Consider the following 272,069-nt stretch of genomic DNA (forward strand, 5'->3'; position numbering starts at 1 on the left):
GGAGTCGGCCAATTACGCACGGCTGAAATGCGGTCATTTTCCATCTCCACCCCTGACGCGGAAAAGCGGTACCCTAAGAAGGAGACGGACTGTTGGAAGAACAGACATTTCTCCGCCTTGACGTATAGGTCATCTTCCAACAGTCGGCCAAGCACCCTGCGCACAAGGGATACATGCTCGGCGCGGGTAGTGGAGTATATTAGAATGTCATCTATATACACCACTACACCCTGTCCGTGCAGGTCCCTGAAAATCTCATCCACAAAGGATTGGAAGACTGATGGAGCATTCATTATCCCATACGGCATGACGAGGTACTCATAGTGCCCAGAAGTGGTACTAAATGCCGTCTTCCACTCATCCCCTCCCCGGATACGCACCAGGTTGTAAGCGCTCCTGAGGTCCAATTTTGTGAAGAAGCGCGCCCCGTGCAATGACTCTGTCATACTGGCGATGAGAGGTAGCGGGTAACTGTATTTTAACGTAATCTGATTCAAACCTCGATAGTCAATACACGGGCGTAAACCTCCATCCTTCTTCTTCACAAAAAAGAAACTCGAGGAGACAGGTGAAGTGGAAGGCCGAATGTATCCCTGTCCCAGAGATTCGGCGACATATGTTTCCATAGCCGCCGTCTCCTCCTGTGACAGAGGATACACGTGACTCCAGGGAAGTGCAGCGCCTACCAGGAGATTTATCGCACAATCCCCCTGTCGATGGGGTGGTAATTAAGTCGCCTTCTTTTTACAGAAGGCGAATGCCAAATCAGCATATTCGGGGGGAATGTGCATGGTGGAAACCTGGTTTGGCCTTTCCACCGAAGTGGCACCTAAGGAAACACCTACACACCTCCCTGAACACTGACAGGACCATCCCTTGAGAGCCCTCTGTTGCCACGAAATAATAGGATCATGAGAGGCCAACCAGGGAAGGCCCAACACAACAGGAAACGCAGGAGAGTCGATCAGTAAGAGACTAATTCTCTCCTCGTGACCCCCCTGCGTTATCATAGCAATGGGAGCTGTGACCTCCCTAATTAGCCTCGACCCCAAAAGACGACTATCTAAGGCATGTACAGGGAAGGGAACATCAACAGGAACAATAGGGATCCCTAATCTATGTGCCAAGGAGCGGTCAATAAAGTTCCCAGCTGCGCCTGAATCTACTAGCGCCTTATGCTGGGAATGCGGGGAAAACTCAGGAAATTCTATAGGTAACCACATGTGTGCTCTGGGTGAGTTGTGTGCCTACTCACCTGGGATGACCCACCAGTGCTACGCCTGCTACCTCGACTTCCTGGAGAACCACCCCAGCACCGACCAGCAGTGTGCCCTCTGCGGCCACAGCTGGTGCAGGGAATGGTCCCCCCTCCGGCCCCCAGCTGGTCCAGGTTGAGAGTGGTGTCCCTGCAGGCTAGCTCCCTACGAACGTCCTCTCGTAAACTACACCTGTAGTGGTCGATCAGGGCCCGCTCATTCCATCCCGCACCAGCGGCCAGAGTTCTGAAGTCCAGTGCGAACTCTTGAGCGCTCCTCATCCCCTGTCTCAGATGGAACAATCGCTCTCCCGCCGCTCTCCCTTCAGGTGGATGATCAAAAACTGCCCGGAAGCGGCGGGAGAAGTCCTCGTAGTCATCCAGAGTCAGGCCTTCCCTTCCCCAGATGGCGTTGGCCCACTCCAGGGCTTTTCCAGTCAGGCAGGAGATGAGGGCGCTCACTCTCTCGCGTCCCGAAGGGGCCGGCTGAACAGCTGCCAGGTAGAGCTCCAGCTGGAGTAGGAACCCCTGGCACCCGGCAGCTGTTCCGTCATACGCTCCCAGGAGCGAGAGCCGAATCCCACTGAGTTCTGACTACGGAGGGGTGGACATCGGTGTAGGTTGAGGTGCGGGTGGAGGTAATGATGTTGGATTTACAGGAAAGCCTCCTCTCTACCATCTGTCCATTGTTTGCAGCACGCGATCCATGGCTGTCCCTAGACTGTGTAACATGGTCGAGTGCTGCTGAACGCGCTCCTCTACTGGGAGAGAAGGGCTGGCTGCACCTGCTGACTCCATTTGAATGGTCCGTGATTCTGTCAGCGATTGGGTGCAGAGATGTAGCGGAGTCAGGCGCAGGACACAGGTTTGAGCAACACAACTGAGTTTACTCACAAAAATCCAGCAATATTCCAAATAGGAAAATACATACAAACACCTACAACAACCACAAAGACACCAACAATCACGGACAGAACAGAAAGGTATGCCAGAGGGTTAAATAAGGAACATGATATGGGAATTGAAACCAGGTGTGTGTAATAGACAAAACAAAACGAAAATGAAACATGGATCGGTCGTGACTAGAAAGCCGGTGATGGATTCTGTTAAAATGTAACATGTTTTACGTTAAACTGTAATTTGTTTTTATCCTGTTTAGTGAATGATTACTGTGAGTATTAATGAGTTTAGGCCATGAAACTGTGTGTATGCTAATTTGGAAAGTTTGACCTAATAAAATAAAAGTAAATTGCCTAGGATCAGAGAGCATCAGACCTAGGACAATGAAGATGGACGGAGTGTGAGTCTGACATCTAGCTAAACAAAGTAAGGGCCATGGACATTCCACAGGGGAAATAGGGGAAACTCATTGGGGTCATAAAATGTATAGCTGGGGAGGTTACACCTACAAGAGTGTGTGACCAAAAGGAGGGAAGAGTATAAGATGTGTTGTGAGCTTTCTAAATGCATGCACTCAGCTGATGGCATCCTTGTTAATAAACACTTGAAACTTCTCTTGAGCTTTTGGTCTCAATTACTTATTGCAAAGAGGTTGCAATAGCATTTTTCTTTTTAACAATTTGATTACATGATTCATACAGTACAATATCACACAGCAGTATTGTGGCCAACAAACAGAATGAGAAATACAACATAAAATCTACAGTAATCATATAAAATGTTGTGTCACATGCTTCATAAACAACAGGTGTAGACTAACAATGAAATGCTTACATACGGGTCATTTTCCAACATTGCAGAGTTAAAGATAAAAAATAAATAAATACATTGAAATAGTGACACGAGGAACACATACACAGAGAATAACGAATCAATAACGAGTAAAAAATAACATGGCTATATACAAGGAGTACCAGTACAAAGTCAATGTCCAGGGGTAGGAAGTAATTTAGGTAGCTGTATAGATATAGGTAGGGGAAAAGGGAGTAGGTAACAGGAGAGATAATATACGGTAGCAGCAGCGTATGTGGTGTGTGTGAAAGTGTGTGTGTGTGTGTGGCCATGCTTTGTCCAGCATTTTTCATTTCCTTCATCACTGTTCTTTTAATCAGGCCCATTATGTTGTATTTATTTAGCCTACCCCACCACTAATGCGCTGAGATGTTGTCACGTTGTATAATGATAGGAGACAGGCACAGGAATATGAAATCGTTTTTTAAATTTCTCTACCCAAAATAGCGTACATCATGAACATGACAGGGACGAAGCCCAAAACAAATACTTATATATATATGAATATATATACAGTATATCACAGGGATGTAACCCAAACAAAGAGCGAGGTGTAAACCTCTAGTAAATACACGAGACAAGACCCATAATAACAGTACACGGGACGAGACCCGTAATAACAATACACAGGACGAGACCCGTAATAACAAGTGCACACTAACACGGTAACACCAAAGCAGATACAACAGATACTCACAAGACCAACAGACATGGAACAATAATCAAGCAGGACAATGGGGAACAGAGGGCACATATATACACATACTAATCAGGGGGAATGGGAACCAGGTGGACGTAATGAGACAAGACAGTCCAGGGTTGGTGGTAATGATCCAGTTCAGTGACGCCTAGAAGGCCGGTGACTTAGACCTCCGGAGCTGGTGAACGGAATTTGCAGAAGTATCGGGGGAATCCGTGACTGATGTTGATATGAGTCCACCAAGAAATAGGTCACACAGCCTGTGTACTTGATGGCAAGACAACGAATGAGCCTATGAAGCAGCACCGGAGATGCTTTGATTTCTGTATAGGCTATTGTTTAAAAAAGAGCAACCAGTTACAACTGAAATATCTGATCATTAATAGATTAGAAAAAAGTCAAGCCTACCATCAGGTAGGTCCTTGTTTAATAGCCTATGACATGCTGTTGAAATGTTGAAGCTTCTTATGATAACCTACTTCAAAACCAAATGGTAAATAGTCACAAAAGTAGGTGGGGTGTTTGTTAAATTATCTTTCTTTTTTTTATGAATGGAGCAAATTTGGAGCAGTAGTTTTGGTAGGCTCGTGTCTATGGGCAGCTCGCGGCTTGGTTTCCGTTTGTAATCCGTGATATTTTGCAAGTCCTGCCACATCCAGCAAGCGTCAGAGATGGCATAGTAGGATTCTATCTTAGTTCTGTACGGACTTTTTGCCAGTTTGAAATGCAGAAAGTAGAGTAGCATACACAGTGTAATGTAGCTACAGCGGGTGAAGTAGAAATAGTTGTGCATTCCTTTACCAGAAAGGTCAGGCGTGAATTCTTTAGAAGAGTGTTTTTTTTTTTACGTTGGATATAAATTCCACAACACTGATTGTTGAAATGGTAAACATTGATGCAGTTTTGCTGACTGGATCTGTAAAGGGACTCTGTTGCTGCAGCAAAAATGAATTAATGTGGGGAATTTGTTACCAGTGGTACAGTTCATAAAGTACAGTAAATTGTGATTTCCCTATTCCCTTGCATTTGAATAGTTTTCCACTCATCCTGATTATGTAATGTTTCAAGCCTAGGTTGAATTATGAGTATTTCTATTGATATTGTCCACATTTAAAACAACGTAGATCTGCATTGTCAGAGCAATATAAAATGAGTATAAATTATTCAGAATTACAACACTTTCTCTCTGTGTATACAGTATGTGTATTAGTCACTGTTGTTTTCCTTCCCAGTGCCATTGTCTATGTGGAGATCCCCCTGGATGTAGAGGCCAGGGTATTCAGGGATCTGCAATGGACCTGGGCCAGGGCTTGGCCACTGCCATGGGAGGGATGAATATTCATCATATCTACCCTGTGGAAGACGTATGGAGAAATGTGATCCCCAGTCTCGTCAGTTCAGCTTACTGTTTTCCTCCCCATCCATCAGAGTGACTGCAGCCCTCCCCCTAGGCAACTCAATGCAGTGGCTCTGACTCTGCCCTCTCACTCCAGTGCAGAAAGACAGAGAGGATCCAGGCAGAATCCGTACCTACTCATCCCAGAGTGTGCCATGAACTGGGCCAATGTGATATGCTTTTATAGAAACTGCAAGCTCTTTTTCTATTGCTAGTGCATTCGGTTACACATTCCTGATACCATTGTAAAGCTTAAGTTACTCTCGAGGACCTATATTTCAGTGAGAAACATGTGCTTTTGTTAAGCTTTGTGCCTAAATGGAGCTCAGGTGCACACTCTGCGGCGAGTGCTACCTCTCCATTTTAGAATGACGCATTTGCATCCACTTATATTAGGAACGCCATGAATTCAACAGAAGATATTATTTTTTCTGATCAAAGCAGTTGAAATATAAAATGAACACACTCCCATCCATCAGGCTTCATAAGCATCTGGCTGTGGTAGACAGGAGCATATCAAATCCGTTACTGACTGCCTCAGTAGGGTAATTAAGCTTTGGGTACTGCCAGATCCTGTCACCTGTTCGTCGGCTTTGTTTTACCCTCTCTAGCTCCACAGATGATGAGTGGTCCTCAGACGAGACAGACATCCAATCGGAAGTAGAGATACAGAGGCTGAGGAGTTTTCAGAGAAGACAGCAGCCAATTAGAAGCACAGATACAGAGGCTGAGTGGTCCTCAGAGGAGACAGACAGCCAATCAGAAGCACAGATACAGAGGCTGAGGGTCCTCAGAGGAGACAGAGAGACAATTATAAGCACAGATGCAGAGGCTGAGTGATCCTCAGAGGAGACAGAAAACTAATCAGAAACAGGTGTGCAGATTAGTTTGACTTCTGTCACAATCAAATGATTGAGTCCAAGACAAACAGAACTAGAGGTCATTCCAGTATTTCTAGGTCAGGCGCAGGAGCAGTTGCCCCTCCCTTGCATGCCGCCTGCCTAGGGTTGCAAAGCTATTAGTATTTTACTAAAGTTACTTCTGTAACTTTAGTAAAACTTCTGTTTTACTACTTCTGTATCACACAATAACTTTAAAAAAATGTATTCATATATAGTATTCGTTTTCAGATCTGTGTTCATGAGTTTCCAGGCGATAGACCATATGGTTCAAGAGAAAATAGCCTAATTATTGAAAAAAAAACATCTAATCAATAATGTCATTTTTTTAATGAACTCTGCAACTCTTCCAACTATTTACTTTTTTTCTAAACTGCCTCCAGTTAGGCTCCAAAACATTTACAACAAAGACATAAAAATGTGTAAAAAATATATATTTCATGCTGAAACCGTCATAGTAAACCCCAATGGTATTGACTTAGATGATGCTTTGTATTTAAGATCATGTTTTACAAATATGTCATTACATTAATTAGACACATTATATTTTGATGTTCCCAAAAAGGCCAGTAGATGTCATCTTTAAAAAATAAAAATACAAAACTTGAAAGCTAACAAAATGTTGGTAGTTTACTGGTCAACTATGAACTTTGTCCCTGACCTCTTTGGAGAGCTCGTTGGTCTCCATAGTGCTGCTTGCTTAGTGGTGTTGCAGACTCTGGTGCCTTTGCGAACAGGTGTATATATACTGAGATCATGTGACAGATCATGTGACACTTATATTGCACACAGTTGGACTTTATTGGACTTTATTTAATTAATTATGTGACTTCTGAAGGTAATTGGTTGCACCAGATCTTATTTAGGGGCTTCATAGCAAATATGCATGCACCACTTTTCAGATTGTTTTATTCTTTATATTTTTCATTTCACTTCACCAATTTGGACTATTTTGTGTATGTCCATTACATGAAATCCAAATAAAAATACATTTAAATTACAGGTTGTAATGCAACAAAATAGGAAAAACACCAAGGGGTGAATACTTTTGCAAGGCACTGTATAGTCATGGGTGCCCAAATGTTTTATGTATGGTCCCGGGAATCAAACCCACTATCTTGGCGTTACAAGCACCATGCTCTGCCAACTGAGCTAGATGTTGCTGTGTGAGCTATGTGGCGGAGAGCTACTACAGCGCTGTGCAGCGCATGGACATTTTGCAGATGCAGGTGATGACTCCAATATGTGTCATTTTTTGGGACAACCGGGAAAATTGTTCTTTTTCAGCTATGAACCCAGCGTGAACCTGCAGGAGATCGCCCATTGGTTGATGCAATGGGGAACACAACCCGAATTTGCTCTCAATGTGTATGGTATATTACCAGGATATACACTATATTATAAGGACATAAGGATTTGGAAGGGTCTCTGAGATGGCAAAGACAATGCAGTTCTTTATAATAATGTTAAACAACAGCTGATTTTGGAGTGCAGTGTCAAATGTCCACCATAAAAGTAATGAATAATAATATGGTAAATTATCATGCATGCAGGTGTCTGGTCATTGACAGTCAGTTTGAACGGTTCCTCTCTAGCGCAGAATGAAACACCAATGTCCTCATTATGATTGCATATAACGCACAGGCACCATCAATGTGGGAGACTTGTAATGTTTCATTTGTGTGATGGAAACTAAACCCACCCACTTGCTCAGCCCACAGGCAGAAGATAGCAGTGAGAAGGAACCCTGACTCAGTACATCAACCATTACATTCATCCCCTGTTCTAATCCTTGGAGTGATGACTCGACGGTTCTAACAGCCTGCCAGGGCAAATGGGGGCTCCCATCCCAGTCAGCCACAGTTAGTGCCTCCCATGTTGAAACTCAATAATAGCGCCTTCATCTCATTGGCTCCCGAGGGATGCGGTGCCAGGGTCTATTGGCTCATCAATCGTAGCTCTATTGTCCCACCCCTGGGTTTTAAAGTGAACTTTTGGGCAACCCTCACCCCCACCTCTATCCCTCCAGTCCACTCCCCTTCCAGTCAGAAGTGGTTAGCTGCAGCGGTGGCACCCATGGCAGGCAGCTGTTACAGGATTGGCCTGGATATGCCTTTAGCCTGCCTGCAGACTGGCCTCCCTGGAGGAGCAGCGGTGGGTTCAGCGGAGAAACGAGTGGCTGCTTCCTCCATCACTGTTTTTATGGAAGCACCAGAACCTCCCAGAGGGAAACAATTTGGCATGGTTATGGGTGATGGATGAGGATTATCCCTTGCGTGTTAGTTAGGGATACGAGTAATTTTCAATCGAATAACTAATCATTTCTACACCAATGCATTCAGAGAAAAACACTCAAAGGAACAGAAAACAGAAGTGTGCTTAATTCAAGGATTCACTCCTACAGCATTACATTACTGTTTTCACATGAAGCTGGCATACTGTCACGGGTTACAACACTGACAAGAAATGAGGGATGCCCTCTCTTTGTGTGACCCAGTGATCACCTCTCCACTGACTGTGCATCAGAGCTGGAGACAGAACCGTTCAATACCCGTCAAGTGTCTCCCTGTCTCTGTCTGGCCCGCCTGAGCACTGTGACAGCCAGAGAGGAGATGAGAGGAATACAGACGAAGCCGAGGCTACAGCAGACTTCAAACAGGCAAAACCAGACAGAACAGGGGACCTCTGCCAACAGAGACATATACAGTAAACTGCTGCAGTCGAAAAACAGCCCCAGGTGGATGCTATCTAGCTAGCTAAAGTAAGTTGTGTAGGCCCAAACGGAATCTGCAGTTTTTTTCTATTTTCTGCAGAGATTTCTGCTGAAAATCTGCAGAATTCTGCGGAAAGCTTTTTTTTGTTTAACCTCTGGTGTAAGTGTACATCATGCAGCGTAATGGGGCACTTCATTTTATACAAATAAAGGTCACCTGTTACATGTAAAATGACATTAACCCACTTACTTTCGATTTCGAACATTTACTTAACTTTTCTTTAAGTACAATCTGTGTAACCAGATATGAAAACAGTAAGTTAATAAATAAATGAATAAATAGATATAAATAGTTTCATATAAAGTGTAATGAATTAGATACTTTTTTTGTGTGAGAGAGAGTGTGAAAGACAAGAGAGAGAGAGAAATGTGCGGTGGAAAGAGTCAGCTCTTTTCTGCCTGGAGGATGTACATATTTCAAATTGAAACAACAAACAGAAATACATTCATGTAGCCTATACAACTCAGACCACAAACTTCAATTCAATAACATATTATGTTTTTGTATGTATGAACTAAGATCCAAGAATTTCATTGACAAAATAGGTGTTAGACTATAATACCCTGAACACTTACATCTGAATTTGAATCACTTGAATCACTTGTGTTTGAAGAGTAAATCAGGCCATCAGATAAATAAACAAAACCTGGAGAGGTGTAGACAGGATTATGAAAGCGCCAACCAACATCATTTCCTAAATACCTGTTCAACAAATTACATTTCTGCCTATAACATTCCATAACTTTGCAACCTGCTAGACCAAGGGTTCGCCAGAAGGCTCACCTTCCAGGGTTCCTCAGAAGGCTCACCTTCAGGGGTTCTTCAGAAGGCTCACTTTCCAGGGTTCCTCAGAAGGCTCACCTTCCAGGGTTCCTCAGAAGGCTCACCTTCAGGGGTTCTTCAGAAGGCTCACTTTCCAGGGTTCTTCAGAAGGCTCACCTTCCAGGGTTCTTCAGAATGCTCACCTTCCAGGGTTCTTCAGAGGGCTCACCTTCCAGGTGAGCAAGATACTTAAGCAATAAGGCCCGAGGAGGTGAGGGGTATGGCCAATATACCACAGCTAAGGACTGTTCTTAGCAAGACGCAACGTGTAGTGCCTGGATACAGGCATATTGGCCATATACCACAAACCCCTGAGGTGCCTTATTGCTATTATAAACTGGTTACCAACGTAATTAGAGCAGTAAAAATAAATGTTTTGTCATACACGTGGTATACGTTCTGATATATCATGGCTGTCAGCTAATTAGCATTCAGGGCTCGAACCACTCAGTTTATAATATACAATACACTCTAAGAGTAGGATGTAAGTAATTCTGACAGAAAGAGAGCGAGAGAGAGAAATAGAGAGAAAGAGAAAGAAAGAAAGAAAGAAAGAAAGAAAGAAAGAGAGAGAGAGAGAGAAATAGAAAGAAAGAGAGAGAGAGAGAAAGAAAGAAAGAAAGAGGAAAGAGGGAGGTGTGATGTCCAATGTTTCGAGGAGTGAGACCGCGTGAGAGAGTTCATTCTTCAGTGCTGCCGTTGAACTTGGCATTCTTCTGTTCTGAGTTAACAGGTTCTGGTGATATGAGAAGAGTTTCTCAACATCCACAAGTAAAGAGAAGCAATGCGGGCCAGAGTTGGCAGCCTGTCTTTCGTTGCTGCCCACCAGTCCACTGCTCTCACCTCTCTGAAATCAGTTTTGTCTATTGACGTGTACCTGTGCCACTCCTCCTCAGACACCTCACTCAAAGCAGGGATGACGTGTACATAGTCCTTCCTCTCTTTTCCTGGACCCTTCCACTCGTGAGTAGGTCCTGCAGTTTGTCGCCGATGTTGTGGGAGAATGGCTCGGATGTCTTCTCCAGCTTCTTAAGGAGGACCACTAGCTCCAGACTGTGTTCTACAATAAACACAGCCTAGGCCTTCAGCGAAGATTTGTGGATCCCCAGCAGCTCCTTCAGATCTTGGACACACTTGGCAAAGGTGTCCAGGAACACAGAGAGGACATCCATGTGCTCTGCCAGCCACTCCACAGCACTGACCTAAGAGCACCACCTGGTCTGTACTGTGTAGACTGGCATTACAAGAGTGAGGTCCACTTCTAGCATGATGCTGGCGACAGTGGAGGGCAAAAATACCTCTTAACAAGAGCACACAAGGTGTTCATCTCCACGACCACTTCAGGCAAGACCTCTAAAACAAAGTTTAGGAGATGTGCAACGTATGTCACATGGGTTGTGTTGGGAAAGAGGCCCTTCGGGAGCTTCTTAAAGGCCTTTTTCATGTATCTGGCTGAATTTGATACAACGGCTCACAACTGATTGAAGCTCACCCTATTGCTACTCAGACTTATCCAAAAAGGTCCAGTCTGCCATTATGGGTCTCTCCTCTACTGGCTGAAGTAGAATGACCAAGGTGCACCTGACCCTTGTGTCGGTGGTCTCGTCCAAGATCACGTAGAGATCCTAACCCTTCAATACATCTTTGATATTCTGGGTGTATGGTGGGTAGAGTTCAGCTAGGTATTCACTGCACATATGGGAAGCTGCAGGAACACTCCCTCCTTGCTTGGAGTGTTTTTTTTTAGAATCGTGGAGAACTTCGGTTCCTTCTCCAGCAGAACATTTCGACAAAACACTGTGTCAGCGTCTGAATTCTTGATTGACCTGTAGGATAATAATAACAACGTGTGTTAATATAAATGAAAAATGAAGGATAACTTAAAGTCATAATAAGGTTTTGGTAAAACAGACTCTCTCCCTCTCACACACATACAGCACACAGAGCACACACACACACACACGCACACGCACACGCACACGCACACAGAGACAGAGAGAGAGAGAGCGAGAGAGAGAGGGCGATCCCAACACCCCTAAACCCACACACAGCGCACAAAAGGACGCCCCATCATTTATTTTATTTTCATAACCAAGGCTTATTTATTGTTCTGGTCATTATTTCCTCCAAGCTAACTCTAAACCTATTTAGGTGAGTAAATACAGGCTAGGAAATCTAGCAGTATTGGCCACTGTTGCCTTTGATCAATGTGCCACGAAGCTGTGCATAGCACTCTCTCGCCCCCTCTCACACATGCGGGCAGTACCCAGCTAACCTTGTGGGGACACACAATTCAGTCCCATTCAACCCTAACCCTAAACCTAAACCTAACCCTAGCCCGTACTCTTACGTTTACCCTAACCTTAACCATAAACCTACCCTAGCTCTTAAGCCTAACCCTAAAACTAACCCTAGCTCCTAACCCTAACCCTTAACGTAATTCTAACCCAAACACTAGTTCTGACTTTAAACTTAAACCCCCTAGAAATAGCATTTGACCTCGTGGGGACTAACAAAATGTCCCCAGTTGGTCAAATTTGTGTTAGTTTTCTATTCTTGTGGGGAACAGAAGCTAAACATGTCCACACACACACACACGCGCGCATACACACACACCACAGAGTTCACACACACACCACAGCTAGATACTGTAGCAGAAACAGTAGCCAACCACACAGTGTAGATCACATGATGTCATATGTGCCTGGACTGATTTAATGACCATCAATAAAAAAGACAAACAGACTCTCGAACATAAGTGAGAAGAGGAAATGGAGGAGAGCAGGCTCATTGTCTCAACATTAGCTCTTGGCTCAGCCAGTGAAGGACATTGTCACGTACACTCACACACACACACACAGTCCCCCGGGGACCTAGGGTGATACATCAGAAGAGATGAGACGTGCCATTAAACCGAACTAAAGTTATGCCCAGTCACACAGTTGGGCTGGGTGAGATGTCGAGTTATACAGCAAGTCATGAAGTCAAGGATCCTCATGACAACGTCATCATTTAAAATGGCAGCCGTCTTCCATGCTTATTAATAGGATTTATCAGCTTGTGGTTCCTAGTTAATTCCAGACGTACTGTATATGCATTTAGAATAAATTGGATTTGAAGTGAGAAAACAAGTGAGAAAATAAGTTATGGTGGAACAATCTCCAGGGGGTACAGCATCAATTCAGCAAGTGTTGTGGCTTAAGAATATGACAATGTCATATGTAGACTACAGTATATCTATCTGCCAACTCCTCCATCTTCCCACCATGAACAAACAAGTATACTAGAGGAATGTTTTTTAATTTGTTATGCTGACAATCATTTTATATACATGAGAGTACAGTACACTAAATGAGTATAATTAAGAGACTATATATATGACAAAATACTATTGTTTTTGAGCAACAACATTTAGTTGTAAGTGGATCAATCTGCGTAATGATATCAATGTCAAAGTCAGGACGTTCCCAATTTCACTCTGATCTGATAAGGCTGTCAGTTCTATTCTCTGTGTCTGGGTTGCTGGGAAGGTTGGCTTGTCAAATCCAGTGCCATGGAAACGCACGCCCACCGTGAGCCCTGTCACTTATTGCCTTTGTAACAATATTACTTCAGCTGAGGGAGAGGACCAGAGCTAATATGAAAAGGCTAATGCAGCCATGATTAAAAGAAAAATCTGCCCTCCGTCTCTAGGTAATACAAAAGCAGATAGCTCATATTACCTTCATATCATTGCAAATACATCTAATGGTGAGAAATGAACGGTTATTGTATCACAGCAGCTAATATGACATTTTAAGAACTCTGTGACTCAGATCTCTCCTCCATATTTGTTTATTTTCTGTGTCCGGGTAAATGTAATTGAGATCAAAGGAAAGGAACACCGAGCTGACAACAAATTAAACACAGACAACTGATAGAGCATTTGGGACACAGAAATGAGTAGCACTGTGGCCAAAGGGTTGGTGGCTCCTTATGGCAGCATTCTTTAAAAAGCACTGCTTGAGTTTTTTATTAAAGACAGAGGCCTGTGGTGATTGAGAAATGCTCCAGGGCATCCTCATCAGAATCACTCAGCCCTAAATGTGCGAGTTCTTTGCATCTGAGATCTCAGCCTCATCCATCATCCATATGAGTGAAACTATAGGCAGCTCTCAGTTTCCCAAATTAAATTCTCCACAGTGGCTGCATCTGAGGATGTCCACAGAAGAGTAATGTGGCGGAGAGGACAACCTGAGAATGCAGCAATCAGGGAGGTGTCAGAGATCTAGGTGATCTGTGAGTCCCAGAAGGACATTTCTGTTTTTTTGTCAGGTGAAGGTATTCGCCTGATTATGCCAATGATTTTACACAAGTCTACATAGCGGTTTAAGGCAAATGTCTATTTCAAGCATCTGTTGCTGCTGGTTATAGTATCTTGCCTCTGGAAGGAAAATCCATGATAGAGATAGACAGGGGCCCAAAGTGATTTTGGCTGATAACCAGTTATGTCATTCCACTTTGCCTTCTAAGATTTATTGGTTTTGTGTTTCTTCCTGATCCTTCCTCCAACAAGCAGGCACTTGATGCGATTGTTTACCATCACTATTGCTGATCTTACCACTCAATTGGACTCCCAAGTGGCGCAGTGGTCAAAGGCACTGCATCTCAGTGATAGAGGTGTCAATACAGACACCCTGGTTTGAATCCAGGCTGTATCACAACCGGCCGTGATTGGGAGTCTCATAGGGCGGCGCACAATTGGCCCAGCGTCGTCCGGGTTTGGCCTGTGTAGGCCGTCATTGTAAATAATAATTTGTTCTTAACTGACTTGCCTAGTTAAATAAAGGTTACATACATTATCTGAATGAATACCACAGCCATGATACTAGCCACAGTATGTAGCTTGGGAGATCATCAATCCATAAATCAATTGTTTTTACTCCAGAATTCAAATGTTGAGGCTGGCATTTCTCTCTGGGTAAAACAATACACTATGGAGAATGTAGTAGATGAAATAAGAGGAAAATCCATTAATATACAACAATAAATGTTCAATTATTGATCAGGAATAATATTTCAGCAGTTCTGTTTTGTTTCATCTGCATTTTTCTCTTTATATCTTCCTCTCATAAAAAATTTAGGAGCTCAATCTACTTATCCACATTTTCATTATCTGCAGATTTCCTCAAGTGGGTCCATTAGTACAGTTTAACATTACACCTTGCCAACAATTTAGGTGGAGCATCTGGGAAGCTTAAGGTTACTGAGCAAACTTTAACGGTCAACGACCTTCTCTATTGACTAGTGCCGTAACATGATATTTTCAAGCTAATAAAATTAACAAACTTGCCCTTTGTGAAATCACTAAACTTGAACACTTTCTCCACCTGAGTTAGAATCCTGGACTTACCACTAAACAAAAATATAAACGCAACATGTAAAGTGTTGTTCCCATGTTTCATGAGCTGACATAAAAGACCTCAGATATGTTCCATATGCATCAAATGGCTTATTTCGCTCTAATTTTGTGCACAAATCTGTTTACATCCCTGTTAGTGAGCATTTCTTCTTTGTCAAGATAAACCATCCACCTGACATATGTGGCATATCAAGAAGCTGATTAAACAGCATGATCATTACACAGGTGCACCTTGTGCTGGGGACAATAAAAGGCCACTCTAAAATGTGCAGTTTTGTTACACAACACAATGCCACAGACGTCTCAAGTTTTGAGGGAGCGTGCAATTGGCCTGCTGACTGCAGGAATGTCCACCTGAGCTGTTGCCCGAGAATTTAAATGTAATTTCTCTACCAAAAGCTGCCTCCATTGTCATTTTTAAGAATTTGGCAGTACGGCGGTTGTGTGAGCCAACGGTTTGCTGATGTCAACGTTGTGAACAGTTCCCCATGGTGGCGGTGGGGTTATGGTATGGGCAGGTATAAGCTACGTACAACAAACACAATTGCATTTTATTGATGGCAATTTGAATGCACAGCGATACCTTGACGAGATCCCGACTCCCATTGTGAGGCAAATTTTGTTTAAGGTATCTGTGACCAACAGATATTTGTGTTCCCAGTCATGTGAAATCCATAGATTAGGGCCTAATGAATTTATTTCAATTGACAGATTTCCTTATATGAATTGTAACTCTTAATGAACTGTAGAATGTTGCATTTATATTTTTGTTCAGTGTAGATTTATGGCAGATAGAATATTTAAAGCTAGCATCTTTGTACTTTAACATCTCAAGTTAGAACAGTTCTACAAAACATCTTTAATGAAAAGGACTCTGTCTTTGCTAATGTACTGCACTCCTAATGCTGCTCGTAATGCTCTACCTTGTAACCACTGAAAGTGCCAATATCCATTATGGTGTACTCTAATCAATGGAGGAGTAGCATTTAGGTGCATTTAGACACAGACTGTTTAAACAGGCTGCTAATGAAAGCTAGTAAATTATACAATTCAGTGGACTTCTATTTAGCTATAATACATGTACAAACAATACTGTCAATACATGGCTATTCCTATAGCTATCAAATATGGTCATCAATACTTACAGGTGTAGGATCTTAATGGAGATAGTTTTCTACAGCAGGAAAATAATCCTGCTGCAACAGGAAATGTGAATTATTATGTGGATTATAATTAGTGCACCTTTTTGTAGGGGTTGATACATTTTTCGTTAGGGCAAATCCAGTCTGACATTTCAAAGTGGCAATTACAAACTATAGAAGTGTTTTTAAAACTCAAATACACAACAAGTTTGCATTTCCTGCTGTGCAGGAAAATTCTCAGCCACAAAAGATTGATCAAATTAAGATCCTACATCTGTATGGCATCAAAGCTCACACCTTCATTGTTCAGTGGACAATCATCAACACTCCTTTCCACACTTGACACAACACAAGGAGATATGTTCTATAAATATCACCACACTAATACAGTGTGTCAAGAACATGTAGGACTTATCGGCTAGTCTAGTCCTGATTCTGCATTGATTATACCAGACTCAGGTGATCTGCAGCAAAGCGGTAAAGTGAGGTAGAAGGGAGCGGTGTAGGACAGGTGGGGGAGCAGCTGTTCCCAGTGGGTACAGAGACATCAGCAAGACAGGGCAGATGGAGCCCCTCGACACCTCCAACAACACCCATTGCTTCAAACCAGTGCAGGGCACAAATGATGAATGGGTTTATTAATGTGTGACTATTGTGAAAATCAAATTAAATTAAGTCCGTAGCCATCTCTCTGATTACTATATTCATTATATTCAGTATTAGGTTTTTCAATTTCCTTTGCAGTAGAACAGTCCTTCACTAATAACCATTACCGGCATAGTGAGATGAGTCACTGTCATTAGTTCTACACAGCTCTTCAACATCAACCTAGTTTTCTCTATCCATTAGTCAATGATCAACCAACAAATCACAATTAGTCAATCAACCACCCAATAAATCAGTCATCCAACCAGCATTTCAATAAATCAATAAATCAATCTAAAATAAAAGTGATCTTTTAACTCCTTGAGACAAGCCATTTTGTTTTCAGATCAGCAAAGAATTGACGGAACACTGATGCCTGACTGTGTGGTAGAATGGACCTACACATGTGGTGATTTTAGGGCTTCTTGGATGCATGTACTTTTTACTCTTTCTCATTCAATATTCAATTTTCCGCTACCTTGGAGATCTTAAAAGAAAGTATACATTTTTCATGGGGCTCTTGTCAAGTGGAAATGGTGTTGAACCCGGTACCATATTTGTAGACCTTAAAAAGGTGACAAATATGGACCTGTAATTTAATAGCACTTTAGTGTAGGCCTCATATCTTGACACCTGACAAGAACCCCAGGGTTATGCATTGAGGAATAGAGGTGTTAGATAAATGAATGTTGCATGCGCTTATGCTAATGGTGAATTCTGCCAGAGTATTCAGGGTGATGTCAAAAAGAAGGCAGACGAGAGCAGGTGGACGGTTATGTGAAGTAAATTACTCTGAAATGGCTGTTTTCCATGATTTTTCCATGATTCACAGGATAATATAATACAATAATAATACAATAATGCACCATAACAATCAATACAATAGAGAGGAATGTCTTCTAAGTCCAAAAGGTGGCCAATATGATCTAAACTGTGATAATATAGCAGGTAATGTGTAGTGCGTATACAGTAGATAGATAGATGTAAGGTGGAATTTTCAACAATATTGATGCATAGCTGAACAATTTGCATCGACAGTTTAGGTCTGCGTGTGAAAAGCCCTGTTGTGTTGAAGGTATTTTTTTCACAATGTGTTACCATGAAATAAATTACAACGATCGAGCTAATGTCACCCTACCTACCCTTCCTGACGTGAATATTCGTTGCCCAAGGATCCCCATATATTTGTCAATTATCATCCGAAAGGGAAATGTGTTTTTAGATAAAATAATAGAGACAGTAGAAGTCGAAATAGACGGTAATCACAGCGAGACTGTAGGTTATCCACGGCTCGGTTACCGCCTGTGGGCAGAAGCAAATAAAGAGACAGAAGAAAAAACGCGTGTGTTTCTTTGTACCGTCTCTGTAGTCTATGTAGCCTCAACATCTAAAACATACAGCCTGTGGCACAATATCTGAAGGGAAACTTAGAGAAACTGCAAAATTAAGCCAAACAAGTTGAGAGAGGTATATATGAAGTATTCATTTGAGCCAGGCCTGCTAGCAGCTTGGTATTGTTTTGACTACTGGCTGTGCTTTGTGAAGAATGCAGCATGCGGATCTGTCTATTGCTGTGATGCTGAAATAGTGTGAGCGGAGGTTGAGAGCGCGACTGGAGCTCACGATAGCATCCATCGAAGCCCCCCCCAGTGCCCATTTCTCTTAAATAAGCCATATAACCTTCAAAAACTTCCATAACTAATGCAAAATATGTCAATATTGCTATACCATTGCTTAATCGTGCAGAATGTCCAAAAATAAACTCGAAATGATTAAAGGCGTTTTTGTGTGAGGGCGAAAGAGAGAGAGAAAGAGAGAGAGAGAGACGCACCGATGTGACGGAGATTTGGGAGCAGCAGCAGAGTAGAGGGTGTTGTGCGCGCGCTAGCAGACCTGCCTCGTGATGGTTCTGCAGTGAATAGGTGAAGTCGAAGCAGCTGGAATTATAACACACTGCTCGGAAGTACGAGTCATCGGAGGTATTTTCACTGAGGATATACAGAAGCCTGGATATCTGTGGCAAGCAAGGTGGAAATGTCATCTCTGGCCATCGCCTTTATTCTCATGGTGCTTGGCGTTGTCAGTGCTGCGCTGGCGGCCAGTCACTGTAAGTAACTTGATAATAATACAACATACATTGTATCGAGATTGTTGGTTCTGTTTTCTAAGTTTGTATGGCATTTTTTATCTCTCGCAATCTTAAATCAGCAGAAATTGGAGCATGGAGTTCCATACATGCCACCTCTTGCGTCCCCAACAAATGATAACCTCAACTCAGTCAGATAAACTACAGATCGGTCTTTGTCTCTACAATTGCAATGGATGTAAACGGATCTAATCGATTGTTTGTAATACTCAGATCAATCAACACACTTCCTGTACTTGGGAGACACGTTTTAGCACATGTCACTTGAGTAAACATGTGTCGCATAGATCCATCTTTCTCCCATTGCAGTGTTCTGAATTAACAGCAGGAGCAAAATTCGAAATTAAGTTTTCGACATCACTTTCCTATCTCGGGGTTTGTGAAGTCCTTGCGAAAACCTAGAGCTGTGTAGGGTTACATCCCACTGGGCACAGACGTCAATTCAACTTCTATTACACGTTTGTTCAGCCTAATTTCATTACAATTATATGGAAACAACGTTGATTCAACCAGTGTTTTGCCCAATTGGATGAGCTGTTTTTATTTGATTTAATTGCTATAGGCTACTGTTTCTTTCAGAGAGCACACTCAAACACAATTCATGTGCATTATACCTACTACCTATGTGAACCCTATTCGACTAGAGGCCTATGCTGCTAGAGAAGCACATCCTACCATGGTCATCAAACTTACTAAGAGGAATGACATTCTCAAGTGAAAATGCTTCGGCTACAATCTGTGTTACCATGTCTGCACTGTCACTAGAGGTCAGAATTATTCTACTTAGGTGCAGGAAGCTCTTCGATCAGAGAATATAACTGTTCATTTTGAAGTGGAATGAGACAGTTCTGAACACTATATTCTCAAAGCTAAGAAAAATATGACATGGTTCCTCATCTGAACAGTAGATGCCAGATGTCACCCATGATTATCAGCATAAAAGGTTCAGTAATCAGTAGAAATAATATACATTCATAAGTCAAAGCTTTTTTCAAACTTAAATAAACACAATAGAATTAGCAATTAGTCTCTGATATTGATTTGGTAGCACTGTAGTTCGGAATCCATTTACTGTTCGTATAATTCTTTGAAACCTTGTTTCAAGCAGGGAGTTGTCGAAATGGCATTACTGTATCCAACCTTGTTTAAGGTTGACACAAAAACGGTGCATTGGGGGCTTTGCTGCTAATATTAGTGCCTGGGACCCATTTAGTCTGTGACTTGGTACCCTTTTTTCACCTACAGTAATGTATTAATGTGGTTGGTGGCAGCTCAATGTCTCCCGTCGGACAGGCATTGTGTTGCCGTAGCTCTACCTGGTGCTGGAAGGCAACCTGGCAGGCAGCCTGGCCGAGAGAGAGAAAGCAGGGGGAAACACTACAGTGTGTTTGTGCCTCACAGTTTGAACAGCATGCTGCTCTTCTCTATTTGGATCAGAGTCTCATCAACTGAGGCTTCTGTTCAATGGTCCTCCCAGACAGTGCTCTGATCATCATGGTTCATTTTCCCCATCCCTCCCCCTATTTTTAAAGCTTCAATTTCAACTCGAGGAAATAAATGTACTCAGCACAGGATGCATAGAAGAGTGGTTGATCTGACATTAAAATGCATATCAATGTTTCGGTCAATGATTTTTACAGTATTTTATCTTGACATGGTGTCTAACGGATGATTAAAGAGGACTAAAGATAGCAAACTCACTTGGCGGTTTACCCTTTCCTGTGTGTGTGTGTGTGTGTGTGTGTGTGTGTGTGTGTGTGTGTGTGTGTGTGTGTGTGTGTGTGTGTGTGTGTGTGTGTGTGTGTGTGTGTGTGTGTGTGTGTGTGTGTAACTGTAACTGTAACTGGTTGCATGCATGAGTACTGGTGCTGTGCATATGTGTGTGGCTCGTTTCATTTCATGGCCTAACAGTTCAATGACCTCATCCATCAGTTGTGATAGCTGCTCATCATCTCATCCTGCATTTATTCAAAGGATATGGACTTGAGTCAACAGTGTGCATTGACCTGAAGCATGAAACATCAAACGTTAGAACGTTCCTTTTGTTCAAGCAATTCATGGTTTACTATTAGTTTATATATTTTGTTTGTAAATAAGTAATACAAAGTTATAACAAACATCAAAAGGACATAAAAATTGTGCTTTACAAACAAAGCACTCCTTTTGGTAGTGCTTTATAATAACTCAACATAATATAACATTCATAATGGATTAGTAAATTATTTATTCATTATTTATCAATCATTACTCACACATTTGTAAATGTTAGTAACCTAGTTATTCACACATGTATAAACAACTTGTAAAGTACTTAAAAACTATTTTTATGATTACTCAAAAGAGGTTTAGTTAGTTAATTTTTTTGCGTGGCTTCATATAGTGTGGGCTATTTATATGGTCCCCTTTTGATTAGCTATTTCTACTTTATACATTATAAATGTAATTTCTCACAAAAAGATAGACATGCCATTGGTAGACAATTCCAGCGCTACTTGATGCTCATTAAGGTCTGAAAATGGGCCCTAGAACATACCAATGGTTAAATAATAGGCACACAATATGGAGGATGTTTAAGAAAATATATTGAACATTTTATTCCAAAACAGTCACACTGTTGTAATAGTAAGATGTGTAACTTCAGACAGACTCTATGCTGAGTAAAATAAGTGTTACATTTCTACCAAAACCAAAGTGTGAATTGCAGCAGTCACTCCGTAGAGTCTAATATGTGAATACATTGTTTCACTGAACTATCTCACTATGTTTAAAGAGAAAAACGAGAGAAAAAAACTATGCTGGATTCAAAACTTTGAGTTTTTCAATTTAAACTATTATACAACATTTATGCAACCAATAGAATGTTACATATAAACTTTTTCAGGACCCTGTCTTTCAAAGATAATTTGTAAAAATCCAAATAACTTCACAGACCTTCATTGTAAAGGGTTTAATCACTGTTTCCCATGTCTATTCAATGAACCATAAACAATTAATGAACATGCACCTGTGGAACGGTCGTTAAGACACTAACAGCTTGCAGACGCTAGGCAATTAAGGTCACAGTCATGAAAACTTAAGACACTAAAGAGGCCTTTCTACTGACTCTGAGAAACACGAAAAGAAAGATGCCCAGGGTCCCTGCTCATCTGCGTGAACGTGCCTTAGGCATGCTGCAAAGAGGCATGAGGACTGCAGATGTGGCCAGTGCAATAAATTGCAATGTCCGTACTGTGAGACGACTAAGACAGCGCTACAAGGAGACAGAACGGACAGCTGATCGTCCTCGCAGTGGCAGACCACGTGAAACAACACCTGCACATGATCGGTACATCCGAACATCACACCTGCGGGACAGGTACAGGATGGCAACAACAACTGCCCGAGTTACACCAGAAACGCACAATCCCTCCATCAGAGCTCAGACTGTCCACAATAGGCTAAGAGCGCTGGACTGAGGGCTTGTAGGCCTGTTGTAAGGCAGGTCCTCACCTCACGATTTGGAGGTGGAGGGTCCGTCATGGTCTGGGGCGGTGTGTCACAGCATCATCGGACTGAGCTTGTTGTCATTGCAGGTAATCTCAACGCTTTGCGTTACAGGGAAGACATCCTCCTCCCTCATGTGGTATCCTTCCTGCAGGCTCATCCTGACATGACCCTGCAGCATGACAATGCCACCAGCCATACTGTTCGTTCTGTGCATGATTTCCTGCAAGACAGGAATGTCAGTGTTCTGCCATGGCCAGCGAAGAGCCCGGATCTCAATCCCATTGAGCCTGTCTGGGACCTGTTGGATCGGAGGGTGAGGGCTAGGGCTATTCCCCCCAGAAATGTCCGGGAACTTGCAGGTGCCTTGGTGGAAGAGTGGGGTAACATCTCACAGCAAGAATTGGCAAATCTGGTGCAGTCCATGAGGAGGAGATGCACTGCAGTACTTAATGCAGCTGGTGGCCACACCAGATACTGACTGTTACTTTGGATGTTGACCCCCCCTTTGTTCAGGGACACATTATTCAATTTCTGTTATGCGCATGTCTGTGGAACTTGTTCAGTTTATGTCTCAGTTGTTGAATCCTGTTATGTTCATAGAAATATTTACACATGTTAAGTTTGCTGAAAATAAACGCAGTTGACAGTGAGAGGACTTCTTTTTTTTTGCTGAGTATATATGGGTGATACAATCATCCCAGCTCTGCAGATTTTGCTATGAAGAGACATAATCATGAGATCGATTGTTTTGGTGCTGTCCATATGTAGCTTGTATGGCTAATGAATTTCAACATTTACGTGGAGCTAACTCTGCAAATAGCACTGCTGGGCGATTTAAAAAGTCATAGTCAATCGATCAATAATGTAATAATACTTCTAGCAAAAATGTTTATCTTTAAGATTACAATCTGTAGAAACTTTGAAAATAGAAAGGATCTGTACTTTTGTGAAACATCAGAGCGCAGCTGAAAAATAAATGGCAAATAGAAATCAAAACGTGATGGTGTTCAGAGATCGATGGGAGGGTTTGAGTGAAGTTGAAGGATGGGACTAAAACAAACAAAAGATAACTATTGTAAAATGTCTGTATAGTATGTATAAGCTGGAAGTAGAATCCTAAGTGTTGTTGTCCATTAGTTTACTCCAGTTAGGGGAAAATAATAAAGGAAAATATATAAACATTAAAAAAAATATATATATATATATACAGTACCAGTCAAAAGTTTGGACACACCTACTCATTCCAGGGTTTTTCTTTATTTTTACGATTTTCTACATTGTAGAATAATAGTGAAGACATCAAAACTATGAAATAACACATATGGAATCATGTAGTAAACATAAAAGTGTGCCTTGTTAAAAGTTCATTTCTGGAATTTCTTTCCTTCTTAATGCGTTTGTGCCAATCAGTTGTGTTGTGACAAGGTTAGTGGTGATATATAGAAGATAACCCTATTTGGTAAAATACCAAGTCTATATTATGGCAAGAACAGCTCAAATAAGCAAAGAGAAATGACAGTCCATCATTACTTTAAGACTTGAAGGTCAGTCAATATGGAACATTTTAAAGTTTCTTCAAGTGCAGTTGCAACCATCAAGCGCTATGATGAAACTGGCTCTCAATTTCACTCTAAATCATGTCACTTTAATAATGTCTACATATCTTACATTACTCATATCACCTGTATTGAGACCCAATCACTGGACACTAATAAATGGATCACGAGTCACTTTAAACAATGCCACATTAAATAATGCCACTTTTATAATGTTTACATATCTTACTCATATCACATGTATATACTGTATTTTAATCCATCTACTGCACCTTGCCTATGCCGCTCGGCCATCGCTCACCCATATATTTATATGCACATATTCTCATTCACCCCATTAGATTTGTGTGTATTAGGTAGTTGTTGGGGAATTTTTAGACTACTTTTTAGATTTGTGTGTATTAGGTAGTTGTTGGGAATTGTTAGATTATTTGTTAGATATTACTGCGCTGCTGGAACTAGAAGCACAAGCATTTCACTGCACTCACATTAACATCTGCTAACCATGTGTATGTGACCAATACAATTTGATTTGATTTGAGAACAGCCACAGGAAAGGAAGACCCAGATTTCCCTCTGCTGCAGAGGATAAGTTAATTAGAGTTACCAGCCTCAGAAATTGCAGCCCTTTTGACTGTATATATATATATATATATATCATATTGATTATTAAATGGTTTGTAAGGACCTATATTAAACATCTTATAATTGGAGTAATGATTAATAAATAATAAATCAACTATTTACTAATCCATTATAAATGTTTTATTACACTGCGTTATTATGAAGTGCTACCCTTCGTTCACAATGAATCATTCAACACGGTACGGTTGAAAAGCACCTACAAACTTTACAACGGCACCACACACACATACCATCATTTGGTCCACTGCTACCATTCATGTGTTTTGGAGATTTATTTTCCATCCTCCTCTTCATCTGTGAATTATTTCATCCAATGTCTATGAACTAATCCAATCTCCTCGAGAGGTAAATTCTTACTTTTCAAACACCATTTTTGGCTAATCTATAAAAACAATGTTGATAGCCGCTCTTGCACATGTGGGATTTCAGATGGTAGTAAACATGTGCAAAACCTGACCGATTTGCTGATGTAGATAATTGGTTGGGTCTTTTAGCAAGAATGTCATGCCGCAGTTCAAAACAAATATTGTTTCGCTTAGCCATCCAAAATGTTTCGGTGCATCCAGTTTTTGTAATGTTTGGTCAAGTAAAAAAAAAGGTGAACAAAACAGGTATGCACAATGGGCATAAATAGACATGTATTATAGTTTTGCTTAGTCTATACGGGGTGAATCAAAACACAAGTCTGAACGAACATTCTGCATTCATATCAAATTCACTCCGTGATCAGGATTGACAAGCTGCTCAGAGATAAAACATCTAGATTCTCCTAGAGGACAAGCAAATGACTGTTCTCATATTTACCTTTGAGAAACAAAAGGAGAAGCCAGATATCCATCATGGGTGGTTTGTGTGGCCCCTGTGTCTGGTGACAGAGATAATGGCAGCCACATCCTCTCAGAGGAGCATGTCCTCATGCACTCCTCGCAGAGAGAGAGAGAGATTTGTGACCTGTTGCCACAAGAAAAGGTTAACCAGTGAAGAACAAACACCATTGTAAATACAACCTATATTTACCTTATGTTTATTTATATTCCATTTTGTACTTCAACTATTTGCAGATTGTAACAACACTGTAGACAGCCATAATATAACATTTGAAATGTCTCTATTCTTTTGAAACTTTAGTGAGTGTAATGTTTACTGTTCATTTCTGATTGTTTATTTCACATTTCACTTGCTTTGGCATTGTAAACATATGTTTCCCATGCCAATAAAGCCATTTGAACTGAATTGAATTGAAATTGAGAGAGGGAAGTGTCTCTCCTACAGTAGCTGTGATAGAAGCAAGTTTATAATTGTGTGTAATGGGATTAATAGAGGCTCAACATAAGCTGTGTTGGGTTGACTAGGCCAATATTAATATTGGGCCAATCTTGTTTAGGGCCGCCACACTAGCAATAGAGTAAACAATCCTCTCGTATGAACTTCTTGCTACAACTTGTACTGTCTGATTGCAAATGGTGTAGGCTATTACAAAGTAGAGCTAAAGAGTTAAAACCAGGAGAGGATTTTATTCTGATATTATACTGTAAGTGAGCACTCAAAAGGTTAAAACGGTATATGTAATATGTCACTATATTTGTGAAAGCAGTGGCTAATTTCACATTTTCTAATACATCCCCACTCTCTGTGGGGGATTGTGGAATTTTGACCAAACCATTAGTGTAATAGAGTCTTTACCTCAATTTTATTATGAGGTCAAACATGTTAGGTGTTTTAAATGGAGTCACCCTGCTGGGAGAGTACGGTTGTGAAGGTTGCCTTGGGCAAGGAACAGCGGGGGGAGTTTCCATTTCAAAAACTCATACTGATAGTAGAACTTATGACATACTTCCCTAGGGTCTGGCTCCAGCATATTGCTCCAGATCCTGTCAATACCATGGGGAAATGGGTCTTGACAACCCACACAAAGTCAAAGGGATTTATACAAGAGCACATTAGACACACACCTACACACACACACACACACACCTACACACACACACCTACACATGCACACACACACCTAAACATGCACACACCTACAGCCATGCACATAAGCGTGTGCATGTGGACACACAAAGACTGTCAGACATAGCGAGCCTGCCAACCTTTGAAACCCTCTAAAATGTAAATGAATACCTCTTATCGTAGATAGACCATATCACCACACACAGCGGGGGAAGTTACAGTATGAATGACCTTGCGAGGGAAGACAAATACAATAGCAGTGGTATGTGGCCGTAATTCTCTCTTTACCCCATGCTAATTTATTCCAGGTGTTTCTATAGGGGTAATTTAAATTAGTGAGTGATTGGTCACTCTAGAGATGTTCTGAATTGCCCTCTAAAATGCCCTATCACTCACCCCTTATCCCCTTCTCCCCTTCTCCCCTTCTCCAGATCTCCAAGACAGATGAGGATCCATTAAGTGATCAGGGAGTTAGGAGTAGGACAAAATGTCACTATAAATTATGCAGAGGGATGTTGTTGTGGTGTTGTTTAATTACGATGGGGACATTCCTATCAGCTGATGTGCTATATTTCCAAAATGATAATCAGCTGTTGACCTGGTGCTGAAGAAGACATTGTGATAAACCGTTATCATCATCAGGATCATGATCGTCTGCCTCACCATGGCTAGCCCTCTGCTAGGATCACAGATAATGCAGATTATGATATGCCTCGGGGGGCATTAAAATGTTTGCGTTGGCAAGACACAAAGAACAGGACAGTGATACAGTTGGCACAGGGAAAATAGAGCTGGCTTTATCCTAAAGGGGTTTCTATCTAAATCCATTACAAACACAACTGTTCTGGATAAACCCACAGCCGTAACTGCCTCATTCTCACTGACTAGAGTTCATGTCTTCCTCTACCAGACTTATTCTGTTTGAATGGTTCAGCCCCCACTGTTCGAATTCATTGCTTTTTGTATTAATGAGAACGTGGCTATTCATTTTCTTGAGTTTGACTTATTGCAGCTGTTCCGGGTGAATTGAGTACCAAAGCAAAGAGAGGCAGAGAGAAAAGCTTTTTCTTCCTCTCACAGAGCTCATGATCAAATTAGAGTTCTCTTTTCTTTGATAAGTTTTTGCTGGTGCCTGGTCCACTTTGTATTACCCTAGGCTTTGGATTATGGTTTTATATTGTGTCAGATGACAATTCAAGTAAATTGTGCTTTCTTTTCAATAGGTCTGCAGGGCAGACTGCTATTGCTGTTCTGTTCTGACTTATCACACTTGATGAAGTTTTAAGACTAAACTAAATTTGTCTGTAACCTAACGACCCGCACTCACAAAAGAGCATTTACATGTTCATTGCTATGAGCTAATTAGTATAGTTTTGTTAATACTAGTTTTCTTGTTATTAAATAGCTGTGTCTTCAAGTTGCCACAGTCTGAGTACTACACAGAGAGTGAGTTGGGGAGATGAGCTGTTTCTAGTTAAATTAGTACCCATATATGACAAGCCTTTTTCGTCTTCCAATGTGTGGAAGATGACGCTGTAGGCCAGCTCTGGTCAGCTGAGGGCATCTCACCCCACGGTTGTGTTTTCTCATTAAGCTGGTGTTTCATGTGATAACGTCAAATGATGAATCGCTACAAATTATGGCAGCCTGAAAATAAATTATCCACTTGCATCAACTTGAGCAATTTGCATGCATTGACTGTAATCACCACGCATGAGATAAGTTTCTCTCTTTTCGAGGGTGCCCAAATTAATTAATACTACAGCATTACAGTTCAATTTAGCTATAATGGGGTCTCAGTTACACCACTTCTGAGTGTGCTCACACTCACACACACTGTGCAGCCAACTTGTGCAGACACAAACATACACACACTATCTATTTGACAAATGTGGCGCTAGTGGAGGTCTTTGCATTTACAATCTAATCACTCCTACACTGATGGAACACCACTCTCCATCTATTGAGTCCTATACATTAGCTGTAAATATTAGTCTATTCATTTGCTTTAAAATCGAATTAATTCATGGCATACAGTAACTAACCACAAAGTAAAAATTCCCACAAATCTGTTTTTAGACTTTGTAAATCCCCAAAATAGTAAGAGTTTATATTTGATCCATTAATCCATTTTTGTTTGAACATATTTGGGGACAGTTTCGCAGTCAAGTTGACACTGCAGCGGTGGTGCAGCGGTCGTGCAGCGGTGGTGTAATCCCAACTGGCCAGGCGGTCCCAGATGCTCCTTCTGTATCCTTTGATCTTTAATTCGGGAGACTTAATCAAGTACCATAAAGTAGGGTTGGGCGGTATCCAGATTTTCATACCATCATACCGTTTCTGTACCATACTGGGTATACGGTATTACCGGAAGTGCACACAAGGGGCGCTATTTTTATTTTATTATTTATTATGATATTATTTTATTTATTTTTTTTACCCAGAAAACTATTTAGGCAATAGGGATCTTGATCCAGGAGGGGCTTGAATGTTGCTGTGGGGTTGCGTGCTATGCCACTGCTTTATAAATGCTAAAACATTTTACAGTATTGAAAATCTTACTGTTGGTATTTCGAAATAACCCAGTATACGGTATATCGCTCAAGCCTACTGTAAAGTACACTTTTCACCGTATAAATCCACACTGTGCCCCTCCACTGTAACTTAAGCCCTCCATGCTCTCAACGTCAACAGCGAAGAGGCGACTCCGGGATGCTGGCCTTCTAGGCAGAGTTCCTCTGTCCACTGTCTGTGTTCTTTTGTCCATCTTAATCTTTTCTTTTTATTGGCCAATCTGAGATATGGCTTTTTCTTTGCAACTCTGCCTAGAAGGCCAGCATCCCGGAGTCGCCTCTTCACTGTTGACGTTGAGACTGGTGTTTTGCAGGTACTATTTAATGAAGCTGCCAGTTCAGGACTTGTGAGGCGTCTGTTCTCAAACTAGACACTATAATGTACTTGCTCAGTTGTGCACAGTTTGTGCTGTTCTGTGAAGGGAGTTGTACACAGCGTTGTACGAGATCTTCAGTTTCTTGGCAATTTCTCACATGGAATAGCCTTCACTTCTCAGAACATGAATAGACTGACGAGTTTCGGGAAGAACGTTCTTTGTTTCTGGCCATTTTGAGCCTGTAATCGAACCCACAAATGCTGATGCTCCAGATACTCAACTAGTCTAACGAAGGCCAGTTTTGTTGCTTTTTTAACCAGGACAACAATTTTCAGCTGTGCTAACATAATTGCAAAAGGGTTTTCTAATGATGAATTAGCCTTTTAAAATGATAAACTTGGATTAGCTAACACAACATGCCATTGGAACACAGGAGTGATGGTTGCTGATAATGGGCCTCTGTATGCCTATGTAGATATTCCATAAAAAATCTGCAGTTTCCAGCGACAGATAGTAATTTACAACATTAACAATGTCTACCCTGTATTTCTGATCAATTTTATGTTATTTTAATGGACAAAAGATGTGCTTTTCTTTCAAAACAAGGACATTTCTAAGTGACCCCAATCCTTTGAACGGTAGTGTACATCACAGAAGTCTGAAATGTAACAAACCGTTTGACATAGAAACACTGGATTTTCTGTGGGCTTTTACAGCTTCATATAGTGTACATTCTATACATGATTTACAGTATACCTATTTAGATTTTGGGGTCGCCACATGATATTAGCACCATGTATTCCAATATCTGTCATGCCCTGACCATAGAGAGCCTTTTTATTCTCTATTTTGGTTAAGTCGGGGTGTGACTAGGGTGGGTAATCTACGTTGTTTTATTTCTATGTTGGCCGTGTATGGTTCCCAATCAGAGGCAGCTGTTTATCGTTGTCTCTGATTGGGGATCATATTTAGGCAGCCATTTCCCCACTGGGTTTTGTTGGATCTTGTTTCTGTGTAGTTGCCTGTGAGCACTCCATAGCTTCACGTATCGTTTGCCTTTTTTAAATTGTTTTGTGCGTTTCACGAATATAAAGATGTGGAACCCATATCACGCTGCGCCTCGGTCCGAATGTTATTTCGACGATCGTGACAATATCTGTGATATTATTCCAGTGTATTTACATGTGAGTGTGCTGGCAGACATTTTTACAGGAAACAGAGAGTGCTGTAGTGTCAGACCCACCATCTGGGGCTGCTGGGATACATGATTCTATTTGAATGGGAGTCCTCCTTCAGTCTAGTATTCAGTGGGGCTAATCAGCCAATAACCCCTGGTTGCTGACTTCCAGTGAGGGCTAATGTGTGGGGTCACTTGGGACCAACTAGGATCCATATTTTTCCCCAGCACTGGGGCTATTCAGTGGAGGTTAGGCAGGATCACCTGGAGTGTCAAATATGATTGGAATTACCACCCTGGAGTCATTGGCTATGGTTGAGAAGGTTTGCTAAATTGAATGGTAAAAATATAACTTCTGTGATATTTTGTGATATTCGTTCTCCCATCCTGTCAACTCCTCGTGGATATCTGAGGCAGGTCTGAGTTTGGGTGAACTGATGTTAACATTTAGTATCAAAACCCAAGAAAACGTTGGCATATAGTCTGTGGAAGAAAGAAATAACAGTTTGAACATCTGACTAACTAGAGAAAGAACCTTAGCTATCTTGTGAAAATAGGGCAATTTGTTACCGTAAATTAGTCTGGTTTCATTGTAGGGCAATGTTTGTTTGGTGTCTAAGAAGCTTGCTAATGAGCAAAGAGAGTTGAGAGATCTGTTGATAAGCACTGTCAAACAGACAAATGGGCCCATGATATCAGGAGGAGATCAAAGCCATCATCAGGACAGACAAAGAAGTTGGAGCCAAAGGCAAAAATTGGCACCACTGGTTAAAAAATAGGTCATAAACAATATTTACTTCAGCCTCTAAAAGTACTTAGTACTTTTCTCCTGGTTGAATTTAGGCCTACTTGTATTAAACCCAGTTTAGTTGGCATATCATTGTTAGTCATCTGTATATATGAGACTGTGGCCCTTTTCTAATGTCCCAGTATGTACATTTTATACCACCTGGAATATCCCAATGGAACCAATATGCTGGAGCTGGAACATGATTTTGAGAGCTCTAGTGATAGAAACACAACTAGTTTCTCTCCATGTTACCAATCTTATGTAACGTGGTTAGAAATACATATTGTTAGGGAGGGGACTGAGGATTCAACTGCAGAAGATACACTGTGCATAAAACATTTGGAACTCATTCCATGACATAGACTCACCAGGTGAATCCAGGTGAAAGTTATGAGTCCTTATTGATGTCACTTCTTAAATCCACTTCAATCAGTGTAGATGAAGGGGAGGAGACAGGATGTTTAAGCCTTGAGACAATTGAGACGTGGATTGTGTATGTGAGAAAGGGAAAGGGGGATACCTAGTCAGTTGCACAACTGAATGCATTCAACCAAAATGTGCCTTCTGCATTTAATCCAACCCCTATGAATCAGAGAGGTGCACGGGGCTGCCTTAATTGACGTCGATGTCATTGGCAACATTCAGAGGGTGAATGGGCAAGACAAAATATTTAAGTGCCTTTGAATAGGGTATGGTAGTATGTGCCAGGCAGACCGGTTTGAGTGTGTCAAGAACTGCAACGCTGCTGGGTTTTTCACGCTCAACAGTTTCCCGTGTATATCAAGAACGGTCTACCACCCAAAGGATATCCAGCCAACTTGACACAACTGTGGGAAGCATGGGCCAGCATCCCTGTGGAACGCTTTCGACACCTTGTAGAGTCCATGCTCCGACGAATTGAAGCAGTTCTGAGAGCAAAAGTGGGTACAACTCAATATAAGGAAGGTGTTTGTAATGTTATGCTTGTGTATCTCAATGATTCACGTACTGTAGTTGTTGCTGACTGTATATATATTTAGTATTCAGCTCACAAACTACCAGCAGCCTCTATGCCCTTCAGTCTGTGTTTGGTTCATTACTGGTGAGTTCATATGAAACCATGTCTTGCCCTCAGGAATATGTATACTATAGTTCAGACAGTCCTCTCCACGCAAACAGACTGGATTTGGGATTATGTCTTCAGGGATTTGTTTGACTGCGTCAGAACTTGTCATGGATTCAGACAGAAGAAGCACTTGATTTGAGTATGTAACTACTGTAAGCTCACATCTCAGGTGGAGAAGTAGACTGCTTACATCTGAAGTTGGCAATTCCTAAATAATCCATCAAATTCCCCTTCAGGTATCAACCCATTTCATCTGTTTACTTTTAGTATTGTGTCAACTCAACAAATCCCTTTCTGACTAAAATCCAACAGGCGAATCCCTTCATTAGCCTTTATTCAGAGAAGGGGTGGTCATTTTGGATTTGAATTAATACCAGCCCTTTTGTTCAGGTCTAACAGGCAGACGAGAATAGCACATCCCAGTACTGCCCATGTCCAGCGCTGCTGCCTAAAACCTTCTATTACAGTACAATGCTCCAGCCTTCCTCCATCAGCCTCAATGTGCTGACTGCAGGGAAATGTAATTATGCGACCACCGACCGTTTGAGCTGAGTCACTGCTGCAGTTGGGGCTCTCTTCTAGTCCTGCCTAACGACTTAAGCCACAGGGGCGGGATAGAGTGTTTAACCATGTGCTTGGACACATGTTGTGCTGTAGTGATGACGGGGATTGTATTGTTGACACTGCACCAGCGACTTGTTAAGTTACTATAATACCTATGTAGTAAAAATGTAATTATACTAACAACATGTTATAAACAGCTGTTTTTGTTGTGGAAGTGCAATAGAAAATGTACCTTATTTCAGTTGTTTAATAATAAAGGTAGTGTTACCAAAGATGTAAGTTAGGTAATCTGACGGAACATGCGTCCATACTGTAGATGAACTGTATGTGCCGTCCCAAATCAGGTTGTTTACTTGGAACTTGACTGGTGAGAAAAACAAGTACTTATCTATTTAAAGTAAAATATGATGTACTCCTGATCCTAAATCACTAAACCTTGATCCTCTTACATGATGTTGATGTGAAGATGTAAACCCTGCAGAGCTATGGCATGCATCTCAGCTCAGAGAGTAGCAGAGGGAGATGGAGGGGCAGAGAGTGAGATAGGCAGGGAGAGAAAGCAAACAGCCAACATGCACGGTAGCCTGCAGCATACCACAGAATAAAGAGGAGAGCGTCAACATCAAAATCCCTTCAGAGCACATTGGCACTTGCTGTAGTGATGTGCGTAATGTACATTGGCAGATATCTCACTGCCCGACTGTATCTGGGTCTTAAAAAATGGCTTGATCCACATCAGAGGCATCTACTGGCGAGTGATCTGAGTGCCGCCAAATCAGGTCAGATGAGATCCAGTGGGCCAAAGTATGCAAACAGACTTAATGCTGTCTGTTTTTAACATGACATTGTTGTCTACTAGATGAGTGGTCATTAGCCAATGCAGATGTTTCCAGGAGGAGAGCTCCAACATGGAGACAGCATCTAAAGCAAGAGAGAAATCGATGAATGAGTCACTGATGGAGAGAGTACAGTGATCATTGTAATCAAGCTGTTGCCAGTTCTTTTTATGTCCTGGGATCCTCTTTAGCAGCCACACGGTGATGCTCCAGAAGCCACACTGCTCAGTGGAAACAACAAAGGAGAGTTGTGGTGAGTAGCTAGCGAAGTGAATGAGCTCCACCCCACTCACTGCTCTTATTGGGGCCTGGCAGGCAGAGCTGGATCAGTGGAGATGTGTCCGACACGTTCAGATCACTGGACTCTTAATGTCCTTTTGCCTGGTGGAAGTGATCTAATCTCACACTGATGGATTAGGGGAACACGACAACTGTTCGTGCAGGATGCCACCGGTTCCGTCTATAACTCAACTCAATTTGGATTTATGATTCACTTAACGTGCACGCAACAATCTGACTGAATGATACAATGAATGTCATGTTATCAGGTTTATCTTTGGCCGATATTGTCGTTATCTAATCGCCATGGTAATTTGAGTTTTATTTCACTTTTAATGAGCACTTTTAATCAGGCCCTGCTTCAGGTGTTAATCTCTAGATGATTTTCAGGCCTCAGAAAGCAGGTAATAGGCTAATCAAAGCCGGTGGGTGATTTGTAGAACCAGCGGAGAAAATCAATCTCAGTATTTAATGGGTGTAGAAAATAGTTTGATTTCATATAACCACTCATTGATTTAAAAGGTTAGATGTTGTTATCCATGAATCCACAAACTACTGTAACATTACCTAGTTGCCTTGTATTTGCTTATAGCCCACCGTGTACTAGAAAATGTGTATTCAGTCGCATATTTTTTATTTAAAAAAAAAAATACATGCTGGAGATATTCAGCTACTCCTGAAGGACAGTGGAAATTCAGCAAAATATTATTGATTTATTATTTAAAATCTCTTTGTATCTCCAAGTCATGCACCTTGGTTGAACTGTGTGGTAGCAGCAGCATTCGTTTTCCTTTGTCTTAAATCTGTACAGACAGGAGGATATAACAATGCTTTTTGGCAATGATATCAAAGCCACTTAAGGGTCAAGGAGATGTTATTAATCAGAAAAGTAATTGTTGCAAATGTAACCATCTGTGGGTGTTTTGTGGAGCTTTGCTATAGAAACTAATGTGTGAAAGGAAACATTTGACTAAATTAAAATGAAAATGGGTTTCATGACCTGCATCAGCAGTGGGCTGGGTTGACTAAGAATTCCCTTGAGTAAATATTGATATTCTATTCCTTTTATCATTTTTTCCCCCCTCTCAAGGCCATTGACTCCTGTGAGAGTCGTAGATGCAGAGGTAGCTGCCGCTGTGAGCTGCTGAGAGCTTAGTGGAAATGTGTTTGCAATTACATGCAAATTCCCCAGAAAGGTCAAGAAACGTCAAACCTTGCAGTAGTTAACGTCACTAGCTATATCTGCCTTTCATCTATGATACAATAGTAATATGCTAAGACAGAGAACTGAAAGTAAAACAAGGTATTGAGTATTACACAACTCTGAAGCAGTTTAGTTGTTTCTTCTGAAAAAGCAATGGATCACTGAATCCCTGTTTGTTTTCTCCCTCCCCACAACCTTTGTTCAAAAGGGTCTGAGACCTTGAGAGAGAAGTGCCTGGCTGCCAGTACCAGAATAGGCCTCATTTTAAAGATAGCTGATGATCCACAGTGTGTCAGAGCCTGCAAAGCCATGCTGTGCAGCTTGCCCCAAGTCTTTAGAGTCCACAGGCAGTCTCACACACTGACATGGATGGTGTTTTATAACTAACGGTTATATTCCAAGTTGTGGAATGTTTTTGATAACTACAATATTCACATGCCAATCCAATCCTCAAACATCCTATACATGACCTGTCAAGGTGTAGAGGAGAGGTGCACAACAGATATTTGGGACATTTATGCCCTAAAAGCTGTTGCCATGGCCATGACCTTGACCTCTGTTAATATTGCTCGAGAAACCCAATTTTATGACCCGTGCACAACTATGGGGGCAAAACTGACAGGGTTGGCTTAGATTGTAGATTGTGAGCTATCTTTCAACTCCAATGTTTATTGAAAATGTGACTGCATTTGCACAATGAGCACTTGTTGTCTCTCAAATACAACGTTACAGTTGTTGCTTAGCTAGATAGCGCATTTTTGGCATATTTGGGACATTGACATGAAATCAGTCAAAACACCTCAAAATAAGACATGGTATCAAGTACAAGATGAAACGAGCCACTTACGATTGCCCACATGGCAGTTTCTTGTCATTCTTGCTAGCAATCACAACAACACGGTGACCTCTGCTCCATGGAAGCGCCTACTTCACTTTTGTGACGTTGTCAGCTAACCCATCTACAGTATGTGTGTTTATGCTCCCCTGAAGTACTGTACAATATTACATTGGATAGACATGGCTGCAGTCACATTTGTGGACTGCACAGCATTGAAGGTCACGGTTGAGAATATGGTTGTATATCCTCTTCTGCAACCCAAGCATTTCTCATGGATCCCACACAAGTGACGATAGACTAGTGTTGTCACTATTCCCGAATTTTGACTTCGATAGCACTACCAGGTTTAGTATCACGATACACGATACCATCACAATCCTCGATTCCAAAACTATACCACAACAACAGAAAATGAGGCGTTAAAGCCAAAGTTACAGAATGGCACTTGCTCCAGACATAAACTCAGCTACTGCTCTGTTCAATCGCTGGGCATCTTTTTTTTGTATGCATGAAGAAATCAATAAGACAATCATACAATCAATTTGACTTTGTTTTTTAACAATCTAACTACAAATGTGACTACAAAACAACATAATGGTAAACATTTATTTGAAAGGTAAATCTCTATTGTTAATCTGGGTGACTCAAGATGTAGCCTAGGTCTATTCACAATACAGGTGAATGCATATTATTCAATAGTGTGTGCATGCATTGTGTTATTGAGCTGGTTTTAGCTGATTTCATTGGTCAACAGATGAAACAATCCCTTCCATTTAGGACTTGTTTTATTGGAAACTGCAAAACATACAGTTGAAGTCGGAAGTTTACATACACTTAGGTTGTAGTCATTAAAACAAGTTTTTCAACCACTCCGCAAATTTCTTGTTAACAAACCATCGTTTTGGAAAGTCAGTTAGGACATCTACTTTGTGCATGACATAAGTCATTTTTCCAACAATTGTTTACAGACAGATTATTTCACTTATAAATCACTGTATCACAATTCCAGTGGGTCAGAAGTCTACATACACGAAGTTGACTGTGCCTTTAAACAGCTTGGAAGATTCCAGAAAATATGTCATGGCTTTAGAAGCTTCTGTTAGGCTAATTTACATAGTTTGAGTCAATTGGAGGTGTACCTGTGGATGTATTTCAAGGACTACCTTCAAACTCAGTGCCTCTTTGCTTGACATCATGGGAAAATCAAAATAAATCAGCCAAGACCTCAGAAAAAAAATGTAGACCTCCACAAGTCTGGTTCAACCTTGGGAGCAATTTCCAAATGCCTGAAGGTACCATGTTCATTTGTACAAACAATAGTATGCAAGTATAAACATCATGGGACCACGCAGCTGTCATACCGCTCAGGAAGGAGATGCGTTCTGTGTCCTAGAGATGAACGTACTTTGGTGTGAAGTGCAAATCAATCTCAGAACAACAGCAAAGGACCTTGTGAAGATGCTGGAGGAAACAGGTACAAAAGTATCTATATCTACAGTAAAACGAGTCCTATATCGGCATAACCTGAAAGGCCGCTCAGCAAGGGAGAAGCCACTGCTCCAAAACCGCCATAAAAAAGCCAGACTACGGTTTGCAACTGCACATGGTGACAAAGATCATACTTTTTGGAGAAATGTTCTCTGGTTTGGTGAAACAAAAATAGAACTGTTAGGCCATAATGACTATCGTTATGTTTGGAGGAAAAAGGGGGAGGCTTGCAAGCCGAAGAACACCATCCTAACTGTGAAGCACGGGGGTGGCAGCATCATGTTGTGGGGGTGTTTTGCTGCAGGGGGGACTGGTGCACTTCACAAAAAAGATGGCATCATGAGGCAGGAAAATTATGTGGATATATTGAAGCAACAGCTCAAGACATCAGTCAGGAAGTTAAAGCTTGGTCGCAGATGAGTCTTCCAAATGGACAATGAACCCAAGCATACTTCCAAAGTTGTGGCAAAATGGCTTAAGGGCAACAAAGTCCAGGTATCGGAGTGGCCATCACAAAGCCCTGACCTCAATCCCATAGAAAATATGTGGGCAGAACTGAAAAAGTGTGTGCGAGCAAGGAGGCCTAAAAACCTGACTCAGTTACACCAGCTCTGTCAGGAGGAATGGGCCAAAATTCATCCAACTTATTGTGGGAAGCTTGTGGAAGGCTTCCCGAAACAGTTGACCCAAGGTAAACGATTTAAAGGCAATGCTACCGAATACTAATTGAGTGTATGTAAACTTCTGACCCACTGGGAATGTGATGAAATAATTTAAAGCTGAAATAAATAATTCTCTCTACTATTATTCTGACATTTCACATTCTTAAAATAAAGTGGTGATCCTAACTGACCTAAGAAAGGGTATTTTTACTCGGATTAAATGTCAGGAGTTTAAATGTATTTGACTAAGGTGTATGTAAACTTCCGACTTCAACTGTATTATTTTATTGTACTAATCAACAACATTGCATAGAAGAAGCAGTCTTTTGTTTTAGAAAAGTGTGCGTTGTCTCTTTAAGAAAGTAATGTCATTCAGGAGGAGACAAAGAAGTAAATTCGTTTTTGGTGGCACAGGAGACGAAGTGAATTAATAAAGTTTTTGGTGACAATTAGCTTTGAAATCAGCATATTTTGCGTTATGGTTTGCATATTATTACAAACATGTACTAGGGTATTGAATTGATGTTGCTTTAGGTGTAAGCTAGCAAGGAAATGTAGCCTACAAGTAAAGCTGGAAGCTACCAGTATAGTCTGTTTATTACTGTTTTGTGAACAGTAATGAACAGTTTCAACATTTCTGCATGCCATGTTGCAGTATTCAAGTGTGTTAACCTTTGTGCATCATGAGTGGGGATCAACCAATGCAGCCCCGACAGCTCTAGCAATTAATGAGTAAGTGGAGCATGCACTTTGCTCTTCGCACTGTAAAGGGGCTGCGCTGATAGACAGACTTGATCCTCTCAATCACGTGAGACACATTTGACAGAAGTACCGAACGTAACAAAAAGTTTAGTGCCAAATATTTTTTTGTATAGAAAAAGTATCGAAGTTTTGGCATACCGTGCAACAACACGATGGACGAGCAACTAAAGCCCGGGACCCAACAGTGTAATATACCAGTTTCAAGAGTTGTTTAGATTGTTCATTTAAATGGAATAGACATCCAAATCATTTGCATGTTAGGTACAATATTGTGAGAATTTATTTAGTTTAAAACTTGTTTTTGACAATGTATGGGAGGTAATGCATAAATTAAAAAGCTGATCAATGTAATGCAGTTTGGCATATGCCAAACACAAAGCAGGCGGTCTTGTTTTAATTACTTTGCATGACTAAACCTGACATCTCGGAAGTGGAAACAATTACTCACTTTTATTATCACAGTGCACGAGAGACAGCGTGAGAGAGAAAGAGAAAGTGCTTATATAAACAAGGTATTACAACAGTGCAATATGCAGATCGATAAGAGGAGTCTATTGAATTGCACTCAAGGCCCTCCTTACTTTCAAAGACTGTGTAGTCCAATACTGTTGACGCCAACCTTAAGACTTATTGCAGATGTGACCGCCACCAAGGGCGGTGCACTCTTAGAAAAAAGGCACCATCAAGAACCTAAAAGGGTTCATCGGCTATCCCAATAGGAGAACCCTTTGACAAACTCTTTTTTGTTCCAGGTAGAACCCTTGTGGGTTCCATGTAGAACCCTTTCCACAGAGGGTTCTTCATAGAACCCAAAAGGGTTTGATCTGGAACCAAAAAAAGGTTCTAACTGGAACCAAAAAGGGGTTCTCCTATGGCAGGGTTCCCCAACTGGCGGCCCGTGTGCCGAATTTGGCCCACTGGTGGTTTTCTGAGCAAAAACTAATAATAAAACAAATATATTTTTGTTGTTGTTGAATTTTCATTGTTGGAAATAAAATACTGTAAAAAGACCAGGAAATCAGCTCCAAGTGATTTTCATTTGGGAAAAAATATAGAGAGACATATGTGATTGTATACAAATAATAATAATTGATTGGATTCATATAAAAAAATTCTACCAACTGTGGTGCTCAAAGTGTTTTACATAGTAGGAGGAAACTCACCTTATCCACCATCAATGTGTAGCACCCACCAAAGTGATGCACAGCAACCATTTTTGTGCAAGAACACTAACCACACATCAGCTATCAGTTGGTGAGATGAGGAGTGATATATGCCAATTAGGAATGAGGAGGATGATTAGGTGGCCATGATGGAATGTGGCCAGGTTGGGAATTTAGCCATGACACCGGGGTGAACATCCCTGCTCTTACAATAAGTGGGATTTTGAATGACCACAGAGAGTTAGGACACCCGTTTTAACGTCCCATCCGAAAGACGGCACCCTACGCTTAACAATGCTCCCAAATATAATCAAAGTTTGAAATGATTATGTTTTAGTCAAATATTATATCCGTTTAGGCTTCTTGTGGTCAATTTGTTTTATTATGTTCCGGCTCCTTAACCATACTCTCAAGAAAACAAATCCTATGGGGACAGCCGAAGAAACCTTTTGGAACCCTTTTTATATAAGAGTGTGTGTGAGGACATGGTAGGGAAACTGCTTGAGGTCTTTCAACAAAGAGAACTGGAAAGAGAGAAAGACAGAGAAGGCGAGGGACACCTACCTCATTCTCACCTCATCTTTTTATTTTTTTTTATTTTAGCACAGAAAGTAACACCACAAAAGATGTGTGGTCGGTGTGAAGTTCTGAATGTTTTTCTCTTCAAATCGTGGAGGGTGAGGCTTGGGGATATATCCCAGTGATTCTACTGTACCCTGTATGTATCTGAGCAGATTGGAGCCTCCTTGCTCTCCATTTCTTTAGGTACTTAGAGCCCTCATTGAGAGATTACCATTGGGTATCATATAATTCTCTGGCCACTACAGCCTCACAGCGTAGTACTTACTCCACAACCACATCTTCCAGCATTTCTTCTTCTTGTTTTATAACTGAATGTAAAGCCTACTTTGAGGCTTAAAACCCTATCAGTCTCTGAAGTATCTTAGCTCTGATGTTTAGTGGAAATGCAGCACACTGAGCGATAACAAGAGGGCCTCCACACACTCCTGGGCCCCTCTCCACCCTGCACCCTTTCTCCATGCTTTCATCGTGTGTTTCTTCCTGCTGTCACCCTCACCTCTCTTTCTCTCTCATGATGATGTTGGAAATCAATTCATAAAACCTGGAGCCATCATTTTTGATGTGGGGCTCATTGAGCAGACCTGTGAAAAGGTTAATTAGCTGAATAATCAGCTTAGCTACTGCTTGGCAACTTAAACTGTTGGCCTCTATGGAGTGTATCAGACATGGTTAGGGGCTCTTCCTCTGTGTTTAACCATACTGCTAGTACAGCTATAGGCGATCCCATGAATGGTCACCTGGGAAGAACATTGAGTTTTGCTCAGAGTACTTCCTGTCCCATGCTATTACAGGTCAAATAAATCAGTAATCATGTATATGGGGGTGAGGCAAGGGTGAGCCCCCCCAAAAAGCGTGTCACTGCCTTGGTTGATGTTGGAGCCTGCTCAGCTCACCTGCAGATGCCTCATGGCATGGGATATGGCTTGGCTGACAGCGGGGGAGGGGAGGAGTGAAGGAGGGAGGGGGGGGGGGGTAGAGGGAGGGGAGGAGGGGGTCAGTGACAGGTCCCAGACTGCAGTCTGAGGGCAAAGCCTCATCCAGATGACGAGGGAAAAGCTGTCCCCAGCAATCACAGAGGAGAGGAGATGAGAGGAAATATGCTCTAATGAGAAAGAGAGATAGACAGTAGAGCTGGGGGCAGGCAAGTGTGCAGAGAGGAGAGAAGAGGAGTAAGAAAGGGGAAAAAACTAGGAAATAGAAGAGGGAGTGGGAACAAGAAAAGAGAGCCAGAGAGAATACAGTACTATGAAAAGGAGATGATGTATTATAGATATACTGTATACCACGCTTCTCTGTGGAGCTGAATCGCATGCTGGCATTCACTCGTCTGTAAACAAACCGCTCTCGGCGTACCCATGGTGAAGGCCAATAAGGTGCAATAGAAAGCAGCAGGTCTCAGCAGGTCAATGAGGTACTACTGAATCAGTGATGTAATGAAACCTCGGAATACTAATTGGCCTCAAGGAAAGAGAGAAAGTCTGAGAGATAGATATAAGAATGGAGGGAAAAGAAGAATGTGTGAAGAGAGAACTGAGTGATATTTGCTCGGTATGCGAGATAAAAGCCCTGCAGCGACACAATCAAATTCAGCGCAGATGCTTCAATAGAAGCCACAATTGAAAACAGGAACAATAATGGATTGTCTCTTGGGTTTTCTTGACATTATTCTAAACAGATAAATTAATGTGTCAATTGCTGGAGGAAGGGCAAGCAGCAAGCAGACAAAATAAGAAAAAGCGCTTGTGGTCTTTTATGTGAACAAGGAGGCGATTGCTTGTTGATTTCCTCTGAACTGAAAATGACTCTGTCCAAACAATGAGAGATTAAAGAGACTTGTATCCCCTTTGAACCAGGACAGATCACGTCAAACACTTTCGAGGCGGTATGTTGTTGGTCATTTGAAGGGGCTCTGTTACTTTCTGCATAACCAATCCTCAAAGCATCCAACTCCTCTAAAGACAAACCTAAACAAAATGGTGCACAGTCCTAGGTGAAGGGAGCTAGCTTCAACATGTTGGAAACCATGTATAATCCAATATGATATATGACACATATGACTGACTGTTCCTTTCTAATGAGAATACTGTTATTTCCCATCATTCTCCTCTCAAAGATTATAGCAACAATGGGTTGTCTAGCAACAATGGGTAAATTAACTTTCACTGTAGTGCTCCATCACATGGCAAATATTTGACTGATTAAGACGCATGTAATTAGTTACATCTCACAGTCAACATAGAACAGCAGAGCTTTGTTAAATGAAGAGAAAAGGTTACAAGAACTCATATTTCATCAGCGTGTGCATGACTTTGAAATGAAGCATTAGGCATAACCCTTCTCAGAACCATTTGTCTTTCCCATCTTTTGTGTCTAATGCAATCAGAATTTAATGAGTTGGTTGTCACATTTGTCTGCATATACAATACACTGTCATTTGTCATACATTGGGGGCAGTGAACCTCACTTGAATGTTATCAATCATTCACTAGAGACAGTATAAGACATGCTCAAGGAGATCACAGGAAACAGGATCATTCAATGTTACAAAGTGTATGTTGAAAGCATATTTGCTGCAGTTTTCAGAAGTGTATCAAGGCTACTGTATTATCACGCTAACCTGATTGCTCTGGTTTTGATCTCTTTAGATAACTGTGATGGCCCTTTGGTATCAAATCTGCCCCAGGCCTCATTTCAGAGATCCTCGCAGTCCTCCATCAGTAACGTTCCACACTTCTCCAAGCTCAACAGAAGAGATGGTGAGTAAAGATTAAGGCCATGCTCAACGCTGTGTATAAGTACATATCCATCAGTAATAACCTCTTGACGCCGAGTCAACTTCCCATGAACATCCTGTGCAGAGCATGTTGCTTTAACATTTCATTTCCACATGTAGCGTAATAAACACAAATGATCTGTGTATAGCTGTAATTGATTTGATAGATGGATTGTAAACAACAATTGCTTGTCATTTAATTATATGGTTGTGAGCAGTTAATTGCCAGCTGTTTTCTTTAGAGTCCGCCATCTGCATTTGATCACTAAACATCAATGGCTTTCACTCACGTAAATAACTTGTCAAAGTATTGATGAACTCCAAAGGCCAACCTAATTGTCCCAGACACTCCATACTCCTCAGTCTGGCAAGTAGTCAATGTGGTAACAACAGAGTTGTTGGATTTGCCTGACTTAAAAAATGCTGTTTGGCCTTTAACATACAGTACTTATACATATATAACAACCAGAGGCCTTCCAGGGAAACATACTGTATATACACATATATTTTTCACACCCTGTCCATCAAACACTGACTGTACCCCAGGTTATTTTTAGCCACAGCCGACCTCCCTTTGTGAGTCTGTAAGAACCTGAATGGTCCTTCTCTCTCGGGAGGGGGCTCCGTAAACGATGCTTCCTCTGTGGCTGAGACTCTGGTTTGATATTCAGAACTCATCTGCTCCCATGGTGTTGTGTCCCAGCCCACAGCAGCTGAGTAATGAATCTCTGCCTGAGCTGACCTGTTTCTTCTTCTTGATAGCTGAGTAGCTGTGGGGCTTAAACACATCTTTAAGGAACATAACATACATTACAATTAGGACTACTCAAACGATTAACATAATGAATCAAGTTAATGGCATTAGTTCATTTTTTGTTGTTGAATTTGCTCCAATTTGTCCCTAAAGAAAAAAAGCAGTTAATTGAGTAACATGTATACTTTGCTTTGATTGTCAGATTTGTTTAGGCTACATCAGAATGTTTTAATAGCATTTTCACTATAAACAACACAAAAGTCACTGCAACATACAGCTATTAATGCTCCCAATGTTTAAGTAGTTTAACACACACACACACACACACACACACACACACACACACACACACACACACACACACACACACACACACACACACACACACACACACACACACACACACACACACACACAATGTCTCTTTCTCTCTCTCACACACACACACATAATGACAAGATATACTACTCACCTCACACTTTGACAAGCTTCTCATACTGTACAGTCGTGGCCAAAAGTTTTGAGAATGACACAAATGTAAATTTTCTGTTGCCTCAGTTTGTATGATGGCAATTTGCATATACCTCAGAATGTTATAAAGAGTGATCAGATGAATTGCAATTAATTGCAAAGTCCCTCTTTGCCATGCAAATGAACTGAATCCCCCAAAAACATTTCCACTGCATTTCAGCCCTGTCACAAAAGGACCAGCTGACATCATGTCAGTGATTCTCTCGTGTTGACGAGGACAGGCTGGAGATCACTCTGTCATGCGGATTTGAGTTCGAATAACAGACTGGAAGCTTCAAAAGGAGGGTGGTGCTTGGAATCATTGTTCTTCCTCTGTCAACCATGGTTACCTGCAAGGAAACACGTGCCGTCATCATTGCTTTGCACAAAAAGGGCTTCACAGGCAAGGATATTGCTGCCAGTAAGATTGCACCTAAATAAACCATTTATCGGATCATCAAGAACTTCAAGGAGAGCGGTTCAATTGTTGTGAAGAAGGCTTCAGGGCGCCCAAGAAAGTCCAGCAAGCGCCAGGACGGTCTCCTAAAGTTGATTCAGCTGCGGGATCGGGGCACCACCAGTACAGAGCTTGCTCAGGAATGGCAGCAGGCAGGTGTGAGTGCATCTGCACGCACAATGAGGCGAAGACTTTTGGATGATAGCCTGGTGTCAAGAAGGGCAGCAAAGAAGTCACTTCTCTCCAGGAAAAACATCAGGGACAGACTGATATTCTGCAAAAGGTACAGGGATTGGACTGCTGAAGGACTGGGGTAAAGTAATTTTCTCTCATGAATCCCCTTTCCAATTGTTTGGGGCATCTGGAAAAAAGCTTGTCCGGAGAAGACAAGGTGAGCGCTACCATCAGTCCTGTGTCATGCCAACACTAAAGCATCCTTAGACCATTCATGTGTGGGGTTGCTTCTCAGCCAAGGGAGTGGGCTCACTCACAATTTTGCCTAAGAACACAGCCATGAATAAAGAATGGTACCAACAGATCCTCCGAGAGCAATTCCTCCCAACCATCCAGGAACAGTTTGGTGACGAGCAATGCCTTTTCCAGCATGATGGAGCACCTTGCCATAAGGCAAAAGTGATAACTAAGTGGCTCGGGGAACAAAACATCGATATTTTGGGTCCATGGCCAGGAAACTCCCCAGACCTTAATCCCATTGAGAACTTGTGGTCAATCCTCAAGAGGCGGGTGGACAAACAAAAACCCACAAATTCTGACAAACTCCGAGCATTGATTATGCAAGAATGGGCTGCCATCAGTCAGGATGTGGCCCAGAAGTTAATTGACAGCATGCCAGGGCAGATTGCAGAGGTGTCAACACTGCAAATATTCATCAACTTCATGTAATTGTCAATTAAAGCCTTTGACACTTATGAAATGCTTGTAATTATACTTCAGTATTCCATAGTAACATCTGACAAAAAATATCTAAAGACACTGAAGCAGCAAACTTTGTGGAAATTAATTTTTGTGTCATTCTCAAAACTTTTGGCCACGACTGTATACTGGAAATACATAGCTTAAAGTCAGATTAATACACTTTCTACACTGTATGTCATTTCAGGCTTTGGGAAAAACTGTATCAGAATCTCAATGCAGTCGGAGGATAGGCTATTAATCCATCTCTGCTAGCATGTCTGTTTCTCTGTTCGTTTCTCTGGGAGACTAGGTCCACAGGCTAAGGGTTATCAAGACTGTGTCCATATTTTAGAGTAACGGCTATGTGTAATAGAATGCTGAATACCAGACCAGAATCAAAGTTAGTTGCTTTTGTTTCATGTTATTTTTCTAAGGGACAACTACATTATTGAAGCCGTTAATGGTTCACTACTACAAAGACAAGAAAGAAAAACCCTTGGTTCAAATTGTTTCCGATCCGGCTCAAAGGACTGACTAGTCTAAGGGTGCAAAGGCACTACCAAAACTGATAAATAAGAGATAGCCTTTTACCACTGTCTGAATCACCTCCAATAATGCTACATTAAACTGCTTTTAGACAGGGTTTAGACAATCGTGCGGTGCTCATGAACACATATAGTAGAGTACAGCCAGTGAGTCTGTATGAGTTAACCCAAATGCCAAATCTGAAAAATTCTCTATTATTTCTGTCTGACTCACAGCCCTACAGACATAATAACTGCAACAGTGACCAGTGACCAAATACAATCCCACTCTCTCCCACACACTCTATTTTATCTCTGGCTGGAGCTTTAAGGAAAATAATCTTTCTCACTGGAGATAGCTGTCTGGACTACCTATCTGTTTGGGTTTGTGTGTGTGTCTGTCTATCTACTCATGCTGTGTCACACCTAGCCATGCTAGGTCACTCTTTGCACCTTCCTGTCCTGAAATGTTTTTTCTTTCTCTGGTCTCAGGAGCGGGAGGCTGGTCTCCCCAGGTGACAGACAGCCAGCCGTGGCTGCAGCTGGACCTCAGGGACAGGATGGAGGTGACGGCCGTCGCCACACAGGGGCGCTACGGCAGCTCAGACTGGGTCAGCGGCTACCTGCTGCTCTTCAGTGACACTGGCCTAACCTGGAAGCAATACCGACAGGAGGATGGGGTTGGGGTGAGTCTCCTCGCTAATGATTTCTGTACCATGAAAGGCTCTGTTCTCTATTTGAATCCTTTAAACATTTTTGCAGGCTGTGTTCAATAATATGTGAGAGCTTCTGTTCTATAACTGTCGTTATCATTCCCCATGACAACGCCTGGAAGAGGCGTCAAATAAAGCTGTATCTGACAGTAATGTCAGACATCCTTGGGAAGATACATACAGTGGGGCAAAAAAGTATTTAGTCAGCCACCAATTGTGCAAGTTCTAGGTATATAACAAAGTATTGAGATAAACTTTTGTTATTGACCAAATACTTATTTTCCACCATAATTTGCAAATAAATTCATAAAAAATCCTACAATGTGATTTTCTGGATTTTTTTTTCTCATTTTGTCTGTCATAGTTGAAGTGTACCTATGATGAAAATTACAGGCCTCTCTCATCTTTTTAAGTGGGAGAACTTGCACAATTGGTGGCTGACTAAATACTTTTTTACCCCACTGTAGCTAGCTAGTTTGCCACCTATCTGTCAACTCAGAAGCACTACATGCTGACTGCAATGTTTGGGTTTGTTGAAGTGGATTTGAGTCAGACTAAAAGTATGAAAGAATGACAAAAAGTCTATGGAAGAGTGACACTGCTAAATAAGACTCTTGGATAAGAAACATATGACTCAGTGTCTGAGCTCTCTCTATCTTCACTCTGCCAGATACCAGGGAGTTTTAATCCGCTCTTTCAAGTCTTTACTTCATTTTAGCATTCCCATGAGGGACAGAGTAACAGTTGATCAAGATTTTTTGAGTCTGACTGTTTTTTGTTCCTGTGGTTTGGAAATCCCAACTTGGATTTGAAATCCTAACAAAGGAGGGCTTTTGCAGATGCACGTACTCATCAGGCAACTATACCCCATGGACAAACATACACACATGTTCCTCTATCACACCCTTCCAGAGTGTGGAATAAGAATTGTTATTCATGTCCACTGATGATTTATAAATATTGCACTTGGCTCTATTTTTTCCTCTCAGATTCAGTGTGTGAGCAGAGAGGAGAGGAAAAACATGCACCTGTATGGCCAATGCAAAGTCACATTACAGGAGAAAAGATTGATTGACTTATCATGTCCATTTTTTTGGCCTCGTCAAAATGGATGCAGCATCTCGACCTGGAGGTGTGAACTTTTCATCACTCACACGCTCAGAAGCACATGGATGACAGAACACCTTTTCTTCTTCTGGTACAGTATGACTGAGCTCAGCTGCTGCTCATGTAGCAGTCATATAGGGTAGGTCCAGCTATAGACCAATGACACTCCTATATCATAGAGGCGTTGCAGATGGGTGCCACGGCAATTTCAGTGACCTCTCTATTAGTTGGTGTCACTCGAAACCAAGCAGTCATAAACCTTGCAGTATTGTTGTTGGTGTGAGAGGTGTAGGATCCATTAGATTCAGAGTAGTGGCCATAACTGTGCTTGTGCTGACAAGCCAGCTTAGGGCTCTTATAGAGCTGACATTGACACATATCTCTCCACACCCTCATCTCTCTTCATCTCCTAGCCTTTGTCACTTAACGGCAGGTGAACCTTGATTCCTCGTAGTGGAAAGTGCTGAGTGCAGTGGCTTTCTGAGTGCTTGTTGCTACACAGTTATTACTGTCATCGCATGTCTTCCCCAAAGACATGCATTTTAGACGCTTTCATGCCTCATAGGTTGTCATCTCAATAATAGTTTTCAAGGGCATAGTCTATACTCAGTGGTACTTTGCTTGACATAAATGCATGTACTTTGTCTGTCATGAAAGTATTGCCATTCAAAGAAAGGAATGGAAATTGCCAAAATAAATGTCAACAGCCTTGTTAATAAAAAGAAAAGCTATAACTTTGAGAGAGCATCATATTTTTCTGACAGATTAACAAATTAAAAAAATAGATCAAGGTAATGATGGTTATTTTTGGTTAACCATTATATAGCAGTTGAAAATGAAATATTTCTCACGAAATGAACTACAATTCTGCCACGCAAGTTACATCGTAACTGTTTGATGGTTATGTATTTGACATTTGAGATGATAAATGATAACCTTATAGCAGAGGTCATAGGTTAATTCCGCCTACAGGGCATGTATGAAAGGGTTAACACAACATTAATTATGTTGCACACCATAATGTTCTAAAAGGTGCTGATAACCATAAGAATGAACATGTCTTTTTCATTGAACCTTTATGCCACTAGCAAATCTCATTAGGTTTGTGCTTCTATTCTCCGAGAGACTTTGCAATTGATAAAGAAGCAGCGGATGTCACTCATTCAAACCATTGTGCTGAAAAGGTTTCCCAGGTTCAACCCACTCTTCATTTTCCATGAAGTGTTTCAGTGATTCTTTTGATGTAGGAGCACAGCACTTTTCAGAAGCATATTATTTTATTTTTTAATTGACAGGGGCACCTTTTTTAGAAAATGGTATTCATTGACATGCTGCTGGTAATTTTCACCAGGTTTCCAAGATCAAAGGCTGTGAAAGGCCAGAGCAGCTACAACATTGGCCTTTCTGCATACAAATGTGGAGAAAACGGAGCCGACGATATAAACAGGTTGTGCTTTGTTAAAGCCTTTGCTTCTTGAAGCCATCTTTTACCTTACATTTTATGTCTCATTTATGTTTTGAACCTTGCGAAAAGGGTCACATAAGGACATTTGCATACATGATTTGTCATGCAATTATGTAGGCATTATAAAGGGCTTATGGAGGCTTCATTAAACATTCAAAGTGTGACCGATAAACAGATTAACAGACCTCCCATTAGTGCCGAATGCTGCTCCCAGGCTCTCATTACCCCTGATTGACCACATGACCAGATACATCAGATCATGTGCTCTCCATACTTTCGGTTCATTTCTAATATCCAGCTCTCAAGTCTTCCATTACAGGGAGGCTTGAGCAGCCCACAGGCCAATCAATATGGAGTCTATTACCATGTGAAGATTGGGTGCAAGAGCATGGTCTGGTGGTCAGTGTAGATCTTCTCCGGGTCTAATTGATGGAAGGTTCGTTGGGATTGTCGAGGGGATCGGAAGCTCCAAACTGATGCTGAGTAGTTGGCGAGAAGAAGACACATTTATCTCCATTGATATCTCACTTGTTTAACACATAGCTTAATATTAAACAAAGATTGGTGATGCTGATGATGAGTGAAAGTTAACTTCCAAGAAACAGAGGTTAACGGTTAGCTTGGATTATATTTGAATGACAACGTACACAAACGTTTATACATTTTAGAAAAATATGAACATGAATATTTAAAACAAAATCCCTTTTTTGGTTTTGGTAATGATTTATTAATTTGTTTTTGCACTACATCGTAAATGTATTGTCTTTTTTTCTAGTGCATAAAAAATCCAGGAAATGAAACAGAATTTTCTGTTACTTAGTGCAGTTGAGGTGGGAATTCCGTCTGCAGCTGTTTGTCCAAGGATGTGTTCATAAATTGCCTCCAGTGTGTCAGAGTGCGCTCTGGGCCGTTCGTAAATTCAAAGTGTTTCGCTCTGGAGCGTTCAGAGCGCACTGGAGGCTCTGGCCAAGTATTAAGGTTGTTCCGAGCCTTCTGACCTCACAATGGCAGTCAAGCACCAAAAACTGGCTAAAGTTGGTTAGCTTGCTAGCTACTTCCAGAAACAAATGAGAGAACACCTAACTCTGATCATTTTACTTGCCCTAGCAGAGCTGGTTAGACTGTTTTCATGTTATCAAGAGGGTTAGTGACTGTAACTGTGCTGCTGGCGACCATTTAATTCTGTTTTTTGCCGAGTTCATAAATTAATCAATTGTTCTGCGCTCTGGCATACTCAAATCGGAGTAGCCAGAATTAATTTACAAACGCACCCCATATCAACATCTGGCAAGTATTTGTGAAGAAGTAGACATGATGATATTGCTCCCTATCTCAAATCAAATCAAATCAAATTTTATTAGTCACATACACATGGTTAGCAGATGTTAATGCGAGTGTAGCGAAATGCTTGTGCTTCTAGTTCCGACAATGCAGTAATAACCAACAAGTAATCTAACCTAACAATTCCACAACTACTACCTTATACACACACACAAGTGTAAAGGGATGAAGAATATGTACATAAAGATATATGAATGAGTGGTGGTACAGAACGGCATGGCAAGATGCAGTAGATGGTATAGAGTACGGTATATACATATGAGATGAGTACTGTAGGGTATGTAAACATAAAGTGGCATAGTTTAAAGTGGCTAGTGGTACATGTATTACATAAAGATGGCAAGATGCAGTAGATGATATAGAGTACAGTATATACATATGAGATGGGTAATGTAGGGTATGTAAACATTATATTAAGTGGCATTGTTTAAAGTGGCTAGTGGTACATTTTTCCATAATTTCCATCAATTCCCATTTTTAAAGTGGCTGGAGTTGAGTCAGTATGTTGGCAGCGGCCGCTAAATGTTAGTGGTGGCTGTTTAACAGTCTGATGGCCTTGAGATAGAAGCTGTTTTTCAGTCTCTCGGTCCCTGCTTTGATGTACCTGTACTGACCTCGCCTTCTGGATGATAGCGGGGTGAACAGGCAGTGGCTTGGGTGGTTGTTGTCCTTGATGATCTTTATGGCCTTCCTGTGACATCGGGTGGTGTAGGTGTCCTGGAGGGCAGGTAGTTTGCCCCCGGTGATGCGTTCTGCAGACCTCACTACCCTCTGGAGAGGCTTACGGTTGTGGGCGGAGCAGTTGCCGTACCAGGCGGTGATACAGCCCGACAGGATGCTCTCGATTGTGCATCTGTAGAAGTTTGTGAGTGCTTTTGGTGACAAGCCGAATTTCTTCAGCCTCCTGAGGTTGAAGAGGCGCTGCTGCGCCTTCTTCACAACGCTGTCTGTGTGGGTGGACCAATTCAGTTTGTCCGTGATGTGTACACCGAGGAACTTAAAACTTTCCACCTTCTCCACTACTGACCCGTCGATGTGGATAGGGGGGTGCTCCCTCTGCTGTTTCCTGAAGTCCACAATCATCTCCTTTGTTTTGTTGACGTTGAGTGTGAGGTTATTTTCCTGACACCACACTCCGAGGGCCCTCACCTCCTCCCTGTAGGCCGTCTCGTCGTTGTTGTTAATCAAGCCTACCACTGTAGTGTCATCCGCAAACTTGATGATTGAGTTGGAGGCGTGCATGGCCACGCAGTCGTGGGTGAACAGGGAGTACAGGAGAGGGCTCAGAACGCACCCTTGTGGGGCCCCAGTGTTGAGGATCAGCGGGGTGGAGATGTTGTTACCTACCCTCACCACCTGGGGGCGGCCCGTCAGGAAGTCCAGGACCCAGTTGCACAGGGCGGGGTCGAGACCCAGGGTCTCGAGCTTGATGACGAGTTTGGAGGGTACTATGGTGTTAAATGCTGAGCTGTAATCGATGAACAGCATTCTCACATGGGTATTCCTCTTGTCCAGATGGGTTAGGGCAGTGTGCAGTGTGGTTGCGATTGCGTCGTCTGTGGACCTATTGGGTCGGTAAGCAAATTGGAGTGGGTCTAGGGTGTCCGGTAGGGTGGAGGTGATATGGTCCTTGACTAGTCTCTCAAAGCACTTCATGATGACGGAAGTGAGTGCTACGGGGCGGTAGTCGTTTAGCTCAGTTACCTTAGCTTTCTTGGGAACAGGAACAATGGTGGCCCTCTTGAAGCATGTGGGAACAGCAGACTGGGATAAGGATTGATTGAATATGTCCGTAAACACACCAGCCAGCTGGTCTGCGCATGCTCTGAGGACGCGGCTGGGAATGCCGTCTGGGCCTGCAGCCTTGCGAGGGTTAACACGTTTAAATGTTTTACTCACCTCGGCTGCAGTGAAGGAGAGCCCGCAGGTTTTGGTAGGGGGCCGTGTCAGTGGCACTGTATTGTCCTCAAAGCGGGCAAAAAAGTTGTTTAGCCTGTCTGGGAGCAAGACATCCTGGTCCGCGACGGGGCTGGTTTTCTTTTTGTAATCCGTGATTGACTGTAGACCCTGCCACATACCTCTTGTGTCTGAGCTGTTGAATTGCGACTCGATTTTGTCTCTGTACTGGGACTTAGCCTGTTTGATTGCCTTGCGGAGAGAATAGCTACACTGTTTGTATTCGGTCATGCTTCCGGTCACCTTGCCCTGGTTAAAAGCAGTGGTTCGCGCTTTCAGTTTCACGCGAATGCTGCCGTCAATCCACGGTTTCTGGTTTGGGAATGTTTTAATCGTTGCTGTGGGTACGACATCGTCAATGCACTTCCTAATGAACTCGCTCACCGAATCAGCATATTCGTCAATATTGTTGTTGGACGCAATGCGGAACATATTCCAATCCGCGTGATCGAAGCAGTCTTGAAGCGTGGATTCAGATTGGTCGGACCAGCGTTGAACAGACCTGAGCGCGGGAGCTTGTTGTTTTAGTTTCTGTTTGTAGGCTGGAATCAACAAAATTGAGTCGTGGTCAGCTTTTCCGAAAGGGGGGCGGGGGAGGGCCTTATATGCGTCGCGGAAATTAGTATAACAATGATCTAGGGTTTTTCCAGCCCTGGTAGCACAATCGATATGCTGATAGAATTTAGGGAGTTTTGTTTTTAGATTAGCCTTGTTAAAATCCCCAGCTACGATGAATGCAGCCTCAGGGTGTGTGGTTTCCAGTTTACAAAGAGTCAGATAAAGTTCGTTCAGGGCCATCGATGTGTCTGCTTGGGGGGGAATATATACGGCTGTGATTATGATTGAAGAGAATTCCCTTGGTAGATAATGCGGTCGACATTTGATTGTGAGGAGTTCTAGATCAGGTGAACAGAATGACTTGAGTTCCTGTGTGTTGTTATGATGATCACACCACGTCTCGTTAATCATAAGGCATACCCCCCCGCCCCTCTTCTTACCAGAAAGATGTTTGTTTCTGTCGGCGCGATGCATGAAGAAACCAGCTGGCTGCACCGACTCCGTTAGCGTCTCTTGAGTTAGCCATGTTTCCGTGAAGCAGAGCACGTTGCAATCCCTGATGTCTCTCTGGAATGCTACCCGTGCTCGGATTTCATCAACCTTATTGTCAAGAGACTGGACATTGGCGAGTAGTATGCTAGGGAGTGGAGCGCGATGTGCCCGTCTCCGAAGCCTGACCACGAGACCGCCTCGTTTGCCCCTTTTACGGCGTCGCACAGGGTCGCCGGCTGGGATCAGATCCATTGTATTGGGTGGAAGGCAAAACACTGGATCCGTTTCGGGAAAGTCATATTCCTGGTAGGAACGATGATGAGTTGACGTTAATCGTATATTCAGTAGTTCCTCCCGACTGTATGTAATGAAACCTAAGATTACCTGGGGTACCGATGTAAGAAATAACACATAAAAAAACAAAATACTGCATATTTTCCAAGGAACGCGAAGCGAGGCGGCCATCTCTTTTCGGCGCCGGCGCAGGACAACCGTCATTATCTGGTACTTTAACTAGACCCATAATGTCACATACTGGCCCATTAGTTGTCCTCAAACAGGAATTAGTTGGTCCCATTTCACACATGCAGAATATTTGTCAGCAGCAGAATTAGCAATGATTAGGGTCCATAGTCACTGCAATGTAGTAGCTTTCTAGTTTAGCTAACAACAAACTAAAAGTCTTTCTGACTTCAGAGTCTGGGAAGGCTGAGTTGTAGGCACGATGCAATCGATAATGGGGTCTGGGCTTTTTTACTGATTGGTTCTCCTCTGTGTCTTTCTGACTCAAACACCCGCATGTACAACCACACAACCACAGCCCTCGAGCTCCGCCCCTTTACAATACAACTGTTTGATTTTCAAATCCAAACAACATGAGGTCTCAACCCCCCAGGAGATATATATTTTGAGAGAGAACCAATCAAACAACAGCACATTTCTGCACGAATACTCCATGTACAACGGACTCCTGTCCAGACTAGTGTGTCACATCTCTCCCTTGCTGTGTACCACGTGAGTCAGCCAGGCTAGTTACTTCCCTGCATTTTACTAGTTTTCTAATTTTCAAATGATGACATCAGGAAATTGTAATTGCTTTCACTGGGGATCTTTTAAGGAGCTTCATCAGTTTTTCCTTAGATCCTAAGAAATATACTTTTCTTGAGTAGCAGTAGTACATTGGGTTCCGGGTTGGAGCGAGTAGTCGCATTCCGCTTCGCTCCACAGGTAGTATTACATTTCATTTCATTTCATTACAGTACAACGGTTTGATTTGTTTGATCTTAGCTAGCTACATAGCCGTCTTTGTATCAAAGATAATTGTGTAGTTTAGAGTAATTATCGAGGTTCGCTAGCCAGCTATTTTCGTCTTTCTAACATAACGTAACGTAGTCAACACTGCTAGCTAGCCAGCTAGCCACCGAATAGCAGCACTGTAGAAACTATTAGAAACTATTACATTACAACGGAACGACTTGATTAGTGTAGTGTTAGCTAGCTACATAGTTGTCTTTGCTGTCCTTGTATCTAAGATAATTGTGTAGTTTAGAGTAACTATCGGTTAGCTAGCCAGCTATTTTCGTCCGCCGCGCTGCCGTTCTCCTACCTAGTCAACACTGCTAGCTAGCCAACTTCTACCGAATAGTAGAAACTATTACATTACAACGGAACGACTTGATTAGCGTAGTGTTAGCTAGCTACATAGTTGTCTTTGCTGTCTTTGTATCCAAGATAATTGTGTAGTTTAGAGTAATTATCGAGGTTACCTAGCCAGCTACACTTTCAAACAAAGTCAACAACGCAGCCACTGCTAGCTAGCCTACTTCACCAGCCAGCAGTACTATATCATTTTAGTCAATAGATTTTTTGCAACGTAAGCTTAACTTTCTGAACATTCGAGACGTGTAGTCCACTTGTCATTCCAATCTCCTTTGCATTAGCGTAGCCTCTTCTGTAGCCTGTCAACTATGTGTCTGTCTATCCCTCTTCTCTCCTCTCTGCACAGACCATACAAACCCTTCACACCGCGTGGCCGCCGCCACTCTAACCTGGTGGTCCCAGCGCGCACGACCCACGTGGAGTTCCAGGTCTCCGGCAGCCTCTGGAACTGCCGATCTGCGGCCAACAAGGCAGAGTTCATCCCAGCCTATGCTTCCCTCCAGTCCCTCGACTTCTTGGCACTGACGGAAACATGGATTACCACTGATAACACTGCTACTCCTACTGCTCTCTCCTCGTCTGCCCATGTGTTCTCGCACACCCCGAGAGCTTCTGGTCAGCGGGGTGGTGGCACTGGGATCCTCATCTCTCCCAAGTGGACATTCTCTCTTTCTCCCCTGACCCATCTGTCTATCGCCTCCTTTGAATTCCATGCTGTCACAGTTACCAGCCCTTTCAAGCTTAACATCCTTATCATTTATCGCCCTCCAGGTTCCCTTGGAGAGTTTATCAATGAGCTTGACGCCCTGATAAGTTCCTTTCCTAAGGATGGCTCACCTCTCACAGTTCTGGGGGACTTTAACCTCCCCACGTCTACCTTTGACTCATTCCTCTCTGCCTCCTTCTTTCCACTCCTCTCCTCTTTTGACCTCACCCTCTCACCTTCCCCCCCTACTCACAAGGCAGGCAATATGCTTGACCTCATCTTTACTAGATGCTGTTCTTCCACTAATCTCATTACAACTCCCCTCCAAGTCTCCGACCACTACCTTGTATCCTTTTCCCTCTCGCTCTCATCCAACACTTCCCACACTGCCCCTACTCGGATGGTATCGCGCCGTCCCAACCTTCGCTCTCTCTCCCCCGCTACTCTCTCCTCTTCCATCCTATCATCTCTTCCCTCTGCTCAAACCTTCTCCAACCTATCTCCTGATTCTGCCTCCTCAACCCTCCTCTCCTCCCTTTCTGCATCCTTTGACTCTCTATGTCCCCTATCCTCCAGGCCGGCTCGGTCCTCCCCTCCTGCTCCGTGGCTCGACGACTCATTGCGAGCTCACAGAACAGGGCTCCGGGCAGCCGAGCGGAAATGGAGGAAAACTCGCCTCCCTGCGGACCTGGCATCCTTTCACTCCCTCCTATCTACATTCTCCTCTTCTGTCTCTGCTGCTAAAGCCACTTTCTACCACTCTAAATTCCAAGCATCTGCCTCTAACCCTAGGAAGCTCTTTGCCACCTTCTCCTCCCTCCTGAATCCTCCTCCCCCTCCTCCCCCCTCCTCCCTCTCTGCGGATGACTTCGTCAACCATTTTGTAAAGAAGGTCGACGACATCCGATCCTCGTTTGCTAAGTCAAACGACACCGCTGGTTCTGCTCACACTGCCCTACCCTGTGCTTTGACCTCTTTCTCCCCTCTCTCTCCAGATGAAATCTCGCGTCTTGTGACGGCCGGCCGCCCAACAACCTGCCCGCTTGACCCTATCCCCTCCTCTCTTCTCCAGACCATTTCCGGAGACCTTCTCCCTTACCTCACCTCGCTCATCAACTCATCCTTGACCGCTGGCTACGTCCCTTCCGTCTTCAAGAACTCATCCAGAACGCCGCAGCCCGTCTGGTGTTCAACCTTCCCAAGTTCTCTCACGTCACCCCGCTCCTCCGCTCTCTCCACTGGCTTCCAGTTGAAGCTCGCATCCGCTACAAGACCATGGTGCTTGCCTACGGAGCTGTGAGGGGAACGGCACCTCCGTACCTTCAGGCTTTGATCAGGCCCTACACCCAAACAAGGGCACTGCGTTCATCCACCTCTGGCCTGCTCGCCTCCCTACCTCTGAGGAAGTACAGTTCCCGCTCAGCCCAGTCAAAACTGTTTGCTGCTCTGGCACCCCAATGGTGGAACAAACTCCCTCACGACGCCAGGTCAGCGGAGTCAATCACCACCTTCCGGAGACACCTGAAACCCCACCTCTTTAAGGAATACCTAGGATAGGATACACCCAAACAAGGGCACTGCGTTCATCCACCTCTGGCCTGCTCGCCTCCCTACCTCTGAGGAAGTACAGTTCCCGCTCAGCCCAGTCAAAACTGTTCGCTGCTCTGGCACCCCAATGGTGGAACAAACTCCCTCACGACGCCAGGTCAGCGGAGTCAATCACCACCTTCCGGAGACACCTGAAACCCCACCTCTTTAAGGAATACCTAGGATAGGATAAAGTAATCCTTCTAACCCCCCCCCCGCTTAAAAGAGTTAGATGCACTATTGTAAAGTGGTTGTTCCACTGGATATCATAAGGTGATTGCACCAATTTGTAAGTCGCTCTGGATAAGAGCGTCTGCTAAATGACTTAAATGTAAAATGTAAATGTACATGTTTGGTTAATGCGTCAATGTGTTTTCTGTCTCCATTGTTGTTATGAGTCAATATTGTTTCAATGGCGGTTCTGAGGATAGCAAGAGCTTGATTCCGTAGATATCAATATGGGAGACAGCATCCTTTCAGATAAATAAATATTTACTTACTTAAACAAAGTATACCAACATCTCATCAGATCACAACATCTGTGATTATTGACTCATATTTATTCCATATCAGAGAATGGCTAATCATATATCAGTATTTACAAGTATGTTTTTGTTAAATTCTTATCTTCAGTTTCTGATGCCTCAGACAGAAGCGATGCAACATGTACTGTGATGAATAATGAACTCATCTTTTCTCAAAGTTTCTGTCCCAGGTGCTATTCTGTGTTTTCTTCCTCATTGAACAGAGTAAATAATAGATTGTCTCTGATGTTTGCCTATGTGCAAGTGTAGCAGAGCATCAGAGACAGTGGAATGAAGAAGCGCTTGGCGTAACCCCCTGGGAGAACTTGGCTGCCTTTGCCTCCCCTGTAAGCCCGGTAACCATGGCACTCAGGTGCTCTTTGTGTTTGACACATAGCTAAGTCCGCCCGGCTCAAGGGACCATATAAAGCATCTTTCTGCAAGGGGAAGGAAGATACGTTAAAGCTTGTACAGTAGCTAAAAGAAACACTGGGGCATTCTTTTCTAAAACTCAATACATCTTCATGTACTGTTTGTATGTTTGTTTTGCATCGAGTGAACAATGCTTCAAAATAGTAGAAACTATCCTCAGAGAGCTTTCATATCCTTTCAAATGTCTACAAGACACGAGGAGACATGCCATTTGCCTATGTTGTTACAATATATTGTCTTAGAATTTTGTTATCCTAAATTCTCGTATAGCAGGGGAGTGAATATTTTACCCTAGAGCTAGTGTGCATTCATGTGCTGACGTGCATGACGTTAGGGACCTCATCACAGTAGAGGAAGAGTAAAGAGTCCTAATGAATGGGAGGGAGGCCGTTGGTTCAAGAGTCGATACAGGAATAGAAATAATGAAGTCACTGTGGGGTTAGTAGCTGTTTATGTGGACAGTGACAAACCTAAACCCCTGTGGTCCAATGGGAGATATTCTGTCCCCTCAGGGTTCCAGCCAAAGACTCTGGTTCACATCTGCACGGTAATTGGGCGGATGTGTTGTCGCCATTTTTTCAGATCTGGAATAACAAGGGTTGTTCTGGGACAGGGTTGAGTTTCCATTGCGCTTTAAAATAGATCACTCTTGCGGGAGACTGATGTTCCTGATATGACGCAAGATGACTGCTGGGACTTTTGTAAAGCAAGCTGCAAAGCTTAAGGTCACTGTCCCTGCTGAATCACTTGTTGTACTTGTGTTTCCAAGGTCACACACACCAAGTAGAAATAAATCAATAAATGCACTCATCCATTTCGCTCCAAACACCAAACAAAAAATGTGTCTTAGGTCTGCTGTATATGACTAATTTGAGAGAAAGAGATGCCGCTCATGACGATTTGTATTACCTTCGAGGGCCTGTATGTGTACTCACTCACTCACTACTCACTCAACTCACTTTCTCTAACTGAATAGAGTTTAACCATGATTCTTGCAGCCAACAGGGAGACATGCAGATACTGTCTCTGGGTCTTACCCAGTTCAACACAAACCTTTGGGCTTGACAGTATGATTGAATCATTCATTATAAGTCATTTTAGTGCTGATTCCCTTACTTCATTTTCAAGAGACAGAAATGTTACAAAGAGAAAATGACTGATCAGTATTGCATGCCTATACTGTTGATTCAAGGATTTAATGAAGAGTATCATTGACCCAAACCACACTAGATAACGCTGATAGATCTATTCTATTGAATTATTATCTACGTTCTAGGTAAGGCATTTTCTTGTATGCTATTGATGAGATGATTATGAAATGCTAAGATATCCTGGACATATAGGAGAGATTTTAATATCAAGAAATTAGATGGCAATATAGTATTGCATTTGTATATTATAGTCATTAGGGGAAAAACATTTTGGGGGGGGAGTGCCTTGAAAATATATATATATAAATAAACAAATCCTGCTATATAAATCCTAATGAAAGGGGGAGGGGGGAATCCAATATTATGAAAGCTGACACTTGGAAAACAGAAAAAGGAAAACTATGATGAAATTGCACCATGCAGGGTATAGTATATGTTCCAGGCCATTCTAATTCAAACAGAATACTAATGACTTCATGCAAATTGAATTGTAAATAGCTTTTGCCATGTTGTTATTCATATTGTGGTATCAAAGTGTTTTCATTAAGTAAAACAGTGTGCACAGAAGCCACAGTACAACATCGCAACATGCAGGACAGAATCTGCATGATTATGAATTCACTGTATGGGTGTCCTTAGTCCGTATCTAGTAACCATGATATTTTGCATACTGTGTGCGTGTGGGTGTAGGCCTATGTGTCTAAAGACACTATGACACGTGCGTGGAAGGTGTTGATATGTACTGGGACTTGTTAACAAAATATGTAACAAAACATTTATTGTACAGTTGAGAACTACCATCTGTACAATGGATGGAGAACAAAGAGAGTTTGTCCATTTGTGTTGCCCTCAATGTTTCCTTTGAGAATGGATGAATGTTCAGTCATGGCTTACGCAGTAGAGTCGATGATGTGATTAAGATGATAAATATGATGAGTATCTTCATTAAATTTGCATTTTACTTTTCCACCTCTCAAGGTTCGTTTCAGGTTAATGTAGTGACGCTGCATGAATGATGAAAGACACTTAATGCATCTTATGTAACCCTTCTGCCTGTTCTCCTTCCTCTCTGTGTGTCTCCAGAAGTTTGTGGGGAACGTGAACGCTGATGGTGTCGTCCACCACAAGTTGTCCCACTCTATCAGAAGCCGCTTCCTGCGCTTCGTCCCGCTGGACTGGAACCCCAGTGGCTGGGTGGGACTCAGAGTGGAGGTGTACGGCTGTGCCTACAGTGAGTGACCAGACCACCAACCTTACAGAAAACAAACGTGTTCAGCTAATTTCACAATAACTCCATACACATTGAGCTAATATGATAATGTTCTGGCAACTGTGATTCCAACCCATTTGGTTATTCACTCTGTGGGACTCCTGGACTGCATTGGACATTGCTCTAACAAGAGCATGTTCAGACCTGTCCAGGCTCTAACACTTGTCATTGGGGCTTGTCATCTATCATGGGGCTGATTGTATCCCCATGTTGACGGGGGAATCCATGAGAAAATAGCATTATGCTAGCCAGTAATGTCATTGTAACCATCCTGTACATTTTTGCCCACTATTTAATAAGATATACAGTATCTGCTAACTGAAGAGACATTTCCTTCTGGCATGCCTTCCTTCATACAAGATCAAAGCAAATACTGACGGAACACAGTCCTCACCAGTTAATAGAGGCAGACAGTGACAGCCAGCCAGGCGTGCCAGTTGAGAGCCAGTCTCTGCCTGGGTAATGCTAAATAAATAAAGGGGAGTAACTGGGACGCCTCTCACACACATTCTGAAGCAGCATTGACTGGATCAGCCAGTGAATTACTGCTCTGTGAAAGACAGTTACAATTAACCCTGAGTGAGCACTTTCATAATGCCGAACTGTTCCACAGCATGATCCCTGTATTAATGTTGGATGAATGTGTGCTCTGCTAATAAATGCTGCGTGACTTGCACCTCAATGTTAAAATGAAACTCCGGAGTGCTCTAACAACGAGCAAATACAGAGGGGAAGAGAAAAATCTTGGAGCCACGCATTACCATTGAACATGTCATAGATGACAAAGTTGCACTTATAGGTAAGCCCTTGGAATCTGTATTGGGCTCATCATAATCATTATGGAAATCTTGCTGATAGGAAGGTCTGACTTTTATACATCCTCTAAAATGATCTACAGACATGCATAGGATCCGGGCACAATCAATGACTGTGGTCGGTACTGCCCAAATTAGCATAATTTAAACATAGCATGTCTACTTTAATTACACCAACAGAAGAAATATTTCAACATTAGAATGCAGATTTCATTTCTTAATGTTCACACACTTATTGCACATCTTGTTAATGTCATCTGAAGGGCCGTCCTTTGCCTGTAGACTGAGTCACGCCCATGTCTCTCCATCTCATTTTGTTTTTCATTCACTAGACCCTCAGACTTCAGATCTATAAAGGGTAAAAACGATTTAACTTACTTTCACAGCTAATCACGTGAACAATTCTTACTTTTGTTCTGAATATTTCCCATAATTGCCATAATGCCTTATTGTAATTGACAGGGTTGGGTAGGTTACTTTCTAAATGTAATCTGTTACAGTTACGAGTTACATGTCCAAAATTGTAAACAGTAGCATAACTTTTGGATTACATAAACTCAGTAACGTAATCTGATTACATTCAGTTAAGAGGCATTAGAAGAAGACAAAAATGTATGTTACCAATTTAATGACATCTATTGCAGGATAAATCATTGTTAAAGTTTACATAGCTGGCCATATATGGATGTTACATTTTACTTCATGGGTTGGTTATGTGGACTTCTTCTAACCCATCGCTTTCTACTACATATAATAATACGATTAAATTATATATTTACAGTCCAAAACTTGATGTAGCAACTACAGATTGCCCCTTTAAGTCTAATAAAAGTGTGCGAGTTTGAGCATGTGTCCATTAGGCCTCTGGATTTTTTTGTTTTTATCAGCATGAATTAGATTGAGCAATAAAAGCCTGAGTTTTAGGCTGGAATCCGCGCTATGCAGAAAAAACAATGATTGATAGGCAGCTTAAACTTCTTGAATTCAACCATTATTGGGTTCAATACACATTTAGATTCGTGAACAGCCATCCACAATAACCACGTAAGGCGCAAATAGCTAAATGAGAGAGCAACAGTGTGATTCACATCAATGCGCGATGTAGACATCGATAATACAGTGGCAAGAAAAAGTTTGTGAACCCTTTGGAATTGCCTGGACTTCTGCATAAATTGGTCATAAAATTGTATCTGATCTTCATCTAAGTCACAACATTAGACAAACACAGTCTGCTTAAACTAATAACACACAAACAATTATACGTTTTCATGTCTTTATTGAAGACACCGTGTAAACATTCACAGTGCAGGGTGGAAAAAGTTTGTCAACCCTTGGATTTAATAACTGGTTGACCCTCCTTTGGCAGCAATAACCTCAACCAAATGTTTTCTGTAGTTGTGGATCAGTCGGGTCTCAATCGGGTTCAGGTTAGGACTGGGCCACTCCAGAAGGCATATTGTCTTCTGTTGAAGCCATTCTATCGTTGATTTACTTCTGTGTTTTGGGTTGTTGTCCTGTTGCATCACCCAACTTCTGTTGAGCTTCAATTAGCGGACAGATAACCTTACATTCTCCTGCAAAATGGCTTGATAAACTTGGGAATTCATTTTTCCATCGATGATATCAAGCTGTCCAGGCCCTGAGGAAGAAAGCCACTGCTGTAAAAAAAAAAAGAAGATCTGTGCCTCGACACAATCCTGTATCGGAGCTCTACGGACAATTCCTTCGACTTCATGGCTTGGTATTTGCTCTGACATGCACTGTCAAATGTGGGACCTTATATAGACAGATGTGTGCCTTTTTAAATGATCAATTGAATTGAATTTACCACAGGTGGACTCCAATCAAGTTTTAGAAACATCTCAAGAATGATCAATGGAAACAGGATGCACCTGAGTTAAATTTTGAGTCTCATAGCAAAGGGTCTGAATACTTACGTAAATAAGGTATTGATTTTATTTCTATGTTTTTTTTAATCCATTCTAGTATGAGGCTGTAACATAACAAAATGTAGTCAAAAGTTTGGACATACCTACTCATTCCAGGGTTTTTCTTTATTATTACTATTTTCTACATTTTAGAATAGTAGTGAAGACTTCAAAACTTTGAAATTACACATATGGAATCATGTAGTAACCAAAAAAGTGTTAGACAAATCAAAATATATTTTATATTTGAGATTCTTCAAAGTAGCCACCCTTTGCCTTGATGACAGCTTTGCACACTCTTGGCATTCTCTCAACCAGCTTCATGCAATGCATTTCAATTAAAAGGTGTGCCTTGTTAGAAGTTAATTTGTGGAATTTTTTTCTTTCTTAATGCGTTTGAGCCAATCAGTTGTGTTGTGACAAGGTAGGGGTGGTATACAGAAGATAGCCCTATTTGGTAAAATACTAAGATATTATGGCAAGAACAGCTCAAATAAGCAAAGAGAAACGACAGTCCATCATTGGTGCTATAATGAAACTGGCTCTCATGAGGACTGCCACAGGAAAGGAACACCCAGAGTTACCTCTGCTGCAGAGGATAAGTTCATTAGAGTTACCAGCCTCAAAAATTGCAGCCCAAATAAACGATTCACAGAGTTCAGGTAACGGACACATCTCAACAACAGCTGTTCAGAGGAGACTGCGTGAATAAGGCCTTCATAGTCGAATTTCTGTAAAGAAACCACTACTAAAGGAAACCAATAAGTAGAAGACATTTTGATGGGCCAAGAAACACGAGCAATGGATGTTAGCCCGATGAAAATCTGTCCTTTGGTCTGATGAGTCCAATTTTTGAGATTTTTGGTTCCAACCGCCGTGTCTTTGTGAGACTCGGAGTTGGTGAACGGATGATCTTCGCATGTGTGGTACCCACCGTGAAGCATGGAGGAGGAGGTGTGGTGGTGCTTTGCTGATGACATTGTCTGTGATTTATTTAGAATTTAAGGCACACTTAACTTCTTTGGGATAGGCGGCAGCATTTTCACTTTTGGATGAATAGCATGCCCAGAGTGAACTGCCTCCTACTCAGTCCCAGATGCTAATATATGCATATTATTATTAGTATTGGATAGAAAACACTCTGATGTTTCTAAAACTGTTTGAATGATGTCTGTGAGTATAACAGAACTCATATGGCAGGCAAAAACCTGAGGAAAAAAATCCAAACAGGAAGTGGGAAATCTAATGTTTGTAGTTTTTGAACTCACCCCTATCGAATACACAGTGGGATATGGGTTAATTTTCACTTCCTAAGGCTTCCACTAGATGTCAGCCGTCTTTAGAATGTGGTTTCAGGCTTCTCATGTGAAGGGGGGCCAGATGGAAGCTGTTTGACTAAGGGGTCTGCCTACAGCCTCGTTCTCAAGTCACGCGCTTTCACTTGAGAGTTAGCTCTCGTTCCATTGCTTCTCTACAGACAATGGAATTCTCCGGTTGGAACATTATTGAACTTTTATGATAAAAACATCCTAAAGAATGATTCTGTACTTAGTTTGACAAGTTTCTTCGACCTGTAATATAACTTTTTGAACGTTTCGTCCGAATGGACCAGATCGCGCTTTTGGATTTGTTTAGCAAACGCCCTAACAAAAGAAGCTATTGGACATAAATTGACAAAAATTGACATTATCGAACAAAACAAGCATTTATTGTGGAACTGCGATTCCTGGGAGTGCATTCTGATGAAGATCGTCAAAGGTAAGTGAATATTTATATATGAATAATATGAATAATGTTGACTACCCAACATGGCGGATATTTCTCTGGCTGGTTTGGGCTCTGAGCGCCGTTCTCAGATTATGCTTTTTCCGTGAAGTTTAAAAAAAATCTGACACAGCAGTTGCATTAAGGAGAAGTGTATCTAAAGTTCTATGCATAACACTTGAATTTTCATCAACATTTATAATGAGTATTTCTGTGAATTCATGTGGCTCTCTGCAAAATCATAGCATGTTTTTGAACTACTGAACATAACACACCAATGTAAAATGAGATTTTTGGATATAAATATGCACTTTATCGAACAAAACGTACATGTATTGTGTAACATGAAGTCCTATGAGTGTCATCTGATGAAGATCATCAAAGGTTAGTGATTCATTTTATCTCTATTTGTGCTTTTTGTGACTCCTCTCTTTGGCGGGAAAAATGGCTGGGTTTTTCTGTGACTTGGTGGTGACCTAACATAATCGTTTGTGGAGCTTTCGCTGTAAAGCATTTTTGAAATCAGACACTGTGGCTGGATTAACGAGAATTGGATTAACGAGAATTGTAATACTTGTATGTTTGAGAAATTTGATTTATGAGATTTCTGTTGATTTGTATTTGGCGCCCTGCTATTTCATTGGCTGTTGGCGAGGGGTTCCTCTAGCGTGATGGTGTGGGGGTGCTTTGCTGGTGATACTGTCTGTGATTTATAATTCAAGGCACACTTAACCAGCATGGGTACCACAGCATTCTGCAGCGATACGCCATCCCATCTGGTTTGCACTTAGTGGGACTATCATTTGTTTTTCAACAGGACAATAACCCAACACACCTCCAGGCTGTGTAAGGGCTATTTGACCAATAAGGAGAATGATGGCGTGCTGCATCAGATGACCTGGCCTCCACAATCACCTGACCTCAACCCATTTGAAATGGTTTGGGATGAGTTGGTGCACAGAGTGAAGGAAAAGCAGCCAAAAAGTGCTCAACATATGTGGGAACTCCTTCAAGACTGTTGGAAAAGCATTCCAGGTGAAGCTGATTGAGAGAATGCCAAGAGTGTGCAAAGCTGTCATCAAGGCAAAGGGTGGCTAATTTGAAGAATCCCAAATATAAAACATATTTTGATTTGTTTAACACTTTGTTGGTTACTACATGATTCACTATGTGTTATTTCATAGTTTTGATATCTTCACTATTATTCTCCAATGTTGAAAATAGTAAAACATTAAGAAAAACCCTGGAATGAGTAGGTGTGTCCAAATTTCTGACTGGTACTGTATATATATATTTATATTCCGGACTAATTTCTTCATTCCTTACTTTTTGGATTATGTGTGTCTTGTTTTTTATTGCTAGGTATTACTGCACTTTTGGAGCTTGAAACGCAAGCATTTCGCTGCACCTGAGATAACATCTGCAAATCTGTATACGTGACCAATAAACATAGATTTTTGTTATTATTTTTACTTATTCGATTGAGTAAACAATTCTAAGAGGTAGGGGGATTCTAGAATTGTGTTTGTGTGTTTACGAATGTGTTAAACATTCTTTAAATACATGATAGCAAAGTCATGTCTTTGATACAATGTAATGTAAACGTTATTTGAACAGCTTGCCCAAACACGTCAAGTTTTCTCCTACTCATTGCTGATTCCCTTGTTTCTCTAGGCACATCACCCTCCCTCAGTTCTGTGTTGGAATAGCAGGTGCATGTTAGAGATTGCATTATTTATTCAGACAGCTTTGCCTACAGAAACTGAATCCCATCAGAAAATATAATGTATTCAGGCTTTAAAAACAGGAATTCAACATTTCTCCTGCTGCTGAACCTCAATACAGTATATCTTCAGTTCAGGCCCATCCACATGAACTGAGCATGGAGCCGAGGCGCAGTGTTAGATAATGTATTAGACAGAGCTAGAGAGTTGTGATAAAAGTACCTCAGAATAAATAGAAAAAGTTTGACATATACTTCCAATCAGAATTTGTGGTGAAAAGTCAATTCTGTAAAAAGAAATGTAACTTGCCACTTCAATTCCTCTCAAAAGTACTGGCAACAGAAAACTCACAGCTCAGACCTGACACAGAGTGCCATAACTGAGGACATTTTCTAAAAAGCAATGATTCTTTGATCTTCTTTCAATCCTCATCTAGAATCGTACGTGGCAGACTTTGATGGCAGAAGCTCCCTGCTCTACCGGTTTAACCAGAAGTCCATGAGCACGGTGAAGGATGTGATCTCGCTGCGATTCAAGAGCCGCCAGGCTGAGGGGGTGCTGCTCCACGGAGAGGGTCAGAGGGGCGACTACATCACTCTGGAGCTGCACCGGGGCAGGCTGGCCCTCTACCTCAACCTGGGTGAGTTTGTCACACCGGGGCAGGCTGGCTCTCTACCTCAACCTAGGTAAATTGCTGGCCCTGCACCTCAAACTTGCTCACATAGGTCAGGGGTTAGAGGTCAGAGATTAGGGATCATGGGTAACAGGACACAAGGCACTCTGGGTAAGGATGGAGGAGTCCTTTGAACCTTAAAAGGAGTCTGGGAAGCAGTCTGGAAAGGTTAACTGGATGTTCGTATTCTACTCCCCTTCCAATTACCACTGCACCTGAGCTCCATTTACTAGCTGGACTCAGACTGTTAAGGATCCACATTGTGAGCAGTTGAGCAGGGAAAGATCATTCTTAAAGGACAACTGCACTTCCTGATTTGGCCTCATTTTCATTAATGCTCATTAAGAAAAACTTGCTGCCATCACTGAATGCAAATGAGAGTTATCTTAAGGGGTGTGGTTTGATGTGGGTGTTTTTTGGGTTTGTCTTTGCCATTCTATCAGAACAAACAAGGACAGTAGCTAGCCAGTTCTAGTTGAAATATCACTGAAAGCAAGCTGGCAACATTCATCAAAAATGTTGTCAGGTTTACTTGATTATGAGCTTGTCATAATCAAGCAAAAACTTTCTTATAATTTACTGTATCACAATTTCAGTGGGTCAGAAGTTTACATACACTAAGTTGACTGTGTCGTTAAACAGCTTGGAAGACTCCAGAAAATTATGTCATGACTTTAGAAGCTTCTGATAGGCTAATTGACATAATTTGAGTCAATTGGAGGTGTACCTGTGGATGTATTTCAAACTCAGTGCCTCTTTGGTTGACATCATGGGAAAATCAAAAGAAATCAGCCAAGACCTCAGAAAAGAGTTGTAGACCTCCACAAGTCTGGTTCATCCTTGGGAGCAATTTCAAAATGCCTGAAGGTACCACATTCATCTGTACAACCAATAGTACGCAAGTATAAACACCATGGGACCACGCAGCCATCATACCGCTCAGGAAGGAGACGCGTTCTGTCTCCTAGAAATGAACGTACTTTGGTGTGAAAAGTGCAAATCAATCACAGAACAACAGCAAAGGACCATGTGAAGATGCTGGAGGAAACAGGTACAAGTATCTATATCCACAGTAAACCACACCATCCCAACTGTGAAGCACGGGGGTGGCAGCATCATGTTGTGGGGGTGCTTTGCTGCAGGACGGACTGGTGCACTTCACAAAATAGATGGCATCATGAGGAAGAAAAATGATGTGCATATATTGAAGCAACATCTCAAGACATCAGTCAGGAAGTTAAAGCTTGGTCGCAAATGGGTCTTCCAAATGGACAATGACCCCAAGCATACTTCCAAAGTTGTGGCAAAATGGCTTAAGGACAACAAAGTCAAGGTTTTGGAGTGGCCATCACAAAGCCAAGGAGGCCTACAAACCTGACTCAGTTACACCATCTCTGTCAGGAGGAATCGGCCAAAATTCACCCATCTTGGCCTCCCGGGTGGCGCAGTGGTCTAGAGCACTGCATCGCAGTGCTATGCTGCGCCACCAGAGTCTGGGTTCGCGCCCAGGCTCTGTCGCAGCCGGCCGCGACCGGGAGGTCCGTGGGGCGACGCACAATTGGCTTAGCGTCGTCCGGGTTAGGGAGGGTTTGGCCGGTAGGGATATCCTTGTCTCATCGCGCTCCAGCGACTCCTGTGGCGGGCCGGGCGCAGTGCGCGCTAACTGAGGGGGGCGGGTGCACGGTGTTTCCTCCGACACATTGGTGCGGCTGGCTTCCGGGTTGGAGGCGCGCTGTGTTAAGAAGCAGTGCGGCTTGGTTGGGTTGTGCTTCGGAGGACGCATGACTTTCGACCTTCGTCTCTCCCGAGCCCGTACGGGAGTTGTAGCGATGAGACAAGATAGTAATTACTAGCGATTGGATACCACGAAAATTGGGGAGAAAAGGGGATAAAAAAAAAAAAAAAAAAAATAAAAAATAAAAAAATTCACCCATCTTATTGTGGAAAGCTTGTGGAAGGCTACCCGAAACGTTTGACCCAAGTTAAACAATTTAAAGGCAATGCTACCAAATACTAATTGAGTGTATGTAAACTTCTGACCCACTGGGAATGTGATGAAAGAAATAAAAGCTGAAATAAATCACTCTACTATTATTCTGACATTTCACATTCTTAAAATAAAGTGGTGATCCTAACTGACCTAAAACAGGGAATTTTTACTAGGATTAAATATCAGGAATTGTGAAACAAATCAATTCTAAAAGCTTTAACAAGAGCAAGGTATTGTGTTTCATTTGAAAACAGCATCACATTTTGTAAAAGCAGAATATTTCAGGTCATCCTACCCCCTTAACCTTTGACCCCCTGACAGCTAATTCCATGGGTGAAAGCACATGATAATTGTTTTTAGACAGACAATTTGGCTAAGGTCTATGTAATGTTCCGACTTCAACTGTACGTATAACTAGGAATAAAGTAACAAATAGCAAACAGTAGCATCAGGGTATGTGATGAGTAAAAAAGGTTAGTGAAAAAGGTTTAATGCAGATAGTTTGGGTAGCTATTTGGTGAACAATTTAACTAACTATTTAGCAGTCATTGCTTGGGGGTAGCTGTTCAAGGTCCTGTTGGTTCCAGACTTGCCATGCGGTAGCAGTGTCACCTCTACTCCCACTCCTCCCCTCCGGCGTTTGGTGATGCTGGTATACTATCTACCGGTCCTGGTATCCATCATTATGTGCACCTGCAAGTCATCATCAGACACACCTGGACTCCATTACCTCACTTATTACCTCCCCTATATCTGGCACTCCCTTTGGGTCTTTCCTTAGGTTCTTTCTGAAAGTATTCACTCCTCTTGACATTTTGTTGTGTTACAGCATGAATTCAAAATTGATTACATTTAGATTTTTGGTCACTGGCCTATACAAAATACCCCATAATGTCAAAGTGGAATTATGTTTTAAGACATTTTTACAAATTAATTAAAAGTGAAAAGCTGAAAAGTCTTTAATCAATCAGTATTCAACCCCTTTGTTATGGCAAGCATAAATAAGTTCAGGAGTAGATATTTGCTTAACAAGTCACATAATAAGTTGCACGAACTCACTCAGTGTGCAATAATAGTGTTTAACATGATTTTTGAATGACTGCCTCATCCACATATACAATTATCTATAAGTTGACCAGTGAATTTCAAACACATATACAACCACAAAGACCAGGGAGGTTTCCAATGGTTCACAATGGTTCACAAAGAAGGGCACCTACTGGTAAATGGGTAAAACATGTAAAAGCAGACATTGAATATCCCTTTGAGCATGGTGAAGTTATTCATTACAATTTGAATGGTGTATCAATACACCAAGTTGCTACAAAGATACAGGCATCCTTCCTAACTCAGTTGCCGGAGAGGAAGGAAACCGCTCAGAGATTTCACCATGAAGCCAATTGTGACTTTAAAACAGTTGCAGAGTTTAATGGCTGTGACAGGGGAAAACTGAGGATGGATCATCAAGATTGTAGTTACTCCACAATACTAATCTAATTGACATAGTGAAAAGAAAGAAGCCTGTACAGAATAAAGCCTGTACTTTTTGTCCTGAATACAACGTGTTATGTTTGTGTCAAATCTAATACAACACATTACTGAGTACCACTCTCCATATTTTCAAGCATAGTGGTGGCTCCATCATGTTATGGGTATGCTTGTAATTGTTAAGGACGGTGGAGTTTGTCAGGATAAAAAATAAATGGAATGGAGCTAAGCACAGTCAAAATCCTATTGGAAAACCTGCTTCAGTCTGCTTTCCAACAGACACTGGGAGATGAATTCACCTTTCAGCAGTACAATAACCTAAAACACAAAGCCAAATATACACTGGAGTTGCTACCAAAAAGACAGTGAATGTTCCTAAGTGGCCAATTTACAGTTTTGACATAAATCTACTTTAAAATGTATGGCAACAACTGAAAGAGGTTGTCTAGCAAAGATCAACAACCAATTTGACTGAGCTTGAAGAATTTTAAAAAGAATAATGGGCAAATGTTGCACAATCCAGGTGTGGAAAGCTCTTAGAGACTTACCCAGAAAGACTCACAGCTTTAATTGTTGCCAAAGGTGCATCTACAAAGTATTGCCTCAGGGGTGTGAATACTTATGTAAATTAGATATTTCTGTATTCCATTTCAATTCATATTCAAAAATGTCCAAAACATGTTTCAACTTTGTCATTATTGGGTATTGTGTGTTACAGCATATTTTGGAATATGCAAAAAAGGCTTGCACATAGTGTGGAACTGAGAAAAATGGCTTTTATTTACCTTTGTTTCACAGTAACTTTATGCAGTTACTGCTAACATGACCCCCATTTTCTCCAAAACACAATACAATAGAGGCAGGATACTTGTCCACATGATTAAGCATGTATTTAATGTAGCAAAAATGACATTCATTTTCGACCAAATGAGCAGTTACTGCCTTTTTGCTTGGTAGGGCAGTGTAGATGGGTGAGAAAAAAATGATTTAATCCATTTTGAATTCAGGCAATAACACAAGAAAATGTGGAATACAGTGGCTTGTGTAATAATTCACCCCCTTTGCATTTTTCCTATTTTGTTGCCATACAACCTGGAATTAAAATAGATTTTGGGGGGGTTTGTATCATTTGATTTACACAACATGCCTACCACTTTGAAGATGCAACATATTTTTTATTGTGAAACAAATGAGAAATAAGACCAAAAAAAATAAAACTTGAGCGTGCATAACTATTCACCCCCCAAAGTCAATACTTTGTAGAGCCACCTTTAGCAGGAATTATAGCTGCAAGTCTCTTGTGGTATGTCTTTATAAGCTTGGAACATCTAGCCATTGAGAATGTTGCCCATTCTTCCAGGCAAAACTGCTCCAGCTCCTTCAAGTTGGATGGGTCATACCACAGATTCTCAATTGGATTGAAGTCTGGGCTTTGACTAGGCCATTCCAAGACATTTAAATGTTTCCCCTTAAACCACTCGAGTGTTGCTTTAGCAGTATGCTTAGGCTCATTGTCCTGCTGGAAGGTGAACCTCCGTCCCAGTCTCAAATCTCTGGAAGACTGAAACAGGTTTTCCTCAAGAATTTCCCTGTATTTAGCGCCATCCATCATTCCTTCAATTCTGACCAGTTTCCCAGTCCCTGCCAATGAAAAACATCCCCACAGCATGATGCTGCCACCACCATGCTTCACTGTGGGGAAGGTATCTCAGGGTGATGAGAGGTTTTGGGTTTGCGCCAGACATAGCATTTTCCTTGATGGGCAAAACGCTAAATTTTAGTCTAAACTGATCAGAGTACCTTCTTCCATATGTTTGGGGAGTCTCCCACATGCATTTTGGCGAACACCAAACGTGTTGGCTTATATTTTTCTTTAAGCAATGGCTTTTTTCTGACCACTCTTCCGTAAAGCCCAGCTCTGCGGAGTTAACGGCTTAACTTCATATGGCTGCAATCCCGCTAACGGGATCGATATGACAACAGCCAGTGAAAGTGCAGGGCGCCAAATTCAAAAAGCAGAAATCTCATAATTAAAAATCCTCAGACATACATTTATTTTATACAATTTTAAGGGTAATCTTGTTATTAATCCCACCAAAGTGTCCGATTTCAAATATGCTTTTCAGCGAAAGCACTACAAACGATTGTTAGGTCACACCAAACCACAATAAGCACAGCCATCTTTCCAGCGAAAGATAGCTTTCACAAAAAGCAGAAATATAGCTAAAATGAATCATTAACCTTTGATGATCTTCATCAGATGACACTCATAGGACTTCATGTTACACAATACATGCGTGTTTTGTTTGATAAAGTTCATATTTATATAAAAAGATCGGAGTTTACATTGGCGCGTTACATTCACTAGTTCCAAAAACATCCAGTGATAGTGTATAGCCACATTGTTTCAACAGAAATACTCATCATAAATGTAGATGATAATACAAATTATACACATGGAATTATAGATATACCTCTCCTTAATGCAACCGCTGTGTCAGATTTCAAGAAAACTTTACGGAAAAAGCAAACCATGCAATAATCTGAGACGGCGCTCAGAACATTAGTAAAATTAGCCGCCATGTTGGAGTCAACAGAAACCAGAAAATGCATGATAAATGTTTCCTTACCTTTGATATTCATCAGAATGCATTCCCAGGAATCCCAGGTCCACAATAAATGCTTGATTTGTTCGATAATGTCCGTTATTTATGTCCAATTAGCTACTTTGGTTAGCACATTTGGTAAACAATTCCAAAGTCACAAAGCGCGTCGACTATATCAAATCAAATCAAATGTATTTATATAGCCCTTCGTACATCAGCTGATATCTCAAAGTGCTGTACAGAAACGCAGCCTAAAACCCCAAACAGCAAGCAATGCAGATGTAGAAGCACGGTGGCTAGGAAAAACTCCCTAGAAAGGCCAAAACCTAGGAATAAACCTAGAGAGGAACCAGGCTATGAGGGGTGGCCAGTCCTCTTCTGGCTGTGCCGGGTGGAGATTATAACAGAACATGGCCAAGATGTTCAAATGTTCATAAATGACCAGCTTGGTCCAATAATAATAATCACAGTAGTTGTCGAGAGTGCAGCACCTCAGGAGTAACTGTCAGTTGGCTTTTCATAGCCGATCATTAAGAGTATCTCTACCGCTCCTGCGGTCTCTAGAGAGTTGAAAACAGCAGGTCTGGGACAGGTAGCACGTCCGGTGAACAGGTCAGGGTTCCATAGCCGCAGGCAGAACAGTTGAAACTGGAGCAGCAGCACGGCCAGGTGGAATGGGGACAGCAAGGAGTCATCATGCCAGGTAGTCCTAAGGCATGGTCCTAGGGCTCAGGTCCTGCGAGAGAAAGAAAGAAAGAAAGAAAGAAAGAAAGAAAGAAAGAAAGAAAGAAAGAAAGAAAGAAAGAAAGAAAGAAAGAAAGAAAGAAAGAAAGAAAGAGAGAATTAGAGAGAGCATACTTAAATTCACACAGGACACTGGATAAGACAGGAGAAATACTCCAGATATAACAGACTGACCCTAGCCCCCCGACACATAAACTACTGCAGCATAAATACTGGAGGCTGAGACAGGAGGGGTCAGGAGACACTGTGGCCCCATCCGATGATACGCCCGGACAGGGCCAAACAGGCAGGATATAACCCCACCCACTTTGCCAAAGCACAGCCCCCACACCACTAGAGGGATATCTTCAACCACCAACTTACCATCCTGAGACAAGGCCAAGTAAAGCCCACAAAGATCTCCGCCACGGCACAACCCAAGGGGGGGGCGCCAACCCAGACAGGAAGATCACGTCAGTGACTCAACCCACTCAAGTGACGCACCCCTTCTAGGGACGGCATGAAAGAGCACCAGTAAGCCAGTGACTCAGCCCCTGTAATAGGGTTAGAGGCAGAGAATCCCAGTGGAGAGAGGGGAACCGGCCAGGCAGAGACAGCAAGGGCGGTTCGTTGCTCCAGAGCCTTTCCGTTCACCTTCACACTCCTGGGCCAGACTACACTCAATCATAGGACCTACTGAAGAGATGAGTCTTCAATAAAGACTTAAAGGTTGAGACCGAGTCTGCGTCTCTCACATGGGTAGGCAGACCATTCCATAAAAATTGAGATCTATAGGAGAAAGCCCTGCCTCCAGCTGTTTGCTTAGAAATTCTAGGGACAATTAGGAGGCCTGCGTCTTGTGACCGTAGCGTACGTGTAGGTATGTATGGCAGGACCAACTCGGAAAGATAGGTAGGAGCAAGCCCATGTAACGCTTTGTAGGTTAACAGTAAAACCTTGAAATCAGCCCTTGCCTTAACAGGAAGCCAGTGTAGGGAGGCTAGCACTGGAGTAATATGATCAATAGGATTTTGGGGTTCTAGTCAGGATTCTAGCAGCCGTATTTAGCACTAACTGAAGTTTATTTAGTGTTTTATCCGGGTAGCCGGAAAGTAGAGCATTGCAGTAGTCTAACCTAGAAGTAACAAAAGCATGGATTCATTTTTCTGCATCATTTTTGGACAGAAAATTTCTGATTTTTGCAATGTTACGTAGATGGAAAAAAGCTGTCATTGAAACAGTCTTGATATGTTCATCAAAAGAGAGATCAGGGTCCAGAGTAACGCCGAGGTCCTTCACAGTTTTATTTGAGACGACTTTACAACCATCAACATTAATTGTCAGATTTAACAGAAGATCTCTTTGTTTCTTGGGACCTAGAACAAGCATCTCTGTTTTGTCCGAGTTTAAAAGTAGAACGTTTTCAGCCATCCACTTCCTTATGTCTGAAACACAGGCTTCTAGCGAGGGCAATTTTGGGGCTTCACCATGTTTCATTGAAATGTACAGCTGTGTGTCATCCGCATAGCAGTGAAAGTTAACATTATGTTTTCGAATGACATCCCCAAGAGGTAAAATATATAGTGAAAACAATAGTGGTCCTAAAACGGAACCTTGAGGAACACCGAAATGTACAGTTGATTTGTCAGAGGACAAACCATTCACAGAGACAAACTGATATCTTTCCAACAGATAAGATCTAAACCAGGCCAGAACTTGTCCGTGTAGACCAATTTGGGTTTCCAATCTCTCCAAAAGAATGTGGTGATCGATGGTATCAAAGGCAGCACTAAGGTCTAGTAGCACGAGGACAGATGCAGAGCCTCGGTCTGACGCCATTAAAAGGTAATTTACCACCTTCACAAGTGCAGTCTCAGTGCTATGATGGGGTCTAAAACCAAACTGAAGCATTTCGTATACATTGTTTGTCTTCAGGAAGGCAGTGAGTTGCTGCGCAAGAGCTTTTTCTAAATTTTTTGAGAGGAATGGAAGATTCGATATAGGCCGATAGTTTTTTTTATTTTCTGGGTCAAGGTTTGGCTTTTTAAAGAGGCTTTATTACTGCCACTTTTAGTGAGTTTGGTACACATCCGGTGGATAGAGAGCCATTTATTATGTTCAACATAGGAGGGCCAAGCACATGAAGCAGCTCTTTAAGTAGTTTAGATGGAATAGGGTCCAGTATGCAGCTTGAAGGTTTAGAGGCCATGATTATTTTCATCATTGTGTCAAGAGATATAGTACTAAAACACTTAAGTGTCTCTCTTGATCCTAGGTCCTGGCAGAGTTGTGCAGACTCAGGACAGCTGAGCTTTGGAGGAATACGCAGATTTAAAGAGGAGTCCGTAATTTGCTTTCTAATGATCATGATCTTTTCCTCAAAGAAGTTCATGAATTTATTACTGCTGAAGTGAAAGCCATCCTCACTTGGGGAATGCTGCTTTTTAGTTAGCTTTGCGACAGTATCAAAAATCAATTTTGGATTATTCTTATTTTCCTCAATTAAGTTGGAAAAATAGGATGATCGAGCAGCAGTGAGGGCTCTTCGATACTGCACGGTACTGTCTTTCCAAGGTAGTCGGAAGACTTCCAGTTTGGTGTGGCGCCATTTCCGTTCCAATTTTCTGGAAGCTTGCTTCAGAGCACGGGTATTTTCTGTATACCATGGAGCTAGTTTCTTATGACAAATGTTTTTAGTTTTTAGGGGTGCAACTGCATCTAGGGTATTGCGCAAGGTTAAATTGAGTTCCTCAGTTAGGTGGTTAACTGATTTTTGTCCTCTGGCGTCCTTGGGTAGGCAGAAGGAGTCTGGAAGGGCATCAAGGAATCTTTGTGTTGTCTGAGAATTTATAGCACGACTTTTGATGCTCCTTGGTTGGGGTCTGAGCAGATTATTTGTTGCGATTGCAAACGTAATAAAATGGTGGTCCGAAAGTCCAGGATTATGAGGAAAAACATTAAGATCTACAACATTTATTCCATGGGACAAAACTAGGTCCAGAGTATGACTGTGGCAGTGAGTAGGTCCAGAGACATGTTGGACAAAACCCACTGAGTCGATGATGGCTCCGAAAGCCTTTTGGAGTGGGTCTGTGGACTTTTCCATGTGAATATTAAAATCACCAAAAATTAAAATATTATCTGCTATGACTACAAGGTCCGATAGGAATTCAGGGAACTCAGTGAGGAACGCTGTATATGGCCCAGGAGGCCTGTAAACAGTAGCTATAAAAAGGGATTGAGTAGGCTGCATAGATTTCATGACTAGAAGCTCAAAAGACGAAAACGTCATTTTTTGTAAATTGAAATTTGCTATCGTAAATGTTAGCAACACCTCCGCCTTTGCGGGATGCACGGGGGATATGGTCACTAGTGTAACCAGGAGGTGATGCCTCATTTAACACAGTAAATTCATCAGGCTTAAGCCATGTTTCAGTCAGGCCAATCACATCAAGATTATGATCAGTGATAAGTTCATTGACTATAACTGCCTTTGAAGTGAGGGATCTAACATTAAGTAGCCCTATTTTGAGATGTGAGGATCTCTTTCAATAATGGCAGGAATGGAGGAGGTCTTTATCCTAGTGAGATTGCTAAGGCGAACACCGCCATGTTTAGTTTTGCCCAACCTAGGTCGAGGCACAGACACAGTCTCAATGGGGATAGCTGAGTCTGCCACTAGTATAACTGACTATACTAGTGGCAGACTCCACTAAGCTGGCAGGCTAGCTAACAGCCTGCTGCCTGGCCTGCACCCTATTTCATTGTGGAGCTAGAGGAGTTAAAGCCCTGTCTATGTTGGTAGATAAGATGAGAGCACCCCTCCAGCTAGGATGGAGTCCGTCACTCCTCAGCAGGCCAGGCTTGGTCCTGTTTGTGGGTGAGTCCCAGAAAGAGGGCCAATTATCTACAAATTCTATCTTTTGGGAGGGGCAGAAAACAGTTTTCAACCAGCGATTGAGTTGTGAGACTCTGCTGTAGAGCTCATCACTCCCCCTAACTGGGAGGGGGCCAGAGACAATTACTCGATGCCGACACATTTTTCTAGCTGATTTACACGCTGAAGCTATGTTGCGCTTGGTGACCTCTGACTGTTTCATCCTAACATCGTTGGTGCCCCCTGGTAAACAGTGTATGATCGCTGGATGATTTGTTTCGAGTCTAATACTGCGGGTAATGGAGTCGCCAATGACTAGGGTTTTCAATTTGTCAGAGCTAATGGTGGGAAGCTTCGGCGTCTCAGACCCCGTAACGGGAGGAGTAGAGACAAGAGAAGGCTCAGACTCCGACTCGCTGCTTAATGGGGAAAACCGGTTGAAAGTTTCTGTCGGCTGAATGAGCAACACCGGTTGAGCATTCCTACAGCATTTCCCTCCAGAAGCCATGAGAAAGTTGTCCGGCTGCGGGGACTGTGTGAGGGGATTTCTACTACTATCTGTACTTACTGGTGGCACAGACGCTGTTTCATCCTTTCCTACACTGAAATTACCCTTGCCTAACGATTGCGTCTGAAGCTGGGCTTGTAGCACAGCTATCCTCGCCGTAAGGCGATCGTTCTCCTGTATATTATGAGTACAGCGACTGCAATTAGAAGGCACCATGTTAATGTTACTACTTAGCTTCGGCTGTTGAAGGTGCTGACGAACCATGTCCAGATAAAGCGTCCGGAGTGAAAAAGTTGAATGAAAAAAAAGAATAATTTGAAGGAAAAACTAAAAATATAAACGGCAATTAAAAAGTAAAAACCGTAAAGTTGTCAGGTAGCAAAGTAAGGTTTGCGACAAAACGCACACTCCATTAGCCATTTAGTCTGATGCGTCACACCTCATTATGCTGCAGCAGCAGCAGTGCATGAACGTGACTATAACGTGACGAAATGTCCAAAAGTTCCGTAACAGTCAGTAGAAACATGTCAAACGATGTACTGATTCAATCTTTAGAATGTTGTTAACATACATCTTGAATAACATTCCAACCGGAGAATTAGATTGACTTCAGTTGAGCGATGGAACGGAGCTGCCTATCACGTGAACGCGCGTGGTCAAAGCATGGTCAGCTCGTGGCAGTGGTGACTAATTCCTGTCTCCTTCGGCCCCCCTTCACATTAGAGTCATCAGACAAAGTTCTATTGACTGTTGACATCTAGTGGAAGCTGTAGGAAGTGAAAACTCATCCATATCTCGCTGTAGTTTCAATGAGAGCTTGGTTGAAAATCTGCCACCCTCAGAAAAAATCCAAACAGGAAGTGGAACTTCTCAGGTTTTTGCCTGCCATATGAGTTATGTTATACTCACAAACATAATTCAAACAGTTTTAGAAACTTCAGAGTGTTTTCTATGCAAATATTAGCAACTATGACTGAGGAGCAGGCCGTTTACTCTGGGCACCTCTGTGCACCTTTCATCCAAGCTACTCAATACTGCCCCTGCAGCCATAAGAAGTTAAAGTGGTCCTATGGACAGATACTCAAATCTCCGCTGTGGAGCTTTGCAGCTCCTTCAGGTTTACCTTTGGTCTCTTTGTTGCCTCTCTGATTAATGCCCTCCTTGCCAGGTCCGTGGGTTTTGGTGTGCGGCCCTCTCTTGGCAGGTTTGTTGTGGTGCCATATTCTTTCCATTTTTTAATAATGGATTTAATGGTGCTCCGTGCGATGTTCAAAGTTTCGGATATTCTTTTATAACCCAACCCTGATCTGTACTTCTCCACAACTTTGCCCCTGACCTGTTTGGAGAGCTCCTTGGTCTTCATGGTGCCGCTTGCTTGGTGGTGCCCCTTGCTTAGTGGTGTTGCAGACTCTAGGGCCTTTCAGAACATGTGTATATATACTGAGATCATGTGACAGATTGCACATAGGTGGACTTTATTTAAATAATTATGTTACTTCTGAAGGTAATTAGTTGCACCAGATCTTATTTAGAGGCTTCATAGCAAAGGGGGTGAATACATATGCATGCACCACTTTTCCGTTAAATATATATATATATTATATATAAGTAAGTAATATATAAGTAATATATATAAGTAATTTTTTTCACTTGACCAATTTGGACTATTTTGTGTATGTCCATTACATGAAATCCAAATAAAAATAAATTGAAATTCTAGGTTGTAATGCAACAACATAGGAAAAATACCAAGGGGGGTGAATACATTCGCAAGCCACTGTAAGTCAAGGGGTATGAATACTTTCTAAACGCACTATACTGTTGGTGTGGCTTTTGTCCAAATGGGAAAGGGCAGTGTGGAGTGCAATAGAGATTGCATCATCTGTGGAGCTGTTGGGGCGGTATGTGGATTCAGTGTGTCTGGGATGATGGTGTTGATGTGAGCCATGACCAGCCTTTCAAAGCATTTGATGGCTATAGATGTGAGTGCTACGGGGCGATAGTCATTTAGACAGGTTACCTTGGCATTCTTGGGCACAGGGACTATGGTGGTGGTCTATGAAACATGTAGGTATAACAATCTGGGTCAGGGAGAGTTTAAAAATGTCAGTGAAGTCACTTGCCAGCTGGTCAGCGCATGCTCTGAGTACACGTCCTGGTAATCCCTCAAGCCCTGCGGCTTTGTGAATGTTAACCTGTTTCACAGTAGAACCGCTGGGCCTTGACGGACCCCCCTTCAAGCTAATTATATTCTCACAGTGTAATTAATACATTTAATTTATGCTAATGCAAAAATAATCACTTGGTTGTGTTTATGAAGGCCTTGGGTAACATTAGAATTAGGGTTGGGCGGTATTCAGATTTTCGTATCGTCACAACGTCCTTCTCTCATACCAGGATATACAGTATTACTGGCTTAGTACACAAGGGGGCGCCAAAAAACACAGAAAAAGCCCATTGTGTGTCTATCTGCTAACAAAATGAGCATAAGTAATAGCGAATTTCAATGGAGGCTGCTAGCTAAATATGCTAGGGAGCGCAAACAAATTGCAAATATAGGCAATCCAGCATGTACATTTACAAGTGAATGTGAGAGAGACATTTTGCAACTGAACAAAGTTTTGAGGCATGCTTGTCTGAAAGAACAGTACTGGCTCTGGAGCAGCATGTGTAGGCTACACGCTAAATCTGTGTGGAGTCATTAGGGCGACAGGCCTGCCTTCTCTGCTTAGAGAAGAGGGGAAAGCTGAAGATGCACCCTGCTCGGAGAAGAGGAGAGAGGAGAAGATGGGCCAAGAACGGAGAGGAGAAAATACGCAAGGAATTCAAGATAGCATTGGCAGCTGTACACATAACTAATCCAAAGGGCTTTGACTTCTCAAACATGGCAGAAAGCTAACACAATATGATGCCCTGTCACTTTATTAATTCAGCAACTTACTTAGATTAACTAGCAAATTAAATGTAGGGGTCGGATTAATACAGAATTCTGCGTTTTTCACATAGGAAAAAAAATTAAACGCATAAGAAATACTTGCTGCATTTTGTAAACACAGATGTAAATAGCTTCTTATTGTAATTTCTGCATGGCATCAGACACATTTCGTCCTTCAGTTGCACTTCTCAACTCAGATGATAATTCAATAACAGGCATTCTATCAGCAGACCTGGCTCTGACTGATGTGTAGATAATCTTCTACTTTTTTTGCCTACTTTTCTCTGGTAAAATGCAAAATTGACTGTAGCTGGCTACATTCTTTCTATGATAAACATGAGAAATATGGTGGCCATGCATAATTTTTGCAAAAGATACCTTGCTTTTTCATTGTAAGGTCATTTACCTGTGTGACTACCAGCCAAACAGCGTTACACTTCTGTTGTCATCTGATGAAAACGAAGCTGCCAAATGTGTGGATTTTCTGTGAAGGAAAACTATAGCTGCATGTCCCTGATCACTCTATTGAAGAAAAAATATACAGTGGGGAGAACAAGTATTTGATACACTGCCGATTTTGCAGGTTTTCCTACTTACAAAGCATGTAGAGGTCTGTCATTTTTATCATAGGTACACTTCAACTGTGAGAGACGGAATCTAAAACAAAAATCCAGAAAATCACATTGTATGATTTTTAAGTAATTAATTTGCATTTTATTGCATGACATAAGTATTTGATCACCTACCAACCAGTAAGAATTCCGGCTCTCACAGACCTGTTAGTTTTTCTTTAAGAAGCCCTCCTGTTCTCCACTCATTACCTGTATTAACTGCACCTGTTTGAACTCGTTACCTGTATAAAAGACACCTGTCCACACACTCAATCAAACAGACTCCAACCTCTCCACAATGGCCAAGACCAGAGAGCTGTGTAAGGACATCAGGGATAAATTGTAGACCTGTACAAGGCTGGGATTGGCTACAGGACAATAGCCAAGCAGCTTGGTGAGAAGGCAACAACTGTTGGCACAATTATTAGAAAATGGAAGAAGTTCAAGATGACGGTCAATCACCCTCGGTCTGGGGCTCCATGCAAGATCTCACCTCGTGGGGCATCAATGATCATGAGGAATGTGAGGGATCAGCCCAGAACTACACGGCAGGACCTGGTCAATGACCTGAAGAGAGCTGGGACCACAGTCTCAAAGAAAACCATTAGTAACACACTACGCCGTCATGGATTAAAATCCTGCAGCGCACGCAAGGTCCCCCTGCTCAAGCCAGCGCATGTCCAGGCCCGTCTGAAGTTTGCCAATGACCATCTGGATGATCCAGAGGAGGAATGGGAGAAGGTCATGTGGTCTGATGAGACAAAAATAGAGCTTTTTGCTCTAAACTCCACTCGCCGTGTTTGGAGGAATAGAAGGATGAGTACAACCCCAAGAACACCATCCCAACCGTGAAGCATGGAGGTGGAAACATCATTCTTTGGGGATGCTTTTCTGCAAAGGGGACAGGACGACTGCACCGTATTGAAGGGAGGATGGATGGGGCCATGTATCGCGAGATCTTGACCAACAACCTCCTTCCCTCAGTAAGAGCATTGAAGATGGGTCGTGGCTGGGTCTTCCAGCATGACAACGACCCGAAACACACAGCCAGGGCAACTAAGGAGTGGCTCCGTAAGAAGCATCTCAAGGTCCTGGAGTGGCCTAGCCAGTCTCCAGACCTGAACCCAATAGAAAATCTTTGGAGGGAGCCGAAAGTCCGTATTGCCCAGCGACAGCCCCGAAACCTGAAGGATCTGGAGAAGGTCTGTATGGAGGAGTGGGCCAAAATCCCTGCTGCAGTGTGTGTAAACCTGGTCAAGAACTACAGGAAACGTATGATCTCTGTAATTGCAAACTAAGGTTTCTGTACCAAATATTCAGTTCTGCTTTTCTGATGTATCAAATACTTATGTCATGCAATAAAATGCAAATTAATTAATTAAAAATCATACAATGTGATTTTCTGGATTTTTGTTTTAGATTCCTTCTCTCACAGTTGAAGTGTACCTATGATAAAAATTACAGACCTCTACATGCTTTGTAAGTAGGAAAACCTGCAAAATTGTCAGTGTATCAAATACTTGTTCTCCCCACTGTATATGTTGACTTTCAATATAAAACATGACCCCTGTCAATACACAGCTGGACTCAGCTGCTCCCGCTTTCTCCCGTTGTGCTATTTACAAATACACTGGCTCAACTGTTCTGGGGGACTACGGTAAGCTTCATAATGTAAATACAGTTGAAGTCAGAAGTCTACATACACTTAGGTTGGAGTCATTCAAACTTGTTTTTCAACCACTCCGCAAATTTCTTGTTAACAAAATATAGTTTTGGCAAGTCGGTTAGGACATCTACTTTGTGCATGACACAAGTCATTTTTCCAACAATTGTTTACAGATGTAAGGGGTGCGTAACTGGTGGCAGGGAAGTCAGACGCAGGAGAGCAGAACTGGGTAATAACCAGAGCAGTTTAATTATCAAAACCAATGGCATCCAGAATAACAAAACATCCCACTCCACGAGGTACTGAAGGCCCCTCGCCCGACGCCTCAATCCAGTATGGAGCGGACGGAATACGCCGGGGCCCCCTCGATGTCCAGAGGGGGCGGAGGAACCTCCCGCACCTCAGACTCCTGGAGCGGGCCAGCCACCACCGGCCTGAGGAGAGACACATGGAACGAGGGGTTAACTTCTCTGGGATATGTGGGACGCTAACGTCCCACTTGGCCAAAAGACAGTAAAAATGCAGAGCGCCAAATTCAAATAAATTACTATAAAAATTAAACTTTCATGAAATCACACATGCAATACACCAAATTAAAGCTACACTTGTTGAGAATCCAGCCAACGTGTCAGATTTCAAATAGGCTTTTCAGCGAAAGCAAACAATGCTCTTATCTGAGGATAGCACCATAGTAAACAAAGAGAGAGAAGCATATTTCAACCCTGCAGGCGCGACACAAAACGCAGAAATAAAAATATAATTCATGCCTTACCTTACCTTACCTCAGACCCCGAGCGTCTGTTGTTGGCACTCCAATATGTCCCATAAACATCACAAATGGTCCTTTTGTTCGATTAATTCCGTCGATAAATATCCAAAATGTCCATTTATTTGGCGCGTTTGATCCAGAAAAACACCGGTTCCAACTTGTGCAACGTGACTACAAAATATCTCAAAAGTGACCTGTAAACTTTGCCAAAACATTTCAAACTACTTTTGTAATACAACTTTAGGTATTTTTTTACGTAAATAATCGATAAAATTGAAGATGGGATGATCTGTGTTAAATACAGGATTAAAACAAACTGTAGCTAGCTTTCTGGTCATGTGCCTCTATCTAACAGTACACTTCAAGTTACCCTCGTTCAAGATGGCCGTACTTCTTCATTAAACAAAGGAAAAAACCTCAACCAATTTCTAAAGAGTGGTGACATCCAGTGGAAGTGGTAGGAACTGCAAGAAGGTCAATTAGAAATCTGGATTCCCAATGAAAACCCATTGAAAAGAGAGTGACCTCAAAAAGAAAATCTGAATGGTTTGTCCTCTGGGTTTTGCGTGCTAAATAAGTTCTGTTATACTCACAGACATGATTCAAACAGTTGTAGAAACTTCAGAGTGTTTTCTATCCAAATCTACTAATAATATGCATATCTTATCTTCTGGGGATGAGTAGCTGGCAGTTGAATTTGGGTATGCTTTTCATCCAAACGTGAAAATGCTGCGCCCTATCCTAGAGAAGTTAATACGGTAATCGGGGGGAAGTTGTAACCTGTAACTAACCTCGTTCAGTCTCCTCAGGACTTTAAATGGCCCCACAAACCGCGGCCCCAGCTTCCGGCAGGGCAGGCATAGGGGCAGGTTTCGGGTCGAGAGCCAGACACGGTTCGCACCGGGGCCTCACTGCGGTGACGGTCTGCGCTGGTTTTCTGGCGCAGCACGGCCGCTTAAGGTGAACATGAGCGGCGTCCCATGTCTCCTCCGCGCACCTGAACCAGTCGTACACCGCAGGAGCCTCGATCTGACTCTGATGCCACGGCGCCAGAACCAGCTAGTACCCCAGTACGCACTGGAAGTGGGAGAGGTTAGTGGAGGAGTGGCGGACCGAGTTCTGGGCCATCTCTGCCCAGGGCACGAACGCCGCCCACTCCCCCGGCCGGTCCTGGCAATAAGCCCTCAGAAACCTACACACATCCTGGTTAACTCTCGACACCTGCCCGTGATCTCGGGGTGGAAACCCAAGGTAAGGCTGATCGAGACCCCCAAACGTTCCATAAACGCCCTCCAGACTCTCGACGTGAACTGGGGACCCCGATCAGACACTATATCCTCAGGAATCCCGTAGTGCCGGAAGACGTGAGAAAACAAGGCCTCCGCAGTCTGTAGGGCTGTAAGGAGACCAGGCAGAGGAAGGAGACGGCAGGACTTAGAGAAATGATCCACAACAACCAGGATTGTGGTGTTTCCCTGTGATGGGGGGAGATCGGTCAGGAAATCGATCGACAGGTGTGACCATGGCCGTTGTGGAATGGGTAAGGGGTGTAGCTTACCTCTGGGCAGGTGCCTAGAAGCCGTACACTGGGCGCACACCGAGCAGGAGGAAACATAAACCCTCACGTCCTTAGCCAAAGTGGGCCACCAGTACTTCCCCCTCAGACAGCGCAACGTCCGACCGATGCGTGGATGACCAGAGGAGGGTGACGTGTGGGCCCAATAGATCAGCTGGTCACGGACAGCAGACGGAACATACAGACGCCCAGTGGGACACTAGAGGGGAGCAGGCTCTGCACGCAATGCCTGCTCAATGTCCGCGTCCAGCTCCCACACTACCGGCGCCACCAGGCAGGAGGCCGGGAGTATAGGGGTGGGATCCATGGGCCGCTCCTCTGTGTCATACAGCCGGGACAGTGCGTCTGCCTTCACGTTATGGGAACCTGGTCTGTAAGAAAGGGTGAAAACAAAACGGGTGAAAAACATGGCCCACCTTGCCTGGCGAGGGTTCAGTCTCCTCGCCCCCCGATGTACCCCAGATTGCGGTGGTCAGTCCAGATGAGAAAAGGGTGTTTAGCCCCCTCAAGCCAATGTCTCCACGCCTTCAAAGCCTTGACGACAGCCAACAGCTCCCGGTCCCCCACGTCATAGTTTCGCTCTGCCGGGCTGAGCTTCCTCGAGAAGAAAGCACATGGGCGGAGCTTCGGGGGCGTACCCGAGCGCTGCGAGAGCACGGCTCCTATCCCAGCCTCGGACGCGTCCACCTCCACTATGAATGCCAAAGAGGGATCCGGATGGGCCTGCGCGGGAGCCGAGGTAAACAGAGCCCTCAGGTGACCAAAAGCCCTGGCCGCCTCAGCCGACCACTGCAAATGTACCGGTTCCCCCTTCAGCAGTGAGGTAATGGGAGCCGCTACCTGACCAAAACCCCGGATAAACCTCCGGTAGTAATTGGCAAACCCTAGAAACCGCCGCACCTCCTTTACCGTGGTGGGAATCAACCAATTACGCACGGCTGAGATGCGGTCACTCTCCGTCTCCACCCCTGAGGTGGAAATGCGGAACCCTAGGAAGGAGACGGACTGTTGGAAGAACAGGCATTTCTCAGCCTTGACGTACAGGTCATGCTCCAACAGTCAACCAAGCACCCTGCGTACCAGGGACACATGCTCGGTGCGTGTAGTGGAGTATATCAGAATGTCATCAATATACACCACTACACCCTGCCCGTGCAGGTCCCTGAAAATCTCATCTACAAAGGCTTGGAAGACTGATGAAGCATTCATCAACCCGCACGGCATGACGAGGTACTTATAATGCCCTGAGGTAGTACTGAACGCCGTCTTCCACTCGTCTCCCTCCCGGATACGCACCAGGTTGTACGCGCCCCTGAGATCTAGTTTGGTGAAGAAGCACGCCCAGTGCATTGACTCAATCGCTGTGGCGATCAGAGGTAGCGGGTAACTGTACTCTCCGCCTGTGATGGGATACACGTGACTCCTGGGAAGTGCGGCGTCTACCAGGAGATTTATTGCACAATCTCCCCGTCGATGGGGTGGTAATTGAGTCGCCTTCTTTTTGGAGAAGGCGAGAGCCAAATCGGCATATTCGGGGGGAATGCGCATGGTGGAGACCTGGTCTGGACTTTCCACCATAGTAGCTCCCACGGAAACCCCTAAACACCTCCCCGAGCACTCTCGCGACCACCCCGTAAGAGCCCTTCGTTGCCATGAAACAGTGGGGTCAAGACAAGTTAGGGTAGGCCTAGCACCACGGGAAACGCAGGAGTCAATGAGGAAGAGACTGATTCTTTCTTTGTGTCCCTCCTGCGTCACCATGCCCAGAGGAGCGGTGGCCTCCCTAATCAACCCTAACCCTAATGGTCGACTGTCTAGGGTGTGAACTGGGAAGGGCATAGCCACTGGAACGATGGGGATCCCTAAACTATGGTCAAATGATCTGTCTATAAAATTCCCAGCCGCACCTGAATCGACGAGCGCCTTATGCGGGGAAAACTCAGAAAAAGTAACAAACAAAAACATGTGTGCAACAGAGGGCTGTGGGTGAGAATGGTGCCTTCTCACCTGGGGTGACACCAGAGTGCCCTGCCTGCTGCCTCGACCCCCAGAGGGACCAACCCGGCACCGTCACTGGTCACCCCCAAAGCCAACTCTTCATTTGGCCGCCTTTCCTTCCAGTTCTCTGCTGCCAATGACTGGAACGAATTGCAAAAATCACTGAAACTGGAGACTTATATCTCCCTCACTAACTTTAAACATCAGCTGTCAGAGCAGCTTACCGATCATTGCACCTGTGCTTAGCCCATCTGTAAATAGCCCACCAAACTACCTCATCCTCATATTGTTCTTTTTTTTTCTCCTTTGCTCCCCAGTATGTCTACTTGCACATTCATCTTCTGCACATCCATCACTCGTGTTTAATTGCTATATTGTAATTATTTCGCCACTATGGGCTATTTATTGCCTTACCTCCCTAATCTTACTACATTTGCACACACTGTATATAGACTTTTCTGTTGTGTTATTGACTGTACGTTTGTTTATCCAATGTGTAACTCTGGGTTGTTTGTGTCGCACTGCTTTGCTGTCTTGGCCAGGTCGCAGTTGTAAATGAGAACTTGTTCTCAACTGGCCTACCTGGTTAAATAAAGGTGAAATAAGAAAATTAAAAAAAAAAATGACTTAATCTGTTGCTATATGTGTGAAAATAGTTTAGGTATAGTTTAAGTTCAGTTTCAATGCAATTATTGGGGTGGTTATCAGCTGGGCACTGCACTTTCAACTGTCGGAAGAAGGAGCGGAGCAGGCCCTTGGGAGAAGGAGGGACCAAAGGGGGAAACCATTTTAAAAAATGACCCTCCTTAAACTGGTTATAACTCAAGTTATGTTGGTGATATTAAGATTCTAACATCAAAAGTGTGTTTATAGACTTATTTAGGAAAAGTCAAGGACAGAGGGGAGCATGACAACAAGAAAATGGTAGAGTAATAATAATAAAAAAAGAGCAATGAAAATGACTTTTTTAGCGTTTCTATTGTTAAAGGTCTTGTTCACATCGGTTACGGAGAGTGTGATCAGACAGTCATCCAGAACAGCTGGTGCTCTCGCGCATGGTTCAATGTTGCTTGCCTCGAAGCGAGCATAGAAGGTATTTGCTCGTTTGGTAGGCTCGCGTCACTGGGCAGCTCATGCCTGGGTTTCCCTTCGTAATCCGTGATAGTTTGTACGCCCTGCCACATCCAGCATCGAGTGTCAGAGCCGGTGTAGTAGGATTCGATCATAGTTCTGTATTGTCGCTTTGTCTGTTTGATGGTTTTTAGTGCCATCATCGGTTTGTGGTCGTAGATAGACTGGTAATAGAAAGCTACGAAAAATATAGATGAAAACTCTTGTTAAATAGTATGGTTTACAGCTTATCATGAGATATTCTATTAGGGGAACAGAACGAAGACACTTCATTCCTTACTATTAAAGATTGCGCACCAGCTGTTGTTAACAAAGAGACACACACCACCACCCCCCCTTGAGCTTACCCGACACTGCCGTTCTGTCCTGCCGATACATAGAGAAACATAGGATAATACAGTTCTTCAGGTCCCATTGATAGGGTAGTCTCGGACGGAGCTCGTCCAGTTTGTTCTCCAGTGATTGTACATTTGCCAATAGAAGAGAGGGTAGTTTCATCAGGGTGCCCGCATGTCGGCCTCTACATTGCCGTCTCTTTCTCTTCCGATTGTCCGGTATTAGGGCCTGGTCCGGAGTGATCAGTATGTCCTGCGCCGCCAACCCTTTGAAGTAGAGATCTTCATTCAAAGTGAGAGTAGTGATCGCTGTTCTGATGTCCAGACGCTCTTTTCGTCATAGGAAACGGCGGAAACATTATGTACAAGAAAACACACATAATAGCAGAATTGGTCAGGAGCCCATAAAACGGCCACTATACTTTTCAACGCCATTCTTCAGACCTGTCTAAAAGTGCAACGTTACCTATGCAAATCTTCCTCTTACATTACACGTCAGGTAGAGGCTATTTATTTAGCTAGTTACATCACAGCATAATAGCCTAGTTTCATTGCAGCATAGCCTGTCAAGTAATGACATAGCTATAAACCAAATTGAGCTACTTACCAACAACACACCTGTCTCTGGTTTGACGGTTGACAGGCCAAGTAGAAAGTAGATGTAATCCATATCCTGGCCATCTGCTCAAGATTGTTGAACAACTTTATGGAAGCCCATTTTTTACGTTCTATGTATGAAAATACCCACAAATTCAAGCTGACCGTTTGCACTTTAACTTCATAGTCATTGTTTGATTTCAAATCCAAACTTTTGGAGTATGGAGCCAAAAGAAGAAAAAAAGATTCACTGTCCAATAAATATGGAGGACACTGTAATTCATATCACAGGCCTAATAGTACTGTAGAGCTGTTTTTACTTGCACAATATAGCTGGATTGCCCCGTGCTGTCCCTAGGGGTCCACTGCCCTGCAGCGCCCAAATCCAACACACCCCGCTCAGCTTTAGGATTTTAGTGAAACATTCATTATTGGTTTCAGGTGTGTTTGTCTAAGGCCAGAGTGACAACCAACAGTATGGCAGACTCCCAGGGCCAGGACTGAGCAGCCCAACAGCTAGGGATTTCTTAAATATTGATCTCCCCTGACGTGGGCATGTTTTCAATACAGATTCCTTTTGTCATACATTATTCCATATAAGGCATCCAGACCTTATGAAAGTTGCACATGAATACCTTTAATCATGTAATAAATCAAATCGAGTGATATATAACTTGACATTTCTGCCATCCATTGTGACTTTGTGGAATGATAATCAACCTTCCAATTAATGGCAATGCATTTCTTAGTCACTATAAATGCTAGGTTAAATAGTTTATTCTGATAACAGTCTTCAGTATCAACATTTCCAAGCAAACAAAAACAGGGAGAAGGGAGAATCTGTAGACATGCTGAGATAAAAGCACATACTCCTCGCCAGAATTCATCCAGCCTTCACAAGGGTGTAACAAAAGCAAATATGCCCCCTTTTGTGTTTTACACCTCCAGCAGTGAAATTACATTTCTGTGTGCATTATATTCATGTTCACTGGTATATAGTACGTTCTATGGATGGTATTAAACTACAGTAACTTACGTGGTCTCTATCAGCCCTTAATACAGTTTGGAACTCATCTTTAGAGGTTTGTCAGATTGTCTTAAAATTGTTTAAATCTTTGAAGCTTCTGGCTTGTCCAGTGTTTGCTGCACAGACAAAGTATTGCATCTGCAAAAGTTCACCTCCACGCCATCACAGACTGCTCTTCCCTGGTTGCCTGATCCTGCTGAGAACCCTGTCGCCATCTGATCCTGCTCAGATGACGCATGACAAAGATGTACCTTGCTGTACATTTATACATTATATTATCCAAGAATAGAGTCAATGGTTCAATAATTGAAATGACCATTATTCCCAGATCACAGACTGTAACCTACCCATCAACTCAAGATTGAAACAAAGGCTACAAAACATTCCCATACACACAAGAACTGTTAAATACTGCTACCTGACAGATACTGTAGCTAGACCCGAGAGCTGAACTGGCTTTGGTAGCTAATAGCTAGCTAGCTAGTTAATTCACTTCAGACAGCACTTTCATCGAGAGGGGATGAAACATGTAATGCATTGGCTAACATTACATGTCCGTTACACTACTAACTCAGCACTGGGGGAATAAATATATATTTTTTCTGTTGAGTCAAACAGCAGTTATCTTGCCAGCAACATCAGTCAAATAAAGAGTAGCCAGTTTCTGGTCTGCTTGCTTTTACAACTCGGAGAAAAAGCACAAGACACACAGACAACAGCTGCCTCTGTTCGCACACTCTGTGGTGTCCGACCAGTCCTAAATCCTAAAAAGGCCATGCTTCTATTTTCAATTTGTTTTTTTGTCTTCAGATGACACCCGGTTGCGGTTCAGCAGTGGTCGTGTTGCGGTCACTCTGGGCAGTCTTCTGGATGACCAGCACTGGCACTCTGTTCTCATCGAGCGCTTCAACAAGCAGGTCAACCTCACCGTGGACACCCACACGCAACACTTCAGGACCAAGGGGGAAGGAGACTCTCTTGAGGTGGACTATGAGGTGTGTCTATCCAAACATCCATAATATTTCCTTACAGTAGGTCTGAGTAGATTACACCACCAGCATCCAGTCAGAAAAACACATTAACCCAATACCAGGGTGAGATTAAGAATAATACTTGGTCTATCTCATTAGAACCTGGCATCTCGTTTCAACCTGACACCTGACACTATACTTTCGTAGGACTTTTCTTCTATTTCTTTATATATTTCACCTTCTTTCCTCATCAAAGCTCAGCTTCGGGGGCATCCCACTACCAGGTAAGCCTGGCACCTTCCTGAGGAAGAACTTCCATGGTTGCATCGAGAACCTCTACTACAACGGGATCAACATCATTGACCTAGCCAAGAGACGCAAGCCTCAGATCTACAGTGTGGTAAAAGCTTTTCAGCTACTCATTTTTAATGCATAAACTGTAGGCCAAGGCCACATTTATTTTGCGCTGAATTACCAATATATTAACTTATGTAAGTGATAATGCTCCATTGTGTTAGAAGTGGAGGTTAACAACACCTAACCTTAGAGAACTAGTGAACCATAACAGTTGTTGCATAACAAAGTACAGACTGCGGATAGGTATCCATGGGAATACAGGGTGCATGGCAAGAACCACTTAGAGCTGAGAGAATAGTCTTCTATTTTCTCCTCTTACTCTTATTTTGGAAAGAGATCAGGGCTCAGTGATGAGTTGGAGCAGGAGCTGTATTCAGTGATCCATTCAATATAGAGGTATTATTACCTCCTGTAGCCCGAGGTAAATTGCATTATTTAAGGTAGTCCTCTCGGAGATGTCAGGGCCTTGTGCAGCCCCTAAATGATACATCTTAATGGATATTAACCTTGAGAAAACCTCTGTCTCAGTGGTATTACAGCCCCAAACACAAGAGGTGTGACACACAACAGGTGTCACCCAACCTCTAACAACAAATCCGCTAACACTGAAATAGCATTAGCATAAATAAGTTATCAATAACTCGGTGTGAGTTAGTGTCAGCCTATTGAAATAGAAGGATACTGAAATCAAGTTTGGTTGATTTGATGGAAGAGTCCCTGTGGAGGGTTTAGTTAACGTGCTCCATGTCACCAGGATCGATGATGTGTTCATCCCCACACTGCTCTGACCTTTTCCTGTGTACAGGAACTCATGTCCTCTGTACTGGCTCTTCCTGTCCCTAGGAGTCATAGTGGGGTTGGCAGTGGCATGTAACCTAGCTCCCTACAGAGTTGATTTTATCTCATTCCACTGTTCTCTCTATTGTTCTCTCTCCTTTTTTTTGGTCTCGTACTATACCCACCATTTTCTTTCTCTCTTTCTAGAAGGGGGCTAGTAAGGATTTTTAATTAACCCCTAAATGTTGAAAGTTGATCTTGATCGGGGCAAGGTGACTGTAAGACTATGTGTTCCATGTGTGTCACCAGGGCAACGTGACCTTCTCGTGCTCGCAGCCCCAGCTGGTGTCCACCACATTCCTGAGCTCCAGCAGCAGCTTCCTGTCGCTCCCGGCCACGCCGTCTGCTTCAGGAGGCTTCGCGGTGCGTTTCCAGTTCAGAACATGGAACCCAGATGGGCTACTGCTCTCCACCCAGCTGTCCCTGGAGCCCCAGAGACTGGAGCTGCAGATAAGCAACAGCCGGCTGCGCCTGACCCACCACACGTCAGCCCAGCAGAAAGAAGAGGTCTCGACCGGTGAGGGCCAGGCCAACAGCCTCTAGCCTAGCTGACCCACACTATGGGCTGGAATCAGTGGTTCTGCCTATGGGGACTCAGATTATAAAAGGCTATTGTTTTCTAGTGAAGCAGGCAGACAATGAGAAACCCATTTTATTACTGCAGAGTATGTTTGTGGTTTTACACACAGATAGTCTGATAGAGATAGTAAAGATTATGAGTAAAGCTTATAAGAGGAGAGAATCCATTCAGTTCTGAGTTCACAAACCAGACCTGTGTTCAAATACATTGTTTTTGATTATTACGTATTTTAATGCTTTTTTCTGTGTATTTAATTATTTTCAAATACACAGCCCAAAACAAGTACCAAATAGTCGACCAAATTGTATTTGAATGTATTTTTTTTTTTTTATACTTATTTAAAATACAATTGTCAAATACCTGAGTTAATGCAACGTAATGTATTTGAGTCAGTGTATTTGACTATTTTCAAATACTTACCAAGTGTATTTCCAAATTCATTGCAATATTCAACTTCTTGTATACATGATATCGTAGGAAAATGTCATCCTGTCACGTTTTTTGCAAAAGGTAAAATGTCACAGTAGCTGACGTTTTTCTCAATACATTGCCATCAATGGTAAAATGTGAGTGTTACAGGGTAGTGATGTACAGGTTGATTCATAGCCCGATGTCCCCACAGTTAGTGTCTTCGGAAAGTATTCAGACCCCTTAACTTTTTCCAAATTTTGTTAGGTTACACCCTTATTCGAAAATGTATTAAATTAAATAAATCCCTCAGCAATCTACACACAATACCCCATGAAGACAAAGCGAAAAACAGGTTTTTAGAAATGTTTGCAAATGTATTAAAAATAAAAAACATATACCTTATTTACATAAGTATTCAGACCCTTTGCTATGAGACTCAAAATTGAGCTCAGGTGCATCCTGTTTCCATTGATTATCCGTGAGATGTTTCTAAAATTGATTATAATCCACCTGTGGTAAATTCAATTGATTGGACATGATTTGGAAAGGCACACACCTGTCTATATAAAGGTCCCACAGTTGACAGTGCATGTCAGAGCAAAAAGCAAGCCATACGGTTGAAGGAATTGTCTGTTGAGCTCAGAGACAGGATTGTGTTGAGGCACAGATCTTGGGAAGGGTACCAAAACATCTCTGCAGCATTGAAGGTCCCCAAGAACACAGTGGCCTCCATCATTCTTCAATGGAAGAAGTTTGGAACCACCAAGACTTTTCCTAGAGCTGGCCGCCCGGCCAAACTGAGCAATCGGGGAGAAGGGCCTTGGTCAGGGAGGTGACCAAGAACCTGATGGTCACTCTGACAGAGCTCTAGAGTTCCTCTGTGGAGACAGGAGAACCTTCCAGAAGGACAACCATATCTGCAGCATTCCACCAATCAGGCCTGTCTGGTAGTGGACAGATGAAAGCCACTACTCAGTAAAAGGCACATGACAGCCCGCTTGGAGTTTGCCAAAAGGCACTTAATCGTGTTTCTCATGGTCTGAGAGTCCTTTATCTCATCTGATGTAACCAAGATTGGCCTGAATGCCAAGCGTCATGTCTGGAGGAAACAAGACAATGACCCTAAGCACACAGCCAAGACAACACAGGAGTGGCTTTGGGACAAGTCTCTGAATGTCTTTGAGTGGCCCAGTCAGATCCCGGACTTGAACCCGTTTGAACATCTCTGGAGAGACCTGAAAATAGCTGTGTAGCAGCGCTCCCTAACCAACATGACAGAGCTTGAGAGGATCTGCAGAGAAGAATGGGAAAAATGCCCCAAATACAGGTGTGCCAAGCTTGTAGCGTCATACCCAAGAAGACTCAAGGCTGTAATCACTGCCAAAGGTGCTTCAACAAAATACTTAGTAAAGGGTCTGAATAGTTCTGAAATGTAATATTTCATTTAAAAAATATATAAATTAGCAAAAATGTCTAAAAACATGTTTTTGCTTCATCATTATGGGAAATTGTGTGTAGGTTGATGAGGAGATAAAAACAATTTTAGAATAAGGCTGTAACCTAACAAAGTGTGGAAAAAGTCAAGAGCTCTGAATACTTCCCAAAGGCACTGTATATCCGAAGGGCGAGCGAGGTTAGGGTAATTAAATATTTTATGGCTAAAGGATGGGTAGGCTACATTGAGGTTTTTCTATAATTATTTTGTTGTCTATCTGGCAATATTGCGTAAGCCTAAGCTTTATGCGTGCCAAATAGCCTACACGCCAATCGCCAAAAGCTTTTGGGAACTGGTGAAAAAAGTTAGTCGATCCACTGAGGCAAAAAGGACAATGTCGGAGTTTAATTCAATAAGAATAAAGCTGTGAAATGGAGAGTTTGGGAAGTGGTAAAAGAATATGGTTGCAGTTATGTGTGATGATTGTGTAGCATGCTATACACATTTGACAGTCACAAGACGGGGACTTCGAATATGTCTATGGCACGTCAATGGAACTGTAGCCTACTGTTCAGATGGGTTAAATGGAAACCGAAATCTGGAGACTGACTGTAGGTCTATATCCTCTCCCATAGCCTTAATATTAACTCCTGCAGAATTAATATTTTTTCTTGCAGTAAAATTATATATCAAATGTACAGTTGAAGTCGGAGTCATTAAAACTCGTTTTTCAATCACTCCACAAGTGTCTTGTTAACAAACTGTAGTTTTTGCAAGTTGGTTAGGACATCTGCTTTGTGCATGACACAAGTAATTTTTCCCACAATTGTTTACAGACAGATTATTTCACTTATAATTCACTATCACAATTCCAGTGGGTTAGAAGTTTACATACACTAAGTTGACTGTGCCTTTAAACAGCTTGGAAAATTCCAGAAAATTATGTAATGGCTTTAGAAGCTTCTGATAGGCTAATTGACATCATTTGAGTCAATTGGAGGTGTTCCTGTGGATGTATTTCAAGGCCTACCTTCAAACTCAGTGCCTCTTTGGTTGACATCATGGGAAAATCAAAAGAAATCAGCCAATACCTCAGAAGAAATGGTAGACCTCCACAAGTCTGGTTCATCCTTTGGAGCAATTTCCAACCCCTGAAGGTACCACATTCATCTGTACAAACAATAGTACGCAAGTCTAAACACCATGGAACCATGCAGCCATCATACTGCTCAGGAAGGAGATGCATTCTGTCTCCTAGAGATGAACGTACTTTGGTGTGAAAAGTGTAAGTCAATCCCAGAACAACAGCAAAAGACCTTGTGAAGATGCTGGAGGAAACAGGTACAAAAGTATCTATATCCACAGTAAAACGAGTCCTATATCGACGTAACCTGAAAGGCCGCTCAGCAAGGAAGAAGCCACTGCTCCAAAACCGCCATAAAAAAGACAGACTACAGTTTGCAACTGCACATGGGGACAAAGATTGTACTTTTTGGAGAAATGTCCACTGGTCTGATGAAACAAAAATGGCCATAATGGCCATAATGACCATCGTTATGTTTGGAGGAAAAAGGGTGAAGCTTGCAAGCCGAAGATCACCATCCCAACCGTGAAGCACGGGGGTGGCAGCATCATGTTGTGGGGGTGCTTGTTGCGGGAGGGACTGGTGCACTTTACAAAATAGATGGCATCATGAGGCAGGAAAATTATGTGGATGTATTGAAGCAACATCTGAAGACATCTGTCAGGACGTTAAAGCTTGGTCGCAAATGTCATCCAAATGGACAATGACCCCAAGCATACTTCCAAAGTTGTGGCAAAATGGCTTAAGGACAACAAAGTCAAGGTATTTGTGTGGCCAGCACAAAGCCCTGACCTCAATCCTATAGAAAATGTATGGGCAGAACTGAAAAAGCGTGTGCGAGCAAGGAGGCCTACAAACCTGACTCAGTTACACTAGCTCTGTCAGGAGAAATGGGCCAAAACTCACCCAACTTATTCTGGGAAGCTTGTGGAAGGCTACCCGAAATGTTAGACCCAAGTTAGACCCAGTTAGACCCAAGTTAGACCCCAATGTTAGACCCAAAAACTAATTGAGTGTATGTACACTTCTGACCCACTGGGAATGTGATGAAAGAAATACAAGTTGAAATAAATAATTCTCTCTACTATTATTCTGACATTTCACATTCTTAAAACAAAGTGGTGATCCTCACTGACCTAAGACAGGGATTTTTTATTAGGATTAAATGTCAGGAATTTGAAAAACTGAGTTTCAATGTATTTGGCTGAGGTGTATGCAAATTCCCGACTTCAACTGTACATTTTGACTCGGGAACTGGAGTGAAGAAATATGATTTATTCATTTCACCATATTGAGAGAATGCAAATGTCCAGTTAAGGACCATCTGTAGAGGTGCTATCTTTATCAGCTTCATAAAAGCTGATAGTATTTCAACCACATAAAATGTGCACCCAAGCCAACCTGAAATCTTATCAGAAACATGGTGTGTAATTTTTTACAGCTTTATAATTTCTTACAACTGGTCAAACTGATGTCATTTGGAAATTTTACACAGAATATTTTTCAATTTGTTTTGTGTTATTACATTTTCTCCCCGGTCCTTAAATGGCTTTGCTCTGCAAACGAAGCAGAGATGACAGAGAAAACTTTACCGATGTCAACTTGATTGAAGCATTTATTCTATCAATTTATGACATTATTCTGGTGAGCAAAGGTTTATTTCAGTATTCTAGGGCAACATATAATGACAGATGAGAAGCTGCATGTATCTAATTATAGACAAGTTGACTATCAAATACCAAATATCAAATACATGTATCCCCTTGTCAAAAGAATTGTAATGTCGTCTCTGACTGTAGCCTACAGCACATTTTCTATATTAGCGGGTTAGGGTCGGATGCGAGCCTCAGATATTTAGCTAGCTCAATCGCAGTCAATGGGCCGTCATAGTTATGTGGGGGCTGTAGGTAATGCTTTTCTTTGAAAGAAAAGCCTTGTTCACTGTGGACCAAGTTTTCACTGTGAATAATTAATTGCACATGGTCATATGTAGGCTTGCGTCTGTTCAAAAAAAATTGTTTCTAGTCTCAACCGTTCTCCCGATGTCACTCAAAAGCACATTAACTCGAGGTCACATTAACTCTAGGCCTTAACCCTAACCCTAGCTTCATGTCCACTCCCAGCTCAACCCTTACCCTATCCTAACCGCAGTGGCGGTCGGTGTCGTTTAAGATCAGGGAGGGCAATATTTTTTTTATGAGCACAGCCTCATTTCTATTACAGCATATTGGATGACTCTCATTCATATTCCACCCAGCTCAGTGTAACATTGGCTACTACATGATACTTACATTTTCCCTAAATCCACCATGAAGTTGCTACAACCTAGCCTATGAATGAAAGTTTACAACATAGGTGCACAGGTAAAGAGAAAAATGAGAGGAATCAAAGTGATAGACAGTGATACATTCAATACCGCCTTGCACACTCTCGCCTGCATCTTGCTGATCTAGGGTGTAATCATTAGTCCAACAGTTTGAAACTATAGTTTCTATTGTACAAATTCAGATATGTTTATCCACGTTTTGTTCCTTTTGCTTCCACTTCTTAAGGCTAGGGGGCGATATTTTCACATCCGGATGAAAGGCGTGCCCAAAGTAAACTGCCTGCTACTCAGGCCCAGAAGCTAGGATATGCATATTATTAGTAGATTTGGATAGAAAACACTGAAGTTTCTAAAACTGTTTGAATGATGTCTGTGTATAACAGAACTTATTTGGCAGGCGAAACCCTGAGGACAAACCATCCAGGATAATTTTTTATGAGGTAACTCTCTTTTCAATGTGTTTTCTATGGGGATCTGGATTTCTAAGGCACTTGCTTGCAGTTCCTATCGCTTCCACTAGATATCAACAGTCTTTAGAAATTGGTTGATATTTTTCCTTTGAGAAATGAAGAAGTAGGGCAGTTCAGAACGAGGGTCAAGTGAAGTGTACTGTTTGTTAGAGGCGCGCGACCTGAAAGCACGCTCCACTTTGTTTTCGTCCGGTATTGAACACAGTTTTCCAGTCTTAAATTGTATTGATTATTTACGTAAAAAAATACCTAAAGTTGTATTAGGAAAGTTATTTGAAATGTTTGGAACAAGTTTACAGGTAACTAACTAGATATTTTGTAGTCATGTTGCGCGAGTTGGAACCGGTATTGTTCTGGATCAAACGCGCCAAATAAATTGACATTTTGGATATATAACGACGGAATTTATTGAACAAAAGGACGACCATTTGTGATGTTTATGGGACATTTTGGAGTGCCAACAAAAGAAGATCTTCAAAGGTAAGGCATGAATTATATCGTTATTTCTGAGTTTTGTGTCGCGCCCGGCGGGTTGAAATATGAATGTCATGTGTTTGTTTGGTGGGGTGCTATCCTCAGATAATCGCATGGTTTGCTTTCGCCGTAAAGCCTTTTTGAAATCTGACATGTTGGCTGGATTAACAACAAGTGTAGCTTTCATTTGGTGTATTACATGTGTGATTTCATGAAAGTTTAATATTTAGAGTAATTTAATTTGAATTTGGCGCTCTGCCATTTCACCGGATGTTGTCAAATCGATCCCGTTAAGGGGATTTGATCCCTAAGAACTTTTAAGAAACATTTTTCAACAGAATCTGCTAGGGCTGACCCAATTTAGTTGAGCTGTTGCTCAACCAAGATTCTTTTAGTGAAGCAGTTGCAAATATATAAAAAAATATATACATATGGCACACGAGACACCTGTTGGATTCAGGCCTGTCTGAGAGGACTATGTTTGTTTGGTTACGGTAATTTCTGTTAATACATTCAATATATTATTATTACAGTCTTACCGTTGTGTTCGTAGGAGTGGACACATTATTTGCGGAGCGCACAACCTAGGCTACACTTGTGAGAAAAAGGTTTTGGTTTATTTCATTCCATTTACAAGTATTAATTGTCTTTTGTTTGGAGCGTTCCTGTCAGTCTTGAGTAAGAACACGCACCTGTTTACACATAGAAGTAGGCCTAGGCTACCTGGCCTGCGCGCAAATGTAGGCTTATAAATGTGCCCATTTGGGGATCTGATACTATTTCAGATTGTCTTAACTCACCATTTTTCTTCGCCTCAAACAGCAAGTAAACAAGTCTGTTTTTACATCCATTGAGAATGAGAATAGTTCCTCAACCTAGCTTATTTGAAAAATCTTTCAGCTCTCTCCCTTTCAATAACTACTCAGCATGAAAGGGGAAAAAATGTAATGCTCTGATCCGGTGAAACGTCATAAAAATGGCCTACCTGATTACTTTTTATCCCTTGGGCAAATAGCCTACAGCTGTGTCTGTCTGTCCGGGAGCTCACTGGCACCTGAAACTCTGAGGGCCCAGAATATTTTATACAATGTTGCAAGTTTGCTAGCAGGAGCTTTTGGCTGACCAAGTTAATAGCTGATACAATGTTTCAAGTTCCTTGCAGACAGGCCATGCATATCCAATGTGATTTATAGGATATTCATTTTTTTATCAGGATATCTTCTACCTGCAGGCTGCAATGTTTTTATTTGATGGCTTTATGTAGGACATTTTTTACATATTGGCAATGGCAATAGAAGTTAATTTTATATTTGTATCATTTTCATTTATATATAATTTTGAATAACCACATGACACATGAAATGAAAATGTGAATATGAAAATCATAACTGGCACGCAGATCAATAGAAATGGTATGATAACTTGCCACTCCAAATGTAAAATGTTGCTTATTACTGGCAACTTCAGGAGCATAAGGCCAGCAGCAGCATGCAGCAGAAGCAGGAGGGTCAGGAACAGGTTTTTGTCTTCTGGTGGAATTGATCTCTCTGAATTGATCTCTGGCTCCCTCTAGTAATTTGTGTCTTCATTTTTAAATCGCAGTGCTTAAAGCATTAGACATGCTCAAGTAACATACATATAGTTAATTCTATTCAAACATAGGGTGGGTCTATATATGGAAAATACACATAATTATTTTTTTGATCAATAGTTTTTGACCAAAAACAGACGACTCCCGGTTGACCAACATTTGTTTTAGATAGGGACAGCCCTAGAATCGGCGGAATGAATACACCGCCCTGTGACACTCATCTTTTTGCCATTGAATGCAATGTATTGACATAAACATCAACCTTGTGACACTTGTCTTTTTCCATTGATTGCAATGTATTGAGAAAAATGTCTGTTTTTCAAATCAAGGTTATCTGAATACTTGTTTTGAAATGTATTGAAAAGTAATTGAAATGCCTGAAATAGTATTTGAACCCAGGTCTGTCACACAAAAAGATAAGCATTTGGTTTTGTCCATTTTTTAACAATGGGGAGATGAAATATGCATGGAGGTGGGATTCCATATTGTTGGATTTAGTTATTTTTACATGCTTAGCAAGACATAGCAGTCAGACAGAGTTATGTTTGACCCGTCTCTGTGTGCTCATTTGAGACTGATCTCACTCACTGCAACATAATCAAGATGTTATCAGTAACAATCCGAGGTTGTCCTCCATCTGTTGCATGTTGGAGGCTTTTCAGAGTCAATGTTTGAACCAGGTGTGCTTTTTTGTTTGTTTCAAACAATTTACTGCCTGAAATCTAGCACATTTAATTACATTCCATTGTAATTCTCCTAGCCTGCAACCCTGCGAGCAGATGGCAAGCACAGAGGGGATTGTAGACAGAGCAGACACACACAGAGCTTGGATGCCCTTCACTGTAAAGGCCTGAGCTTAATTAAATCAAAAACCAAAGATTATACCAGTGAGGTTTACCATTGGTTCCTTCTCAGAATGGAACTACAAACACAACAGATGGGGGTTGTGGGTGATCCTTTGTTTATTTGATAATGTAAGGGAAACTATATGAAATGTGTGTGTAGTGTGTGGAGGGAGAGCCATAAAGTCAACAGCTGCGAGAGCAACCGAGTGAATGCAGAGGTTTGTTGCAGACAAACAGATTGTATATCTAAATATAAAACTGTACGTTTTTTTCGTAAATTGTTTTTAGAACAGTGTAGTTGCTATGGTAAAATAACAGTGATGTGCAGAGATTGATAGTGTATTTTAAAGTCTCCAAATCACCCAGAACCTACACCCTGCTGTCTCCACAGGTCACAGAGTGAATGATGGACTGTGGCACTCCGTGAGTCTCAGCTCCCGAAGTCTCCAGGTCACCATGACTCTGGACAACGAGCCGTCCTCAACCATCGAGCTGGCGGACCACATGGACGCAGGAGACAACGTCTACTTTGGAGGTAAGAGGACAGATAATATGACCAATACTTCGTTAGGTTTGAATATATGTTCTAGTATTTACAGTAGAAAGGCAATGACTTGATTAAACTGGGGACTGTAATACCTAAGAAGCCTCACTCTTTGGCATCGTCACTCAAGTGCCTTAGTGGCTCTTAATTTACATTGGCTTGTAAGCAGAAATGTACTTAATACATCCCTGTACAAACTTTAGCTTCCCAAAACTTGCCATTTACTGTACATCTCAAATCTTCTGATAGCTGGCGTTTTACTAAGCTGCTTTTAAAAGGCTTCAACTTATATAATGGCATGTCTTGGCAGGTTTAACTCTGCTCTCCTTTTTTGGGGCGACTTCTCTCTCTGCCATAACAGAGGTTTAACAACTGTACATGATTGTCACTAAATCACAAATGTTGTATTTTCTGGTTGCATGTCTCCAGTCAGTAAGTCAGTTCAGCACTCTTAGCATACAACATACAGTGCCTTCGGAAAGTATTCAGACCCCTTGACTTTTTCCACATTTTGTTACGTTACAGCCTTATTCTCATCAATCTACACACAATACCCAATAATGACAAAGCAAAAACACGTTTTTAGATTTTTTTGCTAATTTATTCACAAAAAAAAACTGAAATGTCACATTTACATAAGTATTCAGACCCTTTACTCAGTACTTTGTTAAAGCACCATTGGCAGCGATTAAAGCATTGAGTCTTCTTGGGAATGACGCTACAAGCTTGGCACACCTGTATTTGGGGAGTTTCTCCCATTCTTCTTTGCAGATCCTCTCAAGCTCTGTGAGGTTGGATGGGGAACGCTGCTGCACAGCTATTTTCAGGTCTTTCCATAGATATTCGATAGGGTTCAAGTCCAGGTTCTGGCTGGGCAACTCAAGGACATACAGAGACTTGTCCCAAAGCCACTCCTGTGTTATCTTGGCTGTGTGCTTAGGGTCATTGTCCTGTTGGAAGGTGAACAGGTTTTCATCAAGGGTCTCTCTGTAATTTGCTCGGATTATCTTTGCCTCGATCCAGACTAATCTCCCAGTCCCTGTCACTGAAAAACTTCCCCACAGCATGATGCTGCAATCACCATGCTTCTCCGTAGGGATGGGTCCAGGTTTCCTCCAGACGTGAAGCTTGGCATTCAGGCCAAATAGTTTAATCTTGGTTTCATCAGACCAGAGAATTCCCAAGTGGGCTGTCATGTGCCTTTTACTGAGTAGTGACTTCCGTCTTGCTACTCTACCGTAAAGGTCTGATTGGTGTAATGCTGCAGAGATAGTTGTCCTTCTGGAAGGTTCTCCCATCTCCACAGAAGAACTGTAGAGCTCTGTCAGAGGGACCATCGCATTCTTGGTCACCTCCCTGACCAAGGCCCCTCTCCCCCAATTGCTCAGTTTGGCCGGGTGGACAGCTCTAGGAAGAGTGTTGGTGGTTCCAAACTTCTTCCATGTAAGAATGATGGAGGCAACTGTGTTCTTGGGGACTTTCAATGCTGCAGAAATGTTTTGGTACCCTTCTCCAGATCTGTGCCTCGACACAATCCTGTCTCGTATCTCCATGGACAATTCCTTCGACCTCATGGCTTGGTTTTTGCTCTGACATGCACTGTCAACTGTGGGACCTTATATAGACAGGTGTGTGCCTTTCTAAATCATGTCCAATAAATGTAATTTACACTGAATCTTCCTTTAGAAGTTGCGTCATACTGCAGCACAGCTTGCGGGCTGCCGCAGAATTCTATGGCACGTTATGTGTCAGCCATTGTTGCCATTAATGCTAGTTAGTGCTAGTTTGACCACCAGAGGGCATCTTTGAGAAGCATTTGACTGTTTTCAATATTGGCTGTACGAGAGAATTTAAAACCTTTTTTGTAAGATCATAGTATATGGGATTGATTTTAAGAAATGTAACTTAATTAATTTGAATAAATTTATGGTGTTTCTATTCCAAAAAAAACTACAAACTAAACCTTCAGAGTTTTCGTTAGTAAAATATGGCGCTGTCAATGATGTGCGTACTGGTAGCGGAGTCAGGTGCAGGAGAGCAGAGAGTTGTGAACAGGCGCACACTTTATTTAGGCAGGAGAAACCAACAGACGTACGCCACTGCGTCGAAACCTCCAGCCAATTGGCAAAAGTGGAAACTTGCAAACAGTCACAATAATATGTACAAACAAATAAACATACCTCGTGAAATAAAACACGGAAATGAATGCATACCAGTATAGAGCGTCAAAATAGACACGTAACACAAAACAATCTCACACAAAGACATGAGGGGGAACAGAGGAATAAATACATGTAGTGTGATTGAGGAATGAAAACCAGGTGTGCAGCGAACAAGACGAAACAAATGGATAAATGAAAAATGGAGCGGCGATGGCTAGAAAGCCAGTGACGTCGACCGCCGAACGCCGCCCGAACAAGGAGAGGAGCCGACTTCGGCGGAAGTCGTGACAGGCACTGTACAAAGTGAAGAGCAAAATAATCCTAACATTTCCACACCATAATTGTAGGCTAAACAATACCCAAATGGAGATTCAGTGAAAATAAAGTCTCGTTGATTTATCAAGACCAGTCCCCATGCTTTTCTCAGAGCAGCGTGAAACTGTGCTGAAATAGTTTACCACACGCGGGTAGGCTATTGCTTCAAATCCTATTATAACAATTTGATGACTTTGGGAGTTTCAGGAAGCAACAATTTGTTTCCTTCATTAGCCTACTTTATTCTTGAAAGAACTCCAGCACAGAGAAGAGAAAGGAGCCTTAGATAATTCAACAATAAAGCGATTGAATTAACAAATGCTTTTGACTCTTTTTAATTTTGGGCATCAACCAAAAACACAGCATCTACCGTGGTTTGAATTCGATTTAAAACATACAACTATTTCAAAATGCATATGTTTATTAGGCTACTGTGCAGTCTGACAAAACCAACAGGACAATGAGAATAGGCAAAAATAACACACCATAATTCCTCTCAAGAGAATTAACATTACAGTTACACCAACTGGTAGGCTAATCACACAATCGTACAACATGGTAAGAGAACTGGTGAATAAAGTTACCCCTCTACATACGCATTTATTGTGTTTACATCTAACAATAGCAACAGGAATATTATAAAAGTGAAATAAGTATTTGTTCTGACTTACATTTGGTCAAAAACGCACATATCAAATGAAAACAGTCTGATCTCCACAAAAGCCAACCTAACTAAGAAATACATTTTGTTGGTTGCCATGGTGAATAATCCAATAATAATTGGTAGGACACATAAAAGGAAACATCAAAGAGTTTACCGGAATCTCTAAATGACAATACTGGCAAATCAATAAAATGTCCTTGTACAGTAGTAGATAATAATAGTAATTAATATCTAAGGGGCTTTTGTACAATTATAATGCAGGGTTAATAATAAATTAACCCTGCATTATATTAAATTAATATATTTGTAGGGGTTGATGCATTTATTTGTTGGGGCAAATCTGGTTTTAGAGTACTTAAGCATCAAATACATTGCAAGTTTGCACATTTTGGCCTTTGGGCTACACTTTACAATAGAACTCAACTCTGACTGACCGCAGCATCTATAGTGCTACAAATATTTTATTTTATTAGATTTCTTTCAACGGTTTTATTAAGTAGTCTTGCTTGTCTCAGAGCAGTGCGAAACAGTGCTGAAATAGTTGACCACATTCAAGTAGGCTATTGCTTCAAATCCTATTATAACAATTGGATGACTTTGGGTTTCAGTAAGCAACAATTTGTTGCCTTCATTAGCCTACTTTATTCTTAAGTGAACTCCAGCACAGAGAAGAGAAAGGAGTCTTAAATAATTCAACAATAAAGCGATTGAATTCACAAATGCATTTGACTGTTTTTAATATTGGCCATCAACCAAAAACACAGCATCTACCGTGATAGAAATACGTTATTGTATTCTATTGAATTTTTTTACTATTTCAAAATGCATATGTTTATTAGGCTACTGTGCAGTCTGACAAGTAAACATACCCTACATTACATAGTAAACATGGTAATGTGCCTAATTCCTTACATAAGGGAGAGCAGGCCACTTCCAGACTTTCTCGATGACCTGAAGTACTCATTAACTCTGTCTTTAATGCTTTTTCGGGTTGCATCAGTCATGGACAGAAACTTCTGAAAGTCAGTATTAATGATGAACACCCGGAGGTTCACTTGTAAGCCACATTTGCCTTGTTATCCATCCCAGTTGGTATTCTGTGTCAACTCGTGTTATCTCTCTTCGGTTACACATCCTTGGAATAGCAGAACAGCATAACAGTCCGGACGGACCTTGCTGTGCCTGGTGAGCAGTTCCTCAAGTTTTGTTGTCAGAAGAGAACTGGAAATGTCAGAGTGAACCGATGACCTGACGAACCCGCCACATATGTTGACTCTGCCTGTCAGAGGTGGAATTCCAGAGCTCACAGGTGTGCCTGGCATGGATTGGGACTCCATTTCGTTCCTCGCCCTCTTCAACGCGTCATTCTCCGCCAAATCCTATTATAACAATTGGATGACTTTGGGTGTTCCAGTAAGCAACTATTTGTTGCCTTCATTAGCCTACTTTATTCCAATATTTCTGTCATTAAGTGATATTTATTCCCATAGTATTCGTTATGGATCCATCCAGATGTGGTTAGAAAACAATGCATTTGGTGGACCCGTAATAGTCTATTGTCCTGCTGATAGCCCATCAAGGGTGCATGGCTTCTTTTGTATTCTTAAAAGAACTCCAGCACAGAGAAGAGAAAGGAGCCTTGAATAATTAAACATGTCGGTAAAATACTGTTAGACTTGGGGAATATGGTCACGGACAGTGCTATTCGCCTGTGTTACGCCAAACGCGAAATCCCAGGAAAGGGAACAAGTACAGTAGGCTACAATACTGTAAAGTTGGCCTAGTAATGATAAAAAGAATGCTTAAATAAATTGACTTCTGGTCTTTACTGTATGCTACACATTTTTACATTGGATTCCATTTCCAACAAGACTATTCAAGCCATCAACTAACTGATGGTTGAAGATGATGAGTGATCGGCAAAGGCAATCTGGAATCTGCTGGCATCACAGCACAACATCAACATCGCTCTAATCACAGTCAGAAGACAGTTGAAGAAACTTGAGTGGACTTATGGAAAGGCTCTGTTACACGTTTTATATACAGTTGAAGTTGGAAGTTTACATTCACTTAGGTTGGAGTCATTAAAACTAGTTTTACAACCACTCCACAAATGTCTTGTTAACAAACTATAGTTTTGGCAAGTCGGTTAGGACATCTACTTTGTGCATGACACAAGCAATTTATCAAACAGTTGTTTACAGACAGATTATTTCACTTATAATTCACTGTATCACAATTCCAGTGGGCCAGAAGTTAACATACTCTAAGTTGACTGTGCCTTTAAACAGCTTGGAAAATTCCAGAAAATTATGTCATGGCTTTAGAAGCTTCTGATAGGCTAATTGACATAATTTGAGTCAATTGGAGGTGTACCTGTGGAAGTATTTCAAGGCCTACCTTCAAACTCAGTGCCTCTTTGCTTGACATCATGGAAGAATCAAAGACAATCAGCCAAGGCTTCAGAAAAAAAATTGTAGACCTTCACAAGTCTGGTTCATCCTTGGGAGCAATTTCCAAACGCCTGACGGTACCACGTTCATCTGTACAAACAATAGTACGCAAGTATAAACACCATGGGACCACGCAGCCGTGATACCGCTCAGGAAGGAGACGCATTCTGTCTCCTAGAGATGAACGTACTTTGGTGCAAAAAGTGCAAATCAATCCCAGAGCAACAGCAAAAGACCTTGTGAAGATGCTGGAGGAAACAGGTACAAAAGTATCTATATCCACAGTAAAACAAGTCCTATATCGACATAACCTGAGAGTCCGCTCAGCAAGGAAGAAGCCACTGCTCCAAAACTGCCATAAAACGCCAGACTATGGTTTGCAACTGCACATGGGGACAAAGATTGTACTTTTTGGCGAATTGTCCTTTGGTCTGATGAAACAAATATAGAACTATTATGTTATGTTATGTTTGAGGAGGAAAAAGGGTGAAGCTTGCAAGCCGAAGAACACCATCCCAACCGTGAAGCTCGGGGGTGGCAGCATCATGTTGTGGGGGTGCTTTGCTGCAGGAGAGGCTGGTGCACTTCACAAAATAGATGGCTTCATGAGGAAGGTAAATTATGTGGATATGTTGAAGCAACATCTCAAGACATCAGTCAGGAAGTTAAAGCTTGGTCGCAAATGGGTCTTCCAAATGGACAATGACCCCAAGCATACTTCCAAAGTTGTGGCAAAAAGTCAAGGTATTGGAGTGGCCATCACAAAGCCCTGACCTCAATCCTATAGAAAATGTGTGAGCAGAACTGAAAAAGCGTGTGCGAGCAAGGAGGCCTACAAACCTGACTCAGTTACACCAGCTCTGTCAGGAGGAATGGGCCAAAATTCACCCAACTTATTGTGGGAAGCTTGTGGAAGGCTACCTGAAACGTTTGACCCAAGTTAAACAATTTAAAGGCAATGCTACCGAATACTAATTGAGTGTATGTAAACTTCTGACCCACTGGGAATGTGATGAAATAAAAGCTGAAATAAATAATTATCTTTACTATTATTCTGACATTTCACATTCTTAAAATAAAGTGGTGATCCTAACTGACCTAAGGCAGTGTAACGGGTTTCGTCCTCTTCGTCTGAGGAGGAGTAGCAAGGATCGGACCAATATGCAGCGTGGTAAGTGTCCATAATGATAATTTAATAAATCAAACAGAACACTTAACGAAATAACAAAAATACAAAACAAACAACCCGAAACAGTCCTGTATGGTGAAAACACTAACACAGGATACAACCACCCACAAAACCCAAAGGAAAAACAGGCTACCTAAATATGGCTCCCAATCAGAGACAACGACTGACACCTGCCTCTAATTGAGAACCATACTAGGCCAAACACATAGAAACAGACAACCTAGACATACAACATAGAATGCCCACCCACATCATACCCTGACCAAACAAAACATAGAAACATACAAAGCAAACTATGGTCAGGGCGTGACAGGCAGGGAATTTCTACTAGGATTAAATGTCAGGAATTGTGAAAAACTGAGTTTAAATGTATTTGGCTAACATGCATGTACTCTTCTGACTTCAACTGTATGTACAGTATATATTTTAAAAAATCTGAACATTAACCATGTGTGTTCTCTTGTTTTGTACTGTTCTGTAATTTTGTCACAATAATTTGTCTGACAAACAGAGAACTTTGCGTGCTGCAGGCCCAGGTATGGATCAAAGCTGGCGAGACATTCAATGACATCATCAAGAGTTATGCAGGACCCTATGTCAGAGAGGTGTTTTTGTGACCACATTGTGTCCTACTAATAGCCCTTGTGAAAAACAATAATTTGTTATTGTTTTCAAAATACCTCCAGGGCCGATAGACAAGTTCCTTACTTTTTCCACCTTCCGCTTCCATTTTTGCAGTAATGCTGCAATTAGTTGGTTGTAATTTTGGGTAGAGCAGACATTTCCATGTTAGCTGCATGTGTGACATAACTCTACCAGTCCTATTTATGATATAATTTCCAAAGATTTAACCTTTTTTAAACATTTTATTGAAAAATAATGTTTTTTTTTAATCAATTGTTATATTTGAGTTTAACTACAATATTTATTGTATTATTTCATTTTCAAATAACCGAAAGTGACAGCTGTAATCTGAATAAAGGTAAAAAGGCCATTCTTGAACATGGGGTGAGACATACTTACTAATCTGCTAGAAAACCAGTTTGGATTTAAGTATAACTTTTGTATGACTGACGCCTTTAGTGAGAGGTCTAATGCTTTAATATTGAATCATTTCTGTCCTCCGAATTGATATTCATTATATAAATAGGCCCATGTGCACCTTCATCAGATGAACCGCAACATGTCGGCTAAAGCAGTTTAATTCATGAATGCATTTGAAAGTTTTCAATATTGTGATAATGAAGAGCAAAATAATCCAAACATTTCCAAATAAAAATCGGATTGATGTATCAAGACCAGTCCCCATGTTATGTAATTCAGTGATATTTATTCCCATAGTAAATCGATACGGACCTGTTAATATATTTAAAGCCCCTAAACTCGGCAAGAGTCTATAGTCCTGCTGATAGTTGAAATTAACGTCTGCATTTTGAAATAGTTTATCATTATTTTTATTAACGAAAGCATAAAGATGTTGATGAAGTAGTACTGTACAGTATATGCTTTATCTGACATTTTGCGGTTGCATGAGGTTTGGAGATAGAAATGTAAAACTTTAGAATACTTAATACATTTCAAGTTGGGGGGATTTTTTTTCACACCTAGCCAAGCTATCCTTTTGTAAAGGTTGAAGAGTCTGTTGTCCTGCTAATAGCCCATCATGGAAACGTTGTTTGCACCCATAGGTTTTAGGCCTGCAGTAGGTTATAATAATCCCTGCCTTCTGGGAATGTTTAAATGTCCAAAAGTTATGGGTGGAGTTAGAATTTTGGATGTCAGAAGTATTAAAATCAACCAATTTAAATATGCTTTATTATCCAAATGTTTAAAGTGCAACACGCATCTGATTATTCAATATGATTAGGATTTATTTTGTTTACATTCTTTATTGGAACCACAATGTCACAAATTATTGAACACACACAACATGAGCAGATTAACTTTGTCAAAACCGTCAAAACATGTATTTATTAAAGACTAACAGAATGAAAACACCTCCATTCATTTACGAACAGATATTCAATTTGTGCCACAGTTTAGACTACCGATAGATCAGTGATATTTTTGAGATGATTTTGTTTTCAAATACCCAAAAGTGAGCGGTTGTAATCTGAATAAAGGTAAAAAGGCCAATCTTGAACATGGGGTGAGATAATAGGATCTTAAATGGAATATTTTTTGCTCATATAATTTAAACAGGTTGCTAGGTGTAGTCAAAACCATAAGTAAATATGTGAACTGTGATATGACTAAAGAGTTAATAAGGGTGATTTTTTTTCACAAATAAACAGGTATTTTCATCAATGGCACATTGTTTGAAGAGTCCACAAACAGGAGGTGGAGTTCCAGAGTTCCTCGCCCTCTTCAACTCGTTATTCTCCGCCTGACTCTCCACCAATGCCGCCTGATTCTCCGCCAATGACGTCTCCCCCAATACCTCCTGCCTCTGGACCAATGCATCAGCTGATTCATTTTACAATCACAATCAGATTAATTTTACAATCATAATCCTAACATTTCCAAATAAAAATCTGATTGATTTATCAAGACCAGCTCTGTCATTCAGTAATAATAATAATAATAATTGTTGGATAACAGATCATCTCTCAGAACTCATTAAGAGGGGGCTTCTATCTTCAATATAATCATTAATTCTGAAGGTCAAACCCAGAGGTGGCCTGCAGTAGGTTATAACTAACGGAAAATTGCATGTCAATTCATAAACCATGTGCCATGGAATCGGTACATCTAAAATCTCTTCCCAACTATTTTGCAATCTATATGGCACAGCTGTCAATTTTTTGGTTCTGAAATGAAACCGGTATATATTTTTATTTATCACAATTTTCTTTAACCAATTTTGTTCTTTAATGCAGGGCCGCCAGACGTGTTCCTTACTTTTTCCCCCTTCCACTTGATAAAGGTTCCAATTGATAACTTTTTTTTATTATCAAATAGTATATTTGAGTTTAACCACAGTATTTGTTGTATTATTTGTTCTGTCTTTTCTGGTGGATTAAACTGAAATTGCAACCAACGATATTTTGGAGATTATTTCGTTTTCAAATAACCGAAAGAGAGCTGTTGTAATCTGAATAAAGGGGAAAAGGCCACACTTGAACATGGGGTGAGACATTCTTACTAATTTGTAAATAAAGCCAGTTTGTTATTTTGAACGATTTATTTATGTTTTTAGAGGGAGAAAAACCAAAAGCCCACCGTGCCTATTTTTCAAAAATCGTCAGTCCACATGTCAAATGAAATTCCCCAATTGTATTTACCCAAGTTCTCTCTTAACTCCAGGACCACCAACAGTTTTTTGTTGTTGTTGCCTGATGCAGGACACTAGTGCCAGAGAAGAGAGACTCTCAGACTGAAAACACTTCCATTCATTTACGAAAAGATAGTAAATTTGTGCCACAGTTTAGACTACCAATAGTTCCGCGTTCTAACTCCCCCTTGTGATGACAGAATGCCACCATCTACCACTAACGGTCGCGGCATAAGCTCGTAACTTTTAAAGGAAGGTATTTTTGTTTTTATAGGTTATAGGGTATTTTTTGTAGATGTAATTTATTTAATCCGTTTTAAGGCTGTAACGTAACAAAATGTGGGAAAAGTCAAGGGGTCTGAATACTTTGCATTATTACAGTAGAAGCTGGTTTGGCAGATGTTTTGTTACGTAAACATCCTTCTGCTGTGTGTTCCATTAGGCTGTCCCTCCTTGTCCCCAGCTGAACCAGGCTGTGAGAACCCCACATTGGCATTCCAGGGTTGCATGCGTCTCATCTCCATCAACAGCCAGCCCATGGACCTGAACCGGGTGCAACAAGGACGGCTGGGAAAGTACAAGGAGCTGCAGTTTGACACATGTGGCATCCATGACAGGTATCACAATTGCTGTATACAATATTAGAATTTTGAAATGATGTGCCAAGGTGACAACCTTCAACTCAAAGCATATGCACGGGACTTTTGTTTTTTGCTTATGCAACTAACACAAAACTTAACACTTGATTATTTTCAGACCTTGTTTGATATGGTATGTTCTAGCAACTCTGTTTGGATTGTGCAAGCACATAATTGCTGTCTCCTCATTTGATTTTATGGCGCTGGTATAAAACATTGTAGTTTATTTTGGACCTGAAGCTTGTGAAATCCTTTTCTCACAGCTGAAGTGTGAGCAAATGAACATTAACACACGTTCTAAGGCAGGGGACTTTTGAAGTCAGCAGCCTTTACAGGGTCTACAGTAATTACTGAGGAGGGTAGAGTAATTATAGAAACGTGGTAGGTTCCTATGTTGCCCAATGGAAAAAGCAGCTGATTGGGACTCTGCTTTCGACTGTGTCTCTAATTAACTGTGACTGGAGTCAGAATGCCGATTGACTGATTGCCAGACTGACAGTTTACTGTACAATTTTTACTGGGATGCATGAAACCCAGGAGCCAGTTAACCTAAGATCCACTGAGAAGTGATGATGAGGAGAGCAGCTTATTTTTCTTTAGTGTTTCCAAAAGTGTCGGGAGCAAAATGTCTCATGTTATGACACCACACCGAACATATTTTAATTGGGAACCCAACATGAGAAACAGTAAGCAAAAATAATTATGTGGCAAAGCTCAAAAGAGGCAACTTGTTTCTTAGTGTTAAAATCTTGAACATTGTTTCGCTATTTTTATGTATAGAACCAGCGCCCAATACATTAGTCAAAGCACAATATGAATAATCAGATGTCTACATGCAGAGCTATACTGTAATTAGACTATACACTATTTCAGGATCTGCAACACGGAGTGTTTTTGGAGAACTGGTGATTTAAACAGCACCCATTTCTGAATGACTTTGTATTTCGTTCCTGTGGTGAGGATTAAGCACTGTGTTTATGCTTGTGGTGTTCCAATAACCAACATAATAAAAAAAGCTTCCATCTTCAACCTTTTCAATATAATGACAACCTACTTATAATTGCGTAACCTCCACTGTAACGGACAAATCACTGCAATCAAACAAGATTACGACATACCCTGGGAGTTGTTCTTTCTATCGTCTTACCTTTTTAGAAACAGTGTTGATTTATCCTTCCCCCTGCTCAACACTGCCTGTATATTAATAGTATAACATAGCAAAGCTAGGCCTCCCTCTGTCTCTCTCCATCACCAATTCTCCAGCTTTAAAACATGCATGAGCAGCTGTCACCCTCCAGGACCCTGCCAGGCTCAGGATGGCAGTCCCCTAACAGCCAGCGCAGGTTGACTGGAAGACCGCGGCCTCCGCATGCCACCGTGGAGGTGGGGGCCATGGGTTCCTAGGAATGTTCAATAAAGCCATTAAGGGACATGCCCAACCTAACTCAGCACTTTGGCTTGTGACATACTTTAAAGAAAAGCAATTCATTTCTTTGTCAGCGAGGGAACTAATTACATAACACAAAAAAACTCGGAGAGATTATAGTACCTTTTGTTGAAGAGCTTTCCTTGCCATTCACTCCGACCACTAAAACTTTATTGTCCGGTTTATTGCAGAGGAACAGTTCTGCAAGTTGAGCAGCATAATTTTATGGTCCACGAAAGCCTTTTCTGTGTGCATGAATAAAAATAGCACAGCAATAATTAAACCATCACCTGAACATTTTTCGGAGAACAGTTGACTCCTTTTGTAGTGCTAAATAGGTAAATGGGTATTGTAATAGCTGTGTTGTATGTACAACCCCCACTAAACCAGAGCTCCCCTGGGACAGGTTTCACAATTGAAGCGGAATTAACTAATATATGCAAGCTTAAAAGGCAGGTAATTTTAGAAGGTACATAGGCATGAGGAAGGCACTATTAATCAGTGTCTTTCCATAGCCAGTTTCACTGGTACTTTTTCTGCATATTGTTAACATTTACAGAGACCTCAGACGATTTGCAGAAATGTCATGGTAGAGAGGGAGAGGGGTGAGGAGAGTGGGGTTGGGTTGGGTTGCTTGCACCTGCCATAGCTATGCATGTTTACAAACAACTGCCTGCACAAACACCTGCTTTACTTGAATTTGAGCCCCACACAAAAATCAACAATAACAAAATTGTTATGAAAATCTAAACTCAATATTCTGTTTGCTAAATCTATTGTCACTGGAGAGTTTTGTATGCAGATGCTCGTCTTTAAACCGCTCCCTGTGAAATTAGACTGTGTCTGGAATAAATAAAATTTTAAGTCTTAGTCGTTTTGTTGTTAATAAGAAGATGTCACAAATATCAAAACACTGTCATCAAAACCATTATCTCCAGCTAGTTCAGTTCAGTCAGAGAGTAGGAACAACCACATTGTTTTAGCATTGCTGTCTCCATGACATTGCCTCTCTAGTACCAGGTTACTTGGATTCCTTCCCACTGTCTGATCTTCCCTGTCTCTCCAGATGTCTGCCAAACTTCTGTGAACATGGAGGGCAGTGTTCCCAGTCCTGGAACACCTTCTACTGTGACTGCTCTGGAACAGGATACACTGGAGCCACATGCCACAACTGTGAGTCCCTGCCTGCTCTCCGGCTGTATGGGACATGACTGGGCTGACCTCTGTACCCATTGTGTTTTATTGTGTAAATACACTAGATGACCAAAAGTATGTGGACACCTGCTTGTCAAAACATCTAATTCCAAAATCATGGGCATTAATATGGAGTTGGGGTCACCTTTGCTGCTATAACAGCCTCCATTCCTCTGGGAAGGCTTTCCACTAGATGTTGGAACATTGCTGCGGGGACTTGCTATTCATCCACAAGAGCATTAGTGATGTCGGGCAGTCTGCGTTCCAATTCATCCCAAAGGTGTTCGATGAGTTGAGGTCAGTGCTCTGTGCACTGGGGACATTGTCATGCTGAAGCAGGAAAGGGCCTTCCCCAAACTGTTGCCACAAAGTTGGAAGCACAGAATAATCTAGAATGTCATTGTATGCTGTAGCATTAAGATTTCCCTTCACTGGAACTAAGGGGCCTAGCCCGAACCATGAAAAACAGCCCCAGACCATTAATCCTCCTCCACCAAACTTTAAAATTGGCACTATGCATTGGGGTTGGTAGCGTTCTCCTGGCATCCGCCAAACCTAAATTCTTCCCTCGGACTGCCAGATGGTGAAACATGATTCGTCACTTCAGAGAAAGCATTTCAATTGCTCCAGAGTCCAATGGCATGAGCTTTACACAATTCCAGCCGACGCTTGGCATTGCGCATGGGGATCTTAGGCTTGTGTGCGACTGCTCGACATTGGAAATTCATTTCATGAATCTCCCAAAGAACAGTTATTGTGCTGACGTTACTTCCAGAGGAAGCTTTGAACTTGGTAGTGAGTGTTGCAACCGAGGACAGAATATTTTTACCCGCTACGCCCTTCAGCACTCCTTGGTCCCGTTTTGTGAGCTTGTGAGGTCTACCACTTCGCGGTTGAGCCGTTGTTGCTCCTAGACGTTTCCACTTCACAATAACACCACTTACAGTTGACTGGGGCAGCTCTAGCAGGGCAGAACTGACTTGTTGGAAAGCTGGCATCCTATCAAAGTCACTAGGCTCTTCAGTACGGCTATTCTACTGCCAATCTATGTCTATGGAGATTGCATGGTTGTGTGCTCGACTTTCTACACCTGTCAGCAACGAGTGAGGTTGAAATAGCCGAATCCACTAATTTGAAGGGTTGTTCACATACTTTTGTATATATAGTGTATACTACTCAGCAAAAAAATAAACGTCCCTTTTTCAGGACCCTGTCTTTCAAAGATAATTTCTAAAAATCCAAATAACTTCACAGATCTTCATTGTAAAGGGTTTAAACACTGTTTCACATGCTTGTTCAATGAACAACGGTTGTTAAGACACTAACAGCTTACAGACGGTAGGCAATTAAGGTCACAGTTATGAAAACTTAGGACACTAAAGAGGCTTTTCTACTGACTCTGAAAATCACGAAAAGAAAGATGCCCAGGGTCCCTGCTAATCTGCGTGAATGTGCCTTAGGCATGCTACAAGGAGGCATGAGGACTGCAGATGTGGCCAGGGCAATAAATTGCAATGTCCATACTGTGAGACGCCTAAGACAGCGCTACAGGGAGACAAGACGAACAGCTGATTTTGCAGTGGCAGACCACGTGTAGCAACACCTGCACAGGATCGGTACATCCGAATATCACACCTGCGGGACAGGTACAGGATGGCAACAACAACTGCCCGAGTTACACCAGGAACGCACTCTCCCTCCATCAGTGCTCAGACTGTCCGCAATAGGCTGAGAGAGGCTGGACTGGGGGCTTGTAGGCCTGTTGTAAGGCAGGTCCTCAACAGACATCACTGGAAACAACGTCGCTGGACCAGACAGGTCTGGTAAAAAAGTGCTCTTCACTGATGAGTCGCGGTTTTGTCTCACCTTGGGTGGCGGTCGGAATCGCGTTTATCGTCGAAGGAATGAGCGTTACACCAAGGCCTGTACTCTGGAGCGGAGTGGAACTCTGGAAGTGGAGGGTCCGTCATGGTCTGGGGCGGTGTGTCACAGCATCATCGGACTGAGCTTGTTGTCATTGCAGGCAATCTCAACACTGTGCGTTACATGGAAGACATCCTCTTCCCTCATGTGGTACCCTTCCTGCAGGCTCATCCTGACATGACCCTCCAGCATGACAATGCCACCAGCCATACTGCTCGTTCTGTGCGTGATTTCCTGCAAGACAGGAATGTCAGCGTTCTGCCATGGCCAGCGAAGAGTCCGGATCTCAATCCCATTGAGCCCGGATCTCAATCCCATTGAGCACGTCTGGGACCTGTTGGATCGGAGGGTGAGGGCTAGGGCCATTCCCCCCAGAAATGTCTGGGAACTTGCAGGTGCCTTGGTGGAAGAGTGGGGTAACATCTCACAGCAAGAACTGGCAAATCTGGTGCAGTCCATGAGGAGGAGATGCACTGCAGTACGTAATGCATCTGGTGGCCACACCAGATACTGACTGTTACTGTTACTTTTGATTTTGACCCCCCCTTTGTTCAGGGACACATTATTCCATTTCTGTTAGTCACATGTCTGTGGAACTTGTTCAGTTTATGTCTCAGTTGTTGAATCTTGTTATGTCATACAAATATTTACACATGTTAAGTTTTCTGAAAATCAATGCAGTTGACAGTGAGAGGACTTTCTTTTTTTGCTGAGTTTACAGTGGGGCAAAAAAGTATTTAGTCAGCCACCAATTGTGCAAGTTCTCCCACTTAAAAAGATGAGAGAGGCCTGTAATTTTCATCATAGGTACACTTCAACTATGACAGACAAAATGAGAAAAAGAAATCCAGAAAATCACATTGTAGGATTTTTAATGAATTTATTTGCAAATTATGGTGGAAAATAAGTATTTGGTCAATAACAAAAGTTTATCTCAATACTTCGTTATATACCCTTTGTTGGCAATGACAGAGGTCAAACGTTTTCTGTAAGTCTTCACAAGGTTTTCACACACTGTTGCTGGTATTTTGGCCCATTCCTCCATGCAGATCTCCTCTAGAGCAGTGATGTTTTGGGGCTGTTGCTGGGCAACACGGACTTTCAACTCCCTCCAAAGATTTTCTATGGGGTTGAGATCTGGAGACTGGCTAGGCCACTCCAGGACCTTGAAATGCTTCTTACGAAGCCACTCCTTCGTTGCCCGGGCGGTGTGTTTGGGATCATTGTCATGCTGAAAGACCCAGCCATGTTTCATCTTCAATGCCCTTGCTGATGGAAGGAGGTTTTCACTCAAAATCTCACGATACATGGCCCCATTCATTCTGTACTTTACACGGATCAGTCGTCCTGGTCCCTTTGCAGAAAAACAGCCCCAAAGCATGATGTTTCCACCTCCATGCTTCACAGTAGGTATGGTGTTCTTTGGATGCAACTCAGCATTCTTTGTCCTCCAAACACGACGAGTTGAGTTTTTACCAAAAAGTTATATTTTGGTTTCATCTGACCAAATGACATTCTCCCAATCTTCTTCTGGATCATCCAAATGCTCTCTAGTAAACTTCAGACGGGCCTGGACATATACTGGCTTAAGCAGGGGGACACGTCTGGCACTGCAGGATTTGAGTCCCTGGCGGCGTAGTGTGTTACTGATGGTAGGCTTTGTTACTTTGGTCCCAGCTCTCTGCAGGTCATTCACTAGGTCCCCCCGTGTGGTTCTGGGATTTTTGCTCACCGTTCTTGTGATCATTTTGACCCCACGGTGTGAGATCTTGCGTGGAGCCCCAGATCGAGGAAGATTATCAGTGGTCTTGTATATCTTCCATTTCCTAATAATTGCTCCCACAGTTGATTTCTTCAAACCAAGCTGCTTACCTATTGCAGATTCAGTCTTCCCAGCCTGGTGCAGGTCTACAATTTTGTTTCTGGTGTCCTTTGACAGCTCTTTGGTCTTGGCCATAGTGGAGTTTGGAGTGTGACTGTTTGAGGTTGTGGACAAGTGTCTTTTATACTGATAACAAGTTCAAACAGGTGCCATTAATACAGGTAACGAGTGGAGGACAGAAGAGCCTCTTAAAGAAGAAGTTACAGGTCTGTGAGAGCCAGAAATCTTGCTTGTTTGTAGGTGTAAAATACCAAATACTTTTTTTTTCTCATTTTGTCTGTCATAGTTGAAGTGTACCTATGATGAAAATTACAGGCCTCTCTCATCTTTTTAAGTGGGAGAACTTGCACAATTGGTGGCTGACTAAATACTTTTTTGCCCCACTGTATATGCGACAGGGTTGACCACTATTCCCATTCTGTTTCACTGTGTAAATAAACAATCTAGTCTCACTATTTCCATATCTAATATGTTGTTTTAAGGTTTAGCCATAGATTGTTTTGCATACTTAGAGAGTGTTTGATGAAATACGAGACACTTTAGTTATTGCTAGGCCACCATCACATTTTAAATGGAAACAAATAAAAATATACACATCCCCATAATAAAACAATTTCTGCAAGCATTTTTCTTTTTGTAACAGCCTGTATATTTTATTACATTTACCCTACTCAAATTGTATTTTCATTCTCTACTCCCATGTGTGTTCCTCTGTAGCCATCTATGAGGCATCATGTGAGGCCTACAGGCTGACTGGCAGCTCCTCAGGCTACTTCTCCATTGATCCAGATGGCAGTGGACCTCTGGGGGCGACACAGGTCTACTGCAACATGACAGGTGAGCTGCCATCCTGGCCCTCAACCCTACATAGACATTTAGACTGATGGCCTTTATGATCTTGTTGTCAGACTAATCTAGATTTTCAGCCAGAATTATACTTTAGATCGGATTGCCATCGATCATAATCCAACAATATTATGATAATTCAGATCAATCTCAGTCTATTTAATTGATCTTCATGGGCTTTATTTAAGATAGGTACATTCTGGATTAAATGCATTTTTCTTTTCCCTTTATCCCTTTATTTGGGAAGCAGCCACATTAGACCGTTTCATATCTGTAAAATCAGAATGCACTCTAGCGAGGTTGACAGAGACTGACTGGTAATTAGGGGGACTGTCAGATATGTAAATACCTCCCAGTTTGGTACAGGATCATGAATAATCATACATCATATTCAAATCACTCCTCATCCTCAATTATTCTATTTATGCATGTGCCTTTTTACATCTGTTTTTAAAAGTGTCAAAATAAACTAAACTAAAACCTGTTTATTTGCTCCATATTGTGTGTGTAGAGGACAAGGTGTGGACAGTGGTGGCCCACAACAGCACAGATCCAGTCAGGGTCCAGGGTTCTACTCTCCAAAAGCCCTACGTTATGAAGTTCAACTACAGCGCCTCACCTGAACAACTGATGGCCCTCGTGGCCGGGTCAGAGCAGTGTCAACAGGAAGTAGTATACAGCTGCAGGAAGTCCCGCCTCTTTAACACTTGGGGTGAGCATTTCCAGTATTGGCTTGTAACATGACTGGAACTTTATCTCCTCAAAACAGTTCAGTTACAGATATTTAGCACATTTCACTTAGCAGGCAACCGAAGCACAACCCATTTAATACCCATTGTTTGTCCATGTAGAGTTTGTCTATTCCCAGCTGTAGAAGTTCTATTGAACATTGTTTGTGTGCCGTCGCACGGGGAGTTGAAGAATTCATCTAGCTAGTGAGACCCCTTTATTCCCTCAGTTTTCTCATCGCTTGGGGAGAACCCAACTATAGGTTAATCATTTATGAAAAATGTATGGAGTCAGATCTCTATGAGGTGAATACAATGTCACCGCAGACAATAAACAACTTTATTATGCCCAAACAACAAGATCATTAAAGGAAGAAAATACTTTTATTTTCAGGCCCAGTAGATATGAAACGAAACATAATTGTTTTCATTGTTTACTTGAATGCTTCAGAAACCGTTGTTGTCTAAAAAAGAAGAGATTTAAAAACACAGCTCACTGTAATTGGACTTGCAAACAAAAGATGCTCCTTATATTACCAATGTAACCATGTTTCCATCCAGTTTTTTATGCAAGTAAAGTCATAAAGTACAAAAAAAAATCATTACAGCTATAATGGAAACAGGAAGATTCGGTGTAATTTTATAAATGCAGACAGAGCATTTGTTCATTCAACGTGTTGGGATCTTTTTGTGTCGGTAAAATGTATAATGCAGGAAACGCCTTTAATGCACAAATATTGATATAATAACCATCATATCGAAGTGAATTAGGAGTCATGCGATGATATGGTGTGTGGTCCTACCACTACGACTCTGGAAACCATTCAGTTTATTAGGCTACAGATAAAATAAGTTATGATAAATTTCACAGGGTGGTGAAAGTGCACGGTGATGAGCTTGATGCTGCTTTCCAATAAATATCGCAGGTCTTATTCTGGTGACATGATGATCGATGCTTGACTGCTCTCGCTCTTATCCATAATAATCTCATCATGTAGACTAGCCTACCCTCACAGCCTACCCGCACTGTATCTGCGAGCTGTTGGCTAGAGCGCAGGTACCAAGACCAGAGTAGGCACATTTGCCATTTAATGCAACAGTTTTTGTGACAAAACTGTCGGTAAAGTTGAAAATGCAATGGAAACGCATTGAACCTTCGGTTTTATTTCAGTACATGAAAACTTGTGCGCGCGTTGCGAAAATGTACATTTCGTCTTGACTACGTCATCACACACTGTTTTTTATCCTCAAAAAGTCTGTTTAGTGGATACATAGCTCTGGTGGGAAATGTTAATCTTTTTTTAATGCAGATTCTAGAATATTTGCATGAAAATCTGTCGCCAATTGGATGGAAACCTAGCTAGTGATGCACTTTCTATTCTGCTGTGTAAAATATGGCTTTTTTCATGCTACATCATAAGAAGCTTTACAAAAAGGTTATCATTATGGCCAGGCCTACACTTCATTTCCCAGAGACAGAAATAGATCCATATGCTAAATATAAGCTGCATAATGTGTAAAACTAAAAGAGGTTGAACCGAAGCAAACAAGAAGGGATTTGTAAAAAGCGGATTATCATAACATGATAACTTCTACTTCATATGTACATGTTTCATCTGCATGAAAAAGGGAAACTTTATATTGCTCACCTTTTCACGATAATGACAGGAAGATCTTACATAACATCATATTTGAGTAACAGGAAACATTTACCCTCACCATTTATCTAGATGAAAGCATCACCTTGTCTTTCCTGTCATTGAAAATTCCAAGTAATTTATTCTCTGGAAGGGTCTTGATAAATAAGTTCTTCCTAACTCCTTGAGACGGTAGCTCATATCCCTATACGGAAATATAGATTTAATCAGATCTCCCCTTTTGTTTGAGCACGTTTGGAAACCAATTTCCTCGTGATTACTTTGATTTAACTGGAAAACAAGACACGGACACCACTTCCGTTAAGCTGATCTATGGAAGTGTATGCCCTGCATTTTGTTGAATTATTAACCTAGCTCTTATCCCAGACTCGCCAAAACCATAATTATATCCTCAAACTATATCTGACACTAATGGAAAGCAAACAACTGATTTATTGCGATTCATCATGATGGTTGAACTTTTTTGAAAGAATCTTGATGCACAATGACAGCCTACCAGGGAGCAGTGGGTTAACTGCCTTGTTCAGGGAGAGAACTATAGACGTTTTCCTTGTCAGCTCAGGGATTCGATCCAGCAACCTTCCGGTTACTGGCCCAACGCTCTAACCACTAGTCTACCTGCTACCTTCTATATCAAACATAATTTTAGCATCAATGCACGAATATGGGGAAATCCTCTGGTGTAGAATTACCACCACTCCAAACTCATAAATTATAGTACAGTTGAAGTCGGAAGTTTACATACACTTAGGTTGGAGTCATTAAAACTCGTTTTTCAACCACTCCACAAATTTCTTGTTAACAAATTATAGTTTTGGCAAGTCGGTTAATGACACAAGTCATTTTTCCAACAATTGTTTACAGACAGATTATTTCACTTATAATTCACTGTATCACAATTCCAAGTGGGTCAGAAGTTTACATACTCTAAGTTGACTGTGCCTTTAAACAGCTTGGACAATTCCAGAAAATTATGTCATGGCTTTAGAAGCTTCTAATAGGCAAATGTATATCATTTGAGTCAATTGGAGGTGTACCTGTGGATGTATTTCAAGGTCCTACCTTCAAACTCAGTGCCTCTTTGCTTGACATCATGGGAAAATCAAAAGAAATCAGCCAAGACCTCAGAAAAACAATTGTCGACCTCCAGAAATCTGGTTCATCCTTGGGAACAATCTCTAAACGCCTGAAGGTACCACATTAATCTGTACAAACAATAGTATGCAAGTATAAACACCATGGGACCACGCAGCCGTCATACCGCTCAGGAAGGAGACGCGTTCTGTCTAGAGATGAACGTACTTTTGTGCGAAAAGTGCAAATCAATCCCAGAACAACAGCAAAGGACCTTGTGAAGATGCTGGAGGAAACAGGTACAAAAGTATCTATATCCACAGTAAAACGAGTCCTCATCGACATAACCTGAAAGTCCGCTCAGCAAGGAAGAAGCCACTGCTCCAAAACCGCCATAAAAGCCAGACCACGGTTTGCAACTGCACATGCGGACAAAGATCGTACTTTTTGGAGAAATGTCCTCTGGTCTGATGAAACAAATATAGAACTGTTTGGCCATAATGACCATCGTTATGTTTGGAGGAAAAAGGGGGAGGCTTGCAAGTCCTCTGGTGTAGAATTACCACCACTCCAAACTCATAAATTATAGTACAGTTGAAGTCGGAAGTTTACATACACTTAGGTTGGAGTCATTAAAACTCGTTTTTCAACCACTCCACAAATTTCTTGTTAACAAATTATAGTTTTGGCAAGTCGGTTAATGACACAAGTCATTTTTCCAACAATTGTTTACAGACAGATTATTTCACTTATAATTCACTGTATCACAATTCCAAGTGGGTCAGAAGTTTACATACTCTAAGTTGACTGTGCCTTTAAACAGCTTGGACAATTCCAGAAAATTATGTCATGGCTTTAGAAGCTTCTAATAGGCAAATGTATATCATTTGAGTCAATTGGAGGTGTACCTGTGGATGTATTTCAAGGTCCTACCTTCAAACTCAGTGCCTCTTTGCTTGACATCATGGGAAAATCAAAAGAAATCAGCCAAGACCTCAGAAAAACAATTGTCGACCTCCAGAAATCTGGTTCATCCTTGGGAACAATCTCTAAACGCCTGAAGGTACCACATTAATCTGTACAAACAATAGTATGCAAGTATAAACACCATGGGACCACGCAGCCGTCATACCGCTCAGGAAGGAGACGCGTTCTGTCTAGAGATGAACGTACTTTTGTGCGAAAAGTGCAAATCAATCCCAGAACAACAGCAAAGGACCTTGTGAAGATGCTGGAGGAAACAGGTACAAAAGTATCTATATCCACAGTAAAACGAGTCCTCATCGACATAACCTGAAAGTCCGCTCAGCAAGGAAGAAGCCACTGCTCCAAAACCGCCATAAAAGCCAGACTACGGTTTGCAACTGCACATGCGGACAAAGATCGTACTTTTTGGAGAAATGTCCTCTGGTCTGATGAAACAAATATAGAACTGTTTGGCCATAATGACCATCGTTATGTTTGGAGGAAAAAGGGGGAGGCTTGCAAGTCGAAGAACACCATCCCAACTGTGACGCACGGGGGTGGCAGCATCATGTTGTGGGGGTGCTATGCTGCAGGAGGGACTGGTGCACTTCACAAAATAGATGGCATCATGAGGAAAGAAATTTATGTGGATATATTGAAACAACATCTCAAGACATCAGTCAGGAAGTTAAAGCTTGGTGGCAAATGGGTCTTCCAAATACACAATGACCCCAAGCATACTTCCAAAGTTGTGGCAAAATGGCTTAAGGACAACAAAGTCAAGGTATTGGAGTGGCCATTCACAAAGCCCTGACATCAATCCCATAGAAAATTTGTGGGCAGAACTGAAAAAGCGTGTGCGAGCAAGGAGGCCTACAAACCTGACTCAGTTACACCAGTTCAGTCAGGAGGAATGGGCCAAAATTCACCCAACTTATTGTGTGAAGCTTGTGGAAGGCTAACCAAAATATTTGACCCAAGTTAAACAATTTAAAGGCAATGCTACCAAATACTAAATGAGTGTATGTAAACGTCTGACCCACTGGGAATGTGATGAAAGAAATTAAAGCTGAAATAAATCACTCTCTACTATTATTCTGACATTTCAAATTCTTAAAATAAATTGGTGATCCTAACTGACCTTAAATAGGGAATTTTTTACCAGGATTAAATGTCAGGAATTATGAAAAACTGAGTTTAAATGTATTTGGCTAAGGCGTATGTAAACTTCTGACTTCAACTGTATATACTCATCTTATTTCCATATAATTTGTTATTCCTAAACCATTTCTGTATTCGGTGGTCTATTCTGCTTTGTTTCAATTGAGTAACAATGTCAATTTGACATGATGACCAAAGGCAGAAGAATATTGGATAACATACTTTTGTACACTGTATTCCGTTATCCCACAACATACACTGTCAATGTCAGTCAGTGTGACTTGACCAGTACCACTATTACAAACCCCCCATGCCCACACTTATCAAATTACTCTCAATGTAATGTTCCTATTATACAGTCCCCACTCTCCCACCACTCTCCTGTCTTAAGAGTACAGTCTGAGAGCTAAGGGGCTGCTCCCTACAGGCCTGGAGTGTCTCTAATGCAGAGTCATATTGTCTGACGGATGGCTGTAGCAGGGCCACTTACAGATGCTCCAGGAAATGAGCCCTGCCTGTCTGACTGGCATCACTGATGGTTCATTGACACAATGCCATGGGATGCCAACAGATGCTGTACAGATTATGCTACTCTATATGTGGACCTAATTGTAATACTGTGGTTGGTGCAGATGGCAGCCCCCTGTCCTGGTGGGTGGACCAGGGTGGAGAGAGACGGACTTACTGGGGAGGCTTCCTGCCGGGGGTTCAGCAGTGTTCCTGCAGCCTGGAGGAAAACTGCATGGACATGAACTACTTCTGCAACTGTGATGCCGACACAGACTCATGGTAACAAGGCAAATATAGCTGTCTGTGTATCTACTGCCCTGTCCATCAAAATGATTTAGCTATGAATCTGTGTGCATATCTTATATTTCTTGTCTCATCTTATATTTCCACATTTGTACAGTATTCAGTATATTACCTTGTGTCAAATATTGAGATTAAGTGGGTCACGACAGGGGAGGCGAGGGTTCCATCATTGTTTGATTCCTTCCACATAGAGCATGCTCTCCTCTCTGTATTGTAGGGCTAATGACACAGGAGTCCTCTCCTACAAAGAGCACTTACCAGTGAGTGAGATCGTGATTGGAGACACCAACAGAACAGACTCTGAGGCGCTCTACAGAATCGGCCCACTGCGTTGTTATGGTGACAGTAGGTGAACTCTTCTGTTTTGTTAAATTTTTATCTTACAGATGGTCCCTTTAAACATCCTTGTTTTCCCAGGCCAAATGCTGATGAAATATTGAGTATGTTCAAACGCTCCACTCAGTCCCAAGATATTCATCCTCATCTCTGTATCTTTCTTATGTGAGTCAAGACTTTCCTCTAAGAAGAAATGTCTATTTCCTGTTTTCTAGAGTCTGTGTGGAATGCGGCGTCCTTCTACCAGGAGTCATCCTACCTGCACTTCCCGACCCTCCAGGCAGAGCTCAGCGCTGACATTTCCTTCTACTTCAAGACCAGCGTCCCATCAGGAGTCTTTCTGGAGAACCTGGGCCTCAAGCACTTCATCAGAGTGGAGCTTAGCTGTGAGTTTGTGGGCCATGCACGCACGCACAAACACACGCACGCATGCACAAACACACACACTCACGCACGCACGCACAAACACACACACACGCACGCACAAACACACGCACGCACGCACAAACACACACACGCTCAGAAATAATATGCACTTAATTTCATGAGAGCACTACATGTGACATAAAATCACAAATCTAATCCAATTTTATTGGTCGCGTACACATATTTTGCAGATGTTATCGCAGGTGCAGCGAAATGCTTATGTTTATGTTTCCAGCTCCAACAGTGCAGTAATACCTAAGAATACAAAACAATACACACAAATCCCCCCCAAAATAATAAAGGAATTAAGAAATATCTGGTTGAGCAATGTCTGAGTCTGTAATTTAAATATACTTTACGTATATAATGGTGTGTATAGACATTATGGACAATATATTAATATAAAAGGTGTGTACAGCAGTAGTTATATAGGATGACATGTGCTTCAAAAAGCTGTCCAAGCTGTCCATCCAGATATAAACTTCATAATGTAATCCAAATTATAAGATGTATTATAAAGCACAATTGCAGCGGTATATCATCAAGCTGTCAACTTAGCTTTGAAAAGATGCAGAAAATGACCCATGTGCCTGGAGAGAGAAAGAGCATAAAAGAGGGTTGGAGAGGTGGCAGGGGGTGGGAAAGGAAATTCTCAGAACTCATTGTGCGGATATACTTCTATTGAAGGGAAAATGTGAGAAACCGTTGACAGGAAAATGGAAGTACAAAATGTGAAGAATGAGTTCTCTGTGACCTGACTGTCAGCTATTCTCATCCTGTTCTGCTCCCTCAGCTCCGTCCGTGGTGACGTTCTCCTTTGACGTGGGAAACGGGGGGGTGGTCCTTGCCGTCAAGTCCCATGTGCCCCTGAATGACAGGCAGTGGCACTATGTGAGGGCAGAGCGCAATGTGAAGGAGGCCTCTCTGCAGGTGGACCAGCTGCCCTTGCGCTTCCTGGAAGCTTCATCTGATGGACACCTCCGCCTCCGGCTCAACAGCCAACTGTTTGTGGGTAGGACTGGCTTGTCCTCATAGCCTTAGTCTCAGTCTCAACAGCCAGCTGTTTGTGGATAGGGCTGTTCTGCTCTTAGTCTCAGTCTCAGTCTCAGTCTCAACAACCAGCTGTGTGTTGGTAGGCCTTTAATTGTGGCCTTTCCTCCTCAAGTTCCACCAGAGATATACTGTATTGTCTCGGTACAGTTGCAATCTCAGGATTTACAGTGTCCTCAAATTTGACAGTAGGTCAAGGTATGAATTATAATGCTATTAGATATTCTTTTTCATATTCATTATCATTATTTCACTGCAACTTTCTGGTTATGGCAAGGCATTACACACATGAATGGGTTCCCTATAAGAAATTCCCAATGAGCTTTTCCTGAGATTAAACCTTTATTTGGCCATAAATCTTGATTTGTCATTCGGGGGCTATACAGTTTCTTCTGCTCATAATGGCTTGAAAGGTCAGCCCAACACTTCATCGTTATAGATATTCTTCCATATTTGCATCTAGTTAGTCTTAATGAGGCCTCTCACACATGAATAGTTCCAGAGATGTCTTAGATGCTTACTGGAATTAAATCAAGGGTAGCAGTAAATCAGTGGGGTGCTTTCATATGTATAAAGACTAGTTAGAAATGTTTTATAATGTATATAACGTGTCATCTCCTCCTCTAGGGAGAACAGCAGCCAGGCAGAGGGGTTTCCTGGACTGTATTATGTATATAGAGTAGTTATACATCTGTTATAGCATTCTATTAGGCATTATTAACTAGTTATAACCTGCAGTCTCACCTCTAGGAGGAACAGCAGATAGTACTCTATGGAATATTATGCATGATATACTAATTGTAAATGTGTTATAACACTGTAAAAGCCATATCAAGTCATTATAACCTGTGGTCCCTCCTCCAGGGGGAACAGCGGCCAGGCAGAGGGGCTTCATGGGCTGCATCAGAACTCTGAATATAAACGGCATGACCTTTAACCTGGAGGAGCGGGCTAAGATGACCCCGGGCGTAAGTGCGGGCTGCCCCGGCCACTGCAGCGGCTCCAGCAGTCTCTGCCACAACAGAGGGAGGTGCATCGAGAAGAACAGCGGCTACGTCTGTGACTGTTCCCAGTCTGCTTACGGGGGACCCTCCTGCAAGGAAGGTCTGTGAGGATATGCCCCCAAAAAACTAGATGTAAATGGGATCACTCATGAGATTGTCTATGATTAATTATTTAATGGAAAAACACTTAAAACACAATGATTAAGACATAAGAATAGGCTTAAACTTTGAAATTATTAATAATTTATCTAATACAGTTGGTACTTGGAACATGCTCCAGGTCCTCATCACACTGCATGTATTATACAATAGAGTGATGACATCCATATGCAACTGGTACTGTACAGCTAGGGGTGTAACAGTACACATATTCATGCCGAACGGTTCAATGGCCGATCCTCCGGCATTGTTTAAATCTACAATTTGGGAACATTTTGGCTTCCCAGTAGATTACAACGATGATGGACAGAGAGTTGTGGATTAAACGTTAACAGTATGTCGCCACACTCAATGAGAATAGCCTATACAGCCGGAGCAAGACGGAAACGCAAAGAAAAAACAAGACAACATCTTCTCCCCTCTGCATTCAAGCATTCCTTGCCAGCTGATTCTGACCGGGCCAAAAAAGAGAGTGATTGGTAGGCTGTGTTTATATTTTGTAGTCTTTGGTTTATAGATACGGATATGCGACCATTCATGGTGGTTGAGAATGAGGGGTTTCAGCACCTCGTGAACGTGCTCGAGCCACGTTACGACCTTCCCACTAGCACCCATTTCAGCAAACAGTTAATACCCGCTCTATAGACGGGTTTGTTGTTTAGCAACAAATACCAAGACATGCGCAAATATGGGGCAAAACATACGGGGCTGGCTTAGATTCTTGACAACATGTAAACAATATTTAGTCTTCAATGTTTATTGAAAACATAAATAAATGTGCACAATGAGCACTTGTTGTCTCTTAAATACATCGTTACATTTGTTGGTTAGCTAGCTAACCATATTAGCATTTACATGAAATCAGTCAAAACACCTCAAACAAGACATGGTATCAAGAACAAGATGAAACTAGCTGAAACTAGACACTCACGATTCCCCACATGGCAGTCTTGTCATTGTTGCTAGCCATCTGGCCATCCAGAGTCACAACAACTCACGGACTTCTGCCCCATTGTGTTAGTGACGTTGCCAGCTAACCCAGCTATTTAAACAAGCCAAAGCCAAAGTTTTCAATGAATTGGCCAATTCGCCCTGTGTTGCGCTTACTTAACAGTGACAGCCCATCACATTACCCCAGAGTGGGAAAGGTACCGTGCTACAGACATGCCCCCTTTATGAGAGTCACAACTGCGCATCTGGCACTCAAGGAGGCAGTATCATGGTGCGTTCCTAACTAAGTGGGAATTTACCACATACGACTGGGAAAAATCCACTTGAACGGCCCTCCAAATGGTAATTACTAGTGGGAAACTCATCTATCATCCTGAGCACCCACTTCTCCCACATGCTGACCTCTGACGTCACCTACTAAGGAAACAGACTATAGAACAGCATTTCCCGCAGTTAAATGCAACAGCAAAACATTATTTATAAAAAGCAATCTATTATTGTTTGTGTTTTAACTCTATAATTTTTTGTTAGCATGATAGCTGTACTTTATGCAGCTTGTTGGCCATTAGCCGATTCTCAACGAGTTCAAATCACATGAACGCATCTAACTGGTATTTACAACTTCACAACTAATACACTCCCACCTTTTTTTATTTACTTAACTAGGTAAATTAGTTAAGAACAAATTCTTATTTACAATGACTGCCTAGGAACAGTGTGTTATCAGCCTCATTCAGGGGCAGAACAGCAGAATTATTATATATATATTTTTTACCTTGTCAGCTCAGGGATTTGATCCAGCAACCTATCAGTTACTGGCCCAACACTCTAACCACAAGGCTACCTGGCACTCCACCTGCCACATGGTTACAAACGCAGCATCAGAGTGGAAACTTGAGATGCCCAACATAACAACCCTGTAACAACAGACAATGCCAGGAACATTGTGAATGGCATTTCATTTTCCCGCTGTACCAAACCGAACCGTGACCACAAAACCACAATAGGTACCGAACCATGGGTTTGGTGAACCACTACACTCATATGTACACTTCTCCACTCCCCTGTGGAAACTCTTTTTTTACCTTGCCAGGTTTTGAACAGTCATACTTTACAACAGAAGCCCTGTTAATACTTGGTTCTAACATGCATCCTTTGTCCTGATCTTTTCCACATTCTGATTGTGCCCACATTTTTTTGACAAGTGTATATGATTAAAGATCTGACTGTGATCTGATCTTCCTCAACACCTACCGAGGTAGTCAGATGCATTGTATCTGGATATCTTACAATTGTAGACGGATCTCCACAGTGAAACCATTTAAATCATCATCCCGTTCTATACAATCATTGACACATATTGATGCCATTGACTTATGGCATCAATATGTGTCTTAAAATAAATAAATATTATTTTGAAAGAATATCTGTCAAGTAATTAGCATAGAGGGAGGGACCAGGATATCTGATCACAATGCAGAGACAGTGTATGGATAAGAGACACATTTTACTACCATGTGTTGATGCAACAGTTACAATGTGGGCACAATCAGAAAGTAAATAAGATCAGGACAAAGGACACATTGGATGCGTTTACACAGGCAGCCCAATTCTGATATTTCTTTCACTAATTGGTCTTTTGGCAATCAGATCATCTCTGAAAAAATATGAGAAAACATCTGATGTGATTGGTCAACATACTAATTAGTGAAAAAAAGACCTGAATCCGGCTGCCTGTGTAAACACAGACATGTTAGCCACAGGTATAAACGAGGCTAGAAAGAGCAGTTTTAAGCAAAAAGCATGATGTAGCGACCACCGCATGTGTGGGATTCTTGCATATTTTGAGATAGCTTGTTTTTCTCTGAAGCACTGGATATACTTCCTGAGCCTCTTTCCAGTTAAGCAATCCTTGCCTTCAATCATGTTTAAGAACGAAAGCAATATTGACTTATCATAACCCTGTTCTGTCTTTGTAGATTCTTCTTTATTTCCACCGTCTGCTCTTGTGTGGGTGGAGCGCTTTTCATTCTCTTTCCACTAAGTCATGACTTGTTATGAAACTTAGTTATGAAAACATAAAACTCGCTGAGAATGTGCTTAGACAAAGCTATAATTATGCAATATCTGTCTTTGTCCATGAATAATTTTGAAGAGAACGGGGGAAGAGAAAAGAACAGAATGTTTTGAGAGGTGTTCACTTTGCTCTTAAAGTGGAGGTGTTGAGATCAGTGGCATTCAGAGTGCAGATTGGAGTCCATCTGAAAAAGACATCAAAGAGGGAGAAGATGAGATGACTGCTCTGCTGTCTCTGGTCTGTCTGAGAGGATCCGGCTCTCACATGCACACTAATCTAAGCCTCCATTATCATGGAGCAGACACTTCCTTAACAAAGGGTGTTCTGTTTCTTATAGGAGGTGCATGTCGTTCTATTTCGTCCGATGACATTGACAGAACGTGTATTTGTCAGGAGTGTTGGTGATTTTTATAAATTCTGACTGGTGATTAGGTTCAGCTAAGTGCAGCTACAACTTATAAAATGTGATCAACAATTGATCTAATGAATTCAGTGTATAATAGCATGACTCCCCTAATGATCCGTCCTCTCTCTCTGTGTCCATGCAGAGGTGTCTGTGTCATTTGACAGAGAGTCGTCGGTGACCTACACCTTCCAGGAGCCTTTCTCTGTGATGCAGAACAGGAGCTCCCAGGCGTCCAGAGTTTACAGAGAGAGCACTAGGGCCAGAGAGAACATGGCTTTCAGCTTCATGACCACACAAAGCCCTGCCATGCTGCTCACTGTCAGCACCTTCAGCCAGCAGTACATAGCAGTAATCCTGGCACTCAATGGTAGGGACACCTCTACCATTCATTTGTTTGTAACAGTGGAGGCTGCTGAGGGGAGGATGGGCTATAATAATGGCTGGAATGGAGTGCAATGGCTAGAATGGAGTGAAGGGAATGGTATCTAACACGTGTTTGATACCATTCCATTTACTCCAGTCCAGCCATTATTATAAGCCGTCCTTCCCTCAGGAGCCTCCACTGGTCTGTAGTACGTACAATAATTGAATAATTTCTAATGTGTCCTGTCAATGCTTTGAACATATTTCCAGATTTCTGGAAAAAGTTGGCACTCCACCAAGGCTTTAGCAAAGGGGGTTATAATGGCTCAATTAGCTAGTAGAGTGCAACTCTAAATTCAGAATTTAATCTCATTATATGGAGTGTTTTCTCCCATTGTACCTCACAGCAAAAGGCTGAAAGAACCAAGTTGCCTTGCACAACTTTCAACACAAAAAATGCAATCTGTCTTTTTTTATAGAATGATGGAATTATAGTCCCTTCACAAATATGGAATGTTGAGAATATTTCCATCCATTACATAACGGGCAGGAATAAAAAAAGAATTGAACCTTGACAGATCCAGGTTCAGCAATGCGTCTAAGCCTATTCAGCCTCATCCATAACGAAGCCATGGACACTCCAGATCACGCACCGTAGACCTCTAATCTGACATCCTTCCAAGTAGAACAGAAAGCCCACCAGCATCGTGTTGAGTTACACCCGTTTTTCTTTAAGTCGCTGCTCCTTTATGCTCGTTTGTGTTCATCGGGGCATGTGGAAGAGTCACGCCTTTGTAAATATTGGAGGATCAGGAGGACATTTCATCCACGGTAATCTCCGGCACCCGGGCACTGTCAGGGGTTTCTCAAACACAACATAAAACCATTCGCCGAACTGAGCTGGAATTGTAGTATTGACCCATCTTCACTTGATAATGCAAAGCTCTCTGCCTCTCTGATCTAGTGTCGTGTGTGTGGGAGGAACATTGAGGCTGTTCGAGGATAGCTATTTATACATCTACAGATGTAGGATCTTAATTGCATCACTCTTTTGTTGAGGGGCATCAATAGAGAAGCACACTGGAGTGTATAAAACATTAGGAACACCTTCCTAATATTGAGTTGCACCCCCTTTCGCCCTCAGAACTGCCTCAATTTGTCAGTGCATGGACTCTATAAGGTTTTGAAAGTATTCCACAGGGATGCTGGCGCATGTTGACTCCAATGCTTCCCACAGTTGTGTCAAGTTGGTTGGATGTCCTTTGGGTGGTGGACCATTCTAGATACACACGGGAAACTGTTTAGTGTGAAAAACCCAGCAGCGTTACAGTTCTTGACACACTCAAAGTGATGCGACTGGCATCTACTACCATACCCCGTTCAAAGGCACTTAAATCTTTTGTCTTACCCATTCACCCTCTGAATGGCACACATACACAATCCATGTCTCAATTGTCTCAAGGCTTAAAATCCTTCTTTAACCTGTCTCCTCTTTCATTCAGTCATAATGCTATTTTCATTTATATGGTTCTTGGCATTCCAAACTAATTTAGATTGATAGATGTGCGTGAGGCATTGAATAGGTTAAGGTGAGGTGATCCTCATGAGATAAGTTTATCTATTTAAATTAAAGGTTATTGTCAAGCCTCTGGCGTTTTAATGAATTAACAACTCTCGGGAAAATCTCATCGGCACGGCTCATGGAAAATTGCCAAATTCAAAGAAACAAAGGCAATAACATTTCCAAAGCACCAAAAGGGCAATGAATGGATATTTCAAAATACGTTTTCATTTTGGTGCATACTTTATGTCACAGTTGCGTGTATAAGTGGCAGGGAAGTCAGGCGCAGGAGAGTCAAATAGAGTGTAGAATGGAGTTTTTAAATTATAGTCCCAGTAATCTGCTCCATAACACTCAGAGGAAAACATAAAACAAATATGGGTACGATGACCCGTCGCACACCTATACACATAAACACAACACTTGACAAATAACAATCTCTGACAAAGACATGAGGGGAAACAGAGGGTTAAATACACAATAGGTAATGGATGGGATTGAAAACAGGTGTGTGGGAAGACAAGACAAAACCAATGGAAAATGAAAAATGGATCGATGATGGCTAGAAGACCGGTGACGTCGACCGCCGAACACCGCCCGAACAAGGAGAGGCAACGACTTCGGCAGAAGTCGTGACACTTTAGCCCGAATGATAATTAGAGATATTTGCATAGTCCTCACATTGACTTCGATGCATGATTTAAACAAGTCCAATAGTCCCACGCATCAAGGTACAGTGCCTTCAGAAAGTATTCAGACCCCTTGAATTTCCACATTTTGTTACATCACAGCCTAATTCTAAAATGTATTAAAACAAAAATAATAATTCTCATCAATCTACACACAATACCCCATGACAGAGCAAAATAGGTTATTATAAATGTTTGTGAATATATTTCATATAAAAAAAAATGAAATATACCATTTGCATAAGTATTCAGACCTTTTGGCAGTGATTACAGCATTGAGTCTTCTTGGGTATGATGCTACAAGCTTGGCAAACCTGTATTTGAGGAGTTTCTCCCATACTTCTCTGCAGATCCTCTCAAGCTCTGTCAGGTTGGATGGGGAGCTTTGCTGCACAGCTATTTTCAGGTCTCTCCAGAGGTGTTCGATTGGGCTCTGGCTGGCCACTAAAGAGAGACTTGACTGGAACACTATTCAGAGACTTGTCCCAAAGCCACTCCTGTGTTGTCTTGGCTGTGTGCTTAGAGTTGTTGTCCTGTAGGAAGGTGCACCTTGCCCCAGTCTGAGGTCCTGAGTGCTCTAGGGCAGGTTTTCATCAAGGATCTCTCTGTACATTGCTCCGTTCAGCTTTGCCTCAATCCTGACTAGTCTCCCAGTCCCTGCCGCTGAAAAACATCCCCACAGCATGATGCTACCACCACCATGCTTCACCGTAGGGATGGTACCAGGTTTCCTCCAGACGTGACGCTTGGCATTCAGGCCAAAGAGTTCAATCTCGGTTTCATCAGACCAGAGAATCTTGTTTCTCATGGTCTGAGTGTCTTTAGATGCCGTTTGGAAAACTCCTAGCAGGCTGTCATTTGCCTTTTACTGAGGAGTGACTTCCGTCTGGCCACTCTACCATAAAGGCCTGATTGGTGGAGTGCTGCATAGATTGTTGTCCTTTTGGAAGTTTCTCCCATCTCCAGAGAGGAACTCTGGAACTCTGTCAGAGTGACCATCGAGTTCTTGGTCCCTGACCAAGGCCCTTCTCCCCCGATTGCTCAGTTTGGCCGGGCGGCCAGGTCTAGGAAGAGCCTTGGTGGTTCCAAACTTGGTTCCAAACTTCCCCAGATCTGTGCCTCAACACAATCCTGTCTCGGAGCTCTACGGACAATTACTTCGACCTCATGGCTTGGTTTTTGCTCTAACATGCACTGTCAACTTGGGACCTTATATAGACAGGTGTGTGCCTTTCCAAATAATGTCCAATCATCTGAATTTACCACAGGTGGACTCCAATCAAGTTGTAGAAACACCTCATGGATGATCAACGGAAACAGGATGCACCTGAGTTCAATTTTGAGTCTCATAGCAAAGGGTCTGAATACTTACGTAAATAATACATTTGCAAAATAAAAAATAAAAAACTGTTTTCGCTTTCTCATTATGGGCATATTGTGCGTAGATTGCTGATTTTTTAAAATGTAATTTAATCGATTTTAGAATAAAGCTGTAACGGAACAAAATGTGCAAAAAGTCAAGTAGTCTGAATACTTTCCGAAGGCACTGTGAGTTTTAGATCTTTCAATGCATGGTTTTCACCCAGTTTGTGTTGTGTTCTGCAGGGAGTCTCCAGATCTGGTATCGTCTCCATGTGTACAGGAAGCCAGATGTGTTCAGCCCCAGCCCCAGCAGCCTGGCAGACGGACGCCTCCACCGTATCAGAATCCACCGTCAGGGAAAAGATGTCTACCTACAGGTGAGCAATGGATAAATGTACAAGAGATGTAGATCCTGTGCAGTGTAATTCCTTCGCAGCATCTGGCCAATATTGTATACTGTTATGAAAGTGCTTTAGTTCCCAATCAATTTAGCTGGACTACAGCAATCTGCAGCCATTTAGATAAATCAGTATTTCCTGTATTCCTCGTTTTTATTACTTGATTGCTTTCCACATTCCCCCAGATCGATCAGGACATCCACAGAAAGTACACCCTGTCATCTGATGCGGAGTTGATCTTAATCAGATCCTTGACTTTGGGCAAAGTCATCGGTAAGCCCGCCTATGAAATGATACTGCCATGCATGGAGCTATTTTGAATAATGAAATGAGGACCACGCGCACACGTGTGTTGTTTCATGACTTTATGTGATGCTGTTCACACCTATTTCTCCACATTTTCAAACCCGTTCTCAGAATAGCTTTTGTAAAACCGGACATGCAGATTTAAAGATTTTACCATCAATGTTGTAGCATAATTATTTGTATATCCCTCACTGCTGTTGCCATAGAAACCTTTATCTTTAATTCAGGAGGCAAAGGAGGCTGAATCTAATAAAGGCTGTATAAAGATTAATTGATGGGGAGGCTGAATCTAATATAGGCTGAATAAAGATTCATTAATGGGAACTAAAAGGATTCTGACAGAGAGCAAATAAAAGTTGTATACAATGAACTAAGCAGAAAGCCAACTCACTCTCTCTCTCGCTGTATCCTACTCACTCACTCCTCTAATCAAAAGCATACAAATGAAGATCTATTAAATATGCTCTACATACATATCTTCCACAATGACTCATTTGTACATCATAAAAGCACAAATTGCTAGCACACCGGCACCGACGCTCGTCGGATGTGCCAGGGCTTGCAAACTATTACAGACTACAAAGGCAAGCACAGCCACAAGCTGCCCAGTGACACGAACCTACCAGACAAGCTAAATTACTTCTTTGCTGGCTTTGAGGCAAGTAACACTGAAACATGCATGAGAGCACCAGCTGTTCCGGACGACTGTGTGATCACGCTCTCCGTAGCCGATGTGAGTAAGACCTTTAAACAGGTCAACATTCACATGGCCGCAGGGTCAGACGGATTTCCAGGACGTGTACTTCGAGCATGCGCTGATCAACCTGTCCCTGACTGAGTCTGTAATACCAACATGTTTCAAGCAGACCACCATAGTCCCTGTGCTCAACAACACTAAGGTAACCTGCCTAAATAACTACCGACCCATAACACTCACGTCTGTAGCCATGAAGAGCATTGAATGGCTGGTCATGGCTCACATCAACACCATTATCCCAGAAACCCTAGACCCACTCCAATTTGCCTACCACCCCAACAGATCCACAGATGATGCAATCTCTATTGCACTCAACACTGCCCTTTCCCACCTGGACAAAAGGAACACCTATGTGAGAATGCTATTCATTGACTACAGCTCAGCGTTCAACACCATAGTGCTCTCAAAGCTCATCACTAAGCTAAGGACCCTGGGACTAAACATCTCCCTCTGAAACTGGATCCTGGACTTCCTGACGGGCAGTCCATAGGTGGTAAGGGTAGGGAACAACACATCTGCCACGCTGATCCTCAACACGGGGGCCCCTCAGGGGTGCGTGCTCAGTCCCCTCCTGTACTCCCTGTTCACTCATGACTGCATAACCTAGCACGACTCCAACCCCATCATCAAGTTTGCCGACCACACAACAGTGGTAGGCCTGATCACCAATAACGAAGAGACAGCCTATAGGGAGGAGGTCAGAGACCTGGTTGCATCACTGCCTGGTATGGCAACTGCTCGGCCTCCGACCGCAAGAACTATGGGGGTAGTGCGTCCGGCCCAGTACATCACTGGGGCCAAGCTTCCTGCCATCCAGGACATCTATATCAGGCGGTGTCAGAGGAAGGCCCTAAAAATTGTCAAAGACTCCAGTCACTCTAGTCATAGACTGTTCTCTATGCTACCGCACGGCAAGTGGTACCAGAGCGCCAAGTCTAGGTCCAAAAGGCTTCTAAACAGCTTCTACCCCCAAGCCATAAGACTCCTGAACAGCTAATCAAAGGGCTACCCAGACCCCTCTTTTACTCTGCTACTACTCTCTGTTTATAATCTATGCAATCACTTTAACTCTACCTACATATTACCTCAATTACCTCAACTAACCGGTGCACATTGACTCTGTACCGGTACCTCCTGTATATAGCCTCGCTTGTTATTGTTCTGCTGCTGTTTAATTATATGTTATTATTTTTATTTATTTTATTATCTATTTTTTACTTAACACTTTTTATTTATTTTTTATTAACTTCTTAAAGCATTGTTGGTTAAGGGCTTGTAAGTAGCCCTGTTGTATTCCTGTTGTATTCAGCGCATGTGACAAATAAAATTTGATTCGATTTGATATATACGTTTTGTTTGTTTTAGCTCACAATAAACTTGTTCTCGTGGGATAACTTTCTTTCCAGTGAGAGACTATACTGCTTTAACAGCTCAATGTTAATTATGAATTACAGGAGGAGAGAATTTTGATGAGGAGGTGATGCAGGCAGGATCTAAGGGCTTCATTGGCTGCCTCTCATCAGTCCAGTTCAATCACGTGGCTCCACTGAAGGCGGCACTACTAAACCGTGGCAGCTCATTGGTCAGCGTACGGGGTCATCTGGTGGAGTCTAACTGTGGGGTGCTGGCTGACTCAACAACCTCACACCCACTCTCAGGTAAGCTATTGTAAAACACAGTCTCCACTTAGCTAACTGGATAAAACTCAGGTCGAACAAATATATTTGTTTGTTTACTATGCCACAGCTTTTCAGCTTTCATACTGGAAGCCATTTGAAGGTGTGTGGAATCAACTGTGGATGTTCAGTTTTGTCTCCGGCTTAAAGCATCATTATTACATTTTAGGGATAAATCAGGAACGAATCAACACCACAATGAGCTGATGCCTGACAGCCTAATGGAAGTTTTGTTATCATTGTTTACACAGTTACAAAAATACGTTATCTTCTGCCACATACACCCTGTTGAGGAACATCCATTGGCTGCACAGCTCATTCACTCATTACTGAAAGTTAATTAATTAGCCGGCTTCTCTTTTCTTCTCTGCCAGATCAAGCTGCGAAAGCAAACAAAGATAAGGAGCAGCAAGGCAATGACACCCGGCATGATTCAGCAGTAATAGGAGGTTTGTTTCTTTATTTTGTCTTTATTTATTGTTCCTGTTTTAATATGAAATTAGCCTATTTTTCTTTCTTCCTTTCTCTCGCTCTCTTACCTTACTCTAGTTTTTGTGGTTGTCTCCTTGATAACCTATCCTGTGATGTCATATCTAACACTTGCTCGTCTACAGGAGTGGTGACAGCGGTGGTCTTCATCACTCTGTGTGTGGTGGCGGTGATGACCCGTTTCCTTTACCAACACCGGCAAGCCCAGAGAGATGCCAGCATCAAGGAGAAGGAGCACCGACACAACCTGGAAACAGCCTACCGGAGAGAAGCAGCCTACCAGGCCGAACCGGTCTACCGGGCCGAATCAGCCTACCGGACAGAGCTCCACCTCCACGACAGCGCCACCCTCAGGGACAACAGGGAGTACTACATCTGACCACAGCATCCAGCCAAGCCTTTTAGCCATCGCTGCTTACCTTTATTCTGTTTTGTCCAGCTGTCTGCACGGGAGGAGACACCCAGACTTTTTCCTCGCTCCTCTGCGGTAGAAATGAAGAATTCATTCTCCTTTAGGGAACTGTGGGAATATCCTGGTGGGGAACGTCTTCCCATTTCTGTCTAGATATTTCGTAGGACAGGACTTGTAGCTGCAAAGATGTTGATTGGTCGGCTTACGAATGCTGGTGATGGGACAGGAAAGGGGTGCAATAAGAGATTGAAGCATATGGGTATGGTGCAACGGATTTATCCAATGATAGAAATACAAAGCCTGGAAGGGTTAGAATAGGCAGGCAATGTTATAGGAAGTGTAGGCAATGTTATGGTATAAAGCCACATAGAGGAAAACATGGACAGTGTCAATGTTTTGGTGGCTCAATGTATGTAGATGGCCAAGATTAAACACTCCCACTGTCATGTGGGGAAGAAATCTCATGTTCTGACGCAGAGATTCTACGCACAGATGCAATGAATCTATTTCAAATTCTTAAGAAAATGGTTAGATGTTCAACAGAATGGAATGGTTGAAAAGACTAAACGCAAAGGCCATCTTAGATAATATACTATTGAAAAACACAGAGTAAGATAAGTATTGTTTTACTGATCTTGATAATGCAGTGATTAATTCAGATTAAATGAATTCCACAAAGAACTGATATTAAAATTAAATCTCCATTTTAATATATCCTTAAATAAAGCCATTTAAAAATGAGGTGCCCCGGACCGGTTTCCTACATTATAATTATTTGAAAGTTTGATTTAAAATTCTTCTTTCTCCACAATGTTCTTGAGGTTTCTAAGACACATGCTGGGCTGGATTGTATTGCTGCAAGAAAGGGATTGTAAAAATAACCCAGCTAACTGGAACATCTGCTAGCGGTCCCCTAGCAAGAAAACCAAACCATCATATACCACAGAAGTGGCTGCCGGCCAAGGGTTAGAGGAGTCTTCAAAGAGCTGCCATATACAAAGCTTTAGTTGTTCACCCAAGCTTTTTAGATTTTTGGGGGTATTTTTATTGTTTTATTTTTTTCCTTCATTAAACATTTTGTTCTGTCACATGTTTGATCTGTTCACGCATTTGCTACCATTTTATATTGTATTTTTTATTAAAAGTTTTAAATTCATTGCTAATGCTTGACGTCAACAGTATCCCTGTGTTAGATCTACAGTATAAAGTGATTAGTATATACTGGTATTTAATGCTGGATATTGATGCTTAGTTTAGTGTAATTTTTCTCTGAAAATTAAGTGGGAAAGGATAATCGGCACTAAGTGCAAAATAACACAGTTTGACAGTTTATCAATAATAAAACAGAGAATGAGAATGAAAATCGTATACGCAAACATCTTTGATGAGCAACAGTTCATAAACACACCATCACCAAAATAATGAAATTGGCAGAAGTATTGCCTGAATTTTTTTTTTCTTTCATATTAAAGTGTCCTTGACAGCAAGTTATGGTTAACCTCTGAGACTCTGAAATCCTTTTTGTACTCATGTTGATATTGTGGTTATTTTGAGGGCCCATTTTGTATGGCTATAATTGTACAGGTATATTATGAATATATGTTTAATAAAACCAAACATTCTTTTTGAAAAATAATGATCTCTTTCAGAGAAGTTTTATGCTACATAACCTGTATCTCAATCTTTAACTTTCTTATTTTCTTTTTATGTGTGATTGTGTTGTTTTTACATGTGTGTAGAAGCATTCATAGACCAAGGATGGTAAGAGCCAAGAGGTGGTCCTTTTCTATTCTGATATAGTAGAAACATTCATTATGCGCTGTGAAACTACATCCTCCTTCCTACAAATGTTGTTATGGTAAATGTGCAAAATGGAATCTGACCTAATTCAATCACAAAGCCACAGTATTTAATTACTTTAATGGGTGTAAAATTGTATTGTCTCTAAATTAATTGTGCTTTCTGCAGTATTTTATCCTGACCAGTCTAGTCAAATTTTACAACACCGGAATATATTCTTATTCATCCAATTAAGTGTCCAATTAAAAAATGAATTCCTGCTATTTTATTTAATTAATTGCATCATAAATGTATTATAGTGGAGTACCCATTTATATTCCCCTTTTTCTATTATATCCTGGTCTAACCCATGGTTCTGTCAATCATAAGATAACATGGTGTCTCCATGAGTGGCTTTAGTAGTGTGGCAATGGGCAAGGCCAAGGAAGTTTACGTTCAGCTAAAATACTTTGCATATTGCTAGGTGTGTTTAATCACAAAATGTAAATGAGTGGAAAGCCACCTGAGAAAACCCCTTTTGCGTGCTGGATTCCTCCAGATCTATTACGGTTGCTCAAGGTACGGTTGTAAAATATGTGTTCAGTGAAAGGGAGTATTTTCAAAGATGGATAATGCTGTGTTTACTGATCTTTGGGGAGACATTTATTTTACCACCACTGTGTTTAACATAAAAAATTTTTTTTTTGAGATTTCCCCTCATATCTAGAACACAGTGTACTGTAGCATCAATTCACTTGGTATATCTATTCCTGGGTTTCGGCATCATGATATTGTCCTGGGGAAGGACCTTTGTGTTCCTGTGAAGGTACATGAATAAGATGGAAGAACGCAGCAGGCCTTTCTCCCAGCCAAAAGCACTGCAGAGCCAGATGAGGGTTACTGTGACATACATGATGCAGACTCTAGATCACTGTAATATGCATCTATAGAAAATACTTATATGGTGACATGGATCCCTGTGGACACACACTGTGATTTATCAGTTAATAATAATATATGCCATTTAGCAGACACTTTTATCCAAACCGAAATACAGTTATGCGGGCATAAATTTTAAGTATGGGTGGCCCGCCAACCCTGGTGGTTCAAGTGCCATGCGCTACCAACTCAGCCATGCAGGACCAGTTCTCCCTCTGTATCTCCCTGTGCTTCAGCTTCTCTCACTCTGTTTACAGCCAGCATGGAGCTACTTTGTATTAGTATACTGTGTACACCAGTGGAGGCTCCTCAGAGGAGGAAGGGGAGAACCATCCTCCTCAGTGAATTTCCTAAAAATGTAAATTCTAAAACATTTAAAAAGTTATCCTTTTTAGATACAACTATACTGAATATAATCACATCACCAAACAATTGATTAAGAAAACAATACTGAATATTATCACGTCACCAAACAATTGTTTAAAACAATTTTGCAGAGAAGGTCTACAGTAGCCTCAATAGTACTCTGTAGGGTAGTACCATGGTGTAGCCGGAGGACAGCTAGCTTCCAACCTCCTCTGGGTATATTAACTTCAATACAAAACCTAGGAGGCTCATGGTTCTCACCCCCTTCCATAGATTTACACATTAATTATGACAACTTCCGGAGGACGTCCTCCAACCTATCAGAGCTCTTGCAGCATGAAATGACATGTTGTCCACCCAATCAAAGGATCAGAGAATTAATCTAGTACTGAATACATAAGCACCAGCTACAGTAGCTATCACTGCAGTGCATAAAATGAGGTGAGTAGTTGACTCAAAGAGAGAGAAAGACAATAGTTGAACAGTCTTGAACAAATACATTTTTCCAAAATGAAGGAGAAGCCAGAGAGAAATCGGGAGAGAGATATTATCATTTTTTTCACTTTCAGTTTCACTTCCTTAGCTAGCAAATGCAGCTAGCTAGTTTAGCCTACTGAAACACCCTGCTCAAACAGAGGATGCTATGTTAGCTAGCTGGCTCTGACTATCCAACAGAACACTGGAACTCTTCCAAGTCAAGGTAAGCTTTTGGTATTACTAATTTATTGCCACCGGGTCCCGCCGGTGTAACTGCTTACTGACTGTACACTAACATTACTGCATGATTGTAGCGGGTTTACTAACGCATTAGTTCTATTAGTTAAGCTGACGATGACTTTACTTTAGCTAATATGGTGACAATGATGTAGGCTGTGTGTAGTGGTTTGGCTTGGAAAGGTTTTTTCACCTGGTCACATGCAGCTGATGTGTTGTATTGAAGGCCACAAGCAAAGGGACAAGGTGAGAGGAGAGCGCATAGAAGGAATACAACGTGGCTCCTATGAAAGTGAACAGTTTTTACGCATGATCAGGGGTGTACTCATTCCACCAATTTTGTTGAAAAACATTTCTTAAACAGAAGCAAATGGAACAAAACGGGGATAAACAAACCAGAATTTGTCCAATAGAAATTATAGTTTGTGACAGTTGGACTAATGGTTACACCCTATATCAGCTAGATGCAGGCAAGAGTGTGCAAGGCGGTGTTGAATGTCTGTCCATGTGTCACTGTCTGTCACCTCAAATTTGTCTCTCAACCTGTGTGCACCTATATTGTAAACTTGCATTCATAGTCTAGCCTCTAATTCCTCCCAAACCCGGATCCGGGAGCACCCCCCACAGTAAAAAAGCTGACTAGCATAGCCTAGCATAGCGTCACAAGTAAATACTAGCATCTAAATATCATTAAATCACAAGTCCAAGACACCAGATGAAAGATACACATCTTGTGAATCCAGCCATCATTTCTGATTTTTAAACTGTTTTACAGGGAAGACACAATATGTAAATCTATTAGCTAACCACGTTAGCAAAAGACACCACTTTTTTTACTCCACCAGTTTTTTACTCCATCAGTAGCCATCACTAATTCGACCAAATAAAGATATAAATAGCCACTAACCAAGAAACAACTTCATAAGATGACAGTCTGATAACATATGCTATACAATAAATATGTTTTTTTAGAAAAATTTGCATATTTCAGGTATAAATCACAGTTCTACATTGCAGCTGCAATCTGAAATAGTGCCGAAGCTGCCAGAATAATTACAGAGACCAACGTCAAATACCTAATTACTCATCTTAAAACATTTCTGAAAAATACACAGCGTACAGCAAATGAAAGCCCAACATCTTGTGAATCCAGCCAATATGTCAGAATTTTTAAGTGTTTTACAGCGAAAACACAATATAGCATTATATTAGCTTAGCACAATAGCCAGAAACACAAGCAATTTACCAGCAGCACAGGTTAGCGGTCGTAACAATACAGCAAAAGATATATAATTTTTGACTAACCTTGATATACTTCGTCAGATGACAGTCCTGTAACATCATATTACACAATGCATATAGGTTTAGTTCGAAAATGTGCATATTTAGCAGCACAAATCGTGGTTATACAATGTGATCAGTGGCAACAGGTCATGCATTCTGGCCGGCGCCATCTTGGAAAGGCACCTAAGTTTACGATTATTTATCGATTAGATTGACTAAAAAATACAGGTTGGACAGCAAATGAAAGATGCATTAGTTATTAATGCAACCGCTGAGTTAGATTTTTAAAATTAACGTTACTAGACATACAGTGTGCGTTACAGCCAGACTAGTGCCGCAATAATGGCGGACAAATCCGTTTACATTTTTCCACATAAATACGGAATAACATCATAAATAGCTCTTACTTTTGGACGAGCTTCCATCAGAATCTTGGGCAAGGTGTCCTTTGTCCAAAAGAATCGTTGCTTGGTTGTAAAACGTCGTCTTCAACTTCGGAATTAGCAGCTAACAATAGCTATGTGGCCACAACATGCCCAAATCCCCAAAACGCAATACTAAGGAAATTCCGAAAATAGCAATATACTCGCATAAACTGATATAACTCGGTTTAAAATAACTTCGTTATGATGTTTCTAACACCTATATCGAATTAAATTACAGACGGATGTAGCTAAGGCCGATAACTGAGCGTTTCAAAATGCCATCCTGAGATCTTGCTTTGCGCAATGACGAACGACGAAAAGAGAGCTCCCTTCGTTCCTTGGCCTTTTATAAGCTCTGAGAACTACGTAGACACTCCATTCCACTTCTCATTGGTTACTGACATCCAGGGGAAGGCGGGTGCAGTTCATGTCGACCCATAGGATACATACAGAGCTTTAAACTGATCTGAGAACAGAGCCTCGTTTTCAGACCTTCGCAGTTCCTGTCATGAATTTCGCTGCAGAAAGAGTTCTGGTTCACCCACAGACATAATTCAAACGGTTTTAGAAACTAGAGATTGTTTTCTATCCAATAGTAATAATAATATGCATATTGTACGAGCAAGAATTGAGTACGAGGCAGTTTAATTTGGGAACGATAAATGTCCAAGTTGAAACAGCACCCCCTGTAGTGTCAAGAGGCTAGGTTGTAGCAATGGGTATAGGGCAAATTTGAGTATCATGTAGTAACCTGAACCTATTGCTGTCACATTGAACTGGGTGAATGGAATTTGAATGAGAGTCATCCAATATGCTGTAATAGAAATAAAGCCATGCTCATGAAAACATATTTTTTCTCCCTCATCTTAAACGGCACTGACCGCCACTGGTGTACACAAAGCACTCTTTAATGTTAGGCTAATAAATGTGACTGGTTACAGGATCGAGGGCATTTAAAGCTAGTTCCTACTTCACAATACGGTCGTTTGAAAAATAAACTGTATTCTCAAGTATTGTGGTGGCAGTATGGGGAGTGCCACAAAATTAGGAATTGATATTTAGAAATTGTGCACCAATATTGAATTTTAAAAACCTGTTATATTCAATGAAGTGACCTTTAATATAGAGCACATGGATAATTCAATAAATATGATTTTGTAAATGAATAAAGACTTGCTAAAGTGCCAACATTCTGCATTTTGACATTTCCTCCATGCACCCTCTGTGACTTCAAGGAACATTTTAACCCACTAAACCCCAACATGTCTCCAAGTTTTCACCATCATTGTAGAGCCCTAGTTACAGTATTTAGCTGCTTTGGCAAAGTCGTTTCTTAGTATTATTAATTATTGAATGATTAATGTTAAGTTTAAAAGGTCAACCATGTTTTGTGAACTGAGCTCTTGTTTTAATATGGTGAAACAGCAATGAGTATACCAAACATTAGGAACATCTTCCTCAGAGGGTGGCCTCAGAACAGACTCAATTCGTTCAGCATGGACTCCACAAGTTGTTGAAAAACCCAGCAGTGTTGCAGTTCTTGACACAAACCGTTTGCGCCTGGCACCTACTTACATACCCTGTTCAAAGGCACTTAAATATTGTGTCTTGGCCATTCACCCTCTGAATGGCAGACATACACAATCCATGTCTCAATTGTCTCAAGGCTTAAAAATCCTTCTTTAACTTGTCTCCTCCCCTTAATCTACACTGATTGAAGTGGATTTAACAAGTGACATCAATAAGGGATAATTTCTTTCATCTTGATTCACCAGGTCAGTCTATGCCATGGAAAAAGCAGGTGTTTACCCAGTTTAACTACAGTTGAAGTCGGAAGTTTACATACACTTAGGTTGAAGTCATTAAAACTAGTTTTTCAAACACTCCACAAATTTCTTGTTAACAAACTATACTTTTGGCAAGTCGGTTAGGACATCTACCTTGTGCATGACACAAGCAATTTTTCCAACAATTGTTTACAGGCAGATTATTTCCTTTATAATTCACTGTATCACAATTCCAGTGTGTCAGAAGTTTACAAACACTAAATTTAGTGACGCTAAAGGGTGGGATTAAAAACAACAAGATAACTAATGTAAAATATACTGTGACTGTAAAATGAATTTAGGTTCAGAACTTTTGTGAAACAGCACAGTTAAAAATGTGTGGAGAAATGGAGATCAAACTGGATGGTTTTCAGGGATAATTGGGAGGGGTTGATGGTATCTGAAGGATGGGATTATAAACAAACAAAAGATAACTATTGTAAAATGTATATAGTATGTATAAACTGTAATTAGAAGCCTAAGTGTTGTTATCCATTAGTTTACTCCAGTTAGGGGAGGGGTGGTAGGGTTAGGGAAAATAATAAAGGAAAATGTATTTAAAATATATATCTACATACAGTGTATATATATATATTTTTTTTAATATATGGGGGATTGGAAATGATGCAGACAATTCAATTGATGGAAGCGAAACTCTATCTGCAGTATTAAAGCTGATCTACCCCCTAAGAAAGGTGTTCTTAATGTTTTGTATGCTCAGTGTATTTCTTTTAAAATATTTTTTTCAAAAGAAACACTGAACATCTACTAGTCAAATCATAGTGTAAAGCATAGTGTGAAACCACATATTTAAAGTAAACTCACCCCATTCCGTACAAATGTGCGCAACCGCGACATTTAAACGAGGCTGCAAAGAAAACTAATGGGACTGTAGCGACTGTGTTGACTTCAAAATCTGGGGTGTGAACTACGTTTCTATTCAAGCGTTGATCGACATGGTAATGGCTCTATAGTATTGTAGAAAAGTTGAAAAAACTGACCCTCCGTTACATCGTGATGTGTCATGCCGTAACGTACAGCACGCATAAAGCAACTATTTCTGTCTTACAATCTCTCTCCACCAGGTGTAGCACTTCTCATCGTTTAAAAACAAGAAATGGACAGTGACGGGGGTAAGGGGGGGATACCTAGTAATTTTTTGCGTCATCACTGCAAGCGATCATCACTCTCAAAGCCGCTGTTTACTTCTGAAGATCACTTAAGCACCGCCCTAAAAACCCGATTCAAATTCGACACAAACCTTCAAATAGGTATGTAATGACACATTATATAAACTCTTTATCGTGTTTTATTTACATTTTAGAGGCGCTAAGGTGATAAGTTGGAGGGATCGAGTGAAAAAAATAAGTTTTCCCACACGACATCTGTCTTTCTTACTATGACGCATTAGTTTCGCTTCCCCACCCGCCATTTTTAAAAAGACCCGACAGAGCTCATTGCCTTGTTGAATTATGCAGAAACGGGCAGAGTGGAGCTCATGTCATTGATTTTGTTGGAAAGGGGAGAAATTGTGCTTTACAGTTGATCTGGAAGTATTACGTTTTTGGGGCGATAAAATATGGTCAGTTGTCCGGACCAAGGCGATGTACAAAAGTGAGTGAGTTTTTAAGCAAATTCATGATTTCTCATCTTTTGGTTGCTAGAGACACGACCTAGTCGTTTGTTTGATTAGTTTGATATTTACAGATGTGACCCAGTTGTTCGCCCTTAATGTTACGTTGCCATGCTCATTGGTAACATTATTTTCCCTTGCTTGCTGCTGGCTAGCCAACTAGCTACAGCTTAACAGTCACAACCTCTGCAGCCAGAATAACAGTAAAATGTATTGCTTTGCATTTGTTTAAGCTTTTGTCCCGCTTATACCACAGTTGCAAAAGAAAACAATACTAAGCACACATTTACCGGTAGAAAAAAATAAAACCTTCATATTTTCATTTATTTGAGCAAATACATACTAGCTCATCTTTGGTTGATAAAGATGCAACCCAGTCATTCGTTCAATTAGTTTGAAATCTATGGACTTCACCCAATCGTTCGTTCTTTATGTTCTGTTGCCATGCTCACTGGCAATGTTCTTATCCCTTGCTAGCTACAGTAGCTACAGCTAAAGTATCTGTTTTCTATTGACATTATTTTGGATAAATCCATAACAATGAGCTGATAATGCCCGATTTTGTCTGGCATAGCTAGAAAAGTTTGACTTCTCGTCAGGACACTCGTCAACACTGTTGCTAGCAAACCTTCCAATTTGACAACCGAATTAAAAAATATAAATTGCTGAAAACCGCTGGTCAAACTAGAAACTTGTGGGAGGATTTGATAGCTTTAGCGGCGGAGGGGACCGGAGACATTCATGTTCACTTAACACATTAGGTCATCAGATGCTCCCAAAAAAATATGTCTCTGCAAAAACAAATCAATGCTACCTAGCGAGCTAAGTATCCAATTTCAGTTTGTGTAGTTGTTGGTTTAGCTTTCTGTAACTTTGTAGCAAGTACGGTCTACATGTGTAGGAGCATATTGCGTCATGATTGCAAGGTATCTTGATACCTTGATATCTTTTCCAACTGTCCTGTTATATGGTTTTAATGTCCATTCTAGAATGCCCTTCTAGCCAATCTGTAACGATCTTCTTCATCTGAGGAACAGGAAAGATGGGACCAAAACGCAGCGTGGTAAGTGTCCATGTTAATTTATTATAACTGAACACGAAATACAAAATAACAAAGTGAAACAACGAAAATCAAAACAGTCCTGAAAGTTGCTACAACACAAAACAGAAAACAACTACCCACAAACCACAGGTGGGAAAAGGCTACCTAAGTATGGTCCTCAATCAGAGACAACGATAGACAGCTGCCTCTGATTGGGAACCATACCAGGCCAAACACATAGAAATAGAAAACATAGGGGAAAAAACATAGAATGCCCACCCCAACTCACGCCCTGACCAAACCAAAATAGAGACATAAACAAGGAACTAAGGTCAGGGCGTGACACAATCAGAAATGAGTATTCAACAATGCTGAGGTATAAGTCTGATTTAAAATTAAATCGTCAACCTTGTTATGGTCAACCTTGTTACTTTATTTGGCACTTAATAGGCACATACTATAGTTATTTTAGTATTTAACCTCTTCAAATAGGAACATGTTTTTTATTAAGTTGAACATGTGCTCTTTATGGCTGCCAAATGTTTTTTTCACCAATTTACACATCTCAAAAGGCACCGAAATGGTGGAACGGTCCATATATGTTGTCGTAACAGTTGTACAGAGTTGGTAGAATCCTATTCAAAATGATTCACAGCTGTAATTGCTGCCAAAATTCTTTCCACCGAGTATTAATTATGGGGTGTGAAGACTTACGTAATCAAGACATCTTAGTTTTTTCTTTCACATGTTTCTTTCACTTTGAAAATGTGGAGCAGGTTGTGCATATAAGTAAGAAACAAATCCAATTTAATCCCTTTTTGGATTGAATTTTAAGGCAGCAAAATAAGAAAAGGGGTGTGGAAACATTTGCTAGGCACTGTAGAAAGACAGGATCCTTCCATGTGTTATTGACTGTACGTTTGTTTATTCCATGTGTAACTCTGTGTTGTTGTTTGTGTCGCACTGATTTGCTTTATCTTGGCCAGGTCGCAGTTGTAAATGAGAACTTGTTCTCAACTGGCCTACCTGGTTAAACAAAGAAGAGCTCACTAGCAAGTGTGAAAATCTCATAACAATCTTTCAAAGACCATTTTCTTCTAGTTGTCTCGTATTGGGACAATAAGTTTAGCAACATTCAAAGCAGCATGTTTACTCAAACTACAGTATGATATACCATTTTGAAGCTCTGAGACTGTACTTTTATGAATGTTTATTGTATATATTGTTTTGCAAATCACTTAATTTTGACATAAGTCTTCATAGACAAATCTGGTTACAAATACAATGACATTATTGTGAACAAAATATAATTAGTACTGTCATTGAAATAGTAAATATGTACAATGTCTACATTTTCTACAACCAAATCTTCGCAGCAATGGAACAATGTTATTTTTTTCTATTGTGCAGAGTTCCTGCTGACTCACTCTATGGTTTGCATGATATATGCACACTGGGTATGGTCCATGCTCACTGGGTATGGTATGGGCCTTCCCTCTTAGCCAATGTCATTCCAAACTGGATTTTCAGTCATTGTAGTTGTCACATTGTATAATGATAGGAGACAGGCACACGAAATAGAGGGTTTTATTTCTCTACCCAAAAAAGAGTATGTCATGAACATGACGGGGACGAAGCCCAAAACAAACACTGGAGGTCCACGCCCCTACGCCTCGAATCCAGGACTTCACGCACCAAGGAGGCCGGACCTCCCTCGATGTCCAGAGGAGGCGGAGAGGCGTCACTGGGTCCAGCCTCAGTGAGGGGACCAGGCACCACTGGCCTGAGGAGAGACTCATGAAAAGTCGGGTTAATGTTGTAATCAGCAGGGAGCTGCAAACAGTACGTTACCTCATTAACCCTTCTCAGGACTTTAAATGGCCCCACAAACCACGAGCTCAGCTTCCAGCAGGGCAGGCGGAGGGGCAGGTTCTGGGTGGAGAGCCAGACCTGGTCGCCCGGAGAGAAAACAGTTCCTTGTACCGACGCACGGTCCGCTGGAGACGAGTGTACGCAGTGTTCCAGATCTCCTCAGCGCGCCGAAACCACTCGTCATTATGATGACTGCTTACTAGCTAAGATTTTGGTATGATGTTGACATGATCAGTCCAATCAAAGCTACGTCGATATAGTCTGATTTTATGTACTTTTCTCTGTGCCGTATGACCTTGAGCCTTCTTGGATAGGCACTTCTAATGTAAATCAATGGCAGCACCCAAGGGGTTCGAATTTTCACGCTCGCCCTGTAGATTTTCCAGTGACGTGGTGTCCCCATGAGTGGCAGAACACTGAGCCAATCACAGTGCTACTAGAGAACATTACCAATCCCTACGCTCTGTATTTTCTGCTGTCTGCCCCACCACCACATGCAAAACAGGCAACAACAACAAAAAACAAAACTATATAATTTGTACTATTTTCTATATTGTAGAATAATAGTGAAGACCTCAACACTATGAAATGACACATATGGAATCATGTAGTAACCAAAAAAAGTGTTCAACAAATCAAAATAGATTTCATATTTGAGATTCAGAGTAGCCACCCTTTGCCTTGATGACAGCTTTGCACACTCTTGGCATTCTCTCAACCAGCTTCATGAGGTAGTCACCTGGAATGCATTTCAATTAACAGGTGTGCCTTGTTAAAAGTTAATTTGTGGAATTTCTTTCCTTCTTATTGCAAGAACTTTGAACATTTCTTCAAGTGTAGTCGCAGTAACCTTCTAGCGCTATGATGAAACTGGCTCTCATGAGGACGACCACAGGAAAGGAAGACCCAGACTTACCTCTGCTGCAGAGGATAAGTTCATTAGAGTTAACTGCACATCAGATTGCAGCCCAAATAAATGCTTCACAGAGTTCAAGTAACAGAAACATCTCAACATCAACTGGTCAGAGGAGATTGCGTGAATCAGGCCTTCATTGTCAAATTGCTGCAAAGAAACCACTACTAAAGGACACAAATAATAAGAAGAGACTTGCTTGGGCCAAGAAACACGAGCAATGGACATTAGACCGGTGGAAATCTGCCCTTGGTCTGATGAGTCCAAATTTGAGATTTTTGGTTCGAACTGCCGTGTCTTTATGAGACACAGAGTAAGTGAACAGATGATCTCCCAATGTGTGGTTCCCACCATGAAGCCTGGAGGAGGAGGTGTGATGGTGTGGGGGTGCTTTGCTGGTGACACTGTCAGTGTTTTAGCATGGCTACCACAGCATTCTGCAGTTAAATGCCATCCGATCTGGTTTGTGCTTAGTGGGACTATCATTTGATTTTCAACAGGACAATGACCCAAAACACCTCCAGGCTGTGTAAGGGCTATTTGACCAAGAAGGAGAGTGATGGAATGCTGCAACAGATGACCTGGTCTCCACAATAACCCGACCTCAACCCAATTGAGATGGTTTGGGATGTGTTGGACCGCAAAGTGAAGGAAAAGGAGCCAACAAGTGCTCAGCATATGTGGGAACTCCTTCAAGACTGTTGGAAAAGCATTCCTCATTAAACTGGTTAAGAGAATGCCAAGAGTGTGCAAAGCTGTCATCAAGGCAAATGGTGGCTACTTTGAAGAATCTAAAATATTACAAATTTTTGGTTACTACATGATTTCATATGTGTTATTTCATAGTTTTGATGTCTTCACTATTTTCTACAATGTAAAAATAAAGAAATATCTTTGAATGAGTATGTGTGTGCAAACCTTTGACTGGTACTGTATATATATTTTCTAGACCCACCTGCCCTAAATGTCGGTTCACCACTGTTTCAATCATGTTTTCCTCCGGCAGCACCTACAGTACGAAAGAACATGAAGAGGATGGCGGATAACAGCAGCCCTTTCTCATAGCCCCAGCTACAGAGCCAGTTGAGGGTCACAGTAACATCCACAGTACAGGCTGCTCTATACCTACTCAGCTACATATGGACAGTAACATTCATCTTCATATTTCAATTGGACTTCAACTAACAACTAAATAAACATGGGTTAGTACTTTACACAGTTGCCCCTGTCATTAGCTTCTGTAACTATATGTGTCTGGGGTTCTCTCAGTATGTATTCAGGGAAAGGTTTACTGCTCTCTTTGAGAAAGCATCACTGGCACTTGGGTTTCTACATCTAAGTAAATTAGAATTGATTGTTCTTGTATTCTTTTCACATTTTACACAATGGTTGTATTTACATGTACTGGTATTTGTAATTTGTTAATTGGATTAATTCATTTTCATTCTGAAAAAAAGGTTGGTATATATGTTATTTTGCAGCCTGGTATCAGTTTATAAGCAACACACTGTGATCCTTTTGCAAAAGATATGCATAACAGTTATTGATGGCTAAGTCAATAGATTGCATACAAAGTAGTAAACAATGTAGAATAGAAGCTTGATGTAGTCATTGTGTGCTAGGAATATAGAACCAAAAACTACACTTTTGACTACTTTAATACACTATAAGTGAATTTGTCCAAATCTTTATGAAAAAAGCTTATTCAAATGGGTGGACTAGATAAAAATGTTTTACCTTTATTTAACTAGACAAGTCAATTAAGAACAAATTCTTATTTTACAATGACGGCCTTTGTTTACATTAAGTGCTTTCATTTCTAAACAGTTAAGTAGATACTGTATGTCTGAAAATACACTCAAATAAAAGGTGACATTCAGTACTGTCACCTCAAATGAAACATTTGATCTCAAATCAAAAATGCTGGAGTAGAGAGAAACATTTCCAAATTTTAAATAAGGAGTTGAGTGCATAATGTTTAAAGTCTTCAGTTTGTTTTGGTCATGATGTATAATATAAGGTCTTTAGTTTGGTTTGGTTATAATGTATCATGTAAGGCAGTGGTCGCCAACAGGTCGATCGGGATCTTCAAGGCATTCCTAGTCGATCACCAAATATTTCTGTAGAAAAGCCAAAGATAAAGGCTTGCGCTCCCTCATTTTATTTGTGTTGCGCTGTTGGCGGTAGGCAGAATTGATTCAGAAGACCTGTGCACCGGGTAGACAGAGTGTTCCCATTTTGAACCATTAATTTGTCTGAAAAAACAAACTCCACGTACCTGGCGGACTGGGAGCTCTGTGGCTAAATCGAGTGCGTCTACTGCGCTGGCCAATTGGATAGCTCCAATCACCTTGCCTATAGCTTCCACGACCCTGGCCACAGCAAAGTTTGAAACTAGCCTACGTAAGATTTCATGACTTTTATAAAACCATGACCAGAGAGTGACTGTCAAAGAACACAGCAAAGAGCTGCTGTTTTTATGAGTGAGTTCATGTTTAAGTTTCTGTGGTCATAGGAACAAAACTCGGCGCGACTCGAGTTTCACCCTCAGGTGGAGGGCTGTGTCCCCTCCCTCTGGTCAGTCTCAGGAAGGAAGGAGAAAGCAGAGACTGTGAGAGGCGGACTATGTGCTGCTCTCTCCCTCCTTCGCTGAGAGTAATGTCGTGTTCAAAACAACTGGAAACTTGGAAATCTCAGACTTTTGACTTCAAGACAACTGGGAACTCTGAAAAAAATGAGATCCGACTGTTTTGAACGGTCATCCATCTCGGAATTCAAAGTCGGAACCTCGGGCATGTTTTAAGAGTTCCGACCTGAAGATCACCGACGTCATGATTTTACCTTGTTTTTTCCCCCGAGTTCACAGTTGTCCTGAAACCACCATGATCATCAGATGCAGGTACCATCAGTCCAGTAAGATTAAAAAAACTAATTATTTCAATTTATGCTCAGCTGTGCCTTGCAAGTACTACACCAACTGATCTATTTTGTTATCAAAGCTTGAGTTTTGAAATATGATATGGTCTGAGAAGAGCAATATTGGCAGGCATATAACCAATATGCTGTGATAATGTATTAGGCTTACGGCAAAACCTCATTCCTACAGAACTGTTTTTATTAGGTCAATGTTACATTTTTTAAGTGAAGTAAGGATCAGACCCTTTTTTACATTTTTGCCTAAAATGACATACCCAAATCTAACTGCCTGTCGCTCAGGACCTGAAGCAAGGATATGCATATGCTTGATACGATTTGAAAGGAAATACTTTGAAGTTTGGGGAAATGTGAAATGAATGTAGGAGAATATAACATATTAGATCTGGTAAAAGATAATACAAACAAAAAAAACATGCAATTTCTATAGTTTTTTGTTCCATCAACTTTGAAATGCAAGAGAAAGGCCATACATTCAGATAGGATTTTAGGTGTAATTTAGATGTTGTCCACAAGATGACAGCAGTGTGTGTGCAACATGTTAAACTGATCCAGTGAAGAATTACAACACTACACAACATTCTGTTTCAAGTTTGCTAGGAGTTAGCCAAAATGTGCCGAACTGGTCAATTTTTTTTATTTTTTATTTTTATTTAATTTTTTAATTTTTTTTCCCATTTTCTCCCCAATTTTCGTGGTATCCAATCGCTAGTAATTACTATCTTGTCTCATCGCTACAACTCCCGTACGGGCTCGGGAGAGACGAAGGTCGAAAGCCATGCGTCCTCCGAAGCACAACCCAACCAAGCCGCACTGCTTCTTAACACAGCACGCCTCCAACCCGGAAGCCAGCCGCACCAATGTGTCGGAGGAAACACCGTGCACCCGCCCCCCTCGGTTAGCGCGCACTGTGCCCGGCCCGCCACAGGAGTCGCTGGAGCGCGATGAGACAAGGATATCCCTACCGGCCAAACCCTCCCTAACCCGGACGACGCTAGGCCAATTGTGCGTCGCCCCACGGACCTCCCGGTCACGGCCGGCTGCGACAGAGCCTGGGCGCGAACCCAGAGACTCTGGTGACGCAGCTAGCACTGCGATGCAGTGCTCTAGACCACTGCGCCACCCGGGAGGCCTGTCAATTTATACATTTTCAAGTACATAACTATAGAGAACATACAAAAATGCTATGGTAACAAAGAATGTAAGTTTACTCACTCCCAGGAATGTCATACATGGTGGATCATTAGCTTCCCTACAGAAAAGTCACTAACCTTCACACATCTAGATGGGCAGGTCTTTTGCCCATATAAGAAATTGTCAAAGACTCCAGCCACCCAAGTCATAAACTGTTCTCTCTGCTACCGCACGGCAAGCGGTACTGGAGCGCCAAGTCTAGGTCCAAGAGGCTTCTAAACAGCTTCTACCCTCAAGCCATAAGACTCCTGAACATCTAACCAAATGTTTACCCAGACTATTTGTATTGCCCCCCACCCCCTCTTTTACGCTGCTGCTACTCTCTGTTATTATCTATGCATAGTCACTTTAATAACTCTACCTACATGTACATATTATCTCAATTACCTCGACTAACCGGTGCCCCCGCACATTGACCCTGTGCCGGTACCCCCTGTATATAGTCTCACTATTGTTATTTTACTGCTTCTCTTTAATTACTTGTTCCTTTTATTTCTTATTCATAATTGTTTTAACTGCATTGTTGGTTAGGGGCTTTTAAGTAAGTATTCTGCGCATGTGACTAATACAATTTGATTGGATTTGATGTCTATGTCCCAGAATTGGCTGTTGTTTACAACGTCATTCTAGTCACATTATCGCATATTGAGGAACAGCCATCCTGGTGTAGGGACACCGATCCGGTAGAGGTTAAACAAAAATCTGAGCGGTAGATCTGGGCTTGCTTTTTGACTGCAAAAGTGATCTTGACTCAGAAAAGGTTGGTCACCACTCATGTAATGTCTTTAGTTGGGTCTGGTTATAATGTGTAAAAAGAAATAGTACTTGGTTGGAATGGAAAGATTGAAAATGTATTTGAATAATTTCTAATTCCGCATGCATTTAAAACAGCATATGTGATACTTAAGCTTTTGTTAATACATATTGCTTGATTATATGATGAATATACTGTAAATCCAAGAGGCAAAGCAAAAGTTATTTTGTTTTAACAGCACATGATTTGCATGGACCACGCATGCTAGATATGGTCTGTTAAAGACAAATCAACATAGCAAACAAGCACCTCAAACAACATCTTCTGGAGAAAGCAAAACCTAAATGACATACAGAAGGTTGGTTACATAACATCTAAACTAGCTAGCAAGCACTACACCTGGTCGATGGAGGCTTAGGCCCGGGATTCAAACAAACCGCAATGCACTGGTATTGCAATGCACATTACTTTTAAAGGTACTTTCTGCATGAGCCGATTCGGCAAGTGTAGTAGTACCCTGTCTGTGCGTTGCGGTTTGCTTGAATCCAGGAACTAAACAGGGGAGAAATGAGTGGAAATATTCTCTACTCAACTTCAGAACCTTCCAAGAGAGATCTGCGATGAGTATAGTACATACAATAATAATGGGGTTGGTTTCATTTGTTGGTATATTTTTTAACACGTTCTTTGCCCTAAGTCTGCATTGTGATCAAGAGAAGAGCTATAAACATCCACTTTTAATACTCATATATTACATTTTGGTATTCAACGGCTTGCCTCAAATGGCAACATTCTAGTCCATCTACGACAGCTTTTTGCCTCCTTAAAAATAAAGAGAGTTGCACACACTATGTATAAGCTACCAGTAATTTATTGATGTTATTAACATTTCTGCATCAAGTGTGTTCTTCAGGCTTCAGCTTCTTGCCACCAAACACAACAATCGATAATGCTCTCACTTGCACTTTAATGTACCCAACATTGTCGAGCATGTCTCATGTTTATGGCTCGGTGTGTTCTACTACACCAAGATTGTCCCAAACCAGAGACCGCTCTTCATCTGGTTGAGAAGGAACATCAATGTCGTTATCTACTGTGCCTTCACAGCCGATTGGATCTTTGTTTTGCGTTTGATACTTACATGATAGCGACATCCAGACATCCTGTGACTGAGGTTCATTTCAACCATTAGTGCTCTGGTGACAATGACACTCTCAATAGAGATATGAACATGTGCGCTCCCATCCATGGAGCATTTCAATACATCCATAATGCACATTTGCTAAGTTTCATTGTGAAGATGGCAGGGTCATGGGGAGCCACACTTGTCTACCTGCGCAGGCACATGAAGAGGAAGGAGGGAAGCAGCAGTTCTTTCTCCAGGCCCAACATCAGAGCCACATGAGGGTTACTACCATCAGCATTGTTCAGACCATTCTTTACCTTTTTTTGTTCACTCTGGATTGTTGCTTGTAAGCTCATCATAGACATACTTGACACCAACAAAATTATTATAATAAAAGTGAGTGATGTGATTGCTTTGCTCTTTTTGATTTGTACCGCTGTCAATATGAGGTTTGGCCAACCTCTGTTCTGGGAGAAAGCAATTGATATGTTGAAAAAGGTTAAAATGGGGTTTGTCTGGATCTGTACTCGAATCACATTAAGGTTGAGTTTAACATCAGTTAATGAGCTGGATTTAAAAAAAGACCAAATGTTTTGGACAGTAAAAGGACCTAGAGCTTTACTAAAGTACAGTAGTACACATAGTGTAATATTATATTAAATATCCTCTGGAAAGCGTTGTGGTATACAGATGTCGCATCTTAATTTGACCCCTTTCATCGCAGGAGTAAAATAATCCTGCAGCAGGAAAATGTGAATTTCTGAAGAAATATTTAGAATCTGGGGGGAAGCTAGAGGCAGTGTTTGTATACAATGCACACCGTAACTACATTGTACTTTATGTAGGCTATGTGGAGGCTACAGTGTGTCTCATGTTAATTCTTATGCTACATGAGCAAAAGTATGTGGCTACCTGCTCGTTGAACGTCTCATTCCAAAATAATGGGCATTAATATGGAGTTGGTCCCTCCTTTGCTGCTTTAACAGCCTCCTCTCTTCTGGGAAGGCATTCCACTAGATGGTGGAACATTTCTGCGGGGACTTGCTTCCATTCAGCCACAAGAGCATTCGTGATGTCGGGCACTGATGTTAGGTGATTAGGCCTGGCTCGCAGTCAGCGTTCCAATTCATCCCAAAGGTGTTCGATAGGGTTGAGGTCAGGGTTCTTCCACACCGATCTCAACAAACCATTTCTGTATGGACCTCGCTTTGGGCACGGGGACATTGTCATGCTGAAACAGGAAAGGGCCTTCCCCAAAATGTTGCCACAAAGTTGGAAGCACAGAATCGCCTAGAATGTCATTGTATGCTGTAGCATTAAGATTTCCCTTCACTGGAAATAAGGGGCCTAGCCCGAATCATTAAAAACAGCACCAGACCATTATTCCTCCTCCATCAAACTTTACAGTTGGCACTATGCATTGGGGCAGGTATTGTTCTCCTGGCATCCGCAAAACCCAGATTCATCTGATGGACTGCCAGATGGTGAAAAGTGATTCATCACTCCAGAGAAAGCATTTCCACTGCTCCAGAGTCCAATGGCAATGAGATTTACACCACTCCAGCCGACGCTTGGCATTGCGCATGGTAATCTTAGGCTTGTGTGCGGCTGCTCGGTCATGCAAACCCATTTCATGGAGCTCCGAACAGTTCTTGTGCTGACGTTTTTTCCAGAGGAAGTTTGGAACTCTGTAGTGAGTGTTGCAACCGAGGACAGATCATTTTTACTTGCTACGCGCTTCAGCACTTCAGCACATACTTTTGTATATATAGTGTATGTAGATTATAACACATAGACACATTAATAGGGGGTAGATGTATTTTTCAATACGGAAAAAACTTTTTTTACATCAATTGTTTAATTATACAGTACCAGTCAACAGCTTGGACACACCTACTCAATCATGTTTTTCTTTATTTTTACTATTTTCTACATTGTAGAATAACAGTGAAGACATCAAAACTATGAAATAACACATATGGAATCATGTAGTAACCAAAAAATGTGAATAAATGTTATATTTAAGCTTCTTCAAAGTAGCCACCCTTTGCCTTGATAACAGCTTTGCACACTCTTGGCATTCTCTCAAACAGTTTCACCTGGAATGCTTTTCCAACAGTCTTGAAGGAGTTTTTCCTTCACTCTGCGCACCAACTCATCCCAAACCATCTTAAATGGGTTGAGGTTGGGTGATTGTGGAGGCCAGGTCATCTAATGCAGCACTCCATCACTCTCCTTCTTGTTCAAATAGCACTTACACAGCCTGGAGATTTGTTGGGTCATTGTCCTATTGAAAAACAAATTATAGTCCCACTAAGCGCAAACCAGATGGGATGGCATATCACTGCAGAATTCTGTGGTAGCCATGCTGGTTGAGTGTGCCTTGCACCCCCACACCATCACACCTCCTCCTCCATGCTTCACGGTGGGAACCACACATGCGGATATCATCTGTTTACATACTCTGCAACTCACAAAGACACGGCAGTTGGAACCAAGAATCTCAAATTTGGACTCATCAGACCGAAGGACATAATATGGACTTGGTCTTTTACCAAATAGGTATATTTTCTGTATATCACCTCTACCTTGTCACAACACAACTGATTGGCTCAAACGCATTAAGAAGGAAAGAAATTCCAGAAATGAACTTTTAACAAGGCACACCTGTTAATTGAAATGCATTACAGGTGAGAATGCCAAGAGTGTGCAAAGCTGTCATCAAGGCAAAGGGTGGCTACTTTGAAGAATCTCAAATCTCAAATATGTTTTGATTTGTTTAACACTTTTTTGGTTACTAGATGATTCCATGTGTGTTATTTCATAGTTTTGGTGTCTTCACTATTATTCTACAATGTAAAAAATAAAGAAAAAACATTGAATGAGTAGGTGTCCAAACGTTTGACTGGTACTGTATGTTAAAGACAAGCAATATGCAAAATAAATTATTAATTTACTCAGGGCCTGACTGTGTGGTCCAGCGGTTATAGCCACTGACCTTAGCACACATATGCCAGAGGCGGAATGTGTTCAAATCTGTCCCACTGCCCATGGATAAATTGCTCTTTTTTATGTGTTACTTCTGCATGGTTTCAGGGTTAAAACAGAAACAACTCAAAGGTTAACAGTTTAGGCATTAATTCCGAGTGGTTAAGGTTAGGGCTATGGTTTGGGGAAGGCTTAAAACAAAATAATAAATAACGACAAGGCTGTGTATTAACAGTATTCTTAGTGCGTGATCGAGCATTGCGATATGCTGTAACACAGTGATCTAAGCAGCGCGCTCCATTACTGAGTCTCATGAGTCTGTGTCCACTGCTGGGTGATATAGTGACCAGCCTGAGACTACATTAGGCACAAGTTAATTGCATTTATTTCAATGTTTTCAAAAAGTTAAGAAAAATGTCTCAGCTCAACGGAATCGTCTTTGGATAGGCTCAAATGCATAAACATCTTGACAGCTTTACTAAATGAAATATTAAAGCCCCACAATACAGGCTTTCAATCCATATCAAAGACCAAAATTATATGTAAAGAATCAACACTTAATTTCTGTACATTATCTTGGCAATAATCGACGACACAGCGGAGTTCATTTTTCCAAGGTACAGTAATGTACAGAACGGTGGCATGTATCCCTCTTATACCATAGTTACAAAAGAAAGCAATACTTAAGCACACATTTACCAGTATAATTGTATTTTTTTTAATGAAAAAATCTAATTCATACTTTCTCATTATTTGGTTCCTGGAGACGCGAGCCAGTCGTTCGTTCTGTTAGTCCTATATTTAAGGACGCGACCCAGTTGTTTGTTCTGTACTGTATGTTCCATTGCCATGCTTGCTGGCAACGTTCTTATCCCTTGCATGCTAGTTAGTCAAGTGGCTACGACAACTGCAGTCATGATTTCTGCAGCCAGAATTGTATTTTTAAAATGTTTATTTCACCTTTATTTAACCAGGTAGGCTAGTTGAGAACAAGTTCTCATTTACAACTGTGACCTGGCCAAGATAAAGCAAAGCAGTGCGACACAAACAACAGAGTTACACATGGAATAAACAAACATGTAGTCAAAAATACAATAGAAAAAGTCTGTATACAGTGTGTGCAAATGAGGTAGGATAAGGGAGGTAAGGCAATAAATAGGCCATAGTGGCAAAATAATTACAATATAGCAATTAAACACTGGAGTGATAGATGTGCAGAAGATGAGTGTGCAAGTAGAGATACTGGGGTGCAAAGGAGCAAAATAATCAAATAAATAACAGTATGGGGGATGAGGTAGTTGGATGGGCTATTTAAAGAGGGGCTATGTACAGGTGAGGTGATCTGTGAGGTGCTCTGACAGCTGGTGCTTAAAGCTAGTGAGGGAGATATGAGTCTCCAGCTTCAGGGATTTTTGCAGTTCGTTCCAGTCATTGGCAGCAGAGAACTGGAAGGAAAGGCGGCCAAAGGAGGAATTGGCTTTGGGGGTGACCAGTGAGATATACTGTACCTGCTGGAGAGCGTGCTACGGGTGGGTGCTGCTATGGTGACCAGTGAGCTGAGATAAGGCGGGGCTTTACCTAGCAAAGACTTATAGATGACCTGGAGCCAGTGGGTTTGGCGACGAATATGACGCGAGGGCCAGCCAACGAGAGCACACAGGCCGCAGTGGTGGGTAGTATATGGGGCTTTGGTGACAAAACGGATGGCACTGTGATAGACTGCATCCAATTGGCTGAGTAGAGTGTTGGAGGCTATTTTGTAAATGACATCGCCGAAGTCAAGGATCGGTAGGATAGTCCGTTTTATGTGGGTATGTTTGGCAGCATGAATGAAGGATGCTTTGTTGCGAAAAAGGAAGCCGATTCTAGATTTAATTTTGGATAGGAGATGCATAATGTGAGTCTGGAAGGAGAGTTTACAGTCTAACCAGACATCTAGGTATTTGTAGTTGTCCACATATTCTAAGTCAGAACCGTCCAGAGTAGTGATGCTAGACGGGCGGGCAGGTGTGGGCAGCGATCGGTTGAAGAGCATGCATTTAGTTTGACTTGCATTTAAGAGCAGTTGGAGGCCACAGAAGGAGAGTTGTATGGCATTGAAGTTCGCCTGGAGGTCAGTTAACACAGTGTCCAAAGAAAGGACAGAAGTATACAGAATGGTGTCGTCTGCGTAGAGGTGGATCAGAGAATCACCAGCAGCAAGAGCGACATCCTTGATGTATACAGAGAAAAGAGTCGGCCCGAGAGTTGAACTCGGTGGCACCCACATAGAGACAGGCCCTCCGATTAGACACAAATAATAGCAGCAAAGTAGCTGCATTTGTGTTAGTTTAAACTGTTTTCTTTGGATATCATTTTGATAAATCCATAACAATGAGCTGATAAGGCTACATTTTGCCTGGCATAATGCCTTCTCGTCAGGACACTCATCGACCTTGTTCATTACGAGGATATAACATTGCATATCAAATACTAGGCTGGAAGCTAGCTAACTAGTTTGTTGCTAGTAAACCTGCCAATATGACAACCAAATTCTAAAATATTAGTTGCTGTTAACACCTGATCAAACTAAAAATGTCATGTGGGAGGACAGCATAGCACCAGTTGCGTCATGACTACAGTAAGGACTGGAGAAATCCATGTTCATCACGCAACACGTTAGATCATCACCAAAATACAGTACCAGTCAAAAGTTTGGACACACCTACTCATTCAAGGGGATTTCTTTATTTTCACTATTTTCTACATTATAGAATAATAGTGAACACATCAAAACTATGAAATAACACATATGGAATCATGTAGTAACCAAAATGCGTTAAACAAATAAAAATATATCAATATTTGAGGTTCTTCAAAGTAGCCACCCTTTGCCTTGAAGACAGCTTTGCACACTCTTGGCATTCTCTCAGCCAACTTCATGAGGTAGTCACCTGGAATGCATTTCAATTAACAGGTGTGCCTTGTTACAAGTTCATTTGTGGAATTTCTTTCCTTCTTAGTTCTTTTGTGCCCATCAGTTTTGTTGTGAGAAGGTAGGGGTGGTATACAGAAGATAGCCCTATTTGGTAAAAGACCAAGTCCATATTATGGCAAGAACAGCTCAAATAAGCAACGAGAAACAACAGTCCATCATTACATTAAGACATGAAGGTCAGTCAATCTGGTATATTTCAAGAACTTTGAGTTTCTTCAAGTGCAGTCGCAAAAACCATAAAGCGCTATGATGAAACTGGCTCTCATGAGGACCGCCACAGGATAGGAAGACCCAAAGTTACCTCTGCTGCAGAAGATAAGTTGCCTAAGAAATTGCTGCACAAATAAATACTTCACAAAGTTCAAGTAACAGACACATCTTCAACTGTTCAGAGGAGTCTGCGTGAATCAGGCTTTAATGGTTGTATTGTTGTAAAGAAAGCACTACTAAAGGACACCAATAAGAAGAAGAGCCTTGCTTGGGTCAAGAAACACAAGCAATGGACATTAGAGCGGTGGAATTTTCCCCAGAGGTTAAAAAATTCTAGATCACCTGCACTCCACACACAGAGACGCGTACAAAGCTTTCCCTCGCCCTCCATTTGGTCAATCCGACCGCAACTCTATCCTCCTGATTCCTGCTTACAAGCTAAAATTAAAGCAGGAAGCACCAGTGACTTAGTCTATAAAAAAATGGTCAGATGAAGCAGATGCTAAACTACAGGACTGCTTTGCTATCACAGACTGGAACGTTCCGGGATTCTTCCGATGACATTGAGAAGGACACCACATCAGTCACTGGCTTTATCAATAAGTGCATTGAGGACGTCGTCCCCACAGTGACTGTATGTACATACCCCAACCAGAAGCCATGGATTACAGGCAACATTCGCACTGAGCTAAAGGGTAGAGCTGCCGCTTTCAAGGTGCGGGACTCTAACCAGGAAGCTAATAAGAAATCCCGCTATGCCCTGCGACGAACCATCAAACAGGCAACGCGTCAATACAGGGCTAAGATTGAATCATACTACACCGGCTCCGACGCTCGTTGGATGTGACAGGGCTTGCAAACTATTACAGACTAAAAAGGGAAGCACAGCCGAAAGCTGCCCAGTGACACGAGCCTACCAGACGAGCTAAATCACTTCTATGCTCGCTTCGAGGCAAGCAACACTGAGGCATGCATGAGAGCATTAGCTGTTCCGGATGACTGTGTGATCATGCTCTCCGTAGCCGACTTGAGTAAGACCTTTAAACAGGTCAACATACACAAGGCTGTGGGACCAGACGGATTACCAGGACGTGTGCTCCGGGCATGTGCTGACCAACTGGCAGGTGTCTTCACTGACATTTTCAACATGTCCCTGATTGAGTCTGTAATACCAACATGCTTCAAGCAGACCACCATAGTCCCTGTGCCCAAGAACACAAAGGCAACCTGCCTAAAGGACTACAGACCCGTAGCACTCACGTCCATAGCCATGAAGTGCTTTGAAAGGCTGGTAATGGCTCACATCAACATTATCCCATTATCCCAGAAACCCTAGACCCACTCCAATTTGCATACCGCCCAAACAGATCCACAGATGATGCAATCTCTATTGCACTCCACACTGCCCTTTCCCACCTTGACAAAAGGAACACCTATATGAGTATGCTGTTCATTGACTACAGCTCAGCGTTCAACACCATAGTACCCTCAAAGCTCATCACCAAGCTAAGGAACCTGGGACTAAACACCTCCCTCTGCAACTGGATCCTGGACTTCCTGACAGGCCGCCCCCAGGTGGTGAGGGTAGGTAGCAACACATCTGCCACGCTGATCCTCAACACTGGAGCTCCCCAGGGGTGCGTGCTGCGTCCCCTCCTGTATTCCCTGTTCACCCACGACTGCATGGACAGGCACGACTCCAACACCATCATTAAGTTTGCTGACGACACAACAGTGGTAGGCCTGATCACCGACAACGACGAGACAGCCTATAGGGAGGAGGTCAGTGACCTGGCCGGGTGGTGCCAGAATAACAACCTATCCCTCAACATAACCAAGACTAAGGAGATGATTGTGGACTACAGGAAAAGGAGCACCGAGCACGTCCCCATTCTCATCGACGGGGCTGTAGTGGAGCAGGTTGAGATCTTCAAATTCCTTGGTGTCCACATCAACAACAAGCTAGAATGGTCCAAACACACCAAGACAGTCGTGAAGAGGGCACGACAAAGCCTATTCCCCCTCAGGAAACTAAAAAAGATTTGGCATGGGTCCTGAGATCCTCAAAAGGTTCTACAGCTGCAACATCGAGAGCATCCTGACCGGTTTCATCACTGCCTGGTACGGCAATTGCTCGGCCTCCGACCGCAAGGCACTTCAGAGGGTAGTGCGTACGGCCCAGTACATCACTGGGGCAAAGCTGCCTGCCATCCAGAACCTCTACACCAGGCGGTGTCAGAGGAAGGCCCTAAAAATTGTCAAAGACCCCAGCCACCCCAGTCATAGACTGTTCTCTCTACTACCGCATGGCAAGCGATACCGGAGTGCCAAATCTTGGACAAAAAGGCTTCTCAACAGTTTTTACCCCCAAGCCATAAGACTCCTGAACAGGTAACCAATTGGTTACCCGGACTATTTGCATTGTGTGCCCCCCCAACCCCTATTTTACGCTGCTGCTACTCTCTGTTTATCTTATATGCATAGTCACTTTAACTATACATTCATGTACATACTACCTGAATTGGCCCGACCAACCAGTGCTCCCGCACATTGGCTAACCGGGCTATCTGCATCGTGTCCCACATTTACATTTACATTTAAGTCATTTAGCTACTCTCTGTTCATCATATATGCATAGTCACTTTAACGATACCTACATGTACATACTACCTCAATAAGCCTGACTAACAGGTGTCTGTATATAGCCTTGCTACTCTTTTTTCAAATATCTTATTACTGTTGTTTTATTTCTTTACTTACCTACACACACACACATACCTTTTTTTCTCTCGCACCATTGGTTAGAGCCTGTAAGTAAGCATTTCACTGTAAGGTCTACACCTGTTGTATTCGGCGCACGTGACAAATAAACTTTGATTTGATCTGTCCTTTGGTCTGATGAGTCCAAATTTGAGATTTTTGGTTCCAAATGCTGTGTCTTTGTGAGACGCAGAGTAGGTGAACGGATGATCTCCCCATGTGTCGTTCACACAGCTAAGCATGGAGAAGGAGGTGTGATGGTGTGGGGGTGCTTTGCTGGTGACACTTTTGGTGATATATTTTAAATTCAAGGCACACTTAACCAGCATGGCTACCACAACATTCTGTAGTTATGCGCCATGCCATCTGGTTTGTGCTTAGTGGGACTATCATTTGTTTTTCAACAGGACAATGACCCAACAAATCTCCAGGCTGTGTAAGTGCTAATTGATCAAGAAGGAGAGTGATGGAGTGCTGCATCAGATGACCTGGCCTCCACAATCACCCGACCTCAACCCAATTGAGATGGTTTGGGATGTGTTGGACCACAGACTGAGGGAAAAGCAGCCAACAAGTGCTTAGCATATGTGGAAACTCCTTCAAAACTGTTGGAAAATCATCATTGAGAGTTGAGAGAATGCAAAGAGTGTGCAAAGCTGTCATCAAGGCAAAGGGTGGCACCACCCACCAGGTGTCTCCCATTTTTCTCCATTAAATCCTGTGAATTTATACAGTTGAAGTCGGAAGTTTACATACACCTTAGCAACATACATTTAAACTCAGTTTTTCAGCATTCCTGATATTTAATCCTTATAAACATTCCCTGTTTTAGGTCAGTTAGGATCACCACTTTATTTTGAGAATGTGAAATGTCAGAATAATAGTAGAGAGAATGATTTATTTCAGCTTTTATTTCTTTCATCACATTCCCAGTTGGTCAGAAGTTTACATACACTCAATTAGTATTTGTTAGCATTGCCTTTAAATTGTTTAACTTGGGTCAAAGGTTTCAGGTAGTCTTCCACAAGCTTCCCACAATAAGTTGGGTAAATTTTGGCCCATTCCTCTTGACAGAGCTGGTGTAACTGAGTCATGTTTGTAAAGCCTCCTTGCTCGCACACGCTTTTTCAGTTCTGCCCACAAATGTTCTATGGGATTGAGGTCAGGGCTTTGTGATGGCCACTCCAATACCTTGACTTTGTTGTCCTTAAGCCATTTTGCCACAACTTTGAAAGTATGCTTGGGGTCATTGTCCATTTGGAAGACCCTTTTGCGACCAAGCTTTAACTTCATGACTGATGTTGTTTCAATATATCCACACAATTTTCCTTCCCCATGATGCCATCTATTTTGTGAAGTGCACCAGTTCTCCTGCAGCAAAGCACCTCCACAACACCCCGTGCTTCACGGTTGGGATGGTGTTCTTCGGCTTGCAAGCCTCCCCCTTTTTCCTCCATACATAACGATGGTCATTATGGCCAAACAGTTCTATATTTGTTTCATCAGACCAGAAGACATTTCTCCAAAAAGTACAATCTTTGTCCCCATGTGCAGTTGCAAACTGTAGTCTGGCTTTTTAATGCCGATTTTGGAGCAGTGGCTTCTTCCTTGCTGAGCGTCCTTTCAGGTTATGTCGAAATAGGACTCGTTTTACTCTGTATATAGACACTTTTGTATCTGTTTCCTTGAGCATCTTCACAAGGTCCTTTGCTGTTGTTCTGAGATTCATTTTCACTTTTCGTACCAAAGTACGTTCATCTCTAGGAGACAGAACGTGCCTCCTTCCTGAGCGGTATGACGGCTGCGTGGTCCCATGGTGTTTATACTTGCATGCTATTGTTTGTACAGATGAACGTGGTACCTTCAGGCATTTGGAAATTGCTTCCAAGGATGATCCAGATTTGTGGAGGTCTACAAAATTTTGGGGGGGATTTTCCCATGATGCCAAGCAAAGAGGCACTGAGTTTGAAGGTAGGCCTTGAAATACATCCACAGATACACGTCCAGTTGACTCAAATGATGTCAATTAGCCTATCAGAAGCTTCTAAAGCCATCATTTTCTGGAAATTTCCAAGCTGTTTAAAGGCACAGTCAATTTAGTGTATGTAAACTTCTGACCCACTGGAATTGTGATTAAGTGAAATAATCTGTCTGTAAATAATTGTTGGAAAAATGTAAACGAGTTTTTTTTAAATATCGTTCCCAAGGTAAACGGACATTTTCTCTGGCCCAGATCGTAGAATATGCATATAATTACAGATTAGGATAGAAAACCCTCCAAAGTTTCCAAAACTGTCAAAATATTGTCTGTGAGTATAACAAAACGTATTCTGCAGACGAAAACCTGAGAAAATATAACCCGGAAGTGATATTATAATTTTTTCTGTGTTTCCTGAACCGTCTTTCTTCTATTTAAAGGGGTATCAACCAGATTCCTTTTCCAATGGCTTCCTCAGGCTGTGACCAGGCTTTAGACATAGTTTCAGGCTTTTATTTTGAAAAATGAACGAGATTTTTCATAACTAGTCAGGTGTTCCCCGAATAGTTCCTGCGCGCGCGAGAGGAGCTCTCCATTTTCCGTTTGTCTCTTAATGAATAGGTTATGATCCGGTTGAAATATTATCGATTATGTTTGTTAAAAACAACCTGAGGATTGATTATAAAAAACATTTGACATGTTTCTACGACCATTACGGATACTTTTTGGAATTTGTCAAACGGAACACTGCTTTGGTTTTCTGAACATAATACGCAACCCAAATGGCGTTTTGTTGTGATAAAAGTAATATTTTTCGAACAAAAATAACATTTGTTGTGTAACTGGGAGTCTTGTGAGTGGAAACATCCGAAGATTATCAAAGGTAAGCGATTCATTTTATTGCTTTTCTGTCTTTCGTGACCAAGCTAACCAAGCTAATATAAGGCTAGCTGTTGTAGCATTGAAAGCTACACTCACAAAAGCTTGGATTTCTTTCGCTGTAAAGTATATTTTCAAAATCTGACATGATAGGTGGATTAACAACAAGCTAAGCTGTGTTTTGGTATATTTCACTTGTGATTGCATGATTATAAATATTTTTAGTAATATTTTTGCATTTGGCGCCCTGCAATTCTAGCGGTTGTTTAGGAAAGTGATCCCGTAAAAGGGATCCGTAGCGCAGAGAAGTTAATGACTCAAATCTAAGTGTATGTAATCTTCTGACTTCAACTGTACCTGTGTTTTATGTTTGTCGGTTGCCAGTTTGTCTTGTCCCATCAATTCCTACCAGCGTGTTCCCGTGTTTCCTGTGCTCTAGTTTTTGTTTTCTTAGTCTTCCCAGTTCTGACCTTTCTGTCTGTCCTGACCATGATCATGCCTGCCGTCTTGTACCAATCTAACTCAGATTTGGATTTGCCTACCTTGATTTACCTTTTTGCCTGCCCCTTGAACTAAAATAAACTCTGAGATGCATACTATCTGTGTCTGTATCTGGGTCTTATCCTGAGTCCTGATAGCACGAACTGGCCTTGACTGACCCAGCAGACTCGGACCAGCACAGCATTCCTGTCTCCTTCCTGTGAGCCACCATTGGAAGACATAAGGAGTTACTGCAATGCCTTATGTAAGGGAACTCCCCCCTCAATTGTACAAAATAACATGGCAAGTTATTGGCAGAGAGCGAACCATACACACGATGGAAAAATACACTATTTCTGGCGGTGTTTCATCCAAAGTTGATGGCAAATGCCATATTGTAAATGAGCTGTGTAACACCCCAAAATTCCTATAGTGGGCGAGTGTGTTCTATCTTAATTTTTCATAGGCTTACTGTAACGCAAGTCAAGACCCAAGAGCCAAATTTGGAAAGTTTTGGCAAAAACGTATCACCCCCTTAAAAAAGTGCTTTCTGGACCGTTTTTCGAAATTCTTTCGATTTGTATGTCAATTACACATGTGTAAGAACTGTATGAAAATACTTTTGTCAAATTTTATTAACATAATTTTTTTGAAATTTTTATTTGGACTTAAGGAATATGTTTGGGCATTTGGAATGTGATTTCATAGGAAGTCAAAAGTCAAAAGTAAAAAATGTCAAAAATGTGGAAAAAACATATCACCTCCTTTAAAGTGCTTTCTGGACCGTTTTTCGAAATTCTTTCGATTTTTATGTCAATTACACATGTGTAAGAACTGTATGAAAATACTTTTGTCAAATTTTAACCTCTTGAGAATACAGGGGGTGCTGTTTTCGCATTAGCATAATTTGCTCTACAGATTAAACTGCCTCTTATTCAATTATTGCTCTTACTATATGCATATAATTAATACCATTGGATAGAAAACAACCTCTAGTTTCTAAAACCGTTTCAATTTTGTCTCTGAGTGATACACAAGTCATTTGACAGCACTTTCCCTGACCAAGAAGTAGAATGCAAGAAGTCTATGTTCGCTTCAACGCTCTGCCTATATATGGTCATGACCCCTATGACCAGAAACACACTTCATTCGCCTTCCTCTGGGTGTCAAGAGGACGTCAGAGGAGAAATTCTTTGTTTATCTGGTACTGACGTGAAATAAGACCTATTTCTTTGGCGTGACCGACAACTTCCGGTTTTCTGATTCGCACGAGTTGGAGCTGCGATTGTGTACTGTTTTGCTGGCGTTATGGATGAAAACTATCTCCGTGTCGAATTTTGTTTGATACATGTGACCATATCATCGTAATGTATGTTTTTTCAATATAGTTTAATCAGATTATTTGAATTTTTTCGGGAGTTTTGCGATGTTCCGTTGTCTGATTTTATTTACGTTTGAGAGATCCGTGCCACTCGACCAGTACCTGTGCTAAATGGAGTGGGAAAGGAACAATTCTGAACGGAACCAACGACTCATCTTGACAAAGGACACTTTGATCAACATTCTGATGAAAGATCAGCCATAGTAAGACCCAATTTACGATGTTATATCATATCTGTTGTGCATGTGAACTGGCCGTGGGCGCCCAGCCGAATCTGCCTGGTATAGCTATGCTAATTTAGCGCTACATTTTGTTTTCGTTATAAAACATTTAATAAATCTGAAATATTGTTTGGATTCACCAGATGTTGGGCTTTCAATATCTGTACGCTGTGTATTTTTCTGAAATGTGTTAAGATGAGTAATTAGTTATATGACGTTGGTCTCTGTAATTGTTCTGGCTGGGTAAGCACTATTTCAGATTGCAGCTGCAATGTAGAACTGTGATTTATACCTGAAAAATGCAAATTTTTCAAAAAAAAAAACTATGCTATACCATAAATATGTTATCAGACTGTCATCTTATGAAGTTGTTTCTTGGTTAGTGGCTATATATATTTTTATTTAGTCGAATTAGTGATAGCTACTGACGCAGGAAAAAACTGTTGGGAGTAAAAAAATCGTGTCCTTTGCTAACGTGGTTAGCTAATAGATTTACATATTGTGTCTTCCCTGTAAAACATTTTAAAAATCTGAAATGGTGGCTTTATTCACAAGACCTGTATCTTTCATCTGGTGTCTTGGACTTGTGATTTAATGATATTTAGATGCTACAAGTTACTTGTGACGCTATGCTAGCTATGCTACTCAGTGGGGGGGGAGGGTGGGGGGTGCTACCGGATCAGGGTTGGTGACTCTTAACATAATTTTTTGGAAATTTTTATTTGGAATTAAGGAATATGTTTTGTGCATTTGGAATGTGATTTCATAGGAAGTCAAAAGTAAAAAATGTCAAATATTTGGAAAAAACGTATCACCCCCTTTAAAAAAGTGCTTTCTGGACCGTTTTTCGAAATTCTTTCGATTTTTACGTCAATTACACATGTAGTTACACATGTACACCTAGTTACTTCCGGTTTGGAGCGAGTAGTCGCATTCCGCTTTCCGCTCCGCTTCACAGGTAGTATTACCATTTCATTTTCATTTTCATTACAGTACAAAGGTTTGATTTGTTTGATCTTAGCTAGCTACATAGCCGTCTTTGTATCAAAGATAATTGTGTAGTTATTGAGGTTCGCTAGCCAGCTATTTTCGTCGTAACGTAACGTAGTCAACACTGCTAGCTAGCCAGCTAGCCACCGAATAGCAGCACTGCAGAAACGATTACATTACAACGGAACGACTTGATTAGTGTAGTGTTAGCTAGCTACATAGTTGTCTTTGCTATCTTTGTATCTAAGATAATTGTGTAGCTTAGAGTGTTTAGAGTAATTATTCGGTTAGCTAGCCAGCTATTTTCGTCCGCCGCGCTGCCGTTCCCCTACCTAGTCAACACTGCTAGCTAACACTGCTAGCTAGCCAACTTCTACCGAATAGCAGCACTGTAGAAACTCACATTACAACTTACATTACAACGGAACGACTTGATTAGCGTAGTGTTAGCTAGCTACATAGTTGTCTTTGCTGTCCTTGTATCCAAGATAATTGTGTAGTTTTGAGAAATTGTCGAGGTTACCTAGCCAGTTAGAGGTTACCTAGCCAGCTACACTTTCAAACAAAGTCAACAACGCAGCCACTGCTAGCCAGCCTACTTCACCGCCAGCAGTACTATATCATTTTAGTCAATAAGATTTTATTTTATTTTTGCAACGTAAGCTTAACTTTCTGAACATTCGAGACGTGTAGTCCACTTGTCATTCTAATCTCCTTTGCATTAGCGTAGCCTCTTCTGTAGCCTGTCAACTATGTGTCTGTCTATCCCTCTTCTCTCCTCTCTGCACAGACCATACAAACGCCTCACACCGCGTGGCCGCCGCTACCCTAACCTGGGGGTTCCAGCGCGCACGACCCACGTGGAGTTCCAGGTCTCCGGCAGCCTCTGGAACTGCCGATCTGCGGCCAACAAGGCAGAGTTCATCTCAGCCTATGCGTCCCTCCAGTCCCTCGACTTCTTGGCACTGACGGAAACATGGATTACCACTGATAACACTGCTACTCCTACTGCTCTCTCCTCGTCTGCCCACGTGTTCTCGCACACCCCGAGAGCTTCTGGTCAGCGGGGTGGTGGCACTGGGATCCTCATCTCTCCCAAGTGGACATTCTCTCTTTCTCCCCTGACCCATCTGTCTATCGCCTCCTTTGAATTCCATGCTGTCACAGTTACCAGCCCTTTCAAGCTTAACATCCTTATCATTTATCGCCCTCCAGGTTCCCTTGGAGAGTTCATCAATGAGCTTGACGCCCTGATAAGTTCCTTTCCTGAGGATGGCTCACCTCTCACAGTTCTGGGTGACTTTAACCTCCCCACGTCTACCTTTGACTCATTCCTCTCTGCCTCCTTCTTTCCACTCCTCTCCTCTTTTGACCTCACCCTCTCACCTTCCCCCCCTACTCACAAGGCAGGCAATACGCTTGACCTCATTTACATTTACATTTAAGTCATTTAGCAGACGCTCTTATCCAGAGCGACTTCTTTACTAGATGCTGTTCTTCCACTAATCTCATTGCAACTCCCCTCCAAGTCTCCGACCACTACCTTGTATCCTTTTCCCTCTCGCTCTCATCCAACACTTCCCACACTGCCCCTACTCGGATGGTATCGCGCCGTCCCAACCTTCGCTCTCTCTCCCCCGCTACTCTCTCCTCTTCCATCCTATCATCTCTTCCCTCTGCTCAAACCTTCTCCAACCTATCTCCTGATTCTGCCTCCTCAACCCTCCTCTCCTCCCTTTCTGCATCCTTTGACTCTCTATGTCCCCTATCCTCCAGGCCGGCTCGGTCCTCCCCTCCTGCTCCGTGGCTCGACGACTCACTGCGAGCTCACAGAGCAGGGCTCCGGGCAGCCGAGCGGAAATGGAGGAAAACTCGCCTCCCTGCGGACCTGGCATCCTTTCACTCCCTCCTCTCTACATTCTCCTCTTCTGTCTCTGCTGCTAAAGCCACTTTCTACCACTCTAAATTCCAAGCATCTGCCTCTAACCCTAGGAAGCTCTTTGCCACCTTCTCCTCCCTCCTGAATCCTCCTCCCCCTCCTCCCCCCTCCTCCCTCTCTGCGGATGACTTCGTCAACCATTTTGAAAAGAAGGTCGACGACATCCGATCCTCGTTTGCTAAGTCAAACGACACCGCTGGTTCTGCTCACACTGCCCTACCCTGTGCTTTGACCTCTTTCTCCCCCCTCTCTCCAGATGAAATCTCGCGTCTTGTGACGGCCGGCCGCCCAACAACCTGCCCGCTTGACCCTATCCCCTCCTCTCTTCTCCAGACCATTTCCGGAGACCTTCTCCCTTACCTCACCTCGCTCATCAACTCATCCTTGACCGCTGGCTACGTCCCTTCCGTCTTCAAGAGAGCGAGAGTTGCACCCCTTCTGAAAAAACCTACACTCGATCCCTCCGATGTCAACAACTACAGACCGGTATCCCTTCTTTCTTTTCTCTCCAAAACTCTTGAACGTGCCGTCCTTGGCCAGCTCTCCTGCTATCTCTCTCAGAATGACCTTCTTGATCCAAATCAGTCAGGTTTCAAGACTCAACTGAGACTGCTCTTCTCTGTGTCACGGAGGCGCTCCGCACTGCTAAAGCTAACTCTCTCTCCTCTGCTCTCATCCTTCTAGACCTATCGGCTGCCTTTGATACTGTGAACCATCAGATCCTCCTCTCCACCCTCTCCGAGCTGGGCATCTCCGGCGCGGCCCACGCTTGGATTGCGTCCTACCTGACAGGTCGCTCCTACCAGGTGGCGTGGCGAGAATCTGTCTCCGCACCACGTGCTCTCACCACTGGTGTCCCCCAGGGCTCTGTTCTAGGCCCTCTCCTATTCTCGCTATACACCAAGTCACTTGGCTCTGTCATATCCTCACATGGTCTCTCCTATCATTGCTATGCAGACGACACACAATTCATCTTCTCCTTTCCCCCCTCTGATAACCAGGTGGCGAATCGCATCTCTGCATGTCTGGCAGACATATCAGTGTGGATGACGGATCACCACCTCAAGCTGAACCTCGGCAAGACGGAGCTGCTCTTCCTCCCGGGGAAGGACTGCCCGTTCCATGATCTCGCCATCACGGTTGACAACTCCATTGTGTCCTCCTCCCAGAATGCTAAGAACCTTGGCGTGATCCTGGACAACACCCTGTCGTTCTCAACTCACATCAAGGCGGTGACCCGTTCCTGTAGGTTCATGCTCTACAACATTCGCAGAGTACGACCCTGCCTCACACAGGAAGCGGCGCAGGTCCTAATGCAGGCACTTGTCATCTCCCGTCTGGATTACTGCAACTCGCTGTTGGCTGGGCTCCCTGCCTGTGCTATTAAACCCCTACAACTCATCCAGAACGCCGCAGCCCGTCTGGTGTTCAACCTTCCCAAGTTCTCTCACGTCACCCCGCTCCTCCGCTCTCTCCACTGGCTTCCAGTTGAAGCTCGCATCCGCTACAAGACCATGGTGCTTGCCTACGGAGCTGTGAGGGGAACGGCACCTCCGTACCTTCAGGCTCTGATCAGGCCCTACACCCAAACAAGGGCACTGCATTCATCCACCTCTGGCCTGCTCGCCTCCCTACCTCTGAGGAAGTACAGTTCCCGCTCAGCCCAGTCAAAACTGTTCGCTGCCCTGGCACCCCAATGGTGGAACAAACTCCCTCACGACGCCAGGTCAGCAGAGTCAATCACCACCTTCCGGAGACACCTGAAACCCCACCTCTTTAAGGAATACCTAGGATAGGATAAAGTAATCCTTCTAACCCCCCCCTCCCCCTTAAAAGAGTTAGATGCACTATTGTAAAGTGGTTGTTCCACTGGATATCATAAGGTGAATGCACCAATTTGTAAGTCGCTCTGGATAAGAGCGCCTGCTAAATGACTTAAATGTAAATGTAAATGTAAATGTATAAGAACTGTATGAAAATACTTTATTCACATTTTATTATCATAATTTTTTGTGAAATGTTTACTTGTACTTAAGGAATATGTTTTGTGCATTTGCAATCTGATTTAATATGAAGTAAAAAATGTGAATAAATTTGAAAAAACTTATCACCCCCCCAAACCACTCAGGCCAGCACCCATTGATTTGGGGCCGTAGTATAGTGCTCCCATAGCGGGCATGGACGTCTGGATGACACCTAAAAGCATTTAAAACCGTTTTGAAAAATGACGCCTGGTAACCCAAAACATGAAACATAGAATATTTTTTTACTTTGTTTGGAAAGCTCCATAAATCACTCAGGCCGGACCCCATTGACTCGAGAAGAAAAAACATAAAATATTTTCCAGAAGAAAAAACAGAATATTTTCTGACTTTTTTGGAAAACCTCCATAAATCACTCAGGCCAGCCCCCATTGATTTATGGCCATAGAATAGTGCTCCCAGAGCGGGTATGGAAGTCTGGATGCCCCCTAAAAGCAATTTCAACCGTCTTGAAACATGGCACCTGGTAACCCCCCAAAAATACCAGGTGCACGAAAAGTTTGGACTTAGAATATTTTTCGAGTTTTTTGGAAAAACTCCATAAATCACTCAGGCCATTGACTCGAGAAGAAAAAACAAAAAATATTTTCCAGAAAAAAACCCAGAATATTTTCTGACTTTTTTGGAAAACCTCCATAAATCACTCAGGCCAACACCCATTGATTTTTTGTCCGTAGAATAGTGCTCCCAGAGCGGGTATGGAGGTCTGGATGCCCCCTAAACGCAATTTCAACCATCTTGAAACATGGCACCTGGTAACCCCAAAAAAATACCAGGTGCACGAACAGTTTGGACTTGTGTGTGTGTGTGTGAGCTTTTCTTTGACATCTGTTTAGAGAAATGACTGATTTACAGTTCATGAAGGTTGCCTAATCACATACTTAAAGTTTTGGAAAGATCTGACTTTTTTAACCCTTTGAAACAGCACCTATGACCCCATTTTAAGGCACTTCCGGTTGTCACAGGAAGCTATAAGTAAATACCTATCCTGATCGTGGTATGCTTTTACAGAATCCTGAGTTTTAAGTCTATACGTTAAGAACTGACTGATTTACACAGGGTTGAATGCACTATAAATCACAAACTGCTGGTTGGGTATGGCAAAACACTTTTAGGGTGATTTTATCACTTCCGGTTGCTCCAGGAAGCTTAGAATCGACACAGGTAGACCTCATAGTGGCTTGATGGATTGTCATTGAAGACTGGTTCATAAGACATTCATAACCCACATAGGGTTTATTTAAAGAATGCACGTTACATTTGCAATATGATTCAACACATCATATTGCAAAAGTAACACACACTGTTACGTTTGCAATATGATTCAACACATCATATTGCAAATGTAACACACACTGTTACGTTTGCAATATGATGTGTTGAATCATATTGCAAACATAACACACACTGTTAGTTTTTCAATATGATGTGTTGAATCATATTGCAAATGTAACGTGCATTCTTTAAATACTTTAGAAATACAAAATCGAACAGGCTTGTTGGGGTCTGTCTCTATGGGCCGAGCCGGTTTCAATGCACCTAGTTTTGAGACTCTGGGACTTTTCTAAATGTCGTCCGTTTCGTTGAGGTCAAAATGAATTGAAAACATGGCAAATACACGAGGCTTTTTATCAATCCGAGAACCTTCTAGAGCCACATAATTCACCGTGCACAATCGACTTGAGGTCTAGAACAGGTTTGTAAAGTTTCAGAACTCTAGGTCTGACGGTTCTTTAAAAGTTGGAACAAAAGTAACTACTGCAGGCACTGTCTGCCTCAGTGTGTCCCTCCATCATTTCTGTGTCGGTGTGTATTTTTGTTTTTTGAAATCTGATGGGATGAAGGACTGATTTACAGTTCATGAGGGTTGTCTATTCACATATATGAAGTTTTGGAAAGATTTGACATTTTTAACCCTTCGAAACAGCCCATTTGACACCAGTTATGGCACTTCCGGTTGTCACAGGAAGCTATAAATAAACACATATCATCACTGGAGTAGGCTGTTAAAGAATCCTGAGTTTTAAGTCTGTATGTTAAAAATTGACTGATTTACATAGGGCTGAATGCACTATTTCTCTCAAACTGCAGGTTGGTTATGGCAAACACTTTTAGGGTGATTTAACCACTTCCGGTTGCTCCAGGAAGCTTAGAATCGACACAGGTAGACCTCATGGTGGCCTGATGGACTGACATCAAAGACAAGTTCATAAGACATTCATAACCCACATAGGCTTCAGGTTCAATTGAGAGGTGCAGTCAATGTATTCCTATGGGGCGACATGTCATTGTAAATTGTTTGATGTAAACACCAGCTTTTAACTGTTAAGGGTTAATGCCACAAGGTCAAGGTTAGGCTTGCACAGATCGGGAGGACCTTAAGAACGTCCCTGAGGTGAAACTGTGCTTCTAACCTTAACGGTTCTCTCTCTGTCTCCCAAAAGCAAATAAAATTGACATTGAGGTCAAAAGGTCATTTGGGTCCATTTTCTTGTAACGGTCGCTGCGCTCAGACCGAGCGAGCTACGGTCAAGCGGGGCATCTCGTTGAACTCGGCACGGCCTGGAGATAATAGTAATGCCATTGCAGGCTTTGTGTGTCTTTAAGCACCGTACTTTTTCACTCCATCCCTGCTGTGTGTGTGTTTGAGAGCTTTTCTTTGACATCTTTTGGGAGAAATGACTGATTTACAGTTCATGAGGGTTGTCTAATCACATATATGAAGTTTTGAAAAGTTCTGACCTTTTAACCCTTCAATACGGCATCTATGACACCATCTTAAGGCACTTCCGGTTGTCACAGGAAGCTATAAATAAACACATATCTTGAATGGAGTATGCTGTTACAGAATCCTGAGTTTTAAGTCTGTATGTTAAAAATTGACTGATCTACACTGGTTTGAATGCAGTGATTTTCACAATTGCAGGCTATGTAAATCAAAAGACTTTTAGGGTGAATTTAATCACTTCCGGTTGCTCCAGGAAGCTTAGAATCGACACAGGTAGACCTCATGGTGGCCTGATGGACTGACATCAAAGACAGGTTCATAAGACATTCATAACCCACATAGGCTTCAGGTTGAATTTAGAGGCGCAGTCAATGTATTCCAATGGGGAGACATGTCATTGTAAAGTGTTTGATGTAAACACCTTCTTTTAACTGTTAAGGGTTAATGCCACAAGGTCAAGGTTAGGCTTGCACAGATCGGGAGGACCTAAAGAACATTCCTGAGGTCAAATTGTGCTTCTAACCTTAACGGTTCTCTCTCTGTCTCCCAAAGCAAATAAAATTGACATTGAGGTCAAAGGGTCATTTTGCTCTGTCTTCTTGTCACTGTCGCTGCGCTCAGACCGAGTGAGCTACGGTCAAGCGGGGCATCTCGTTGAACTCGGCACGGCCTGGAGATAATAGTCATGCCATTGCAGGCTTTGTGTGTCTTTAAGCACCGTACTTTTTCACTCCATCCTTCCTTTTTGTGTGTGTGTGTTTGTGTGAGAGAGCTTTTCTTTGACATCTGTTGGGAAAAATGACTGATTACAGTTCATGAGGGTTGTCTAATCACACAAGTGAAGTTTTGAAAAGATCTGACCTTTATTACCCTTCAAACCTGACCCTATGCACCATTTTAAGGTACTTCCAGTTGACATAGGAAGCTGAAAGTGAACACATACCCTCCTTGGGGTAGGCTCTTATTTAATATTGAGTTTTAAGTCTTTATGTTAAGAACTGACTTATTAACAGAGGGTTAAATGAGTGTGTGTTACTTCATAAAATCACATAAAATCACAGAATTCTCGCAGAGCTTCGAGACCCACTTTAAAAATGTTCGTCTGAACAAACTGCAACTGGATCTGTGAATTTTTTGAAAAAAAAAATCCTCTTCGTGAACATCACCAAATGGTCAATGTACGATTTCTCTTAAATTACGATAGATAAACGGCTGGTTCTTTTTTTCCTGACACCGTATGCTTATGTACTTTGACGTGAAGCGGTCAAATTGCACCCTACTTTGCGACCTTTAATCCCAGAAAAATGGCCATAACTCAAAAAGCGCCGAGGCCTCGACGCCATCTTGTTCGGGGCCAACTGCCCTTTACTCCAAACCTACGCTCGCCGAGTTTCGTCTTTGGAATATTTTCCGTTTAGGAGAAAAGGCCGCGCTCGTTTGCCACGTGCTCGTGCGCCTGCAATATGATTTATTTTCCCCCTTGTGGGAATTTTCGAGAATGCGGAAAAAAGTCAAAAATGTGTTATTTTTATAAAACGGAAACCGAACGTCCGAGACAATTTCTTCGATGACTTCCCGAAAGAGCTCTCCCCCGCCCGCGGCCCGACGCCGTCCGCGATTTTCTAAGACGCAGTCGGACGTCTAGTAAGGGACCGTACATTCGCAATGGGACTTTCTTCACTAACCATACGGCTCCCGTACTAGATGTCCCTTAAGGTATGGAGGGACTCCATACCCTGGGAGAATGCCATAACCATGCATTTGATACATTGCTGGAGCAATTCCGCGGATTCCTTACTAAGCAGCAAGCCACAACAGTAATTCCCCAGACGCTCAGCCACCCCGCCACTAGTGCCGCTGTTTCCCAGCCTACCCCGGTGTCCCGAGAACCTCGCTTACCTCCTCCGGAAAGCTACGCTGGAGATTCTGGAACCTGCTGGGCCTTTCTCTCCCAGTGCTCCATCCTCTTCGAGCTGCAGCCATCTTCGTTCCCTTCAGACCGCTCGAAGATAGTGTACCTCATAAAGCTGATGTCCGGGAGGGCACTCGCCTGGGCTACGGCAGTGTGGGAGCAACATTCCGCCGTTTGTCTCAGTCTGGAGGAGTTCGTGGCAGAGGTACGTAAAGTGTTCGAATTTCCGTTGTCCGGGAGAGAGGCTGCTCGTAAGCTGCTCCAGTATACGTCAAGACTCCCGTAGTGTGGCAGACTACACAGTAGATTTTTGCACATTGGCATTTGAGAGTGACTGGAACCCGGAAGCCCTGTTCGACATGTTACTTCACAGATTATTGGAGGTGATTAAAGACAAGCTCACAGCCTGGGAGCTGCCCATGGACCTCGACTCCATCATAGCCTTGACCATCCGGATCGATGGGCAGCTACGGGAACATAGAAGGGAGAGGGAGTCTGTTCCCTGTCTCCTTCGCTCATCCTCGATATCCACCTCGCCTCCGAGGAATCCCAGAAATCCCCGAAGTCTACATTTCCGAGTGAATCCGATGTCACCCGAGTTCTCTCGGGAATCACAGAGGGCTGCCAACTCGCCTTCTCCGGAGCCCTTGCAACTGGGCAGGGCTAGATTGTCTCCTGCTGAGTGCTTACGCAGACTAAACACCAAGAGATGTCTGTATTGTGGAGCTACGGGACATTTCTTATCTACCTGCCCATTAAAAGACAAGGCTCATCAGTAGGTACGGGTACACTTGTGAGCCGAACGGGGAGTTTCCAATCCCTTACTACTCATAACTCCCTCTGTGCTACCATGTTGTGGGGAGACCAGTCCAAATTCATTCGGGTGCTCATTGACTCTGGGGCCGTCGAGAGCTTTATGGACACTACCCTGGTGTTGGGGCTGGATAACTCCACTCAACCCTTTTCCATTCCAATGGACGTCAGAGTGCTGGATGGGCACTTGTTATGAGAATTTTGTTCTCAGTATTCATAAACTCAATTCAATTAACTACTCAGCCTGAAACCCGGAATTTGTAGGAAACTGGTTGAAATGAATCAGACGGAGGCCCAGCTACAATAGTCAGCAAAGTTTATTTACGAAAGCGATGCTTATCATTTCCTGTACATTGGTCTATATACCTCACATTTCGTCATAAATGTCCCTCCTCCTCTCAGAAACAATGACAATATAGTTCACGAGTCTTCTCCTTCTCATACATTGCCTGCCACCTGGTATACAATCTACTACAAGCCCAAGGTTTCTCCCCTCCCTGGGTGGGGACAGAATGTCAGGAAAGGAACACAGTAGTACAGCTTGTCTGTTGATAGCTCCTCTTATCTCATACATTGTCTCACACTTGCACCCTGCTTACATACTGAAAAGGAACAAAAAGTTATTGTTCTAGTTCTGACTAAAACTACACACATCAGATTTAAATGTATGATTCTACTAAATGTCATACAATCATACAGTGACAGGGTAGAATTCTGTTAGTTATAGTTCTACGTTAAATGTATACCACATTTAGTCATTATTCATAAAATTCATAACTACACTCTATTGGCAACCACAGTACGGTTCCTATCCACCTGCGAGTGTCAGGCAACTACAGTGAATCCATGCAATTCTTGCTCCTGGAGTCTCCTCATGTACCTATGGTTTTGGGGTTTTCATGGCTACAGAGGCACAATCCCCTTATCGACTGGGCTACGGGGTCCATCATGGGTTGGAGCCTGTTTTGCCATGCACATTGTCTGAAGTCGGCGCAGCCTGCTCCAGACGTCTCCCTGCTGGCTTGGGAAAAACCTTGGATCTCTCCACCGTTCCCGCGGAGTACCAGGATTTATGGGAGGTTTTCAACTCTGCCCGAGCCACATCTCTTCCACTACATTGGAAGAGATGTAGCCTACTGTTATTATTATTCTATTTGTTTCCTATTTATGTTATCCAAAAGTGCCTGGTATGGTCATTTCTTATCAAGATTGGGGGTAAAATATCCCTGGACTGTCTACATTTGAAATGTGTAAATAAATCAAGTCAATTGAATAAGCAGTGTCCTTAACCACTAGACTACCCCAGGCCACAATTGAAATCAATGTTGACCTTGGAATAACCTTGACACTTGTATGTCGTAGCCCAGTGGAGACCAATATCTATGTTGGGTTATTAAGCTACAGTATATAAAACGACGGTTGTCAATGTGTATTGCTGCATTTCAGATACATTTTTGTACATTTGAATGTTGCGGTAATAGGACCTAGGCCTAGCGTTTGAGCGAGCAAGAAATACAGTTATTTTGACAGCAAGCCCTGATCCCAATGACTCGACTGCCCCCGCATGGAAAGAAAGATAACTGTTCTTTTTCAGGGACTCACGAGGCTCATTTGAATATCCTGATGCAGCAGGAAAAAGAGTGATAAAGTTAAGGTCTGCCACCTGTTGTTTTGTTGTGGCCAGATGATGTCGATGAGAGAATGTTCTTTTTGCCAGTGTGTTAGTAAAATATTATTATGGACAATGTATCTTAAACTTTGAAATGGAGAGACAGTGTGGATGTCCTTGTAAATGTACTGTATAGCATGTAAGATAATTTACAAGCAGTGGCCCATATTCTCTTTATTTGATTCTCTGTTGCCATTTATCCATGTTATTTATACAGTTGAGGGCATTTGTTGATTAAATCAATAATTCTGCCATGTATGGTTAGAAACATGTGGAACCTCGTGAAACATGTACCTACAGTACCTATCTACAACAAGACCAATATTGATTTATTTGATGTGCTACAAACTGTAAATCCAGAAATATACAGTATGATCAAATTCTATGCACACTTAGTCTTGCAACAGATACAGAAAACGTACATATTTTTTTAAAGATAGAGAGGAAATGTAGTGATACTGTTACATCAGATATGAAGTATGCCTTTCTTTCATGTACTAGCCCAGACATGTTTATCCCTCGAGTCAGATACATCTACATTCAAACATACAGTATATACCCTCCTCCTTTTTATACAGAAGAATGACAGAATTGATTTGCGCAATAACACTTAATATCCTGGTCTATAAATAACTCCAGGAAGACTTTCCAAAAGAGAATGTTTTACTCCTGAATCTAAATATCTAAACATGTACAGCGAAAAGTCACCACTATTTAATTCCTCTCTTTATAAGTCTCCCACTACCTTTAAATGGTCCTTGCCCTGTTATTCACCCACCCTGGAATAATGTTGACCATCATAGACCACACACCTACACATAAATGATATACTTTGTTTGCTGTAACTGAAGCCTTGAATTTGTGATCTTATGACAACCCCTGCAATGTAGTTCTGAATGCAGTGGGTGAGGGACATCAAGTAGGGTTATCAAGCAAAGAGGGTTCAACAATATAATTATGTTCAAGGGCCAATTATGGAAATTATACCATACAGTTTGGAGACTGGGTTTGGTACATGCAAGGGCAAAGGGGTTACTGGCATTGGAAGTGATGAAACTGTCCCTGGCATTGGTTGCTTTTCCATTATAGTTTTTTACAGGTATCTATTCAAATCACACTTTGATCACCCCAATTTAAACCTTGTGTATACAGTAGCTGTGTCTGAAAATAATTTGAGGTCTGCATTAATAATACAAGGGGATTTCATAATTCAATTGAGAGATTGAGGCCTTAAATGGGAATTCCATATATATTTTTAAATACCTCATATTCATTATCTCCAGGTGGAGATAATGATTATGTGAAATTGGGACGTTGCTATGTTATGTATGTTTAAAAAGATACAAAAAAGAAGTTCCAATGGATGATGTCCTCAAAAGTGTAACTAGTGAAATTCCCCTCTAATGAGACATAATGTATGCCTACCTCCATCTCTCTGGTGTTTTAGGTTTTGCTTCAAACATTTATTTTTCCACAAAATCAATAAATAAAATATGAAAAGGAGTAGGAAGGAGGGTGGGAACACTCTCTAATTCTGGGGTTTCTTTTGAAAAGAAATTGATCTAAATCAAGGTCATAAACCATGCCACCACACTTGGAGAGCCGCAGAATTAAGAAGGAGTGCCAGCTGGACAAGATGAATGAACCTCATCAAACAAAAGTTACAATGAATAACTCCCACTTGTATTTTCCTATTAGTAAAGGACACACATCTCTTGTGAGCTGATGTTAATAAAACAAAGACTAGAGTCTACAGTATGATTCACACTATTAAATGCTTTTGGCATTCACTGGTAGTTGCCTGAGAACATTCAGGGACAGCCAAGATATTTAGGGATAGCAAGTGGATGGCAAGTCGTAGCCACCTGGGTTTAGCATCCCACAGTGACATTGACTTCCTGAGACCAACTAATGCTTGGGTTTATATTAGCAGTGTGAAATGTGTTCAAATATTCAATGAGTTAGTAGTACATTTAGCCAGATATTTATATATTTCCTTAGATTTTGGGGATCCTCAGAGTACAGTCGTCAGGATATGATGTATAACCAGGACCAACCAAAAAGAACCATAGAGCTCACCAAAGTGTGCCCATTTGTGAATATAACTATGAAACTGGAAAACTGTAAATAATGCCATTATCATATTTCTGGGCGATGCTTTCTAACGCCCAGGAGAGTGGATTTCAGACACCTTTGCTCTGGATCGATTGGCCATACAGGTTGATATGAAATTAATCATAATGTATAAGTTTGAGCATGTACTGTAGTGAGCCTCGAATGACCATCCCTTTCTGAGTGTTTCCTTGCAGCTGCTGCTTTGAACCCGCCAACTACTGGGATCACCAGGGATTATGGTTTGAGGAGACACAGTGCATTCTACATTTTTCTCTGAACTCTGTTTACCGTGCAGACTGTTCCATTCAAAGGATATCAGGGGAGGCGGGTGATTTATCCGTCCAAAAGAAGAGCCCTCATGCTTCCAATGCATACATGCTTCCAATATGAAATGAGTGTATGTGAAAAAAAGAGAAGGGGGCGATTGATTATTGCAAAGTATGGGTCACTATTTCCTGTCAAATGTCCCTCTCTATGGTCTGATGTCTACAGTAAGTATGCAAGTATGCAACAATCTCATTGTTACAGTAAGCTTTAAAGCAATGTGATGAATAATTTAAGCTCAGTTATTAATAATTAAAATGTTTAATGTAGCTTCACCCTGACCCAAAAAGGCAACTAACACTATTTCATAAAATGTATGCTATTTCACGATGAAAGACAAACAGATGGAAGTTAAACTTAATGGGAAATTTAAATTAATTCCAGATATCAAAGTCAGTGCCAAAGTGCCAGACACTGCTAATTTGTCCTTTTGACCTGGCTCCTGGTGGAACATGTCAAGATATCTAATAATATGTAAAATACAGTCCAGTCTATCTCTAAATTACATGCAGTTCCAGTAATTACAGTTGGTGGAAATGTTAATAATTTCCCACTTAATGGTCATTAACGTGTTTGTTAAACCAACGTGTGTGCATTGGCACAACATTTCGACCACACATAGACTCTGCACTGGGTGATACAGTATTGAGTATCCCTCAAAGGCATATCTGCAGGCTTGCCTTAGATGCACTGCCATTTCAGCACAGCGTGTCCAATTTCTGCCCCAAGATACTGCAAATATTTGAACATGAGGATGCAGCAACCAGTATATATATCTACAGTATGTATACTCCAAAGAAATGTATATTCTGAGGAGCTTTTGCTTGAAAATCACGTAATGTTACAAATGTTTCAGAAAACAGGTTTTTCCATCATGCGTTAATTGCATTGCCACACGGAGTGATTTTTTTGGCCATATTTCAAGTTTGGTTTTTTAATGTTATGTACACAAGTACAGTGAAATGCCTTTCTTGCACGCTCCAAACCCAACAGTGCAGTAATCCATATCAATGTAGCACAAAAAATAACGTAAGGTGAACGACATCAGACGAGAAATACAAATAAGAAATATGAAGAATATGAGAAAGTAAGAGGATATGTAGAGGGTCAGTTCCAAATACCATATTTACAATGTGCAGGGATACTGGAGTGATAGAGGTAAATATTTATAGGGGTAAGGTGACTGGGCATCAGGATATATGATAAACAGAGTAGCAGCAGCATAAATTATGATTGTGTGTGTGTGTGTGTGTGTGTGTGTGTGTGTGTGTGTGTGTGTGTGTGTGTGTGTGTGTGTGTGTGTGTGTGTGTGTGTGTGTGTGTGTGTGTGTGTGTGTGTGTGTGTGTGTGTGTGTGTGTGTGTGTGTTTGTGTGTGTAGCAGGGGCATAGGCATGGGCGGGCTTGGGTGGAGACACCCATTGGGGAGCCAAGCCCTTCCAGACCACCCAATCAGATTGAGCAAAAACCAAAAAGGACTCACAGGACTCTACATTGGATATTCTGTCAAGATGGTCTATTTGTCTCTACAGACAAAACAGAGTGGTTCATGCACATACTACCATGCTGTTGTGACATACAGTAATGGAATTATTTTTAAGATTAGACCAAATGGAGTTCAGGCAAGCAATACTGAGTACTATGTCAAGGATGACCAAGCAGACAACAGAGTAGGGTGCAATTTAAGGGTTTTATTTATCAAAATGTAGAAAATAAACCAAAGTGCTTTAAAATATACAAAATTATAAATGAATAGAAATTAAAAACAGACTATTTTATTTTACTTAACTAGCTGTAACGCTCTTCTACTTCGTCCTCCTCATCAGACGAGGAGAGGCGAGAAGGATCGGATGACCAAAACGCAGCGTGGTAATTTGACATTATATTTATTTAAAGAAAAGACGAAAAAACACGGAAACACTTTAACCCACTACAAAACAACAAACGAAGTAGACAGACCTTGACTTACGAACTTACATACAACGAAGAACGCACGAACAAGTACAGACTACAAATAAATGAACGAATGAACGATACAGTCCCGTATGGTGCAATAACGACACAGACACAGGAGACAACCACCCACCACAAACAATGTGAAACCACCTACCTTAATATGGTTCTCAATCAGAGGAGATGAAAACCACCTGCCTCTAATTGAGAACCATATCAGGTCACCCATTAACCAACATAGAAACACATAACATAGAATGCCCACCCACACTCACGCACTGACCGACTAACACATACAAAAACAACAGAAAACAGGTCAGGAACGTGACATAACCCCCCCCTCAAGGTGCGTACTCCGGACGCACCACCAAAAGTCTAGGGGAGGGTCTGGGTGGGCATCTGACCACGGTGGTGGTTCAGGCTCTGGGCGAGGTCCCCACCCCACCATAGTCAATCCCAGCTTACGTATCCCCCTCCGAATGACCACCCTCCTATTCCACCCACCTAATTTAAGGGGCAACACCGAGATAATGGCCAGCACCGGGATAAGGGGCAGCACCGGGATAAGGGGCAGCACCGGGATAAGGGGCAGCACCGGGATAAGGGGCAGCACCGGGATAAGGGGCAGCACCGGGATAAGGGGCAGCACCGGACTGAAGGACTGCAGCTCCGGACTGAGGGGCGGATCCTGGCTGGCTGGCTCTGGCGGATCCTGGTTGGCTGGCTCTGGCGGATCCTGGCTGGCTGGCTCTGGCGGATCCTGGCTGGCTGGCTCTGGCGGATCCTGGCTGGCTGGCAGCTCCTGGCTGGCTGGCTCTGACTGCTCATGGCTCACTGACGGCTCTGGCTGCTCATGGCTCACTGACGGCTCTGGCTGCTCATGGCTCGCTGACAGCTCTGGCTGCTCATGGCTCGCTGACAGCTCTGGCTGCTCATGACTCGCTGACGGCTCTGGCTGCTCATGGCTCGCTGGCGGCTCTGGCTGCTCATGGCTCGCTGGCGGCTCTGGCTGCTCATGGCTCGCTGGCGGCTCTGGCAGATTCTGGCTGACTGGCGGCTCTGGCAGATCCCTGCTGACTGGCGGCTCTGGCAGATCCTTGCTGACTGGCGGCTCTGGCAGATCCTTGCTGACTGGCGGCTCTGGCAGATCCTGTCTGGTTGGCGGCTCTGGCAGATCCTGTCTGGTTGGCGGCTCTGGCAGATCCTGTCTGGTTGGCGGCTCTGGCAGATCCTGTCTGGTTGGCGGCTCTGGCAGATCCTGTCTGGTTGGCGGCTCTGGCAGATCCTGTCTGGTTGGCGGCTCTGGCAGATCCTGTCTGGTTGGCGGCTCTGGCAGATCCTGTCTGGTTGGCGGCTCTGGCAGATCCTCACTGACGAACGGCTCTAGCGGCTCCTGACTGACGAACGGCTCTGACGGCTCGGGACAGACGGGCGGCTCTAATGGCTCGGGTCAGACGGATGGCTCAGATGGCGCTGGGTAGACGGATGGCTCAGATGGCGCTGGGTAGACGGATGGCTCAGATGGCACTGGGCAGACGGATGGCTCAGATGGCACTGGGCAGACGGATGGCTCAGATGGCACTGGGCAGACGGATGGCTCAGATGGCACTGGGCAGACGGATGGCTCAGATGGCACTGGGTAGACGGATGGCTCAGATGGCACTGGGTAGACGGATGGCTCAGATGGCACTGGGTAGACGGATGGCTCAGATGGCACTGGGCAGACGGGTGGCTCAGATGGCGCTTGGCAGACGGGTGGCTCAGATGGCGCTTGGCAGACGGGCAGCTCTGGCCGGATGAGGCGCACTATAGGCCTGGTGCGTGGTGCCGGAACTGGAGGCACCGGGCTAAGGACACATACCTTCAGGCTAGTGCGGGGAGCAGGGACAGGGCACACTGAACTCTCAAAGCGTACTATGGGCCTGGTGCGTGGTACTGGCACTGGTGGTACCGGGCTGAGGGCACGCACATCAGGACGAGTACGGGGAGAAGGAACAATGTGTACAGGGCTCTGGAGACGCACCTGATGCTTGGTGCGTGGTGTCGGAACAGGAGGCACCGGGCTGGAGACACGCACCATAGGGAGAGTGCGTGGAGGAGGAACAGGGCTCTGGAAACGCACTGGAAGCCTGGTGCGTGGAGTAGGCACTGGTGGTACTGGGCTGGGGCGGGAAGGTGGCGCCGGATATACCGGACCGTGCAGGCGTACTGGCTCCCTTGAGCACCGAGCCTGCCCAACCTTACCTGGTTGAATGCTCCCCGTCGCCCGCCCAGTGCGGGGAGGTGGAATAACCCGCACCGGGCTATGTAGTCGAACCGGGGACACCATGCGTAAGGCTGGTGCCATGTATGCCGGCCCGAGGAGACGCACTGGAGACCAGACGCGTTGAGCCGGCTTCATGGCACCTGGCTCAATGCCCAATCTAGCCCTACCAGTGCGGGGAGGTGGAATAACCCGCACCGGGCTATGAACACGTACAGGAGACACCGTGCGCTCTACTGCGTAACACAGTGTCTGCCCGTACTCCCGCTCTCCACGGTTAGCCTGGGAAGTGGGCGCAGGTCTCCTACCTGCCCTCGGCCCACTACCTCTTATCCCCCCCCCAAGACATTTTTGGGGTTTCTTCACGGGCTTCCGTGCTAGCCGCGTACCTTCATACCTCCGATCTTGGGCTCTCGCTGCCTCCATCTCCTCACGAGCGCGGCGATATTCCCCAATGTGAGCCCAGTGTCCTTTTCCCTCCATTACTTCCTCGCATGTCCAGAATTCCCGTGTAGTGGACCACTGTTCGTAGTCCCGCTGCTTGGTCCGGGTTTGGTGGGTGGTTCTGTAACGCTCTTCTACTTCGTCCTCCTCATCAGACGAGGAGAGGCGAGAAGGATCGGATGACCAAAACGCAGCGTGGTAATTTGACATTATATTTATTTAAAGAAAAGACGAAAAAACACGGAAACACTTTAACCCACTACAAAACAACAAACGAAGTAGACAGATCTTGACTTACGAACTTACATACAACGAAGAACGCACGAACAAGTACAGACTACAAATAAATGAACGAATGAACGATAAGTCCCGTATGGTGCAATAACGACACAGGAGACAACCACCCACCACAAACAATGTGAAACCACCTACCTTAATATGGTTCTCAATCAGAGGAGATGAAAACCACCTGCCTCTAATTGAGAACCATATCAGGTCACCCATTAACCAACATAGAAACACATAACATAGAATGCCCACCCACACTCACGCCCTGACCGACTAACACATACAAAAACAACAGAAAACAGGTCAGGAACGTGACACTAGCCAAGTCAGTTCAGAACAAATTCTTATTTTACAATGACGGCCTACCCCGGCCAGTACAGTGCCAATTGGGCGCAGCCCTATAAAGTCTTAACTTAAAAAATAACTACGCTCTAATGTCCCGGAAGAGAATATACATAAACCAAAATCAACTAACTGAAGGGATGTGTCACGATTGTCCATGGGAGAGAGAGAGGACCAAGGCGCAGCGTGTAAAAAATACCTCTTCTCTTTATTTAGAAGATAACCAACGAAGCAAAAACAACAAATAGATAACCGTGAAGCTCTAACCGACAAAATGCAAACATGCAACCTTGACACAGACCTAGACATAGAACAGAACTAGACAATGACCCAACAAAAACCTGATGCCTATGGCTGCCTAAAATATGGCTCCCAATCAGAGACAAATGAACGACATCTGTCTCTGATTGAGAACCACTCAGGCAACCATAGACAACCCTAGAAACATACACTCAACCATAGACATACCTAGAAACATACACACAACCATAGACACAGCTAGACAACTATACTAAACATAAACCCAACTACTCTAATAAACCCCCTAAACCTTACATCCACCCTAGACACAACAAAAACCACATACATTCCCCATGTCACACCCTGACCTAACCAAAATACTTAAGAAAACAAAGAATACTAAGGCCAGGGCGTGACATAACCCCCCCCTTAAGGTGCGAACTCCGGGCGCACCAGCACAAAGTCTAGGGGAGGGTCTGGGTGGGCTTCCGTCCACGGCGGCGGCTCCGGCGCTGGTCGTGGTCCCCACCCCACCATAGTCTCTACCCGCCTTCGTAGCCTCCTCCAAATGGCCACCCTCCAAATTAACCCCACCGGACTAAGGGGCAGCACCAGGATAAGGGGCAGCTCCGGACTGGATGGCGGATCCTGGCTGGCTGGCGGATCCTGGCTGGCTGGCGGATCCTGGCTGGCTGGCGGATCCTGGCTGGATGACGGATCTGGCTGATCCGGTCTGGCGGAAGGCTCTGGCTGATCCGGTCTGGCGGAAGGCTCTGGCTGATCCGGTCTGGCGGAAGGCTCTGGCTGATCCGGTCTGGCGGAAGGCTCTGGCTGATCCGGTCTGGCGGAAGGCTCTGGCTGATCCGGTCTGGCGGAAGGCTCTGGCTGATCCGGTCTGGCGGAAGGCTCTGGCTGATCCGGTCTGGCGGAAGGCTCTGGCTGATGCGGTCTGGCGGAAGGCTCTGGCTGATCCGGTCTGGCGGAAGGCTCTGGCTGATCCGGTCTGGCGGAAGGCTCTGGCTGATCCGGTCTGGCGGAAGGCTCTGGCTGATCCGGTCTGGCGGAAGGCTCTGGCTGATGCGGTCTGGCGGAAGGCTCTGGCTGATGCGGTGCTTGGCAGACAGACCGCTCTGACGGTGCTTGGCAGACGGGCCGCTCTGACGGTGCTTGGCAGACGGGCCGCTCTGACGGTGCTTGGCAGACGGGCCGCTCTGACGGTGCTTGGCAGACGGGCCGCTCTGACGGTGCTTGGCAGACGGGCCGCTCTGACGGCGCTTGGCAGACGGGCCGCTCTGACGGCGCTGGGCAGACGGATGACTCAGACGGCGCTGGGCAGACGGATGACTCAGACGGCGCTGGGCAGACGGATGACTCAGACGGCGCTGGGCAGACGGATGACTCAGACGGCGCTGGGCAGACGGATGACTCAGACGGCGCTGGGCAGACGGATGACTCAGACGGCACTGGGCAGACGGATGACTCAGACGGCACTGGGCAGACGGATGACTCAGACGGCACTGGGCAGACGGATGACTCAGACGGCACTGGGCAGACGGATGACTCAGACGGCACTGGGCAGACGGATGACTCAGACGGCACTGGGCAGACGGGCAGCTCTGACGGCACTGGGCAGACTGGCAGCTCTGACGGCTCGGGGCAGACTGGCAGCTCTGACGGCTCGGGGCAGACTGGCAGCTCTGACGGCTCGGGGCAGACTGGCAGCTCTGACGGCTCGGGGCAGACTGACGGCTCGGGGCAGACTGGCAGCTCTGGCCGGCTGAGACGCACTATAGGCCTGGTGCGTGGTGCCGGAACCGGAGGTACCGGGCTGGGAACACGCACCTGAAGGTTAGTGCGGGGAGATGAAACAGGGCATACTGGACCCTGGATAAGCACATTAGGCCTAGTGCGTGGCGCCGGCACTGGTGGTACCGGGCTGGAGACACGCATCTCAAGGCTAGTGCGGGGAGAAGGAACAGGGCATACTGGACCCTGGATAAGCACCTTAGGCCTAGTGCGTGGTGCTGGAACTGGTGGTACCGGGCTGGAGCGGAAGGGTACTACAGGAGGTGCAGGACTAGGGAGGCACACAGGAGACCTGGTTTGGGACTGTCATTCCCAGACGGTTAGCACGCAACTCAGGACGAGCATGGAGAACTGACTCAGGTAACATCACCTCCCGCACACGCTCTGTCGGGTGGATGTCGTGCCTCACGCACCAACACAGCAGCTTCCTCCTTTCACTCTCCTCCAAACTCCTCAATAAGTCCTTAACAGTCTCTGTATTATTTCCATTGCTCACCTCCAGTATTAGCACACTTGGCTCTGGTTCCCTCCTTTCACGCTGCTTGGTCCTTCTTGGTTGGGTCATTCTGTCACGATTGTCCATGGGAGAGAGAGAGGATCAAGGCGCAGCGTGTAAAAAATACCTCTTCTCTTTATTTAGAAGATAACCAACGAAGCAAAAACAACAAATAGATAACCGTGAAGCTCTAACCGACAAAATGCAAACATGCAACCTTGACACAGACCTAGACATAGAACAGAACTAGACAATGACCCAACAAAAACCTGATGCCTATGGCTGCCTAAAATATGGCTCCCAATCAGAGACAAATGAACGACATCTGTCTCTGATTGAGAACCACTCAGGCAACCATAGACAACCCTAGAAACATACACTCAACCATAGACATACCTAGAAACATACACACAACCATAGACACAGCTAGACAACTATACTAAACATAAACCCAACTACTCTAATAAACCCCCTAAACCTTACATCCACCCTAGACACAACAAAAACCACATACATTCCCCATGTCACACCCTGACCTAACCAAAATACTTAAGAAAACAAAGAATACTAAGGCCAGGGCGTGACAGGATGTTCCACAGAGACTATAAGGGGAGCGACCAGTTTCATTCCATGCTCCAAGGGGAGTCTGCGAACCATCAAGTTTTACATTCAGACAATAATTATATAATGTTTAGATGTACGGATTATGTTTTTAAATACCATAATTATTTTAGCAATAACAGTCTTAATGTATAACTACTTCACTATTTTAAACTCATCAAGGGGAGAAAAAAAATTCCACCGGGTGAACAGAGTGTTGGCCTTTCCCAACGTCCGGGTGGAACCATATTTTAACCCTGCGATTCCGGTCAGACCTCCTTTACCAGAACACCGCGGCATCCATGCTGCTGAGACACGGAGGTAAACAAGATATTGGCTGCATTCCAAACACGTAAAAAACACCCTCAGCCCTCAAATTAAGTGGACACTTCTGATTACGTATTATGACGTCTGACGAGTTGACACTTGCAGGGGCAAGGGGCGAGGGAAGAATGAATTAATTTTAAGTGGACCGCTCTTGCCCATAAATGTGTCACTCGTTCGTCCCACAGTTGTGTGTTCAGTCATCATGGAACCACCGGTAGCTGTTGTGTGTGTATTATATGTGTTACAGTCAATTATGATTGCATTTCATATCTTGGCTAGAAGACAACGCATTCGCAGACATCGAATGATAGCCCTCCGACTATATCAGGTAAATCGAAAATTAGAATGTATAAGTGTGATGTCAGGGAATGTTGTATGCGCTAGCTAACATTTCCAAAAGCTAACCAAACAAAAACATCATTACTTTTATGATGTGTTTGAGCTGTCGTGTGCTTTAGAGGCACAATTTCTAACTTATTTAAATTTGTTTTTTACACTTGTATGTTGACTTCTCCATATTAATGTTTTTTTAAAGTTTTGGCTGACTTTTCTTAGCGGATGTAAAATAATTGCAATTTGAATTAGGGGGCCTTTCAGGCCCTGCAGTGAACATAATTGTACACTTGCAAACTCAATCATAAACGAGGGCTGAGGGGCTTACGTTGCCAACTTCCCTTGCTTGGCTATTCATTTGGAATGATGACAAAGATGGCCGTGGGGATTCCCCCAAGGGCATAAAGCGAGGGAAAGTGGAGGAGAGTGTGTCTTTTATGTGTTTGAAACGCAGCCATTACATTGAACTGTGACTATTTCCTTTAAAATGATAAAGATAGATGATTGAATTAAATTATACATATGACTGTTACCATGTAAACTATGAAGCGTGCACTCAACATAGAAAACAAGGATAGCAAATGTCAAACTGTGTTTCTGCAATAAGGTTAAGTACGGGCTATGAGAAACAAAAGCTATGTGTCACGTTGCCATTTATATATTATGTGTATCGCCATGTATATAGTGCAAACATGGTGTTAATCCAATTTGTAAGTCGCTCTGGATAAGAGCGTCTGCTAAATGACTTAAATGTAAATGTAAATGTGCTTAAAATGAAAAGGATATTTGTTAGGCAAGGGGTTTTACTGTGCGGCCTGCATACTCATTAAACGTCACCCATTGAACATGTTTGGGATGCTCTGGATTGATGTGTATGACCGACAGAGTGTTCCAGTTCCTGTCAATATCCAGCAACTTCGCACAGCCATTGAAGAGGATTAGGACAATATTCCACAGGCCACAATCAACAGCCAGATCAACTTTATGCGAAGGAGATGTGTCGCGCTGCATGAGGCAAATTGTGGTCACACCAGATACCTACTGGTTTAAGGTATCTGTGACCAACAGATGTATATCTATATTCCCGGTCATGTGAAATCCATAGATTACGGCCTCATTTATTTCATTTGACTGATTTCCTGATATGAACTGTCAGGAAAATCTTTGAAATCTTTGAAATTGTTGCATGTTGCATTTCTTTTTTTCATCAGTATAATTACTCATTACCAAGTAAAAATACCTACAAAGAAAAGATGAACTTCTCCTTTAGTCAACTTTATTGCAACATGTAAAAATAACTTTAAAATGTAAAGGATTTTTTTGTTAAATTGATCAGTTGATGAATTAGATTAAGAAAAAATATAAGCCTACTCAATAACATAAAAATAACAATTCTAGTGGTGGTGAGTAGTAGTCTAAATAGCTAATTTATAAAACGGGATTGCCTTTTTCTTTACAATGTAAACCGACAACTGTCTTCATCGGTTTCTTTGTTAAAAGCATTATCCCATCCTTGAGTCTGAGACCTTGTGAGAATCTGTGGTAGAGAAGAATGTAGTTATGAAAATGTACATTACCCTATACTAGTTATCATCACCATAATTTCTATAGTTTAGGCCTGCTACCTAGTTAGTTGTTGTATTATCCACCTAACAATAATTGTGCTTGCTACTCGCTGGCTAACTAGTTAGCTAAGTTTAGATGGATTTGATTATCTTATCTTCCCCTGAACCTTGTTCTCAGGGTATACGGATAATACCCCAAGGGTATTACATTAGCTAGCTAATGTTTAACCACATTGAAAAGGAACTAATGTTAATCATAGTGTGTTGACACAAGTAGCTAGCTAGGCTAGCTAGCTAACTTTAACATGCTGGGTGTGTCTCACATAATACCCTTGGGGTATTATCCGTATACCCTGAGAACAAGGTTCAGGGGAAGATAAGATAATCAAATCCATCTAAACTTAGCTAACTAGTTAGCCAGCGAGTAGCTAGCATAACTATTGGCCTGCTTTAGGCAGCTTGCTTGTCAAGGTTAAAAAACAACCTAATCCAAAAACACTCAACAGATGGCACGGAAAGTCTATTTTGTAGATGGTAGGCCTAACAAAAATGCGAGAGAAGCTAACGTTAGCTAGCTACAGTTATATAGCTAGCCAACACTAGGATAGCTAGCTGGCAAATGCTAACTAGCTAACTACCTAACTATGCTAAATTGTCCACCAGAATTCAAGTATTCAAAAAAGCAAAACAAATTGTATGGAAAACATACTTCTATCTCCTGTGTTGACATTTTTGTCATGTCTACAACATTTCGTTTTTTTGGCGGCAATCTGGATTTTGCACACCAAACTTATTCTCGACGTGTTCTTTGCACACTTTTTATTTTGTGGTATTATGGCTGTCCACAAACAATGATATAGGTGCATGCCGCCACCTACTGGATGGATGAAAATTGATCCACTTGAATGCAGAAAAAATAGGGGAAGGGTGAACAAAACCCAAAACTTTACCCCTTCAATCAGATTCAAATGTCTTCTCAGATCCCTATGCAGGTTCAGGAGCCTGAGTGAAGGAAACTCTTCATTCAGTATTCCCTGTAACGTTTTGGCCATGAAGTTCTGAAGATCCAAAAATCGTTTTGCCGTCCTCACATTGATTTGTAGTTTCTTCGATTTTTGTATTAGTATGTCCAGTGCAATATATCATTTGACAAATGCAACAAAGTCTACCTTCTTCCTTGTTAGTATCTCAGGATCCCTCTGATGAACGACATTCACTGCAGGCTGTGGGATATCCACTCTCATCTTATCTCCACTTGCTCTTTCCACTATTTGCACTGCCTCCACATAGGAGACCTGCTGGATAGCCCTGATCCTAGCTACTTCAACCTCTTTTACTCTAACAGGGCACTCCGGGAACTCGGGAGCGTGGTTCCCATTACAGCACTATCTAAGAAGCAGTAGATCTGTTCAATGTGCGCTATTTCTATTCTTTCTGTTCTTAGGTTTTGTTTTTGCATCTTTTACTTTTGGTTTTGTACACAGCTTCAAACAGCTGAAAATACTATATTTTTGCTTATGGAAAATATATTTCACATTTTAGCTGGTACAATGATTCTCTACACTGTACTTGCTTGTTTTGTCACAAACGGAAACTAGGGAAACTATTAGAAATTTAGCAACAAGGAAATGGTGAAGCGATTTCTGCATAATGCACCTTTAACAATGTGAAGTATTTTTTGATGTGAACCATTTGTGAACTTGTTTTGCCATTAGGCCTGGGAATCAGTTTCAATGAGGTGATTGGTTTTCAATTGGCTAACACTTATCACATGGTTTGTGCAGGATGAAATATGGTGCATTGTCATATGTGACTCGTTTCAGGAAATATGGAGTATGTCGCGGGTCACTACTTCACAAGAGAGCCATTTGAGCGTAAACTTTTTTTTTTTTATCAAAAAAAGTGGCTTTTTTAAAAAATGTATCGCGTAGTAGAACTGAAAAGTGTTCTTCTCCACTTTCTGGAGAACCGAGTTTTGAAATCAGTGGTATTCGAGTATTATAGCTAAGGAGATGGAGAGAACACCTGTCTCTGGATTACATCTTCAAACTAAGGGCAGCCATGGCATTCGTGGCTGCCCTCAGGGAGAAAAGTCCATCCATGATGTATACGGGTAAGACAGTCTAGCTAGCTACATTTTCAGTTATTACACATTTCTAATTTTGACAAAGTAATTTCCATTTCAAGTTAAAGTGTACTGTTAGTGTAACAGTATAACTTTAAACCGTCCCCTCGCCCCGACACGGGCGCAAACCAGGGACCCTCTGCACACATCAGCGGTCGCCCACGAAGCATCGTTACCCATCACTCCACAAAGGCCGCGGCCCTTGCAGAGCAAGGTGCAACACTACTTCTAGGTTTCAGAGCAAGTGACGTAACTGATTGAAACGCTACTAGCGCGTACCCGCTAACTAGCTAGCCATTTCACATCCGTTACACTCACCCCCCTTTCAACCTCCTCCTTTTCCGCAGCAACCAGTGATCCGGGTCAACAGCATCAATGTAACAGTATAACTTTAAACCGTCCCCTCGCCCCGACACGGGCGCGAACCAGGGACCTTCTGCACACATCAACGGTCGCCCACGAAGCATCGTTACCCATCACTCCACAAAGGCCGCGGCCCTTGCAGAGCAAGGTGCAACACTACTTCTAGGTTTCAGAGCAAGTGACGTAACTGATTGAAACGCTACTAGCGCGTACCCGCTAACTAGCTAGCCATTTCACATCCGTTACATTAGCTAGGTAGTTAACGTTAGCTGGCTGGCTCGCTATGATCTTATTATACATTTCTCAGAGCCATTTGCTTTACTAGTTATAGCCTAATGTTAGCTAGCTAACATTGGACCTTGTTGGTTAGCTACAGTTGAAGTTGGAAATTTACATACACCTTAGCCAAATACATTTAAACTCAGTTTTTCACAATTCCTGACATTTAATCCTAGTAAAAATGCCATGTCTTAGGTCAGTTAGGATCACCACTTTATTTTAAGAATATGAAATGTCAGAATAATAATAGAAAGAATTACTTATTTCAGCTTTTATTTCTTTCATCACATTCCCAGTGAATCAGAAGTTTACATACATTTAATTAGAATTTGGAAGCATTGCCTTTAAATTGTTTAACTTGGGTCAAATGTTTCGGGTAGCCTTTCACAAGCTTCCCACAATAAGTTGGGTGAGTTTTGGCCCATTCCTCCTGACAGAGCTGGTGTAACTGAATCAGGTTTGTAGGCCTCCTTTCTCGCACATGCTTTTTCAGTTCTGCCCACATATTTTCGATAGGATAGAGGTCAGGGCTTTGTGATGGCCCCTCCACTCCAAGACTTTGTTGTCCTTAAGCCATTTTGCCAAAACTTTGGAAGTATGCTTGGGGTCATTGTCCATTTGGAAAACCCATTTGCGAAAGCTTTAAGCTTTAACTTCCTGACTGATATATATATCTACATCATTTCCCCACCTCATGATGCCATCTATTTTGTGACTTGCACCAGTCCCTCCTGCAGCAAACACCCCCACAACATGATGCTGCCACCCCCGTGCTTCATGGTTGGGATGGTGTTTTTCGACTTCCGCCATTACGCAACGCAAGACCCCAGGATAGCATTTTGAAACGCTCAGTTATCGGCCTTAGATATGTCCGTCTGTAATTTAATTCGGTATAGGTGTTAGAAACATCATAACGAAGTTATTTGAAACCGATTTATATCAGTTTATGCGAGTATATTGCTATTTTCGGAATTTTCGTAGTATTGCGTTTGAGGATTTGGACATGTGTGTGCCACGTAGCTACTGTTAGCTGCTAGTTCCGAAGTTGAAGTTGGACAAAAGGACACCTTGCCCAAGATTCTGATGGAAGCTCGTCCAAAAGTAAGAACTATTTATGATTTTATTCCGTATTTATGTGGAAAAATGTAAACGCATTTTTCGGCCAATATTGCGGCACTAGTCTGTCTAGTAACGTTAATTTTAAAAATCTAAATCAGCGGTTGCATTAATAACCAATGCATCTTTCATTAGCTGTCCAACCTGTATTTTTTTAGTCAATCTAATCGATAAATAATCGTAAACTTAGGTGCCCTTCCAAGATGGCGCCGGCCAGAATGCATGCCATGTTTTGACTGATTACATAGCATAACCACGATTTGTGATGCTAAATATGCACATTTTCGAACAAACTCTATATGCATTGTGTAATATGATGTTACAGGACTGTCATCTGAAGAATTCTGAGAAGGTTAGTGAAAAAATTAATATATTTTGGTGGTGATAACGTTATCGCGTTTTTTGCCTCGAATCAATGCTGGGGTGATGTTAGCTCATGTGGTATGCTAATATAACGATATATTGTGTTTTCGCTGTAAAACACTTAGAAAATCTGAAATATTGTCTGGATTCACAAGATGTTGGGCTTTCATTTGCTGTACGCTGTGTATTTTTCAGAAATGTTTTAAGATGAGTAATTAGGTAATACACGTTGCTCTCTGTAGTTATTCTAGTCGCTTTGGGTGAGTTTTGTGATAGTGGCTGCAATGGTAAACTGTGATTTATACCTGAAAAATGCAAATTTTTCTAAAAAAACATATGCTATACCATAAATATGTTATCAGACTGTCATCTTATGAAGTTGTTTCTTGGTTAGTGGCTATATATATCTTAATTTAGTCGAATTAGTGATAGCTACTGATGGAGTAAAAAACTGGTGGAGTAAAAAAAGTGGTGTCTTTTGCTAACGTGGTTAGCTAATAGATTTACATATTGTGTCTTCCCTGTAAAACATTTTAAAAATCAGAAATGATGGCTGGATTCACAAGATGTTGGGCTTTCATTTGCTGTATGCTGTGTATTTTTCAGAAATGTTTTAGGATGAGTATTTTGGTAATTGACGTCGGTCTCTGTAATTATTCCGGCTGCTTCCAACGCTATTTCAGATTGCAGCTGCAATGTAGAACTGTGATTTATACCTGAAATATGCACATTTTTCTAAAAAAACATATGCTATACCATAAATATGTTATCAGACTGTCATCTTATGAAGTTGTTTCTTGGTTAGTGGCTATATATATCTTTATTTAGTCGAAATTGTGATAGCTGCCCATGCAGGAAAAAAATGGTGGAGAAAAAAAAGTTGTGTCTTTTGCTAATAGATTTACATATTGTGTCTTCCCTGTAAAACATTTAAAAAAAATCGGAAATGATGGCTGGATTCACAAGATCTGTATCTTTCATTTGGTGTCTTGGACTTGTGATTTCATGAACATTTGATTATATGATATCCCTGTGGCTTTAGGCTAGGCTATGCTAGTCAGCTTTTTTGATGGGGGGGATCCCGGATCCGGGGTTGTGACTCGTTAGAGGTTAACAAGAAATTTGTGGAGTGGTTGAAAAACTCGTTTTAATGACTCCAACCTAAGTGTAGGTAAACTTCCGACATCAACTGTACCTGCAGGGTAGTAACGTCATAAGTTGAGATCATGGTACATTATTTACCTCGCTAGCTACGTCTGCAGATTCATGCAGTGTAGTACTGTTGACTATCCCCATTCTGTACAAATTTGCGCAACCGCGGCATTCAAACGAGGCTGCAATGAAAACTAATGGGACTGTAGTGACTGTGTTGGCATCAAGATCTGGGGGTGTGAACTAAGTTTCTATTCAAACATTGATTGACATGGTAATGGCCCGATAGTATCAGATAAAAGTTGAGAACTCACCCCTCTGACACTGTACATTAAATTGTGACTTGTCATGACGTAATGGTCAGCATGCATAATGCAACTCATTCTGTGTCCTACAGCCTCTCTCCACCAGGTGAAGCACTTCTCTCACAGATTAAAAACAAGAAAGGGACTGGGTAAGGGGGGATACCTAGTCAATTGTACAACTGAATGTACAACTTATTTTTTAACTGTCAAAAGCCGCGACAGCTGCTGATTACTTCTGAAGATAACTTCCACCCTAAAAACCCGATTCAAATTCGACACAAACCTTCAAATAGGTATGTAACTATACATTAAATAAACTCTTTAGAGCGTGTTATTGACATTTTAGAGGTGATAAGTTGGACAGATCGGGTGAAAAAAGCTGTTTCCTCACACGGCTTATCTCCCCTTTTCCCTATCACGCAGTAGGTTTTGCTTCCCCACCCGCCATTTTTAAAAAGACCCGACAGAGCTCATTGCCTTCTTCAATCATGCAGAGATGGGCAGCATGAAGGTCTCGTCATTGCTTTTGCTGGAAAGGGGAGAAATTGTGCTTTACAATGGTTTTCATATTACAGTTGACCTGGAAGTATTACGTTGTTGTTAGGACAGAACACTCGGATCAACCCTCAAAGAGATGGGTGGGGCTAAATCCTAAGAGGGTGTGAACAATGCTGAATGGGTGAAGACAAAGAAGAGCTCTCCAGTAGGTACCAAAACATTCAAAGGCAATTTTCTCAAAAGTGAGGTTACAAGTTGAGTAACTTTCAAAGCAGAATTACTTTCCCATTGTTCCTCAAATGCAGTGTATAATATACCATTTTGTAGCTCTGTGTCTTTGCTTTTATCCAATGTAAAAAACACAACTTCAAATGTTTATACATAAGACGAAATCAAGCTGGTTGGTCACATATATGGTTGTGATGCTATTGAAAACTTGCCCATTTGTAACAAGCATGTCAATAATCATTCGTTATTACACCTCTGTAATTACAGACGGCAATTACCACCTGTTGTTATTTCAGTGTAACTATGTCTTATTAAAATGACAATACTTGTTACAGTGTAATTACGTATGTAATTACATTAAGGACCCTGTAAAATTCTGTGTTACCAGATGTACTCCAAGTAATGTAATACTACCAAAATTGTAGGACAGTATTTTTCTGGTTGATTTTGACTTTCCAGCATGTTGTTTCAGAACCTTGATCAACTTAATTTAAGAATACTTTTTCACACATCTTGTTTTACCAATGTACCTTATGTTAAACTAACACAAAGTTTGAATTGAAGCAAAAATAATGAACTGAAATGATTCTGCCTGTGTAACACCACAAGCATGGACATAAAATGTTTCAGGGTTTGCTAGTGTTCACCTAATATACAAGAACAAGCTTTCATGCAATAAATTGCGCTGACACACTTAATTGTATTTGTTGCATTGTGTTGTTTTTTAATGTTTAAGTTTTAGGGGGAGCACTGCCTATGTTGTTTACAACATGTATTACTTTCAGCTCTGTATGATTGCCATGGGATTGCAGTCACATTTTATGTCTTGATGTTCTTTTCTCTCTCATCAAAACCAAAATGAACATTCAGTCTTTTGAGACTGTTGTTGGTCAAGACGAAAGTTTTGTCCAACTATAAATGTTATAGTATGACTATAAAGCATGCTTCATCCTAGCACTATTATCGACGTAAATTCCTCTCAAAATGAAAGCGTTTTGAAGGCACAGAACCCAAAGGAGTTGGGAAGCCACTCTTTGGCAAACTACATTTACAGACTGACCTCCATCCAAGGGGGCTCTTGACCTCGCCTCGCCACTGTGCATATTAATCATCCAGGGATTGTTATTATCAGTCCTATTCAGTGACTCTATAGTGGGTCTAAGCTCGTTGATATTCATGTATTTCTACCTCCCTATAATCTGCCCTTAATAGACCGCTGGTAGGAGGCATAATGAACCATAATGAACCATTGAACAGGATAATTGTTGTTGTAATTACCTGTTAAGAGCTTATTTCCACACAATTAAAATGGCAAGGGGGACCTTCTGCGGACATGCAGAAGTTTGTGCAGCCTGCCCGGGCAGAGTGGGCAAGTTGGCATCCTTCATTCATCTCTGTGGGGTCCTGATTCCCACAGAACCAGAGTTGTTTTATTATCCGTAATTAAGTTGTGAATAGAAGCCTGACTTAGTCTTCACATTAGTCTTAAATTATGAACTTACTAGTTACACTTATTTTACCATCTAAAAGTTATCCTTACATATACTCAGAAAATAAACAGAAAGGTATTGGTGTGGATCCTACAGTCAGTAGTGTGAATGCTAGAGACCTTCAAACCAGTAAAGCCCTGTTGTACTGTGTTCTCTATTGTCATCCAAAAATGTAATATTTTTTGACTAGGCAGCAACTCAGAATTAATTGTTACTAACAGCCCACAACAAGGTGAATGGTACCACATAGTTTTTTATTTTTATTCTTTGGGTACAAACAAGCTGTCAAACTGATTTCTGTAATTTGAGTGTGGGAAGAAAAGTATTCAAATGCAGTCCGTTCTCTTGGAGAATAGCTCATCAGTAGGTAGCTCAGTCGAAGTGCAGCTTCAGCAGCAATTCAGTGTTAGTTTTTGATTGGGAGCCTATTCAGCAGAAGACTGTTAAGAGGCTAAGAAACATGTCAGAAAATAACTATTTATTATGCACACAATAGGGGACTTTTGAGAAGAATGATGTTCCCTTACATTGAACAAATACAATACAAAGTAAAAACACATGTTATTTGATATACTTAATGTTTTCGTATGGTGATGAATCCAGTAGGTTGTGAATTATAATTCATTGTTACATCACCTATGTTTACATTACTTTTGTGGTTTAAGTTTTTGTAGAATATATACTGAGTATGGTCACAACATTTTCTTACTGGGCTCCGGGTGGAGATATCAACCAAGAGAAAAGAGTGTCTATGATGAATATCCTTATTTATTGTCATTGTCTATGTCTAAAGTTGACAGCTATGACAAATCAAAATAAAGTTACATTTTTAGAAAAGAAGGACAGCAGCTACGATCTTGGCTTTGATTTTTTTATTCAGTCTTAGCTTTCGTAATGGTCACGGAAAATGTAAAGGATCATTTGATGTTGTGAAGATGACTATAAATGAACCCATCAGAGACCCAGTAACAGATCCCTCCTGAGTTGACAGACATTCTGTGGGCTGCCATTTAGTCAAAGAGCCTTTTATTTCTAATGGGATCTTCTGATGTCTTTATTTGCTGTCCCTTGATACCAGCTATTTTGCCTGCTTTCTCCCGGAGCCTATCATGTCTTCATGCCAGTGAAAGATGTTGTCTGGTTTTTAGATTCAAATTCACCATCTATATTGTACCTTTTGGTATGGAGGGAATTAATAATATTATAAAATTATCAATGTTCACATTTCCAAGATGTTATATATTAAAGTAAGCATGTAATAACATGTAATATGTATATATGTTTTGCATTTAATTTTATTTCACCTTTATTTAACCCGGTAGACCAGTTGATGGCCAAGATAAAGCAAAGCAGTGCAACACAAACAGAGTTACACATGGAACAAACAAACGTACAGTCAATAACACAATAGAAAAGTCTATATACAGTGTGGGCAAATGAGGTAAGATTAGGGAGGTAAGGCAATAAATAGGCCATAGTGGGGAAATATTTACAATTTAGCATTTAAACACTGGAGTAATAGATGAGCAGAAGGTGTATGTGCAAGTAGAGATACTGGGGTGCAAAGTAGCAACAAAAAAAAGAACAATATGGGGGATGAGGTAGTTGGGTGGGATATTTACAGATGAGCTATGTACAAGTGCAATGATCTGTAAGCTGCTCTGACAGCTGATGCTTAAAGTTAGTGAGGGAGATATGAGTCTCCAGCTTCAGTGATTTTTGCAATTCGTTCCAGTCATTAGCAGCAGAGAACTGGAAGGAAAGGTGGCCAAAGGAAGAGTTGGCTTTGGGCGTCACCAGTGAAATATACCTGCTGGAGCGTGTGCTACAGGTGGGTGCTGCTATGGTGACCAGTGAGCTGAGATAAGGCGGGGCTTTACCTAGCAAAGACTTATAGATGACCTGGAGCCAGTGGGTTTGGCGACGAATATGAAGCGAGGGCCAGCCAACGAGAGCATACAGGTCGCAGTGGTGGGTAGTATATGGGGCTTTGGTGACAAAACGGATGGCACTGTGATAGACTGCATCCAATTTGCTGAGTAGAATGTTGGAGTATATTTTGTAAATTCATCGCCGAAGTCAAGGATCGGTAGGATAGTCATTTTTACGAGGGTATGTTTGGCAGCATGAGTGAAGGATGCTTTGTTGCGAAAAAGGAAGCCGATTCTAGATTTAATTTTGCATTGGAGATGCTTAATGTGAGTCTGGAAGGAGAGTTTACAGTCTAACCAGACACCTAGGTATTTGTAGTTGTATTTGTCAGAACCGTCCAGAGTAGTGATGCTGGACGGGCAGGCAGGTGCAGGCAGCGATCGGTTGAAGAGCATACATTTAGTTTGACTTGCATTTAAGAGCAGTTAGAGGCCACGGAAGGAGAGTTGTATGGCATTGAAGCTCGTCTGGAGGTTAGTTAACAGTGTCCATACAGAAGGGTGTCGTCTGCGTAGAGGTGGATCAGAGAATCACCAGCAGCAAGAGCGACATCATTGATGTATACAGAGAAAAGAGTCTGCCCGAGAATTGAAACCTGTGGCACCCCCATAGAGACTGCCAGAGGTCCGTACAACAGGCCCGAAAGTCGAAATCCTTGGCCAGGTCGATGAATACGGCTGCTCTTTCAGAACATCAGCTATCTGGATTTTGGGTGAAGGAGAAATAGGGGAGGCTTGGGCAAGTTGCAAGTTGCTGTGGGGGTGCAGAGCTGTTGACCGGGGTAGGGGTAGCCAGGTGGAAAGCATGGCCAGCCATAGAAAAATGCTTATTGAATCGGTGGTGACAGTATTTCCTAGCCTCAGTGCAGTGGGCAGCTGGGAGGAGGTGCTCTTATTCTCCATGGAATTTACAGTGTCACAGAACCTTTTGGAGTTTATGCTACAGGATGCAAATTTCTGTTTGAAAAAGCTAGTCTTTGCTTTCCTAACTGCCTGTGTTTATTGGTTCCTAACTTCCCTGAAAAGTTGCATATCGCGGGGGCTATTCAATGCTAATGCAGTACGCCACAGGATGTTTTTGTGCTGGTCAAGGGCAGTCAGGTCTGGAGTGAACCTAGGGCTATATCTGTTCTTAGTTCAAATTTTTTTTGAATGGGGCATGCTTATTTAAGATGGTGAGGAAAGCACTTTTAAAGAATAACCAGGGATCCTCTACTGACGGAATGAAGTCAATATCCTTCCAGAAAGGCCTGCTCGCTGACGTGTTTTAGGTAGCGTTTGACAGTGATGAGGGGTGGTCATTTGAATGATGACCCATTACGGATGCAGGCAATGAGGCAGTGATCGTTGAGATCCTGGTTGAAGACAGCAGAGGTGTATTTAGAGGGCAGGTTGGTCAGGATGATATCTATATAACTACCTAAGGCCCCTATCCTGTATGAGCTTACACAATATGCTACCACATTTTGCATATTCATTGCCCACTTGGCACAGACGTCAATTCAATGTCTAATCCACATTGGTTGAAATTAATTTAATTGAAATTATGTGGAAACAATGTTGATAAAACCAGTGTGTACCCAGTGGGTGGGTTTCAAAGTATTGGAGATACTGTAAGATTGTTATATGACCAGGGCCACTCCTCATCCCAGGTGGTACATCAAAAACATGGGTAGTGTTAAAGGGACGATTGAGCTGCCATGCATTTGCTGTGACCTAAATGACATCCACAACAGCATTGATCAGCATCTTTCACACACAGGATGTTCATCCAATTAGTACACCTGTTTGGGTACCACTCACAACCAGATCACACTGTAAACAATCTGATACAATCTGCAAGAGCATGTTTCAGCCTATCATTGTGCTGTCTTGCTAATAAAGCAACTGCAATCTTTGTCATTTGTATGCATCGTTAATCCAACTTGGTAAATTTTGCTACCAATCGGGGCTTTCCTACCAGAGTCAAGTCGCTGTTCTCAATGATAAGTCACACCCATTGTGGCACAACTCTGTTTTCAGACAGTGAACTAATCCTTGGAATATCTTCAGATTAAGGGAGGATTTGGGGTATAAATACCTGGTATGAATGCATCGTTTTAATGAACCAAACATGTGCAGTATGGAGCGTCCTCTCAATGATAAAACCAAAGCCTGTCATAATGAGCTAAATACATGCTTATCTTTTTATCTCTATCAGTGTCCAACGATGAGTGCATCCTTGCTCTTCCCAAAATATCTGTCACTGATTACAATGATTAATCTCGTCTCCACTCAAGAATGTCTTAATCTAATTAAGTGCATGTTGTAGGCCACAGAGAAGAGGAAAACACAGCGGGTAATTATCTCAGGATAAGGCACTAGGGGAGGATGCAGATAATTCACTGCTGATCTGGTAGCGCCTTTTGATGATTAATCACCCTTTGGGTGCACTTTCACCAAATAAACAATAAAATCACAGAGCTCCATGGCATCCATGACAGTGGCGAACATATGAGGACCGTCAAAGACAATAGAGGGAGTGAGAAAGTTTGGACTGTATATCTACGTATGTCTCTTGAGGCAACCTGATCTCAGGGCATTTTGTATTATTCTGTACGTAAGCCCGTTACACTCCATTTAGTATGATATGTTACATTTTGTATGGTATGTATTAATCTGTGAATGTCTGTCACACATTTCGTTTGATATGTTAGGAATTACAATTCATATTATATGTTACAAATTTGCAAAATGTACTATATTTTATGAATTAGTAAAATGTATTGTATGTTACGCATTCTGGCTAGGTGTCTAACATTAACCCATGGCCTAGCTATTAGCCAGCTAGCTAAGGTTAGGGTTAAGTTTAGGAGTTAAGTTAAAGGGTTGAGTTTAGGGTTAGGGGAAGGGTTAGCTAAAATGGGTAAGGTTAGGGGAAGGATTAGCTAAAAGGGTTATGGTTAGGGTTAGCTTACATGCTAAGTAGTTGCAAAGAAGCTAAAAAGTAGTAAGTATCATCTGTCTTATGTAACCTTACCAAACATAACATACTGTATCACACTAATTTAAGTGTCCCAGATTTACCTTTACTATGTTACATCTAGTCTATGAGATGTCTTCTGAGTCCACTATAATCTATTTAATGTCTAACAGCATGGGAGAGAGGGACACCTTCATGGAAAACTCCTAGCCTTGTGATTTTTGTTGTTGTTATTCAAGATGGAAGTAACTTCATTTATCTGAATGGGTTCTCTAGCAAGATGTATGGTAGTGTCTAGTGGTCTTTCAAAGAGAATACATTTATCATCCTCCCTTCAAGTTTTTTGTACGGTATGTCCAATCCACTTGACTCAAACAATACACTGTCGTTGGCAATCTTTGACCCATAGGCCACACTTTGGGCAGTTCTGCTCTTGCGCAATAACACTGCAGGATGGATGATTAAACAATTTCAGCAACAGTCCGTCTACCTATCAAAACAAAACAAGACATTTCTTTGAAGAGCATTCTTTTCCTGCCCTAATGAAGACGTTGACTGACTTGGTCCTGATATGACTCATCTTTAGGCCTCAACTCCACCTTAGTAGACATGGCAAGGATCAACGTGGATGTCCTTAGGGTAATCGAGACGCACTCCTATTCCACCCAGCCACAGCAAACAATGCTGACCTTTATTGTTGAGCTGCATATCAATTTCAAACAGCAATGCACATAAATAGCATGTCGAACAAAAGTTAGCAAATCGAAATTGTATACAAATGAAACCATCCTTGTAATTTGGGCGTAGATCAATCAGAACATCCTCTGGACTCAATAAAATAATTATTCTGAGGGAGGGGGTGGAGATTGAATCAATGGCATGATGCATACTCCCTTGTTTGCGGCTCGTGCTCTAGAAGAGGGCGGCCAGGGGAATGGATTTTTCCTGAATTAGAAAATTGTTATTGCAAGGATGTGGGACATTCAATGGCAAAGTGACAAGCATTTTTCATCCATTAGAACAAGCAAAAAGACTGTTCAATATGCTGTGTGGATCCTAATGATTTTGTCCGTACTTTTAGAGCCTGTGTGAGCCTCTGGTTTAGGCAGATCCGTGGGCGGATTTCAAACCAACATGGAAAATTGGTCTATGGCAGGATTATAAACATTCTTGGGTTGGGAGTTTAGCTCCAAGAATATAGCCTGTCTTTCTTTTTCTGAGGCTTTATAAAGTTTAACCGAGGGGATTGAAGCAGCAGATACATTGTTTGCAATATGTTACTACCGACTTCCACAAGAGCACCAGAATGAACTCCAATTATTGGGTGGTCATCGAATATTTCGACCAAAGCCTCTGAGAGCACCTGTTCAGATATATTAGTAGATCACTTGGGTTATTAATACACTATACCGCCATTGGCACGCTTCATCTTAGATTTGCAAGTGTGCAATTCAGACTTTGATGTAACAGAAATGGTAAACACCTAAAGCAATTTTCTTTTTGACGGTAAGTAAAGTACACATGGTTTTATCAAGTGTTTTCCCTCACATTGAACTCCCCTGACAAAGCATGAAGGCCAAGTGTGACGAAAAGCTTTCTCTCTTTATTCATCAAACTGAACAGAGACTGCATGGCTTAGTCACGAGACACTGATGTCAAGCGACAAAAGTCTCTCCCTGACCCGGTCTGTAATACTTACATGTTTCAAACAGACCACCATAGTCTCTTTGCCCAAGAACGCCAAGGTAGACTGTCTAAATGACTATCGCCCCCTGACACTCACATCTGTAGCCATGAAATGCTTTGAAAGGCTGGTCATGGCTCACATAAACACCATCATCCCAGACACCCTGGACCCACTCCAATTTGCATGCCGCCCGAACAGATCCACAGATGACACAATCTCTATTGCACTTCACATTGCCCTCTCCCACCTGGACTAGAGGAATACCTATGTGAGAATGCTGTTCATCGACTACAGCTCAGCGTTCAACACCATAGTGCCCTCCAAGCTCATCACTAAACTCAGGACCCTGGGACTGAACACCTCCCTCTGCAACTGGATCCTGGACTTCCTGATGGGCCACCCCCCAGATGGTGAGGGTAGGCAACAACACATCTGCCACGCTGACCCTAAACAACACTGCTAAATAGCTAGTCAAATGGTTACCTGGACTACTTGAATGTACCCTTTTTTGCACTGACTCCACCCACACACTTACACATACTTACACTTACATCCAACACACACAACATGCGCACACATGCATTCTGAAGCCACACACACATACACATATTCACACTCACCACATACACTGCTGCTACTGTCTATTATCTATCCTGGTGCCTAATCACTTTAACTCAACCTATACATTAGGAACACCTGCTCTTTCCATGACATAGCATGACCAGGTGAATCCAGTTGAAAGCTATGATCACTTATTGATGATTCACCAGTTAAATCCACTTCAATCAGTGTAGATGAAGGGGAGGAGACAGATTAAAGAAGGATTTTTAAGCCTTGAGACATGGACATTGTGTATGTGTGCCCTTCAGAGGGAATGGGCAAGACAAAAGATTCAAGTGCCTTTTGGCAAGACCATTGAGTGCCAAAGCTGGACTTGATGCATTATTATTATTACACTTAATAAAAAAGGGCCCTTGTAAATATTTTTCTGTATTGCAAAAGCCTTGTAAACGTTTTCAGGGTTGCTGTTTTTTACATTTCTAACAGGAGTCAATAACCCCTAAAAGAGGAATGTGTTGGTTTTTATGACTATGATGGTAATTGTAAACCAATTCATCAGTTGTTTTTTTTAGTAGGTAGTAGGTGCCTAGCGAACTGGTTTGAGTGTGTCAAGAACTACGATGCTCCTTGGTTTTTTATGCTCACCAGTTTCCCGTGTGCATCAAGAATGGGCCACCACCCAAAGGCCATCCAGCCAACTTCACACAACATGGGCCAGCATCCCTGAGGAACGTTTTCGACACCTTGTAGAGTCCATGCCCCGATGAAGGTGTTCCTAATGTTTTGTACACTCAGTGTATGTACATACAGTAGCTACCTCAATTACCTCATACCCTGCACATCGACTCTGTACTGGTACTCCATGTATATAGCCATGTTACTTTTAGTCATTACTATTTTTTGTTAGTCACTGTGTATTTGATCCTCGTGTCACTATTTTGTATTATCTTTTTCTTAACTCTGCATTGTTGGGAAGGACCCGTAAGTAAGCATTTCACTGTTAGTCTACACTTGTTGTTTACAAAACATGTGAAAAATACAATGTCTTTGAGTCTGTTGAAGGGGCGCTTTTGACCCTGAGGTGTAGGACACACAAGGTTTAATACCAATCTATTGATAAAAGAGAGGCATGAAAGTCAGAAAAGAACATTGGCGTATTCTTATCTATGAGCCGATGCAATTTTATGTCCAAAGTCACTAAAACAAAAGCAGAGATGGAGAGCGACAGATTACCACCGACGTTATGGGATGAAGGATAAACAAAGTTGAACACTATGTGTGATGTTTATATGAATCAGAGGTTCTCTGTGGAAGTCAAGCTTTAGAGATTTCTGAAGAATTTAGATGACCATAGTCTTACTTTTGTGGTAGCTGTAGTGACAAGGGCCCACATGTCACGTCATATAATAATTTCATAGTTTTCCTTGTAACATCTCCATACAATTTAAAAATAATGCATCACAATACATCCATTAAACATTGTACTCTACAGTAAAACAAATAGAAAGACATTTTCAGTCACATTGAATACATTAAAGTTAACATCTATTTTCTTCCCTCTCCTCTCCTCTGAACTTGGCCCCCAGTGAGAGCATATGCTGAGAGCCTGAGTGAAAGTCCATCACTCTTTTAATCTCTCACGACCCAGAACCAGTCAGTAGTTTTAAATGGGTCTCGCCGTTACAAGCTTTATCAACCATGACATCCTCTACAGCGCCCTAATACAGCACAGATGGTGTGTTGGAGGATGTTCCCGTTTGTCACTAAAATAAGAGAAACAGGCTTAACCAGTAGAATCCAAACAAAACATCAGAAAATCCTATGTGCTTTGTAATTATTTCCTTGTGTCTTCAAATACTTATCTCCATGTATACTGAACAGAAATATAAACACAACATGCAACAATTTTACTGAGTTACAGTTCATATACGGAAATCAGTCAATTGAAATAAATTAATTAGGCCCTTATCTATGGATTTCACATGACTGGGCAAGGGTGCAGACATGGGTGGGCCTGGCTCCCAAATTGGTGGGCCTACGCCCTCCCAGGCTCACCTATGGCTGCAGCCCTGCACAGTCATGTGAAATCCATAGATTAGGGCCTAATGAATTTATTTAATTGACTCCCCATCTACTGAGGAGCCAGGCCCAGCCAATCAGAATGAATTTTTCCCCTCAAAAGGGTTTTATTACAGTCAGACAATCCAGCAGGTGAAGAAGCCAGATGTGGAGGTCCTGGTGTGGTCTGCGGTTGTGAGGCCAGTTGGACATACTGCCAAATTGTCTAAAATTACGTTGGCCTTTTATTGTCCGCAGCACAAGGTGCACCTGTGTAATGATCATGCTACTTAATCAGCTTCTTGATATGCCATACCTGTCAGGTGGATAGATTATCTTGGCAAAGGAGAAATGCTTAGTAACAGGGATGTAAACAAATTTGTGCACAACATTTGAGAGAAATAAGCTTTTGTGTGTATGGAAAGCTTTTGGGATCTTTTATTTCAGCTCATGAAACATGGGACAAACGATTTCCATGTTTCTTTAATATTTTTGTTCAGTATAATAGCTGAAGAACAGAAGAATGTTTAGACACGTGCTAACAACTGACTCTGAATATGTGGCTTCTACTGGTGTCTCAATATTCTCAGACTGGGGAAAGTGATGGTCACGTTGGAAATAGCTTATTTAAAGTTTGATTTAAATGGGAATCTAACTGGAGAAGGCCTGGCACCAGTGGAGGCTGCTGAGGGGAGGAAGGCTCATAATAATGGCCGGAACGGAGCAAATGGAATGGCATCAAACATATGGAAACCATGTGTTTGATTTATTTGAAACAATTCCGCTCCAGCCATTACAACGACCCTTTTCTCCCCAATTAAGGAGCTACCCATGAGTGGTAAAGTGGCCTTTACTGGTTCTAACAGCAGACCTATAAGCTTGCTGCCAGCTCTTAGCAAACTGTTGGAAAAAATTGTGTTTGACCAAATACAATGCTATTTCTCTATAAACAAATTAACAACAGACTTTCAGCATGCTTATAGAGAAGGGCACTCAACATGTACTGCACTGTCACAAATGACTGATGATTGGTTGAAAGAAATTGGTAATAAGAAGATGGTGGGGGCTGTACTATTAGATTTCAGTGCAGCCTTTGATATTATTGACCATAACCTGTTGTTGAAAAAACCTAAGTGCTATGGCTCTTCAACCTCTGCCATATCGTGCATTCAGAGCTATCTATCAAAAAGAACTCAAAGGCTTTTCTTTAATGGAAGCGTCTCTAATATCAAACATGTAAAGTGTGGCGTACCGTAGGGCAACTCTCTAGGCCCTCTACTCTTTTCTATTTTTACCAATGACCTGCCACTGGCATTAAACAAAGCATGTGTGTCCATGTATGCTGATGATTCAACCATATACGCATCAGCAACCACAGCTAATGAAGTCACTGAAACCCTTAACAAAGAGTTGCAGTCTGTTTTGGAATGGATGGCCAGTAATGAACTGGTCCTGAAAATCTCTAAAACTAAGAGCATTGTATTTGGTACAAATCATTCCTTAAGTGCTAAACCTCAGCTGAATCTGGTAATGAATGGTGTGGCTGTTGAACACGTTGAGGAGACTAAATTACTTGGTGTTACCTTAGAGTGTAAACTGTCATGGTCAAAATATATAGATTCAATGGTTACAAAGATGGGGAGAGGTCTAGCTGTAATAAAGAGATGCTCTGCTTTTTTGACACCACACTCCAAAAGCAAGTTCTGCAGGCTCTAGTTTTGTCTAATCTTGATTACTGTCCAGTCGTATGGTCCAGTGCTGCAAGGAAAGACCTAGTTAAGCTGCAGCTGGCCCAGAACAGAGCGACTGTAACGTTTGTCTATTTCTTCCTCCTCCTCGGATGAGGAGAGGCGAGAAGGATCGGACCAAAATGCAGCGTAGGTGGAATACATGATGAAATTTATTTAAACAAGACGACGAACACGAAGAACACTTGAATAACTACAAAACAATAAACGATGTGAACAAACCTGAACTAGAGAACATAACGCACTAACAGGAACGAACACATACACGAACGAAAACGAAACAGTCCCGTGTGGTGCGACATACACAGACACAGGAACAATCACCCACAAACAAACAGTGAGAACAGCCTACCTTAATATGGTTCTCAATCAGAGGAAACGTCAAACACCTGTCCCTGATTGAGAACCATATAAGGCTAATAGAAAAGAACCCAACATAGAAACACATAACATAGAATGCCCACCCCAACTCACGCCCTGACCATACTAAACAAATACAAAAACAAAGGAAAACAGGTCAGGAACGTGACAGCGACACGTTTTGCTCTTCATTGTAACCAGAGGGCTGATGTAAATACTATGCATGCCAGTCTCTCTTGTCTAATAGTTGAGGAGAGGCTGACTGCATCACTTCTTCTTTTTATAAGAAACATTAATGTGTTGAAAATCCCAAATTGTTTACATAGTCAACTTACACACCTCTGACACACACTTATCCCATCAGACATGCCACCAGTGGTCTTTTCATAGTCCCCAAATCCAGAACAAAACGTACAGTTTTATATAGAGCCCTTACAGCATGGAACTTCCTTCCATCTCATATTGCTCAAATAAACAGCAAACCTGGTTTAAAAAACAGATAAAGCAACGCCTCCACCTTATTTGACCTAGATAGTTTGTGTGTATGCATTCATATGTAGGCTACGTGTGCCTTTTTAAAAAATGTATGTAGTTTTGTCCTTGAGCTGTTCTTGTCTAATGATGTTCTGGATTATGTCAATCTGTAGTATGTTTCATGTTTTGTGTGGACGCCAGGAAGAGTAGCTGCTGGTTTTGCAACAGCTAATGGGGATCCTAAAAAAAGACCAAACACCAAAATACCACCAACCTTTACTGTGATATGTGGTTGTTTAATCAAATGAAATACAGTAGTTCACCCCCAGCCAAGCTATATCCTTGGTTATAACAGTCATTTTTCACCATGTAATGTTACACAATTTCAAAATACAAAATACATTTCTATACCATTTTTCATAGTGCTTTACAATTTTAAACAACCACAAATCACAGTAACATGTTTATTTAACTATTACTGAGAATATTGTTGTAGTTTATGGGTCTACTTACATGTGTCATTTGTATTTTAATTACCTTGCAAAGGGACAGTTGAAGTCAGAAGTTTACATACACTTAGGTTAGAGTCATTCAAACTCGTTTTACAACCACTCCACAAGTTTCTTCTTAACAAACTATAGTTTTGGCAAGTCGGTTAGGACATCTTCTGTGTGCATGACACAAGTCATTTTTCCGACAATTGTTTACAGACAGATCTTTTCACTTATAATTCACTGTATCACGATTCCAGTGGGTCAGAAGTTTACATACTCTAAGTTGACTGTGCCTTTCAAACTGCTTGGAAAATTCCAGAAAATGATGTCAAGGTTTTAGAAGCTTCTGATAGGCTAATAGACATTATTTGAGTCAATTGGAGGTGTACCTGTGGATGTATTTCAAAGCCTACCTTCAAACTCAGTGCCTATTTGCTTGAAATCAAGGGCAATTCAAAATAAATCAGCCAAGACCTCAGAAAAAAAACTGTAGACCTCCACAAGTCTGGTTTATCCTTGGGAGCAATTTCCAAACGCCTGAAGGAACCATGTTCATCTGTACAAAACAATAGTATGCAAGTATAAACTTCATGGGACCACGCAGCCATCATACCACTCAGGAAGGTCCTAGAGATGAACGTACTTTGGTGCGAAAATTGCAAATCAATCCCAGAACAACAGCAAAGGACCTTGTGAAGATTCTGGAGGAAACAGGTACAAAGTATCTATATCCACAGTAAAACGAGTCCTATATCGACATAATCTGAAAGCCGCTCAGCAACGAAGAAGGCACTGCTCCAAAACTGCCATAAAAAAGCCAGACTACGGTGTGCAACTGCACATGGGGACAAAGATCGTACTTTTTGGAGAAATGTCCTCTGGTCTGATGAAACAAGAATAGAACTGTTTGGCCATAATGACCATCGTTATGTTTGGAGGGAAAAGGGGGAGGCTTGCAAGCCGAAGAACACCATCCCAACTGTGAAGCACGGGGGTGGCAGCATCATGTTGTGGGGGTGTTTTGCTGCAGGAGGGACTGGTGCACTTCACAAATTAGATGGCATCATGAGGGAGGAAAATTATGTGGATATATTGAAGCAACATCTCAAGACATCAGTCAGGAAGTTAAAGTTTGGTCACAAGTGGGTGGGTCTTCCAAATGGACAATGACCCCAAGAATACTTTCAAAGTTGTGGCAAAATGGCTTAAGGACAACAAAGTCAAGGTATTGGAGTGGCCATCACAAAGCCCTGACCTCTATCCTATAGATAATTTGTAGGCAGAACTGAAAAAGCGTGTGCGAGCAAGGAGGCCTAAAAACCTGACTCAGTTACACCATCTCTGTCAGGAGGAATGGGACAAAATTCACCCAACTTATTATGGGAAGCTTGTGGAAGGCTACCCGAAACATTTGACCCAAGTTAAACAATTTAAAGGCAATGCTACCAAATACTAATTGAGTATGTAAACTTTTGACCCACTGGGAATGTGATGAAAGAAATTAAAGCTGAAATAAATAATTATCTCTACTATTATTCTGACATTTCACATTCTTAAAATAAAGTGGTGATCCTAACTGACCTAAGACAGGGAATTTGTACTAGGGTTAAATGTCAGGAATTGTAAAAACTGAGTTTAAATGTATTTGGCTAAGGTGTATGTAAACTTCAGACTTCAACTGTATTTTGTGATTTATTTTAATACATTGTCCTTCAGGGTATTTTGTAATTGTATTTTGTAATTTATGCCCATTCCTGTGTGTTCATCTGGGCAATAACTCCTTCTTGAAATCATGCAGGAAATAATGTTAACAAAAAGTACACACAATCCATCTTCCCATATGTGTAGGGACAGAGACATACAGCTCCTTACAAACAACTGATAGTAAATCAATGATGTTTCTCACAAATTGGTAAGAGGAAGTAAGGCACAGCAGTAATTACTAGCTGAATTAGTCTGAATAAATTATCCAATTAAAAACAATTACATGGTTGGCTGGCAAACCAGAGCAAGAAGGAAAGCCTGTGGCTTAATCGAACATGTATCCCTATAGCTGGCAGCTTGAGCAATGAGAACTAATGAGAATAATACATTAGAACCAATAGTCTCACCAAAATGGTCTCTTCATGACCTAAACAAGCAAAGCTCTTTCAGCCGATCAGTCTCACTCTGCACAATGGTGCATAAATGCAGGATTTAGTTGTGTGGCTGTTTTGTGGGATTACGCAACAACGAGCTTATCATAACTCCTTCTCAGATTCAGGCCAAGACGTTATGGCAGTTTATGTAATCTATAATTAACAACATTTCCCCCTATAGAAGATGACTGAGTCATGTGAACATTTAATTGGAGAGTTGAGACATTTGGGAAATGCAAGTAACTAACATAGTTTAGCAAACGTTTAAATGTGTGCCTTTCTTTATGAGATAGTAAGAAGTCTAAAGTGAGTGCTTTATCTCCTGCTATCTTCCACTCCTCTCTGTTTCCGACTCGCAAAACAGTCTTGTAAGAGAAATCCCAGCGGAGAACGTTGTTTTTCCACCCATTTTCTTCTTCTCCTTCCTCGCGGCGATGCACTGCAAAAGAATTCAAAGGAATTCAAAGAGAACAATCCCTCAGCAGTGGCGTTGGTTTGTAGGTAATATTCACTCTAAAAGCAAATCAAAGGAAAAGGATAATGGTTTCTGTGCATGGTGACCCCTGAGATAAACTGTTCCCAGACCTGTTCTCATTACTCGCAATAAGATAGGAGGGAAATTGATTGCAGGCTTATGTAAGACAACCAGTTTTCTAGCCATTTGAAATTGAATACCCTTGTAAAGGTATTAACGCAACAAATTGAGGTTTTGCTTCTTATCCACTGCATCCATTCTCCAGAAGTTGTACAGTATGTTAAAACATCTCCCTTGATTTTCCTTTACACTATCGAAGTATTCAGTTTTATCAGGATTTGATTTCCAATGCTGAAATTAAATGCCATTACATTTTCGTTATTGGCATATGAACAGTATGAAGCTTTCCTTTAATTCAATATATTGACTTTTTAAGATATATGTGACCGACTGCCTCGATACGGTCTTCTGTAGCAAAATTTGAAATTGTGTTGTTTTTTTTACTTTGGATAAAAGTAAAGACTCAGAGCTACAAAATTATATATCATACACTACAGTTGAGGAACAATGGGAAATTAGTTCTGCTTTGAATGTTGATAAACTTGTAACCTCACTTTTTAGAAAATAGCCCTCAATGCTTTGGTACACCTACTGGAGAGTTCTTTCTTGTCTACACCCATTCAGCATCGTTCACGCTCTCTTAAGCCTAAGCCCCACCCATCTCTTTAAAGATTCACATGTGAGGCCATGTGCTAACTCTTAGTGAGTAGATTAGTAAACAACCAAAGATTAAGACAAAGTGGTAAAAGTAGTAGCCTACAATAAGGAAAAACTCCAGGAAAAAATACACTTTATCTTGGAGCGGTTCATGTTGTTCTTCATATTACCGTCTCTGGTAAATACACACTATATCAAATAAAATCGACATTTATTTGTCACATGCACAGAATACAGAAGGTGTAAACAATGCATTGAAGTGGTTACTTGCATAGTAGCAATATCAAAAACAGAGTGTCCAGATACAAATATTTTATAATTATTAGATGACGCTTCCCCGGACACGCTTGTCTAAATTGATAGGTCACGTGAAGGAAATGCTATAACCACTCCCCAGCCACATCTAGCTAGGTGGATGGGTCACTATTGTCGAGACATGTACACATGTTCATGAAATACAATAGATTGCTATAATCACCACAAGACACACCTGACTAACTTGATGCGTCATGTAATCATCTGGCGAAGTGGAGTCTTTTGTTTAGACATGTAGGTAGCTAGCTAAACAATGAACCAGGATAATCCCAACTCGTACTAATACCAATACAAACATGGTCATAGCTGTAGTATGAATCTGCAGGAAGCTAAATAGCTACATGTTCAGACATGTAGCTAGCTAGCTAACATTAGGCTATAACTAGTAATGCAAATGGATTTCTTATTCTAATAATATTATTACACAGATCACACATCTAACGTTAGCTAGTGAGCCAGCAAGCTAACATTCGCTAGCTACTGTAGCTAACTATGCTTTAACTGACAAAATTAGAAACGTATAAAAAATATGAAATGTATAAAAAAATTGAAACGGCGTGGTAGAAAAGACAATCAACACATACTGAGCAGTTCACGTTATAGACAGAAGTCTGCTACATGGCAGAACAATCTTAACTCATCTCCCGGCATGTCCAGCCCACCCATTATCTTAGCCTATCATGGCTAGCGTCTTTTTCCGTGACTAAACCAACTAATTTTAACAGTTTTATTTGTATTTAGGATAGAATACATGTTTGTTATTAAAGCACATGGAAGTTCACAAGTTACAGAAGGCATTTCTCAGAAGAAAACGCATTTTGATTTAGACAACAAATGGTTAGGTTCAAATGGCTCTCCTGTGAAGTGCGACATACGCCTACTTTCCTGAAATGAGTCACATATGGGATGCTATCAACAGAGCTGAACATGTATGAGCATTGCCCACTGTTTAGTGATGATCTGCACCCACTGTTGTTTTAAATAGTCACACTTGTGATGAGGGTTAAATTAGCACAAAATGGTTTATAAAGACTAATGTGAGAGAGTGAAATAATAAGAGATATTGAACAAATATGTCAAATTATCTAGAGGTCTATATGGTACAGTGTTCCTGAATTGGCAGGTGTTGAGTAGGCTACAAATCGTGTTATCACACATTCTTCTCACTTGTGTGAACAATGTAGTGAGGAGGCTTCTATTGTGAATCTGATAAATTGTTGTAAGTGTAATAACTTGATCTCCCTACAAATAGAAAGTATTCTCCCTTAGCGATGTTCAGTCTAAATATGACTCGATCTTACTCAGTCATGAATAATGTGATTCAGAGAGCAGACCTAATGTAGGGTTCTTTAATGATGTTCAGATAAGTAGCAACTGTTAATGTAACAATTGCCAATAATGTAATAGCTGCTAATGATGCATCACCTTTGCATTTATAATGTAATAAATGAGGATAATGTAAAAATTTGCCAATAATGTAATACATATTCTGAACATAATAACATTTGTGCATAATGTAATAATTATTACTTTGTGCATTTATTATTACATTATAAAGTGGCAACAAAAAAAAATCCATCAAATGTAATTACTTAAACCAATAATGTAATAGCAACCTATAATCACTCTCTTTCTTTAATGGCATACATATTAAGTGGCACACACTTGAGGAACACTCTGCATTTGCATCCATTGCCACAACAGAATTGCAATGGGGGGTGTTACTAGTGCACTTCCGTTCTGACCTTGCAAACATCCAAATTTGTCAGAGAAAACAACAAGACAAAACTCCTCAATTTGAAGACACACCTTGCAGTCATGTGATGAGCAAAATTGTAATGATCACAAAACTATTCAACAGGAGTTTAACTCCTGCTTATCCCAGAATTGGCCAGGCTACTTTGCCTTACAGAGTGGAGATGGAACTAGACTCATGTGTGGCTCAGTTGGTAGAGCATGGCGCTTGCAACGCCAGGGTTGTGGGTTCATTCCCCACGGGGGGACCAGGATGAATATGTATGAACTTTCCAATTTGTAAGTCGCTCTGGATAAGAGCGTCTGCTAAATGACTTAAATGTAAATGTAGGTGGGACAACCACCTCTTCGGCAGCACTTGCTGTGGCGAGGCAGAGGGTAGCCCCTCCCACACTGCCTGATGTGTCTCCACCAACACCACCCCTATGACTGTCAGAGAGGATTACACTTCAGTTCAGTCTACAACTGGGTTATATCTATAAAACAAACACTGTAAATCTGGTCATCAATTCTCAACATAACCCTTGACCTGAACATGTGCATGCTTGGGACATTGAACAGGGTTTTGCGGCATTTCAGAAAAATGTCTAGACCACATTTTCAACATATATACATCAGAGATTCTATGGTAGATAATGTGGTACTGGACAACAGAAGTTACTGTACCATGATCATTATGAAGCTATATAAAGCAGCTGGACGTGGCAGTGGATTTAAACAACGGATAAAATAATTATTCTCTAACGACAAGTCTTGGATGAAGGGCTGGATTGTTGTCAGGCATATACAGTGGCCTTTGGTCAATAAAAAGTGATGGATTACTGGAAGAAGTTAAAAGAAAAAACCCAAATAGATATTTTTTTTTGCACATAATTAAAGAAAATATTTTTCCAGCCCAGTTCATTAAAAAGTAACAGATGTAATACTTTATATATTTTTTGATAAATTGCTGTTAGAATAAAAGGTATAGAATAAAATATAAAATACCTGATTGTTAAGTGATAGTTAATTGTGAGAGAAAAAGTCATCCCCAAATGTATAACCTTTTAGTTAATTGTAAGAATTGTGGAGCAAAGATTGGTTACAGTACGTGTTTTACAAGATTACAGATTTTTTTCATTAAAGATCTTTGTTCATTAAAGATTTGAGCACAAGTTAAAATACTGCCAAATTTGTTGAGTAAATCTGTGATTGTGTTAAGGTTGAGTAATATATTTGATTACAGAATATATTTTCCATTAAAACAATTGTGGAAAATGTATTGAATTATTTCAGCTGCTTTTGTTTAAGGTCAGGCCTTAATATAAACACAAATGTAAGACTTTTTGTATTACAATTTTCTCAAATATTGTATTAAAATATGCAAATGAGGTTATATCTAATTAAATTTGCACATATTTGCATGAAACACACAAAAACTTGGACACTAGATGAAGCCAGCGTAAATATATATATATATTTTTTGTTAAGAAACTGCAGGACTGGACTTGTCCAGAGTAGATTATCGGCAGACTCAACAGCCTTGGCTTCTCAAATGACTGCCTCGCCTGGTTCACCAACTACTTCTCAGATAGAGTTCAGTGTGTCAAATCGGAGTGCCTGTTGTCCGGACCTCTGGCAGTCTCTATGGGGGTGCCACAGGGTTCAATTCTCGGGCCGACTCTTTTCTCTGTATATATCAATGATGTTGCTCTTGCTGCTGGTGATTCTCTGATCCACCTCCATGCAGACGACACCATTCTGTATAAATCTGGCCCTTCTTTGGACACTGTGCTAACAAACTTCCAAACAAGCTTCAAATGCCATACAACACTCCTTCCGAGGCCTCAAACTGCTTTTAAATGCATGTAAAACTAAGTGCATGCTCTTCAAACGATTGCTGCCTGCACCCTCCCGCCCGACTAGCATCACTACTCTGGACGGTTCTGACTTAGAATATGTGGACAACTACAAATACCTAGGTGTCTGGTTAGACTGTAAACTCTCCTCCCAGACTCACATTAAGCATCTCCAATTCAAAATTACATCTAGAATCGACTTCCTATTTCGCAACAAAGCATCCTTCACTCATGCTGCCAAACATACCTTCGTAAAACTAACTATCCTACCAATCCTTGACTTTGGCGATGTCATTTACAAAATAGCCTCCAACACTCTACTCAGCAAACTGGATGCAGTCTATCACAGTGCTATTCATTTTGTCACCAAAGCCCCATATACTACCTACCACTGCGACCTGTATGCTCTCGTTGGCTGGCCCTCGCTACATATTCGTTGCCAAACCCACTGGCTCCAGGTCATCTATAAGTCTATGCTAGGTAAAGCCCCGTCTTATCTCAGCTCACTGGTCACCATAGCAGCACCCACCCGTAGCACGCACTGCAGCAGGTATATTTCACTGGTCACGCCCAAAGCCAACATTTCCTTTGGCCCCCTTTCCTTCCAGTTTTCTGCTGCCAATGACTGGAACAGATTGCAAAAATCCCTGAAGCTGGAGTATTATATATCTCTCTCTAACTTTAAGCATCAGCTGTCAGAGCAGCTTATCAATCACTGTACATGTACACAGCCAATCTGTAAATAGCACACCCAACTACCTCATCCCCATATTGTTACTTATCCTCTTGCTCTTTTGCACCCATGTATCTCTACTTGCACATCATCATCTGCACAACTATTTCGCCACTATGGCCTATTTAATGCCGTACCTCCCTACTCTTCCACATTTGCACACACTGTACATAGATTTTTCTATTGTGTTATTGACTGTACGTTTGTTTATGTGTAACTCTGTGTTGTTTTTGTCGCACTGCTTTGCTTTATCTTGGCCAGGTTGCAGTTGTAAATGAGAACTTGTTCTCAACTGGCCTACCTGGTTAAATAAAGGTGAAAAAAAATATTTGTGGAGAAGTACTTTTTAAATCTTTCAATCTGTAAAATACTATTTTTGATGCATTTTTCCAAATAAAATGTTATTAAGAATAAAACATTTACAACACATCAGCAATTCCCTTTGGGCAAGTCTTGAGAATATATTTAAGGATAACCACACACAATAAGCATCTGCATTCACCAAATTAAAGACAAGTACACTGAATTAGTACAGCCAAAAGCCTATTTAGATCCAATCACCTCTTCAAAGTAAGTTACTAAATGTAGTCCATTTTGTTAGTCTCTATGAATCAGGGTTTGACATTATGTGTAATTCAATGTAGTGAGCTTTGAAATGATTGATGTCCATTTTAAAGTGATTAAAATTCATTAAAAAATTGGATGACAGTAGTATGATAAACTTAACCAAATATACATTTTCATGAAGTTTTTGATATTCTTAAGTTTACTTTTTGAAAATACTAATATTAATGGACCAAAATACCAACAAATCTCACAATTGATAGGTTGGTGCAAAAAATAATAATTTCATCCTGTGGTGCCTGGCCTTACTAGAAACAGTAAACAGCATCTTAGGAGGTGAAGAATTTGTTTGATTATATTGGGGGAGGGTAGGGATTGTGGGTCTTAATATTACTGCAAAAATAAGGTTTAGAGCTAGGATTCAGGAATGTGGTTTGGTGTGTAGTCAGCTATTACTGAAGCATGACACTATTCATGAAAAATAAATACCCCCTTCATAATGTAATAATCATATTATATTATGTACAAAAATGCGTTTAGCATATTTATTACATTATTGGCAATTTATTACATTATCAGCATTTTATTATATTAGAAATGCAAACGGTATTACATTATTGGCAGCTATTACATTATTGGCAGTTATTACATTATCATTTGCTACAATGTATAAAGTGGAATATCCCAAATTCAATGCTTCACCTAGTTTAACTTTTCTTTAGATTTTCAAATAAACTACAGAAAAAAGTACTATCCTCATTGGAATGGTGTTGCTACATCCCTTATCCCCTGAGATGTAGGAGAAAACATCCTTGACTAATCGACGTCTCTTGGTGGAAATCAACATTCAGTAAACATTCCTTGCCAAGCTTAAACAAAACTGCAATGGGCTGACACTTCCCAGACACAAATCCTTTTGGAACATTAGGAAAAAATACACACTTTTAAAATAATTCAGATAGGACTTAAAACTTTTTGGGTTGTTTATATGCATTGGCACATGTACCTTTTCATAAGGCTTAGTTCTATCATCACCTAGGGCAACATTGCACTAATTTCCTCCCTCACCAGCTCGAGTGCGGTCTCACTGAAGGTGCAAATCCGCCAAGAGAAGTGTAAGAAAAGGTGCTTTTAATGTTCTAGCATAAATGTGTCTTCACACCTTCAGAGAGAAGTGTAAAGGGATAGGTAGGGTTGCTTGCTTACACCATTTATTTTAGTTCTCTCTTTCTCTCCGTCTGAAGGCCTCCGAAGGGGGAAGGATCAATGGATGACGCTGAAGGACTGAGCAGAAAGGAGTACATTATTTCCCACTGGTTTGTTTTTGTATTCTTATTGATTTAATATGGTGTTTGTGAGGCTCAGGCTCATACACTGGTGCAAGTGCTCTCTAAAACAAATTAGGCTTTGATAGAGAAGATAACCATTCGTCTTAAAGTCCAATGGGCAAGTCTAAGACAGAACCTTGACACTAGAGAAGAGGGACACTAGTACCATTGTTCCAATTTGACAATCTAAAAGTTCGGCCTTATGAAGTTATTCCTCAGGTGTTTGTAGCTAGTATCACAGCATTCAATCAATTAATCAATCAAATGCATTTGTAAAGCTCTTTTTACATCAGCAGTCGTCACAAAGTGCTTATTCAGAAACCCAGCCTAAAACCCCAAAGAGCAAGCAATGCAGATGTAGAAGCATAAAAACTCCGTAGAAAGGCAGGCTCTGAGGGGTAGCCAGTACTCTTCTGGCTGTGCCGGGTGGAGATTATAAGAGTACATAGCCATTAAGGACAGATCCTTCTTCAAGATGTTCAAATGTTCATAGATGACCAGAAGGGTCAAATAATAATATGAGTGATTATTAAAGAGGGTGCAACAGGTCAGCACCTCAGGAGTAAATACTGTACCAGTTGGCTTTTCATAGCCGAGTATTCAGAGGTAGAAACAGCAGGTGTGGTAGAGAGAAAGAGGGAGAGAGAGAGATAGAGGGTCGAAACAGCAAGTCCGGTGAACAGGTCATGGTTCCATAGGCACAGGAAGAAAAGCATAAATTGGGTCTGCAGCATAACAAGGTATTACGTCCAGTGAAGAGGGGCTCCCGAGTTGCACAGCGGTCTACTACACTGCATCTCAGTGCTAGAGGTGTCACCACAGACTCTGGTTCGATTCCAAGCTATATCACAACCGGCCGTGATTAGGAGTCCCATAGGGCGGTGCACAATAGGCACAGCGTCGTCCGGGTTAGGGTTTAGCCGGTGTAGGCTGCCATTGTAAATAAGAATGTGTTCTTAACTGACTTTCCTAGTTAAATAAAGGTTAAATAAAAAAATACGAAAAAAACAGGTCAGGGTTCCATTGCTGCAGGCAGAACAGCAGAAGCTGGATCAGCAGCATCACCAGGTGGACTGGGACAGCCGGGAGTCATTAAGCCAGATAGTCCTGAGGCATGGTCCTAGGGCTCAGAGAGAGAGAGAGATAATTAAAGGGAGCATACCTAAGATCACACAGTACACCAGATAAATCAGGAGAATTACACCAGATAGGACAGACTGACCCTAGCCCCCGGGCACATAGACTATTGCAGCATTGATACTGGAGACTGAGACAGGGGGGGTGGCCCCATCCAAAGTTACACCTGGACAGGGCCAAACAGGCAGGATATAACCCGACCCACTTTGCCAAAGCACAGCCCCCACACCAACAAAGGATATCAACATACAACTAACTCACTACCCTGAGACAATGCTGAGTATAGGCCACAAAGATCTCCCCCACCGCACAAGCCCGAGGGGGTGCACAAAACCGGTCAGGAATATCACGTCAGAGACTCAAGTCAAGTATAGCGAAGAAAGCATGGCACGACGTGATGCACCCCTCCTAGGGACAACATTAGAGAGCGCAAGCAAGCCATTGACTCACCCCCCCATAATATGGTCAGAGGCAAAGAAGCCCAATGGAGAGAGGGAAGCCAGCCAGGCAGAGACAGAGAGGCCTTGCATGTTTTGAGTTAAACACATCAAAAAGTGTCCTATATTCAACTCTCTATTTTGGTATTTTGAGTATTTTACTTACACATATCTGTCCTCTGAGGCAGAGTAAGTATCCCACAGGTGAGGGAATATTACAATTGTGTCTGCCTGGTTGAAGAATATTGACGCTTAGATTAATTCTTATAATTCCTCTTGTTCTATTAGATAATTTCAGTATATTACCCAAAGGATGACATGCATGGGAGATCATGATTGTCGCGTATACTCCCTCTCCGGCCTGTAGGTCATCAGGCTGCTGATTATCCCGTACACCTGTCACCATCGTCAAGTGCACCAGCGCCTCATGACACTCACCTGGACTCCATCCCCTCCTTGATTATCTTCCCTATATCTGTCACTCCCCTTGGTTCTTTCCTCAGGTGTTATTGACTCAGTTTCATGTCGGTGCGTTGTTTGTGTTTCGTGTTTATTGTTTTATTTATTAAAACATTCACTCCCTGTACTTGCTTCCCGACTCTCAGCACACTCAGTACAATTTTGTTTTGTGTCTATCAACAATGACAAGCCACCGGGGTCTGACAACTTGGATGGAAAATTACTGTGGTTAATAGCAGATGAAATTGCCACTCCTACTAGAAAGTGTTTGCCCTCAGGCCTTGAGGGAAATAAAAGGAATTCCGCTACCTAAGAATAGCAAAGCCCCCTTTACTGGCTCAAATAGCTAACCAATCAGCCTGTTACCAGATGCAATGCTATTTTACAGTAAACAAATTGACAACATCTTTTCAGCACGCTTATAGGGAAGGAGATTCAACAAGCACAGCACTAACAAAAAATAACTGATGATTGACTGGGAGAAATTGATGATAAAAAGATTGTGGGGGCTGTTTTGTTAGACTTCAGTGTGGCTTTTGACATTATTGATCATAGTCTGCTGCTGGAAAAACATGTGTTATGGCTTTACATCCATTGCTATATTGAGGATAAAGAGTTACCTGTCTAACAGAACACAGAAGGTGTTATTTAATGGAAGCCTCTCCAACATAATCCAGGTAGAATCAGGAATTCCGCAGGGCAGCTGTCTAGGCCCCTTACTATTCTCAATCTTTACTAACGACATGACACTGGCTTTGAGTAAAAGAGGGACTTGCAATTTGCCACAAGAGGGACTTGTAATTGGCTTAGAAAAGGGCAGCACGGCTGGCTCTTGGAGGTACACAGATAATTAACATTGATAATATGCATGTCAATCTCTCCTGGCTCAACGTGGAGGGGAGAGTAACTTCAACACTACTTCTATTTGTGAGAAGTATTGACATGTTGAAGGCACCAAGCTGCCTGTTTGAACTACTGGCACGCAGCTCGGACACCCATGCATACCCCACAAGACATGCCACCAGAGGTGTCTTCACAGTCCCTAAGTCCAAAACAGACTATGGGAGGCGCACAGTGTTACATAGAGGCATGACTACATGGAACTCTATTCCACATCAACTGATGCAAGCAGTAGAATCAGATTAATAAAAATATATATAAAATACACCTTATGGGACAGCAGGGACTGTGAAGAGACACAAACACATGCATACACAAACACAAAAACCTACGCCCTATAAACGTACGTACACATGGATTTTGTGTTGTAGATATGTGTTCTTAGACTAGTGGCCTGAGGGCACACAATGTGTTGTGAAATCTGTTGTAAATGTATTGTAATGTTTTTAAAATTGTATAAACTGCAGCAGCGAATGGGGAGCCATAATAAATACAAGTAAATGTAATATCAAATAGAAATATTACTTGTGCAACTGCGTCTATCCAAACAAATGTTTCACAGTCCCCATGATAGATTAACCTATATATTCATCTGTATCAGACTTGGATTTGAATGGTGGATTACAATGAGTTGTTGAAATTATTTAAATGTAGATGCTGATTAAATTACACTATACTCTAACTTGTAACTTTTTTCAAGCTATTTGAGATTAACACCCTACATGATTTTAAAGGCAAGCCACTATTTAACAAATATAAAACAGGAACTATTCAGCGCTCTTCTCAGAGAGAAAGTTGGGGTAATATTGAATGATTAACTTAGTGCTGCTGAAGGGTGTATATAATTAAAGTAAAGTAACTGTCCAGTGTTTCCAGATTTCTATGACACATTACTTATATTTAATTACAATATGAAATTTTGTTTTCCTTCCAGTTTTTTTGATTAAGTATGAAAAGGCAGCTTTTCTATGTATCAGGTATGAAGGTAAGACCCAGATGCAGACAACGTCGAATTAACAATGGTTTAATAATCCAACAGGGGCAGGTAATAGACAGGTCAAGGCAGGCAGGGGTCAGTAAACCAGAGGTGGGTCAACGGTACCGGAAGGCAGGCAGGCTCAGGGTCAGGGTAGGCAGAGGTCAATAATCCAGAGGTGGGGTAAAGGAACAGGTCGGCAGGCATCAGAACAGCGATTACTCACCTTGAATTGGATGAATAATTTAATTGGACGAGAGGGATTTACTCCCGACACCCGAACAGGCCCTCATCCCTTGGCAGCAATTAAAGATGAGTCTTTCTGGGTCTCTGAGAAGCTTTCCACACCTGGATTGTGCAACATTTGCCCTTTATCTTATCAAAAATATTCAAGCTCTGTAAGGCGTCTAGGTGTAGCAGGTAAGGCGGAGTCAGGCGCAGGACACAGAGATGAGTAATAAACGTAACTTTACTCAAAACAATAAATATTCCAAGACGGAAAATAATCAAGCTCAAAAACGAGACCAACTTACAATGAACAAACACGCACAAAACCATGGGGGAACCAGAGGGTTAAATAAGGAACATCATTATGGGAATGGAACCAGGTGTGTACAATGAAGACAAAACAAATGGAAAATGAAAAGTGGATCGGTGGTGGCTAGAAAACCGGTGACGTCGACCGCCGAACGCCGCCAGAGCAAGGAGAGGGACCAACTTCGGCGGAAGTCATGACAAGCTCTTTCAAATTGGTTGTTGATCATTGCTAGACAGCCATTTCCAGGTCTTGCCAAATATTTTCAAGTAGATGTAAGTCTAAACTGTAACTCGGCCACTCAAGAACATTCACTTTCTTCTTGGTAAGCAACTCCAGTGTTCATTTGGCCTTTTGTTTTAGGTTATTGTCCTCCTGAAAGGGGAATTCAACTCCCAGTGCATTCTGGTGGAAAGCAGACTGATCCAGGTTTTCCTGTAGTATTTTGCCTGTGCTTTGCAACATTCCTTTTATTTTTTATCCTGACAAACTCCTCAGTCCGTAACAATTATAAGCATACCCATGACATGACGCAGCCACCACTATGCTTGAAAATATGGAGAATTGTACTCAGTAACGTGACGTAATGGATTTGCCCCAAACATACACTACCGTTTAAAAGTTTGGGGGCATTTAGAAATGTCCTTGTTTTTGAAAGAAAAGCACATTTTTTGTCCATTAAAATAACATAAAATTGATCATAAATACAGTGTGGACATTGTTAATGTTGTAAAGGACTATTGTAGCTGGAAACGGCAGATTTTTTATGGAATATCTACATAGCTGTTCAGAGGCACATTATCAGCAACCATCACTCCTGTGTTCCAATGGCACATTGTGTTAGCTAATCCAAGTTTATCATTTTAAAAGGATAATTGATCATTAGAAAACACTTTTGCAATTATGTTAGCACCGATGAAAACTGTTGTCCTGATTAAAGAAGCAATAAAACTGGCCTTCTTTACACTAGTTGAGTATCTGGAGCATCAGCATTTGTGGGTTCGATTACAGGCTCAAAATGGCCAGAAACAAAGACCTTTCTTCTGAAACTCGTCAGTCTATTCTTGTTCTGAGAAATGAAGGCTATTCTATGCGACAAATTGCCAAGAAACTGAAGATCTCGTTCAACCCTGTGTACTACTCCTTTCACAGGACAGCGCAAACTGGCTCTAACCAGAATACTAGAATGCAGGCACGCGGGAGATTGGGAGATTGGGGTTCAATTCCATGATGGGGAGGAAGGAGTAGACTGTCCTTGTAAATAATAATTTGTCCTTAACTGATTCCATGTGTGTTGTTTCATAGTTGTGATGTCTTCACTATTATTCTACAATGTAGAAAATAGTAAAAATGAAGAAAAACCCTGGAATGAGTAGGTTTGTCCAAACTTTTCCCTGGTACTTGCTTAATTAATTTCATTAATATTATGGTGTTTCTATTCCAATAAAATGATAAACCCTCTTGGTTTCCATTAGGATGGAACGGAAAATATGGAGCTGTACAACGTGATGGTCAGGAGTACAGTACTGGTCTAAAGAATCACTGTGTCGTGGTGGCACGCGGGAGAGTGTAGTTCAATTTCCCGACAGGGAGGAAGAAGTATGCTGTCCTTGTAAATAATACTTTTTTCGTATCTGTTATTTTACCAGGTAAGTTGACTGAGAACACATTCTCATTTACAGCAACAACCTGGGGAATAGGGGAGAGGGGGATGAATGAGCCAATTGTAAACTGGGGATTATTAGGTGACCGTGATGGTTTGAGGGCCAGATTGGGAATTTAGCCAGGACACCAGGGTTAATACAAATACAAATCATGACAAAAACAAAGTGATTAACCAGTCATAACTAGCCAATGGCAATGCAGATTACACAGTAAGCAACCAATCGATTAAACACAGGATATGACATCATGGAACACCCTGCTTCTTCGCTTCTTACGAAAAGCACATTTTTTGTCCATTAAAATAACATAAAATTGATCATAAATACAGTGTGGACATTGTTAATGTTGTAAAGGACTATTGTAGCTGGAAACGGCAGATTTTTTATGGAATATCTACATAGCTGTTCAGAGGCACATTATCAGCAACCATCACTCCTGTGTTCCAATGGCACATTGTGTTAGCTAATCCAAGTTTATCATTTTAAAAGGATAATTGATCATTAGAAAACACTTTTGCAATTATGTTAGCACCGATGAAAACTGTTGTCCTGATTAAAGAAGCAATAAAACTGTTTTGAACTGTTCGCTGCTCTGGCACCCCAATGGTGGAACAAACTCCCTCACGACGCCAGGTCAGCGGAGTCAATCACCACCTTCCGGAGACACCTGAAACCCCACCTCTTTAAGGAATACCTAGGATAGGATAAAGTAATCCTTCTAACCCCCCCCCCTTAAAAGAGTTAGATGCACTATTGTAAAGTGGTTGTTCCACTGGATATCATAAGGTGAATGCACCAATTTGTAAGTCGCTCTGGATAAGAGCGTCTGCTAAATGACTTAAATGTAAATGTAAATGTATAAGTGCCATGGGATCTTTAATGACCTCAGAGAGTCAGGACACACATTTACCATCCCATCTGAAATACAGCACCCTACACAGGGCACTGCCCTGGGGCATTGGGATATTTTTTAGACCAGAGGAAAGAGTGCCTCCTACTGGCCCTCCAATACCACTTCCAGCAGCATCTGGTCTCCCATCCAGGGACTGACCAGAACCAACCCTGATTAGCTTCAGAAGCAAGCCAGCAGTGGTATGCTGCTGGCAAATAATTACATATAGAGGATTGGGTGATATTTCTGTAATTCAGTGATATTTATTCCCATAGTAATTTGTTATGGATCCATAACTAAATAAACATCTGCATTTTAAAGAGTATGCATTTTAAAGAGTATTTTCATCATTATTTTATTAACGAAAGCATAAAGATGCCATTATTAGTCACATTGTTTTAGTTTGAACGTTTCCCTAGTCAGTGATAAAAAGCCCCCTCCCTCCTCCTCCCTTCCCCATGAGCTAGGTCGCTCTTCAGTGCGCGGCTCTGCAGCCCATCCCGTGCCCCCTGCCCTCGTGCCTTGAACCTCGCTCGCTTTCAGTGGATACAGCTGGAGAACTGCAAGGCAATCCCATTGTGTGCCACTTGGGAGCCATGAACAATATGACCAATATATATTGTCCTGCTAATAACAGTGTTAATAATATATCTGTGGAAATACCCAACGGGCTTTTATATATTTACATTTTTTAAATAATAATAATCAATATTTTGGAGATTATTTCATTTTCAATTTATGAGCTCGAAAAAGGCCATTCTCGAACATGGGGTGAGACATTGTTGATAATTTGTAAATAAGGCCAGTTTGTTATTTAGAATGATTTATTTCTGTTTTTAGAGGGAGAGAAACAAAAAACCTTGAATCTTCTCATGGGTCTCAAGTCAAGGGCAGCACAGGTATTGAACCAGCATCTGTAGCAACACAGCTTGCACTGCTATGCAGTGTCTTAGACCTTTGCGCCACTCAGGCCCTGTATAAGGTGACCGGTCGGGAGTGGCCTACAGTACTACAGTAAGAGAAAAATAATCCTAACAAAATAAAATAATAAAAACCTTAGTGTAACAACAGTTTTAGTAAGTAATACTGAAGTTGTGCACAATTGTCAGTTTCTATTTAGGTTTATGTCACCCATTCATTGTCAGTTAGAGACACAGTAAGACCCAAAAGCATAATCAGTGCTATAACTCCCCCTTGCGCTGGTCTGGAGCAATGAAGTGGTGATGCAGGGGCCCGTACTAAATCAGAAATGACCTCTAAGTCCCGCTGCATAATCGGGAAAACGTTTAGTGGAGCAACCACTGTGTTAGCCCTTCAACACTATCATTGGCATGTTTTACCCAATTGTCTTTGTTCTCCCTTTCCTTAAACGTTTGTGTGAGGTCCGTGGTATGTTTCTGGTAAGAAGCATCAGAGCTGCATGTTGTTCTGATGCGGCTGAATTGACTTACAGGGAGACTTTTAATAAGTGGATGAAAGCTGTTACCTCTTAGGAGGGTGTTCCCGACTGTAGGTTTCCTATAGAGATCTCTAGAGAGAGAGGTTTTGTCATTAATAACCAGCACATCAAGAAAATGGATTTGTTATATTTCATTGTTACATTTTTTATTTATTTTATTTAGTCAGTTAAGAACAAATTCTTATTTACAATGACAACCTACCCCGGCCAAACCCGGACGACGCTGGGCCAATTGTGCGCCGCCCTATGGGACTCCCAATTAAATCAAATCAAACTTTATTTGTCACATGCTCCAAATACAACAAGTGTGGACCTTACTGTGAAATGCTTAATTACAAGCCATTAACCAACAGTACAGTTCAAGAAGAGTTAAGAAAATATTTACTAAAGACTAAAGTAAAAAAGAATAATAAAAAGTAACACAATAAGAATAACAATAACGAAGCTATATACAGGGAGTACCGGAAATGAGTCAGTGTGTGGGGGTACAGGTTAGTTGATGTAATTTGTACATGTAGGTAGGGGTGAAGTGACTATGCATAGATAATAAACAGTGATTAGAAACAGTGTACAAAGTCGGGGGGGTCAATAAGAATACTCCGGTGGCAATTTGGCTTGGGGGTAGAAGCTGTTGAGGAGCCTTTTGGTCCTAGACTTGGCGCTCCGGTACCACTTGTCGTGCGGTAGCAGAGAAAACAGTCTATAAATTGGGTGACGGTAGTCTCTGACAATTTTATGGGGTTTCCTCTGACATGGATGGCAGGAATCTCGGCCCCAGTGATGTACTGGGCCGTATGCACTACCCTCTGTAGCGCATTACGGTCAGATGCCGAACAGTTGCCATACCAGGCGGTGATGCAATCGGTCAGGATGCTCTCGATAGTGCAGCTGTAGAACATTTTGAGGCTCTCAGGACCCATGCCAAATCTTTTCAGTCTCCAGAAGGGGAAAAGGTTTTGTCGTGCCCTCTTCACGACTGTCTTGGTATGTTTGGACCATGATTGTTCATTGGTGATGTGGACACCAAGGAACTTGAAACTCTCGACCCGCTCCACTACAGCCCCGTCGATGTTAATGGGGGCCTGTTTGGCCCAACTTTTCCTGTAGTCCACGATCAGCTCCTTTGTCTTGCTCACATTGAGGGAGAGGTTGTTGTCCTGGCACCACACTGCCAGTTCTCTGACCTCCTCCCTATAGGCCGTCTCATTGTTGTCGGTGATCAGGCCTACCACTGTTGTGTCGTCAGAAAACTTAATGATGGTGTTGGAGTCGTGTTTGGCCACACAGTCGTGGGTGAACAGGGAGTACAGGAGGGGACTGAGTACACACCCCTGAGGGGCCCCAGTGTTAAGGGTCAGCGTGGCAGACATGTTGTTGCCTACTCTTACCACATGGGGGCGGCCCATCAGGAAGTCCAGGATCCAGTTGCCGAGGGAGGTGTTTAGTCCCAGAGTCCTTAGCTTAGTGATGAGCTTTGTGGGCACTATGGTGTTGAATGCTGAACTCTAGTCAATGAATAGCATTCTCACATAGGTGTTCATTTTGTCCAGGTGGGAAAGGGCAGTGTGGAGTGCGATTGAGATTACGTCATCTGTGGATCTGTTGGGGCGGTATGCGAATTGGAATGGATCCAGGGTGTCCGGGAAGATGCTGTTGATGTGAGCCATGACCAGCCTTTCAAAGCACTTCATGGCTACCAACGTGAGTGCTACGGGGCGGTAATCATTTAGGCAGGTTACCTCTGCTTCCTTGGGCACAGGGACTATGGTGGTCTGCTTGAAACATAAGTATTACAGACTCGTCAGGGAGAGGTTGAAAATGTCAGTGAAGACACTTGACAGTTGGTCAGCACATGCTTTGAGTACACGTCTTGGGAATCCGTCTGGCCCAGCAGCTTTGTGAATGTTGACCTGTTTAAAGGTTTTGTTCACAATGGCTACCGAGAGCGTTATCACACAGTCATCCAGAACAGCTGGTGCTCTCGTGCATGCTTCAGTGTTGCTTGCTTCGAAGCAAGCATAAAAGGCATTTAGCTCGTCTGGTAGGCTTGCGTCACTGGGGAGCTCACGTCTGGGTTTCCCATTGTAGTTCGTAATAGTTTTCAAGCCCTGCCACATCCGACGAGCATCAGAACCGTCATAGTAGGATTCAATCTTAATTCTGTATTGACGCGTTGCTTGTTTGAGAGTTCGTCTGAGGGCATAGCGGGATTTCTTACAAGCTTCCGGATTAGTCTCCCGCTCCTTGAAAGCGGCAGTTCTAGCCTTTAGCTCGATGGCTTCTGGTTGGGATATGTACGTACGGTCACTGTGGGGACGATGTCGTTGATGCACTTATTGATGAAGCCGATGACTGAAGTGGTGTACTCCTCAATGCCATCGGAAGAATCACGGAACATATTCCAGTCTGTGCTAGCAAAACAGTCCTGTAGTGTAGCAGCCACGTCATCTGACCGGATGTGATACAGCCTGGATTCAAACCAGGGACTGTAGGGATGTCTCTTGCACTGTAATGCCTTAGACCACTGCACCACTCGGGAGCCCAATGGTTAATAGTGAAACGAAGGTGCTCATTCATAGAGTTTAGATAGGGATGGAATTCCAAGAGTTCTTCTTGAGTCCCTGTACAGATCTCAAAAATGTCATCCAAATGTCTCAGAATTAGGAGAATATTGGAGAGAAAGGGGTTACAGTCTGGATACAGCACCACCTGTTTTTCAAACATTCCTAGATATAGGTTCGCATAATTAGGAGCCATTGTTGTTCCCATCGCTGTCCCTTTGGTCTGGAAGAAAAAGTATCCTCTGAAGAGAAAATAGTTGGAGGTTAGTACCAGTTCAGTCCACAATACAATTGGTGCTGGGAAGAGCATTAGGGGGACGTTCATTGAGGTAGAACATGAGGGCCTCTAGGCCACCCTGATGGGGAACGTTAGTATATAGACTGGTAACATCAAAAGTACATAGAATAGAATTTTCAGGTATATGGTCCACAGATTTCAAAAGATCATAGACAGGGACCCAGGAAGAACTCTTGGAATTCCATGCCTGTCTAAACTCTATGAATGAGCACCTTCGTTTCACCATTAACTATGACCTATCACAAATCAGTTTCTTGATGTGATGGTTATTTGCTTTGCTGGTTTTAAGCAATACACTTTCAAATAGCACTTTGTTGACTGTTTCTGAGTGTTATCGTCCACCATCAGCACCAGCCTGTACCCTACCTGCCCTAAGCTCTCTCCTGGCCCCTTACACTAAGTCTGAATTTGTCCTGCTAGGTGACCTAAACTGGGACATGCTTAAACCATCTGATCAAGTCCTAGAGCAATGGGACTCCTTAAATCTTTCTCAGATTATTACCAATCCCACAAGGTATGACTCCAAACACCCAGAAAATGCTACTCTACTTGATGTTATCCTCACAAATAATCCTGATAGTTATCTTTCTGTTTTTTTCTCTAATGACCTTAGTGATAATTGTTTAATAGCCTGTGTTCGTAATGGCTGTTCAGTGAAACTACCTGTCCTGATTTGTCATAGACGCTTGCAAAAATAATTTATGAGCAAACCTTCCTTCATGACCTGGCCTCTGTAAACTGGTATAGAATCAGCTTGATCCCCTCTGTCCAAGACGCCTGGACCTTATATTTTCAGTGGTATTGTTAACAAACCCCCATGAAGAAATTGAGAATTAAAAACAGGTTCAGCCACTGGCAAAAGGCTCGGCACATGCATTCTCAGGCTGACTGGCTCTCGTTCAGGCAAATGACAAATAAGTGCACTCAGGCTATCCGGAAGGCCACAGTTAGTTACTTTAAAGAGCAGTTCTCTCTCTGTGGGTCTAACTCCAAGAAGTTCTGGGACACAGTAAAAGACCTGGAGAATAAACCCTCCTCCTCACAGCTGCCGATGTCCCTTAATATTGATGATGTGGTTGTTACTGACAAGGCTTGCATCATTGCTAGTCCAACATTTCCTCATCTCCCACCCCTTCTAATGCAACTAGTCCCAATGCTCCTCCTTTTCCCCCTACCTCTCAACAAAGTTTCTCCCTGCAGGCAGTCACTGAGTCTGAGGTGCTAACGGAGCTCCTTAAACTTGACCCCAAAAACCATCTGGGTCAGATGGTTTAGATCCTTTCTTCTTTAAGGTTGCAGCTCTATATCATCGCCAAGCTTATCTCTGACCTTTTTAACCTGTCTATCCGCTCTGGGGAGGTTCCCATTGTTTGGAAGGCAGCCACGGTGCATCCTTTACTTAAAGGGCAGATCAAGCTGATTAACTTTTATAGGCAAATTTCTTTTTTGCCCTGTTTATCAAAAGTGTTGGAAAAACTTGTCAATAATCAACTGACTGGCTTTGTTGATGTCTATAGCATTCTCTCTGATTTGCAATCTGGTTTCCGCTCAGGTTATGGATTTGTTACTGTAACCTTAAAGGTCCTAACTGATGTCACCATTGCCCTTGATTCTAAGCAATGTTGTGCTGTTATTTTTATTGACTTTGCCAAAGCTTTTGAAACGGTAGACCATTCCATTCTTGTGGGATGGTCATCTAAGGAGTATTGGTGTCTCTGAGGGGTCTTTGGTCTGGTTTGCTAACTACCTCTCCCTCAAAGATTGAGTGGATAAAGTCAGAACATCTGCTGTCTCAGCCACTGCCTGTCATCAAGGGAGTACCCCAAGGCTTGATCCTAGGTCCTACGTTCTTCTCAATTTACATCAACAACATATCTCAGGCAGTAGGAAGCTCTCTCATCTATTTATATGCAGATGATACAGCCTTATACTCAGCTGGCCCCTCCCCGGGTTTTGTGTTAACTTCTTTGGGATAGTCGACAACAGCCAGTGAAATTGCAGAGCGCCAAATTCAAAAACAGAAATGCTCATAATAAAAATTCCTAAAACATACAAGTGTTATACATTGGCTTAAAGATAAACTTCTTGTTAATCCAACCACTGTGTCAGATTTCAAAAAGGCTTTACGGCGAAAGCAAACCATGTGATTATCTGAGAACAGCGCCCAGCAGACAAATCATTACAAACAGTAACCAGCCAGGCAAAGGAGTAACAAAAGTCAGAAATAGCGATAGAATTGATCACTTACCTTCGATGATCTTTGTATGGTTGCACTCACAAGACTCCATGTTACACAATAAATGTTTGTTTTGTTCAATAAAGTCCCTGTTTATGTCCAAAAACCTCTGTTTTGTTGGTGCGTTTTGTTCAGTAATCCATTGGCACAAAGCGCGGTCACAGCAGGCAGACGAAAAATCTAAAAAGTACCATAAAAGTTCGTAGAAACATGTCAAATCAATCCTCAGGTTGTTTTTGTTATAAATAATCGATCATATTTCAACCGGACAATAGCTTCGTCAACAATAGAAAAGGAAAAACAAGAAAGGCGCGCTCTCGGGATCGCGCATGACACATCTCTGGAAATTTCCATTGGCCTCTTATTGAAAGTGGTGTGTCACCCTCATTTTTCAGAGTAAAACCCTGAAACAATGCCTAAAGACTGGCCACATGTAGTGGAAGCCATAGGGATCGTGAACTGCGTCATAAGTCTTTGTATGGTGGATAGGTTTTCAATGGAAAAACAGCCATTTCAAAATAATAGCACTTCCTGGATGGATTTTCCTCAGGTTTTCGCCTCACATATCAGTTCTGTTATACTCACAGACATTATTTGAACAGTTTTGGAAACTTTAGAGTGTTTTCTATCCAAATATACCAATTATATGCATATCCTAGCTTCTAGGCCTGAGTAGCAGGCAGTTTACTTTGGGCACCTCAGTCATCCAAACTTCTGAATACTGCCCCCTATCCCCAAAAAGTTAAACGCACTACAACAAAGATGTCTTAGTGACCAACAAGCTTTCTCTGTCCTTATCCTTGTTCTGAACACCTCCAAAACAAATGTTATGTGTTTTGTTAAGAAGAATGCCCCTCTCCCCACCGGTTTGATTACTATGTTTGAGGGTTTAGAGCTTGAGGGAGTCACCTCATACAAGTACTTGGGAGTATGGCTAGACGGTATACTGTCTTTCTCTCAGCACATAGCAAAGCTGCAGGCTAAGGTTGAATCCAGACTTGGTTTCCTATATCGTAATCGCTCCTCTTTCACTGCAGCTGCCAAACTAACCCTGATTCAGATGACCATCCTACCCATGCTAGATTAGGAAGATGTAATTTATAGATTGGTAGGTAAGGGTGCTCTCGAGCAGCTAGATGTTCTTTACCATTCGGCCATCAGATTTGCCACCAATTCTCCTTATAGGACACATCACTGCACTCTATACTCCTCTGTAAACTGGTAATCTCTGTATACCCATTGCAAGACCCACTGGTTGATGCTTATTTATAAAACCTCTTAGGCCTAACTCCCCCCTATCTGAGATACCTACTCCACATACAACATCTGTTCTGACAGTCACATTCTGATAAAGGTCCCCAAAGCACACACATCCCCAGGTTGCTCCTCTTTTCAGTTCGCTGCAGCTAGCGACTGTAACGAGCTGCAACAAACACTCAAACTGAACAGTTTTATCTCCATCTCTTCATTCAAAGACTCAATCATGGACAATCTTACTGACATTTGTGGCTTTTTCGAGTGATGTATTGCTGTCTCTACCTTCTTGCCTTTGTTCTGTTGCCTGTGCCCAATAATGTTTGTACCATGTTTTGTGCTGCTACCATGTTGTGCTGCTGCCATGTTGTGTTGCTACCATGTTATTGTCATGTGGTGTTGCTACCATGCTGTGTTGTCATGTGTTGCTACAATGCTATGTTGTTGTCTTAGGTCTCTCTTTATGTACTGTTGTGGTGTCTCTTTTGTCGTGATATGTGTTTTGCCCTATATATATTTTCTTAATCCCAGCCCCCATCCCCGCAGGAGGTCTTTTGCCTTTTGGTAGGCCGTCATTTTAAATAAGAATTTGTTCTTAACTGACTTGCCTAGTTAAATAAAGGTTAAATATTATTGTTTAGCATTTTCCTAATTACCTAGCTAGCTCCCTTAGCATTTTTGAATTACTAGAATTGTTTGAATTACCCTGGCATTTGTAGCTAACTAGCTAACATTTGGTCTCTCCGTTGAACAGAAGCAAGGATGGTTCTGTGCTATGTACCGGATTATAACCACTACTCCAATAAGCACACGTGCATTTTATCGTTTTTCGACCTCTTTAAGCGAGAGGCATTGCTGGAGCTGTGTGATACGGTAAGCCTTGTTTGCTACCTGCTAACAAGCTATTTTGGCTAGGTCAAAGATCTGTGGTTAGCTAGATGCTTTTAGGAGAATTGGCTAGATAACCACCAACTGTAGTTGCTTGTACAGAGAGTAGGACAGAGAGTAGTACGGAGAGTAGTACAGAGAGTAGCAGCATTGTGTGTGTGGGGGGGCAGCAATGCAAATAGTCTGAGTCTGGGTAAACATTTGATTAGCTGTTCAGGAGTATTATGGCTTGGGGGTAGAAGCTGTTTAGGAGCCTCTTGGACCTAGACTTGGCTCTCCGGTACCTCTTGCCGTGCCTTGGCAGAGAGAACAGTCTATGACTAGGGTGGCTGGAGTCTTTGACAATTTTTAGGACCTTCCTCTGACACCGCCTGGTATAGAGGTCCTGGATGGCAGGAAGCTTGGCCCCGGTGATGTACTGGGCCGTACGCACTACCCTCTGTAGTGCCTTGCGGTCGGAGGTCGAGCAGTTGCCATACCAGGCAGTGATGCAACCAGTCAGGATACTCTTGGTGCTCTCTTGCAGCTGGAGAACCTTTTGAGGACCTGAGGACCCATACCAAATATTTTCAGTCTCTTAAGGAGGAATAGGTTTTGTCATGCCCTCTTCACGACTGTCTTGGTGTGCTTGGACCATGTTAGTTTGTTGGTGATGTGGACGCCAAGGAACTTGAAGCTCTCAACCTGCTCCACTACAGCCCCGTCGATGAGAATGGGGGCGTGCTCAGTCCTCCTTTTCCTGTAGTGAATAGCATTCTCACATATGTGTTCCTTTTGTCCATGTGGGAAAGGGCAGTGTGGAGTGCAATGGAGATTGCATCATCTGTGGATCTGTTGGTGTGGTATGCAAATTGGAGTGGGTCTAGGGTTTCTGGGATAATGGGATAATGGGATAATGGTGTTGATTTGAGCCATGACCAGCTTTTCAAAGCATTTCATGGCTACAGACGTGAGTGCCACGGGTCGGTAGTCATTTAGACAGGTTACCTTAGTGTTCTTGGGCACAGGGACTATGGTGGTCTGCTTGAAACATGTTGGTATTACAGACTCAGACAGGGAGAGGTTGAAAATGTCAGTGAAGGCAGTTGCCAGTTGGTCAGCGCATGCTCGGCGTACATGTCCTGGTAATCCGTCTGGCTCAGCGGCCTTGTGAATGTTGACATGTTTAAAGGTCTTTAGAACTAGAATCAGAAGTACATTCGTATAGCTAATCGCAATACTTCACCTGTTTGAGGAAATAGTACCCTAGGCTGTCCTGATCATCTAGTTGAGCATTCCAGATATTTACTCCTTCCCAGCAGAAATGTCCCATCCACATAGTAGGATTTTAGATTTGCAGATTGACCAAAGTCCAGTCTATTTTACCTTTACTATAGTCAAGTCTGTGGGTTATGGTATTTTAATATAGATGTTACTATTTTAGTAATAAACTTAGCTAGCTAGTAAAAGTAACTTTGCTTTGTCTTTCAGATGGGCGGACCGGAAACCCAGTGTCAACGCTTTGGTCTGCAGCTGCCATTTTCCAGTTCGAAAGAGTAATGGACCTGTATTTACCAGAAACGGTAGCTCAACCACCATAGAAGAAGAGGAAGATCGAGTCTGCTGATTGGAAAACAAGAACAAACAATGAGGCATGAGGATTGGGTGTTGAGGGACCACTTGTCACATTGTCCAAGGTTTGTTTTATGATAAACAACGCATTTTCTGTCCAGTAGAAGATGTTGAACGCATTGAAAAAGACCTACCACTGACCAAATGTCTATTTGTTTTCTAGTTCAACAGGAATGCATCCCTTAGACCATCCGATGCATGAACATCCTGTGCCAGTGTGATCCGTGCGCGAGCTTCCAGTTGTGGAGACTACAGCACAACGAGCCTGTGGACGGACAGGTCAGTAATTTATCCAGTATGATACAATATTGAGTAAAACATTGAATTTGTAGATGCATTGAAATTTTGACTTTATGTCTCCTTTTCCCCATGTTTTAGACATGAGGCGTAACATGTGGAACATTAGGCTCACCACACGAGAGCAGTCCATGATCAATGTCTCACTCAGCAAGGAGATCTGCTGGAAGTGATGTACTCAGTCTCACTCTGGGGGTAAAACATCATTTAAACATTACAGATATAAATTCCCACTGTGCCCATGATAAAATGCAATGTGAATTGTGTTGTACTACTGAATGAAACTGTGAGGAGAAGTACTCAGACCAGCATTTGTGATTGAACAAAAGTTAACTACATTACTTTAGTTGTATGCTTTGAGCAAAACTTGAACGTAATATAACGTATTCTAGGAGCCTATTGTTTGTGTATGATCTATATTAATTGTTCACTTGTTTTTCAACAATGTCATGTGCAGGCAGGGATGACTGGGGCCTTCAGCAAGTAAGACACAAGGGGTAATAAATAGTTTGAACGTCATAGATATATATTCCCACTGTGTCCATGATGAAGTTAACTATATTACTTTAGTTGTCTGCTTTGAGAAAAACTTGTATGTAATATAACCTATTCTGGGTGCCTAGTGTTTGTGTATGAACTATGTGGAATATTTTTGGACTATTGGCTTCCCTGAAAACAGGTACTGACAGGAGGAGCAATATGAGTCTGTAAGAGGTCGTTAAGCTGGATGGGGATGGTGATGGAGGCTTTGGTGGTCCCCACAACAAAAAAGCAGGTGTCCCTTCCAGTGATGTGGAGCTGACCTTAGACCTCTTGCCAGTAAGGATGATCTTCACAGAGGCGATAAGACCATCCCTCCTCCTGGATATAGAAATCATTCGACTTCACTGCCTCTTCAATGGTAAGGTCCCTGGCACCATAGGGACACTTGACCTCCACCACTGCTGTGGTGCCCACCAGATCATCCGGTGAAGCACCCAGGATCCCAGACCCCGTGACCCAAAGCCCCGACTCCTGCACATCCATCCCTGTAGCCATTTTGATGACCTGTGCCCCACCTTATTATCTGTGCCCCACTTTACAGACAACACCCCATCCAACAACTGTGATCTGAGAACCCTTTTTAGCAGCAATGGTGTAATGCGTTTGGCCCTAACCACTGCTCCATAATTGCTGGCCGTCAACCTCCCTCTCCTCATGGTGTGCCAGTTGAGATTGGTGCGCTGTCCAACTGTTGCCTGCCATATAGCCTCCTGCTGCTCCACCGACAGCCTATGCCAGCCAGGATGCCTGCATGCCCCAGGTGCCCTTGTTTTTGAACAATGTCAGGTACAGACAAGGATGACAGGGAGGGTAGCGGTTGTTCTGCCTCAGGTTCAAGGATACATGATATTCCACGGAACCTGCCCCGGAGATGGTTCCTTAGCCACTGAAGATCCTCCTCTGTGGGGTCTCGGGACAGAGGGTTGTAGTCTTCGGCCGAGTACAGGTCCTCCACTGACTGCACCTGGTTGGTCAAGGCTGGTTTCCTCCACTCGCATTCCACATCGGTACGGACGATATTGTGAACCCCCAAAATAGGCTGCATGGCTACACTTATGAGCTCCACGGAGGCATTTGCATGTAGTATAGAGAATCCCCTGGTCACCTATAGAGACCTGCCAAGAGCAAGGATGTTAAGTGCCACATGCCTTTCAATGCATGACTTTGAACACCTTGAAATGCATTTGTTGTAAGATGTGCTATATAAATGGAGTTTTGATTGATGACATTACAGCTGTAGAATATTTGATAAAAATATGTAATTACACTATATATAAAAAGTATGTTGACACCCCTTCAAATTAGTGGATTCTGCTATTTCAGCCACACCCGTTGCTGACAAGTGTTTAAAATTGAGCACACAGCCAGCCAATCGCCATAGACAAACATTGTCTCTTGTGGCTGAATAGAAGCAAGTCCCCGCAGCAATGTTTCAACATCTAGTGGAAAGCCTTCCCAGAAGAGTGGAGGCTGTTATAGCAGCAAAGGGGGGCCTACTCCATATTAATGTCCATGATTTTGGAATTAGATGTTCGACGAGCAGGTGTCCACATACACTACATTACCAAAAGTATCATATGAGGGCGAGTTCAGTTTTTTTATCAGATCCTATAAATTCACTGTGTAAATGCATGCACCACTCTGAATAAATAAATACTGTGACTTTGAAGATTTGTCTCTGGTCATGCAACTACAGTACAGGCTGGATTTCTAAACAAAGTCAATTCTGAATGTCAATAGATTTTTAGATTCATTCTCATCAATGACAACATTCTAGAACTGAGTTATCACTCATCTAAGTCTGGTATCCAGGGTAATCTGGTTATGATTATATAATTGATTTAGTGGCTCTTTCCTTGTAGAATGTTGACAGTTGTATATAACACATTGTATTGCTAAGATGCTCAAACTTAACTTAATAGCTACACTCACCAACACAGGATAAACTTTATCCGTCATGCTGGCCCTGACCAAACCGGTAAATTGCCCCACACTATGGCTGCACTTCTCCACATGGCCAGACTTCTTATAGTGGTCTTCTCCCCTTTTAACGCTCTTATGCTCATCATTGAAAAATGCCATAAGGTCTGAAATAGACACCAAAGTGGACATACTGTACAAACAATTATCTAGGCTAAGTAATAAAACAAAAATGTGGTATCAACTGCTCTGCTAACTAGCTATCTAAAGTGTAGTCAGTGGCTAGCTACGACAGAGAAAGGAGAAGTATGAAGCTAGCGATGACGTGCAGGAGGTCTTCTCTATTACTAATTAGCATTTCACATTTTTTTGAGTAAATTTCGGCAAATATGTTGATAAAACTCACCTTGTCCGAGAGAGAATTACACAGTTTTCAAAACGTCACGCCAGGGTAAGCCTACACCAAAAACATACTTAATTTGAAATGTTTGTAAAATTCACTACGTGAAAAATTCATGTTGGAAAGACGATTGGAACCATTTCCATGTTAAACCGCAATGTTGTATGGGTATTATGACGTATCCGACTATTCTAGAGCGCCGATGTCTCCAACCTGAAGATCACTGATGTAAGGATATTTCCCAGTCTGATCCCAGTTGTCTTGAATGCACCAAAAGTAATACGTTTCGGCCATAATAGTGAAGACATCAAAACTATGAAATAACAGTAGTAACCCAAAAAGTGTTAAACAAATTTTAAAAAAATGTTTAGATTTTAGATTCTTCAAAGTAGCCACCCTTTGCCTTGATGACAGCTTTGCACATTCTTGGCATTCTCTCAACCAGCTTCATGAGGAATGCTTTTCCAACAGTCTGGAAGGAGTTCCCACATATGCTGAGCACTTGTTGGCTGCTTTTCCAACACTCTGCAGTCCATTTCATCCCAAACCATCTCAATTGAGTTGAGGTTGGGTTTATTGTGGAGGCCAGGTCATCTAATGCAGCACTCCATCAAGCTCCATCTTGGTCAAAAAGCCCTTACACAGCCTGGATGTATGTTTTCGGTAATTTTCCTGTTGAAAAACAAATGATAGTCCCAAGCGCAAACCAGATGGGATGGCATATCGCTGCAGAATTCTGTGCTAGCCATTCTGGTTTAAGGGTGCTTTGAATTCTAAATAAATAACCAACAGTGTCACCAGCAAAGCACCCCCACACCATCACACCTCCCCCTCCATGCTTCACGGTGGGAACCACACATGCGGAGATCATCCGTTTACCTACTCTTCGTCTCACAAAGACATGGCGGTTGGAATCAAAAATCTCACATTTGGACTCATCAGACCAAAGGACAGATTTCCACCGGTGAAGACATCAAAACTATGAAATAACACATGGAATCATTTGGTACATTGCTTGTGTTTCTTGGCCAAGCAAGTCTCTTCTACTTATTGGTGTCCTTTAGTAGCGGTTTCTTTGCAGCAACTCGACCATGAAGGCCTGATTCCTGCAGTCTCCTCTGAATAGTTGATGTTGAGATGTGTCTGTTACTTGAACTCTGTGAAGCATTTATTTGTGCTGCAATCTGAGGTGCAGTTAACTCTAATGAATTTATCCTCTGCAGCAGAGGTAACTCTGGGTCTTCCTTTCCTCTGGCGGTCCGCATGAGAGACAGTTTCATCATAGTGCTTGATGGTTTTTGCGACTGCTTCTCTTTGCTTATTTGAGTTGTTCTTGCCATAATATGGATGTGGTATTTTACCAAATATGGCTATCTTCTGTATACCACCCCTACCTTCTCACAACACAACTGATTGGCTCAAACGCATTAAGAAGGAAATAAATTCCCCAAATTAACTTTTAACGAGGCACGCCTGTTAATTGAAATGCATGGTTGAGAGAATGCCAAGAGCGTGCAAAGCTGTCATCAAGGCAAAGAGTGGCTACTCTGAAGAATCTCAAATATAAAATAAATGTTGATTTGTTTAACACTTTTTTTCGTTACTACATGATTCAATATGTGTTATTTCATAGTGTTGATGTCTTCACTATTATTCTACAATATAGAAAATAGTACAAATAAAGAAAAACCCTTGAATGAGCAGGTGTGTCCAAACTTTTGACAGGTACTGTAGCTTTCATTAAATATGGAATATATCACAATTAAGAGATGTATTAGGATTCACATTTCAGACAGTTTCCCTTTAACATTAGAAAAGCCGGGCCTCAATATCCCCCTAGGCTACTTAAGCCAATGACAAATCTTCTTGACGTTAACATTCTAACAGTCTAATAATGAATTTATTAATATAGGCCTATGCCTATCGCAAAAATAATAATTTGTTTTTGTTTATGAAGATCTTAGGTAAAGAAAATGTATTTAAAAAAACACAATAGCATTTTCATTAGTTTATGTAACTATAGGCTATATGTGCAATCAAAAAACCTCTAAAACACCGGAATTCAAGTATTAAAATCCATTAAATAAACAACATCACAAAGATCAATCATTATTTATTCATTAAGGGCAGGTCTATAAGAAAATGTATTTGAAAAGAACAGCATATTTACTGTGCTTTGAGTGTTGTAATCGTGGTGTAATTCTGCCAAAAGGTTATTTTGAAATAGAGCTCAATTTGTAATTTTTAAGAGTTATGTGGCAAGGTAGGTGATTTGGAAACAACAAAATCTGCTTTTTCTGGTACTATATAGAAATCAAAATGTCTTATCTGCTTGTGACTATAGGAGAATTTGAAAAAGTCACATTTTGTCCACCATTTCCATGCCTCTGTGTCAATTCCTGCACTGCACTGTTCATCAGATTCTTCATATACAATTTAAACAACTGATCAAATTGTCACGCCTCAGACTATTGTTAATTTAATATTGTATTTAGGCTAAGTATTACTCATTGTGTGAAATGCGTTTTTCTATAGTTTAGGTGTACAGTAGTGTCGATGGGCCATCATTGGCTCGGCAGGCTGACTGGTGGTGACCACACCACTCTCTCACATATTGCTCCTGTATTCACAAGAGTTGAGCCAACTATGTCAAACCACCCTGCTGTTTCATCCATGGCAATGATGCTGCGCTCCTTTATCTTCTTTTGCACAATCTTTACGGTCCTCACTGAAGTTCACCTTCATTCACACTTTGGATATTTATTTCACTACTTTCCTCAGTAGCGATTATACCGCAGGAGAAGAAGTCTCTCAAAACCTCTGAACCACAGAGAACATAGGGGGGAGAGATTTTAATTTTTTTTGCGCCAGCAAAGAAAAAGGGAAATAATATTGTAAAAGTAACTACCTCTGAAAAGTAACTACTGTAAGTAACTGATTACTTAAATTGAAAAACGAATGTGTTAAGTTACTCGTTACCACAAAAAAGTAATCTGAGTACACCCAACACGTGTTACCTCCAACACTGCTTATATGTTATTAAATATTAGGGAAAAATGCATTGACAGTGAGCACCGTCCGACACCAATGTCCATGGGCGTTGAAAAGACATTGAAATTTGGTCCGTATGCCCTGGCCTTGATTTCAAAGTCCACAGACATCATTTTTTGGTCCAGACCAAATCTGAATAAATTATTGATGTCTTATGTGCTATCTTGTAAATTAGATCAGACTGAAAATTCAGTTTGGATCTCTAGATCTTTGCAGACAATAATGGATGTTGGAGACAGATCTGGGTGACAGATTAGGCATAGGCTATTCAATGGCTCCTACAGTTATGGGAAATCATATGAGACCTTTCCGCTGGTGCCCTCTTGCAGCTTGGGGCCACAGGAAAGGCATGGGCCACAAACCCAGGTGAATGGTAGATGGCCTCTGGTGAAAGACCTGAAGACCAGATAGCCTTGGAGAGCTTACTCAAACCTGAATGTCAGAAGCCAGTCAATTTCATCGGCCCCGGCCCAGTGCAATCTAATTTCATGGTCTTTTCACCATGCAGCCTTTTCTAAACATGGTGTTCATCTGATGTATATATTGCTCTATGGAGTTGTAGATTCTATTTTGAATATTTCAATGTAATGTTGTCATGCAGTTTATATGACAGAACAAATCATCTTTTGTATTTTTGGGGGGGATGGTTTTACACAAAGTGCCACATTCACAGGGCTGTTCCGGTAAAATTACCTAGCGATCTTGCCCAGAAGATTTCACAGATTCACCAACAAAGTAGCAGTTCTTGTAATCTGATACCCATACATTGAACATTTATAGTTGCGGTATATAGCTGTGCCTGCTATGCCTTTTTGTCCCCATTGTCATACAGTACAGTATAGAGGCATTCATTCACAGTCATTTGTCAAATCTCATGTATGTCTGCCGTTTCGGAGAGATTCAAGATCGGAGTAATGTTGGCATGACAAGCTCAGATGAAAAAGTATGTCCAAAAGGCTAGATAGCTTGAGTATACAATAAAGTAACTTTATACTGGTTGTGAATCTAGAGGTCGTGTGAAAGACAGATCACAACACAATAGCCGGACCAAAATGTAACATCCTTTCTTCTCTCTCCCTTCCACACTCACAATGACCAAAGTCTCTTCAAGTGCGCTCATGCTACGAGAGGAATAAAAGCATCACAGGGGGCCGATCAATAGCCATTGATTGCTACAAGATATTTAGTTCATCCATCCAATTACGTGAGGGTAAAAAAAAAGCTGAAGTCTGGATGGAGCTCTTTTTTCTTCTATCACAGACCAAGCTTTATAAATAGACCCTAAAGAATAACCCATTGCTTTGGTTAGAAAACCACCCAGCATGTCAGTTCAGCTGAATTGATTCAGCTTGGAATTCTGTCACCCCTTCCCTGCAAAACACATTAGAATACTTTGGTGTGCATGGGGGGGAAATCGTTTCTGCACATAACAATGTTAATAATCATGGTATTCACAAGTCTGCATTTCCATTCTATATCCGGGCTTGCTCAGTCAAATTATTATGGTTAGAAGACCTTATTATACGTTATACCATTATGGATGTAAGCAGACCTGAGACAGTGAGCTGTGATCTTCCATGTAATGTTATATTAAAACAGCAATCATTACAACATTTTAGATCTCTTTAGCATTGGATTGTTGACAAACACAAAGATTTTTGCTATTATTACACAAATGGAATGAATAGTTCATTGATAATGGAGTATATATAAAGTATTGGCACGTGTGTTATTAGGCCCAAGACAAAGTCAAGGGCTGGCAAACCGTGCCAAAAATGTCCTCCAAACACTGGCTTTGAGGGCACTATCACTTTTATACAATGGTTTACCAACAGATTCAAATAATGATTGACAGATTTTCATTAAAAACGTTATTTTGATGAATTTACTCCTACTATTTCATCCTTCAACAAAATATAGTCCCGACACAAATCTAGGGTTTGGTCGTTGTTCTATCCGTCCGGTTGCCAGAGACGCAACCCAGACGTTCAGACTTTTTTTTCTGTGTCTATGGACCAAGACATTCATTCTAAATGTTACACTTGCTTGCTAGCTGGCCAACTACAGCTAACTTACGGTCATGTCAAACAGTGCAGCCAGAATAACAGCATAGTAGCTGCATTTGCATTTGTTTAAGCTGTTTTCTATTGACATTTAATTGGATACATCCATGACAATGAGTTAATGATGCGTGATTTCGCCTGGCGTAGAAAATGTGTTCTTTCATCAGGATACTGTTCTTCAGAGGAGCTAGCCAACAACACAGCTAACACAATCCCATCAAACTGAAGCTGGAAAGACAGCAGACTTTATGAATTTTGTTTCGTTTTACCTGCTTTCTATTGATAGTTATTTGTATATATCCATAGAAATGATGCTGATTCATGATTTCGACTGGCTGAGAAAAGCTGCCTGCCTGTCTGTCTCATCCTGACTCCCGACACGTTCATTACTATGGGACAGCTGGAGATCGAATTTGAATATTCAAACAATGTTGCAAACGTCGGAGAGACAGCCAGCAAGGTTTATACAAATCTCCGCTGTTGAAAACGAAAAGTTAGTCTAAAAGAAATGTGAGATAATGTCTTGATGCTTTTTATAGTTGAGATCAAGTTTGTAAATTGCCTGGCTGGACTGATGAGACAGTGGATTGTGCAGTCAGATGGAAAAGAGTAAATAGGCATTTTAACATCGTAGATTTAGCTGGTTGAAACTTGTGGAATAGACACTGGCTGGAATGCAGTTTTAACCAAAAAGCATTCAGGATTAGACAGACACAGGTGGGTCTAATCCTGGATACCATTGAAAATGTCTAATAAATAGATGTAATATAGCCTCACAATCAATCCATTATTTATTTTAGACAGGTCTAAAGAAACATGATGAAATAAATGTAGTTTATTTCAGAAGAACAGAATAGCATACTCTAAGTTGTCCTCAAGTTAGGTCCTGATCTGGATATGTCATATGGCTGTGGGCTACACAAGTTATTTTAGCAGACCGAATACAACAGGTGTAGACCTGACAGTGAAGTGCTTCCTTACAGGCCCTTAACCAACATTGCAGTTTTAACAAAAATACACACAAAAAAGAACTGAAAGTAAAAAATAATTAAAGAGTAGCAAAAAAATAACAATAGCAAGGCAATATAAAGGGGGTAACGGTACAGAGTCAATGTGCAGGGGCATTGGTTAGTCAAGGTAATTGAGGTAATATGTACATGTAGGTAGAGTTATTAAAGAGACTATGCACAGATAAGAACAGAGACTAGCAGCAGCGTGAAAAGTTGGGGGGGGCAATGCAAATAGTCTGGGTAGCCATTTGATTAGAAGCATCTTGGACCTATAATTGGCACTCCGGGTACCGCTTGCTGTGCGGTAGCAGAGAGAACAGTCTATGACTAGGGTGGCCGGAGTCTTTGACAATTTTCAGGTTCTTCCTCTGACATCGCCTATTATAGCGGTCCTGGATGGCAGGAAGCTTGGCCCCAGTGATGTACTGGGCAGTACGCACTACCCTCTGTAGTGCCTTGCGGTCGGAGGCCGAGCAGTTGCCATACCAGGCAGTGATGCAACCCGTCAGGATGCTCTCGATGGTGCAGCTGTAGAACCTTTTTGAGGATCTGAGGACCCATGCCAAATCTTTTCAGTCTCCTGAGGGGGAATAGGTTTTGTCGTGCCCTCTTCACGACTGTCTTGGTGTGCATGGACCATGTTAGTTTGTTGGTGATTCAGACACCAAGAAACTTGAAGCACTCAACCTGCTCCACTACAGCCCTGTCAATGAGAATGTGGGTGTGCTTGGTCGCCTTTTCCTGTAGTCCACAATCATCTCCTTTGTCTTGATCACGTTGAGAGGTTGTTGTCCTTGCACCACACAGTCAGGTCTCTGACCTCCTCCCTATAGGCTGTCTCATTGTTGTCGGTGGTCAGTTCTTCCACTGTTGTGTCATTGGAAAACTTAATGATGGTGTTGAAGTCGTGCCTGGCTGTGCAGTCATGGGTGAACAGAGAGTACAGGAGGGGACTGAGCACAAACCCCTGAGGGGCCCCCGAGTTGAGGATCAGCGTGGCAGATGTGTTGTTGCCTACCCTTACCACCTGGGGGCGGCCCGTCAGGAAGTCCAGGATCCAGTTGCAGAGGGGGGTGTTTAGTCCCATGGTCCTTAGGTTAGTGATGAGATTTCAGGGCACTATGATGTTGAACACTGAGCTGTAGTCAATGAATAGCATTCTCACATAGGTGTTCCTTTTGTCCAGGTGTGAAAGGGTAGTGTGGAGTGCAATGGAGATCGCATCATCTGTGGATTTGTTGGGGCGGTATGCAAATTGGAGTTGGTCTAGGCTTTCTGGGATAATGGTGTTGATGTGAGCCATGGCCAGCCTTTCAAAGCACTTCATGGCTACGGGTCGGCAGTCATTTAGGCAGGTTACCTTAGTGTTCTTGGGCACAGAGACTATGGTGGTCTGCTTAAAACATGTAAGTATTACAGACTCAGACAAGAATAGGTTGAAAATGTCAGTGAAGACACTTGCCAGTTGGTCAGTGCATGCTCAGAGTACACGTCCTGGTAATCCATCTGGCCCTGCGGCCTTGTGAATGTTGACCTGTTTAAAGGTCTTACTCACATTGGCTGTGGAGAGCGTGATCACACAGTCGTCTGGAACAACTGATGCTCTCATGCATGTTTCAGTGTTACTTACCTCGAAGTGAGCGTAGAAGTTATTTATCTCGTCTGGAAGGCTCGTGTCACTGGGCAGCTCTCGGCTGTGCTTCCCTTTGTAGTCTGCAATAGTTTGCAAGTCCTGCCACATCCGTCGAGAATCGGAGCTGGTGTAGTACATTTCCATCTTAGTCCTGTATTGGCGCGTTGCCTGTTTGATGTTTCATCAGAGGGCATAACGGGATTTCTTATAACCTTCCGGGTTAGAGTCCCGCTCCTTGAAAGCGGCAGCTCTACCCTTTAGCTCAGTGCGAATTTTGCCTGTAATCCATGGCTTCTGGTTGGGGTATGTATGTAAAGTCACTGTGGGGACAACATCATCGATACACTTATTGATGAAGCCAGTGACTGATGTGGTGTACTCCTCAATGCCATCGGAAGAATCCCGGAACATGTTCCAGTCTGTGCTAGCAAAACAATCCTGTAGCTTAGCATCTGCTTCATCTGACCACTTTTTCATTGACTAAGTCACTGGTGCTTCCTGCTTAAATTTTAGCTTGTAAGCCGTAATCAGGAGGATAAAATTATGGTCAGATTTTCCAAATGAAGGGTGAGGGAGAGCTTTGTACACATCTGTGTGTGGAGTAAAGGCGGTCTAGAGTTTTTTTCCCCTCTGGTTGCACATTTAACATGCTGGTAGAAATGAGGTAAAACGGATTTAAGTTTCTCTGCATTAACGTCCCCGACCACTAGGAGCGCCGCCTCTGGATGAGTGTTTTCCTGTTTGCTTATGGCAGTATACAGCTCATTGAGTGCGGTCTTAGTGCCAGCATCGGTCTGTGGTGGTATGTTGACAGCTACAAAAAATACAGATGAAAACTCTCTAGGTAGTTAGTGTGATCTACAGTTTATCATGAAATACTCTACCTCAGGCAAGCAAAACCTTGACACTTCCTTAGATATCATGCACCAGCTGTTGTTTACAAATATACATAGACCGCCACCCCTTGTGGCTGCTGTTCTATCCTGCCGATACAGTGTATAACCCGCCAGTTGTATGTTATTCATGTTGTCGTTCAGCCATGACTCGGTGAAACATAAGATATTACAGTTTTTAATGTCCCGTTGGTAGGAGATATGTGCTTTTAGTTTGTCCAATTTATTATCCAGCGATTGTACATTGACCAATAGTACGGATGGCAAAGGCAGATTAGCCACTCGTCGCCTGATCCTCACAAGGCACCCCGCTCTCCTTCCGGAAACCTCAGTCTCTTTCTCCTGTGAATGGCGCTTCTACAAAGTATTGACTCAGGGGTGTGAACACTTATTGTATGTAAATGAGATATTTCAGTATTTCATTATCAATCAATTTGCAAAAATGTCTAAAAACATGTTTTCACATCGTCATTATGGGTTATTGTGTGTAGATTGGTGAGAAAAAAGTATATGTTTAATCTATTTTGAAGACCGGCTGTAACAACAAAATTTGGAAAAAGTAAACTGGTATGAATCCTTTCTGAAGGCACTGTATATATAATATATACAGTCTATATTTCCTTTATAATTGTTTTAAATAATAATAAATCAATAAGAATCTGCCTCTTTGGCCCCCCACATGCCTGGGCCCAGTGGCTTCAGCCCCGGTAAACCCTTGTATTAATCCGGCCCTGATTAAAGCTACAAACACCACACCAACATTGACATGTACAAACTGACTCAACTTAGATTGTTTGTTAAAAGATAGTTGGTGCTATTTGTACTTTTCAAACTATAACTGTTTTAACTTAGCATAAAAGCTCCATAGGCTTGAATGGGAAGTATTTGGATTCACCAGTGCTCTTGAACAATTAAAGCTAAAAAACACCCCCACAATGTTGACATGTGCAGACTGACTCAATTTAGATTGCTTCATCACAGCTTTTTGCTACCATTCCTACTTCATAAACTCTAAAGCTTGTTGTATCCCCATTCATTTCAATGGCGGAATGCAGGCTTCAACATTCTAAACTGAAATCACTGCCATCAAACCTTCAGAATGTTCAAATAAAAAAAATTTGAGAGCTTAAAAACCCATTATATGGCTTATGATGATATTGTACTCACTTAGCCTACTATACTAGCCCACTATAACACCCCAAACCACCCCAAAATAGGTCACTATAACTATGAAAACCTTATTACTACCACTACTGCTAATGCCATTACTACTGCCATCACTACCACTACTATTTCACAAGCACAAATTCTTCAAGACCAGCAAGCACACCACATTTACTTTAGTCAATTTTCTTTTCTAGTTTTGTCTGAAATGACAAAATGTATCAAAATGACCAATCTCAATTTTTCTATTTTGCTATAGTATCAAAAATACATAGGTTTTTAAGCTTTAACTATCTTGTTTGCTTCGCTGTCAGTACACAATGTGCTATTCCTAACCTTTACTTTACATCATCAGTGAATCTACAGTACTTTCCATTCACTTTTTCGGAAAGTGGGACCATGGAGGGAGTTTACCAATTGTTACTAATATGAACTAAGTAAATAAATTACTGTCATCTTTCAAGGGATGATAAGCTATTTAAATGCATAAGTGAGACAATAACTTTACAGAGACTGGAAAATACATTAATACATTTTTTGAGTCTCTGTTGTCGTTTGATGTTAATTAGGGTATCGACAAGCTAAGACTAATTGGCCACCCACTGCCAACTTTCATAGATTGAATTGCTTATACACCAACAAGCCATGCCAAAAAACAAATTGAAGTAATGGTATTGATTTTTGTTTATAATGTCGGGAGCCATTAATTTGGGTTCCTACTTAATATCAACCTTGCTAAGTGAAACTTGGCAATAAAAAATAACAGAGAAAGAAAAAACATGGCTTGAAGAAGAAAGAAATCTGCCAATTTCATGCACATTGGCAGGAGGAATCGAATTTCACACCGTCTGATTTGTGCCTTTTAGTCTTACTGCAGATCGAGAAAATGAATTTGTAAGACCGCAATCTCACAAGGTTAATCGGTGAGGACGACATGGAACTTTTATTTTATCTATTTACTTTTTCATTAGTGCTCTCTGAAGCAGAAATTGTAATCAGGAATGCATGCATTGGATGTTGTTTTGACAAGAAGCTGCATTGTCTCAGCTTTATGAGTACTTCCTTTCCTGTGTAATTACTTGTCTATGGCTTTGTTTTAAACTTTGTGTTTACATGTTCCATTGTAAAGTCAAACATTATTATTTAAACTGCAAAGAGGCATTGTAAAGTTCCGCTTATACCAAGGAACATGTCTGATTGCACAAGGCCTGTCTTGATTGCCATAGAGAAAGCTGCATGTATTGGTTGGGACTTGTCTGTATGTACTGTATATTAGAGCTCAGGAAGAGCATGGTAACTTAAATAGCTGCAAACAGCTCAACAATAAGCATTCCAGGGAGGTGAAGAGAGGTCGCTACAAGGATATGGTGTTCATAGTAAGAGCGGCGTGATCATGCTTCTGAAATCATTAGAGGGAGGAAGATGTCTCTCCAGAGAAAGCCTCTGATTGGCTGATTGATCGATTAGCGGAGCGTCTAATGTGGAAGGAGAAGGATGAGACCCAGAGGTTTTAGGTCCCATGGGGCTTTAAATCAATGACAAACAGTCAGTCAGTCACCTCCTCCCTTCCAACTACATGTAGTACTTAGAGGCTGCTTGCTGCTGACATGTTGTACTGCTTTAAGGCATGTCAGGTGAACCAGGAGTACAGAACAACAACAGGAGAGTTGTCCTTCAAAATGTAACTTCAACCCTTCCAACCTTACTACCTGTATGTCCAGTTGGGTTCCATTATGGTGGCAGAACTATACCACACACACAAAATAACACATATGCGCTGCACATGCACGCTAGCACACACACACGTAAAGGTAGCACTTTGGAGGGGATTTGCTTGGCACACAGTGATCAAAAAGAGACTGATTGATTTGATTTCTCCATTCAGTCCATCATTCATGAGAGATTTGTGAGTCAGTGACTAAACGCTGTCAGGGTGTCACCCGCAGGTTAACCAGCTACCCAGGATGAAGTGCATCACTAATGAAAGGTTTTACTCTAGCAGCAGCCAACCTCTGTCCACAGTCAGCCTAACACCCAGAGTAATTTCCCTCTTCAATGAGAGGCGCTATGATATTATTAATGGCTTTTGTGACGCAAAACAATCAGATTCCGGCAAGGAGAAGCTTCAGATCCGCTGAAATAAATTGGAGGAATAACCCGTGCTTTTCTTCTCCCCAAATGGATTTGTGGCCTGTTCGTCAAGTTTCTGCCGAGGCAGTTGTTTTGTCCCAGTTATGGATATCGCATCCACAGTTCACCACGGTCACTGCATTCTTTCTTTCTTTCCAGCTCAAGTTCTTCGCTCGCAGATTGTTTCCCTGCTGTACTGGAGGAAATTTCAATTTCAGTGATTAGTGCTGCACCTTGTTTAGCTCAAGTCTGCTCAGAGGGTGTTTCTACAAGGTCAGAGTCGTGCGACCAAAGCATGCCGGGAAGAGCAAACACAAAGGGTAATTGATTTAACCATGATCGGCGAGGCTCAGACATGGCTTACTGAGCTGCTGCAGATTTATTACCACATCTATGCGTTCTCCTCTTCTCAGCTGATTAAACTCACAGACCAAAAATGCAAAGGGGGATGTAAATTCGATGGCTACGTAGACACAAGATCATATCAGCCCTAAGAGAACAGATTGACACACACACACACACACACACACACACACACACACACACACACACACACACACACACACACACACACACACACACACACACACACACACACACACACACACACACACACACACACACACACACACACACACACACACACACACACACACACACACACACACAAGTGCCCTCCTGGAGATCTGTATCATTGCACATGCAGGTGTACAGCTCAGCTTTACTGTGGCCTCTCACAATGTAAACCTTGATAAACCGGCCCTGACGACAGAGGATGGATTAGAGAGAGAGAACACTGTGGTGTAAGCACTACTCCCATAGAACAGCACACATGGGCAAAATGTACACACACACACACACATACACTCACACACGCACACAGCAGTTTACAGGAACCACATAGAACCACAGACACACACTGGTTTCTGTCTATTGACCCAAGGCGAAAACGTTTGTATGCCGTTCCCCTCAGGCTATCCCCAGCTATTTATTCTTCTTCTTTACCCAGATTCTCTCACATAAGGGTGACCACTGGTTGGAAAAAGCCCCGTGGGGTGTGTTGGTGGTTGTATGGCTGACCTACAGTGACACCAACCCACACACACACTCTCCCTGTGATCTTTGCTTTGGTTCCCCATGTTTCTCTCCCACCAGACTGTGTCTGAGACACACACTGTATTGGCATTTGTGCGGCTGCTGTCGCCCACCCCCTGGGCCAAACCAAGCGTCATAGATTTCCAGTCGTCTGGCATTAGCCTCTGACTCCCGCCCGCATCCACTGGATCGCTCGCTCTCTTTCAACCTTATCTGAGCCATGTGCATCTGAGCATGTGCAATGCAAGAAGGAGCGAGAGAAGGAGAGGCAGGCAGGGGAGGGAGGGAAAGCAAAGGCACTAGACAGAATAAGCAATAAGGAGAGACGGAGGGGTAAAGGAAGAGCGAGAGAGGAGAGACTGAGAGTCGGTGGTGGGAAGAGGGAATAAAGGAATACAGATGGAACAGAGGAGGATGGAGAGTGAGTGAGGAAAAAATAAAGAAAAGAGGGTTGGAAAGATGGCTGGTGAGAGAGTACGCGTGGCAGCAACACAGAGCTGAGGGAGGGAGAGCACATAAGGCATTGTCAATACTTCTAATGAGAATGACATTCATACGGCATTATGTTAATGGAATAGGAGATTATTCTGAGGGACACATTGTACAAGATGATGCAATTACAGTCCTTACAAAGACCCAACTAAAGGAGGAGTGTGAAAGTGATGAAAACTGATGAACAACAGTGTTCTCTGTGGACTCATCAGCAGAAAGATAAGAGCCAGAGCTCCTCTTATTGGTTGGTTTAGGTACTGCTGCACCTTTCCACTCTGGCACCTGAAAGCAGTTTGTGTTCCATAGAACTAAAGGAAGATGATAAGGAAAATAGAAAGTTGAAAGTGCTGTGTAGAAGCAGACATGTGCACAGATGGGGCTCTATGGGTACCTGAGCATCTGCCCTTGTGACCTCCTATGAGAAAAGTGCCCTTTCAGATTGGTAGCATTTTTTATTAATACATTTTTATTTGACTTTAAGTAGGTTTTCTCTCCTGTTCTGTGACAGAATTGCCCATCAAACTAGCTAAGTAAAAAAATACAATGGAAAGTTCCACCTCCCCTGTTCCTCTGCCCCCCAGCAAGCGCGCACTGCACTCGTCTTCCTGCTGCTGCACAAGAAGAAGCTATAAGTAGTAGCACACTGGCTACTTTTTGAGCTGCATGTCATCTCTCACGGACAGGGAATGGAAGGGTTCAGTTTGACAGTTTTTAATTAGGCCTAAAACCCAGATGTTAGAAGCTGAACAAACTCCAATCAAGAGTAGTTATATTGTTACAACAGCATACAGTAGCTAACAGTGAAAAAAGAATTGTTACTCCATGTTTTTTCCTGAGTTATTTTCTACTTCCATTGTTTCTCTATATGCATCAATTTCTTTAGTGTAGTTAAGCACAGACAACATAATGAGAGCATTGCTATCATATAATGTTGACGGTACGTGACCGTTGGTATTATACATTGGGTATGTGACCTGCTAGTGTTGGGTGATGTGGGCAGGCTGGTGGGAATGTATTCTTCTTTGTGCTAAGCGGATCTCTAATCTCTGTCCCTCTTGATACATGGGTGTTGTTCATCCAGAGTTATTTAGCATTTGTCACCTCAATAACGATAAGAGGGAGGAGAAATTACGATTTTGAATAATTAGTCTGAACATTCTAAATGGCACTTACAAAATGGTGCACCAAGCAGGGAATGTTGATTTAAATGGTAAAGTTTGTTCTATTCAAATGGTGTGTTTGTATTCTGTATCTTACAGTATGGAATGTACTTTGTCACTTTGCTGTACCTTAATTATATAGTTGACGTGAAATCAGGAAACTTTGCTAACTGCTCTCATTTTTAACCAATTTCACTTTGAGACAGAAGGGCTGTACTCAAAGCTGTGATACAGTACCTGTATTTTTAAATCTCCCGCTGTTTAAGGCATAGAAATAGAATTCTAATTCTATGTTTTCGAGTTTATCATCTGTTCTTTCCCATCCTACCATCCGTTTCCTTCCTCCATCTCTTTATCTGGCATCTGCCTCTGGCACCTGATGAGACACTAGTACTGACAAGCCCAAAATGCCAACCAGTGAGAATCCCCACTGGGTATACTGTCTGTGACATCCATCGCACATCTCATCCTGCCATTATCTCAACTTTCCCACAAAAACAGTCAAAGAAAAATGAAACGGAACAGAGAACTCTGTGATGAATGTCATCTCTTTTGTCTTCCTCTTTTGAAATAAACAACTTTATAAAAATAAAAACAACGTGATCCACCATTTAAGCATCGTTCCACTCTGACACTGCTCGATAATGTCAACTCAAAGTTGACATGGCTTCCATGCAACAGAAATCATTACCATGTTTTTGATCGTTCTGAATCTATACATTTCAGATGGTTATTTAGAGCTGAAACCCATTAGAGCTGTGAACCTTTGAGTTCGCTACACTTCTTTGTGCTTAATGACTCAATTAGTGCATCCATTTGTTCAATTAGACAATTAAAATGGTGTTAGTTGCATTTTACACTTTGAACAAGTTCACTGTTAAATGGATAGAGGGAATTGCAAGGAGGTAAGTTATCAAGAGAATAAGAAAACCAATCCAACAAAGGAAGACAGAAGTAATTAGTGTGTTGAAGTCGATGTAAATATGACTTTTATACTTGTTCATTTATGTTAAAGAAATGATTTTAATTAGCGAGATGATGTGATAATATGTGATATTACAGTGGTGTTATGCATTAGTTCAGAAAGCTGTCAATTTGCCCTTGGAAGAATACTGCCAAAACTATTTTCCATTTGTCAGCATCACCACGGGAACAGACATGATGGAAAATATATTCTCAACAATATACATTCAAGCATATACTATAATGCCTGGTCACATGTAGATACACACATGCGCACATGTACACACACACATTGTATCAGGAGCCTAAGCTAACAGAACCATGGTAATAGCATCACCAACATAAATCAAACCAGTTGAATCAGATGCAATTAATATCTTTTGGAGGCAAAATGCTAATGGTTTTGTGTGTTCAATTTACTCCTGAATCAATTTGTGCGTGTGTGTGTGTGTGTGTGTGTGTGTGTGTGTGTGTGCGTGCGTGCGTGCGTGCGTGCGTGCGTGTGCGTGTGTTGCGTACTTGTGTTACGTATGCGTTTGTGCCCTCAAACCAATCATCAGAAGTCTTCCTGGACCTGCCTGGCTGTAAGAATGTAGAAGTATTTTCAGTAATTACAACAAACAGTCCATCTCAGTAATGGATCAGAGAGCTGGGTCTTACTGAACAAGCCTGCCAGCACCTTAGCTAGAAATTAAGATACAGTCCCCAGAGGAGAATAGTGCAGTCAGGGTAGGCCGGGTAGGCAGTGCTTACCCTGTGATAATCTAAGCCAAATAAAACATTGAATTATATAAAATGTTCAATATTTTTATATATTTTTTTCCCCCAATTGGTAATTACAGTCTTGTCCCATCGCTGCAACTCTCGTACGGACTTGGGATAGGCATAGGTCGAGAGCCATGCGTCCTCCGAAACACGACCCCGCCAAGCTTCACTGGTTCTTGACACACTGCTTGCTTAACCCGGAAGCCAGCCGCACCAATGTGTTGGAGACCTTCGTCAGCGTGTATGTGCCCGGCCCACCACAAGTAGTTGCTAGAGCGTGATGGGACAAGGACATCCCGGCTGGCCAAACCCTCCCCTAACACGGACGATGCTGGGACAATTGTGCACCGCCTCATGGTCTCCCGGTCGGCTGTGACACAGCCTGGGCTCGAACCAGGGTCTGTAGTGATGCCTCTAGCGCTGCGATGCAGTGCCTTAGACCGCTGCGCAGTGTTTTTTATGCTCAAAATCAAAACAATTGTTAAAACTGCATCAAAACCTCAGGAAAGGTGCCAGGGTCTGCATGCCTTCCCAATGTCCCAATCCATTCAAATTGTTGACACGCGTGCCAATACCTGACTGCAGTCACTGTTAATAGACAGGGTCAGTATAGGACTCATTGCTTTTCCTAGCTGACATTCGTTGCATTGTGCGGTTTTTTGTATTTTGCTCATTCGTATTGCCTTAACATGTTGTGTGGGTAAGCTCTGCACATTTGGGCATGTCTACATAATTTGGAGCACATCCCTTAAACTAAATGAAGCTAGCTAGCTAGAAAAAACAACCTGAAAAATAGACACTAAGTTGCCTGACCAATGCCCTCAAAAAACATGAAAAATCGACATCACACATCCAATACCTATGGAAGTCCAGAGAGGACATATGAATAAAAAATGAAATTCCCTCGTTATGTCGAGATCACGACTCATTTGTTTCATGATCACTACATAACAAAAGTTGTTTTGTCAAGATGACGAGATAATCAAAAGTACCACGCATTTGTTCAGATGCACGATAACCACCTCATCAAAGATCCCTGTGGTTGCATTAATCGCAATGCACTCGCGGGGCATTTAAGCCCTGAATGTTGCTTTACAAGCAGCCTGTCTCCCAGGCTGCGTACTGCCCCCAATACCAAAGCCAATCACATGCAAGAAACAATGCAGATAACTTGGCTAGTCTTGTGAGCTAATCTTCTTTGCTAGCTAGAAAACTATGTTTTATCTATGCTGATTGTTAGCTTCCAATACTGATCTGTATATAATTATAAGGGACACTTCATGTTTTGTGGATAATATTATACGACAGACTGATTAGATTCAATTTCAGCCTCAAGAGGCTGATAAGTCAGGATGCTGCCTTTTAGGCTGTTTCGTAGGTAAGACACCTTGCAGGCAAAATAGCAGATAAAGTGCTTTATAGGCAGATGAATATCTGATCCAGGAGGTGATCTCTATTCCTGGCAGGCTGATCTGATTCAATAGTAGCCTCAGAGGCAGATGTCAGGAGGTTGTCTTGTAGGCTGTTTCATAGGTAAAGCTCCTGACAGGAAGATTAGCTGTCAGCGCGTTATAGGCTGATGCATATCATCCAGAGTGAATGAGCTCTATTCCTGGCAGGCTGATCAGATTCAATAGCAGCCTCAGAGGCTGATCAATCAGGATGCTGCCTTGTAGGCTGTTTCATGTGTAAGGCTCCTTGCAGACAGCCTACAAGCAGCATCCAGATGTATTAGTGTGTGAGGCTGCTATTGAATCTGATCAGCTTTCCAGGAATAGAGCGCACCCACTCTTGACACATAATGACTGCTAATCTGCCTGTAAGGAGCTTTACCTATGAAACAGCCTACAAAGCAGAACCCTGACTTATCAGCCTCTTGAGGCTGAAATTGAATCTGATTAGCTTGTCATGAACGGCGCTCACCCACTCTGTAAATGTAATTATTGTTCATAAAACATGAAATGTACCTTACAATTATGCACATATCAGGTATGCAAGCTAACAACCAGCACAGATAACAAGCTAGTCAGCTAGCTAAAAAGACTACCTAGCTAGCTAGCTCGCTCACAAGACTAGCCAAGTTAGCTGCGTTGTTGCTTGCATGCAATTGCCGGTGGTCTTAGGTGTGGCACACAGCCTGGGAGACAGAGTTGCCTGTCAGGCATCGTTCAGGGCTTATATGCCCCATGAGGGCTTAGATGCCCCCATGAGGGCTTAGATGCCCCACACGCTCTTGGCTCAAGGTAAGGGACAATTCGCTTGTTAACATTCTAACTAATAAACGGATAATGAGCTCCAAACACAAATGAAAGCATGATGTTAGAATGGAATGTACTATCCCTTAAAGTATCAATCAATAAAAATGTATGGGCTGATCCAAGTGGGCTCTGCTGCCTCAGGCAGGGGCACCGCCAGGCATTTTGGACCCCATGAAAATATATCACATTGGTCCTCACCACCACAGGCCACACCAACCCTGCACAATTGCTGTAACCACACACCTCCAGAACCCAATCGACCCTTCAAAGCTTTAAATAACTCTACCTTTGCAGGCTTGCAACTCTCTTGTAGTCCAATATTTACTGTACGATATATACTGACAGTGAGCTGTGAAAATACAACACTGTGCAGACATGCATGCAACATTCTGCATACAGTGGAATTCACTATTTGATGCAAGACTGATACCCTCTGTAAGAAATGTGTTAAAGGCCGTCTTTTACAGTCTAAATGTAATTTGAATGGTAAAATTCTTGAATGGAAAATTCTCTTAACATTACTGAATAACTTAAATACACATTAACCTCTTCAATACAGAGGCTCTCTGGATGTTTACATTTGCCAAAAACAAGAAAAGAAAAAGAAACCGTTAGTTTTATTAGTACATTGTAAATCAAATATTATATTAATGATGATAGATTAATAATTTAATATTGATAAAAATGTACATAATGTTCTAATAATTGTTTAGTGCCCCTGTCAGTCACAGGCCCTTAGAATCATCCTAACTTTCCCCCCATACGGCGCCCTTGGCCTCAGGCATACTGTAAATCTATCATCAATATGTCCACTCCTACTTATAGCGTTTATATCGTGATCTCAACAAAGTAACTTTAGTTATGTCGTGATCATGAGATAAATAAATGCAAAGTCAAGGAAGAGTTTTGGGGATTTGATGAAGTAAGCGATGACAAACGAGCTGCGGCCTTGGCGGATTATGTATTGGGAGTGTTGGGAAAGTACAACCACGCCATTCTTGGCCCTCATGCCAATTGAAACTGAGAGACTTGTCAAACTCCAATGGAATAAAGACTTTTACAACACTGTCACCGAGAGGTTCACCCCGATGGACTTCATTTACAAGTAGTAAGGGTAGGCCTAAATGCTCATGTTCATTCAACAGGCTACTCCATTCAGCACCATGGAGTTAACCTATAGTCTATCATATAAGTTGCCCCCAAGGCGATGTCCATTCAACAGTATAAAAGATGTCCCTTAGTAGCCTCCATCATCATTTTCACTATTGTCTACAGTGGTTTTAATTTGTATTTCATTTCCTAAAGAGGTCTAGCTGTTTATGGTTTAGATTTACGGACAACATCCCTGTGACGCATTTGACATGTCAAGCTCAAATTTCGTTTTGATGAGACACTTTGATGTTTTGAACTGCATTTCTCAGTCATTTCGATTGTTGATATGGACATTACATTAGAACCTTATCATACAGTGCCTTCAGAAAGTATTCACACCGCTTGGCTTTTTCCACATTTCGTTGTGTTACAAGGTGGGATTTAAATGCTTTTTTTTTAACGATCTACACAAAATACTCTGTAATGTCAAAGTGGGAGAAAAATGTGAACATTTCTAAAAAAAAGAAATAAAAAAAGAAAGATAAACCCACTAATATATCTTGATTATATAAGTATTCAACCCACTGAGTCAACCTTTGCCTGTGATTACAGCTGTTAGTGTTCCTGGGGAGGTCTCTAAGAGCTTTGCACACC

General features: G+C 42.0%; 1 protein-coding gene across 1 annotated transcript; it reads left to right on the forward strand.

Moving 5' to 3' along the window:
- Window positions 1-18,613: 18,613 nt before the first annotated feature.
- On the forward strand, window positions 18,614-144,896 carry LOC139546790 (contactin-associated protein-like 5). The gene is made up of 24 exons (XM_071355572.1): window positions 18,614-18,893; window positions 43,558-43,668; window positions 47,338-47,531; window positions 61,620-61,767; window positions 68,474-68,677; window positions 93,358-93,542; window positions 93,775-93,918; window positions 94,962-95,229; window positions 104,320-104,463; window positions 114,972-115,146; window positions 117,660-117,766; window positions 122,310-122,429; window positions 122,950-123,150; window positions 128,658-128,814; window positions 129,056-129,183; window positions 129,390-129,560; window positions 130,394-130,612; window positions 131,515-131,754; window positions 135,390-135,614; window positions 139,466-139,599; window positions 139,806-139,893; window positions 142,138-142,341; window positions 142,734-142,808; window positions 142,974-144,896. Exons 1-24 carry the CDS (start codon window positions 18,821-18,823, stop codon window positions 143,225-143,227), a joined length of 3,969 nt encoding a protein of 1,322 aa, XP_071211673.1. The 5' UTR covers window positions 18,614-18,820; the 3' UTR covers window positions 143,228-144,896.
- Window positions 144,897-272,069: the final 127,173 nt, after the last annotated feature.

The sequence above is a fragment of the Salvelinus alpinus genome, chromosome 20 (assembly GCF_045679555.1).
Source record: "Salvelinus alpinus chromosome 20, SLU_Salpinus.1, whole genome shotgun sequence".
In the NCBI taxonomy this organism is placed as follows: domain Eukaryota; kingdom Metazoa; phylum Chordata; class Actinopteri; order Salmoniformes; family Salmonidae; genus Salvelinus; species Salvelinus alpinus.

Excerpts from the sequence above, each read along its gene's own strand:
- LOC139546790 (XM_071355572.1), top strand. The coding sequence starts at position 18,821 with ATGTCATCTCTGGCCATCGCCTTTATTCTCATGGTGCTTGGCGTTGTC. Across the intron at positions 43,669-47,337 it reads CAAGCTCAACAGAAGAGATG|GAGCGGGAGGCTGGTCTCCC; the intron begins GTGAGTAAAGAT and ends CTCTGGTCTCAG. Across the intron at positions 117,767-122,309 it reads TGGAGCCACATGCCACAACT|CCATCTATGAGGCATCATGT; the intron begins GTGAGTCCCTGC and ends GTTCCTCTGTAG.